The sequence below is a fragment of the Vulpes lagopus genome, chromosome X, assembly GCF_018345385.1.
Source record: "Vulpes lagopus strain Blue_001 chromosome X, ASM1834538v1, whole genome shotgun sequence".
Lineage (NCBI taxonomy): Eukaryota > Metazoa > Chordata > Mammalia > Carnivora > Canidae > Vulpes > Vulpes lagopus.
In genome coordinates, this window is record NC_054848.1 from 58067478 (window position 1) to 58355835 (window position 288358).

The window sequence follows — 288358 nt, forward strand, 5'->3', positions numbered from 1 at the left end:
GAAACATAGTGGATAGAAATGAACAGGTTTTCTTTAAAGATTATTTATTTATTTGAAAGAGAGAAAGATAGAGAGTGCATGAGCAGGAGGGATGAGTAGAGGGAGAAGGAGAAGCAGATTCCTCACTGAGCAGAGAGCCTGAGGTGGGGCTCGATCTCAGGACCTCAAGATTATGACCTGAGCCAAAGGCAGACACTTAACTGACTGATCCATCCAGGCACCCTGAAATGCAACAGACATTTGTACATTCATTTTGTATCCTGTGACTTTGCGGAATTCATGTATCAGTTCTAGCAATGTTTTAATGGAGTCTTCCAGGTTTTCTACATACAGTATGATGTCATCTGCAAATAGTGGAAGTTTCACTTATTCCTTTCCATTCTGGATGCTTTTTATTTCTTTCTGTTCTCTGATTGCTGAGGCTAGGACTTCCAGTGCTATGTTAAATAACAATGATGAAAATAGACATCCCTGTCTTGTTCCTGACTATAGATGGTTGATATTTTTTAACTCAATCTTTACTACACTCCCATCCACATTTCAGGTATTTGGCATAATCTTTTACATCCTTTTATATTGTGCTTCCTATTTTTCTTACTCTTATTTACAGGTTTCATTTTCTACTCACATCTCCCTTCATATTTCTTGTAGGACTGGTTAATTGATCATTAATTCTTTTAACTTCTGTTTGTCTGGAAAACTCTATATATCTTTCTATTCTGAATAATAGCCTTGCAGGGTAAAGTATTCCTGGCTTCAGATGTTTCCCTTTCAGTGCTTTGAATACATCATACCACTCTCTTCTGGCCTGCAAAGTTTCTCCTGAAAAGTCTGCTGACAAACTTGTGAGGATTCCTCTGTATGTAGCTCTCTTCTCTTGCAACTTTTAGTTTTTTATCACTATTTTTTTCCATTTTAATTATTATATGTCTTGGTGTGAACCTGTTTAGGTCTGGTTTGTTGGGGAATTTCCTGAATCTGTATTTGTTTCCCTACCCATAATCAGGAAGTTTTCCACTATCATTTCTTCAAATATATATCCTGGCCCCTTTCTCTCTCTTCTTCTGGGAACCCTGTAATAGGATTGTTATTACACTTGAAGGAGTCACTGTGTTCTCTATGTCTATTGTCACCATGAAGTATTTGTCTCTCATCTGTTCAGCTTGATTGCTTCCCATTACTCTATCCTCCAGGTTACTGATAAATTCCTCTGCTTCTTGCAACATACTGTTTTCATATCTATTGTATTTTCAATTTCATTTATTGAGTTCTTCATCTCTGATGTTATTTTTGTCTTTTTTCATGTGTTTTACTGATGCTCTCCACTCTTTTCTGAAGTCCAGTGAGTATCTTTATGACCATTAGATTAAATTCTTTATGAAGCATACTACTTATTTCTGTTCTGCTTAGATCTGCTGTGATTTTTGTGTTGTTTCTTTTAATACTTATTTCTATGTCTCCTCATTTTGTCTACCTCTCTGTGTCTGTTTTTGCATCTTAGGAAAGTCAGCTATGTCTTCTGCCCTCAAAAGCAGGGTTCTATGAAGAAGACATCCTGTATTACTTTGCAATGCACTATCCCCTTTTTACCAGAAACTGGTACTTCAGGGAGTCTCCTATGTGTGTTACTTGTGTCTTGCTATTCTGTCTGAGTCATTTTTACTTTCAGTCCAGACATATGCAATGACTCTGCCTGTTGTGGGCTAAGCTTGCTCTCTGTAATGTTAGTGAGATCAAAGCAGGTCAGCTCTGAATGGGCATGACTACAGAAGGGCTCAGTGGTGGGTGGGTGGTATCAGTAAAATTTGCACTGAGCCTCTAGTCTTAGACTGGATCCCCCAAAGCTGGGTGGCTTTCCAGTGCCTGGTGCAGGGGCATATGTGTGGTGTCCAGTGGCATGCAGGGTCTCTGTGGGTGGTTGATGGGCAGTGCACATGCAAGGTGTTATCAAAATTTGAATTGGGCTGGTAGTCCAGGTCCAGCTGCCCCAAAGTGCAGTGGTGGCCAAGGACACAATGTGTGGGATTTGTGCAGCCTATGGCATGTGCATAAATTTTAAAAGAGTGAAACCACACAAAGTATGTTCCCCAACAATGGAATAAAACTAAAAAGAAATAAGAGAAAGAAAAATGGAAAATTCACAGATGTGTGGAAATTAAACAGCACATTGTTAGTCAATGGATTAAAGTAGAAATTACAAGAGAACTTGGACAATATTTTTCAGTGAATGAAAACAAAAACATATCCACATTCATGAGATGCAGCAAAAGTAGTACTAAGAGGGAAATTTGTTGCTGTTAATGACTATATTAAAAAGAAAATATCTGAGACAGAAAGATGACCACAGAGTAGGAGGATCCTAGGCTTACCTCATCCCATGAACATAACTTGAAAACTACCAAATCATCCTAAATACCCCTGAAATTGACCTAAAGACTGACAGAACAAACTTCACAACTAAAGGGAGAAAAGAAGCCACATGAAAGAAGGTAGAAACTTCAGAGATGAGGTTTAGGAGAGAAATAGATTACAAATATTGTGGATGAGACGGAGCCATAGTAGCAGAGAAGGGTGACAGAAAGGAACATACAGGGAAATGCACAAGGAGAATGTTTCCTGAAAGCCACAGGGAAATGAGAGGGGCAGAATTTTGTGCATTCTTTTGCAACGAGCAGGGCTTATAGCCTGGAGTTTTAAAGGCCAATGGGCTTCATTGGGATAAAGCACAGAGGATGCTGTACTTTGCTGGTGAAAAGGCAGGCAAACAACACAGCAGCAGATAGTGTGGTAATGGCAATCTGAAGAGCAGATAAGGCACACTGTGAGATTATTCACTCTTCTCAGAGCACACACCTGAGAAGAAGTGTTCATAGAGACACCTCTCAGAGAGCAAAGGAACTGGCTGGCACAATTTCCCTCCCCTATCCCTAGCATAAACACAGAGCCACCTCTGGAAAGAGGGCAGTGTGGACACTGGTTGCCTAACATGCTTACAGCAAGCCCCAACCCACCTCTATGCTCTGGAACTGGTGGAACTGTCCTTCTCAGGCATGCTTATCTAACTCCCAGCATCATAGGACCCTCACTCAGAAGGTCAGCACAAACCCCTGCCCACAACACGTCTCCCAACCAGAGAATTTTGCAGGGCCTCTGTTCTTATGGAGGTAGTTACAAGTCTCATTTCACAAGTGGACAAGAGCACACCTCATTAAAACTCACCACATTTATTTCAAGAAGCAAATTGCCCATTGCAGGCAAGGAGAGCCTCTACAGATGACTGGAATGAATGATAGAGCAAAGAGAACAAAACAGCAGAGCACAGGCAGTGCACACCAGAGATACTCCCTGAAGTACTAGGGCCTGGGCACTACATAACCTCTTCATAAAGCCATTACTTTCAGAATCAGTGGATATAACTGGCTTTTCTAACACAGAGAACAAGGGCGAGGCTCAGACAAAATGCAAAGACAGAGGAATTTATCTCAAATGAAAGAACAAAATAAAGCTAAGTCCAGAGATCTAAGCAAAATAGATACAAATAACATGCCTGATGGAGAATTTAAAGTAATAATCATAAGGATACTCACTGGCCTTCAGAAAAAGAAAACAGAAGACATCAGTGAGACCCTTAACACAGAGATAAAAGAGTTAAAAAGGAATCAATCAGAGATAATAATTCAGTAAATGAGATTAGAAACATGCTGAATGCAAAGAACGGCAGGCTGGAAGAAGCAATGGAATGAATTAATGACCTAGAAGACAAAGTAATGGAAAGCAATGAAACTGAATGAAAGAAGAAAGAATTATGCAAAAGGAGAACAGGCTTTAGGAATTCAGTGACTGCATAAAATATAAAACATTTGTATTATAGGAGTACCAGAAGAAGAAGAGAAGGAAAGAGGGGTATAAAATTCATTGACAAAAATAATAGCTGAAAACTTCACTAATCTGGAGAAGGAAACAGATATCCAGATTCAGGAGGCACAGAGAACTCCCATCAAAACCAACAAAAGTAGGTGAACACCAGCACATATTGCAATTAAATAGGCAAAATATAATGAATAAGAAAAAAAATCTTTAAAACAGCAAGAAAAAAGGAAGCAAAACAAAGGTAGACTTAGGAAAAGCAGCAATTCCATAAAGCAAAATACTATCCAAATTATAGGAGTCCCACAAGAAGAGTGTATGTAAAGGACAGAAGATTTATTTGAACAAATTATGGTTCAGAACTTCCCTAATCTACGGAAGGAAACAGGTATTCACGTCCAGAAGGCAGAAAAATGCCCTTCAAAATCAAAGACCGGTCAAAACCTCAAAATATCATACTAAAGCTTTCCAATTACAAAGATAAAGAGAAAATCATAAAAACAGCTTGCAAACAAGAGGTCCCTAAACTACAAGGGTAGATGCATAAAGCTGGCAGTAGACCTGCTCACGTAGACCTGGCAGGCCAGAAAGGACTGGCATGATATATACAATGTGCTAAATGAAAAACTATGCTACCAAGAATACTTCATCCAGTAAGGATGTCTTTCAGAATAAAAGGAGAGATAGTTTCCAGGACAAACAAAACTAAAGGAATTTATAAAGAGTAAACAACTCCTGCAAGAATATTAAAAGGGACCCCTTAAGTGAAGATGGAGAGACCAAAAGTAACAAAGACCAGAAAGGAAGAGAGACAATTTACAGGAACAGTGACATTACAGGTAATGCAACAGCACTAAATTCTTATCTTTCAGTTATTAATCTGAATTTAAATGAAATAAATGCTCCAGTTAAAAGACAGTGCATCAGAAAGGATAAAAAGAGACCCATTGATATGCTGCTTACAAGAGGATCTTATACCCAAAGACACAACCAGATTGAAAGTGAGGGGGTGGAGAATAATTTATTATGCTAATGAAGATCAAAAGAAGGCTGGAGTGGCTAATATTCATATTAGACAAATGAAATTTTAAACCAACCTGTAATAAGATATGAAGAAAGACACTTTATCATAATAAAAGGGTCTATCCAACAAGAAGATTTGATGATTGTACTTATTTATGCCCCTAACCTAGGAACAGCCAATTATATAAACCAATGGATAACAAAATGAAAGAAACTCATTGATTACAATAATAATAGGACCTTTAACATCCAAATCACAGCAATGGATAGATCACCTAAGCAGAAAAACAACAAAGAAACAAAGGCTTTGAATGATTCACTGGACCAGATGGACTTCACAGATATATTCAGAGCATTTCATCCTAAAGCAACAGAATACATTGTTTTCAAGTGTACACGGCACATTCTCCAGAATAGATCACATACTGGGTCACAAATCAGGTCTCAACTGGTAAAACAAGATTGAGATGATACCATGCATATTTTCAGACCACATCTCTTTCAAACTTGAAATCAATCACAGGAAAAAATTCAGAAGAAACACAAATACATAGAAGTTAAGAGCATCCTACTAAAGAATGAATGAGTCAACGAAAAAAAAAGAGTTCTTTCTATTTTTTTAGAAGAATTTTAAAAATACATTGACACAAATGAATATGAAAACACGACAGTTCAGAAACTTTGGGATGCAAAAAGGCAGTAGTAAGAGGGAAGCATATTGCAATACAGGCCTTTCTCAAGAAATAAGAAAAGTCTCAAATACACAACCTAACCTTACACCTAAAGGACCTGGAAAAAGAACAGTTATTAAGGCTTAAATCCAGTAGGAGAAGAGATAATAAAGATCAGAGCAAAACTCAATGACATAGAAATTACAAACAACAACAACAGCAAAACAGATCAACAAAACTAGGAGCCGATTCTTTGAAAGAATTAATAAGATTGATAAACCTCTATTCAGACTTAACAAAAAGAGAAAGGACCCAAATAAATAAAATCATGAATGAAAGAGGAGAGATCACAACCAACACCACAGAAATACAAACAATTATAAGAGAATATTATGAACAATTATAGGCCAACAAATTAGGCAATCTGGAAGAAATGGATACATTCCTAGAAACATATAAACTACCAACACTGAAACAAGAAAAAAGAAAGGAAAACCTGAACAGACCCACAAACAGCAAAGAAATTGAATCAGTCATCAAAAATCTTTCAACAAACAAAAGTCCGGGGCAGGGTGGTTTCCCAGTGGAATTCTATCAAACATTTGAAGAAGAATTAATACCTATTTTTCTGAAACTGTCCCAAAAAATGGAAATGAAGGAATATTCCCAAACTCATTCTATGAGGCCAGCTTTACCCTGATCTCAAAACCAGAAAAAGACCCCACTAAAAAGGAGATTTACTGACTAATATCCCCGATGAACATAAATGCAAAAATTCTCACCATAATACAAGCTTATAGAATCCAACAGAACATTAAAAGGATTATTCACCAGGATCAAGTGGGATTTAGTCCTGGGCAGCATGGGTGGTTCAACATCTACAAACCAATCAATGTGATACACCACATTAATAAAAGAAAGGACAGGAACCATGTAATCCTCTCAATGGACGCAGGAAAACCATTGGACAAAATACAACACCCTTTCTTGATAAAAACCCTCTGCAATGTAGGGATAGAGGAAACATACCTCGATGTCATAAAAACCATATATGAGGGATGCCTGGGTGGCTCAGTGGTTGAGCATCTGCCTTCCGCTCAGGGTGTGATCCCAGAGTCCCGGGGTTGAGTTCCCCATCCGGCTCCCTGCATAGAGCCTGCTTCTCCCTCTGCCTATGTCTCTGCCCCTCTGTGTGTGTGTCTCTCATGAATAAATAAATGAAATCTTAAAAAAAAAAAACATATACGAAAGACACACAGCAAATATCATTGTTAATGGGGAAAAACTGAGAGCTTTTCCCCTAAGGTCAGAAACATAACAGGGATGTCCACTCTCACCACTGTTGTTCAACACAGTACTGGAAATCCTGGCCTCAGCAATCAGACAACAAAAAGAAATAAAAGGCATCCAAATCAGCAAAGAAGAAGTAAAACTTTACTCATTGCAGATGACGTGATACTCTATGTAGAAAACCCAAAATACTCCGCCAAAAAATTGTTAGAACTGATGCAGGAATTCAGTAAAAATGCAGGACAGAAAGTCAAGGCACACAATTCAGTTGCATTTCTATACATTAACAATGAGGCCAGAGTAAAAGAAATCAAGGAATGGATCCCATGTACAATTGTACCAAAAACCATAAGATACCTAGGAATAAACCTAAGCAAAGAGGTAAAGAATCTGTACTCTGAAAGCTACAGTACACTTATGAAAGAAATGGAAGAAGACACAAATGGAAAAACGTGCCATGCTTATCAATTGGAAGAACAAATATTGTTAAAATGTCTATGCTACCCACCACAATCTACACATTCAAAGCAATCCCTATCAAAATATCATCAACATTTTTCACAGAGCTGGAACAAATAACCCCACAATTTTTATGGAAGCATAAAAGGCCCCAAACAGCCAAAGGAATGTTGAAAATGGAAACCAAAGCTGGAGACATCACAATTCCAGACTGTAAGCTGTACTACAAAGTTATAATCATCAAGAAAGTATGGTACTGGCACAAAAACGGGCACATAGATCAATAAAACAGAATAGAAGAACCCAGAAATGGATCTTCAACTCTATGGTCAACTAATCTTTGACAAGGTTGGAAAGAATATCCAATGGAAAAAAGAGTGTCTCTTCAACAAATGGTGTTGGGAAAATTGAACAGTCACATGCAGGCAGATGAAATTGGACCGTTTTCTTATGCCGATACATGAAAATAATCTCAAAGTGGATGAAGGATCTAAATGTGAGACAGGAATTCCTCAAAATCCTAGAGGAGGACATAGGCAGAATTTTTTGACCTTGGCCACAGCAATTTCTTGCTAGACATGTCTCTGGACACAAGGGAAATAAAAGCAATAATGAACTATTGGGACGTCATCAAGAAAAAAAATCTTTTGCACAGCAAAGGAGACAGTCAATAAAACTCAAGGCAACCTACGGAATGGCAGAAGATATTTGCAAATGACCTATCAGATAAAGGGCTAGTATCCAAAATTTATAAAGAACTTACCAAACTCAACCCCCTAAAAGCAAACAATCCAATGAAGAAGTGGGCAGAGACATGAACAGACATTTCTTCAAAGAAGATCTACACATGGTCAACAAGCACTTGAAAAAATGCTGCACATCACTTGTCATCAGGGAAATACAAATCAAAATCACAATGAGATATCACTTTACTCCAGTGAGAATGGCTAAAATCAACAACTCAAGCAGCATCAGATGTTGGCAACGATATGGAAAAGGGGGAACCCTCTTACATTGTTGGTGGGAATCCAAATTGGTATAGCTACTCCGGAAAACAGTATGGAGGGTCCTCAAAAAGTTAAAAATGGAGCTACCCTATGGCGCACCAATTGTACTACTAGGCAATTACCCAAAGGATGCAAACATAGTGATTTGATGGGCACATACACCCCAATATTTATTTATCACAGCAATGTCCACAGTATCGAAACTATGTAAAGAGCCCAAATATCCATTAATAGATGAATGGATAAAGAATATGTGATATATATACAATGGAATTTTATTCAGGCATCAGAAAGGATGAAATCTTACCATCTATAATTGGATAGAATTAGAGGGTAATATGCTAACTTAAATAAAGTGATGAGAGAAAGATAAATACGTCTTCAATCATATATGGAATTTAAGAAACAAAAGAGATGAACACATACGGGAAGGGAATGAAAAATAAAATAAGATGAAAAGGGAGACAGAGACAAACCATAAGAGACTCTTAAGTATAGGAAACAAACTGAAGATTGCTGGAGGGGAGGTGAAGGGGGGCATGGGGTAATTGGGTGATGGGCATTAAGGAGAGTGCTTGATGTAATGAGTGCTGGGTGTTATATGCAACTGATGTACCACTAAATTTTACTCCTGAAACTAATAAAACAGTATATCTTAAGTAAACTGAATTTAAATTAAAAACTTTGATCAGATAAATACAATTTTTGAATCAGTTTCTAAAAATATTAAAGGGATACTTTCTGTGGAATGAAAAGACCAAAAGTGACAGGGAACAGAAAAGCAGTACAAATGAATATTCCTGTAAAAATCAGCAAAGAACTCACACACAAAAAGTATATAAAATATAACAACATATACCTACAATGAGGAGAGGAGAGTGGAAAACAATGAGTTTAGGGTTGAATGACTATCATCAATATACACTATTTGCAGAAGAGTTTTTATACAAACCTAATGGTAACCAATTATCAAAAACAATAAAAATAGAAGAATAAAGAGATATAAATCCAAGTACATCAGTGAAGAAAGCAAAATATGTAAGAGAGAAAGACAAGAAATTATCAGAGAAAAATCCCCATAAACAACCATAAAACCAGCAATGAAATGGTAATAAATAGGGGCACCTGGGTGGCTCAATCTGTTGAGCATCTGACTATGGGTTTTGTTTCATGTTATGATCTCATAGTAATGGGATGAGGCCCCATTTCTGACTCCATGTTATAAATATATTGGAGTTCAATTTGCCAACATATAGCATTACACCCAGTGCTCATCCCATCAAGTGGCCCCCTCAAAGCCCATCACCCAGTCACCCCAACCCCCGCCCACCTCCGTTTCTACCACCCTTTGTTCATTTAACAGAGTTAGGTGTCTCTCATGTTCTGTCACCCTCACTGATATTTCCCACTCATTTTATCTCCTTTCCCCTTTTTCCCTTTCAATATTTTTATATTCCCCAAATAAATGAGACAATATAATGTTTGTCCTTCTCCAATTGACTTACTTCACTCAGATTAATACCCTCCAGTTCCATCCATGTTGAAGCAAATGGTGGGTATTTGTCGTTTATAATGGCTAGTATTCCATTGTGTATATATATATATATCTTTGTTATCCATTCATCTTTTGATGGACACCGAGGCAACTGCCACAGTTTGGCGATTCTGGACATTGCTGCTATAAACATCAGGGTGCAGGTGTTCCGCTGTTTCATAGCATCTGTAACTTTGGGGTAAATCCCCAGCAGTGGAATTGCTGAGTCATAGGGCAGATCTATTTTTACTCTTTGAGGAATCTCCACACAGCTTTCCACAGTGGCTATACCAGTTCACATTCCCACCAAAAGTGCAAGAGGGCTCCGTTTTCTCCACATCCTCTCCAACATTTGTGGTTTCCTACCTTCTTAATTTTCCCTATTCTCACTGGTGTGAGGTGGTATCTCATTGTGGGGTTTGTTTTTTATTTTGTATTTCCCTGATGGCCAGTGATGCGGAGCATTTTCTCATGTGTTTGTTGGCCATGTCTATGTCTTCCTCTGTGAAATTTCTGTTCATGTCTTTTGCCCATTTCATGATTGGATTGGTTGTTTCTTTGCTGTTGAGTTTAATAAGTTCTTTATAGATCTTGGATACTAGCCCTTTATCTGATAGGCTATTTGCAAATATCTCCCATTATGTAGGTAGTCTGTTAGTTTTGTTGACTGTTTCTTTTGCTGTGCAGAAGCTTATCTTTATGAAGTCCCAATAATTCATTTTTGCTTTTGTCTCTTTTGCCTTCATGGATGTATCTTGCAAGAAGTTACTGTGGCTGAGTTCAAAAAGGGTGTTGCCTGTGTTCTCCTCTAGGATTTTGATGGAATCTTGTCTCACATTTAGATCTTTCATCCATTTTGAGTTTATCTTTGTGTATGATGTAAGAGAACAGTCTGGTTTCATTCTTCTGCATGTGTCTCTCCAATTTACCCAGCACCATTTATTGAAGAGACTGTCCTTTTTCCAGTGGTTAGTCTTTCCTGATTCTCGAATATTAGTTCACCATAGAGTTGAGGGCCCATTTCTGGGTTCTCTATTCTGTTCCATTGATCTATGTGTCTGTTTTTCTGCCAGGACCACACTGTCTTCATGATCACAGTTTTGTAGTACTACTTGAAATCCGGCATTGTTATGCCCCCGGCTCTGGTTTTCTTTTCCAATATTGCTCTGGCTATTCGAGGTCTTTTCTGAACCCACACAAATCTTAAGATGCTTTGTTCCAACTCTCTGAAGAAATTCCATGGTATTTTGCTAGGGATTACATTAAATGTGTAAATTGCCTTGGGTAACTTTGACATTCTCAGAATATTAATTCTGCCAATCCATGAGCATGGAATATTTTTCCATCTCTTTGTGTCTTCCTCAATTTCTTTCAGAAGTGTTCTGTAGTTTTTAGGGTATAGATCCTTTCCCTCTTTGGTTAGGTTTATTCCTAGGTATCTTATGATTATGGGTGCAATTGTAAATGGGATTGACTCCTTAATTTCACTTTCTTCAGTCTCATTGTTAGTGTATAGAAGTGCCACTGATTTCTGGGCATTAATTTTGTGTCCTGCCACATTGCTGAATTGCGGTACGAGTTCTAGCAATCTTGGGGTGGAGTCTTTTGGGTTTCCTATGTACAGTATCATGTCATCTGTGAAGGGGGAGAGTTTGACTTCTTCTTTGCCAATTTGAATGTCTTTTATGTCTTTTTGTTGCCTGATTGCTGAGGCTAGGACTTCCAGTACTATGTTGAAAAGTAGTGGTGAGAATGGGCATCCCTGTCTTGTTCCTGATCTTAGGGGAAAGGCTCCCAGTGCTTCCCCATTGAGAATGATATTTGCTGTGGGCTTTCCGTAGATGGCATTTAAGATGCTGAGGAATGTTCCCTCTATCCCTACACTCTGAAGATTTCTGATCAGGAATGGATGCTATATTTTGTCAAATGCTTTCTCTCTATCTACTGAGAGGATCATATGGTTCTTGTTTTTTCTCTCATTGATATGATCTATATCACATTGATTGCTTTATGAGCATTGATCGAGCCTTGCATCTGGGGATAAATCTCACTTGGTCATGGTGAATAATCTTCTTAATGTATTGTTGGATCCTATTGGCTAATATCTTGTTGAGAATTTTTGCATCTGTGTTCGTCAGGGATATTGGTCTATAGTTTTCCTTTTGGTGGGGTCTTTGGTTTTGGAATTAAGGTGATGCTGGCCTCATAGAATGAGCTGGGAACTATTCCATCCCTTTCTTTCTTTCAGAACAGCTTTAGTAGAAAAGGTATTGTTTCTTCTTTACATGTTTGATAGAATTCCCCTGGGAAGCCATGTGGCCATGGACTTTTCTGTCTTGGTAGGTTTTTTTTTTTAATTAATTTTAATTGGTGTTCAATTTACCAACATACAGAAAAACACCCAGTGCTCATCCCGTCAAGTGTCCACCTCAGTGCCCATCACCCATTCCCCTCCAACACCCGCCCTCCTCCCCTTCCACCACCCCTAGTTCGTTTCCCCGAGTTAGGAGTCTTTATGTTCTGTCTCCCTTCCTGATATTTCCCAACATTTCTTTTCCCTTCCTTTATATTCCCTTTCACTATTATTTATATTCCCCAAATGAATGAGAACATACACTGTTTGTCCTTCTCCGATTGACTTATTTCACTCAGCATAATACCCTCCAGTTCCATCCACGTTGAAGCAAATGGTGGGTATTTGTCGTTTCTAATTGCTGAGTAATATTCCATTGTATACATAAACCACATCTTCTTTATCCATTCATGTTTTGATGGACACCGAGGCTCCTTCCACAGTTTAGCTATTGTGGCCATTGCTGATAGAAACATTGGGGTGCAGGTGTCCCGACGTTTCATTGCATCTGAATCTTTGGGGTAAATCCCCAACAGTGCAATTTCTGGGTCGTAGGGCAGGTCTATTTTTTGATGACTGCTTTGATTTGCTTGCTGCTTATCGGCCTGTTCAGGTTTTCTATTTCTTCCTTTTCTGGTTTTGGTAGTTTGTGGTTTTCCAGAAATGTGTCCATTTCTTCTATATTGCCTCATTTATTGGCATATAGCTGCACATAATATGTTTTTAAAATCTCTTGTATTTCCTTGGTATTGGTTGTGATCTCTCCTCTTTCATTTGTGATTTTATTGAGTTTTTTTATTTTTAATAAGGCTGGCTAATGGTTTATCTATGTTATTAAAATTTTCAAAGAACCAGCTCCTGGTTTTGTTGATCTGTTCTACAGTTCTTCTGGTCTCTATTTCATTGAGTTCTGCTCAAATATGTATTAACTCTCTTCTGCTGGAGGTAGGTTTTATTTGCTGTTCTTACTCCATTTCCTTTAGGTGTGAGGTTAGCTTATGTATATGAGTTTTTTGCATTTTTTTGAGGGATACTTGTATTGTGATGTATTTCCCTCTTAGGACTGCTTTTGCTGTATTCCAAAGATTTTTAATGGTTGTATCTTCATTTTCATTAGTTTCCATGAATCTTTTTAATTCTTCTCTAATTTCCTGGTTGAACCATTCATCTTTCAGTAGGGTGGTCTTTAACCTCCACTTGTTTGAATTTCTTCCAAATTTCTAATGGTGATTGAGTTCAAGTTTCAAAGCATTATGGTCTGAAAATATGCAGGGGACAATCCCAATTTTTTGGTATTGGTTAAGACCTGATTTGTGACCCAGTATGTTGTCTATTTTGGAGAAAGTTCTATGTGCACTTGAGAATAATCTGTATTCAGTTGCGTTTGGATTGAAAGTTCTGTAAATATCTGTGAAATCCATCTGGTCCAGTGTATCATTTAAAGCTCTTGTTTCTTTGGAGATGTTGTGCTTAGAAGTTCTGTCTTTTGCAGAGAGTGCCGTGTTGAAGTCTCCCAGTAAAAGTGTATTATTATCTAAGTATGCCTTTACTTTGGGTATTAATTGATAATTATATAATAATAATAAGGGACTTTAACAGCCCTCTTACATCAATGAACAGATAATCTTAACAGAAAATAAATAAGGAAACATTCCATCCTAAAGCAGCAGAATACAATTTCTTTTCAAGTGCACATGAAATTCTCCAGAAGAGATCATATATTAGGTCACAAAGCAGGCCTCAACATATATTAAAAAATTGAAATAAAACGATGCATCTTTTCTGATGACAATTCTATGAAACTAGAATTCACCCACAAGAAAAAACCCCGAAGACCGCAAGTATATTTAAGTTAAACAACATGCTACTAAACAATGAATGGATCATCACGCAAATCAAAGAAGGAAAGAATACATGGAAACAAATGAAAATTAAAACATAATGATCCAAAACCTTTGGGATGCAACACCAAGAAGGAATATACAATGGGAAAAATGTCTTTTCAAAAAACTGTGTTGGAAAACTGGACACCAACATGCAAAAGAATGAAATTGGACCACTTTGTTACATCATATACAAAAATAACTTCAAAATTATTGAAGCCTTAAATGTGAGAAGAAATATATATTAATTCTAGGAGAGAACATAATGAGTAACTTCTTCGACATCAGCCATGGAAACTCCATTCTAGATACGTCTCCTGAGGCAAGGGAAAGAAAAGCAAAATTAAACTAGCAGAATACATCAAAGTGAAAAGTTTCTGCATAGTGAAAGAAACCATCAACAAAACTAAAAGTCAACCTACAAAATTGGAGAACATATTTGCAGATGACATATCTGATAAACGGCTAGTCTCCAAAATATATAAAGAACTTTTAGGAGACACCTAGGTGGCTCAATTTGTTAAACATATGCCTTTAGCTCAACTCATGATCTCAGTCAGGGTCCTGGGATAGAGTCCTGCATCGGGCTCCCTGCTCATTTGGGAGTCTACTTTTCCTTCTGCCTCTCCCCCCGCTGGTGCTCTGTCTCTATCTCTGTCTCTCTCTTTCTGTCTAAATAAAGACATAAATTTATTTATAAAGACATAAATAAAGAAATAAGATCTTTTTTAAAAAAGAAGATGCTCAACATCACTGATCATCAGGGAAATACAAATAAAAACTACAATGAGATATCACTTCCCACTTGTCAGAATGACTAAAATCAGTAACACAAGGAACAAGAGGTATTGGCAAGGATGTGGAGAAAGGTGGACCCTCTTGCACTGTTGGTAGGAATGCAAACAGGTGTAGTCACTCTGGAAAACAATATGGAGGTTCCTCAAGAAGTTAAAAATACAGCTACCCTATGGCCCAGCAATTGCACAACTAGGTATTTACCTGAAGATATAAAGATAGTGATCTTAAGGTTACCTGCACCCCAATGTTTATGGCAACAATGTCCACAATAGCCAAACTGTGGAAAGAGCTGAGATGTCCATTGACAGATGAATGGATAAAGGAGATGTGTGTATGTGTGTGTGTGTGTCTGTGTGTGTGTGTGTGTATACACAATGGAATATTACTTAGCCATCAGAAAAGATGAATACTTATCATTTACACTGACATGGATAGAATTGGATTTTCAATTCTAGATCCTAAATTGTGCTGAGTGAAATAAGTCAGGTAAGGACAATTATATGATTTTATTCATGTGGATCATAAGAAACAGCACAGAGGATCACGGGGGAAGGGAGGGAAAACTCAATGGGAAGTCATCAGAAGGGAGAAAAACCATAAGAGACTCTTAACTATAGGAAACAAACTGAGGGTTGCTGGAGGGGAGGTGAATGGGGGGATGGAGTAATTGGTTGATGGGCACATGATGTGATGAGCACTGGGTGTTATATGCAACTGATGAATTATTGAACTCTACACGTGAAACTATAGTATAGATTGGCTAATTGGATCTAAATTTAAAAAATAATTAATTAAAAAATGAAAAAATGCTGAATATCACTCATCATCAGGGAAATGCAAATCAAAACTCCAGTGAGCTATCACGCCACACCTGTCAGAATAGCTAAAATAAACAACACAAGAAATAACAGGTGTTTGCAAAGATGTGGAGAAAGAGGAAACCTCTGACACTGTTGACTGGAATGAAAACTGGTACAGCCACTCTGGAAAACAATATGGAAGCTCCTCAAATATTTAAAGAGTACTATGACTCAGCAATTGCATTACTAGTTTTTTGCCCAAAGAATACAAAAATACTAATTCAAAGAAATACATGCACTCTGATTGTTCATTATCAACAAGAGTCAAATTATGGAAAGAGCCCAATGTCCATTGACATTGAATGGATAAAGAAGATTATATATAATGGAATATTATATATAATCTGTATTATATATAATAATGGAACATCAGTGATCATCAGGGAAATGCAAATCAAAACTCCAATCAGGTATCACATCACATCTCTCAGAATCGCTAAAATTAACAACACAAGAAACAACAGGTGTTGGTGAGGATGTGGAGAAAGGGGAAACTTCTTGCTCTGTTGTTGGGAATGCAAACTGGTTGTAGCCACTCTGTAAAACAGTATGGACATTTCTCAAAAAGTTACAGCAATTGCACTGCCAGGTATTTACCCAAAAAATACAATAATGTTAATTCAAAGGGATACATGCACCCCTGTGTTTTTAGCAACATTATTTACAATACCAAATCACGCAAGCAGCTCAAAGGTCCAACAATTGATGAATGTATATATGTATACAATGCAATATTTTTTATCCATAAAGAATGAAACCTTGCCATTTGCAATGATATGGATAGAGCAGAGAGTATTATGCTAAGTGAAATAAATCAGTCAGATAAAGACAAATAGTGTATGATTTCAGACATACATGGAATTTAGGAAAGAAAACAAATGAACAAATGGGAAAAGAAAGATAAGCACAAACCAAGAAACAGAGTCTCAGTTATGGAGAACAAACTTTTATGAGAGGAGAGGTAAGTCTGAGGATGGGTTAAATAGGTGATTGGGTTTAAGGAACACACTTATGATGAGCACAGGGTGAGATATGGAATTGTTGAATCATTGCATTGTACACCTAAAAGTAATATAACACTGTATGTTAATTAACTGGAATTTAAGAAAAGCTTAAAATAAGGAAGATCCTAAAGCAATAACTTTACATCTGTAAACTAGAAAAAGAAAAGCATACTAAACCCAAAACTAGCAGGAGGAAGGCAATAATACAGATTACAGTAGGTAGAAATAATTGAAATAGAAAATAGAAAATCAATAATACAAACAAAAACAAAAGTTGTTTATTTGAAAAGGTCCAAAACATAGAAAAAACTTTAGATAACCCAGAAAAAAACTGAGAGGACTCAAACTGCTATAATCAGGAATACAAAAGGAGTATTGATATTGAACTTACCAAAATGAAAAAAATGAGAATACTATGAAGAATTGTATGACAGCAAATTACTATAACCTAGATGAAAAGGAAAAAATTCCTAGAAATATTCAAACAACCTGAATAGACTCAAGAAAACAGAAAATCTAAACAGACATAGATACAAGTGAAGAGACTGAATTAGTAATCAGAACTTTCCAAACAAAGAAAAGCTCAGGACCAGATGTTTTCACCAGTGAATTCTTCCAAACATTTAAAGAAGGGTTAATATCAATTTTTTTTCAATCTCTTCTTTTGTATGGCTGAGTAACATTCTGTTGTGTATATATGCCACATCCTGTTTATCTATTCCTCAGTTGATGGACATTTCAGCTCTTTCAATTATTTGGCTATTGCTGATAATGCTGCTATAAACATCAGGGTGCATGTATCTCTTCCAAAAAATAGAACAGGAAAGAATACTTCCTAACTCATTCTATAAGGCCAAATCACCTCTGTACCAAAGCCAGATAAAGACATCACAAGATAAAACTATACACCAATTTCCTTGTGAATGCAAAAAGTCTTAACAAAATACCAGAAAACTGAATCCAGAAGCATATTCAGAGGATTGTGTATCAAGTTTAAGTAAGAATTATACCAGAAAATATTCAGAGCAACATTATTCATAATAGCAAAAGCTGCAAACAATCAATATGTCTTACCAACTTGTACATGGATAAAGAAAATGTGGATACATTTATATGATAGAGTACTAGTCAGTAATATAAATGACTATACAATTGATACATGCTACAACACAGATGACCCTCAAAACAATATGCTAAGTAAAAGAAGTCAGAAGTGAAAGATTAGAGATTATATAATTCCAGTAATACTAAATCTCCACAAATTTATAGAAAGCAAGCAGATCACTGGTTGCCTAGATTTGGAGGTAGAGGTGGAGATTGCACATATCCTAAGGGAACTTTTTGTGTTGATGGAAATATTTTAATGCTAGATTGTATTGCAGAACTCTAGATTATAGAACTCTATACATTTATTAAAAAATCACTGGATTGTGCATGAACAATAGATGAACTTTATGGTATATGAATTACTCTTTAATAAATCATAAAAATGGGGCTATAATAATTTTAAAAGAGCTTTTGAAGTCTTGCTTTCCAAAGGATAGCAGATTATTGTCTATATTGAACATATGCTTTTCCTGTACTGTTTCAGACTCATGTAAACTTATTGGTATATTCCTAGCACATAAATTATTTTTTTAATTTAATTTTATTTATTTTTTATTTTTTAATTTAGTTTTTATTGGTGTTCAATTTGCCAACATATAGAATAACACCCAGTGCTCATCCCATCAAGTGCCCCCCTCAGCTAGCACATAAATTCTTTTTTTTATCTTTTATTTTATTTTCTTTTTTTAATAATAAATTTATTTTTTATTGGTGTTCAATTTACCAACATACAGAATAACACCCAGTGCTCATCCCGTCAAGTGCCCCCCTCAGTAGCACATAAATTCTTGATAAAGGCTCAATTCTATTATTATTGTGTTGTTGCTGTTATTGCTATTATTATTATTTCGGGATGTCAGAGACATAAGGAACCTGAGAAATGGTCTAGTGCAATTTACTTCATTTTACATATGAATAAATTTAGGTACAGTCAGAAGAAACTACTTGCCAAAGGTCTCAAGACTAAGGCTAGAATATGACTTTTAAAATTCTTAGGTCAAGTGACCATTTTACTTTAACAAAAGAACTAAAACTATGCAAAGATCTCCATCTTTGATCCTCTCATTAGAGAGCTCTATTGGTTTAGATAAGGCTGGTCATTGTAAAGGAAACAAAACTGGTTAGTTTTTTGGTTTGATGTACATATTTGTGAGGATTCTATGGAAATCCAGGTTGCTTTTTCTCAGTGGGAAAAGGCCATGGGCAAGGTGCATACATCCCTCCTTCACCACTCCCTTCTCTTCCTCTTTATTTGAAGATCTAGACCAAATATTTTAGTAGGTATCAATAGGGACTTCTGAGAAGCACCAAAAAACAGAGAAACAATGATATGGATGACCAAACTAAACTATCATTCCTCAACCAACACAGGAAGTAGGGGAATTGAGTGCTGGAGCTTGTAGCTTTGAATTGTTAGCTAATGGGTGTTGCAAAAAATAAGAAGGATGAATATGGAGGATGAACTCTCCCCACCGTAGTACTTTGTTAGGCAGCCAGTTCACAATGCTCAGGACTTTGTAAATGTTTCTGAGTTCTGCTTGAGTGATGAAAGGGGAGGCCAGAAAAGTGTTCTGATTAGGAAAAGGCATAATGCTTTATGTAATTATCTTAAATACCTGATTTGTCAGACTTAATGAGGTATAATTGATAAATAAAATTCTAATATATTTAAAATGTACATTGTGATTACACACACACATTGTGAATTGACTCCCCCCACCCCTGTCAGTTATAACATCCATCATCCTGCATATTTGTACGAGTGGGTTTTGTGCGTGTGTGTGACAAATTTAAGTTCTACTGTCTTAGAAATTTCAATTATACATACATTTACACACTATTCTTGAATTTAAAAAATATAAACAAGAGGGTTTAGATGTGTGCTTATAAAGGACTAAAATTTAGTATCTTGTTCTTATAAGACCATGACACAATGCACTTAATGACAACAAGGAGAGCAGTGAGAACATATCATTTAGGAAATAGGTTATATGAGGCTGATTTTACCAAATGAAGGTTAAAATGGGGTGTCGTTTACTAGACAAGTATTTCTTGGTACCTACTATGTGTAAAGAATTGTGCTATACTCTTATGTTTGTATAGATCCATGAACTTTCACAAGTGTGGCAGATGCTGTGGGGGATACATACTTCTGCTTCCAAAAAGCCTACAGTTTAGTAGAGGATATACGACATATACAAAAAATATGAATTTAACAGTGGTTTAGTGCCATGTTAGTGGTACACATGACTACAAAGGTTCAGAAATGAAGAAATAATTTCCTAACAGAATTAAAATGGAAGCTTTACAGAGGGATGGACAGGATTTCATGTGTGCATGTATTTGGAGTTCTCTGAAAATATGAAAAGAGACTATAAGGAGGATGACAGAGCATCTGTTCTTGGATTCTAGCAACAGTAGGTAGGGAATAGTTTTAAAATACATCAGAGTAATTTGGGGTAACATATGAAAAGCAGCTTCCTGATTCTATGTACAGTAAGACACTGGAAGACACAAGAAAGCTTAGAAAGTTTACAACATTTTTCAGCTAAATATCATACACTTGCAATACTTTAAAATGAGTACTTTGTACAAGCAGGTAAATGGGATTATCTCCTTGGATGTCTTTCGTAAGCAGTTATGACATGTTTGAAAGGGAATTCATCTTTTTTCCCTCACCATCCTAAACTGGCTTCTCCTCCTGGGTTATTCACCTCAGAGAATGACTGGTCCATCCACCTGCTCAAGGTCAGGATCCTTGGTGCTCTTTTCTCTCCTTCACGTTCCACATCCAAAATGCCACTAAGTCCTGGTTATTCTAGTTCTTGAATCTCTTGAGTTTTCCCACTTCCCCCCACCTCATTATCACTTCCCTAGTTTAGTTCCCCCATAATTTCCCCCTAAAGTACCATGTTAGCCTCTAAAGTGGTCTCACTGTTTGCAAATGTAAGATAAAATGTACCAGGAAACCTAAGTGCCCAACTTACATTAATGTGAAGCTTATGTTATTTTAAGCTCTAGGATCTGCTGTTCCTCCATTGGTTGCCTGAAGAACTCCCTTAATAAAATCCTAATTCCTCAACCTGATATTCAAGAACCTCCACAATTTTTACTCCTATATTATCTCCATTTTGTCTTTCTTCTTTATCATTTCCCTATTCCCATGGATATTTCAGCTCTTATTACATCAAATATCCATTCTCTTCATTATTTTCAAATGGAAGTTGTAACATCTTAAGTGGTCTATACCTCTTCTTTGATCTCCCCACTAGTCCATTTTAGCCCCATCCTCCAATCCTAAAATACATGTCTAACCTTGGGCTTACTTATTAATAATAATTTTCCTAAGAAGGCCAAATATAATTTTAAAACACATTCTTAGTTAAATTTATGATAATAAAAGTTTGATGATATCTTAAACATGAGGAGTAATAGGGAGAAGAAGCTGAAGAGAGAATGGTTGGAATAGAAAAAGTTGTTTGCTCAGAACCTTATTCATTCACTGGAAGTAGGAGGCTACTCAAAAGGCTATTATAAGAATTAAAAGGTGAGAAGCTCTACAACAATTTTACACTAAGAGTCTCTTTTCATTTAACACACATTTACTAAACCATATGCAAAGGCCTTACTAGATGCTGTGGGACTTGCAAAGGTGGACAATTTGGTTATTGCTCTTCAGGAGCTTGCAGACTACTATGAAATAGACAAGCATAAAATCACAGTGAATACAAGGTTTAGTAACTAACTGGAAGGGTAACTGTTACCTAAGTAGAGGTAAGACAAAACATGTTTATTTTTTATTGGACCACCTGATTTTTTTTGGTCAGAGTCCATGGATCATAACATGCCTTAAATGATCCATTTTATTTATTTATTTATTTATTTATTTATTTATTTATTTATTTATTATTTATTTATTTATTATTTCTGTTAAGTATTTATTTAAATTCCAGTTACTTTACATACAGTGTAGTATTAGTTTCAGGTGTATACTTCGTTTATTTTAATAGTTCTCAACATGTGTGAAAGACTGGAAATGGGGTATGTTGGATTAGAATATAAAAGACGTTGAAGCAAATGGTGGGTATTTGCCGTTTCTAAAGGAAGGGAAAAGAAATGTTGGGAAATATCAGGAAGGGAGACAGAACATAAAGACTCCTAACTCTGGGAAACGAACTAGGGGTGGTGGAAGGGGAGGAGGGCGGGTGTTGGAGGGGAATGGGTGACGGGCACTGAGGCGGACACTTGACGGGATGAGCACTGGGTGTTTTTCTGTATGTTGGTAAATTGAACACCAATAAAAATTAATTTTAAAAAAAAGAATATAAAAGACGGTTTTAGTCTTAAGTCTAGCTGTGACATTCAACCTTTTATATTAAGGAGTCCAATATATTTTCACATAAATTTCACTTTCTTATGTCATTCCTGTGAGGCACAAGGAGACAGACATTATCCAGAGTATGAAATGAAGTCATATTTCCAAAGCCCTCAACAACAAATAGCATAACTAGGACTAGAAGGTGGTTTTTCTAATTCCCACTCTAATCTAGTTTAAACTCTGCTCCTTTCCAAGATGATATATAGAAAATGTTAAATAAAATGTTCAACTATGATTCATTTATTGTCTATTTCAAACCTTAGTCCTTGGAAATATTTTAAAGACATAGCATTGGAATTTATTGGAGATGGCATCTTAAGTCTAGGCAGACTTGGCAGGATCTACAGACTGAATTCCCAATAATTCTCATCATTAAAAGGGAATCTTAAAAGTCTGAGGTGTAGTTTAGGGTTATAAAACGACCAGATATTTTTAAATAGGGGGAAGAGTTAAGATGGCAGAGTAGTAGAGGGACTTTGAATATGCCTCATCCTTTGAATACAGCTAGATCAACATTGAACTATTTTGAACAACTAGGAAGAGAATCAAAGGATTAAGGAAACAATCTGCACACTTGGAGCATGAGAATGAGGCAGATGTGAGGCTTAACTTCACAAACAAGTGTTTGACCTACTTAAAGGTCAAACACTATCCCACCATAAGCAAGGAAGAACTCTGCAGAGGAAGAACCAGTGGGAAAGAGCAGCCAAAAAAAACAGCAAGTGTACACATAATACACAAGAAAGACTTCCTGAAATTTTTGTTGTTGTTGTTGCTGTTTTTTTCTCATCTTTTTTTCTTTCTTCCTTTTTTTCTGGACTCAATAACTAAAAGGAGAAATTCATCACAAAAGAAAGAACAGGAGTTAGTGCTCTCAGCCAAGAATTTAATCAATATGCATATAAGATGTCAGAAGTAGAATTCAAACAACAATTATAAAGATATCAACTGGGCTTGAAAAAGCATAGAAGACACTAGAGAATCCCTTACTGTAGAAATAAAATAACTAAACTCTAATTGGGCCAAAATTAAATATACTATTAATAATATGCAGTAAAAAATGGAGGCTATGCAGTAAAAAATATGCACCATTTGCTTCAACGTGGATGGAACTTGAGGGTATTATGCTGAGTAAAATACATCAGAGAAAGACAATTATTATGTGGTTTCACTCATGAGTGGAATATAAGAAATGGTGAAAGGGACTATAAGGGAAAGGAGGGAAACTGAGTGGGGAAAAATAGAGAGGAAGACAAACCATAAGAGACTCCTAACTCTGGGAAATAAACAAAGGGTTGCAGAGGGGGAGGAGGTCGAAGGGATGGGGTAGCTGGGTGATGGGCATTAAGGAGGGCATATGATGGGATGAGCACTGGGTGTAATACTGTATGTTGGATAATTTAATTTAAATAAAATATTTTTTAATGGAGGCTCTAACAGCTAGTATAAATGAAGCAGAATACAGACTCATGGATATAGAAAACAAAATGAAGAAAGGTAAGGAAGCTGAGAAAAAGAGAGAAAGATAACCACTGGATCATTACAGAGGACTTTGAGAAATCAGCAATACCATAAAGTGCAATAATATTCAAATAGGGGTCTCAGAGGAGGGGGGGACAGAAGGTTTATTTGAAAAATTTATAGCTGAGAACTTCCCTAATATGAGGAAGGAAACAGGCATTCAAGTCCAGGAGGCAGAGAGAACCCCCCTCAAAATCAATAAAAATAGGTCAACACCCTAACAATTAATGGTGAAGCTTGAAAATTTCAGAGATAAAGAGAAAATGCTGAAAGAAGCTTGGGGATAAGAGATCTCTAATCTACAAGAGTATAAAGTCTGGCAGAAGACTTGTCCACAGAGACCTAGCAGGCCAAATAGGACTGGCATGATATATTCAATGTGCTAATGGGAAAAATATGCAGCCAAGAATACTTTATCCAGTAAGGCTGTCATTCAGAATAGAAGGAGAGATAGTTTCCAGAACAAACAAAACTACAGGAATTCATGAACAGTAAACAGCCCTGCAAGAAATATTAAAGGGGATCTTTTGAGCAGTAAGAGAGCCCAAAAGTAACAAAGACCAGAAAGGAAAAGAGACAATCTACAGGAACAGTGACTTTACAGCTAACACAATGTCACTAAATTCATATCTCTCAATAATTACTCAGAAGGTAAATGGACAAAATACTCCAATCAAAAGACATAGGGTATCAAGTTGGATAAAAAACAAGGTCTATCTATATGCTGTCTTCAAGAGACTCATCTTAGGCCCAATGACATCCCCAGATTGAAAATATGGAATTTATCATGTCATTTATCATGCCATGGAATTAAAAAGAAACTTGCACCACCAATCCTTATGTCAAACAAACTATGCTTTAAAAAATCTATTTATTTATTCATGAGAGACATGGAAGCAGAGGCAGAAACATCAGCAGAAGGAGAAGCAGGCTTCCTGTGGGAAGCCTGATGCAGGACTCTATTGGAGGACCCTGGGATCATGACCCGAGCCGAAGGCATATGCTCAAACACTGAGCCACCCAGGTGACCCCAAACTAGGTTTTAAGACAAAGATTGTAATAAGAGATGAAGAAGAGCAGTATTATCATAACAAAAATGGTTTATCCAACAGGAAGATATAACAATTGTAAATATTTACGCCTCTAACATGGGAGGATCCAATTATACAAACCAATCAATAAAAAAATTAAAGAAACTTATTGATAAAAATAAAATAAAAGGAGGGGACTTTAACATCCCACCCACAACAATGGACAGATCAACAAGGAAACAAGGCTTTGAATGACTCACTGGACCAGATGGACTTCACAGATATATTCAGAGCATTTCATCCTAAAGCAACAGAATACATTGTTTTCAAGTGCACACGGCACATTCTCCAGAATAGATCACATACTGGGTCACAAATCAGGTCTCAACTGGTAAAACAAGATTGAGATGATACCATGCATATTTTCAGACCACATCTCTTTCAAACTTGAAATCAATCACAGGAAAAAATTCAGAAGAAACACAAATACATAGAAGTTAAGAGCATCCTACTAAAGAATGAATGAGTCAACGAAAAAAAAAAGAGTTCTTTCTATTTTTTTAGAAGAATTTTAAAAATACATTGACACAAATGAATATGAAAACACGACAGTTCAGAAACTTTGGGATGCAAAAAGGCAGTAGTAAGAGGGAAGCATATTGCAATACAGGCCTTTCTCAAGAAATAAGAAAAGTCTCAAATACACAACCTAACCTTACACCTAAAGGACCTGGAAAAAGAACAGTTATTAAGGCTTAAATCCAGTAGGAGAAGAGATAATAAAGATCAGAGCAAAACTCAATGACATAGAAATTACAAACAACAACAACAGCAAAACAGATCAACAAAACTAGGAGCCGATTCTTTGAAAGAATTAATAAGATTGATAAACCTCTATTCAGACTTAACAAAAAGAGAAAGGACCCAAATAAATAAAATCATGAATGAAAGAGGAGAGATCACAACCAACACCACAGAAATACAAACAATTATAAGAGAATATTATGAACAATTATAGGCCAACAAATTAGGCAATCTGGAAGAAATGGATACATTCCTAGAAACATATAAACTACCAACACTGAAACAAGAAAAAAGAAAGGAAAACCTGAACAGACCCACAAACAGCAAAGAAATTGAATCAGTCATCAAAAATCTTTCAACAAACAAAAGTCCGGGGCAGGGTGGTTTCCCAGTGGAATTCTATCAAACATTTGAAGAAGAATTAATACCTATTTTTCTGAAACTGTCCCAAAAAATAGAAATGAAGGAATATTCCCAAACTCATTCTATGAGGCCAGCTTTACCCTGATCTCAAAACCAGAAAAAGACCCCACTAAAAAGGAGATTTACTGACTAATATCCCCGATGAACATAAATGCAAAAATTCTCACCATAATACAAGCTTATAGAATCCAACAGAACATTAAAAGGATTATTCACCAGGATCAAGTGGGATTTAGTCCTGGGCAGCATGGGTGGTTCAACATCTACAAACCAATCAATGTGATACACCACATTAATAAAAGAAAGGACAGGAACCATGTAATCCTCTCAATGGACGCAGGAAAACCATTGGACAAAATACAACACCCTTTCTTGATAAAAACCCTCTGCAATGTAGGGATAGAGGAAACATACCTCGATGTCATAAAAACCATATATGAGGGATGCCTGGGTGGCTCAGTGGTTGAGCATCTGCCTTCCGCTCAGGGTGTGATCCCAGAGTCCCGGGGTTGAGTTCCCCATCCGGCTCCCTGCATAGAGCCTGCTTCTCCCTCTGCCTATGTCTCTGCCCCTCTGTGTGTGTGTCTCTCATGAATAAATAAATGAAATCTTAAAAAAAAAAAAACATATACGAAAGACACACAGCAAATATCATTGTTAATGGGGAAAAACTGAGAGCTTTTCCCCTAAGGTCAGAAACATAACAGGGATGTCCACTCTCACCACTGTTGTTCAACACAGTACTGGAAATCCTGGCCTCAGCAATCAGACAACAAAAAGAAATAAAAGGCATCCAAATCAGCAAAGAAGAAGTAAAACTTTACTCATTGCAGATGACGTGATACTCTATGTAGAAAACCCAAAATACTCCGCCAAAAAATTGTTAGAACTGATGCAGGAATTCAGTAAAAATGCAGGACAGAAAGTCAAGGCACACAATTCAGTTGCATTTCTATACATTAACAATGAGGCCAGAGTAAAAGAAATCAAGGAATGGATCCCATGTACAATTGTACCAAAAACCATAAGATACCTAGGAATAAACCTAAGCAAAGAGGTAAAGAATCTGTACTCTGAAAGCTACAGTACACTTATGAAAGAAATGGAAGAAGACACAAATGGAAAAACGTGCCATGCTTATCAATTGGAAGAACAAATATTGTTAAAATGTCTATGCTACCCACCACAATCTACACATTCAAAGCAATCCCTATCAAAATATCATCAACATTTTTCACAGAGCTGGAACAAATAACCCCACAATTTTTATGGAAGCATAAAAGGCCCCAAACAGCCAAAGGAATGTTGAAAATGGAAACCAAAGCTGGAGACATCACAATTCCAGACTGTAAGCTGTACTACAAAGTTATAATCATCAAGAAAGTATGGTACTGGCACAAAAACGGGCACATAGATCAATAAAACAGAATAGAAGAACCCAGAAATGGATCTTCAACTCTATGGTCAACTAATCTTTGACAAGGTTGGAAAGAATATCCAATGGAAAAAAGAGTGTCTCTTCAACAAATGGTGTTGGGAAAATTGAACAGTCACATGCAGGCAGATGAAATTGGACCGTTTTCTTATGCCGATACATGAAAATAATCTCAAAGTGGATGAAGGATCTAAATGTGAGACAGGAATTCCTCAAAATCCTAGAGGAGGACATAGGCAGAATTTTTTGACCTTGGCCACAGCAATTTCTTGCTAGACATGTCTCTGGACACAAGGGAAATAAAAGCAATAATGAACTATTGGGACGTCATCAAGAAAAAAATCTTTTGCACAGCAAAGGAGACAGTCAATAAAACTCAAGGCAACCTACGGAATGGCAGAAGATATTTGCAAATGACCTATCAGATAAAGGGCTAGTATCCAAAATTTATAAAGAACTTACCAAACTCAACCCCCTAAAAGCAAACAATCCAATGAAGAAGTGGGCAGAGACATGAACAGACATTTCTTCAAAGAAGATCTACACATGGTCAACAAGCACTTGAAAAAATGCTGCACATCACTTGTCATCAGGGAAATACAAATCAAAATCACAATGAGATATCACTTTACTCCAGTGAGAATGGCTAAAATCAATAAGGCAGGAAACAATAATGTTGTTGTGAATGTGGGGAAAGTAGAACATCTTATGTTTTTGATGGGAATGCAAACGGTACAGCCACTCTCCAAAACACTATGTACGATCCTCAAAAAGTTAAAAATTAAGCTACTTTACATCCAAGCAATTGAATTATAGGTATTTATCCAAAGGAAACAAACATAGTGATTTGAACAGGCACATGAACCTTAATGTTTATAGCAACAATGTCTACGATAATCAAACTATGGATGGAGCCCAGATGTCCATTGACAGATGAATGTATAAAGAAGAGTTGGTATATATATCAATAGATTATTACTCAGCCATCAAAATGAATGAAATTTTGCCATTTGCAATGCTGTGGTTAGAACTATAGGGTATTATGATAAGTGAAATAAGTCAGAGAAAGACCAATGTTATATGATTTCACTCATATGTGCAATTTAAGAAACAAAACAGATGAACATAGGAGAAGGGAAGGACAATTCCGTTTAAAACAGAGAAGGAAACAAACAATAAGAGACTCTTTTTTTTTAATTTTTATTATTATTATTTATTTATGATAGTTACAGAGAGAGAGAGAGAGAGTCAGAGACACAGGCAGAGGGAGAAGCAGGCTCCATGCACCGGGAGCCCGATGTGGGATTCGATCCCGGGTCTCCAGGATCGCGCCCTGGGCCAAAGGCAGGCGCCGAACCGCTGCACCACCCAGGGATCCCAAGAGACTCTTAACTATAGGAAACAAATTGTGGTTTGCTAGAGGATTGGGGGTGTGCGGTAACTGGGAGCAGGGCATAAAAGAGGGCAGTTGATAGAATGAACATTGGGTGTTATATGCAATTGATGAATCACCAAATTCTACCTCTGCAACTAACAATACAGTATATGTTAATCAAGTTGAATTTAAATATTTAAAAAAATCTCAAAAAGATATATGAAGAGAGAAAAGGAATCTATATTGGCAAGGAATAATTTAAACTGTCATTATTTTCAAATTATATGATACCCTACTTAGAAAACTCTAAAGACCACTAAAAAACTATTAGAAGTGATAAATGAATTCAGTAAAGGTGCAGGATACAAAATTAATACCTAGAAATTGGCTTCGTTTTAATTCACTACAACAAAGCAGTAGAAAGATAAACTGGGAAAACAATTTCATTTGCAACTACACCAAAATGATAAGATATCTAGGAATAAACTTAACCAAGGAGTGGAAGATCCATACTCTAAAAACTATAAAATATTGATGAAAGAAAGTGAGGATGGTACAAACAAATGGAAAGATATTTCGCACTCATATATTGGAAGAACACTGTTAAAATGTCCATACTACCCAAAGCAATTTACAGATTCAATGCAATCCCTGTCAAAATATCAATAGCATTTTCACATATCTAGAACAAACAATCCTAAAATTTTTATGAAACCACAAAAGACGCTGAATAGGCAAAAAAAAGTCTTCAGGGAGAACAAAGATGGAAGTATCACAATCCAGGTTTCAAGATATACAACAAGGATGCCCAGATGGCTCAGTGGTTGAACTCCTGACTGTGGCTCAGGGCATGATCCTGGGGTCCTGGAATCGAGTCTCACATCAGTTTCCCTATAAAGAGCCTGCTTCTCCCTCTGCCTGTGTCTCTGCCTCTCTCTCTGTGTGTCTATTATGAATAAATAAGTAAAATCTTTTTAAAAAAGATATACAACAAAGGTGTAGTATTTGAAACAGTATGATACTGGCACTAAAACAGACACATAGATCAATAAAACAGAATAGAGGGTCCAGAGATAAACCAATGCTTATGTAGTCTATTAACCTATGACATGGGATGCAAGAATATACAGTAGGGAAAAATATTCTCTTCAGTAAATGGTGGGGAAACTGGACAGCAACTACAGAAGAATGAATTTAGACCACATTCTTACACCACACACTAAAATAAACTCAAAATGGATGAAAGTCAGAAATGTGAGACCTGAAACCATAAAAATCCTAGAAGAGAACATGGCAGTTATTTCTCTGACATTGTCTGTAGGAACATTTTCCTAGATATGTCTCCTCAGGTAAGGGAAACAAAAGCAACAATAAATTACTGGGACTATACCAAAATAAAGGGCTTTTTTTTTTTTTTTACAGCGAAGGAAACCATGCACAAAACCAAAAGACAGCCTATTTAATGGAAGAAGATGTTTTCAAATGATATATCTGATAAGGGGCTAATATCCAAAAATATGAAGAACTTACATAACTCAGCACCAAAAAATACAAATAGTGATTTACAAATGTGCAAAGAACTTGAGTAGATATTTTTTTGAAGGAAGACACAGATGGCAAACAGGCACTTGAAAACATTCTCAACATCACTAATCATCAGGTTAATGCCAATGAAAATTAGAATGAGATAACTTTTTGCACTTGTCAGAATGACTAGAATCAAAAAGACAAGAAATAGCAAGTGTTGTTGAAAGTGTGGAGAAAAACAAACTCTTGTGCACTGTTGATAGGAATGTAAGTTAGTATGGCCACTGTGGAAAACAGAATGAAGATACTTCAGAAAAATACACATGCAGAGAAATGGAAGTACCATGTAATCCAGTGGTTCTACTACTGTGTGTTACCCAAAGAAAACAAAAATGCTAATTTGAAATAATATATGTACCCCTATTTTCATTGCAGCATAACTAAGATATGAAAGTAACCCAAGTATCCATCCATAGAGGAATAGATAAAAAAGATGTGGCACACACACACACACACACACACACACACACACACACACAGGAACATCACTCAGCTACAGAAAAATAAGATCTGGCCTTTTGTGATAACATTCATATATATAGATGGTATTGTGTAAGTAAAATAAGTTAGATATAACAAATAACATATAGTTTGATCTATAAGTGGAACCTCAGGCAAAATAAATGATCACATAAATAAAAATAAAAATCAGACTTAAACTACAGAAAACAAACTGAAAATTGCTGGGGAGTAGGCAGGTAAGGAGATAGACCTTATGGGTGAAGAAGAAAGGGAAATAAGGCTTCCAGTTATGGAATACATGAGTCACAGGAATGAAAGATACAGCATAAGGAATATAGTCACTAGTATTATAATAGCTCTGTATGATGACAGTTGTGATGGGGTTACAATTGTAACCACACTGGTGATGAAGATAGCATGACATATAAGGTTTTTGAATCAATATGTGCTACACTTGAAACTGATGTAACGTTGTTTTCCAACTATAGTAAAAAAAAGTTGTGGGGCTGGGGCACTTATGTAGCTCAGGCAGTTGAATATTTGACTCTTGATATCAGCTCAAGTCCTGGTCTCAGGGTTCTCAGATTGAACCCTGCCTAAGGCTCCTTGCTCAGCAGGGAGTTCACTTCAGGAGTATCTCCCTCTCTCTCTGCCTCTCCCCTCATTCACTTGCATCCTCTTTCTCTCTAAAATAAATAAATACATATTTTTTAAAATAGTAGGGTATACTCTGTATCTTTATTTAGATAACAGAGGAGGATGAGCTTTAAGTCGCCAAAAAGTTTGTTACTATGAGTAATCTAAATATTTCCTGCTGTAATAGAAGTACATTTACTCCTGTTCTGCAAAATATGAGGAGGTTATACAAAAGTGAGAAAAAGCAGAACTCATAATAAGGAATCCTTGTTTCTCCAAACTCTAGCACTCATTTATTCCTTTATTCAGATATGCATACAGAAAATACAGATTGCGTGTCTACACCGTGCTAGATATTACAGATACAATGGTGAACAACACTGTATGATGACAGGTAAATTATCTCTTTTCCTGGGCCTATATTTTTTCATCTATAAAAAAAAAGTCAGGCAAAATAAGTCCCTAACTTACAAGGAAATATTCATGAGACCAGCTGCAGATTTCTCAACAGAAACATGGCAAGTCAAAAGGGAGTGACACAATATATTCGAAGTGCTGAATGGGAAAAATCTGAGCCTAGAATACTATATACAGAAAAGCTATTATTCAGAATAGAAGGAGAGATATAGTTTCCCAGATAAAAACCAAAAGAGTTCATGACCACTAAACCAGCCCTGCAAGAATTAGTAAATAGAACTCTTTGAGTGGAAAGAAAAGACAAAAAATTACAAATACGAGAAAGGAAGAGAGAAAATCTTCAGAAACAATGACAAAACAAGTTCTAAAATGGCATTAAATACATACCTATCAATAATTACCCTCAGTAAAAAAAAATAATAATTACCCTCAGTGTACATGGACTATGTGGTTCAATCAAAAGACACAGGATATCAGAAATGATTTAAAAAAATAAAAAACAAGAACCAGGACACCTGGGAGGCTCAGCGGTTGAGCGTCTGCCTTTGGCTCAGGGTGTGATCCTATAGTCCTAGGATCAGGTCCCACATTGGGGTCTCTGCACAGAGCCTGCTTCTTCCTCTGTCTGTATCTCTGCTTCTCTCTGCGTCTCTTGGGAATAAATAAATAAAATCTTTAAAAAATAAAAAAAAAAAAACATCAAAAACCTCCCAAGACACAAAAGTCCAGGGCCAGATGGCTACCCTGGGGAATTCTATCAAACGTTTAAAGAAGAAACCATATCTATTGTACTAAAGCTGTTTGGAAAGATAGAAAGAGATGGAGTACTTCCAACCTCATTCTATGAGGCCAGCATCACCTTAATTCCAAAACCAGACAAAGACACCACCAAAAAGGAGAATTATAGACCAATATCCCTGACGAACATGGATTCAAAAAAATCTCAACAAGATACTAGCCAATAGGATCCAACAACACATTAAGAAAATTATTCACCATGACCAAGTAGGATTTATCCCCAGGACACAAGGCTGGTTCAACACTCGTAAAACAATCAATGTGATTCATCATATCAGCAAGAGAAAAACCAAGAACCCTATGATACTCTCAAAACATACAGAGAAAGCATTTGACAAAAGACAGCATCCATTCCGCATCAAAACTCTTCAGAGTGTAGGGATAGAGGGAACATTCCTCGACATCTTAAAAGCCATCTACGAAAAGCCCACAGCAAATATCATTCTCAATGGGGAAGCACTGGGAGCCTTTCCCCTAAGATCAGGAACAAGACAGGGATGTCCACTCTCACCACTGCTATTCAACATAGCACTAGAAGTCCTAGCCTCAGCAATCAGACAACAAAAAGGCATCAAAGGCATTCAAATTGGCAAAGAAGAAGTCAAACTCTCCCCCTTCGCTGATGACATGATACTCTACATAGAAAACCCAAAAGACTCCACCCCAAGATTGCTAGAACTCATACAGCAATTCGGCAGTGTGGCAGGCTACAAAATCAATACCCAGAAGTCAGTGGCATTTCTATACACTAACAATGAGACTGAAGAAAGAGAAATGAAGGAGTCAATCCCATTGACAATTGCACCCAAAAGCATAAGATGCCTAGGAATAAACCTAACCAAAGAGGTAAAGGATCTATACCCTAAAAACTATAGAACACTTCTGAAAGAAATTGAGGAACACCCAAAGAGTTGGAAAAATATTCCATGCTCATGGATTGGCAGAATTAATATTGTGAAAATGTCAATGTTACCCAGGACAATTTACACGTTTAATGCAATCCCTATCAAAATACCATGGACTTTCTTCAGAGAGTTGGAACAAATCATCTTAAAATTTGTGTGGAATCAGAAAAGACCCCGAATAGCCTGGGGAACTTTAAAAAAGAAAACCACAGCTGGGGGCATCCCAATGCCAGATTTCAAGTTGTACTACAAAGCTATGGTCATCAAGACAGTGTGGTACTGGCACAAAAACAGACACATAGATCAATGGAACAGAATAGAGAATCCAGAAGTGGACCCTCAACTTTATGATCAACTAATATTCAATAAAGGAAGAAAGACTATCCACTGGAAGAAAGACAGTCTCTTCAATAAATGGTGCTGGGAAAATTGGACATCCACCTGCAGAAGAATGAAACTAGACCACTCTCTTTCACCATACACAAAGATAAACTCAAAATGGATGAAAGATCTAATTGTGAGACAAGATTCCATCAAAATCCTAGAGGAGAACACAGGCAACACCCTTTTTGAACTTAGCCACAGTAACTTCTTGCAAAACACATCCATGAAGGCAAAAGAAACAAAAGCAAAAATGAACGATTGGGACTTCATCAAGATAAGAAGCTTTTGCACAGCAAAGGATACAGTCAACAAAACTAAAAGACAACTTACAGAATGGGAGAAGATATTTGCAAATGACGTATCAGATAAACGGCTAGTTTCCAAGATCTATAAAGAACTTATTAAACTCAACACCAAAGAAACAAACAATCCAATCATGAAATGGGCAAAAGACATGAACAGAAATCTCACAGAGGAAGACATAGACATGGCCAACATGCACATGAGGAAATGCTCTGCATCACTTGCCATCAGGGAAATACAAATCAAAACCACAATGAGATACCACCTCACACCAGTGAGAATGGGGAAAATTAACAAGGCAGGAAACCACAAATGTTGGAGAGGATGCGGAGAAAAGGGAACCCTCTTACACTGTTGGTGGGAATGTGAACTGGTGCAGCCACTCTGGAAAACTGTGTGGAGGTTCCTCAAAGAGTTAAAAATAGACCTGCCCTATGACCCAGCAATTGCACTGCTGGGGATTTACCCCAAAGATACAGATGCAATGAAACGCTGGGACACCTGCACCCCGATGTTTATAGCAGCAGTGTCCACAATAACCAAACTGTGGAAGGAGCGTCGGTGTCCATCGAAAGATGAATGGATAAAGAAGATGTGGCTTATGTATACAATGGAATATTATTCAGCCATTAGAAATGACAAATACCCACCATTTGCTTCAACGTGGATGGAACTGGAGGGTATTATGCTGAGTGAAATAAGCCAATCAGAGAAGGACAAACATTATATGTTCTCATTCATTTGGGGAATATAAATAATAGTGAAAGGGAATAGAAGGGAAGGGAAAAGAAATGGGTAGGAAATATCAGAAAGGGAGACAGAACATGAAGACTCCTAACTCTGGGAAATGAACTAGGGGTGGAGGCGGGGGGTGGGGGTGAATGGGTGTCGGGCACTGAGGGGGGCACCTGACGGGATGAGCACTGGGTGTTATTCTGTATGTTGGCAAATTGAACACCAATAAAAAATAAATTTATTGTTTAAAAAAATAATAAAAAAATAAAAATAAAAAAATAAAAAAACAAAAAAACAAGACCATCTATATTCTGCCTACAAGAAACTCATTTTAGACCTGAAGTCCCCTGAAAATCAAAAGTAAAGGGATGAAGAAATATTTAGCACTCAAATGGATGTCAAAAGAAAGCCACAGTAGTGATATTTATATTGGATAAGGTAAACTTTCAAACAAAGATTGTAACAAGAGATAAAAAAGAGTACTAAACCATGGTAAAGGGGACAATCCAACATGATCTAACAATTGTAAATATTGATGCCCTGAACATAAGGGCACCCAAATATATAAAACACTTAATAATAAGCATAAAAGAACTCTTTGATAATAATACAATAATAGGGGACTTTAACATCCCACTTACATCAATGGACAGATAATCTAAGGAGAAATTCAACAAGGATATCATGGCTTTGAATGACACATTGAATCAGATGGACATAACATACATTCAGAACATTCCATCCTAAAACAGCAGAACACGCATTCTTTTCAAGTGCACATGGGACATTCCCCAGAATAGGTCACATACTGGGTCACAAATTAGGCCTCAACAAATACAAAAAGATTGAGATCATATCATGCATATTTTCTGAGCACAATTCCATGAAACTTTATCAACCATACGAAAAAAAAAATGGAAAGACCACAAATAAATTAAGGTTACACAACTGCTACTAAACAATGAATGGATCAAGCAGGAAATCAAAGAAGAAATTTAAAAATGCATGCAAACAAATGAAAGTGAATGCACAATGGTCCAAAATCTTTGGATTGATTCAAAAGCAGTCCTCAGAAGGAAGTATAAAGGAATAAATGCCTACCTCAAAAAGCAATAAAAACTCAAATAATTAGCCTAACCTTATACCTAAGGAGCTAAGGAGCTAGAAAAAGAACAACAAAAGAAGCCTAAAGCCACTAGAAGGGAAATAATAAAAATTAGAGCAGCAATAAAGGATATAAAACAAAACAAAACAAAAGAGATAGAACAGATAAAGGAAACCAGGACATGGTTCATTAAAAAAATTAATTAAATCGATACCCCTAGTCAGACTTATCAAAAAGAAAAGGACCCAATTAAATAAAATCACAAATAAGAGAGGAGAAGACAACCAACACCATAGAAATACATTATAAGAGAATATTATGAAAACTATATGCCAACAAATTGGACAACTTGGAATGTATGGATAAATTCCAAGAAACACATAAATGACCAAAACTGAAACAGGAAGAAATTAAAAACTTAAACAGACCAGTAACTAGTGAAAAAATTGAATCGGTAATAAAAAACGTCTTCCAAAAAACAAAAGTCCAGGGCCAGATGGCTTCACAGGTAAATTCTACCAATCATTTAAAGAATTAATACCTATTCTTCTCAAACTACTAAAAAACAAAAAGAAATTCCAAAGCTTCCAAATTCATTCTATGAGGCCAGCGTTATCCAGATACCAAAACCAGATAAAGACACCACAAAAAGAGAACTACAGGCTAATATCCCTGATGACATAGATGCAAAAATTCTCTATAGAATACTAGCAAATCAAATCAAACAGAACAATAAAAAAATCATTCAACAAGATCAAGTGGGATTTATTCCTGGGTTGCAAATTTGGTTCAATATTCACAAATCAATCAACGTGACACATTACATTAATAAGAGAAAGGATATGAACCATACTATCTTTTAAATAAATGCAGAAAAGGGTATTTGACAAAGTACAGAATACATTCATAATAAAAACAAAACAAAGTAGAAGGAACACCTCTACATAAAAGGCCATGCATGAAAAACCCACAGCTAATATCATCCTCAATGAGGAAAACAGAGCTTTTCCTTTATAGTTAAGAACAAGACAGGGATGTCCAACCTCACCACTGTTATTTAACAGAGTACTACTGGAAGTCTTAGCCACAGCAATCAGATAACAAAAAGAAAAAAAGGACAACCAAACTGACAAGGAAGAAGTCTAACTTTCACTATTTGCAGAAGACATGACACTATATAGAAAACCCTAAATATTCCACTGAAAAGTTGCTAGAACTGATACATGAATTCAGTAAAGCCATTCCACTGAAAAATTGCTAGAACTGATACATGAATTCAGTAAAGTCACAGGATACAAAATTAATGTACAGAAATCTGATGCATTTCTATACACCAAAAATGAGGTAACAGAAAGAAATTAAGGAATCAATTCCATTTACAATTGTACCAAGAAGCATGAGATACCTAGGAATAAACCTAACCAAAGAGGTGAAAGATCTGTACTCTGAAAACTAGAAAACACTGATGAAAGTAATTGAAAATGACACAAAGAAATTGAAAGACTTTTAGTACTCAGGGATTGCTAGAATAAATATTGTTAAAATGTCTATATTACCCAAAGTAAACTATACATTTAATGTAATCTCTATCAAAATACCAATAGCATTTTTCACAGAGCCAGACAAAACAATCCTAAAATTTATATGGAACCAGAGAAGTCCCCACATAGCCAAAGCAAACTTGAGAAAGAAAAGCAAAGCTGGAGGCATCACAATTCCAGACTTCATGTTATATTACAAAGCTATAGTGATCATAGTACAGCATGGTACTGACACAAAAATAGACACATAGACTAATAGTACAGAATAGAAATCCCAGAAAAGAATGCATAATATGGTCAATTAATCTTTGACAAAACAGAAGAGAATATCCAAAAGGAAAAAGAGAGTCTCTTCAACAAATAGATGGTGCTGGGAAAGCTGGAGAGCACCAAGCAAAAAAAAAAATGAAACTGGACCACTTTCTTACACTATACACAAACATAAATTCAAAGTGGATTAGAGACCTAAATACGAGACCTGAAATCATAAAAATTGTAGGTAGAACACAGACACTAACTTCTTTGACACTGGCCATACCAACTTCTTACTAGATAGGTCTCCTGGGGCAAGGGAAACAAAAGCAAAAATAAACTATTGGTACTTCATCATAATAAAAATCCTCTCCACAGTAAAGAAAATCAACAAAATTAAAAGGCAACCTCAAGAATGGGAGAATATATTTGTAAATTATATATCTGATAAGGAGCTGGTATCCAAAATACAAAAATAACTTAGAAAAGTCAACACTCAAAATCAAATAATCCGATTTAAAAATGGGCAGAGGACATGAACAGCCATTTCTCCAAAGAAGACATCCTGATGCTCAACATCAATCATCAGCGGGGAAATACAAATCAAAACTACAATGAGATATCATCTCATACCTGTCAGAATGGCTAAATGAACAATACAAGAAACAACAGATGTTGGCAAGATTGTGCAGAAATACACAAATACAGAAATACAAATACAGAAATACATGTCCTCTTATACTGTTGATTGAAATGCAAACTGGTACAGCCACTCTGGAAAACAGTAGGGAGGTTCCTCAAAAGTTACAAATAGAACTACCTTATGATCCAGCAATTGCATTACTAGGTATTTACCCAAAGGATACCAAAATACTAATTTGAAGTGATACATACACCTTGATGTTTATAGCAACATTATCAACAATAGTTAAATTATGGAAGAACCTCAAATGTCTATTAACTGACTAATGGATAAAGAAGAGGTGAGTATATATAGATATGTAATGAAATACTACTCCGCTATAAAAAGAATTGAATACTGTCATTTGCAATGATGTGGATGGAGCTAGAGAGTATTATGCTAAGTGAAATAAGTCAGAGAGAAGCAAATACCTTATGATTTCACACATATGTGGAATTTATGAAACAAAACAAAGGATCATAGAGGAAAAATAGAGTAAAACCAAGAAACAGAGGCATATAGAGAGCAAACTAATGGTTACCAGAGGGGAGGTGATTGGGGGGATGGGTCAAATAGGTGATGTGATTTAAGGATTGCATTTGTGATGAGCACCGGGTGTTGTATATAAGTGTTGAAACACTATATTGTACACCTGAAACTAATATTACACTGTATGTTAATTAATTGGAACTTAAATAAAAAGTTAAAAAAATGAAAGTCTCAAACTTGATCTTTGGGAATGAAAATCCTTTGCAAATGGTAATACAAATTTGTAATAATATACTTACTTCTAGGTTGTCCAAAGATACCATATATCACAGTTTCTTTTCCCACACTCATTTTCAAGGGTTAACTTGCTTAATCTTCATGGAGTTCCTATACCTCACTCCAAGTCACTGCTGCCACTGTGACTTCATCTCTGTTTAGAAACCAATTTCTTAAAAAAAAAAAAGAGAAACCAATTTCTTGGGATCCCTGGGTGGCTCAGCGGTTTGGCGCCTGCCTTTGGCCCAGGGTGCGATCCTGGAAAACCGGGATCGAATCCCACGTCAGGCTCCTGGTGCATGGAGCCTGCTTCTCTCCCTCTGCCTATTTCTCTGCCTCTCTCTCTGTGACTATAATAAATAAATAAATAAATTTTAAAAAAACCAATTTCTTTGAGCATACATTTTTAATAATATTTGGAGCATTGAGTCATGAATTCAAGTTATATAAGTAAAACACTTCTAAAACATTTTTGTCTCAGGACCCCTTTATAATTTGTTTTTTAAAAAGATTTTATTTATTTATTCATGAGAGACACAGAGAGAAGCAGAAACATAGGCAGAGGAAGAAGCAGGCTCCTTTCAGGGAGCCTGATGGAGGACTCAATCCCAGGACCCCGGGATCACTCCCTGAACTGAAAGCATATGCTCAAACACTGAGGCACCTAGGCATCCCTCTTTTTTGATTCTACAACAAAACTTACAAGTGGTAGTTTCTTAAAGTTTGCACTGTGGAATCTGAAACCATGTTGATGAATTTTCAGGCATTTTAGTGTTCAAATCCACTGGTCTATGTTGCACTTTGAATGTATCTCTTACCTATGCATATTTTTGGAACATCATTCACATGGAAAATACTAATATACCGAATTATGTAAGTATTCCAAATGTTGATGCATTCCATTATAAAATATCCAAAATATCACATTTGTTAATATCACAATTCATCACTAAGTATCAGGAAACTGTCAGACTGGGAGTGGTGGATACAAGTTTTTCAAAATTTGATTTTATTCCTAAGAACTAAAATTTTATCATTGGTAATAAATAGTGTTCATTGGTTTCCTTGCTCACTTCATTAATATTTGAGAAAATGTCAAATACTCAAATCTGAATAGCCATGTTCTTCTGTCCGTACTTCTCTCAAGTGAAAGTGGTATTACTCAGCCATTAGAAATGACAAATACCCACCATTTGCTTCTAAGTGGATGGACCTGGAGGGTATTATGCTGAGTGAAAAAAGTCATTTGGAAAAGAACAAACATTATATGGTCTCATTCATTTGGGGAATATAAAAATTAGTGAAAGGGAATAAAGGGAAAGGAGAGAAAATGAGTGAAAATATCAGTGAGGGTGACAAAATATGAGACACCTAGGGAATTTCACCTGGGAAATGAACAAGGGGTAGTGGAAGGGGGGGGGTTGGGGTGACTGGGTGATGGGCACTGAGAGGGGCACTTGGTAGGATGAGCATTAGGTGTTATGCTATATGTTGGCAAATTGAACACCAATAAAAATTTTTTTAAAAAATGAAAGTGGTGTTCCATGAAAAAAGGTCAGGTCTCAAACAAATGCACAAGTACTTTCACTTAAGATGACCATTATATCTCAGTGTATGGTAAAAGTGCTTTATGTATACTTTCTATTTTGTCATATAGAATATTATTTAAAAGTGCTTAATGGTTAAGATTTAACATTTAGTGCTTTATCAAGAATGTTAAATGAGGGTCACCTGGGTGGCTCAGTCCATTAGGCATCTGCCTTCAGCTCAGGTTATGATTCCAGGGTTCTGGGATTGAGTCACACACTCAAGCAGGGAGCCTCCTTCTCCCTCTCCCTCTGACTACCAATCCCCCTGCTTGCAATCTCACACTCTCTGTCAAGTAAATTAAAAAAAAGTTTTTTTTAAAGAATATTCTTAAATGACACTAGTAAATTTATTTATTGTAAGTACACGATGGTGAAGAATAGAATGACTATTAGTACAGCGTGTTAACCAACATCATTATGCTAAAGGACTGGCAGTTTTACATAAAAATGATTTTTTTAAAGATTTATTCATTTTGGAAGGGGGCAAGATGGCGGAAGAGTAGGGTCCCCAAGTCAGCTGTCCCCACCAAATTACCTATATAACCTTCAAATTATCCTGAAAATCTACGAATTCAGCCTGAGATTTAAAGAGAGAACAGCTGGAATGCTACAGTAAGAAGAGTTCAAGCTTCTATCAAGGTAGGAAGACGGAAAAAAAAAATAAATAAATAAGCATCCAAGGGGGAGGGGCCCTACGAAGAGCTGGGCTAAGGTCACTCGGCAAGTGCCCCCAGGACAGGAAGGCCCCGACCCGGAGAAGCAGAGACTTTACCAATCTTCCCGGACTGAAAGGCACTCACAGGGAACTGGGGCAGGATCCCAGGAGGGGGAGGGATGCCCTCAGGTTCCCGGGGACACTAACAGAAGAACTGCACCCCTAGGGAGATCTAGCCACACACCATGGGCAGAGCTCCCTAAAGGGCTGGAGCGCACCCGGCAGGGCCCCTGGAGCAGCTCAGGAGGCGACTCAGGCGGCGGCTTCTTGTGAAGGGGGCTGTGCGGCTCCAGGAGCGTGATTCCAGCGGTGCAGGCCCCAGAGACCAAGGTGGGGGTGTTGTAGCCCAGGATCCGCCGCTCCCTCCCAGGACAGGTGGAGGCCAGAAAGACACAGGGAGCAAGGACGCTCCTACCGCCGGGTGGTCCCGAGCTGTGCAGATCAGTGTCCCCCACCCACAGAGGATTCAGGCCCCTGTGGAGTGGGAGCTGCGGTAGTTTCTGCGGAAGCTGATTCTAGAGCTGGACAGCTGGCCGCCGCCATTGTTGTTGTTCGTCCTGATGTCACCTTATACCTGGGACTGAGCAGGTGCCTCACAGGATAAACAGCTCCCACTGAGGAGGCTGTGCACCTGGCAGGGGACTGGGCAGCTCCCCCAGGTGCACACACCTGAGAATCAGCACAGCAGGCCCCTCCCCCAGAAGACCAGCTGGAAACAGGGGAAAAGCAAGTTATTGACCAAGCGGCACAGGAAAGTTCCGGGGGAATTCGAGGGTTTTACAGTATATAGAATCAGAGGATACTCCCCCTTATTTTTTGTTTTCTGTTTATTCTTCCCCCCTTTTTACCCTCTCTTTTCCTCCTTTTTCCAGTACAACATATTTCTGGCCACTCTGCACTGAGCAAAATGACTAGGAAAAACTCACCTCAAAAGAAAGAATCAGAAACAGTACTCTCTCACACAGAGTTACAAAATTTGGATTACAATTCAATGTTAGAAAGCCAATTCAGAAGCACAATTATAAAGCTACTAGTGGTTCTAAAAAAAAGCATAAAGAATTCAAGAGACTTCATGACTGCATAATTTAGATCTAATCAGGCAGAAATTAAAAATCAATGAAATGAGATGCAATCCAAACTGGAGGTCCTAACGATGAGGGTTAAGGAGGTAGAAGAAAGAGTGAGTGACATAGAAGACAAGTTGATGGCAAGGGAGAAAGCTGAGGAAAAAAGAGAAAAACAATTAAAAGATCACGAGGATAGGTTAAGGGAAATAAATGAGATTTAAAGGGAATAGAAGGGAAGGGAGAAGAAATGGGTAGGAAATATCAGAAAGGGAGAGAGAACATAAAGACTCCTAACTCTGGGAAATGAACTAGGGATGGTGGAAGGGGAGGAAGGCGGGGCGGTGGGGGTGAATGGGTGACGAGCACTGAGGGGGGGCACTTGACGGGATGAGCACTGGGTGTTATTCTGTATGTTGGCAAATTGAACACCAATAAAAAAGAAATTTATTATTAAAAAAAAAGAAAACCATAGCTGGGGGCATCACAATGCCAGATTTCAGGTTGTACTACAAAGCTGTGGTCATCAAGACAGTGTGGTACTGGCACAAAAACAGACACATAGATCAATGGAACAGAATAGAGAATCCAGAAGTGGACCCTCAACTTTACGGTCAACTAATATTTGACAAAGGAGGAAAGACAAGGAAAGACTGGCAAAAAGACAGTCTCTTCAATAAATGGTGCTGGGAAAATTGGACATCCACATGCAGAAGAATGAAACTAGACCATTCTCCTACACCACACTCAAAGATCAACTCAAAATGGATGAAAGATCTAAATGTGAGACAAGATTCCATCAAAATCCTAGAGGAGAACACAGGCAACACCCTTTTTGAACTCGGCCACAGCAACTTCTTGCAAGATACATCCATGAAGGCAAGAGAAACAAAATCAGAAATGAACTATTGGGACTTCATGAAGATAAAAAGCTTCTGCACAGCAACAGAAACAGTCACCAAAACTCAAGACAACCTACAGAATGGGAGAAGATATTTGCAAATGACCTATCAGATAAAGGGCTAGTATCCAAGATCTATAAAGAACTTATTAAACTCAACAGCAAAGAAACAAACAATTCAATCATGAAATGGGCAAAAGACATGAACAGAAATTTCACCAAAGAAGACATACACATGGCCAACAAGCACATGAGAAAATACTCCGCATCACTTGTCATCAGGGAAATACAAATCAAAACCACAATGAGATTCCACCTCACACCAGTGAGAATGGGGAAAATTAACAAGGCAGGAAACCACAAATGTTGGAGAGGATGTGGAGAAAGGGGAGCCCTCTTGCACTGTTGGTGGGAATGTGAACTGGTGCAGCCACTCTGGAAAACTGTGTGGAGGTTCCTCAAATAGTTAAAAATAGAGCTACTCTACAACCCAGCAATTGTACTGCTGGGAATTTACCCCAAAGATACTGATGCAGTGAAACGCTGGAACACCTGCACTCTAATGTTTATAGCAGCTTTGTCTACAATAGCCAAACAGTGGAAAGAGACTCAGTGTCCATCGAAATATGAATGAAGAAAGAAGATGTGGTATAGATATTCTATGGAATATTTTCAGACATTAGAAATGACAAATTCCCACCATTTGCTTCAACGTGGATAGAACTGGAGGATATTATGCTGAGTGAAGTAAGTCAATTGTGAAGGACAAACATTACATGGTTTCACTCATTCGGACAATATAAAGAATAGTGAAAGAGTTTAAAAGGGAAAGGAGAGAAAATGAGTGGGGAATATCAGTGAGGGTGACAGAACATGAGAGACTCCTAACTCTGGGAAACAAACAATGTGTAGTGGTAGGGGATGTGGGTGGCAGGATGGGGTGACTGGGTGGCGGGCACTGAGTGGGGCACTTGACGGGATGAGCACTGGATGTTATACACTATGTTGGCAAATCAACCTCCAATAAAAATATATATACATATAAAATTTGTAAAAAGAAAGATATAATATATGAACACACACACACTCACACACACACAGACACACATATATATAACAGAATATTCCTCAGCCATAAAAAGAATGAAATGTTTCCATTTGCAAGGATGTGGATGGAGCTAGGGAGTATTATGCTAAGCAAAATAACTCAGTCAGAGAAAGACAAATAGCATGATTTCACTCATATCTGGAATTTAAGAACATAAAAAATGAACATAACAGGAAAAAAAAAGAGGCAAACCGAGAAACAAACTCTTAACTATAGAGAATACACTGATGGTTACTGGAAAGGAGGTAGGCAAGGGGGAGGGCAAAGGGTTTAAACAGGTGATGGGTATTAAGGAAAGCATTTGTAATGAGCATCAGGTGCTGCATGTAACTGATGAATCACTAAGTTCTACATCGGAAGCTAATATTGCACTGTGCATTAGCTAGAATTTAAATAAAACTTTGGGAAAAAATAAACCTACATAGAAACTTTTTAAAAAACACCAAAATTCTATAGATTACTCAGTGCTCATCAAGATAAGTATGCTCTTAATCCTCTTCACCTCTTTCACCCATTGCCCCACTCACCTCCTCTCTTGTAAACATCTGTTTCATTTTTTGCTGTCTTTTTATTTCCCTTTTGTTAATTTGGTACTTATATATGTATACATAGCACATCTTCTTTATCCATTCATCTACCAGTGGACACATTGCCTGTTTCCATAATTTGGCTATTGTAAATAATACTGCAATAAACACAATGGTGCTTATATCTTTTATCTATTAGTGTTTTTGTATTCTTTGGGTAAATACCCAGTACCACAATTACTGGATTGTCTATTTTGAACTTTTTGAGAAACCTCCATACTGTTTTCCACAGTGGCTGCACCAGTTTGCATTCCATCAACAGTGCAAGAGTTCCCTTTTCTCCAAATCCTCAACAACACTGTGTTGTGTTTTTCGTTTTAGCCATTGTGATAGTTGTGAGGTGATATCTCATTGTAATTTTGATTTGCATTTCCCTGATGATGAGTGATGTTGAGTGTCATGTGTCCATTGAGCTTCTATGTGTCTTCTTTGGAGAAATTTCTATTCATTTCCTCTGCCCATTTTTACATTGGATTATTTTGCATTTTTGGTATTGAGTTGTATAAATTCTTAATATATTTTGGATACTAACCTTTTATCAGATACGTCACTTACAAATATCTGCTCCAACTCGGTTACCTTTTAGTTTTGTTGATAGTTTTCTTTGCCATACAAAAGCTGTTTATTTTGATGTACTCCCAAAGGTTTATTTTTGCTTTTGTTCCCCTTGCCTGGGAAGCGAATCTTGAAAAATGTTGTTATTGTCAATGTCAGAGAAATTACTGCCTGGCACTCTTCTGGGATTTTCATTTTTTCAGGTATCAAATGTATATCCTAAATCCATTTTGTGTTTATGCATTTACAGCAACTTCAGCCAAATTTGTAGAGTTACCCATTTGGAAGGCAAAATTATAATTTTAAGGTTGTGATAATAAGTCATTCTTTATATTTTCAGATAAATATTTAACTAGATAAGATATTATATCATTGGAAAGTCGCAGTACCACAATTTCTTTTACTGAGTTGTCATGCAGTAGGCATTAATTAAGCAATGTCAGTTGTGCAAGGCTTAATTAGTCTCTTAGTTACTATGTGTGCCTATCCAGCCAATTTATGATAGTTTACCCATAAATTGATTTGGTGGCTTTATTTCTAGTATGTAATAAATAATTTTTGGATTTAAAGAGCTAACCCCATCTATTTAAAATACTGAATTATTTTTTTCTATAATCACTGAGTGATAAATCTCAAAATGATGTTGCAATTAAACTGGTATCATATTATTATATAAAAATGGTGAGAGAAGGCAAGATGGTGGAAGAGTAGGGGGTCCTCATTTCACCTGGTCCCCCAAATTTACCTAGATAACTATCAAGCCATCCTGAACATCTGTGAATTCAATCTGATATGTAAAGAAAGAACAGTTGGAATACTACAAATAGAAGAGAGATCACTTCTTACAAGAGAGGCATGGCCTACAGGGAACAAAGACCTCACAGGGCAAACAGCTTATACTGATCCTGGCCACCTGGCGAGGGGTGGGGCATGTCTGCCCAGGCACAGACACCTGAAAATCAGTGCAGCAGGGCCCTCTCCCAGAAGAACAGCTGGAAGAAAAAGGGAAGAGCAAGTTTATTGACGAAACAGGACTGGAAACCTGCAGGACTAGGGGAAAATAATATATAGAAATCAAGGCTTTTTCCTTATGATGCTTTTATCTTTCAGGTTAAAAACTTTCAATATTCTTTCTTTTTTACTGTCTTAAATACAATATTTTATCAATTTGTCATTTTTAAGTTTTTTCTTTTATTGACTTTCATATTTTACAATTCTATGTTATAGATATATTCTTAATTTTCAGCTTCTTTCACCATATTCAATTTAATTTTTGTGTATGTATTGTTTTTCTTTGTTTTGTTTATAATTTTGGAATTTAGTACTTTCTAACATATAAACCAAAATACACTCAGAACCAAGTGGATTGCTGTGTTGGTCTACCCTGTGAGATTATATTCTCTCTCCAACATTTCCTCCTCCATCCATTTTAGTTTGTTTTTCATTTTTGTTGTCTTCTTTCATTTATTTTTCTGGTCCTTGACCTGTTCAGAATTTTCTACTGTGTATTTTGTTTGGGTCATGGTTGATATTTTTGACTCTGTTTACTCATACTGGCATTCCGCACTGGACAAAATGACTACAAGGAAAAATTCACCACAAAAGAAAGTATCAGAGGTAATAATCTCTGCCATAGATTTAATGGATATGTATTTAAGTAAGAATATGATGGAGACAGAATTTAGGATTACAATTATAAAATTACCAATGAGTCTTGGAAAAAGCATAAATGATGCAAGAGAATCTCCTACTGCAGAAATGAGATCTAATTCTGGGAAATCAACAAGGGGTAGTGGAAAGGGAGATGGGCGGAGGGATGGGGTGACTGGGTGAAGGGCACTGAGGGGGGCACTTGACGGGATGAGCACCGGGTGTAATGATATATGTTGGCAAATCTAACTCCAATAAAAAATATACAAAAAATAGTAGAATACTATACTTCAACATTCTACTCTCAGAAAAGGACAGATATTTTAAGCAGGGCTTTGAATGACACACTGGACCAAATGGACTTCACAGACATATACAGAACATTCTAATGCAACAGAATACACATTCTTCTCCAGTGCATGTGGGTCTTTCTCCAGAATAGACCACATATTGAGTCACAAATCAGGTCTCAACCAGTACAAAAAGACTGGGATTTTCTCTGCATATTTTCAGACCACAATGCTTTCAAACTAGAACTCAATCCCAAGAAGAAATTTTGAAAGAACTCAAACACTCGGAGTTTAAAGACCACCCTGTTTAAAAATGAATGGGTCAACCAGGAATTTACATAAGAATTAAAAAGTTTCATGAAACTAATGAAAATGAAAGCACAACTGTTCAAATTCTTTGGGATACTGCCAAGGTGGTCCTAAGGGGGAAAATACATCTCAACACAAGCTGCCCTCAAAAAAGTAGAAAAAACTCAAATATAAAAACTTACCTTACGCCTTAAGGAACTGGAGAAAGAACAACCTATAAAGTCAAACCCAGCAGAAGAAGAGAAATAATAATGATTAGGGTATAACTCAATGAAATAGAGACCAGAAGCTCTGTAGAACAGATCAATGAAGCCAGGAACTGGTTCTTTGAGAGAATTAATAAGACAGATAAACCCTTAGGCAGACTTATTTTTAAAAAAAGAGAGAAAATACTCAGATTAATAAAAGCATGAAGGAAAGAGGGGACATCACAAACAATACTAAGGAAATACAAATAATTTTAAGAATGTATTATGAGGGATCCCTGGGTGGCGCAGCGGTTTAGCGCCTGCCTTTGGCCCAGGGCGCGATCCTGGAGACCCGGGATCGAATCCCACGTCGGGCTCCCGGTGCATGGAGCCTGCTTCTCCCTCTGCCTATGTCTCTGCCTCTCTCTCGCTCTCTCTGTGACTATCATAAATAAATAAAAATTAAAAAATAAATAAATAAAATAAAAATAAAAATGATTTAAAAAAAAAATGTATTATGAGCAGCTATATGCCAACACATTAGGTAATCTGGGAGAAATGGATGCATTCCTGGAACCTATAAATTACCAAAACTGAAACAGGAAGAAATAGAAAACTGTAACAGGCCAATAACCAACAAGAAAATTAAAGCAGTCATCAAAAGTCTCCCAAGAAACAAAATTCTAGGGCCAGATGGCTTCCCAGGGAAATTCTACCAAACATTTAAAGAAGAAATAATACCTATTCTACTAAAGTTATTTCAAAGGATAGAAATGGAATACTTCCAAACTCTTTCTATCAGGCCAGCATTACCTTTCATCCCAAAACCAAAGACTCCATTGATAAGGAGAATTATAGACCAATATCCAAGATTTGTAAAGAATTTATCAATCCCAAGCCCCACCAATCAAACAATCCAGTCAAGAAATGGGCAGAAGACATGAACAGACATTTCTTCAAAGAAGACCTACACATGGCCAACAAGCACATGAAAAAATGCTCCACATTACTTGTCATCAGGGAAATACAAATCAAAATCACAATGATGTATCACTTTAAACTGGTGAGAATGGCTAAATTTAACAAGACAGGAAACAACAAATTTTGGCGAGGATATAGAGAAAGGGGAACCCTCTTGCCCTGTTGGTAGGAATGCAAGCCAGTGCAGCCACTCTGGAAAACAATGTATATTTTCCTCAAGAAGTTAAAAATAGAGCTACACTTTGACCCAGCAATTGCACTACTGGGTATTTACCCCAAATATATAGATGTAATGAAACAATGGGATTCCTGCACCCCAATGTCCATAGCAGCAATGTCCACAATAGCCAAACTGTGGAAGGAGCCATTATGTCCTTCGAGAGATGAACAGAGAGGATGTGATATATATATATACATATATATATGTATGTGTATATATATATGTATATATGTATATGTATATATATGTGTGTGTATATATATATATATATATATATATATATATATATATATATATAGAGAGAGAGAGAGAGAGAGAGAGAGAGAGAGAGAGAATGGAATATTACTCAGCCATCAGAAAAGGATAAATATCCATAATTTACATCGATGTGAATGGAACTGGAGGGTATTATGCTGAGTGAAATAAATCCGTCGGAGAAAGATAAGTATCGTATGGTTTCACTCACACGTGGAATATAAGAAACAGTGAAAGGGACCATAAGGGAAGTGGGGCAAACTGAGTGGGTTAAAATTAGAAAGAAAGACAAACCATGAGAGGCTCCTAGCTCTGGGAAACAAATAAAGGATTGCAGAGGGGTATGAGGGTGAGGGAATGGGGTTACTGGGTGATGAGCATTAAGGAGGGCACTTGATGGGATGAGCACTGGGTGTTATACTATATTTTGGCAAGTTGAATTTAAATTAAAAAAATTTAAACTATCTAAAATGATGTCACATGAGATACAATAGGATGAATTATTAACATCTATAATGCTAAGAGAAATAGTTTTCATCATATTTTAATTTACAGTTTTTCCAGTATATTTGGAGTATAGTCCTCCCTTCCTTGAGTCGCAAACTCCCCTAAGATGTCTGCTTCAAGGTGAAAATGATTTTGAGCATCTTTAGAAATGGTTGGAGCAGTTAAGAATTTAGAAAGTGATTCTTCGGAGCACCTGGTTGGCTCAGTTGGTTAAGTGTCTGCCTTTGGCTCAGGTTGTGATCCTAGAGTCCTGGGATAAAGCCCACCATTGGGCTGCCTGCTCTGTGGGGAGTCTGCTTCTCCCTCTACCTCTGCTCATCTTCCTGCTTCTCAAATGATAAATCTTTTTTAAAAAGTGATTCTTCAAAAAAAAAAGTGATTCTTCTTCTATTTCACCAATTGTAATCCAATGATCCATCTCTTAATATAGGAAAAACAGAAGTAAAACTTTTAGTACAGAATATTATTAAAATCTAAAATAAGTTTTAGATAAAATGTAAACATTTAGAAGTTTTTGAAAAAATTTATGTGCTATAAGTGTAAAACACACACAAAAAATCAAATGTACATTATGTGTCTCCACAAAGGCATTAAGGAACCTGTAGAATTTTAAAGTAGGTATTTGGTAAATAATAAGATTACAGAGATTATTGAAGGTAAAGATAGATAGCCAGTATGAAAACAATAGAAGTAATGAGAACAAATGGAGTCATTTGTATATATATGAACATACTCATATTTATGCCCTATACACAAGAAAATATCAATTACTGTCAGAATAATAATGTCATAAATAATATAGCCTTTAGGAAATAGTATATACTTGTAAAAAATGAGTGTGGATGGGATCCCTGGGTGGCGCAGCGGTTTGGCGCCTGCCTTTGGCCCAGGGCGCGATCCTGGAGACCCGGGATCGAATCCCACGTCAGGCTCCCGGTGGGAGAAGCATGGAGCCTGCTTCTCCCTCTGCCTGTGTCTCTGCCTCTCTCTCTCTCTCTCTCTCTGTGACTATCATAAATAAAAAAAAAATGAGTGTGGAAAAAGCAAGTGTCTTAATATAAGTATATAAACTGATTTGGACTCACAGACTTAAAAGAGTCTCAGGAACCCCTAGATTCCACTATGCAAACATTTCATCTAGACTTCCCACTTTCCAATATGACATGGAACTATTCAATAAATTTCTGCATGGTTTTTTACTGGCAAGATGAAGAAAAATTAGAATGGGTGACCTTATGTTATTTTATTGTCTTCATCTTGTATTAAGTGGATCTGTTCCAATGTAACATTTTGATCCCTTTAATATTTTAAGTATATTTCTTCAGGTACTTAGTTGTTGTTCTAGAGCTTACAATATCCATTCTTACCTCTCAGAATTTACTTCATATTTGCACTGATTTGTTCCAGTAAATTATATAACCTTTATTCCTATATAGCTCCTTTCCATACCACTTTTTTGTACTACTGTTATATGTATTACATTTGTTATTCATATGCATATATATGTATATATATTAAACTCAACAATACATAGTTAAAACTATTAGTTTATATGATCTTATATCTTTCAAAAACACCTAAGGGCAGGTGTATATTCATAGAGTTTTGTTAATTTTAATCATCATATGTCCCATTTCTAGCTCCCTTCATTTGTTCTTGTGTATTCTGGATATCATCTGGTTTCATTTCCAAGAATTACTTTCATTACTACAAGACTTTTTTTCCACTCCCAACAGAAGAATACATATTGCTACACAGGACTGCTTTCTAAGTCAACTTCAATGAAATTAAAAAAATTTCTTGCTCTCCTTGCATTTGGCAGCAGAATGTCTCATAGGAAATTCTCTGCTCCCAGGCATGGGTCCCTGGGCTTCTTGCCCTAGAAACACAGTAGCTGGCACCATGGGAAGGTGAAGAGCTTCCCCAAGGATGAATCTTCCAAACCTATCTACCTCACAGCCTTCCTGGGCTACAAGGCTAGCATGACTCACATTGTGTGAGAGGTCAACAGGCCAGGATCCAAAGTGAACAAGAAGGAGATTGTGGAGGATGTGACCATTGTGGAAACACCATCCATGGTCGTTATGGGCATCATGGGCTATGAAGAAACCCCTTGAGGCCTCTGTACTTTGAAGACCATCCTTGCTAAGCACAACCATGATGAGTGCAAAAAGCACTTCTATAACAACTGGCATAAGTGTAAGAAGGCCTTCAACCAAATAGGTAGGATGCAAGTGGTAGGATGATGATGCCAAGCATCATCATGTTGAGAACGACTTCAACAGCATGAAGAAGTACTACCAAATCATCCACATCATCACCCGCTCCCAGATGCCCCTGCTTCCTCTATTCCAAAAGAAAGCCCACCCCATGGAGATCCAGGTGAATAGAGGCACAGTGGTTGAAAAGCTGGACTGGGCCCTTGAGAACATGGAACAGCATGTGCCTGTGAACCAAGTGTTTGGGCAAGATGAGTAGATGTCATTAGTGTTACCAAGGGCAAAGGTTACAAAGGTCACCAGCCACTGGCACATCAAGATACCCTGCAAGACCTACCAGAGACTGTGCATGGTGGGCTGTATTGGGGCATGGCATCCTGCCCAAGTGGCTCCATGGCATGGGCTGGACAGAAAAGCTACCATCACTGCACGGAGATCAACAAGAATATCTACAAGATTGGTCAGGGCTACCTCGTCAATAATGGCAAACTAATCAAGAACAATGCTTCCACTGATTATGATGTCTGACAAGAGTATCAACCCTCTGAGTTGGCTTTGTCAACTACGGTGAAATGACCAATGACTTTGTCATGCTGAATGGCTGTTTAGTGAGAAACAAGAAACAAGTGTTTACTCTCCACAAGTCATTGTTGGTGCAGATCAAGTGGCAGGACATGGAGATAATTGACCTTAAGTTCATTGACACCACCTCCAGGTTTGGCCATGACTGATTCCAGATTGTGGAGGATAAGAAAGCATTCATAGGATCACTTATGAAAGACCAAACTGCAAATGAAGGAGCTTAATGTCAGAAGCAGATTGTACAACTGATGGGATCTCAATAATTATTTTCCAGTGGAAAATGTAAGTTCTTCTAAAAGAAAGAAGAAACATGCAATTATACTTTTATTAAGTATCTACACAAGAGACTTTATTGGTGCTCTGTTTTATGTATTTGAATTACCGTCTGGTGTCACCTGCTTTTTGCCTGAATAATTTCCTTTGTATTTTTGTATTTCTTGTAACAAAGATTTACTAGTAATGCATTTTCTTTTTACTTACATCTTTATCTCACTTTCATTTCTGATAGTTTTGGATATAATATTCTTGGTTGACAGTTTTTTAATTTCAGCAATTTGAATATGTGATCCCTTTGTCTTCTGGTTTTTACTTTTGTAGTATATTTTTTTATTGGAGTTTGATTTGCCAACATATAGTATAACACCCAATGCTCATCCTGTCAAGTGCCCCCCTCAGTGCCCATCACCCAGTCACCTCCTGACCACCTCCCCTTCCAATACCCTTTGTTTGTTTCCCAGAGTTAGGAGTCTCTCATGCTTTTACTGTTTCTTATAAGAAACTTCACCTGTTAATTATATTGGGGTTTCCTTGTATGTGAGGAGTCATTTTTCTTATTGATTTTACAATTTTCTACTTATCTTTAGCTTTGAACATCTGTTTTTCCTAATTGGTGTTTGTGGAGCTTTTTTGATGTGTAATGTTTTTCATCAAATTTAGATGTTTCCATCCATCTCTTTGAATATTTTTTTCTGCTCCTTTCCTCTCCTCTGCTACTTACTTTATGAATACATTGGTATTTGTAATGGTGTTCCACATTTCTCTTGAGGATATTTCTCATTTTTATCTCTGTTCTTCAGACTTCATTCTCTCCACTGGTCTATCTTCAAGTTTGTATATTCTTTTCTTTGGCCAGCTCAAATACACTATTGAGCTCCTCTAGTAAATTTCTCATTTCAGTTACTGTACTTAACTACAGAATTTCCATTTGGTTCTTTTAAAATGATTTATATTTCTTTATTGATAAATCGTTGTATGCTACATCTACCATCTGGGCTCCTTAAGGCCGCATTTACTGCCTGTTTCTCCTGTGTATGCATGACACTGCTTCTTTGCATTTCTTATAATCTTTTGTTATAAAGTGGACATTTTATAATAGTATCTTAAAGCAACTCTGGATAATGATCCTCCTCCTCCAAGGGCTCAGTATTTTCTTGGTTATTTCCCTTGCAGTGTGCAGCCTGATGTTATCTATTTTATCTAGTCACCTAAGGGTTGTCTCTGGGTGGGCATAATGCACTTACTGGCAAGATTTACCCTTTACCAATGGATGTGTATGCACTTAGAGGCTGCTTTATGTCAGGGAGCTTTCTTTTGACCCATATTCAGCCAAGAACTAGTAACTGGGAGGTTCCTTTTCTGTCCCAGGAGGGCACAGTTTTAGACATATACATAGTCTTCCAGATTGCCAAGGAGTGTGATTTTATTTTTATGCCTATATCCCTAATAGTCACCTCTAGATCAGAACACTTTATTGTTGTGTTTGGTCAAGTTCCTTGTACCAGAAAAGCTTTTGCTCTGTGTTCATGGGTCTGCACGTACTGGGAAATGCTTTTAAGTGTGCCACATGTTCTGCTCTAATTGTCCTGAGTAGGTGCCGACCAGCACATGTACACAGTCTTTCCAATCCCGAGAGTTGACTGTGCTCCCAGGAGGTCTCTTTTTGGTTCCCTCTTGATTTCTCTTTATTAAAATTCTGGCTGCTCTGCTGCTTCGCTTGTACCAGCTTTTCCTAATTGCTCCCCATCAAGATCTCCATTGTTTTGACAATGTCCATAGGGACAGAGTTCACCATGCTGTTTCAAATGAAGTCAGTCCCCTAGACAGAGTGGTGGAATTCTTTGTCCTCATTGCATACCTTCCCACTTAAAAAGAACCTGTGCACCACTGAACTGAACCTGAAGGAAGGGGCCCAGAGTAAAACCTCCTGTTTAATTAGAACAGGAGCCCTCCTGAGTGGGCACTGGAGCACGGTGTCAGTCCTTCTCAGTTTTCCTCTCCTTGAGTGAAACATCCAAACTTTGAGTCAGGTAGGGTGGAAAAAAATCAAGGCCTCAGTATTATCAGCCTACACAAAGAATAGAGCTTCCACTAAAAGAATGGGGCAGCCCCGGTGGCTCAGGGGTTTAGCGCTGCCTTTGGCCCTGGGTGGGATCCTGGAGACCTGGGATCGAGTCCCATGTTGAGCTCCCTGCATGGAGCCTGCTTCTGCCTGTGTCTCTGCCTCTTTCTCTATGTCTCTCATGCATAAATAAATAAATAAAATATTAAAAAAAGAATGTAGGCTAAAGGGTGGAAGGTTACTAGTACTCTTGGCTGTGTCTGTGGAATAAATTTCTGCAATAAGAGTTGGGGGGAAAGAAATACAAGGCAGCTGAAACCACAGATCCAGGATGGGAGGTGGGGAGAGGAGCCCTAACATCTTCACCACATCTGCCTAGAATAGTGTACCCAAGATATAGCTTCTGTAACACAGACTGGTTATGCTAGAGGATATGCAGGTAATTCTTCAAATGCCACAGACTCCTGCTATTCTGATATTTAATAGGTTTTCTTGAATCAATGTTTTTCTAATTGCTATATGCTCTTTGGACAATTTCTAAAGACTTTAAATTATTGTTTTAAAAACATAATTTCAAACAGTTGTTTTGGTGGAGAGGGTCTACTGAGCTCACTTCAACATTCTCGAAGTCTTAGCCTTCAATATTTTAAACCTAACTTCTGAGCAGAAATATACAGCAAAAAGAGAAATGGAGTAGGTGTCAAGAGCCAGGGTTTTCATTCCGACTTGGCTCCTAGCAAGCTCAGTAACTTCTCCTGAAATTCAGTTTCCTTATGAGGAAACTGTATTAAAGACCTCTATATTCCTTCCAACTCTAAAAATCCTATGATTTTATGAAGTAGAAATGGAATAGAAAGTAATCAGTGAAAAACATTGGTGTGCAGCTGTGTGAGAACAGGAAATATAAAAACAATCCACTGCCTTTTTAAACCAAAATGTTCCAACTTTTTAATTAGAACAGGCACTTCATTTCCAACTCTACTTAATCAAAATGCTAGTTTTGCATGCTTTGCAGTCAAAAATTTCTCTACCCCAAAGGTTTCCTCCCTAATCATTAGAACTGAAAAACTTGGGGCAACAGAGAGCTGCCTTTCACTGATTGGTCATCAAAAATGTGACAGCTGAATGAAAGTACCATAATTTCCTATCATTTTACCCATATTATGAACTCTGCAAGCGATTACTTTCTCTGAGACAATTCCAAGTTTTCACCTTCTTTTTTTATTTTTTTTAAAGATTTTATTTATTTATTCATGAGAAACATAGAGAGAAAGGCAGAGACATAGAGGGAAAAGCAGGCTCTTCGCAGGGAGCCTGATGTGGGACTCGATCTCTGGACTGGGATCACGATCTGTGCTAAAAGCAGACGTTCAACTGGTGACTCTGGACTGGGATCACGATCTGTGCTAAAAGCAGACGTTCAACTGGTGAGACACCCAGGCGTCCCAAGTTTTCACCTTCTGCATAAGGATCTAAGGCCATACTTCCAGAGTGTCTACTAATTATCCATACTTACTCTGAAGGTGTGAAGGACAAAATATCAGTTCTCCCTATGCAATGCAGAAAAAGAGTTGTTTCAATGGGCCACCCATTTCTAACAAACACATATTGTTTATTTAGTAATAGTTATCTGCATAAATTGCTGTAACAATAAAAACACTGAGGTAAAGAGCCTCCCTTGCTGAGTCATTTTGTCTTAACTAATCAGTTTTAACCAGCTTATTTGACTTAATATTGTCATTTACTATACAGTTTACATTCAAAATATATATACTCAAAGCAGGGGGAAAGGGGATTTTCTATAATTTAAGAAAGCTGCCAATGCAACTATATTTAAAAGTTTTCGACTACTAATCCACAACAGAATATCCAATGATAAAGGTACAAGGTATATATGAATTATGAATTTACATTGGCAAAAGTTGCTACTCACTGACACATCCAGCAATTAGGAAGGATGACAGTGAGATGACAATATAGACAGTGATTCGGGAACAAGAATTCATATAATCTTTAAATATCTTGTCCTTAAAGCAAAACTTATTTTTACTTATTATCTGTTCATTTATGAGAGAAAGAGAGAGAGGGTGGGGGAGTTGGTGGGGGAAGGGCAGGAGAGAATCTTAAGCTGGTTAAACCAACTTATTTAAGAGAGAGAGAGAGAGAGAGAATTTGAATGTGCAGGGGAAGGGTGGGGGACAGGCAGAGGGAGTGAGAGAATCTTAAGCAGGTTCTATGCCCAGCTTAGAGCCTGATGCAGGGCTTGATCTCATGATTCTAAAATCATAATTGAACTGAAATCCAGAGTTGAGCGCTTAAGAGAGTGAGCCACTCAGGTGTCCCTCAAAACTTATTTTTAAACTAGCCATTTGTGCAAACTTATCTTTGTCAACATCTAAGGGAAAAGGCAAAATATTTATCTTAAGGTGTATAAAAGGTGCAAATCCCTGTAGAGGAAAAGTAAATGCATACTCTGAGTTTGTCCAAATGCCTAGGCCTCTTTATAATTCTCACAGCTGACCCTCAGACTTTAACTGTTGAAAAATTTCCAAATCTGATCCCAAATTACCCTGGTTTCAATTTAATTTTTGTAAACTGGGATTCCTGTAGAAAGAAAATATACAGTCTTTAAAATGGATGAGAAAACCGTATCATCTTGCTCCATTTTCAGAGCCCATATTCTAAAACTGTAGCTTATTCATCCCAATCCATTAAAAAAATTATGTTTCAACATTGATTTAAAAATTTATACTAAAGCCTCTTATGTGAATATGTAATATTGTAATGTAAAATTATTATTATAATAAATGCCCCTTTTCCTGACATTTTCTTCTGAGTGAATCATCCTAGGAAGCTTTTCTTTTGTTTTGCCTATTGTTTTACTGTATCTTAATAAGAGAAAAATATTTAAGGCTTACTTAATGGCCCTTATAATTGTGTTTTTCAGGTAATTCAAGTTTTTATTAGCTGAAAATACTGGTTAATGACCACATGATCCAGTGGTCTAGAGACCACCTCTAATCATATGAAAATTATAAAATAAGCTTCTTCAAAAAGAAGCTATTCAAATTGGAAAAGAGAGGAGCTTCTCAGTGAACATATAACAACGTTTTATTAATTATTTAGCAGGTAAAACTTGTTTTGTTTGGGCTCTTCCTTGTTATCTCACACTTAAATGAACTCATTAAATTACTGAAAAAGGAAGGGAAAACCTTGTAATAAATTCTAACATGTCAACACTGATTAAAGTCTCAATCATCTAGAGTATATATATATAATCTTCTCTTATTTACCTCAAGGTCATTAATAATTTTTAAGTGGTTGTTACTTTAAATACATATATGAACATGTGCATACACACACATATATATATGCATGCATACATTCCATTTAGTTGTTTCTTTATATAACTTCAGACAGGAAAAGCACTATAGTTAAGATGGAAATAGAAGAACAATTAACTTTTTAAGCTTTTTAGATCATTCCCAGTAGGACAACTGTCAAATTACATCAGGGTGTTAAGTGTTTAAAGAGAAAACTATAAATTTTGGTCCAAAATAAAAGCAGTAAATCATTTTGATGAAAAAATAAAATTCCAACAATAGAAATGCTGGTTAATGATGAAGAACATTCTACATACATACATGAAAATTAAGGCTTTTCCTCCAAAAGATATACAATTGCAAATGCTTTAAAAAAACGAAAGAGTTGCTATTATTAAAGTATGTGAGTGGGGAGAGAGGAGGAGAAACAATGAATTTTTACTGTCCTTTTTTTTAAGAAATGGATACTTTCCATCTCAATTGTCAACATAAAGCAGATTTAAAAAACTATTAAAATTTGGAATCCAGTGTAATTCATCTGGTTATAGATATCAAATGGCTATCAGGCCTCAAAAATAGAAATGGGGAAAAGTGAAATGGTAACAAAAACTATGCTTAGGGAACAACTAAGGCAGTAACAAGAAAATAATCTGGGGCTAAATACAGACCTCACATTAAATATTGTGAAAGATGTAAAACTCAAACTCCTTTTCAAATAAATCTCACCTAAAAGAAGGATTATAGAAAATGGGAATGTATGTTTTTTTTAATAAAACAATTCTGCTTCAGTGCAAATGTGTCAAAAAAAATGTCTCATACAACTTAGCAGGAACAGTTTCCACAGCCTTTTACACTGTTGACAATTTCTTCTTGTAGTTTCTTCCTTTCCTCCTCTTTGGACACATTTTCTTTCTTTGCATCCCATGTGGGGTTACCATGGTTCTGCACACGGCTACTCTGTGTATGCCACATTTCTGAATAGATACTGCCAGGGTTTGCAAGCAAGCCATGGTGGGTACCACGTTCAGCTATCTTACCCTAAAAAGTAAAAGCAAGAGAAACAAAGAAAAAAGTCATATAACTAGCATAATAACTTAAAACACATAATTTCTAACTATGGACTCTGAAGGATTTGCATTCATTTAGTGCCTCTCCAAATTCCTCAACCATAGTACAAGTGGGAAAAATTGAGGTAGGAATGCTTTTTTTACTGTTAAACTATTAGTCCAGTGAACAAACAAAAAGCTGTGAAATCCCACACACTGTAAACCATTTCACTTAAAAGAAATAAAATTTTAAAGTTTTATTTTTAATTTTGAAAGACAAAAGGGTGAAAAATTTTAAAGGTGATTGTAACTGATAAATATTTAATCAAAAGCACTATTATCTATTAAAGGGACTTAAAAATAATACCCTGAAATCCTGACATATACTTTAAAATAAGTTTTCTCCTGAAAAGCTTACTTCTTTCAGTAGCTATTTTTGTTAACAATGGATATTAAACTTAACTTTGGAGATGTGGTATAGATTCCAAACTCTTATCTACAATTAATTTGTCTCTTGACAGCTACTGCTTAACATGCTGGGAGACAAAAGGAATTTTGTCACTTTTACTGGTACTCCCACTTATAGGACTTTTACAAATATACCCTTAAGCAAAACAACTAAAATTTGTTTCCACATCTGAGTGGTTAATTTAAGGCTCCTCTTTCATTGCTAGCTAGGCAGCTTAAAAATGAACTATTTTGCTCAGCTATTTAATTCTTCTGGATTGTAAAGAGTGTAGTTCTCAATCTTGGCATGTATGGACCACTTAATTGGCACAAAACTCCCCATGGATTACATATTTCATATTTTTCTATTTAACACTGTCAAAAACAAACAAAATAAAATCCTCAGTGAAAACTTCATCAAAAGCTACTAGAAAAAAAAGAATTAGTTTTGTGGAAATACCAATGAAATAAATCACAAATAATTATCATCACTTAATATTATACTTATAATAATATTAATACTACTATAATAAGTACTCATTACTCACTCCAGATACTGAATCAGTCTTTTATTCAAATTAATTACATTTGAATTAATAAGTAGTAAAAACGTATAAAATATATTTTAAATTACTTTTATTTGTATAAAGCACAAATGTATAGATCTTAAAAACTTAAGATTAAAAAGCTTATAATAAAAAGGTCTTTCGTCTTCTCCTTCATGCTTGACCATCTCTTTCCTATTCTCAAATGCATAGCTATTTCTTCTGGTATTTACACATACACATATGTATTAGCACAAGTGTTGATATTTATTGTTTTCCTTATTATGACCATGTAAAGCATTATCTGTTGAGTCAAGTAGGTACTAAAATTTTATATATTTTTTCTTTTGAGGACCATTTGAATGGTAAATGGTATTCCAACCTTTTGTTTTCAGGCTGGAGGTGTCCTTATGTCTAAAATGATTCTCTTGTAAGCAGCAGATAGATGGGTCTTGCTTTTTTATCCAGTCTGAAACCCTGCGCTTTTTCATCGGGTCATTAAGCCCATTCACGTTCAGTTACTACTGAAAGATATGAATTTAGTGTCATCATGATACCTATTCAGTCCCTGTTTTTGTGGATTGTTTCCTTGGACTTCCTCTTTCTCTTACAGAGTCCCCCTTAATATTTTTTGCATAGCTGTTTAGGTGGCTACATATTCTTTCAGTTTCTGCTTATCTTGGAAGCTCTTTATGTCTCCTTCTGTTCTGAATGAGAACCTTGCTGGATATAGTATTCTTGGCTGCAGGTTCTTCTCATTTGGGACCCTGAATATATCCTTCCAGCCCTTTCTGGCATGCCAGGTCTCTGTGGAGAGGTCTGCTGTTACCCTAATACTCCTCCCCATAAAAGTCAGGGATTTCTTGTCTCTTGCTGCTTTAAGGATCTTCTCTTTATCTTTGGAATTTGCAAGCTTCACTATTAAATGTTGAGGTGTTGAACAGTTTTTATTGATTTTAGGGGGGGAATCTATCTCCTGGATCTGAATGCTTGTTTCCCTTCCCACTTTATTTTTTTTATTTATTTTTTTTAAATTTTTATTTATTTATGATAGTCACAGAGAGAGAGAGAGAGAGGCAGAGACACAGGCAGAGGGAGAAGCAGGCTCCATGCACTGGGAGCCTAATGTGGGATTCGATCCCGGGTCTCCAGGATCGCGCCCTGGGCCAAAGGCAGGCGCCAAACCGCTGCGCCACCCAGGGATCCCTCCCTTCCCACTTTAGGGAAGTTCTCAGCTATGATTTGTTCAAATACATATTCTGGACATCTGTCCCTTTTGGCACCCTCGGGAACCCCAATTAAATGTAGGTTTTTCTTCCTCAGGCTGTCATTTATTTCCCTTAATCTATCCTCGTGGTCTTTTAATTGTGTCTTTTTTTCCTCAGTTTTCCTCTTTGCCATCAACTTGTCTTCTATGTCACTCACTCGTTCTTCTACCTCGTTAGCCCTTGTCATTAGGACCTCCAGTTTGGATTGCATCTCATTTGATTGATTTTTAATTTCTGCCTGATTAGATCTAAATTCTGCAGTCATGAAGTCTCTTGAGTCCTGTATGCTTATTTCTAGAGCCACCAGTAGCTTTATAATAGTGCCTCTGAATTGGCTTTCTGACATTGAATAGTTATCCAAATTTTGTAACTCTGTGGGAGAGAGGACTGTTTCTGATTCTTTCTTTTGAGGTCAGTTTTTCCTTCTAGTCATTTTGCTCAGTGTAGAGTGGCCAAAACAAGTTATACTGGAAAAAGGAGAAAAATAGAAAAAAGGAAAAAAAAGGGGGGGGGGGACAAACAAAACAAAAAACAAGGGGGAATATTCTCTGATTCTATATACTGTAAATCCCTCCACTTCCCCTGGAACTTTCCAGTACTGCTTGGTCAATAACTTGCTTTTCCCCTGTCCTTCCAGTGGGTCTTCTGAGGGAGGGGCCTACTGTGCTGATTCTCAGGTGTGTACACCTGGGGGAGCTTCTCAGTCCCCTGCCAGGTGCACGGCTCAGTGGGAGCTGTTTATCCTGTGAGGCCCCTGCTCAGCCACAGGTACAAGGTGACACCAGGAGGAACAACAGTGGCGGCGGCCAGCTCTCCAGCCCTAGGGTCAGCTCCCGCAGTAACTACCGCAGCTCCCAGTCCACAGGGGCCTGGATGCTCCACCGGCGGAGGACGCTGATCTGCATAGTTCAGGGCCGCCAGGCAGCAGGAGCGTCCTTGCTGTCCTGTGTCCTCTCGGCCTCTGCCTGTCCCAGGGGGAGCATCGGATCTTGGGCTGTGTCCCCAGCGCCCTGGGCTCCAGGGCCTGCACCGCTAGAATCGCGCTCCTCCGCCGCAGGCCCTCCACACGGAGCTGCCCCCCGAGCTGCTCCCGGGCCGAGGGGGCTCGCGCTCCAGCCCTTTAGGGAGCTCAGCTAGTGGTGTGTGGCGCACTCTCCCCTGGGGCGCAGTTTCTTTGTTAGTGCCCCTGGGAGCCTGAGGTCATCCCTGTCCCTCCTGGGATCCTGCCCGACTGGACTCTTCTCTCTGTAGCATTCCAGCTCTTCTCTTTAAATCTCAGACCGAATTCGTAGGTTTTCAGGATGATTTGAAAATGATCTAGGTAAGTTGGTGGGCACAGGTGACTTGGGGACCCTACTCTTCCACCATCTTGCCCTGCCTCCTATATATATTTTTTGTCATAAAAGTTTTAATTCTTCCTGGACTTAGTAATTGCCTTGTTTTTTTCATTTTCTTAGTTTTCTATGTCACTATTGGTAATTCTCGCTAAACTTTCTTCCAGAATTATGAAGCCCATCTGAATATTATTTTTCTCATTATCATATTAGGTAATCTATTAGTTCAATCCCCTCATGATCAACTCCCCTTTGAGGTATTCTTCTTATAACTTTTAAGGTTGTTTTATTTATCTTCAACTCTGAAATTTTATGATAATGTGTTGTGATGTATGTATCTTTTCCTTTCCATTAATCGTGCTGGGTACTTGGTAGACCCTTTCAATCTGGAAACTCATGCTTCTCCTAGTTTAGCAACTGCCACAGACACTTTTTCCCACTTCACCCTCTCTCTAAATTTACACTTTTTGCTAATTCATTTGAGAATTAGTTACAGACATCATTACATTTCATTCCTAAATATTTCATTAGTATGTATTTCCTAAAAACAAGAATACTTTCATACTGACTAGAATACAAATGTTATCACACCAAAGAAATTTATAAAACACATAGTCCATAGTCAGATTTCACCCACTGTCCCTTTATATACATATTTTTCCACCCAGAATCCAATCATGATCAGTACACTGAATTTATAAGTTTCCTAGTCTGTGTAGGTATGTGTGACACTGACACTTCTAAAATGTCCAGGTATATTTTTTTAAAAAAATGCCATTTAAGTTGTTTTGTTTAGTTGCTCCTGCTTATTAGATCCATGCTAAACATTTTTGGTAGAAATACAATATAGGTGATGCGCCCTAGTGTGTCAGATCAGGTGGTACACAATGTTGCTTTGCACCAGAATTAATAATATTAAGTTTGATCATTTGGTTAAGGGAGTGTACCAGACTTCTCTATTTTAAGGATACTTTTTCTCTTTGAAATTAATAAGTAAAAGTCTATAGGTTACATTTTGAAACTGTGTAAATATCCCATTTCCCAATAATTTCTCACCATATAGTTTTAGCAACCAATGATGATCGTTACCTGCAATCATTATTACAATGGTAGTTGCAAAATATGATTTTCAAAATTTTATCATTCCTTTCCAAGTGCTGACATCCTTCTTAAGGAAGAGCTTTCCCTTTCCCCATACTTTTGCATTGTTGTGAAATTATAGCATAATTTCTTACTGAAAATGTTGTAATTCGTAAGTATTATTTTTTTTTATGTTCAAATTATCCTACATTGGGCCAGTGGGAGCCAACGCAAAATAGTTCTTGTGTCCTTGTGATAAGTATTCATTACTTTACTCACTCCAGATACTGAATCAGTGTTTTATTCAAAGAATTTTGGTTTCTTTTAGTGAGGAATAATATTTAGTACTCAAGATCTACATGCTAGTTATACTTATTACTATTGGGATTTCGATGCTTCCAGGCCTTTCTGGTGAAAAGTTAGGGACTTCTTTATAATCCTTATAATCTTGAATTCATACTGATAATTCTGTTCCAATGTAATGTCACAAGGTTGCTCCTCTTTTTCTCCTGTTCCATATTTTTATCTTTCTGTTTTACAACATTGATATACTTGTGCATATGCTCACACTTAAAATATACCAAAAAAACCAGTTTAAAACAGTCTACTCCCATAGTACTACTACTAATAAAATTAGGTTCAAATTTTGATTTATTTTTGTCCTTAATTCCACTAAAGGTAAATAATCAGAGTAAAATGTTCAACAGTTACTTGGACTGTTTTCTTTCTGTATGCTTGTTATCAATTTGTTATGCAGTTAGTTTCACTTCCTTATGGTTGTAATCACTTTTTGTTTTTCCCCATCCTTGCTGATTTTCAAAACTTTTAATATATAAAAATATTATCATGGTTCAAAAATAAAAATAATATAAAAATAGAGGAGCTAAGGTGGTAGAGTAATAGGAGAACTGTAGGCTTGCTGCATGCCTCAAACACAGCTAGATAAATATCAAATCATTCGGAATACCCAAGAAATCAATCTGAAGACTGACAGAACAAAGTACACAACTAGAGAGAGAGAGGAGGCCACATTGTAAAAGGTAGGAGATGCAGAAACCTGGTTTGGGGGAGAAATGGATCTTAGGTGCTGTAGAGGTGAAGGAGCCCAGGTAGCAGAGGGAGGCAAGAGAGAGGAGCACACAGGGGATCACACAATGAATACACTTCCCAAACCCATTAACTGAGAAAACAAGAGGGGGTGATTTTCGTGAGTTTTTTTTCAGCCAGCAGGGCTTGAAGACTGGAGTTTTAGAGGTCCCTGGCATAGATGGTACAGAACCCTGAGGGTGCTGCAGTTCTCCCACAGAGAAGGCAGGAAGGTAAACCAGGGGCAGATTGCATTATCTGAGATCTCTGGAGATGCACTGGGAAAAATGGCTCCCCCTTTCTGGAGTGCATCTGAGATGGGTACCATTACCTCTTTGGGGTCAAAGGAGCCAGTGGGCAATATTTTCCTTCCCTCACCCCTCAGAATAGGTACAGAGACACCTGCTGAGAATAGTGAAACCAGACATTGGCTGCTTAGTGAGCTTTGCTCCAAATTCCATACTCCTGAGCTCTGGTGAGACTGCCCTTCTGTCTTAAGCCTGTACCACCCTCAGCACAGCAAAACCCTCCCCCAGACCAGCACAGGTCCCCACCACACCAGGTCGCTAAAGATTAGAGTTTTAAAACTCAGCAAGCCTCACTGGAGAAGAGACCAACATGCACTGTACTGCAACAGGCAGGCAAGCAACCCAGACAGAGAGAGTGAGAAAACAATGATCTAATAAAAAACACTTAGGGTGCATAAAGGGACTTTATTTGCTCCTCTGGGAGTGCTTCCCTGACATTCATGAGCACGAACTTCCCTCTCTCGGGAAAAAGGAACTGGCAGTTGCCACTTCCTTCCACTGCCCTCCACCATAAATTAACTTCAATAAATAGAAGAGTGCCAACACAGGCTGCTTAATTGCTTACATCAACCCTGCCTCTCTGCACTCTACTGGTTTTGCTTTCCTGAGGCAAGTGTGCCTGAGAACTAACACAGCAGGCTCCTCCTCCCAAAGACCAGCACAAACCCCCATAGGCATCATGTCTACTGACCACAGACTTCTGCAAAGCTTCAGCTCTAGTGTAAATGGCACCAGGTCTCTTTTTAAAAAGCAGACCAGAACACAACTAGTTAAAACCAGTCAGACTCTGGCCAAGGTCCAGACACTACCCATTGTAGACAAGGAGAAACTGCAGAGTACTGATTTGAGGCATAGAGCAGCCATAACACAGCAGCAGAGTGCATATAGCACACCAGAGACACTTAATGAAGTCCCATGCCCTGGACATTGTATGATCTTTTCTACATAAAGTCATTACTATCAAGAGCAGGAAGCATAACAGACTTTTGTAACACATAAAAGAATACAGAGACCTAGACAAAATGCCAAGACAGAGGAATTCAGGACAAATAAAAGAACAAGAAAAGGTCATGGTCAAGGATCTAAACAAAATAGATGTAAGTACTATGCTTGATTCAGAAATTAAAGCAACAATCATAAGGATACTAGCTGGGATTGAGAAAACCATAGAAGAGACCAGGGAGATCCTTAACACTGAGATAAAAGAGCTTTAAAACAACCAGGGCAAAATGAAAAATGCAATAACTGAGATTCAAAACTGACTGGATGCCATGACCACAAGGAAGGAAGAAGCAGAGGAATGAATAAATGATACAGAAGATACAATTATGGAAAATAAGGGAACTGATATAAAGGAGGGAAAAATCTAGGACGAAAAAGTAGATTTACGGAACTCAGTGACTCCATGAAACATAATTACATTTGTATCCCAAGAAGAAGTCCCAGAAGAAGAGAGAAAAAGGGAGAAGGTTTTTTGATGGGAGAACTCCTATCAAATTCAACAAAAGCAGGCCAACACCAAGACATACTGTAGTTAAATTTACAAACAAACAAACAAACAAAAAAACAAAACAGAGATACAGAAAAAATCCTAAAAGTAGCAAGACAAAAGGAGTTCCTAACTTAGGAGGGAAAATAAACTGTATTAGCAGCAGACCTATCCACAGAAACTTAGCAGTCCAGAGGAAAGTGGCATGATATATTCAACATGCTGAATGGGAAAAATATGCAGGTAAGAATACTCTATCCAACAAGGCTGTCATTCAGAATAGAAAGGGTTTCCCAGACAAACAGAAACTAAAGGATTTCATGACCACTAAACCAGCCTTGCAAAAAATATTAAAGAGGACTCACTAAGTGGGAAATAAGACTAAAACTAACAAAGACGAGAAGGTAATATAGGGGGAACTGGGTAGTTCAGTTGGTTAACTGTTTGCCTTCAGGTCAGGTTATGATCCTGAAGTCCTGGGATTGAGCAATGAATGCATCTGGCTCCCTGCTCAGTGAGGAGTCTGTTTTTCCCTCTGCCATTCCTCCTGCTCATGCTCTCTCATTCTCTCTTAATAAATAAATCTTTATTTAAAAAAACACACAGAAAAACTCCAGAAACAATGAAAAAACAAGTAATAAAATGGCACTAAATTGATATCTAACAATAATTACTCTGAATGTAAATCAAATGACATGGTGTCAAAATGGATAAAAAACACAAGAAATCCATCTATATGTTGTCTACAAGAGACTCATTTTAGACCTAAAGACATCTGCAGATTGAAAGTGAGTGGATGGAGAAATAATTACCATGCAAGTGGACATCAAAAAAAGCCAGAGTAGCAATACTTATATCAGACCAACTAGATTTTAAACCAAAGACTGGGACAAGAGATGAAGAAGGGTATTATATAATAAAGAAAGGGGTCTATCAAAAAAGATCTTCCCCACCTTGGGAGCATTTAAATATGTAACACAATTAATATCAAACATAAAGGAACTCATCGATAATAATACAAAAACAGTAGGGCCTGCTTACACGAAGGGACAGATCATCTAAGCAAAAATCAACAAGAAAACAATGTTTTTGAGTGACACACTGGACCAAATGGATTTAACAGATATATTCAGAACATTTCACCCTAATCAGCACACATTCTTTACAAGTACTTGTAAGACATTCTCCAGAATAGATCACATACTGGTCACAAATCAAGCCTCAACAAGTACAGAAAGAATGAAATCATACCATACATACTTTCTGACCACAACACTATGAAATTTCAAACCAACCACAAGATAAAATTTGGGAAAGACTGCAAGTACATGGAAGGTAAACAACATGCTACAAAACAATGAATCAGTCAACAAGAAAATAAAATAAATTAGGTAAAAACAAAGAAACAAATGAAAATGAAAACACGACAGTTCATAACATTTGGGATGCAGTAAAAAAAGGACATAAGAGGGAGTATGTAGCAATATAGGCCTATCTCAAGAAGAAAAATCTCAAATATGCAACCTAACCTTACACCTAAAGGAACTAGAAAAAGAACAACAAATGAAGCCTAACATCAGTAGAAGAAGGGAAATGGTAAGATTAGAGCAAAAATAAAGGATACAGAAATTAAAAAAAAAAAACAGTAGAAGAGATCAATGAAGCCAGGAGCGGTTCTCTGAAAAAAATTAATAAAATTGATAACTCCTTAGTCAAACCTACAAAAATGAAAGAGAAAGGATCCAAATAAATAAAATCACAAACAACAGAGAACTCACAACATCACAAAAATACAAACAAGTATACGATAATATTATGAAAAAAAAATTTTTATTATGAAAAATTGTATGCCAACAAATTAGGCAATCTGGAAGAAATGGATAAATTTCTAGAAACATATAAAATACCAAAACTGAAACAGGAAGAAACATAAACTTTGAACAGACGGACAGTGAAGACATTGAGTCAGTAATCAAAAATCTGCCAACAAACAAAAGTCCAGAGCCAGTGGCTTCACAAGGGAATTCTATCAAATCTTTAAAAAAGAGTTAATACCTATTCTTCAACTATTCCAAAAAAGAGAAATGGAAGGAAAATTTCCAAACTCATTCTACAAGGCCAGCATTACTCTGATTCCAAAACCAAAGATTTCATCAAAAAAGAGAACTACAAGTCAGTATCACTGATGAACATGGATGCAAAAATTCTCAACAAAATACTAGCAAATTGAAAACAACAGTACAGGAAAGGAATTATTTACCATGATCAAGTGGGATTTATTCCTGGGCTGCAGGGATTGTTCAATTTTCAAAAGCCAATCAATGTGATACACCACATTAATAACAGAAAGATAATAACCATATGATCCTATCAACAGATGCAGAAAAAGCATTTGACAACATACAACATCCATTCTTTTTTTTTTTTTTTTTTTTTTTTTTAATTTTTTTTTTTTTTAATTTTTTATTTATTTATGATAGTCACAGAGAGAGAGAGAGAGGCAGAGACACAGGCGGAGGGAGAAGCAGGCTCCATGCACCGGGAGCCCGATACAACATCCATTCTTGATTTAAAACCCTCAACAACTGAGGGCAAGAAGGAACATACCTCAACATCATACAGCCCATATGTTAGAGATCAACAGCTAATATCATGAACCATTGGGAAAAATTGAGAGCTTTTCCTCTACCATAAGGAACAAGACAGGGATATCCATTCTCACCAATTTTATTTAACATAGTATTGGAAGTCCTAGCCTCAGCAATCAGACAATGAAAAGAAACAAAAGGCATCCAAATCAGCAAAGAAGAAGTCAAACTTTCACTATTCACAGATGACAGAATACTCTAAGCAAAGACTCAAAAAAAAAACTGCTAAAAATTCATAAATGAATTCTGTCCAGTCACAGGATACAAAATCAATGTACAGAATTCTGTTGCATTTCTATACACCTATAATGAAGCAGTAAAAAATAATCATGAAATCAATCCCATTTACAATTGCAACAAAAACCATAAGACACCTAGGAATGAAGGGAACCAAAGAGGTAAAAGATCTGTACTGTGAAAACCAGAAAACACTGATGAAATAAATTGAGGATTACACAGAAAGGGAAAAACATTCCATGCTCATGGATTGGAAGAACAAATATTATTGGAACATCTATACTACCCAAAGCAATCTACCCATTTAATGCAATCCCTATCAAAAAACCAACAGCATTTTTCACAGAACTAGAACAAATTATCTTAAAATTTGTATGGAACTTCAAAAGACCCTGAATACCCAAAACAACCTTGAAAAAGAAAAACAAAGCTGGAGTCATCACAATTCCAGACTTCAAGTTATATTACAAAGCTATAGCAATCAAGACAGTATAGTACTGGCACAAAAACAGACACATAGATCAACAGAACAGGACAGAAAACCCAGAAATGGACCCACAAGTATAGGTCAACAAATCATGTTGGGAAAACTAGACAGCTACATGCAAAAGAATGAAACTGGACCACTTTCTTATACCATACACAAAAATAAATTCAAAATAGATGGAAGACCTAAATGTTAGATAGGAAACCATCAAAATCCCAGAGGAAAATACAGGAAGTAACCACTTTGACATCAGTTGTAGCCACATCTTTCTCAGTATGTCTCCAGAGGCAAGGGAAACAGAAGCAGAAACAAACTATTGGGACTTTTCAAGATAAAAAGCTTCTGCACAATGAAGGAAACAATTAACAAGATGAAAAGGCAACCTTCAAAAATGGGAGAAGGTATTTGCAAATGACATATATGAGGGTTAGTATCCAAAATCTATAAAGAACTTATTAAACTCAACATCCAAAAAACAATCCAGTTTAAAAATGGGCAAAGACATAAATATACATTTTTCCAAAGAGGATATCCAGATGGCTAATTGGCACATGAATATATGGTCAACATCTCTCATCATCAGGGAAATACAAATCAAAAGCATGATGATATACCATCTCACACCTGTCAGGATGGCTAGAATCAACAACACAGCAAACAATAGGCATTGGTGAGGATGTAGAGAAAGGGGAATCCTCTTACAGTGTTGGTGGAAATGCAAACTGGTGCAGCCATTATATAAAACAGTATGGAGGTTCTTCATAAAGTTAAAAAGAGAACTCAGCAACTGCACTTCTAGGTATTTACTGAAAGGATACAAAAATACAGATTTGAAAGTGTACATGCACCCTGATATTTATAACAGCATTATCAACAATAGCCAAACTATGAAAAAAGCCCAAATTCTCACTGACTGATGAATGGATAAAGATGTGGTATGTATATATACACAGTGGAATACTACTCAGCCATCATAAATAATGAAACATTGCCATTTTGCCAGGATGTGAATGGAGCTAAAGAGTATTATGCTAAGTGAAATAAGTCAGTCAGAGAAAGACAAATACCATACAATTTCACTCACATGTGGAATTTAAGATAGAACACAGATGAACATAGGGGAAAAAAAGACAAATAATAAAACAGACTCTAACTATAGAAAATAAACTGGGAGATGCTGGAGGGGAGCACGGTAGGGGGATGGGTTAAATGGGTGATGGGGTTTAAGGAGGACACTTGTTGTGATGAGCAATGGGTGCCACGATGAATCACTAAATTCTACCCCTGAAACTAACATTACAATGTCTGTTAACTAGAATTTAAAAACTTGAAAGTATAAAAAAATATAAAAAATTATAATCAGGAAAGTCATGTTCCCTTTCCTATCTTTTCTATCCCTTTCTCTCCCAACTCTATAAGTAGTTAATTTCTCTAGTTTCTAGTTTATGAGTTCTGAGTTTGTTGTTTTTATCGACTGCTAAGAGTTCTTTTTATTTGGCACTGAAATACAAAAAAGAAAGGCTTTAGTATATTTTATGTTAATTAAAATATTAAACATTGTCCAGAATTGCCTTAGTATAGTAATAATTAATATCCATAATCATACCTCTGAGCCACTGAAAGACTGTGAATCATCAAATATTAAATTCTTTTCAGCTCAATTTAGGATATTCCCGTTTTTTGTAACTTTTTATTGAAATATAATTGACATACTATGTTATATTACTTTCAGGTGTATGACATAGTGATTAGACAACTGTAAACATTTATTCAATGCTGGCCATGGTAATGCAGTCATCATCTGTCACCATAAGGCATTATTACAATATTATTGCCTATATTACTTATGCTGTACTTTTCATCTCCCTGACTTACTTATTTTATAACTGGAAGTCTGTACCTCTTAGAGAACCGGTAGTTGCTAGAAAGAAGGTGAATGAGAAAATGGGGGAAAATGAAATAGATTAAGAGGTACAAACTCGTGGAGTTTCTTTTTACAGAAATAAGTATTACATATTCCTCCCCCCCCTTGCAAATTGCAGCATACAAAAGTTTGTGAATTGGTCTTTGTTTCATTTAACAACATGTCTGGAACTCATGTCATATAAAACTCCATTTACTTTTTTGTTCTTAAAAACATTTGTCCTTATTTTAGAAATGCTTTATTTACCATGACCTGTGATGATATAATTATGTAAGTTGCCTTATGCTCTTTGCACTGTCTATATTTTCTACGAGTTCCTTTTCTTCTGCTTAAGAGGCCTTCCTTTATTATCCACTAACACTTAATAATGACACATTAGAAAGCTGGCTGGAAACTCTACGTGCATGGCAATGGGATTTTCAACTGTGGGGTTTCAATGAAGGATGATCATATATGGATGGATACATGGTCATTTTGCTGGGGTCTCCAAATCCAAGTATCTTTTACCCCCCTGGAGCTACGTGTATTTCTACAGAGAATTCTCCAATTATCTCCTAATGAAGGAAGAGTGATAGTAAAAATAAAGAAATGGTTAGCAAGGTTCTTGGAGCCAGTGGCAGAAGAGGGTCTGTGGTCTTTTTTAGTGTGTGTTGATTTTCAGTTAAGCTTCACCATCTTTGTTCATGTGCTTGATAGTTTTCTGTTTAGAGACTCTGTGACTCAATTTCTTGACAAGTCAACCCACAGCCTCTTGCTAAGGCTGGTGGTAAGTGGTAATCACCAGGCTGTGGGGGTAAGGAGGGGCCTTCTATTTCTTATGGAGAACATTAATACTATAAGACACTGCTTATGGAATACATGAGGTCACATTTAAGTTTCACTAGAAAAGGAAAGCCTCTGATCTTCATAATAAAGCAAATATAGAACCAGCAAACTATAAACACAAAGATATTTTAGATATATGTGCTATAATCATTAATAAATTAGTTCCAATAATAACCCAAACTTCAAGTGGCAATTTTGTGATTAACTGTAGATACTGTCAACCTCATAGCACGAGACAAGAGAGCACAAGCTTGTTCAAGTACTTTTAACATTTTTATATTTTAAGAATAGACTATCTGCATCCCTGCATACAATGCAAAGTTGTGTAAAAAGCACAACAGTATATTTTATTTCAGATTTTTTCTTTTAATATTTTTCCTCCAAGTACTTTTCTAAAGATTTTATTTATTTATTCATGGGAGACACAGAGAGAGGCAGGCAGAGACATAGGCAGAGGGAAAAGTAGGCTCCTCATGGGGAGCCTGGTGTGGGATTCAATCCCAGGACCCTGGGATCACGACCTGAGCCAAAGGTAGATAGATGCTCAACCACTGAGCCATCCAGGTGACTGAACTGTCTCCAAGTTCTTATTTAAATTCCAGTTACTCAGCCATTAGAAACGATGAATACCCACCATTTGCTTCAATGTGGATAGGACTGGAGGGTATTATGCTGAGTGAAGTAAGTCAATCGAAGGACAAACATTATATAGTTCTACTCATAAGGGAATATAAAAAATTGTGGAAGGAATTATAAGGGAAAGGAGAGAAAATGAGTGGGAAAAATCAGAGAGAGTGACAGAACATGAGAGACTCCTAACCCTGGGAAACAAACAAGGGGTAGTGTACGGGGAGGTGGGTGGGGGGATGGGGTGACTGGGTGACGGGCAATGAGGGGGGCACTTGACGGGATGAGCACTGGGTGTTATGCTATATGTTGGCAAATCGAACTCCAATAAAAAATATACAAAAAAATAAATTCCAGTTAGTTAACACACAGTGTAATGTTAGTTTCAGGTGCAGAATTTAGTAATTCATCACTTACATACAACACCCAGTGCTTATCAAAAGTGCCTTTTGAGCATCAATGGATAAGAAAGTATATTTACAACATTTCACATTTAAGGCATACTGGCATATAATCATACTGAAAATTAGTTTATTTCCTAATGAATGTTAAGTACTTATGAAAAACCAACAAAAAGACCTATGGTTGCTCAAGTACACAGATAAAACTATATAACTATGCTATATAGAATGAATATATATATATATATATATACACACACACACACACGATATATAATTGTACAGAAAATTATATAATTTTACATAGAAAAATCACTACCTTATATGAAATTTTAGTGGTGTGAAAAATTCTCAACTCAATATAGAAAATACATGAGATTGCTTTTTCCTCTCTCAACATCCAGAATTCATGCTTTCAAAATGATAAAGAATGGAAGGTTTATATTAGAAGGGAAACAATCATAGAAAAGAGGCTGATGGAAGGTGAAAAACTGAACAATGTTAGAAATAACCAAGTGCTAGGTTGTGGGAAAATATATCCTTATGAAGAGCAGAGAAAAGGAAAATTATCCCCATTTTTAAATCTACCAATCATCGTAATGGTATTCTGAGTTGATCAGAATATTTAGATAGTACACTGCTACAGTAAATCCCTCAAAAGAGATAAAGCAGGCTATCCATTTTCTTCCCCCAGGAGGAAAAAATAAAAACCATGTTTGCAAAGACTTAATTTTATGGTAATTTTCTTTTAGACTTCAAGGGTATGTGTAGATATTAGAAAAATAAAAATACAAAATAGAAAAGCAATAATGAGCAATAATTCTGTATAGAGCAAAACTGAATGCAGAAAACTTATTTTATACATACACTCTCTAAAACCTGACTCTATCATACGAGGCATTAATGTTTTCCTGATAAAAGTTTGCTTTTAATACTTCAATGAAAAGTTTATATCTTCTTGGGAGAAAAGTGCCTTTGTTTTCCTATCAAAAGGAAGTAAAAATGGAGTCCTGATCTCATTTAAATAACAAGAATTCTACATTTTTCCTTAGAAACAATATTTAAGTTGTTTGTGTTTGTGACAATTTCCAATGTTCTTCACATACTAAACTTTTTTATTGAACTGTAATTAAGATACAGTGTTAGCTTCAGGTTTAAAATTCATTGATTCAACAACTCTATACATTTCTCAGTGCTCATCAAGTTAAGTGTACTCTTATTCCCCTTTATTTCACCCATCCCCCCCCACCCCACCCCACTGACAACCACCAATTTGTTCTCTATATTTAAAAAGTCTATTTTTTGTGTCCCTTTTTCTTTGTATTGTTTCTTAAATTCCACACAAGTGAAATAGAATGGTATTCATTTTTCTCTGACTTAATATCACTTATCATTAGACCCTCTAGGTTCATGCATGTTGTTGCAAATGACATGATATCGTTTCTTTTATGGCCAGGTTAATAGTCTTCTTTATCCATTCACTCATAGATGGACACCTAAATGCTTCCATATCTTGGCTATTGTAAATAATGCTGAAATAAACATAGCAGTGCATATATCTTTTCAAGTTAGCAGCTTCATTTTCTTTGGGTAAATGGCTAGTAGTGGAATTACGTATTTTCAAATTTTTTAAGAACCTCCATATTGCTATTCACCATGGCTGCACCAATTTACATTCCCAGCAGCAGTGCATGAGGGTTCCTTTTTCTCTGTTATCATCGTCAGCATTTCTTATTTTTTGTGTTTCATTTTAGCCATTCTGAAGGGTAATAAAGTGATATCTCATTGTGATTTTAATCTGCATTTCCCTGATGTGTCTGTTGGCCATCTATATGGCTTCTCTGGAAAAATTATCTGCCCACTTTTTAATCTGATTATTAGTTCTGGGGGTCCTGAGTAGCATAAGTTCTTTATATATGTTGGATATTAAGCCCTTATCAAATATACCATTTTGCAAGTATCCTCTCTCATTCAGTAGGTTGCCTTATATAGTTCTGTTGATGGTTTCTATCAGTATGAAAAAACATTTTACTTTGGTGTACTCACAACAGTCTAATTTTGCCATTGTCTTCCTTGACTGAAAAGATTTACCTAAAAAAATGTTTCTATAGTCAATGTCAAAATAATTAGTGCCTATGTTTTCTTCTAGGAATTTTATAGTTTCAGGTCTCACATTTAGGTCTTTAATCCACTTTGAGTTTATTGAGTGTGAGAAAGTGGTCTGGTTTTCATTCTTTTGCATGTAGCTGTTCAGTTTTCCCACCATCAATATGTTGAAGAGACTATCTTTTCCTCATTGTACATTCTTGCTTCCTCTGTCATAGATCAACTGACCATGTAAGTGTGGGTTTATTCCTGGGCTCTATTCACTTCCATTGATTTCTGTGTCTATTTTTATACCAGTACCATATTTTTAAAATTACCACAGCTTTGTAATATATCTTGAAATCAGGGATTGTGATACATTCTGCTTTGTTCTTTTTTAAGATTGCTTTGGCTATTTGAGGTCTTTTGTGGTTCCATACAAATTTTAAGATTATTTGTTACAGTTCTGTAAAAAATGCTGTTGGTATTTTGATAGGGATTACACTGAAACTGTATAGATTGCTTTGGGTAGTATGGACACTTCACCAATATTAATTCTTCTAATTCATGAACAAGAAATATCTATTTGTGTCATTTTCAATTTCTTTCATCAATATTTTATATAGTTTCCATGATACAGAATTTTTATATCCTTAAATTTATTCCTAGGTATTTTATTAATTTTGGTACAAGTGTAAATGGGATTGTTTTCTTAATTTCTCTTTCTTCTCCTTCATTATTAGTTTGTAGAAAGGCATTAGATTTCTGTATTAATCTTGTAACCTGTGACTTTACTGAATTCATTTCAGTGAAAAATTTTACTTTTTCTTACCAATTTGGATGCCTTTGTTTTTCTTGTCTGATAGCTCCAGCCAGGGTTTCTAGTACTATGTTAAATAAAAGTGAGAATGGACACCCTTGTCTTATTCCTGATCTTATATGGAAAAGTTCTATTTTTCACCATTGAGTATGATGTGAGTTGTGGGTTTTCCATATATGGCCTGATGATGTTGAGGTATGTTTGCTTTAAACCTACTTTGTTGAGAATTTTTATCATGAACTGATGTTGTACTTTGAAAATGATTTTCCTGTATCTTTTGAGACTAAAACGTGGTTTTGAGGGATCCCTGGGCGGCGCAGTGGTTTGGCGCCTGCCTTTGGCCCAGGGCGCGATCCTGGAGACCCGGGATCGAATCCCACATCAGGCTCCCGGTGCATGGAGCCTGCTTCTCCCTCTGCCTGTGTCTCTGCCTCTCTCTCTTTCTCTCTGTATGACTATCATAAATAAATAAAAAAATTAAAAAAAAAAATAAAACGTGGTTTTGAGCCTTTCTCTTATTCATATGATTATATTGATTGATTTACAAATATTGAATCACCCTTATATCCTGGGAATAAATAAATTCTACTTGATTGTGGTGAATGATTTTTTTTAAGTGTACTGTTGGATTTGATTTTCTAATATTTTGTTGAGGATTTCTGCATCTATATTCATCAGAGATGTTGGCCTGAAGTTCACTTTTTTGTAGTGTCTTTATGTGGTTTTGGTATCAGGGTCATGCTGGCCTCATAGAATGGATTTGGAAGCTTTCCTTCCTCTTCTATCTCTTGGAATAGATTGAGAAGAATAGGTACTAACTTTTAGTTAATTGGGAGAATTCACCTGTGAAGCCATTTGGTCCTGGGCTTTTGTTTGTTGGGAATTTTTGATTACTGATTCAGAATCACTGCAAATAAACGGTTCGTTCAAATTTTCTATTACATCCTGATGCAGTTTGGGAAGGTTTTATATATATATATATATATATATATGCAAAAAATATATATAAATAAAATCTTATATAAAGATTTTACTTATTTACTCATGAGAGACACAGAGAAAGAGGCAGAGACAGAGACAGAGGGTGAAGCAAGCTCCTCACAGGGAGCCCAATCTGGGACTCAATCCCTGAACCAAAGGCAGACGCTCAACCGCTGAGTTACCCAGGCATCCCAGGAAGGTTATATATTTCTATAAATTTAACCATTTCTTCTATTTGTCCAAATTGTTGGCATATAATTTTGCATAGTATTCAATCATCTTTTGTATTTCAGTGTTGTCAGTTGCTATTTCTTTTCCATTTCTGATTGTGAGTCCTCTCTCTCTCTCTCTCTCTCCTTCTCTCTCTCTCTTTCTCAAGTATGGCTAAAGGTTTATCAAGCTTGTTGGTTTTTTGAAATAACCAGCTCCTGGTTTCATTGATCTATTTAATTTTCTAGTCCCTATTTCATTTATTTTTGCTCTAATTTTTATTATTTCCTTCCTTCTACTGGCTGTGGACTTTGTTCTTTCTTTTCTAGCCCCTTTAAGTGTAAGGTTACATTTTTATGCAAGATTATTATTCTTGAGCTAGACCTATATTGGTATAATCTTCCCTCTTAGAATACTTTTTGCTGTATCCCAATGAATTTGAACCATTGTGTTTTCATTTTCACTTGTTTCCATGTGTTTTCTGATTTCCTCTTTGATTCTTTGTTGATCCACTGGTTATTTAGGAGCATGTTGCTTAGCTTTCAAGTGTTTGTTTATTTCCATCTTTTTATTGTAACGGATCTGTAGTTTTATAACATTTTCTTTGGAAACGATGCTTGATGTGGTTTTAACTTCTTAAATTGAGAGACTTGTTTTATGCCCTATTGTTATCTATTCTGGATAATGTTCTATGTGCACTTGAAAATAGTATGTATTCTGATGTTTTTTGATAGAATGTTCTGAATATATATGATGTTAGTTTCATCTGGTCCACTGTGTCTTTCGAAGTCACTATTTCCTTACTTTTCTGTATGGATGACGTATCCATCAATGTAAGTGGAGTGTTAAAGTCAATTACTATTATTGTACTAAATTCTTCTTTTATGTCTGGTAACACATGTATGCTTCTGTATGTTCCCATGTGAGTACATAAATATTTACAAGTATTATATCTTCTTGTTGGATTTTTCCCTTTATTATCATGTAGTGTCCTTGTCTCTTGTTAAAATCTTTGTTTTAAAGCCTGTTTTGTCCAATAAAAGTGTTGTTCTCTTGGCTTTCTTTTCATTTCCATTTACATGGTAAATGTCTGTGTCCTTCCTTTCAATCTCCATGTGTCTTTACATCTGAACTGATTTTCATGTAGGTAGTACTTAAATGGAGCTTGTATTTTTTTTTAATCTATTCAGTCATCCTATGTGTTAGTTTTTTCCTCCAATGTGTTTTGATTGGAGCATTTAGTCAATTTACATTCAATGTAATTAATGATAGGAATGTAATTACTGCCATTTTGTAACGTTTTATAGTTGTTTTTGTAGTTCTTTTCTTCCCCCCCCCCCCCCATTTAACTTTCTTCCCTTGTAATCTGACGATTTTCTTCACTGTTATGCTTGGATTACTTTCTCTTTACTTTTTGTGTACCTACCACAGGTTTGTGGTTGCCAATAGATTCATATATAATATTTTATGCATATAGCAATCTATGTTAGGTTGATAGTTAAGTTTGAAGTCTTTTTTTAAAGTAGTACAATTTTACTTCTCCCACATTTTATGTATAGGGCGTCATACTTCACATCTTTTTGTTTTGTGAATCTCTTGATTACTTTCATAGACACAATTTATTTTGATGTTTTTCTGCTTTAACCTCCATACTGTTTTTTTTAAGATTTTATTTATTTATTCATGAGAGACAGAGAGAGAGGCAGAGACAAAGGCAGAGGGAGAAGCAGGCAGCATGCAGGGAGCCTGACGTGGGACTCAATCCTGGGTCTCCAGGATAAACACCCTGGGCTGAAGGTGGCGCTAAACTGCTGAGCCACCCAGGCTGCCCCTCCATACTGGTTTTATAACCAATTAATACACTACCTTTTATTATATGTTTTCATTTACCTATGGAATTTTTTCCTTTCAAAATTTCCTTACTCCTAATTAGTCTTTTCTTCCCAAATTATTCCCTTTAATTTTCCTTGAAGGCTGGTTTAATGGTGATAAACTCTTTGAACTTTTATTTGCCTGAAGAACTCTATCTCTCCTTGTATTCTGAAGATAGCCTTAATATGGAGAATATTCTTGGTTACAGGTTATTTTTTTGTCAGTAGTCTGAATATACCGTGCCACTCCCATCTGGCTTCCAAAGTTTCTGCAGAAAAATCAGGGGAAAGCCTTATGGGGTTTCCCTTGTATGTAACTATTTCCTTTTTTTTCCTTGTTACTTTTAACATTCTCTTTTCATCGTTACTTTTTGCTATTTTAGTTATTATGTGTCTTGGTGTGGCTCTCCTTGGGTTGATTTTCTTGTGGGTTTTGTGTGTCTCTAGAATCTGGATGTTTTCTTCCCCAGCTTAGGGAAGTTTCCAGCTATGATCTTTCAAATAAATTTTATGCACCCTTCTCTCTCCTCTTTCTGGGATTGCTACAATGTGAATGTTATAATGCTTAAATGACATCCCTGAGTTTTCTTAATCTATTATTATTTTTAATTATTCTTTTTTCTTTTTGCTGTTCAGCTTCATTTCTTTTCATTACTCTGTCTTATAGCTCACTGATCCATTCTTCGGTCTCCTCTAATCTGCCACTGATTCCCTCCAATGTATTTTTAATTTGCATTATTAAGTTCTTCATCTCTGATTGGTTCTTTTGTTTAGTCCAGTGAGTATCTTTATAATCATTATTTTGAATTCTTTATCAGGTACATTGCTCATCTCTGTTTCATTTAGTTCTCTTCCTTTACTTTTGTCCCAGTCCCTCATCTGGGACATATTCTTCTGTCTCCTCATTTTGCTTAACTCTTTGTGTTTGTTTCTATATATTAGGAAAGTCTGCTAGATCTCCGGATCTTGAAATTAGTGGCCTTATGAAGAAGAGGGTCCTATGGTGTCCTATAGCATAATGTCCACTGATCTCCAGAATCCAGAGCTTCAGGAGTATCTCCTAGTGGGTTGTGTGTACCCTACTGTTGTAGCTAAGCTGTGTTTGCCTTTAGTTATTAGATGGTCCACTTTTCATGTTGTGGGTATACCAGGCAGGGTTTGGTCCCTGTTCTATTAAGGGAAAAATCTGGTGTCACTGTGGGCTTGTAATTCAGTGGTGTCAGCAGCCAGACGAGATGCCTGCTCTCACCTCCTCTCCCTGGGCTGCCATCATATGAAATTGCAGGGTGCTCTCCCTCTGTTGCCTCCTGAGAGGCTTTCATTGGTGGGTGGGGCCTGTAGTCAAACTAGATGCCTGCTCCCAGGCCATTTGTTAGGGTTGCAGTAGTATCAACTTTTAGGGTGCTCTTCCTGCCTTTTTCTGAGAGGCTAATGATGGCGGGTGGGGCCAACAGTCAGACTAGATGCCTGCCCAGTGTGTCTGCTGTTGCTGCAGTTGCACTGTTGTGTGTGGTTATCTTCTCCTCTCCCCAGGACTGGAGTCACTTTGGAGTGATGCAGGTCTGTGCCAGGGCTGCTTACAGGGTGTGTCTTGGCAGGAAATGCTTTGGAGGGATACTTTCTAAGTAGGGTGGATCCCCAGAATGCAGGATGTGGTGTATGTTGTGTTGGCAAGATACGTAGAGAGTATTCCTTCTGATTCTTACAACTATCTAGCTATCTAGGCTAGGGGTGGGGGGAGAGAAATGGGACCCACTAGCTCTTTTGTTTTTAGAGAAATCTAAAGATCCCTGCCCCTCTAGCACACATTCTGAGATTAGAAAATAAATGTCCTTCATGTGTACACCAGGCACTTTTGGAACTGCTGCTTATGTGCTATATCTTGGTGGGATTTTTTGTTTTGCTGGCTCTTTAAGGCCCAAGCCTCAGTTTCTGATTGCCCTGTGAGTCTCTCACAGCTAGCCAGCTGATTTTTAAAGCACCTGGCATTAAGTTCCACTAATTGTAAAAACTCATAAAGTTAAGCCCCATGAGTTTTTAAAGCCTAATATGGGCACCTGTCTTTCCCGTGTAGTTCCCTCCTGCCTAAGTACCTGGTGTGGGGTCTGATCCTCTCTCTTTTCCATGCTTGTTCCTTCCATTCATGATTAGTCTCAGTGGGATTTTGGTTCCAGCCTGCATCGCTCCTCCTACCCTTTTCAATGTGGCCTCCTCTCTGCAATAAACTGTGCAAAGTCTGTATTGCCATGGTATTTTTGAATTAGTTGCACTGATGTGATTATCTAGATGTGTCTGTGGGACCAGGGGAGCTCAGCATCCTCCTACTCTGCTATCTTCCCCAAAACCCTCTACATACTAAAGTTTAAATTTAAATTTCTTACCTGATCCAAGACAATGATTTCATCTGCATCAACCACTGTTGACAATCTGTGTGCAATGAAAATAGAAGTTCTATGTTTGACTGCATCCTTCATGGCACCAAGAATAGTCTGCAAGTTTAACAAGAAGAGTAGGAAAAAACGATTAGGTAAATGCAAATTAAAATAATCATACATTTCTTAAAGGAACATATAAAAAGCCAATAAATTTTATACTATATAAACTTTATACCACTACCAAATACTTGACCTAATCTAATAATTACTAAGAAAAGGGAAGGCAAATATGAACCCATTATCATGGAAAAAATTATCTTTTAGATAGGCAACACTTCTTTGAATTAGACTAGGAGAAGGTAGATATTTCTAAACTTAAAAATAAAAAAGTAAACAATGATGAATACAGTGATATCAGGAACATAGCTGAGTATGTTTATCTGGCCAATGAAAACAAAAATAAAATGAGTTGAGGATTCAAGTAATAGGATGTAGAACATTTCAAAACAATCAATAGAAAGGAGATTCAAAGGATACAGGAACATTTGCTTTTCATTAGTTCAAACTCAGAAGAGAGGGCAACAAAGACAACTGTGTATGTTTAACTTGAGCAAACTTCCTTTTCAAAAGTAGTCTGACTTCTTTATCATCAATTGATGGACAGTTGGGCTACTTTAATATCTTGGCTATTATAAATAATGCTGCTATAAACATAGGGATGCATATATTACTTTCAATTAGCATTTTTGTATTTTTTGGGTAAATATCCAGTAGCACAACTACTGGATCATGTAGTAGTTCTATTTTTAACTTTTTGAGGAACCTCCATACTGCTCTCCAGAGTGGCTACACCAATTTGCATTCCCATCAACAGGGCACTAATGTTCCTTTTTCTTCACACCCTTGCCAAAGACACCTGTTGTTTTCTGTGTTTCTGATTTTAGCTATTCTGATAGGTATGAGGTGATAATTTGACTGTAGATCTGATTTGCATTTCCTTGATGATAAGCAATGTTGAATATTTTTTCATATGTCTGTTGGACATTTGTATGTATTCTTTGGGGAAATATGTTTATGTCTTCTGCCCATTTTAAAAATTTGTTAGAATGTTTTTATTTAAATATACAATGGAAAACAATTCACCCAGGGCAGCCCCGGTGGAGCAGTGGTTTAGCGCTGCCTGCAGCCCAGGCTGTGATCCTGGAGACCTGGGATCGAGTCCCACATCGGGCTCCCTGCATGGAGCCTGCTTCTCCCTCTGCCTGTGTCTCTGCCTCTCTTTTTGTGTGTCTCTCTTGAATAAATAAATAAAATCTTAAAAAAAACCAATTCAGCCATAAAAAAGAATGTAATCCTGTCATCTGCAATGACATGCATGGAGCTAAAGAGTATGATGCTAAGTGAAATACGTCAGAAAAAAACTCACAAAATTTCACTCATAAGAGTAATTTAAGAAACAAAACAAACGAGCAAAAAGAAAAAAAGAGAATGAGATGGAGACAAACCAAGAAACAGACTCTTAAATACAGAAAGGAAATGAATGGTTACGAGAGGGTAGGTAGGATGGGTGAAATAGGTAATGGGAAATAAGGAGTACAACGGTCATGATAAGCACTGAATAATGTATGAAATTGTTGAATCACTATATTGTACACCTGAAACTAATATAACACTCTATGTTAACTATACTGGAACTAAAAATAAAAATAAAATACAGAAAATAAAATCACAAAAATCCTCATATCATAATGAACTGAAAAAAGAGCAAGAGGATGGAAATGGTGACAGAGAGATCAAAGCTATCATTTTACAAGACAGCAGATAAAGCCAAGAATGAAATTTCCCCTTGCCCCAGAAACAAGAACAGCTTCCTCTCAACACCTGTGGCCTTCCCTGAACACAAGCATTCTATGCAGGGCACATTGAAATGGCATGGGACTACCTTTGTCACAATAATTCTGAAAAGGAAGTTTTTAGAATGCTTCCCCCCCCCAAAATATCCAAGATTCATAAGAAATAGGCCAATCTCCTCAGTTATAAACAGAGAGAATGACTCTCAGACCCTGGGCCTCAATAGCCAACTAAATAAAGAGCAAAAGGAAGGAAATGGGGGGAGGGAGAAAGTATTGTGACTTCTTAATGAATTCTGGAAAACACTTTTTCTTACAGTATAAATAACAGTGTTATATTAATTTCAGCTGTATAATATGATTCAATAATTTTATAAATTACTCAACGCTCATCATGATCGGTGTAGTCTTAATCCCCTTTATCTATTTCACTCATCCTCCCACCAACTTCATCTCTGACAACCACTAATGTGTTCTCTGCATTTAAGAATTTGTTTGGAAAATATATTTTTGTTTATTGCCTTTAAAGTGTAAGAGAGGGATCCCTGGGTGGCTCAGATGTTTAGTGCCTGCCTTCAGCCTGGGGCGTGGTCCTGCAATCCTGGAATCGAGTCCCGTATCGGGCTCCCTGCATGGAGCCAGCTTCTTCCTCTGCCTGTGTCTCTGCCTCTCTCTCTCTCTCATGAATAAGTAAATAAAATCTTTAAAAAAATAATAAAGTGTAAGAGAGTTCTATGTATCTTTAGGTATACTTGGAAATCTGGGTCTAAGTATAGCTACAGGATGGAAATAGCAGTGTGGTGTTGGGCATACACCCAAATGGCTCCATACAGACACTTCTAAACATCGTATTTATTAAAGGAATAAAATTAACAAGAGTAGATGGCTAGCCAGGAGGGGAATACCTTTTGTTTGACTAAAGCAGATGGAAAATTAAGGGCAGGGCCAATTCTAAGAAATATTGTGATGTTTTGGGGACTCATCTTCCTTATTCTCAAGAACTTAAGCTCTGACATCCTACTAAGTGTTCCAGTCCTTTTTAAAATTTACCAAATCTTTTGGTAACTCACTCCCATGGGGAGTTATCTATTAGCTCCTAATAGGTTATGCTCTGTGAGATAATAAAGCTACAGGATTCAAATAATGACTGTTAGGACTTTTAATTTCTGTGGACAATATATTTCTAAGTATAAAGTTCTTGTAAACAGATTCCTATTCTGCCTCTGAATAGGAGAGAGAGGGGGAAGGGACAGAAGGAAAGGAGGAAAGAAAATCTTAAGCAGGCTCCATGTTCACTGCAGGGCCTAATGCGGGACTTCATCTCACCACCCTGAGATCATGACCTGAGCCAAAATCAAGAATGGGAAACTTAACCAACTGAGCCACCCAGACACCCAAAGGACCCCATTAAATATAACAAATCTGGGCTGAGCAGCACCCCCAAGTGCTCACACCTGAGAATCAGCACAGCAGACCCCTGCCCCAGAAGACTAGCTAGACGAACAGGGAAAAAGCAAGTTATTGATCAAGCAGCACTGGAAAGTTCCAGGGGAAGTTAAGGGATTTACAGTATATAGAATCAGAGGATACTCCCCCTTTTTTTTTGTTTTCTGTTTGCGTCCCCCACTTTTTTTCTTTTCTTTTCTTCTCTTTTTTTTCCTTTTTCTTTTTTTCTTTCTCTTCACTCTTTTTCTCATTTTCCCAATACAACATGTTTTTGGCAACTCTGCACTGAGCAAAATGAATAGAAGGAAAAACTCACCTCAAAGGAAAGAATCAGAAACAGTCCTCTCTCCCACAGAGTTACAAAATTTGGATTACAATTCAATGTCAGAAAGCCAATTCAGAAGCACAATTATAAAGCTACTGGTGGCTCTAATAAAAGCATAAAGGACTAAAGAGACTGGAGAATTTAGATCTAATCAGGCAGAAATTAAAAATCAATTAAATGAGATGCAATCCAAACTAGAGGTCCTAACGATGAGGGTTAACGAGGTAGAAGAACGACTGAGTGACACAGAAGACAAGTTGATGGCAAAGAGGGAAAACGAGAAAAAAAGAGAAAAACGATTAAAAGATCATGAGGATAGATTAAGGGAAATAAATTACAGCCTCAGGAAGAAAAATCTACGTTTAACTGGGGTTCCTGCGGGTGCTGAAAGGGACAGAGGTCCAGAATATGTATTTAAACAAATCATAGATGAAAACTTTCCGAATCTGGGAAGGGAAACAGGCATTTAGATCTAGGAAATAGAGAGACCCACCCCAAAAATCAATAAAAACCGATCAACACCTCGACATTTAATAGTGAAGCTTGCGAATTCCAAAGATAAAGAGAAGATCCTTAAAGCAGCAAAACACAAGAAATCTCTCATTTTTATGGGAAGAAGCATTAGGTTAACAGCAGACCTCTCCACAGCGACCTGGCAGGCCAGAAAGGGCTGGCAGCATATGTTCAGGGTCGTAAGTGAGAAGAACATGCAGCCAAGAATCCTCTATCCAGCAATGCTCTCATTCAGAATAGAAGGGAGATAAAGAGGTTCCAATATAGGCAGAAACTGAAAGAATATGAGACCACGAAGCCAGCTCTGCAAGAAATATTAAGGGGGATTCTGTAATAGAGGAAGTCCAAGGGAACAATCCACAAAAACAGGGACTGAATAGGTATCATGATGACACTAAATTCATTATTTAAATAGTATGAACATGAATGGGCTTAATGACCCCATCAAAAGGCGCAGGGTTTCAGACTGGATAAAAAAGCAGGACCCATCTATATGCTGTCTACAAGAGACTCATTTTAGACATAAGGACACCTCCAGCCTGAAAATCAAAGGGGGGAGAACCATTTACCATTCAAATGGTCCTCAAAAGAAAGCAGGGGTAGCCATCCTTATATCAGATAAACTAAAGTTTATCCCGAAGGCTGTAGTGAGAGATGAAGAGGGACACTATATCATACTTAAAGGATCTATCCAACAAGAGGACTTAACAATCACCAATATTTATGCCCCGAATGTGGGAGCTGCCAAATATATCAATTAATAACCAAAGTTAAGACATACTTAGATAATAATACACTTATACTTAGTGACTGCAATCTAGTGCTTTCTACACTCGATAGGTCTTCTAAACACAACATCTCCAAAGAAACAAGAGCTTTAAATGATACACTGGACCAGATGGATTTCACAGATATCTACAGAACTTTACATCCAAACGCAACTGAATACACATTCTTCTCAAGTGCACATGGAACTTTCTCCAGAATAGACCACATACTGGGTCACAAATCAGGTCTTAACTGATACCAAAAGATTGGGATCACCCCCTGCATATTTTCAGACCATAATGCTTTGAAATTAGAACTTATTCACAAGAAGAAGTTTGGAAGGACTTCAAACACGTGGAGGTTAAGGACCATCCTGCTAAAAGATGAAAGGGTAAACCAGGAAATAAGAGAAGAGTAAAAATGATTCATGGAAACTAATGAGAATGCAGATACAACCATTCAAAATCTTTGGGATACAGCAAAAGGAGTCCTGAGGGGGAAATACATCGCAATACAAGCATCCATCCAATAACTGGAAAGAACTGAAACACAAAAGCTAAAAGGAGCTGGAGAAAAAACAGCCAATAGATCCTACACCCAGCAGAAGAAGAGAGTTAATAAAGATTCGAGCAGAACTCAATGAAATCGAGACCAGAAGAACTGTGGAACACATCAACAAAACCAGGAGTTGGTTCTTAGAAAGAATTAATAAGATAGATAAACCATTAGCCAGCCGTATTAAAAAGAAGAGAGAGAAGACTCAATTAATAAAATCATGAATGAGAAAGGAGAGATCACTACCAACACCAAGGAAATACAAACGATTTTAAAAACATATTATGAACAGCTATGCGCCAATAAATTAGGCAATCTAGAAGAAATGGACACATTTCTGGAAAACCACAAACTATCAAAACTGGAACACGAAGAAAGAGAAAACCTGAACAGGCCAGTAACCAGGGAGGAACTTGAAGCAGTCATCAAAAACCTCCCAAGACACCAAAGTCAACGGCCAGATGGTTTCCCTGGGGAATTCTATCAAACGTTTAAAGAAGAAACCCTACCTATTCTACTAAAGCTGATCAGAAAGATACAAAGAGATGGAATACTTCCAAACTCGTTGTATGAGGCCAGCATCACCTTAATTCCAAAACCAGACAAAGAACCCACCAAAAAGGAGAATTATAGAACAATCTCCCTGATGAACACGGATGCAAAAATTCTCAAGAAGATACTAGCCAATAGGATCCAATAATACATCAAGAAGATTATTCACCATGAACAAGTGGGATTTATCACTGGGATGCAAGTGTGGTTCAACACTTGTAAAACAATCAATGTGACTGATCATATCAGCAAGAGAAAAAACAAGAACCATATGATCCTCTCAAAAGATGCAGAGAAAGCATTGACAAAATACAGCATCCATTCCTGATCAAAACCTTTGAAAGTGTAGAAATAGAGGGAACATTCCTCAGCATCTTAAAAGCCATCTACGAAAGGCCTATAGGAAATATCATTCTCAATGGGGAAACACTAGCAGCCTTTCCCCTAAGATCAGGAACAAGACAGGGATGTCCACTCTCACCACTGTTATTCAACATAGTACTAGAAGTCCTAGTCTCAGCAATCAGACAATAAAATGAAATAAAAGGCATTCAAATTGGCAAAGAAGTCAAACTCTCCCTCCTCGCAGATGACATGATACTCTACATAGAAAACCCACAAGGCTCCACCCCAATATTGCTAGAACTCATACAGCAATTTGGCAGTGTGGCAAATACAAAATCAATGCCCAGAAGTCAGTGGCATTTCTATACACTAACAATGAGACTGAAAAAAGAGAAATTAAGGAGTCAATCCCATTGACAACTCACCCAAAAGCATAAGATACCTAGGAATAAACCTAACCAAAGAAGTAAAGGATCTATACCCTAAACACTATAGAACACTTCTGAAAGAAATTAAGGAAGACACAGAGATGGAAAAATATTCCACGCTCATGGATTGGCAGAATTAATATTGTGAAAATGTCAATGTTACCCAGGGCAATTTACACATTTAATGCAATCCCTATCAAAATACCATGGACTTTCTTCAGAGAGTTGGAGCAAATTATCTTAAGATTTGTGTGGAATCAGAAAAGACCCCGAATAGCCAGGGGAATATTGAAAAAGAAAACCATATCTGGGGGCATCACAACGCCAGATTTCAGGTTATACTACGAAGCTGTGGTCATCAAGACAGTGTGGTACTGGCACAAAAACAGAATCATAGATCAATGGAAGAGAATAGAGAATCCAGAAGTGGACCCTCAACTTTAAGGTCAACCAATATTCGACAATGCAGGAAAGACTATCCACTGGAAAAAAAGACAGTCTCTTCAATAAATGGTGCTGGGAAAATTGGACAGCCACGTGCAGAAGAATGAAACTAGACCATTCTCTTACACCATACACAATGAACAACTCAAAATGGATGAAAGATCTAAATGTGAGACAAGAGTCCATCAAAAATCCTAGAGGAGAACAGAGGCAACATCCTTTTCAACTTGGTCACAGTAAGTTCTTGCAAGATACATCCACGAAGGCAAAAGAAACAAAAGCAAAAATGAACTATTGGGACTTCATCAAGATAAGAAGCTTTTGCACTGCAAAAGAGACAGTCAACAAAACTAAAAGACAATGTACGGAATGGCAGAAGATATTTGCAAATGACCTTTCAGATAAAGGACTAGTATCCAAGATCTATAAAGAATTTATTAAACTCAACAGCAAAGAAACAAAGAATCCATTCATGAAATGAGCAAAAGACATGAACAGAAATGTCACAGAAGAAGACATAGACATGGCCAAGAAGCACATGAGAAAATGCTCCGCATCACTGGCCATCAGGGAAATACAAATCAAAAGCACAACGAGATACCACCTCACACCAGTGAGAATGAGGAAAATTAACAAGGCAGGGAACAACAAATATTGGAGAGGATGTGCAGAAAGGGGAACCCTCTTGCACTGTTGGTGGGAATGTGAACTGGTGCAGCCACTCTGGAAAATGGTGTGGAGGTTCCTCAAAGAGTTAAAAATAGATCTGCCCTATGACCCAGCAATTGCACTGCTGGGGATTTACCCCAAAGTTACAGATGCTATGAAACAGCGGGACACCTGCACCCCGATGTTTATAGCAGCAATGTCCACAGTAGCCCAACTGTGGAAGGAGCCTCAGTGTCCATTGAAAGATGAATGGATAAAGAAGATGTGGTCTATGTATACAATGGAATATTACTCAGCTGTTAGAAGTGACAAATACCGACCATTTGCTTCGACGTGGAGGGACTTGGAGGGTATTATGCTGAGTGAAATAAGTCAATCGGAGAAGGTCAAACATTATATGGTCTCTCATTTGGGGAATATAACAAATATTGAAAGGGAATAAAGGGGAAAGGAGAAAAAATGAGTGGGAAATATCAGAAAGGGAGACAGAACATGAGAGACTCCTAACTCTGGGAAACGAACAAGGGGTGGTGGAAAGCGAGGTAGGCGGGGTGTGGGGGTGGCTGGGTGACAGGCACTGAGGGGGGCATTTGACGGGATGAGCACGGGGTGTTATTCTATATGTTGGCAAATTGATCACCAATAGTAAATAAATAAACAAACAAACAAAGAACAAATCCTTATGGTAAACAAGTCAGTTAGATAATAAACTGTTTTAAACATATGGCAGTCAGATCGAGTAATATGCCCTGAAACTTAACTACATATGCAAATATTACGTTGTAGTGCTGAAATTTAGTCTATCCTTCAACACTAGTTTTTCACTATATATGTGAGTAAAATGTAGGTGAATGGAGGTAAGAGATTGATAATATCTGCTTCTCTTCAGTAGTAGATTAAGGAGATCCATTCATGAAATTATAATTATTGTTAAAACATTTATATATAATTCAAAGATGTTGTTATGAAGTCTAACGTAGTTCCTGAGTTATACTATGACATCGAGTGTCAGGACATCTTGAGGTTGCACAATACTTTTTGTGAAATGCATATAAATTTATAGTAGCACTACAGGCTGTGTGTGCATGACTTGAACTTCAGTGAGTTGCTCCATGATAAGTGAAAGGCTTTCTGGTGTGTACTGTGTTATAATCATTTACATGACCTATTTTCATGAGTGTTAAGTGGCAATAGCAGAAAGACTAAAACATCCTTCCTTTGTCAGATTAGGCAATTCTTATAATCTGTGCAAGATGCAAGAATAATACAATACTTACAAGGTTCCAAAAGGAGACACTTTTGCAAATGGACTTAGCAATGTGATAGTTCAATGCAACTTGGCATTCTTATTGACAACACTTGCTATATGGGGAAAAAGGGCTAGGTTTTTTGCACTACAGTACCTCCTCCTGAACTTCATTCAAAATACAAAAGAATGTAGCCATTTTATTGAACCTTCTAAGGAGAAAAGTTAAGCACCGAGAATTGAAGAGCATTGCATTTCATCATCATTTACCTCTTCAGTAATTGAATCTAATGATGAAGTGGCTTCATCATAGAGAATGATTGGGGGGTTCTTCAAAATGGCTCTTGCAATTGCTACTCTTTGCTTTTCTCCTCCTGGTAAAGAAATATTTAGTTTAAGGAAGTATAACATAAAGACATTTCATGTTTCTAGTATTTCCACTGATCATAACCACCAAGTAATGCCTTCAACATATCTCTCTACTCTGACAACTGTTTATTTTACTCAGAAGAGTCTAAGTTTATATATGATATCCTTTGACAAATTATATACCCTGGAATATGAATGTAATTCTGGATTTTGACTTTGTGGCAGCTGAGAGTACGAGAACAGCTTCCATTCCACAATTATTTCTCTCACCAAGAATATGCTCATTACATGTGTTACTTTATGTTACTTCCCAATGTACAGCAATCTCAGGAAAATTTCAATATTAGAAAATCAACAATGCCAAATAAAATTCAGTATCTGAAACCTGGCAATGACAAACTATAAATATCTACATTTATTTCTTAAAAAAAAGGACCATTCAGCCAGTATTCTTCTCAAGGATTCCTTTGACATATAGTATTTTCACAGCACTCTTCAAAGTTAAAGGTATACACTAGGTACCTATTTCACCTTGGTTATTTGCTATGGGTCTCTAGAAGAGCAGAAAGGAAAAAGAGGCCCAGAAAAGTTTAATGATTTGCCCAAGATCACAGAGCAACTTCAAGTAGAATCTGGACCAGACCGGACTCCCAGTTCAATGCTCTTCCTAACATAATACACAAGCCCATGTTTGTTCCTAAATATATTCTAGTGAAAATAAAGCAATCTTTCTCTCCTCACTGGGACTCCTATAGGTCTAAGGTCATCAATCTTACATAGAACTACAGAGAATGAAGCTTTGCTGAATATGCCCCCTTTAACTTTTTTTTCAATTAATTTATTAATGTCTAAAACACTTGTAATTTTCAGCTTCAGTAACCTCTTCAGGAAATAAGCACCACGTATTTATTATCTGGTATACCAGATATTATTTCAGTTTTATTTTTTCTGCAATTATTATTTCCAACTTGTAAAGGGAGCTCCTTATATCTAATATTAGTAAGTTTGTATTTATACTATCCACACTCTTCCTCATTTAATAAGATCAAAATTCTCCTACAAAAGCAAGCATCATGCCAGAACTGTCTCCTTACCCACCTAGCAACTCAGCAGCAGAAACCTCCTAAAAGAAGCAGATACTCAGAGGAAGGACTAGTTTAAATATGCCTACAAATTTCAAGTAGAAACCAGTCGAGTTTCAATTCTATTCAATAGAAATTTGGAACTTGGAGAAGAAACATTTGTTTGTTCCCTACCATAAATATTGGCATAGATGCTAAATAATACAATGCTGTTCATTTAGAGAGGTCTAACTCCAAGGCAATGGATATTAGGAAAGAACAAAATTTCTTTAGCCATTCCTACTCCTGAAGCATGCAGAGAGGGTGAAAAAATGATTGGAAAATGGCATGTGGCATAGCTATTTGAGGCACAGTCATATGTTGAGAGGCCTATAAATATATGTTATATTATGTGAAAACTTGGAGATCTTTAGAATTAGCCAAATGGACAAATCATCCAGGAGTGATCTAGTTAGCTGGACACTACTCCTGTTAAAAGCTGTGGTAAAGTATAAAGGGGGACTGGAATGATGCAAGCATCTTATACTACCAGGTGATAATCAAAAAACTATTATAAACCAACCTAACTTAAAAATGATCTTTGCTTAACATTTTCTAAACCTAGATGAAAACTTTCTAATGGACTGCAAATTCCTTGACAGCAAGTCTGTTTATGCTTTATCTTTTTAACTCTAAAATCATTTAGCATATTAGCTTGTACACAGTTTGTACCTAATCATTGCTGTGAATAAATAAAGCCAGTTTGTAATGGAATGGTCAGTTTGTAATGAAAGGAATGGGGAATCATTAAAATTCATGTAGTGTTCTTCATTCTCTTTTTGCCTCACTTCCATCCCTAATTTTTACATTTCCTCCTTAAACTAGAATGAAGAATAAATATAAAGGATATATAGTGTGTTTATATGAGTTACATTAATATTTTCAGGCATAGATATCATTACACTTTGGAATTCAAATAATTTTGGGTGAAAATACATTTTTCTTGTTCCTCCAAAAAATTCAAGCATTGTAGGATAATCATTAAACCTAGCAATCTCATAATTAAACACTTCAATAGAAATGGACCAGCCCCAAAATGTACTTGACCACTGAACCAGCAGGGACATGAAAATGAAATTGGTTGTAATGAAAGTCAAGTATAAGGAAGTCTAGAGTACTGAAAACACCCCATAACAATCTAGGAAATATGGTGAGATATACTATTTACTATCAAATTACTTTTCCCTAGTCTTACTACTTTCTCAGGTGAATAATGATGCTGACTTTCCTTTAATATTAAAATTATGGATGATAAATTAACATTGAACTGAGCATGTATTAGCAATTTACCATTAAGCACTTATACTTTGCAGTTGCATGTGAGAAAAAAAAGACACCTGCATGACTTGAGAACAGTTATTTCCAACATGTTGAATCATTTATAGTTATGGCTGAGACTTGACCTTGTTGAGAGTGACTAGATGAGCACTGGGTGTATACTCTGTCACTACATTTTCTAGACAATGGCTCTGACAAATTAAAGTTTGAAGGGAGTACACAGTGGGGGCAGATCTAAAATCTCTAATTACCTGAAAGTTTGAGTCCTCGTTCCCCTACTTGTGTGTCATATCCATGTGGCATTCGAAGAATTGCATCATGGAGTCCAGCTAATTTTGCCACCGCATATACCTCCTCAGGTGAAGCATGGATGTTTCCATATAAGAGGTTGTAGTAAATAGTATTATGGAATAGGACAGCATCCTGAAGCAGATTTATATATATGTACACATATATGTATGTTCATTACAAAAAATTCAAACAACTTAGTAAAGACATAAAGGCATAAAGAATAAAATGTGATAACTCTTTTATCACCCCCCTCATCCCTGCAATTCCATTTTCCTTCCCAACTATAATCACCATGAACAATTTGTTGAGTTATCAGTCCAGACTTTTTTGGATGAATTTATATACCATATAGTTTGCTTTTTTCAACACAGTGGGGTCATGTTATATATAGTATAATATATATATATATATATATATATATATATATATATATATATAAAATTTGATAAATTGATCTTTTCATTTAACATACCCTAGTAACTGTTCATGTCAGTAACAGAATCCTACCTCGCTTTTTTATTTCTCTACTAACAGACATTAATGTAGTTTACAAATTTTTGCTACTACAAACAATGTTGGAATAAAATATCATTGTATATAGGACTTTGTGCACTTGCATATTTCTATAAGAAAGATTCCTAGGAAAGGGAGACAGAACATAAAGACTCCTAACTCTGGGAAACGAACTAGGGGTGGTGGAAGGAGAGGAGGGTGGGGGGTAGGGGTGAATGGGTGACGGGCACTGAGTGGGGCACTTGACGGGATAAGCACTGGGTGTTATTCTGTATGTTGGTAAATTGAACACCAATAAAAAATAAATTTATTTAAAAAAAGAAGAAAGATTCCTAGGAATAGACTGATGAATTAAAATGTAAGCATATATTTATCATTTGATAGTACTGCCCAATTGTCTTCCAAAATGCTCCAAAAGTATACATACTACAACCCAGAGTGTATAAGGGTGTCAGACACTCATATCCTCAGCAACCCTGCAGATTAATAAGTTTCAGCTGTTGCTACATTTGGGGTAAAATGTGCTTTTTGTTTAAATTAGCACTTCTCTAATTACTAATGGGGTTACATATGTTACATGTTTCTCAGAAGCTTTTATTTTTTTATTTTTTTTCTCAGAAGCTTTTAAATTGGACACAGAAAACAAGCTTTTTAATTGGACATGGAAAACAAAGGACTTATACATTATAGATATTTTTTGGAGAAAGGTCACTACAAGCATTCATTTGACATTTCATCTTACTCTGACATAGCACACTAAATCTAATTTACTTAAAGTAAACATCCATCTCCACTTTCCTTTTAGTCTCTAAATGGTTGAAAGGCAACGGTTAGTTAGATTAAATAAAATGACTCCATTAGTTCACATTAACTACGATAATTAATTAAGATCTTTTACCACACAATCAGCTCGAGTTTCAGATATTACTTCAAAAAATATTTTAATCATTTTATATCAACTACTAATATAAAATGTTCTTATATTGAAATGGTACTTAAACCCAATAACCTTAAAGTTCTATAAAGAGAAAATACTTATTTTTAAAATAATATTTTATATTAAAAAAAGAGCTAACAAATGCTAACTGGAAACTTTGAAAATCTTTAAAAATGGTAAAATAAAAATTTATTAAATTATTCATAATCCTATCATGTAGCAATAACAACATTTTGGTGTATTTTCTCCTTTCTTCTCTAGTTACATGTATTCATTTAGTATTATAAAATTGGGACGTTATATTTATTTATTATTATTATTTTTTTAAGATTCCATTAATCTACTTATGAGAGACACCAAGAGAGTCAGAGACACAGGCAGAAGAGAAGCAGGTTCCATGCAGGGAGCCCGATGTGGTACTCGATCCTGGGTCTCCAGGATCACATCCTGGGCTGAAGGCAGCGCCAAACCGCTGAGCCACCCGGGCTGCCCTGGATGTTATACTTCACATGGTATCACCTTTTCACATTTTAAAAAAATATTTTATTTATTCATAAGAGACACACAGAGAGAGGCAGAGACATAGGCAGAGGGAGGAGCAGGCTCCTTGCAGGGGAGCCTGTTGTGGGACTCGATCCCATGACCCCGGGATCATGACCTGAGCCAAAGGCAGACGCTCAACCACTGAGCCATCCAGGTGCGCTTTCTTTTTACATTTTGTATCTAAGTATTTTTCTTTTTTTTTTTTTTTTTTTTTTTTTAAATTTTTTATTTATTTATGATAGTCACACACAGAGAGAGAGAGAGGCAGAGACACAGGCAGAGGGAGAAGCAGGCTCCATGCGCCGGGAGCCCGATGTGGGATTCGATCCCGGGTCTCCAGGATCGCGCCCTGGGCCAAAGGCAGGCGCCAAACCGCTGCGCCACCCAGGGATCCCCTCTAAGTATTTTTCTATGACAATATTCTTTACAAGCAGCATATCTATAAATGGCTGTATGACATTTGATCCTATGTTGATAAATTTAACCATCTACTTATTGTTGGATATTCACATTGTTTTCAACTTCTGATACTATAAATAATGCTGTACTGAACATCTTTGCGTGTAAAAATCTGTTCACATCTCTGTTTACTTCCTAACTAAAACTTCCTAGAGGCAAAATTATTGGCATAAAGGGTATCAATATTTTTTTGGCTCTTGACATGTATTGCCAAGATGCTTGTCAGAAAAGCTGTATACTTCCACTAGCCAAACAACAGACTAGACATTTCACACAGCCTTGCCCAAAATGGATGTCATGAATTCTAAAATCTTGCTGACAGGCAAAAAATGGTATTGCACTGTTAATTTAATTTATATTGGTAAACCCTCCAGTGAGGATTAGGATCTTTTCTTTATTAACTATGTATTTTTTTCCTTAGTGAATCAAATGTCTTATTTTTCAAAAGGTAAAGAATAACTGTTACATAGCCCAAGAGAATGACAGGAATCTAGTTGCATAGATGAGGACACCGAGCCCTGAACAGACAAAATCCAAAATTCAGTTCACTTCATATACAGTTTAGGTCAGTATTTCTCAACAGAGTCTATGAATTATCTATATCAGAATAATCTAGGAGGCATATTTTAAAAATGCAGGTTCCTGGGCCCTACAAAGCCTCCCAAGCCAGAACTAAGGTGTGTCAAAAAGTTGGAATTTCAATAATCTCCCTAGGTGATTCATGCACACTAACATTTGGGATTCTTAGTGTAAAAGGGAGTGCAGAATGGCATGTCTCAGTTCATATGGGGACCTTTTATAAATTACACATTCCTGTCTGATCTCTTTCTTATAGTTCTCTCAGGAATTTAACTCAGATTCTATCCTGCAACTTGTTCCCAGGTCTCTCTATTGGCTTTTTGCATAAGAAAAATTCATATGCTATAAGGCATCCTTGTTGTCTTCTCAGATTTTGCTCTGAATTTATTTTCCCCTCTAAAGTCATTCAACAAATACTTATTAAATACTTACTACAAGGCAGGCACTGTGGCTGGCACAAAGAGGACAGTGGTAAACAAGGCATACAAACATGGAAGCAGAGAGCCATACTGCTTCAGTGCCAAAAACTTTCAAAATTACAGTAATAGTTTTCATTTACTGAGCAACTGTGATGGACATTGTGCTTGGTGCTTTATATTATCTCTAATCTATATAGGATAATAATTTTATCATATAAGAAAAATGGCTAGTATCCTTATTATTTTTTTTAATCCTTAATTTAAAGACAAGGAAACTGAGGACCAAGAACACAACTTATAAAGGTTAGAGTTGGGATTAGAACCCATATCTATCTGAGTTTAGTCTGGGCTCTTTCCTTTATATTATGTTTTCTAAGACTTAAAAAAAAATCTTTCCATCATGCACATTTTCCATTCACATTTTTTTAGTCTTTTTGGTAACAGAATTTAGACTGTAGGGCCTAATGCTTCCTACTTAGCATATATTGACTGTTTGATCTTTTTTTTTTTTTTTGAGAGACAGAGAGAGAGAGAGAGAGAATCCCTGGGTAGCTCAGCGGTTTAGCACCTGCCTTCAGCCCAGCGCATGATTCTGGAGTCCCGGGATCGAGTCCCACATTGGGCTCCCTTCATGGAGCCTGCTTCTCCCTCTGCCTGTGTCTCTGCCTCTCTCTGTGTGTGTATTTCATGAATAAATAAAATCTTTAAAAAAATAATAGCAGAGAAGAAGGAAAAAATGTAAAATAGAGAGAGAAAGGGAGAGAGAGAGAGAATGAGCACACACATGAGCAGAGTGGGGATGGGCAGATAGAGAGGGAGAGAGAGAATCCCAAGCAAGTTTTATGCCTAGCACAGAGCCCATCGTAGGGCTCCATCTCAGGATGCTTAACTGACTGAACTACCCAGGCTTCCCTATATTGACTCTGAATTCAAATTATTCTAACAAAATATCTATCAACCCAATAAACCTTCCCCCAAATAGGTTTTTTTTAAAATACCTGAGGTACCACTCCCACTGCCCTCCGAAGGCTTTCCAGGCTCACATCTTGTATATTTTGACCAGCAAGGTAAATGTTACCCTTCTGAGGCTCATAGAAGCGGAACAGCAGCCTTACTATTGTGCTTTTTCTGAAATTGGAGACAAGGAAAGATTATTTAGCTCTTACTGGCATTAGGGAACATGTTTAAACCATTATAATCATTTTATTATGGTAAAGAAAAAATATTACATTGGGAATCATCAATCAATAATGCAGAATTTTATAAATAACTGAATTACCCACCCTGACCCACTACCTCCTACAATGGCCACTTTCTTTCCTGCAGGGACTTCAAAAGATATTCCACTAAGGACTTTCTGCCCCTCAATGTATTCAAAATGCACATTATCAAAGGCCACCGAAGCTGTCTGTGGTGTGATCTGAATGGGAGATGCCATTGCTTTGTCCTAGTAGGGAAGAAGGAAAAAAGCCACTTTTATACACCATGTAGAGTACAGTCAAGCAGACAATTCTCTAATTCAGAGAGAAAAAGGAGAATAATGGGGAAAGAGGAGGTTTATAAATAGAGTTAGATCACTTCCAAGCATGCTTTTAAAGATTTGTTTTTTCCATTCTTCACTAAGGTCAAAAACACTTAAATGCTTTGGTTTTGAGCAATTTTGCGGGGCAGGTAGAGGGATGGTGGGCAGGGTAGTAAGGAAGCTGAGGATGTGAGGAAAGGCAATCACACATCATATATCATTATTAAAAGTAAATCAAGTCCAAGTAAAAATAATTCAATTTAACAAAATTTAGCTTTTAGGTATAATATTTACTAACACTGTAATGTTTCTAAACATGAAAGTAAAAGCTGTAACAACTTCTTAATACACATGATAGTTCTAATTCTTGCATAAGAGAAACCAGTTTGCTGAAATGGTGATGTAAATATTCCCTGACAATGATCCTATTAATGGGATGATGCTCACATGCTTTTAAAAAGGTACTAAATAGATTACTTACTTTAATTCGAGTGTCTACCTTGAGTAGAGTAAACAAGGTGTTCATATCTATGAGTGCTTGTCTAGTTTCTCTATACACAGTTCCCAGAAAGTTAAGGGGTAATGAAAGTTGAAAAAGCAGTCCATTCACCATTACTAGATCTCCAACGGTAAGGGTACCTTAATATGTAGTTGGCAGAAGGGAAAAAAGGTATTTTAGATGTTATATACTTTTCCAGCTTAAGACAGAGGAGTTCTATTAGTTCTATTAGTCTGGAATATGCTACAAAATGCAAATAACCAGCAACTCTTAAGACCTACTCAAATTTCAAGGCATTTTAATCCATGATTTAGGAATATAGGGAACTTGATATAAGTGGAATGGGAACTGTTCACCCATATACATATATATATATATATATATATATATATATATATATACACACACACACACACACACATATACATATATATATATAGGATCATACTATACTATATACATATATACTATATACATATATATAATGGTCTAAGTGAAGATAGAAATGGATGGCTAAAAATCTTTCACTTCTTCATAAGACACTGGCAAATTTCTTTGTAATGTTAAATAGAAACTTTTTTAAAGTATATATTATAAAATTGGAGAAAATGGATATCATGAGTGGGAATGATAAACCATGTATTAAGGTCACAGTAAATGAATAAATCCTGAGTGGGTAGGTTACAGAAAAGAGGCAGAGACATTATTTACTTTTGAAATGTTCTGCAAATGAATCTTTCTAGATTAAAATGTAAATAGTAATTATAAAAAAAGTATGTTTGTATTTTGGTCCTTTGTACTAAACACTAAATTAATTACATTGCTTTCCAGGTCTACAAGTGAAATTAGAAATATTAGATGCTAAAAAAAGAAGTTACTCCTGAAAGAGTCAGTATGTAGCCCCACAAAATGTATAAACAGTAGTCTTAATTAGTTAACTAGTGCTAAACTTGTAGTATCAAACAAAAATAAGTTAAACATCATACAATTAAGAAAACACATTCTCATACAAAAAGAAAAGTTAGAGGATCTTAAAGCATCTTACTGAATATACTTTGTAACTAAGACTAATACATACATTCCTTTCATTAATCTTTATTTATAAAGATTAAGTGAAACATCTATAAACGTGAAAATTGCAGATCCATTACCTGCTACAATGCCCTGACTGGCGAGCACCATAATAGCCGTTAAACCAACACTGAAAATAGCACTTTGACCAAAGTTCAACATAGCCAGAGTAGAGGTACTTTTCAATGAAGCAGTCTCATATGTCTTCAGAAATCTATCATATCTCTGTGCTTCATAGTTTTCATTATTAAAATACTACAAAATATACAAAAATTACATACAAGTACAATTACAATTTATTGTCTTAAGTTATTAGTATCTTTTTCATCTGATTTTATGTATTGCATACAACTCTATACTGTATACTCCATTTAAAAAACTGACTTTCAATACATTGGACTATGGTACTCCTATACTTTTCCATAATGAACTGTATTTTGAAAAGTCCATAAAATTCATCTCATTTTGATGAATGCCTGGTTAATTTAAATCCAGATCTAAAAAAGCTGTTAAGGGGGATGCCTGACTGGCTTAGTCGGTGAACAGACGACTCTTGATTTCAAGGTTTTGAATTCAAGCCTCTACACTGGATGTAGAGATTACTTAAACAAAATAAAATCTTAAAAAAACAAAAGCTGTTAAAGGCACTTCTTTCACAAAGCCTTTCCCTGATCCCCCAAGACTGAACTGACAGATCTCACTGTCCCGACTACATTATGCCTTCTTGTATAGTCACCTGCATACTTAAATTCTCCCAGTTTATGGAGTTCATTCTGGGAGGGCAAGGATTAAATATTAATAGTTTTTTTTATCACCGTTCCCCATCACAAGACTTAGCGTAGTGCTTTGGACACAAAAGGCATTCAGTAATACTTGTTAAATGAAAAATGAACACATAAATGAAAGAATTAATGAAAAGCACTATGCTAGGTACCCTGAGGGATAGAGTCAAGAACTTACATGTCAGTTTGTTTAGCTTAGTGTTTATTCTGAATCAAGGTGCTAATTCAGAAGGTAAAAGTCTGATGCTGCCATACAAGAATGGAGGTAGAAAGGACAATTTCCAAATAAAGAAAAATAATAAAGCAAAATTAATCTATCACACCTAAAGGTCCTATCCTAATCTGAAGCTCTAACTTAACAGCACTTATTCAATTAAATGGCAGAACAAATCTTTGTGTGATGTGAAAGGCAGAGGAAAGCATAATTAAACATATTACCTTCACAGTTTCATAATTCAGCAGTGAGTCTATGGCAGCGTTACCTGCATCATTATCCGCTTTGTTCATTTCTATTCTAAATCTAGTTCTGTAAGACAAAGATTCGCATAGGCATGAAATTTTTGCTATGAAAGCATAACTAATTTCTGAACCTTGACTGGCTCCTGGGAAATACTTTACCTCCACCGTGTAACAGCAACTGTGAATGCTGTGTATGCACCAAGTGTCCCAAGGGTTACCAAAGCAAACTGGGCACCACATCTATAATACTGGAGAAGGCAAAATGCAGAAATGATAAAGTCATTGTTCTTGCAAAATAGTTTACAATATACAACAGCAAGTATCAGTCAAAAGATTTTAATAAAAATATGTTGATGGGAAGTTGTATAAATAAATAATTATGTGAGTAATCAAATACCTTAGAAAAGCTACGTTAGGTAGCAAGGGAAGAAAGCCAAACTACATTTGCCACATTGATACTACTGTCAAATGTGACAAAAATAATGCAATAAGCCTTAAGAGAGATAGAGTATATATACACTTTTAATTACAAAATATGAAATCGTAATAAACGGTAAATAAAAATCTAGATAATCTGAGCATACCAGTCCAAAGTCATATACAAATATCTCTACTAACAAAAAAATTACAAGCACTAGTTAAATGACTGATCTATACATAGAACCAACCAACTCTTTACAATAACAAGATTTTGGACAGTCTCTTGAAGTTTATGGCAAAATAATTAAGTGAACTGAATAACCCTTCTGATACCACGGAATTTTGCTTTCAAACCATGAGCATTCAATAGCACAAGAGCTTCAAGTACTAAATAACTACTCATGAGAATGTAAGATAAAAGCCTGTTATGAAAAATGTATTACTTACCAAAATACCACTGACAAGAGTCACCTCAAACATCATGGGAAGAAGATTAAATACTAAAGCACTCAGGACAAAACTGATACCCCTTGTCCCTCTGTCAATAGCCTTTGATAAAGCTCCTGTCTGTCTACTCAGGTGGAAAGCCAGATCCAGGTTGTGAAGATGGAGAAAGACATTTCTGGCTATTCTTCGGATTGAATTTTGTGCTACCTTGCCAAATACTGCATTTCGAACTTCATTAAAAAAGGCAGCTCCAGCTCTTGATACACCATCTAGCAATACATTCGAAAGAAAAAAAAATGGGTTGTAAAAACATTAGAATCACAGGAGGGTAAAATGATAAATATATAGTAAGAAAGTGTATATACATTAAATGAATACATCACAAAAAACTTACATTAAAATAAACTTAGAAAGAATCTAGCCTAATGAGTACCAATCTTTCCACCACTATGGATCCTTTTCAGTGTTATTTTCCTCTATAAATTCCAGATGTTGAAAGATTTTTTTCCAACTAAATATTTTTAGTAAATAGTAGCCCATATGGCCTTACTGTGGACAAATGTACCATATGTCTGTAGTTTTTTTTAAATCTACTTTAACTCCCCAAAATAACAAATGATAAAAATCAAGATCCTGAAAAATCAAGGGCCTTGACTAAAGAATACCCCCATTCAAGTCTCCTGAGTCTCAATAAAGTGTCCTTTCTAATGCATGAGGGAACAAAGCAACATGTGCTGTTCTTTATAAATGGTATATTTGTGTCATGGCTATTGAATATAATTTAATAAGGCATTAATGTACATATATCATTATTTAGCTATTTATTAAATAATTAACAACAGCAAGAAAAAACTAGAATTACTGAAAAGGTTATCTTATAAAGAGACTATTAAAAGTTATTATATTATTATGAATTTAATGTCTTATTTCATATTAGTTTTTCTAGAACTTGAAAAATGAGGCTATTACAGAATTTTTAGAAAGTAGATCATAAAAATCTTTAAATATTACATATCAAAAATCTCACATAAAATGATAGACACTGAAAATGCTACGTTGTGTTTGTGATGAAAAGGTCATCTCAAATATGATGAAACCTTCTTGAAGAAAATCAACACCTGTAGACAGATAAAAGAATCACACATACAGCCAATCAGAACTGCCGTTGCCATGGTTGCAACTGTATTTGGTGCATCACTTAGGTTCAGCATGTTTCCTGACATCTGGTTGAGGCTGTCTACAGCATATTTAAACATGAAGGGAACCACAATATTCATGGCCTAAAAATATAAAAGCAGTAATTATCCATCATATACAAAATATTTTCTAAAAGTACAAATATTTACCTTAAATTAGTATTTATGGTAATGTTTAGATATTAATCATTTACTAGTACTGAAATGATTTTCCCAGTTTATAAAGATAAAATCTTCGGCTTTGGAGAGCTGTCATTTCAGGATTCCTACCTCACACTGACTGCCATGTTAATACTCATTTACAAGCTACATGCATTAGTCAAATGCTCATGCCTCCATGAAATAATCCCTGATTATCCACTCAAAATGCTCTCTCCATTATCTGAAATCCTACAGAGCTTATGGCACCTTAAGGCAAACTGCCTTATTGTTATTTATGTATATATATATTTTTTCTTTCTTACTAGATCTTTAATGGTCTATATCATATTCCTTTTTTTGTCCTACTCTTGTTGAGTGCTACTATACTTTGTATATAGTTGGTATTCAATCAAATATATAAAATTATTTGTCCACCAAAATAATGGTAAAACTAAAATTATTTAGCAAAAAAGTATCTCAAAAGCGGATTAATTCCAAGTATCTGTGGCTGAGTAACCAATGGGAAAAAAACAACAATGTAACACTGGTAGATCTATTTGTCCCACAAAAATCTTCCTTTGGTCAGAGAAGCGGTGAAGAAATGAGTAAAATAGGTGAAAGGGATTAAGAGGTACAAACTTCCAGTTATAAAATAAAAAAAGTTGTGGAGATGAAACGTACAGCATAAGAAATATAGTCAATAACATTGTAATAATGTTATATGGTGACTACATTTATTGTGGTAAGCAGAGTAATGTGCAGAATTGTTGGATCACTTTGTTATATGCCTGTAACTAATACTGACATTATATGTCAACTATAATTCAATAACATAAATTTAAAAAGAATTCCTTTGCTCCAACACTAAACAAAACCCACTAAATACCAACCTTTGAAAAACCAAACTATTTCTCCGTGAGAATACACCAAAAAAAATGAAAATTATGGGTATACTGCTTTCATATATTCAAGGCAAATATTCATTCACTCATATGTCATATTTTCTGCAAGGTTATAGTATCAAAAACACCAACTATCATTTAAGAACAGAAAACTGATTAGACTGCCAAAGCTTTGAAGAAATTAATTTCAGGGACGCCAAATGGCTCAGCGGTTGATCATCTGCCTTCGGCTCAGGGCTTGATCCTGGGGTCAGGAATTGAGTCCTGAATCCGGCTCCTTGCAGGGAGCCTGCTTCTCTCTCTTCCTATGTCTCTGCCTCTCTCTGTGTGTCTCTCACGAATAAATAACCAAAATCTTAAAAAAAAAGATTTAATTTCATATACATTAATAACATATGAAAGCAATTTTTAAAAAGATATTTCTATTTATTTCCAAGAGAGAGAGAGAGCACGCAAGCAAGAGCAGCGTGTGTTTGTTTGTGGGGATGGGGTGGGGGGGGGGAAGCAGAGCATGGACTCCCAAAGCGAGGCTTGATCCTGGGATCCTGAGATCATGACCTGAGCCGAAGGCAGTGGCTTAACTGACTTAGCAACCCAGGCGCCCTGAAAGCAATTCTATAAGGCTTAACAAAAACAATGAAATTCCAGCTCTTATTAAAGTCTCATTATTATATCATTCATCCTTGTTAAACATAAAAAATATTGTCAACAAGCCTACGTTCAGCTGAAAATTGACAGGAGCTAGGTAAATCTTCCGAATCAAGATTTCAAAGTAAAGTATACAAGTGTCCTAACAACTAAGCAGGTTCAACAATATCATTAAAATACACAGCAGATGTTGGAATACTTTTAAGAATATAAGAGTATGGGATAAACTGCTCAGAATTTTTTCTAACTTTTAAAATATAATCTAATAGAAAAGCAGGTTTCAAGTATGATAAATTTCACAATTCTGATTTTCATATAATCATATAACCTCAAGCTCTTGTTTCTCCTTGAAATGCCCTGCCTGCCTGATTTACCTTTCTATTTCTCCATTTTCTAAAACCCACTCTGAATACCATTCCTATTATGAAACCTGCAGCCCATTTGGCACTTTCCATTTTCCAACTCCTCTTTTTTTTACAGTTTATATCTTATTATTTGTCTTTTTACTATATATTTATTTGCTTTCTAGATGTAATGTGCATGGATATACTGGCTTCTCAACCTCAGTTCACAAACCTTTAATGGCAAAACAAACATTTCATGAACAGCTACTGGACTCATGTATGGTGCTAGGTACCTTTTGCAAAGGAGAGAGCTGAATGAAAAAACAATTCTATTAAATGGATAACCCTATAATTGAGTACACTCAGGTTCCATGAGGTTTAATGACTTGTCTGGTAAGCAGCAGAGCTAGTATTAAAATCTAAGACTGATTTGAAATTCATAATTTTTTCTAGTATACCATAGCCATATTAGCAGCTCATAAAGCAAGGAGCCATATTATTATTGTTCATTTGCACCCTAAAATAGATGCCTTCAAACCTGCTGTTGAAAGAAGATATAAAGTATGGCACAAATAATTTAAATAAATTTGAGCAGATTCCTGGGTTTCTGTAAAATAAGACCACATCCTCACTTGCCTTCTTTTTTTTTTTCCTCACTTGTCTTCTAATACAATTTCCTGAGTGAGAGAAAAAGTGATAGGTACAGCTAGCATGCAATTCTTTTAACTTACAGCCTATTATATCTTTGCCACAGCCAGAGTGAGTAGTGACTGAAACTAAAGTATCACCAAGAAAAGTTGTGTAATTTTACTTTCTTGAAAATGTGTTTATGTTTGGTCAAATTTGGGAGCATACTTGTAAATGTGTAAAGAATGTGAATATTATCTGTCTTGTATTTTTACTGACAGAAAAAAGGCAGTTAGCACAGTGCTAAGAACATGTACTACCACTAATAATAATTGGTGATTACTTCCAGTTTCCCCAAATAAATAATTTTTAAAGGAAAGAAATGAAAAAACATCAACAAAATAGAAAGGAGTATATTATGCATAGATGTTTTTATTAGTACATGTGTGTTGGCTGCACTGGCCTTGTGGTATTTTGAGCGTGGGGGGTGGCAAATATTGGTTTTCCATAATATTCTGCTTTCACGATAACTACACTTAAACCACCTCAGAGGAATATGAATTTTTTAAAAACGTTTTCTTTTGAAATAATTGTAGATCCAGAAATTGCAAAAGTAGTACAAAGAGACTTATAACCTTTCACTCAGTATCTCCTAATGATGACATCTTACATAGCTATAGTTCAATATCAAGACCAAAAATGTATATTGGCACATTACTATTAACTAGATTACAGAACTCATTCAGTTTTTTTTTTTTTTACCATTTTTAAATGTATATTCATGTATGTATGGTTTATATATGTTGCCTACATGGTCCTAATGCTATCTTACCCCATCTTCAGATCCATGTTACCATCACCACAATCGAGATACAGAACTATTCCATCACATCAAAAGAAATCTCTTGTGCTACTTCTTTACATTCACTCCCATCCCACCTTGCCCCACAACATCAATCCCTGTCCTGTGGCAACCACTAATCTCTATAGTTCAGTCATTTTGAGAATATTATATATAGAGAATCATATAGTTTGTAATCTTTTGAGATTGACTCTTTTTATTCCACTCTACACGATGCCCCTGAGGTTCATCAAGGATGATGAATGTATCAATAGCTCATTTTTTTAAAGATAGATTTATTTATTTATTTATTTATTTATTTATTTATTTATTTATTCATTCATTCATTCATTCATTCATTCATTTATTTATGAGAAAGAGAGGGAAAGCATGCACATGTGTAGAGGGGAGGGACAGAGGAAGAGGGAGAGAGAGTCTTAAGCAGACTCTGCACTGAGTATGGAGCCCAACATGGGGCTCAATCTCACGACCCTGATATCATAACCTGAGCTGAAACCAAGAGTCTAATGCTTAACACCAACTGCACTACCCAGGTACCCCTCATTAGCTTATTTTTATAGCTAAGTACTATTCCATAGATGTACCAAGTTTATTCAACCATTCATCCCTGAAGGACATTTTGGTTGTTTGTAGTTTTGGAATACAAATAAAAAGATGCTGTGGAAATTTCCATACAAGTGGTCATAAGTTTTCAATTCTCTGGGATAAATGCCCAAGAGTAATTGGTAAATCATATGGTGAGTCTATACTGAACTTTTTTAGGAAACTGCCATACTCTTTCTGAGTGGCTGTACCATTTTACATTCCCACCACCAGTAAAGTACGAGTGATCCAATTCCTCCACATCCTCGCCAACATTTTATATCATTACTATCTTTTATTTTGAAACTTTTTTTTAAGTAAGCTCCATGCTGGGGCCCAATGTGGGGCCTAAATGCATGACCCTGAGACCAAGAGTCAGACATTGAACCAACTGAACCACCTAGGCATCCCTTTATTTTGAAACTATTTTAATAAGCATATAGTGTTATCTTGTGGTTTTGTGTTTCCCTAACAGAAATGATGTTGAACATCTTTTTGTAGTCTGATTTTCCACCCTTATATCCTCTTTGATAAAAATATCTGTTCACATCTTTTGCAAATTTTATAACTGGACTGTTTTGGGATGGTTTTTGTTTTTGTTTTTTTGCTATTAAGAGTTCTATATATTTTTTTCTAGATATAGAGGCCTTTGTTGGGTATGTAGTTTGCAAACATTTTCTCCTAGTGTGTAGCTTTGCTTTTCATCCTGCTGAGGAGCCTAAACTCCTACCCCACCCTAGTAGCCATCAGGAGTCCTTTCCTTTCAGACTCAATGGAGGCCAACATGAGAACCTGGACTTTCAATCCCACCTGAAGTAATGAGGCAGCAACCCATCCCCATTGGAGCAGTATCACAGGAGGCCTGCTAAGTAATAGACTTTTTAAAAAGCCAGTCTCATAGAATATCCAAAATATCCAGGTTTCAATAAAGTAAAAAAATCACTCATTATACCAAGGACTAATAAGATATCAACTGGAAATAAAAGAATACAATCAATAGACACAAATGTTAGAACTACCTGATGAGGGTTTCAGAATAGCCATCATGAAAGTGCTTCAAGGAGCATTTATGAACATGCTTCAAACAACAAAAAATAGAATGTTTCAGCAGAAAAATACAGGACATAAAGAAGAACCAAATGAAAATCTGGAAACAAAAAATATAATGACTAATTAAAAAAAATCTGAATGTATAGGTTTCATGGCAGAATAGAGAGAACAAAGGAAAGAATCAGTCAACTTGAAAACAGAACAATAAAATTTATTGCATATGAACAAGAGAGAGAAAACACTGAAAAGGGAGGGAGAGGGTACAAGACTCTAGGGTCTATGGGACTATAAAAAAGATCTCTCACTCCTCTTTATAGTCTCAGAAGATTAGGAGAGAAAGTGTGAGGCTGAAAAAAGTATTCAAAGAAATAATGACTAAAAATTCCCCAAATATGGCAAAAGACATAAACTTACAGATTCAAGAGGGTGAGCAACCCCCTGAATAGGGAAAACCAAAGAAACTCACACCAAGACACATTATCATTAAAATTCCAAAAGCTAAAGACAAATTTGAAAACCTTTAAGAGTAGCTAGAAAGAAAGACTACATACATTATGTGTAAGGGGAAAAACAATTTGAAGAAACCAGATTTCCAAGGAGGCCAGCAGGAAGTGGCATATTTTTCAAGCGATAAAAGAACTGTCAACTTAGAATCCTGTAATCAGCAAAATTAGCTTTCAAGAATGAAAGGAGTATCAAGATGTTCTCAGGAAAAATAAATCACTAGCAGACCTCCTCTAAAAGAACTGCTAAAGGACTCTTCATACACATGGGAAATGGAAGCAGAAGGAAACTTGAAACATCGGGAATGAAGGAAAAGAACAGAAATAGTAAATATCTGTGCAAATATAGTAGCCTATTTTCTTAAGTTCTTTAAAATATGTTTGATGGACAAAAGCAAAAGTTAAATAATTGACTAATGGGGTTTTCAATGTATACAGATGTAATACATAAGATAATCGGTAAACATAAAGGGAGAGAGTAAAGGGACTTAAAAGGTAGTAAGGTTTTTATATTCCACTTTACATGGTAAAATATTCATTTTAAGTAAGCTATGAAAAGTTTTTTTTTTTAAAGAGCAAATTTTTTTTCTTAATTTTTATTTATTTATGATAGTCACACAGAGAGAGAGAGAGAGAGGCAGAGACATAGGCAGAGGGAGAAGCAGGCTCCATGCACTGGGAGCCTGACGTGGGACTTGATCCAGGGTCTCCAGAATCGCGCCCTGGGCCAAAGGCAGGCGCTAAACCGCTGCGCCACCCAGGATTCCCTATGAAAAGTTTTATATTCCACTTTACATGGTAAAATATTCATTTTAAGTAAGCTATGAAAAGTTTAGTATCAATATTCTAATTCCTAGAGCAACTACAAAAAAAAATTGTATGAATAAATACACTGAAAGGCACAATAGATAAAATGGGATAGAAAAACATGTTTAAGTAACACAAAAGATGGCAGCAAAGGTGTAAGAGAGTAACAAAAGAAAGGAAACTGGCATAACAAGTAATAGTAGACCAAACTCCAAATATATCAATAATTATCAATAAAATTATCAACAAATTATAATGATCAACATAAACAAATAATTATTAATGTATCAATATACTGGCAATGAATAACTGGAAACCAATATTTTTAAAAATTACAATACCCCTCCCCCCTCAAATAAATTCTTAAGTATAAACCTAATGCAGGATTTCTCAACCTTCAGCACTATAGACATTCTGGGTTAGATCATTCTTTCTTAAGGGAAGAGATAATCTGTGCTCTTTAGGATGTTTACCAGTATCCCTAAAGTCTACCTACTACATGCACCCTCATCCCAAACCGTGACCATCAAAAAAGTCTCCAGATAGTGCCAAATGTCCCCTAAAAGGCAAAATCACCCCTGACTGGAAACCAGTAGTCTAATTGTACATGTTCAGTGTCTGTATGCTGAAGGCTATGAATGCAGATGAAATAAATCAAGAAGATCTATGTAAATGGAGAGATATTCTATGTGCACTGACTGGAACACTCAATATAGTAGGGATGTCAATTTTCCCTCATTGGTCTAGGGATTTAATAAAAATCCATTTAAAAATCCTGTATGGGGGCAGCCTAGGTGGCTCAGTGGTTTAGTACCACCTTCAGCCCAGGGCCTGATCCTGGAGACCTGGGATCAAGTCCCATGTCAGGCTCCCCACATGGAGCCTGCTTCTCCCTCTACCTGTGCTTCTCATGAATAAATAAATAAAACCTTTTAAAAAATAAAAATCCTGTATGGTTTCTTTGTAGCTATAGACAAGATTATTTTAAAATTATATGGGAAGAGGAAGAAACTAGAATAGCCAAAAGAAAATTTTAAAGGAAAAACACTGGAAGAATCACACCACCTATCTTTATGTCTTACTTTAAAGCTACAATGATAAAATCAATGTGGTACTGATGAATGGAGAAACACGTACATATAGATCAATGGATAAGAACACGAACACACACACACACACACACGCACACACACACACACACACACACTATGGTAGGGAGAATAATGGCTCCCTAAAATCTCCATGTACTAATGTAATTATCTCCAGAACCTATGAAGATGATATCTTACATAGCAAAACAAACTTTGCATGTGATTAAAGAATATGAGCTGGGGAGATATCCTGAATTACCTGGGGGGTCCAAGTATAGTAAAAAGGGTCCTTATAAGAAGGAGGCAGGGGCAGGTCAAAGTCAAGAGAAAATATATGACTACACAGACCAAAAGAGTCAGAGTCAGAGAGATTGAAGTTGCTGCTGGCTTTAAGATGGAGGAAGGGGCCATAAGTCAAGGAATGCAGATAGAAAAGGCAAGGAAATAGATTCTCCCCAACGAGCCTCTGGAGGGAATATAGGCTTGACAAATGCTTTTATTCTGACCCAGGAAACCTAATTTGGGACTTCCAACCTTATAAAATAATACATATGTGTTGTTTTAGGCCCTCAAGTGTCAAGTTTTTATAGCAGCAATAGGATACAAAGGAAATTCAACTGGCAGAGGATAGCCTCCATGTAGGAACAATTGGACAAAACAATGAACTTTCAACTAAACTGGATACAAGAATTAACTCAAAATGGAACATAAACATAAATGTAAAAGGTAAACATATAACTTTTTAAAATTTTTTAAAATTTATTTATGATAGGCACACAGTGACAGAGAGAGAGGCAGAGACACAGGAAGAGGGAGAAGCAGGCTCCATGCGCCGGGAGCCCGACGTGGGACTCGATCCCAGGTCTCCAGGATCGCGCCCTGGGACAAAGGCAGGCGCCAAACCGCTGCGCCACCCAGGGATATAACTTTTAGGAGAAAACTCAGATGAAAGTTGTAATGACCTTGAGTTGGACAAACAGTTCTTAGACCGAAGAACTAAACACAATCCATAAATGAAAAACATGATAAACTGGAGGAACCTATCAAAATTTAAAACTCTTGTTCTATATAAAACACTATTAAGGACATTGTTTTAAAAGCTACAGATGGGAGAAAATATTTGCAAATTATACCTGAGGAAAGTCTCATATCCAGAATTTATAAATAACTCACTAAAGAATAAAAATAGTCTAAATACAAACAGACAAAACACTTGAACAGACACTTTACCAAAGTAGATATATGGCTGGCAACTAAGCACATGCATATTCAACACCATCAGCCATTAGGAAAATATATATTGAAACCACAAGACACCACTAAATGCCTGACAATATCATTTGTGGGGAAAGAAGTGAAGCAACTGGAACTCTCATACACTGCTGGCAGGAAGATAAAAATAGCCATTCTGGAAAATAGTTTGGTAGTTTCTTATAGAGTTAAACATACAGCAACCATGACCCCAAAATTCCACTCCTAGATTTTTGTCCTAGAGAAATGAAAATTCAGGTTCACACAAAAGACCATATCTAAATGTTTATAGTCCCTCTAGTTATAATTGCCAAAAGGTGGAAAGAAAGTAAATGTTCACCAGTGGATATATAAACAAAGTATAGTACACCCATACCATGAACTACACCTCAGCAATAAAAAGAAAAATGAACTATTGATATACTCAATGATTTGGATGAAAGACAAAGGCATATGATTCTATTTATATGGTATACTCAAAAATGACAAAACTATAATGATACAGGACAAATCAACAGTATCCAGTACTTAGGAGTCTGAAGAGGATATATTCACAAAGGGGTTACACAAAGATTTGTGGGGTGGTAGCACTTTTCTGTATCCTCTGTGGCAGTAGTTACATGAATATATCCATGTGTTAAAAACCATAAAGGAGTGCACTTTACTGCATGTATATTAAAGGTAAAATTTAAAAAATAAAGCCAGTGTCTTTTGACCTGGCTCCCTAGAGGCTGGTGAGTTCTAAAAATAAGGCTAGATGCTAATTTATTTCAATCAAAATTCACTCAATATGGAGTTTAATCCCTCTGTTGTTCTCTAAAAATTGAGAAACTGTTTTTACTGAATTATAATCATGTGACAAAAGTTATGTTCAATCTCTAATTGCAATGTGCCCATTTATTTACCATTAATTTAAGTTCAGGAGAAATAAAAGGACCATTTGCAACGACGTGGACAGAACTAGAGGATATTATGCTAAGTGAAATAAGTTTATCAGAGAAAGACAATTCTCATACTATCTGACTCATATGTAGAATTTAAGAAACAAAACAATTATAGGAGAAGAAAAAATAAAATAAGACAAAATCAGAGAGGGAGACAAACCATAAGAGACTCTTAATCATAGGAAACAGGGTCACTGGAGGGGAGCAGGCTGGGGGGGACAGGGTAACTGGGTGAAGAATATTAAGGACAGCATATGGTATAACGAGCTCTGAGTGTAATATAAAACTGATGAATTGGGAGATTTGCTAAGATGGTGGAAAACTAGGCATTCTCAACTCACCTGGTCCCACCAATTTACCTAGATAACTTTCAAATTATCCTGAACACCTATGCGTTCGACCTCAGATTTAAAGAGAGAACTGCTGGAATGTTATAGAGACAAGGGTTTTTGCTTCTAGCAAGGTAGGAAGGTGGAAAAAAATAAAATAAAAAAGAATCAAGTGGGGGAGGGGCACCGAGAGGAGTCAGGCTAAAGCCAGGCAAAGCAGGAACTTTAAAAATTCACACAGGATTCTTCCCAGACGGAAAAGTGCTTAGCAGGGAACTCGGGCAGAATCACAGCAGGGACAGTGAAGCCTCCAGCTTCCCAGAATCACTAATAGAGGAAGTGCGCAGAGCAGGGAAGTGCACCACAGACTGTGAGCCAGTCTCAAAGGGCTGGAGCCTTAGTGCACCCGGCGAGCCATCTGGGAGAAGCCTGTCAGTCAGACGGGCAGCTCTGGACTGAGGTGTCTGTGCCCTGCTGCATTCGGGAGCTGGATGCCCCAGGAGTGCAATTCCAGCAGCACAGGGCCCCGGATCCCAGGGCGCTGAGCAGACATAGCCCATGATCCAGCACTCCCCCGGGACAGGCGGGAGCAGATTGGGCACAGGAAACTGAGAACTCTCCAGCCGCTGGGTGCCCCACAAGCTATGCTGATCAGCGCACCCGTGCCAGCCCCAGGAGGATCTAGGCCAGTGTGGACTGGGAGACTGCATTAGTTACTAGTGGGAAGCTGACTCCAGAGCTGGAAATCTGGCCACCTCAATTGTTGTTTTCCCCCCTTGTTTCACCAAGGGCTTGGGAGAGGCGGGTGCCAGGGAACAGAGGCCTGACAGGAAAAACAGCTCCCACGGAGCCCTGCACCCAGCAGAGGAGGGGTCATCTCTGCCCAGGCACTGACACCTGAGAAACAGCACAAAAGACCCCTCCCCCAGAAGGCTAGCTGGAAGGATAGGGTAAAAGCAAGTTCTTGACCAAGTAGCACTGGAAAGCTCCAGGGAAAGTGGAGGGATTTATAGTATATAGAATTAGAGGGTTCCCCCTCCTTTCCCCCGCTTTTTCCAGTACAACTCGTTTTTATATCAGACTAAAAATTCCCAATATTTTTCCCACCTTAACTATAATATTTTACCTTTTAATTTTTAAGTTTCCTCCTTTTTGACTTTCATATTTCTACAATTATAGATCTTACATATGGTTTCCACTTCTAGACTCCCTTCAACATAATTTTGATAGATATACGAGATATGGTTTTTTGTTTTGTGTTTTTAGTTTTTTCTGCCTCATTTTGATCACAATGGTGGAAGTTAATACCTTTTAAAATATAACCAGCATGCACCCGGAACCACGTGATATACCCTATTGGTTGATTCTGTGAGATGATATTCTCTCTTCATTCCCATTCTCCCCCCTTCTTTTATCTTCTACATGTTTTGGTGGTCAGTGTTGGGGCTTTCTATAAATATTGCTGGTTATATACATTTGGGACTGAGCATCTTCTAACATACAGAACTTAATACACTCAGAACCAAGAGGACCACCCTCTAAGACCCCTGAGATAGACTACATTCTCCCTCCACTACAAATTCTTCACCACCACCAACTCCCAGTTCCCCCTTTCGTTTCCTTCTTTTTTCCTCTTTACTTTTGCTTTTTTCTCTGTTTCTTTTTTTTTTCATTTACTTTGGGATTCTTTGCCTTTTATTTTTTATTACTTTGTTTTAAAAATTTGTTTTTCAGGGGTGCCTGGGTGCATTTGGCACAGGGCGTGATCCCGGGTCCTTGGATCGGGTCCCACATCAGGCTCCCTGTGTGGAGCCTGCTTCTCCCTCTGCCTCTCTCTCTCTCTCTCTCTGTGTGTCTCTCATTACTAAATAAATAAATAAAATCTTGAGAAAAAAATTTTGCTTTTCATTTTAGTGGTCCTTTTGTTTTATTTTGTTCCCATCTTTTTTTCCATTTCCTGGTCTCTGGCATTGTCAGAATGACCTAGGGTGAAATTTACTTAAGTCGTGGTTGGTATTCTGGACTCAGCCCGCTCATACAGAAACTCTGCACTGACCAAAATGACTAGAAGGAAGAACTCACCACAAAAGAAAGAATCAGAAACAGTACTCTCTGACAAAAGGTACGGAATATAGATTACAATTTGATGTCAGAAAGCAAATTCAGAAGTACAGTTATAAAGCTACTGGTGGCTTGGGAAAAAGCATAAAGGATTCTAGAGACTTCATGACTGCATAATTTAGATCTAATGAGGCCGAAATTAAAAATCAATTAAATGAGATGCAATCCAAACTGGAGGTCCTAACTCCTAGAGTTAATGAGGTGGAAGAAAGATTGACATAGAAGACAAGTTGATGGTAAGGGAGGAAGCTGAAGAAAAAAGAGAAAAACAATTAAGAGACCACGAGGAAACAATTAAAAAGATTCATGGAAACTAATGAAAAACAAGATACAACCATTCAAAATCTTTGGAACACAGCAAAAGCAGTCCTAAGAGGGAAATACATTGCAATAAAGCATCTCTCAAAAAATTATAGAAAACTCAAATAAACAAGCTAACCTCGCACCTACAGGAATTGGAGAAAGAACAGCAATAAAACCTAGAACAAGCAGAAGGGAGATAATACAGATTCAAGCAGAACTCAAGGAAATGGAGACCAGAAGAACTGTGGAACAGATCAACAAAACCAGGAGTTGGTTCTTTGAAAGAATTAATAAGATAGATAAACCATTAGCCAAACTTATTAAAAAGAAAAAAGACTCAAAATAATAAAATCATGAATTAAAGAGGAGAGGTCACAACCAATACCAAGGAAATACAAACGATTTAAAAAACGTCTTATAAGCAGCTATACACCAATGAATTAGGCAATTTAGAAGAAAAAGATGCATTTCTGGAAAACCCACAAACTATCAAAACGGAACAGAAAGAAATAGTAAACCTGAATATGCCAATAACCAGGGAGGAAATTGAAGCAGTCATCAAAAACCTCCCAAGACACAAAAGTCCAGGGCCAGATGGCTTCTCAGGGGAATTCTATCAAACATTTAAAGAGGAAATACTACCTATTTTTATAAAGCTGTTCCAAAAGATAAAAAGGGACAGAATACTTCCCAACTTGTTTTATTTTTTTAAATTATTTATTTATTCATGAGAGACAGAGAGAGAGAGAGAGAGAGAGAGAGAGGCAGAGACACAGGCAGAGGGAAAAGCAGGCTCCATGCAGGGAGCCCGACAGGGGGCTCGATCCCAGCTCTCCAGGATCAGGCCTGGGCTGAAGGCGGAGCTAAACCACTGAGCCACAGAGGCTGTCCCCCAACTTGTTTTTTGAGGCCAGCATCACTTTAATTCCAAAACCACACAAAGACCCCACCAAAAAGGAGAATTACAGACCAATATCCCTGATGAACACAGATGCAAAAATTCTCAACAAGATACTAGCCAATAGGAACCAACAATACATGAAGAAGATTATCACCAGGACCAAGTGGGATTTATCCCCAAGATGCAAGGGTGGTTCAACACTCGTAAAACAATCAGCAAGATAGATCACATCAACAAGATAAAAAAGAACCATATGATCCTCTCAACAGATGCAAAGAAAGCATTTGACAAAATACAGCATCCATTCCTGATCAAAACTCTTCAGAGTGCAGGGATAGAGGGAACATTTGTCAACATCTTAAAAGCCGTATATGAAAAGCCCATAACACATATCATTCTCAATGGGGAAAAACTGAGAACCTTTCTCCTAAGATCAGGAACACAAGAGGGATGTCCACTCTCACCAATGCTATTCAACATAGTACTAGAAGTCCTAGCCTCAGCAATCAGGCAACAAAAAGAAATAAAAGGCATTCAAATTGCCAAAGAAGAAGTCAAACACGCCGTCTTCCCAGATGACATAATGCTGTACGTAGAAAATCCAAAGATCTCCACCCCAAGATTGCTAGAACACATACAGCAATTCATCAACATGGCAAGATACAAAACCAATGCCCAGAAATCAGTGCCATTTCTATAAACTAACAATAAGACTGAAGAAAGAGAAATTAAGGAGTCAATCCCATTTACAATGGCACCCAAAAGCATAAGATACCTAGGAATAAACCTAACCAAAGAGGTAAAGTGTCTATATCCTAAAAACTATATAATACTTCTGAGAGAAATTGAGGAAGACACAAAGAGATGGAAAAATATTCCATGCTCATGGATTGGCAGAATTATAATTGTGAAAATGTCTATGCTACCCAGGGCAACTTACATGTTCAATGCAATCCCTCTCAAAATAACATGGACTTTCTTCAGGGAGTTGGAACAAATCATCTTAAGATTTGTGTGGAATCAGAAAAGACCCCAAATAGCCAGGGGACTATCGAAAAAGAAAACCAATGCCCGGGGGCATCACAAGGCCAGATTTCGAGTTGTACTACAAACTGTGGTCATCAAGACAGTGTGGTACTGGCATAGACACATAGATCAATGGAACAGAATAAAAAAACCAGAAATGGGCCCTCAACTCTATGGTCAACTAATATTCGAAAAAGCAGGAAAGACTATCCATTGGTAAAAGGACAGCCTCCTCAAAAAATGGTGCTGGGAAAATTGGACAGCCACGTGCAGAAGAATGAAACTAGGCCATTCTCTTACACCATACACAAAGATAAACTCAAAATGGATGAAAGATCTAAATGTGAGACAAGAATCCATCAAAATCCTAGAGAACACAGGCAACAACACCCTCTTTGAACTTCGCCATGGCAACTTTGTGCAAGATATATCTATGAGAGCAAGGGAAACTAAAGCAAAAATGAATTAGATTGGCACCTAATCAAGGTAAAGGGCTTCTGCACAGCAAAAGCAACAGTCAGCACAACTAAAAGACAACCTACAGAATGGGAGATGATATGTGCAAATGACCTATCAGATAAAGGGCTAGTATCCAAGATCTATAAAGAACTCATTAAACTCCACAACAAAGAAACAAACAATCCAATCATGAAATGGGCAAAATACATGAACAGAAATTTCACAGAACAAGACATAGACATGGCCCACAAGCACATGAGAAAATGCTCCCTATCACTTGCCATCAGGGAAATACATATGAAATCGGCAATGAGATACCAGCTCACACCAGTGAGAATGGTGAAAATTAACAAGGCAGGAAACAACAAATGTTGGAGAGGATGTGGAGAAAGGGGAACCCTCTTGCACTGTTGGTGGGAATGTGAACTGGTGCAGCCACTCTGGAAAACTGTGTGGAGGTTCCTCAAAGAGTTAAAAATAGATCTGCCCTGCGACCCAGCAATTGCACTGCTGGGGATTTACCCCAAAGATACAGATGCAGTGAAACGCCGGGACACCTGCACCCCGATGTTTATAGCAGCAATGTCCACAATAGCCAAACTGTGGAAGGAGTCTCGGTGTCCATGGACAGATGAATGGATAAAGATGTGGTATAGGTATTCAATGGAATATTACTCAGCCATTAGAAACGACGAATACCCACAACTTGCTTCAATGTGGATGGAACTGAAGGGTATTATGCTGAGTGAAATAAGTCAACTGGAGAAGCACAAACATTATATGGTTTCATTCATACGGGGAATATAAAAAATAGTGAAAGGGATTATAGGGGAAAGGAGAGAAAATGAGTGGGAAATATTAGTGAGGGTGACAGAACATGAGAGACTCCTAATTCTGGGAAATGAACAAGGGGTAGTAGAAGGGGAGGTTGCTGGGGAGATGGGTTGACTGGGTGACCGGCACTGAGGCTAGCACTTGATGGGATGAGCACTGGGTATTAGATGTTGGCAAACTGAACTCCAATAAAAGAATATACAAAAAATAAAAAATAAAACCGATAAATCACCTACCTCTACCTCTGAAACCAGTAATATATTGTATGTTAACTGAATTTAAAGAAAATTTTTTTAAAAATTTAATATTAAAAAAGGGACTTATAATTTGTTTTATTTTGTAGATAAAAAGTTTAAATCAATAAATAATTTTCTAAATTCTTGAATTTTCAGAGAAATTGTATTTGTTTAATTTTAACTTGGAAACACACAAATAGGGTCTTTAAAGAATGGACTTAAGAAAGAAGTATAATCACCACAAAGGAAAGCCAAAATTATGCTGTATATTTATGATGCCAAATTTACTGGACTCAAATTCTAGGTTTTAAAGTAACTTTTTCTTTCTTGGTCATGATCTATGTCATCTGAGGAACCCATTTCTTCCAGACCTTTTTATACCTAAATTCCTCAATAATTAATATCATTTACTGCAGCTTCTGATAATTAAGAACTCTGTAACTAGTGCTGCCAAGAGGGACCCATATATATGAAGGTAAAAGAGAATTTTGTTTGTTTGCCTCTCCAGTCTCAAAAGGATCAGAAGGAGAGAAAGAACATAAGGACAAGAGCACTAAAAAGAGATATGATTAGCAGGGCAAAACAAGTAGAAAAGCAAAGTAGACAACATACTCAGACTATTTGTAAATACCATCTCTTCCAAAAAACAGAGATAGAGGGAAAATTTCTGAACTCATTCTAGGAAACCAGCACCACCTTAACACCAAAACCAGGCAGACATTACAAGAAAGGAAAACTGGACCACTATCTCTTGTGATCATAGATTAAAAAAATTATTCTCACCAAAATATTAGCAAATCAAATCCAATAATGTGTAAAAATAATTATACAACATGACCAAGTGGAATTCATATCTTGTTCAATATTGGAAAATCAATTAATGTAATTCATTACATCAAAATCCTAAAAAGAAAAAATATCATATGATATTAATCAAGGCAAAAAGAAAAGCATTGGACAAAATCCAACACCTATTCATGAGAAAAACTTTCAGCAAACTGGGAATAGAAAGAAACTTCTTCAGTTTGATTAAGGACACCTATAAAAAACCCTATCACTAACAACATACTTAATGATGAGAAACTAGATGCTTTACCCTAAGTTTGGGAACAAAGCAAAGATGCCCTCTCTTATCACTCTTGTTCAACATGGTACTGGAAGTCCTAGCTAATGTAATAAGAAAAGGAAATAAAAGGCATACATATTAGGAAAGAAGAAATAAAACCATTTTTGCAGATGATATGATTATCTATGTAGAAAATCCAAAAGAATTGACAAAAACAACAAAAAAACCCCTCCTGAAACTAATAAGCAACTCTAGCAAGGTTGCAGGATATATGGTTAATATACAAACCTAAATTGCTTTCCTATATATCTCCAATGAATAATACAAGATTTGAAATAAAAAAATCACTTAAATTAGTACCCAAAATGATATAATTAGTTATAAATGTAACAAAACATGTTCAAAATCTGTATAAGGAAAACTACAATTCTCTGATGAAGGAAATCAAAAAAGAAATGAATGGATTTCATGTGGAGGCCGAGAAAAATTAAGGCTATTCCACTTTAAGTTCAGCATTAGCACAAGTACAGCCATCCCAGGCCCCTGTGAATAAGAGCTGAAATTTACATTACTTCAGTTACAGGAAAAATAAACAGCTTACAGCTTAAAGCCCTAGAAAGCCCTATATTAGAATGAGAACAGAGCTCAATGCCCTTGAAAGCCCCATATCAGAATGTAAACAGAACTTGAGAAATTCCTCCACCCCTTCTGGAGGTCCCCTAGACCAGCCCATAAAACTCAGCTGAAACCCACCTCGGGGTCCAAGTCCCTGCTCCGCTGTGTCGGGTATATTTGGACCCAAGCTCGAGCTTGTAAATAAACCCTCGTGTGTTTGCATTGGTGTAGGCTCCTTGGTGGTTTCTCGGATTCGCAATCTTGGGCACAACAGTTCATGCATAGAATGACTCCATATTATCGAGATGTCAGCTGTTCCTAAACTTGATATATTCAATGCAGTCCCAATCAAAATCCCAGCAAGTAATTTGGTAGATATGGACAAAATGATTCTATACTTTATAGAGAAAAATAAAAGACCCAGAATATCCAACAAGACATTGGAAAAAAAAAAAAAAACAATGTCAGAGGGCTGACACTACTTGAATTCAAGACTTACCATTAAGCTACAATAATCAAGACAGTGTGGCACTGGCAGAAGAACAGATAAATAGATCAACAGAATAGAACAGAGAGTCCAGGAATAGACAAATATACATAAATATATTCAACTGATGTTTGACAAAGGAGTAGAGGCAACCCACTGGGGGTAAAATATTCTTTTCAAAAAATTGTGCTAGAATATCTGAATGTGCAAATAAAAAGAAGAAAATCCAGACACTGACTTTTCACAAAAATTAACTCCAAATGGATTGTATTCCTAAATGTAAAGCACAAAGCTATAAAACTTGAGGAAGATAACATAAAATCTAGTGACTTTTGGTTTGGTAATGACATTAGATGTAACACTAAAGGCGCAATCCATGAAACACTGTTAAGTTGGACTACATTAAAATTTAAAATTTTTGTTCTCTGAAAGACACTGTTAAAAGAAGTAATATATAAGCCACATACTGAATGAAAATATTTGCAAAAAATCTGATAAAGGACTTGTATCCAAAATATACAAAAATCTCTTAAAACTCAGCAATAAGAAAATGAACAATCCAATTTAAAAATGGGCAAAAGACTTAATAATATCTCACCAAGAAAGATATACAGATGATCAGTAAGCATATGAAAACATGCACAATATCATGTCATTAGGCAATATCAAATTAGAAAAAAATGAGATAGCATTATACATCTATTAAAAAGACTAAAATCCAGAACACTGACAACACCAAATACTGACAAGGATGTGGAGCAAGAGAAAGTCTCTCACTGCTGGTGGGAATACAGATTGGGACAGCCACCTTGGAAGACAGTTTGGCAGTTTCTCACATACTAAACATAGTCTTAACATATAATCTAGTAATTGCATTTTTTAGTAATTACCCAAAGGAATTGAAAACTTATATCACATGAAATCTTGCACACAAATGTTTATTGCAGCTTTACGTTTTACCAAAATCTGGAAGCAATGAAAAATGTCTTTCAAATGGTGAATGGATAAACACACTATATGGTATATCCATACAATGGAATATTTTTCAGCAATAAAAAGAAATGAACTATCAAGTCATAAGAAAGACATAAATGAAATGTATATAATTACGTGAAAGAAGCCAGTCTGTAAGAGCTACACACTGTATGATTCCAACTATATGATATGGAAAAAGGCAAAACAAGAGATAGTAAAATGATCAATGGTTGTCAGGGATTTGGGAAGATGGAGAGATGAGTAAGTGGAACACACTGGATTTTTAGGGCAAACTCTTCTGTGATACTTTAATGGTGAACACAGGACACTATGCACTTCCCCAAACCCATATAAGTACATAACACAAAGTGTGAATCCTAACGTAAACTATGAAGTTAGCGAATAAAAATACTGTATTTTTAAATAATTGCTTCATTGATTGTAACAACTGTACCACATTAATGCAAGATGTTAGTAATAGAAGAAATTGAGTGGGGTTTGGGGGGGATATGCAGGAATTCTCTGCATTAACTGCTCAATTTTTCGATAAGCCTAAAACTTCTATAAAATATAGTCTTTTAATTAAAAAATTATTCCAGGATATAAATCATGCCTCCTATTTAAAGGTTTTAGGTAGCATTGTTTCATTTTAAAAAGTATTTTTCAGAAAATTTTTAAAGAATCGAAGTTAAGCAAAAAGTGCATGAATCTTTTGAAGTTACAAATGTCAAGACAGTAGTTACTGGAAAACTCTAGCTCTTCCATGAAGCTTTCCATAAATGCCTAATTGCTGGAATTCCCATATATCTTCATTTGTGACTCCCTTTGGATATTTTTATTATTGTATATATATTTTATCATTATTTGTGTATTTTTCTCCTTCACTACACTACAACTCCAGGAGGGAGGGAGGGTAAGGCCCACATTTTATTCATTTTTGTATTCCCAGCTGCCTAGCACAGTTATCTTGTACCTAATAGTCACTCAACAAATGCTGTTTAATACATACTGCTATGATTTGAATGCGTCTCCCTGCCAAATTCACATATTGAATCCTAACCCCCTAGGGTGATGATATTAAAAGTGGGGCCTTTAAGAGGTGATCAGGGCTTTATGAGATTAGTGTCCTTATAAAAAAGTCCCCAAAGACCCTTCCTACCTCTTATATCATGTAGGTTACAATGAAAAGAGCCATCTATGAACCACCTAGATTATGGTGTTTTTTATAGCAGGTAAACAGATTGAGACATATATTATTCCTTACTTTGATATAATAGATGCATTCTTCAAAAAAAAAAGGATATTAATTAAATTTTGATGAAATATCCTCTCCCTTAAAAATTATTTCATAATTTTAAATAAAGCTCATTTTCATTTCTAACATTCTTGAGATATCTTTTATACATGATACTTTAATGTTCTGTGCTCCCAAGTTCTCTGTCAACTACGTGGTTCCAAAGATGGTGCTGGTTAGAGAATATGAGTAAAATTTTTTATAACATTAAAATAAACACTTATTTTATGAAAACAGAGGATTGTAGTAAATGTGTTTTATATTTTCCTTAAATTCTGGCACAGCTGTACATGATATACTAATGGGTTAAATTAAAAAAAAATCCTTGGATCTCAAAATTCCCAGATTAATGATAATATGATACTCCTAGGATGTATGTGTGGATGGTAAAAAAAAAAAAAAAAAGGCACTGCATATGATCTGTAGGGATTTAAGGAATGAAGGCAAATAGTGTTCTATCTCTCTGCCTGTCTCTATCTCGGTCTCTCTTGGCAGCAGAACCCCTAAAACAGATCTCATATGGGACTCCAACGTATTAAAAATAGAATTTCTGCAACCCTGAAGAAATACCAATCAATACTTCTTGGCCTTCTCTGGGCTGCAAGGCATCTTTACATAATAGTTTATCTTAAAAATCTTTGCTAGAGACAATGATAGCCTTAAGACCTTCAGAATGAAAAGAGTATGAATAGACAAATCAGTAAGCAGATGGTATGCTGTGGCCCCATAGGTTAAGCATGAAATCCTCTTCTATTTTTCTTCTTCAGACTTGACATTTCTCTTTCCGTCCTTCTTCTCCTCCATGGGTGCTCTGGCCTTGCTATGAAACCACCACATGATGCTCAGATGGCTGCGTGGCATTCATTTATAGCTGAGAAGATTCCTGAACCTGGCCCTAAGATTCCCACAAATATGTGGAAGAGGTAGGGAAGATCAGAACATAAAGGGGAATAGAATAGTCCAAAGTGGTTATATGTCAAAGCATGTAATCAGGTTTAAAAAAATAGGAAGCCAAGGAATTAAAGGGATAACAATCCATCTTTGCATATCAAGTATAAATCATATCCACAATACTACCAAAATTAAATAATGACCAGGTTTTAAAGATTGGGAGAGTAATCACTTTTAAACTGAGGACAGTAGAGAAGCTAGAAAAATGACATTAGGAATGGTTAAATGCTACTACTACATATTCCTAAGGTTATTCTATACTCTAGTTCCTATCTAGTGAAAAGTTAACTGTTTTTCTCTATGTTCTAAAAGTACAAGCATGTAATCATTATAACATCAGGGAAATTTATTTCTTTTCCTGACTCAAAAGGAATCAAACAAAAAACAAAAAAACAAAAAAAAAACAAAAAAAAAAAGGAATCAAACATACTTTTTGAGGACTGATTTTTCTATATTTATTTGTTTACTTATAATTAGTTTATATAAGGTTAGTACAGCACTATCCATTATCTGGGTGCTCAGGTTTCTCACTATTTATTGAGAGAAGATTCAAATATTAGCCTTCTAAAAATATTTCAGTCCTTAAGAAACTTACCTTGACCTAGTTTTTATATCTTGACATTGACCTGTCACCAAGCTACAGAAATCTATATTTTGAAAAACTGAAATACATTCTAAAAATAAAATCTAATACAAATGTCATTATTTAACACACCTCCCTCTGACTAACCTAATTAGTCATGTTCTAACCTGTTCTCTTCAATTCATAAGTCAGTCCAGAAAACAATCTACCTTTAACTTGTTAGCAAAGTTACTTTCATTCAGCTAATAAAGGCCAATTTGGTAATTAGGCCTTGCATAAGAGCTCAGAATAACCTTTATCCTTATGTAATTTGTAGGTAAAAGATGATTCAGCAACCAGTAGTGTGCTAGAAATAGGAGTTAAAAGAATTTCAACGTTAGCTACCAAAATTAGATTTGTAATATTATCCTCTCTGTCCAGTTTAAACAAACAGAAGTATGGATTCTTGGTCTGTTGTTTAGTATCTAAATTTAGTCTTCTCCAAGGGCAGGGGTCCCGTTCATTGGGGGAGTACAGTACTCAACAGAAGCCATAGATGAGAAAGAACAAAAGACAATGAATGGTCGGACTGAATTACTCTAGTTTTACTCTCCAATCACTCCTTTCCTGTTTATTACCCTACAGGAACACAGTTATCATGGGTTCTGTCTATAGTCATCTTCTATTTCTACTCTATTCCTTGGTGAACTAATCTACATTGTTTCAATTATTACCTCTTAAACTTTCTAGCCTGGGGCTCCTTCCTAAACTTGCCTTGCAATTTTGTCTTATCAGCTAAATATCTGTCTCAAGGTTGCATTAGCATTTCAAACTTACTTGCCCCAAACCAAAATTTTCGTCTTCCCAAATAAGACCTTCCTATCTACTTCTGTTAAAAGCATTTTTCTTCTCTTATCCTTAGCATCAATTTTGAATCCTATTTCTTTTACTTCTAATATCTGATCCATTGCTAAATATTGTTGATTATATTTCCCATATCTCACAATATCTCTGGAATCTTTTCTCTCCATATTACCATTTCTACCACTACTCCAGTATAAAGTAGACCCTGTTTCTCATCTAGACTATTACATTAGCCTCATAACTGGTCAGTAAATGCTTGCTAAATGAATACATGAAATGAAAATCAATGGTATCCCTACTTTAGTTGTCTTACCACCCTAATCCATTTTATACAACAGGGTCAGATTAATTTTCTAAAGTACAACTCTAACCTTATTACTCTTCTGGTCAAAATATATGTTCCTACTTCCAACATAATTAAATTTTTTTCACAGTTAATGTATTTCACATTAGGAGCTCCATCTTTCTTTCCAAGATTACTTTTAGTTTCTCTGAAACATTATCCCCTCACTGGAGAAAAGATGGAGTATTCACTACTCCACACACACTAACTGTCCTCTGTCATCCTGCTCATGTTACTCCTATACCTGTAACAATCCTACCTCAATCCAAGACTTATCTCGGACATCACCTCCTCTGTGAAACCTTTCCAGACTCCCCATCTTGGTGGTTCTTTCCTTTGAAATCCCCCAACATGTGAATGATACTTCTTTTAAATCATTATGACCTACTTTGCATTATAGCAATAAAATATAATTTGTCTTATCCTGTATGATTTGAGAGAAGAAGTGTCCCTTATTAATGTTTGAATACCCTACAGGGCCAAGAACAGTCCTTTATATGGCAAGTTCTCAATACATATTTTTAGGGTAGGGAAAAGAATAAGTAAATAAAAGGGGACATACATGACACAGAGAAGAAATAAGTGATAGGATCTGGGTTCTAAAACAATATATTAACTCTTACACCTAAGAGTTATATAGCCAAACCTCATTTATATTTAAAAATAATTTAAATAAAAATATAATGTCTGCTAAAGCAGACATTTTTATCATATTTTTGACGGAAATGAAATTAATTTATTTTAACACATGTTTCACTATGTGCCAAACACTGTTTCAGGTCTTTTGTATGTTAATTTATTTAATCCTTATAAAAACAGTGTTTTACCTTATTTTATGAATTGGGAAACTGAGCATGAAGACTAAGCAATTGCCCAACATTACAACATTATTAAGTGCCAGTGTCAGGAATTCTAACTCCAAAGACTACACATGTACCATGACTACATATTGTACCTAAAGACATATCTTCACTAACTTTAAAATCTGAATAAATTGAAAATAAGGTTTTTTCCCTTGAAGGTTGAGTTATTATAACTGCCTTATTAAAATGTGCTACACACAGTACAGAGATAAACAGATGAGGCAGCTAAGATATAGAGGGCCCCTAACTGAGTTTACAGAAATGTCCAGCTTTTATGTTTTTTTTTAAGTTTTCCTGTTTTTTTTTTCCTTTTACATTGTTGTTTACCACTTATGGCTATCAGTGTACCTAAATGCCTCTTCGTTGTCTTTTCAATTTACTGGGAACAGAGACCAAGCTTACAAGAAATATGTATTAAGTAAGAGTTAACAGGGCTCTAAGGAGTTTCTTTTATAAAGTTCCTTAATGCTTTGTTACAACCAATGAGCCTGTATCTTAACATGAATTCCATTAAGTTGAGGCCATTAAATGTGAACCACAGATCAACTAGGCATTACCATATAATTTCTGACTGCATAAAATAGTTATGTAAACAAGGGTCCTAAAAGTTAACAATTGCTTTCCCAAAGTAGCTTATATCAGCTTAAGTTTATTATTAGAAAATGCCATACTATTTCTTAGTTACAGAAACAAACAATGTATAATTTCTCCTATTCTTACCTTTGCACCACCCAAAAATCCCAGGGAAATGGCAACCCTAGCTCGTAGATCTGGCCTGTCTTTGGGCCACACATAAGAAAGCATTGCTTTTATGATTTTCCGAGTATCAACATCTTTTAACTGTTCAAAGAGAGAAAACAAAGCAGTAAGTAACATGTCATTTCAATAACTGCATTTCAATAACGTAGAATTATGTACGTTTGAGAAATATGCAAACATTACAAACATAACTTTTTTATTCAAGTGTAATTAACATAGTGTTAATGCAATCTCTATTAAAACACCAACAACATTTTTCACAGAACTAGAACACATAATATGAAATTTTGTATGGAATCTCAAAAGACCCTGAATAGCTAAAGCAATCTTGAAAAGGAAGAACGATCCCATGATCCAGCAATCACACTACTGGATATTTGCCCAAAGAACACAAAAGCACTAATTCAAAGGGAAACATGCACCTCTATGGTTACAGCAACATTATTTACAATAGCTAAATTTATGGAAGCAGCCCAACTGCCCATTGATTAATGAATAGATAAATAAGAAGTGGTATATATAATACACACACACACACACACACACACACACACACACACACACACACACCTGAAACTAGTATTACACTGTATGTTAACTAATTGGAATTAAAATAAAAACTAAAAAAAAAAAAAAAACCCAAACTGGAGGTATCATAATCCCAGATTTCAAGATATACTACAAAGCTGTAGCAATTAAAATAATATGGTACTGGCACAAAAAAAGACACATGGATCAATGGAACAGAATAGAGAATCCAGAAATAAACCCGCACTTTCATGGTAAATTACGACAAAAGAAGCAAGAATATACAAAGGGAAAAAGACTGTCTCTTCAACAAATGGTGCTGGGAAAACCAGACAGCTACATGCAAAAGAATAAAACTGGACCACTTTCTTACACTATACATAAAAAGAAACTCAAAGCTGATGAAAGACCTAAATGTGAGAACTGAAACCATAAAATTAATAGAAGAAAACAGTAACAGTAATTTCTTTGGCACCAGTTGCAGAAACGTTTTCCTGTCTCTTCTGACAGGGGAAACAAAAGCAAAATTAAACTATTGGGACTACAAGAAAATAAAAAGCTTTTGCATGGTGAAGGAAACCATTAAAAAAAAAAACAGCAACCTAATGAATGGGAGAAGATATTTGCAAACATAACTTTTATTATGAATCTAAGGTCAGTATCTTTCAAGCTCAAACTATCCTGGAAAAAAAGAAACTATATAAATTGTTTTTAAAAAGCTACTTACATCCCTTAATTTTTTACTTCCATCTATAGCCATCCTCATATTGCCAAAAAGCTATTCAGTGGAGGAAAGAGGACACGTACTATACAGTAATTTCTCATCTATTAAGCTATCAATACATTATACAAAATTTAATAAATATTTCAGTATTTCCACCTTTGTGGCCAAAATCTTTATATACTCTTGGGCTCTTTATCAATATGTTTAATTAAAATAGTTTGGAGCCCTCAGTCAAAACTTATGATAGAGTTGTAATGCTATGTTTAGGAAAGTAGGAGTCTTGGTATTAATTAGAAAGAACAGAGGCTGAATTATTACAAATTTCAACAAGAACACATTTTTCTAGTGATGTTTAATCTGACCTAAATCATCTTACATTTTTCTTTCTCTCAAGTTCCTGAAGCAACAATCCCATGAAATCTTTTAGTTTGTTTTTAGAGGCAGAATATTAAGAATCAAAATCACACTTTGTAAAGCCAAAATAAGATCAATACATATATAGTCCAAAACTATCATGTTATTGTAGTTGGCAAATTAATCTCTATTTTAGAAATTGAAGTATCTACTCAATTTCTGGAATAGATATTTTAAAAACCCAAAAAACTTAATGCTCATTGCTGATGAAGTATTGAAACAGGCACTCTAACATACTGTTAATGGGAGAGTAAACTGAAACAATCTATCCAGGAAGCATTTTGGTATCTGCATCAGCTTTAAAACAATTTGCCCTTTGTGTCAAGAATTCCATTTCTGAACACTTATGCTTTAAAAAATACTTAAGACTATGTGCCAAATTAAATCAATTTTACTTCATAAAAATTTCTTGAACCTACCAACCTAATCCAAACTATCATAATCTCTCACATAGGCTACTTGCAACATCCTCCTAAATGATTTCTCTGCATCTACCCTGCTCCTTGTTCAATAAGTACACCCTGCAATCAGATATTACTCACAGTTTAAAACCCTTCAGTTGCATTCTACCACTCTGAAATATCAAAGTCTGTAACACTGCTTGTGAGGCTCTGTTTGGCTTGGCCCCGGACTATATCTCTAGTGATATCTTACACCACTATTTTCAGGGTTCACTCCATATTGGCTTTCTTTTCTTTTAGTTGCTCAAATATGCTATAGTCCCCCTGCTACAGGGCGTTTGCATAACTCCTCATTCTGTGTGGAATAATCTTCTGTGCAACACCAACCCACTGTCCAACCTCTTCCAATTAGTTAACTGCCAGCTCAAGCAGAACTTCTTCAATGAGGTTTTCCCTAACCCCAGTCAGGATCCTTGGCTGTATTCTTTCACAGAAGAGTATTCTTCCTTCCGAAGCATCCATTTCAGCTATAAACTGCATATACAGAAATGTGATTATTTGATTAACATCTGCTCTCCTGTTAGAATTTAATTCTATGTGAGTAGTAACTTTGTGTTTTGTGCTTACTGTTGTTACCCAATACCAAACACAGTGGCTGACATGCAGGAGGTATTCAACAAGTATCTACTGAGTAAAGGAATGAAAATCTTAACTATAAGGACATTTATTCTCATGCTGTTTTAATAGGAAAACTTTGGAAACAGCCTAAAAAATCAATAATGGAGAACTGTGTAAACAAGTCATAGTGAATGTATACAACAAAGTGCAGCCATTCAGAAATACATGTAGTGACACAGAGAAACATGTGAGTGAAAAAAGCAGAGTACAAAACTTATTTTTTCACATTAAAAAAGTGATGTGTACATGAGTTTACAAATGTAAACAAATGGGTCTGAAAGCAATACCACCAAAAAAGTTAAAATAAGTAGCTGCAAGTAAATGGAAACACTGATAATTTTTTATATTCATTTTGCTTCCTTGTATTTTCTGTATGTAGTTCATATATAAGAAAAAATTTAGTTTATTTTGAAGGAGGAAAGTTCAAATTTCAAGTAGATTTACACAGCAAGGAATGGAGGAAAAGTATCAGCATATAAGAAATTCAGGATAACACATAGTGTTATACAGGGTACTTTTATATTATGCTTATTGTCTCCAAAGCTCACAAAACCATTTTTGTAGTTTAAGTCTCAGTTCATTAAGTAAACAGCAACAGAAAGAAAACTGTTCATATTGTACTAAATACAGGACTATGTTCCTGGCTGCTTTAAAGATATAAGGTTGCAAAAACATGAAATGCTGAAAGTACAGTCCTTTTTTTCTTTTTGAAAGTACAGTTCTTAATGTTTTAGTTTATATACACATATACTCATATATACTCTCATAACTAGTAAGGTGTTTTTAAAAATGGGAATAAGGCTGTAATTTTAAACTTCACTTTTTCAATCAAACTATTACTAAATAAATATAATTTAATGCATTATAACACAAATTGAGGCATTTCAACCACTTTCCCATTTCACAAGTTTTATCTGTGTTATTTCTCTTGATGTAATAATGACAAAAAGGCCCTGTTTCTGCATATCTTTCTCAACACTCTCTCCTGTCAAAACCTTCTATGACACACCCCAAAAGTTTTCAATAAGGACACAGAGAAGTTGTGGCTAAGAGCAAGAAAATTATTCTAGTTGGCTTAATAGTGCATAAAATGTCACCATTTAACAAAATGGGTTCTGAAGTTGTGTAATCATGCATTATGAGTCCATTCAGCTATAAAGTATATGACTTCACTTATACTGTAGATACACTATAAAGTTTGAAAAATGTCTTTTTTATAACTGGAGGCCAAATAAAAAAAAGGCATATCAGAGGCTGAGGCATGCTTTTATTTTTATTTATTTTTAAATAACAATATTTTGGGGTTTTTTGTTTTATTTTTAAGATTTTATTTATTTATTCATAAGATACACAGAGAGAGAGAGAGAGACAGAGAGAGAAGCAGGCTCCCCACAAGGAGCCTGATGTGGGACTCGATCCCAGATCCCGGGATCACTCCCTGAGCCGAAGGCAGACGCTCAACCACTGAGCCACCCAGGTGTCCCATGAGGCACACTTTTAAATAAGTTTAAATCAATTCATTCCTGCTGCACAAGAGTAAAGTAACACTGGAGTTCTCAACACAGATGCTGAAAGACCATATACCACCTCTCAAAATCACCACAATCAGCATTCTATGGATACTCGTAATTTATACATTAGACACACAATGGTAATCCTGAAAGACAAGTGTTATCTAAAGCCACAAGCCTGTGACTGAATTCAAAATCATTTTCATATCAACTTACCTTTACATTTCAGACTAAGCAATGCAAATAGCATACACACCCCTTTATTTCCTATATTTCCCCTCCTTTCTTTAAGATGAATGGCTGCATCTTTAAGATGACATTCTTAAAGAAAGGAGGGGAAATATAGGAAATGGTCAAGGAAAATGGTAAGAAATTGGCTTATTTGAAAACATACTGTGTAAGGAATAATTACAGTATAGGAAAAAAACCAATAATCTAAGGAAAGAAGTTCTTTCTCAGGAGTCAAAATTGCTGAAGTAACCAATGGTTGATATAATAATTTTTATTTAAGCCTCACTTACATGTAAACAGAAAATATGAAATTCTTTCATTATACTGTTTATCATTTTCACAATAAGTAGTATTTAAAAGTTATTTTAAAAACATAACCGTGATGACATATCATAATAACAAAAGCTCTCTAAATTTGAATGCTATAGAAATATTAAAAGGCCTACAAAAGTTGGAGTGAATCTACTTTCCTCCTTACTAACAATAAATACAATGGGGCCTTCTTCCTATAACTAAATAGCTTCAAATTTAAAATGTGGAACTAACATTTTAAGCCCCATTAAAACTAGTAGTATGTTAGTATGAGGAATAAGTTTTTACAAAAGCCTCAAATATATACTGGAATTAGCTTGCCATAAGAAAGGAAATCAAATGGATTCAGAAAGAAAACACAAAGTAATACAAGAAAGAATTCAAAAGGCTCACTATGATCTCTGTATGGTAACAAACTGTATTTTTTTTTCCTAGAAATGAGTTTGGAAAAAAAGACCTGGGAACATCAGAGAGCTGTCAAAGAGGAGATGAAAGTGACTAAAAATAAGGTGGGCCAGCAGAAAAAAAGCAGGTGCCACAAAAAGATACCTAATACCAGAAATAATGTAAAATAAGTATTTATTCAGGGACACCTGGGTAGCTCAGCAGTTGGGTGTCTGCCTTTGGCTCAGGTCGTGATCCCGGAATCCCGGGATCAAGTCCCGCATTGGGCTCCCCACAGGGAGCCTGTTTCTCCCTCTGCCTGTGTCTCTGCTTCTCTCTGTATGTCTCACATGAAAAAATAAATAAAATCTTTTAAAAAATATATGTATTTATTCAGTTAATTAATTATTCTTAAACACGAGGACAAATTGTTATTATATTCAGGAGATATACCTATTATATGATTTATTAAGTCATCATAACTTCTGACAAATTTTTATTTACTTACTTATTTGGTATTAATATATACTTTCATAAGCCTTGTGAGGCTGAGAAGGTAAAAAGAAATAATGAAAGGAATATCTATTTGTATACAGGGAGCTGAAACAGCACAATCATAGCACAGTAGGCCAAAAACAAATGCATAAATGAAACTGGAAGCATCTGATCCAATAGAGTAAAACTGGAAAGTCACAAACTGCACTGCTTATATGCAGCAATACTGAAGTCAACAGTGTGACCGGAGGGAGAGATGTAGTCTCTCATAGCTATAGGTGCTATAAGTATACCTATAGCTAATAACTATATGGATAGGGCACAAAAAGGACAATAAAAAATGAAAACACATCTGGAGCAGCTCACTTAGTAGAATTTTAATATATTACAGAGAACCGCATTTTAATAAGCTAAATACATGTTTTGCTTCTCAAGTCAATAACCTCGTATCTTTCAGCAGAAAAGGTTGTTAAGCACTGAAGCAAGGACAATTTTTTCCATCCAAGAGTCCATTGCTTCCAAGGCTGTGCAGTCCACTCATCTTTGATAAGAAAATAAAAGTAAGAAAAAAGAAAATGATCACTTGATAAAGGTAAGAGAATCACCTTTTCTTTAACTGATTTGGAATTTATCTAAAAATTCTGATTTTAAAGACTTTCCTGAATTGAGGGGCACCTGGCTGGATCAGTCAGTAAAGCATGTGATTCTTGATCTTGAGGTTGTGAGTTTGAGCCCTATGTTGGGTGTAGAGATTACTTTAAAAAAATACATTTCTGAATTCTAATAGCAAGAAATGTTCTAATCCTAGATCAAGGGACTAGTTAATAAAGAAATAACTTGGGGGCAAAATCTGTGGTGAGGAAGAATAAAATAAATACTAACTTTGGGTACAATTTGTTTTGTAGAAATGTGCCCTATAAATTGAATGTTTTCTCTCTTAAGAACAAATTTAGCAGCAGATAATTTGGAAGTGCCCAAAGTGGACAGTAGAAACTGTCCAGAAGAGTACGGTCTCTTCAATCTATGCTGAAGGTAACTAACTGCAATTAAAGGAATAAATTCAACCATTACCTCAATATTCTTAGAAATAACAGTGGTTTAATAAAATCTAAGTCAAAAGACAAGCAAGTTGAACAGATGTCTGAGGGAAAAATCGACAATAACTGAAATATTTTCCAAAATAATTGGGGATTTAAGTATATAGTAAGTTTATGGATAGGAGATGAATGCTACATTGTCATAAAAAGCTTTGCTATTATTGTTTTTTTCTCTATACACTAAGGTTTGTTTTCCATATTCTGCTGGTCTGATACCACTAATGAAGAGTTTATCTAACAGTGAAAAGGCCCTAAAAATAGCTTATGTTACATATGAGATTTATTTGTACCCAAAAGTTAATTTAATAATTAAAAAATAACAAGCTGACTGATACTCACATTGCCCAATCAGTTAATCATCTATCCCAAAGGGAAGTCAATTGGAAAAATCAAATAAAGATCATAAGGCTGCTTCATAACAAGTAAAATCAGAGCTAGAAAACAGCCTCTCCACATCATCCAAGTATTCTTGTCCATTGGTCTGTGTCCACTCATTTTATGAAGCCTGGAGATTCATAATTCAATTATCTCCGCAGGCCTCCAATTTTTTAATATTCCAAGTTGCTATTCCACTCCTTCTGATTATATCAAGATTTATACCAAAGCTCTCTGATTGCTCTAGGAAGTGCTAATCTCTCTTTTAATACTACTAGCTTCTGACTATATCCAATGAGGATCTATTTTCAGCATAAAAAGATTATGTCAAGCAAAGTCTGGAAAGTAGTCCTCATTTTAAGTTCTTTTTTTTTCATTTTAAGTTCTATATTACTCATGTTATTATGAGCACAGAATGAACTAAATTTACTAGTAGAGGATTCTTCAAAAGAAGCATTTTTAAAAAGTTTAAATGCAGGAGTATAGTATCAAAGTTCTTTAAAATCTGAAGATTCTATTATAAAACAAATAATTTATCTATTTTAAGAACAAGAGATTCCAAATACTAAAACTGTCACTCTTTTTTCATGATCCCTTTTACTACAGGGATTGAGTAAACAGATGACTTAAATACCTTCTAAGCAGCATTATTAATTTTTATTAGTAGTGTTAAAAACATGCAAGTGGTGCAGCCCATTGTGGAAAACAATGTGGAGGTTCCTCAAAAAGTTAAAAATAGGACTACTTTATGATCTGGCAATCTCACAACTGGGTATATACACAAAGAATACAAGACCAATTAAAAGGGATATATGCACCCCTATGTTTATAGCAGCATTATTTACAATAGCCAAGATATGGAAGCAGCCCATGTGCCCATCAATTGATGAACAGATAAAGAAGATGTGGTATATACACACAATGGAACATTAATCAGCCGTAAAAATGAAATCTTGCCATTTGCAAAGACATGAGTGGAGCTACAGAGTACAATCCTAAGTGAAATAAATCAGTTAGTGAAAGACAAATATTCAAATGATTTCACTCATATATGGAATTTAAGAAACAAAACAAACAAGCAAAGGGAAAAAAATAAGAAAGAGACAAAACAAGAAAAAGACTCTTAATTACAGATAACAAACTGATGGTTACCAGAGGGTGGAGATTTAGAAATGTGTTAAATAGGTGACAGGGATTAAGGAGTGCACTTGTCATGATGAGCACCAGGTGATGCATGGAAGCGTTGAATCACTATAGTGTACACCTGAAACTAATATAATACTATTGTACATATGAAACTAATATAATACTGTGTTAACCAACTGGAATTAAAATTTTTTAAAAGAATATGGAAAAGTAAATAAATGTATTAGGTAAATGGAGGATTTATCAGGCAGCTATGGAACATTTTAGGATCTTTATAAACTATATACATAGAAGGGGAAATGCTAAACTCAAAAAACACACAAATTGCTTGCAAGTGCTAACTCTAATTTACCTATTTATTTGTGAGGCTGGATTATATAACAACCTCAACCAATGCTATTTTAAATAAAGAACTCAATGTTTAGGTTGATAACCTTTTTCTTTTTTAGAAATCATGACATATTTTGTTTTCAGCCCAAGAAAAATCTCATCCATATACCCATGGTCAATTAATAAGGTTTTTCATTAGAAAACTTGTAGTTGTGTGCCTGGGTGGCTCAGTGGTTGAGCATCTGCCTCTGGCTCAGGTCGTGATCCCAGGGTCCTGGGATCAAGAACTGCATCGGGCTCCCTGCGGGGAGCCTACTTCTTCTGCCTATGTCTCTGCCTCTGTGTGTCTCACATGAATAAATATATAAAATCTTAAAAAAAATAGAAAACCTGTAGTTATATGAGTCAATCAAAATATTTTGGAAGACAGTAATCTTGAATATGCATGCATACATGTGTGTGTATTCTATGCAATACAATCATGTGTAAGAATTTCCAGTTATTTGTTATTCGCTCTTACCCCTTCTTTTGGGTCTGTGTGGAGTCCTCCTCCTGCATGACCATGCCAACATGTCCTCTTTTCTGGTAGTGGCCGGCCCTGAAGAGCCTAGTGGAAGATGATACCAAGTTGACCATCAGTTATTACAGGATTTCGGATCTTTAAAACTCTGACTTAGCTTAATCTAGTGAATATACCTCATACAAATTCATAAGCATAGCTTTCAGTTTAGCATAACAAAGCAAAACAACTTCACAATTAGCTTACAGAGACACTTATACAAAGAATATTGAAATATAATACTCATACATAAATTACTTTCTCTAAATAGCTTTTGAAATTAATGTTTAAAAACTTACATTACACTTCTATTTGACTTTATACAAGCTTTCTTACTGTCATTTGCTACTATAGTACTATATAATTTTACTAGATCATTGGCAAGGAAAGTATATCATGCAGTTAACTCATATCCTATCTGCATTCCACAGGTATACATTTTTGCTTTATACTTTAATATAGTTCATTTTACATAACTGATTCTTTTCCTTATTCTTGCTCATATAGATGTATGTATATATATATAGATTATCAATGCATTTAATACTTCCTATCATATACTATAGTAAAATGGATGCATATTTTGTCTTTCTTGCTATACGGTAAATTTCTTGAAATTAAAGACACTCTCTTTCATCTTTGTATCTCCCATGGCCTATACCACAGTGTCTTGCACATGGGCAAGATAGATTTCAATGCTTAATGGATTACTTTATAAAATAGACCTATCTATAAATCTCCCAACTAGCCTTAAAAATACAGAAACATCTTTCTACTTTTTTAAAAGGTTTTAAGATTGTTAGGTTAGAGAAATATAAAAGTTATACTTGAGAAAATATAATGGTCATTTGAGAAAATATAATAGTTAAGAAAGACAGTAAAGCTTAGGTTCAAAATCTAAACTTCTTAATATTTAAAGTTTTTCCTCAATTAAATCATACTTAATGAAATAAATACATATAATGTTTCTTCAGTAGCTATAATAATCAATAATTACTGAATTAATGAAGGGCAAGATCTTTACAGACACAAATGTGTATCAATGCCAAATTATAATAGTATAAGCTTTGGGCCAAGCTATGAAAATGGAATCACAAAAAGCAAAAGTGCCTTCTTATTCATACTAGTTGAGAAAAAAAAATAATTGTCATAAATGGGTTATTGATTCTTGGATCAACAATCTTAAAGCAGTTTTAAAGGGAAAACATGAAATATAAATTTTAGTGCTACAGTGTTTTTTGTGAGATTTTTTTTTTTCTCCATTGAAAAGATTAAGCAACAAATTATTTCAAGGGGTCTGATGAATACCAAAAGATATTGAGGTATTTGACAAAGCAAAAGATTGAAATGTAATTCACTTTTACAGCATCTGCATAAATTAGAACAAACCATTGTACCTTATAGTGGCAAATAATCATTAATCAAAAGAAATAATAAAGGAAGTACTCAAGGCTAGGCTGTATTCTAATTTTCTAACCTTTTCTATCGTGGAGAATTGCCTGTATAATTTTAGAGCACTGAGAAATTGTAAAATTGTCTTCCACTTATATTAACAATGTAAAATAACCCATATCAACAAGTAAAGTAACCATCAGGCTCCAAAAAGCTTAGAGTCCCTTCATACTCTGACAACTGAATATCTTCTAAGGTAAAGGAACTTCACTCACTTGAAAAGCTTATACCATTCCCTGTATTAGATATAAATTACAGGGAAAAATATAAGTGTCAACAAGCTGCCATTACATTTAAAAAAGCATTCTGAAAATGGTACTTTAGCTGGCACTGGTCTCAAGTGATTCAGAGTTCTTTAGGAGTAGAAAAATAATCAAGGTATCTACTACTATTTCCAGTAGCCAGAACGTAATTTCTTATTCATCTTTCAGTATTTAGAAAAGTATTTTGAAAAAATGAGAAACACAAAATATGTAGTATAAATTTGAAAATGTTCAAAGGGCTTGCATACTTTTCTGAGTTATATATAGAAGTATCTGCTTAATCTTACCTTGGTAACATCTAATATCTGTCTAGAGTTGCCTTTTCCCAGTCTCTGCCATGCAGTATATCTTAACGATTCTGGGATCTGAAAAAGAGAAAAGAATGAGGAAAAATTTTCAGAGTAAATAATATTAAAAGTTTGTTCTATTCTCCGATATATACGTTAGGAACCTCTAGTATAAAATGTCATTGAAAGCTACTAATTCGAATCTTCTTGACCTTCTGACTAGTTGATCTCTGATATAAGCAGTGTTGATGTTCTCAACCATTACTATTACAGTATTACCACCAATTTCTTCATGTCACTTAGTAATTACTTTGTATATTTACATGCTTCTATGTTGGCTACATATATAATTGTTATATTCTCAATCTGGATCTTTCCCTTTTATCATTAAATACTATTCTACATTGTATCTTCTTACACTCTTTGTTTTAAAGTGTCTTTTGTCACATATAAGTACCACTATCCCAGCTTTCCCTTCATTTCATTTGCATGATAAATGTTTTTCAATACATTCACTATCAATGGACATGTGTCTTTTTTTTTTTTTTTTTTTGGACATGTGTCTTTAAGTCTGAATGGAGTCTCCGGAGGAGGAGGAAGATACCAGAAGAGTAGGGGTCCTCAACTCCTCTGGTCCCACGAACTTACCTAGATAACTTTCAAATCATCCCGCACACCTACGAATTTGACCTGATATTTAAAGAGAGAACACTGGAATGCTACAGAGAAAAAAGTTTTCGATTCAAACAAGGGTGCATTTTACTTAGGTTGTGGATGATATTTTTGATTCAGCCCACTAATACACTCACTCTGCACTGAACAAAATGACTAGAAGGAAGAATTCACCACAAAAGAAACAACAAGAAACAGTACTCTCTGCCACAGACTTACAGAATATGGAATTCACTTCGATGTCAGAAAGCCAAATCAGAAGCACAATTATAAAGCTATTGGTGACTCAAGAAAACATCAGACTTTGTAACTGCAGAATTGAAATCTAACCAGGCCGAAATTAAAAATCAATTAAATGAGATGCAATCAAAACTGGATGTCCCAACCCCTAGGGTTAATGAGGTGGAAGAAAGAGTGAGTGCCATAGAAGACAAGTTGATGGTAAGGAAGGAAGCAGAGGAAAAAAGAGAAAAACAATTAAGAAACAATGAGGAAAGGCTTAGGGAAACAAATGATAGCCTGAGAAGGAAGAATCCACATAGAACTGGGATTCCAGAAGAAGCCGAGAGAGAGAGAGAGAGAGAGAGAGAGAGAGAGAAGGCCACAAAGTATATTTGAACAAATCATAGCTGAGAACTTCCCTAATTTGGGGAGGGAAAAAGCCATTCAGAAACAAGAAATATACCAGTCCACTCGAAAAATTAGTAAAAACCATACAACACCCCAACATTTAATAATGAAACTTGCAAATTCCAAAGATAATGAGAAAATCCTTAAAGCTGTGAGAGACAAGAGATTCTTAAATTCTATGGGGAGAAATATCAGATTAACACCAGACCTCAACACAGAGACCTGGCAGACCAGAAAGGTCTGGCATGATATATTCAAGGTACTAAATGAGAATAACTTCATGAAGCCAAGAATACAGTATCCAGCAATGCTGTCATTCAGAAGAGATGGAGAGATAAAGAGCTTCCAAGATAGGCAGAAACTGAAAGAATCTGTAACCACCAAACCAGCTCTGCAAGAAATATTAACAGGTACTCCAAAACAAAGAGGAAGCCCAAAGAAATAATCCACAATGACAGAGACTGAATAGGTATTACGATGACACTAAACTCATATCGTTCAATAGTCTGAACGTAAATGGACTAAATGACACCGTCGAAAGACAAAAGGTATCGGACTGGATAAAAAAGCAATCCCCATCTATTTGCTGTTTACAAGACACTCATTTTAAACATAAGGACACCTCCAACCTAAAAATGAAGGGGTGGAGAAGCATTTACCATTCAAATGGTCCTCAAAAGAAAGCTGGGGTAGCAATCCTCGTATCAGATAAATTAAAGTTTATCCCATAGACTGCAGTAACAGATGAAGAAAGACACTATATCATACTTAAAGGGTCTATCCAGCAAGCAGACCAAACAATCATGAATATTTATGCCTCTAGTGTGGCAGCTGCCACATATATCAATCAATAACCAAAGTAAAGACATACTTAGATGATAATACACTAATAGTAGGAAACTTCAACACAGCACTTTCTGAAAATGACAGATACTCTAAGCACAACATCACCAAAGAAACAAAGGCCTTAAATGATACACTGGACAAGATGGATTTCACAGATATTTACAGACCGTTCCTTCCAAACGCAGTTGAATACAAATTCTTCTAAAGTATACATGGAACTTTCTCCAGAATAGACCACATACTGGGTCAAAAATCAGGTCTCAACTGATACCAAATGATTGGGATTGTCCCCTGCATAATTGCAGATGACAATGCTTTGAAGCTAGAACTCAATCACAAGAAGAAATTTGGAAGAAACTCAAACAAATGGAGGTTCAAGAGCATCCTACTAAAAGATGAATGGGTCAACCAGGAAATTAGAAAACAATTTAAAAGATTCATGGAAACTGATGAAAAGCAAGATAAACCGTTCAAAAATCTTTGGGATACAGAAATGCAGTCCTAAGAGGGAAAAGCATCGCAATACAAACATCTCTCAAAAAATTGGGAGAAAATTCAAATAAACAAGCTAACCTCACACCAAAGGAATTGGAGAAAGAACAGCAACTAAAACCTACACGAGGCATAAGGGAGATAACACAGATATAAGTAGAACTCGATGAAAGAGCAGAAGAACTGTAGAACAAATCAACAAAACCAGGAGTTGGTGTTTTGAAAGAATTAATAAAATAGGTAAACTCCCAACCAGCCTTGTTTTAAAAAAAGAGAGAGAGAGAGAGAGAGAGAGAGAGAGAGAAGACTCATATTAATAAAATCATGAAATAAAGAGGAGAGGTCACAACCAATACCAAGGAAATACAAACTATTTTAATAACGTATTATGAGCAGATATACATTAACAAATTAGGCAATCTGGAAAAAATGGATGCATTTCTGGAAAACCACAAATTACCAAAACTGAAACAGGAAGAAATAGAACACCTGAACAGGCCAATAACCAGGGAGGAAATTGCAGCAGTCAAGAAAAACCTCCCAAAACTCAAAAGTCCAGGGCCAGATGGCTTCTCAGAAGAATTCTATTAAATGTTCAAAGAAGAAATAAAACCTATTCTATTAAAGCTGTTCTGCAAGATAAAAAGGGACAGAATACTTCCAAAGTCCTATTATGAAGCCAGCATCACCTTGATTCCAAAACCAGATAAAATCCCCACCAAAAAGGAGAATCATAAACCAATATCCCTGATGAACACCAATGCAAAAATCCTCAACAAGATACTAGCCAATAGGATTCAACAGTACATTAGGAATATCATTCACCACAACCAAATGGGATTTATCCCTGGATGCAAGGCTGGTTCAACACTCATAAAACAATCAATGTGATAGAACACATCAACAAGGGAAAAAACAAGAACCATATGATCCTGTCACTACATGCAGAGAAAGCATTTGACAAAATACAACATCCATTCCTGATCAAAACTCTTCAGAGTGCAGGGATACAGGGAACATTCCTCAGCATCTTAACAGTCATCTACAAAAAGCCCACATCAAATATCATTCTCAGTGCGGACAAACTGAGAGTCTTTCTCCTAAGATCAGGAACATGACAGGGATGTCCACTCTCACCACTGCTATTCAACGTATCACTAGAAGTCCGAGCCTCAGCAATCAGACAACCACAAGAAACCAAATCCATTGAAATTGGCAAAGAAGTCAAACTCTCCCTCTTTGTAGATGACTTGATACTATATACAGAAAACCCAGAAATCTCCACAAGATTCCTAGAACTCATACAGCAATTTGGCAGTGTGGCAGGATACAAAATCAATGCCCAGAAGTCAGTGGCATTTCTATACACTAACAATAATATTGAAGAAAGAGAAATTAAGGAGTCAATCCCATTTACAATGGCACCCAAAACCGTAAGATACCAAGGAATAAACCTAACCAAAGAGGTAAAGGATCTATACCCTAAAAACTACAGAACACTTCTGAAAGAAATTGAGAAGACACAAAGAGATGGAAAAATATTCCATGCTCATGGATTGGAAGAATTAATATTGTGAAAATGTCTATGCTACCTAGGGCAGTTTACATGCTCAATGCAATCCCTATAAAAATACCTTGCACTTTTTTCAGAGTTGGAACAAATAATCTTAAGATTTTTATAGAATCAGAAAAGACCCCAAATAGCCAGGGGACTATTGCAAAAGAAAACCAATGCCGGAAAAAAAAAAAAAAAAAGAGAGAAAAAAAGAAAACCAATGCCGGGGGCATCACAAGGCTGGAATTCAAGTTGTGCTACAAAGCTGTGATCATCAAGACAGTGTGGTACTGGCACAGAAACAGACACATAGATCAATGGAACAGAATAGAGAACCCATAAATGGGCCCTCACCTCTACGGTCAAATAATATTCGACAAAGCAGGAAAGAATATCCACGGGAAAAAGGACAGTCTCTTCAATAAATGGTGCTGGGAAAATTGCACAGCCACGTGCAGAGGAATGAAACTGGACCATTCTCTTACACCATCCACAAAGATAAACTCAAAATGGATGAAAGATCTACATGTGAGACAAGAATCCATCAAAATCCTCGAGGAGAACACAGGCAACACCCTTTTTGAACTTGGCCAGAGTAACTTCTTGCAAGATACATTAAGGCAAAGGAAACAAAAGCGAAAATGAACTATTGGGACTTAATCAGGATAAAAAACTTCTGCACAGCAAAAGCAACTGTCAACAAAACTAAAAGAGAATCTACAGAATGGGAGAAGATATTTGCAAATGACATATCTGATAAAGGGCTAGTCCAAGATCTATAAAGAAGTTATCAAACTCAACACTCAAGAAACAATCCACTCATGAAATGGGCAGAAGATATGAATAGACATTTCTCCTAAGAAGACATAAACATGCCCAACAAGCACATGGGAAAATGCTCCAAATCACTTGCCCTCAGGGAAATACAAATCAAAACCATAATGAGATACCAGTGAGAATGGTGAAAATTAACAAGACAGGAAACAAATGTTGGAGAGGATGTGGAGAAAGGGGAACCCTCTTGCACTGTTGGTGGGAATGTAAAGTGGTACAGCCACTCTGGAAAACAGTGTGGAGGTTCCTCAAAGTTAAAAATAGAGTGACCCTACGACCCAGCAATTGCACTGCTACTACTAATCTACTGGAGATTTACCTCAAAGATACAGATGCAGTGATAAACCAAGATAACTGCACCCCAACGTTTATAGCAGCAATGTCCACAATAGCCAAACTGTGGACGGAGCCTTAGTGTCCTTCAGCAGATGAATGGATAAAGAAGATGTGGTATATATATGAATCGAACATTAGCCATCAGAAGAGACAAATACCCACTATTTGCTTCAATGTGGACGAACTGTAGGGTATTATGTTGAGTGAAATAAGTCAATCAGAGAACAATCATCATATGGTTTCACTCATACACGGAATATAAGAAATAGCGAAAGGGATTGTAAGGGAAAGCAGGGGAACTGAGCAGGAAAAATTATAGAGGGAGACAAACCATGAGAGACTCCTATCTCTGGTAAACAACCAAAGGGTTGCAGAAGGGGTGGTAGGTAGGGTTATGGGGTAACTGGGTGACAGGCACTGAGGAGGGCACTTGATGGGATGAGCACTGTGTTATTCCATATGTTCGCAAAAAGAACTTCAATTAAAAAGGTTTTATTTGCTTATTTGAGACAGAGAAAGCATAGATAGGAGGGTGAGAGGGAGGAGAAGCAGGAAAAAAACAAAAAACCAAACAAATGGAAAAAGTCTGAATGGAATCTCTTACAGGATGCATACAGATGGGTCTTGCAATTTTGTCAATTAAGTCACCCTATATCTTTAAAATTGAGCATTCAGTTCATTTATATTTAAATAAATTGTTGACAGGTATGTACCTAATTGCCATTTTGTTACTTGTTCTACAGTTGTTTTGCAGTTCTTTCTTTTCTCGCTCTCTTCCCTTGTGGTTTGATAGCTTTCTTTAGCGTTATTCTTTGATTCCTTTCTCTTTATTTTTTGTGTATGTACACAGGTTTGGGATTTGTGGTTACCATTAGGTTCATAAATAACATCTAAAATGTAGCAGTCTATATTCGGTTAGTAGCTGTTAATACCAAACACATTCTAAAAGCATTAAATTTTTTTACTACTGCCATGTTTTATGTATATGATGTCATACTTTCCATCCTTTTATTTTATGAATACCTTGACTGATGTTTGAATATATAACTGTCTTTAATGTTTTTGTATTTAGCCTCCATACTGGTTTTATATTTTATTTTTTTTAAGATTTTATTTATTTATTCACGAGAGAGAGAGAGAGAGAGAGAGAGAGAGAGAGAGAGAGAGGCAGAGACACAAGCAGAGGGAGATGCAGGCTCCATGCAGGGAGCCTGACATGGGACTCGATCCTGGGTCTCCAGGCCAGGCCCTGGGCTGAAGGTGGCACTAAACCACTGAGCACCCGGGTTGCCCATCCATACTGGTTTTATAAGTTATTAATCTACCACTTTTATTTTATTTATCTGTGAAATTTTTTCCTTTCATAATTTTCTTACTCCTGATTATGGCTTTTTCTTTCCACTCAGAGTTCTTTTTAATATTTCTTGAAGGCCAGTTTAAAGGTTATGAACTCCTTTAACTTTTGTTTATCTGGGAATCACTTTATCGCTCCTATTCTGAATAATAACCTTGCCAGGCAGAGTATTCTTGGTTGCATATTTTTCCTTTCAGTGCTTTAAATGCCACTTCCTTTTTAACTGCAATGTTTCTGATGAAAAATCAACTGATAGCCTTATGGAGTTTCCCACATAATATACATAATTCCACCCCAAAATAGCAAAATACACATTCTTTTCCAATGTACCTGCTGCCCTTCCAGGACAGATCACATGTGAGGTCACAAAACAAGACTTAATAAATTCTAAAAGACTGAAGTCATATCATGCATGTTTTCTGAACACAATGGTATAAAACGAATCAGTAGCAAGAATAATTTGAAAAGAACACAAACACATGGAGGCTAAATAACATGCTACCAAACAATGAATGGGTCAACCAAGAAATCAAAGAGAAAATTTTAAAAATACACGGAGATAAAGGAAAATGAAAACACAACAGTATAAAATCTCTGCGATGCAGAAAAGCTGTACTAAGAGGAAAGGTTCTAGCAACAAAAGCCTATTTCAAGAAACAAGAAAAATCTAAAATAACCTAACTGTACACCTAAAGGAGCTACAAAAAGAACATGCAAATACCAAAGCAAGTAAAAGAAAATTTTAAAAATTCATCAGAAATAAAAGAAAAAGAGACTGACAAAACAATAGAACAGATCAATGAAGCCATGAGCTGGTTCTTTGAAAAGATAAACAAAACTGATAAATTCTAGCCCAGACTCATCAAGAAAAAAGAGAGATGACTCAAATAAATAAAATCAGAACCGAAGGAGAAATAAATGACACCACAGAAATACAAAGGATTATAAATTAACAGTATGAAAACTTATATGCCAATAACTTGGCAAACTGTGAGAAATGGATAAATTCCTAAAAACATATAACTTTTCAACACTGAATCAAAAAGAGAAAATTTGAACAGATCCATTATACACAAGGAAATTTTATCAGTAATCAAAAAACTCCCAATAAACAAAAGCCTGGAACCAGACAGCTCCACAGGTGAATTCTATCAAACATTTAAAGCAGAGTTAATACCTATTCTTCTCAAGCTATTCATAAAAATAGAAGAGAAAGCAAAGTTTCCAAATTCATTCTAAGAGGCCAACATTGCTGATACCAAAACTAGACAAAGACAAACACAAAAATTAAAACTACAAGCCAATATCCTTGATGACCATAGATGTATAAACCCTTTACAAAATATTAGCAAAGCAAATCCAACAATACATTTAAAAAAATCATTCACCATGACCATGTGGAATTCATTCCAGGGAATGCAAGGGTGGTTCAATATTCACAAATCAATCAACAAGATACATAACACTAACGAGAAAAAATGAAAAGAATATGATCATTTCAATAGATGTAGAAAAAGCATTTGACAAAGGACTACATCCATTAGTGATAAAAACTCTCAATAGTAAGTTTAAAGAGAACATACCTCAACATGATAAAGGACATATGTGAAAAATATAGAGGTAACATCAAACTCGAAGGTGAAAAGTCCTGTTCTAAGATCAGGAACAAGACAAAGGGTGTCCACTTTTACTCAGCATAGTACTAGAAGTCCTAGCCATAGCAATAAGACAACAAAAAGAATATAAATAAAGCATCCATATTGGTAAAGAAGTAAAACATTCACTATTTGCAGATGACAAGATATTATATATAAAAACCCCAAAGCACCAAAAAATGACTAGAACTGATAAATTAAGATGCAGGATACAAAATTAATACACAGAAATCTCTTGCAATTCCATACACTAATAATGAAGTAGTAGAAAGCGAAATTAAGAAAACAATCCCGTGTACAACTACACCATAAAGAATAAGATACCTAGGAATAAACTTAGGAGATTTCTTTTATTGCCCATAAATACACATAAATCCAAAACCACAGGCAACGTTAGAGAGATGATTATGCTTCTATATATGCCTTAAAAGATAAAAAAATAAAAATTAAATGTGTGGCTCAGGTATAAAGTAAATTATATCACTTATTTAAAAGGTCAAATTGTATTTTCTTTTTTCCTTCTTTTAATCTAGGTTTGCCTTTTTTTTCCCCTGAAGTCCTCAAAGTCTTCAACCCCAATTCTTTCTAAATGGCTTTTATTCACTTTTAAAATACCCCCCCCCCTTTTACTAACTCCCTTTACTGTATTTTATTATGTTCTACCTCACATCTGTTCCCTGTTTAGTCTAAATCTAAATGCTAAATTTAAAGAGTGGTCCCAAGATCAGTTCTGCTAAATATGTCCATATAACTAGCAGATGGACTCCAGCGAAAGATTCCTTAGGCCAAGTTTTCATTGTAATAATGTTCAAAAAGTGGAGTTGAAAGGAGCCAGAATTAACAACCTCTCCATGGTAATACCAGAGACATCTGTAAAATGGACACACATCCTTCTGAAATGCACATTCAATTTAGTGAGGAAGAAATATGGTTCTCAGGTCAAATCTCCCCTAAATGGCAAATAATACTTAGGCTTTCCTTAAGCTATAAATACATGGTACAAATGGATTAATGTTTCAATATAAATGTTAATGTTGTACACTGCAAAACAGAAAAAAACCAAATCAAAAACTAACATCCATATACAAAAAAGGTAAACAAATTAACTCCATTGATTTCTAAAATGTAATGAACAGTAGTACATTCCTGTTTATGTATGTTTATGAACATATAATACATATCCTGAATTATAAATATTTCAAAAATACTAATGGCTATTTTCATATTGACTTGCCAAACCCAAGCTCCTACATGACTCTACATATCCTCAAACTACACAGCCATCCACTGTTATTGGTGCCTTTTGGGGGCTTAAAGCAATTGTTTCCCTCACTGACTTTCTCCATACTCATACCTTAAACAATCTTTACTCTCAAATTTCCTGTTTTCCATAAGTTCCCAGTTTAAGTAACCAGACATCGAGGAAAATCTTGTCTGTTTGCACATTTATATGCAATTTAATATTCTTTGCCTTTCAAACTTTGCCCAGTTATCTCAAGTAAATATCCACCTTTTTTCCTCTTTCAAAATGATGCCTATAAATGGCCAATATCTAACACATGAATGTTGGTAATACACTTAAATAGTAAAACTTTCCATTCTGAAGTGATGTTGGTCAAAATTAAAACAACTTACCATAAAATATAAACTCCTGAAAATATCTATAAATCCCTTCAGAATATCCAGCTATCTAAACTTCTTTAATCAAACCATTTTGTCCCATAAGCATCAGGATTCAAGGTGAATAATTTTAAATTGTTCATATTCAAATTGAACCTCTAGTACTAAAATAGCATTGTTAAAATTATAAACTATTTCTAGCATATAAAAGTCCAGAAACAAAATGAATACAGGTACAGTCAATATCCAGCTTAAGAAATAACAGATAAAAAGAAACCTCTTCAAAGTACTGAAAAAACAAAACCCTCAACCAAAGATACTCTAACCAGCAAGGTTAGCATTCAGAAAACAAGGATAGATAAACAATTTCCTAGACAAACAAAACTTAAAAGGAGTTCATCACCACTAAAACCAACCTTATATGAAATGTTAAGAGAAACTGAGAAGAAATAAAAGGCCATAATGAGAACTAATTTATAAAAGGAAAAGACTTCACAGGTACAGGCAAGCATAAAGTAAAAGTAGTAGATTAATCACTAATAAAACCAGCATGGAGGTTAAACTGCAAAAGCAGTAAAATCAATTAAATCTACAAAAATTAGTCAAGGGATTCACAAAATAAAAGAATGTAAAATAGAATACTATAAGCATAAGATGTGGGGGTTGGGAGTGAAAATTAAGTGCTTCAGGATGGTTTTAACAAGTGGTTAATATCCAAAACATATAAAGAACTTACACAACTCAACACCAAAACACAAATAACATGATTAAAAATGGGCAGAGGATCTGAAGAGACATTTTTTTCAAAGAGGACATAAATAGTCAATAGACACATGAAAAGATGCTCAACATCACTAATCATCAGGTAAATGCAAGTCAAAACCAGAATGAAATGCACATATCACAGACCTGTTCAGAATGGCTAGAATAAAAAGACAAATAGCAAGTGTTAGTGAGGATGTGGAGGAGAAGGAACCCTCATGCACTTTCAGTAGGAGTGCAAACTGGTGCAGGGACTATGGCAAACATTATGAAGGTTCCTCAAAAAATTGAAAATAGAATTACCATATAATTCAGAAATTCCACTACTTTGTATTTACCCAAAGGAAATGAAAACACTAACTGGAAAATATGTATGAACATCTCTATTTACTACATTATTTACAATAGCCAAGAAATGGAAGTAACACAAGTGTCCATTGATAGCTGAGTGGATAAAGAAACAAAACAAACTAACAAGCAAAGAAAGAACAAAATAAATGACTCTGAAAATCAAAGAACAGATTGGTGGTTGCCAGAGAAGAGGTGAGTAGGAGACATGGGTGAAATAGATAAATAAGTTTGTGACTGAGTGATGCAGAAAACTTTTGAATCATTATATTGTACATCAGAAACTAATATAACACTGTACTGTAAACATATGAAAGTTTTAAAAATGTGGTATATTCTTACAACAGGATATTACTCACTCATAAGAAGAATGAAATCTCACTACATGCACTAAATAGATGGACCTAGAGTATATGAGGTTAAGTGAAATATGTCAGAGAAAGACAAATATCATATGATTTTACTTATATGTAAAATCCAAAAAAACAAAAACAAAAACAAAGAAACAAAAAATAGACTCTTAGTTACAAAGAACAATCTGATGGTTGCCAAACGACAGGTGGGTCAATCAGCAAAATTGATATAGATTAAGAGGTACAATTCCAGTTATGTAATAAATAAGACATAGGAATAAATAGTACAGCATAATTAATAAAGTTGTAGTGAGGATAGCATAACAAATAGAGATGCTCAATCACTATGGTGAAACTATCTGAAACAAATATAACACTATGTTAACTATACCCAACAATTTTTAAAATTATTGTAATAATATTATACAGTGACAGATGGTGACTACAATTAGCATTGTAAGAAATGAATAATGGTATAGAATTGTCAAGTCATTATGTTGCACAACTGAAACTAACATTGTATGTTAATTATACCTCAATTAAAAAATATTCTTCACATAAAAATGTTCTAGGTTCTTAACAATATACTTACAAATACTTCTGAAATACAACACATTTATAAAGTATGGACTACCTCTACTTTTAAAACCCTAAATGAAGGATTTATATCACAAAAACTCTTTTACATATAAATGGAGTGGAGAAAGCAGTCCAAAATGGCAGCATAGGAAAATGCTGAATTCATCTCCTCCCACAGATACACCAAATCTATAGCTACATATGGTTCATTTCTCTGAAAACTAGGTTAACTTATCTCCACAAAAAAGAATAGAAGGATCACGCTGAGATGGGTAGGAAAGTCAGATACACATAAGGCAAAAAAAAAAAAAAAAATCAACCTCCCTCTCAGCAACACACAATAAGTAGGAATCTCTTTCTTGGAAACACCTTTCAGAGGAGATAGGTTTTGATGCCCTACTTTGGGTACACTAGCAGAAAGACAAGATCTGCAGAGAAGATACAAGATAACAGAACACCCCACTTATAAAACTAATGGGCTGGTGTCAGGATATCCCAAAGTGCTATGGAAAACTGAGATTCTCCTTTTAGAGAGCTAACCTGTGGTCTCACTAGTGCCCATGACACAACAAAGAAAACAGCTGCTTTAAGAGACTAGAATATCTGTGAGGGAGATACATCTACTGATCTGTGGGCATTGCCAATGGGGGTAGAGGACAGCTGAAACACTCACTGGACACAGATGTTGGTTCATACCGTTACTTCACTCTCCACATATACTGCTAGCACAGGCAGGTGAGCTCAGATGTGTCACTTACACTATTTGCTGGGATGGGAAGGAACAGTGGCCATGACACTTGCTGAGGCCAGGGAATGGGGAAGTTTTTGTGTCCCCTTGCTCCCTGGCTGGGGCAGGTATGAACAGTCACACAGAGTTCTCCCACTCTCTAGCTAAACTCTGTGAGCATGAGTGACTGAGACATTCTCCTGTCCCCTGGCTTGGGCTAGCAAGAGAAGGCAGTTGTGCATTCTCCAAATCACAGCCTAAAGGCTGCACACAGGGAAATACAGGACACTCTGTAGCTGCAGTACAGAAACCCATGAGCACCCAGAGTCAAGATCTTTCCCTGCTGCCTTTCTGAACTAGGCAAGTGGCATGTCCTGCCCTCTACACTGTCCAGCCACCTTGCTAAAAGAAAGTAAGTGGGCTCACGCAAACCACACGGAGGACACTGTTGACTGCCTAGTCCTGGTTCCAAGAGGGGTGACATTCTGAGATCCATGGGAATATAACAATTGAAAACAGTTCCTAGCAGGCCTCCACCCCCATGGCACCGTACAGATAGCAAACTAAATCATAACTACAGTCTTGCAAAAAAAATAAATAAATAAAGGCCAATTTACTTATTAGCCTGGAGCTCCTAGACTGAGGGACAAACTTTGGGGTTTCCATATACCCAAACGTTAAGAAGGAGCTATCAGGGAACATAAGCAAGAAGACAGCATCCTTATGCATCCTACCCTTCCCTTGCTACAGCTCAACAAGATACCAGAAAAGAGGTTATATATTTCTCTGGAGCCCTAATTTTTTAAAATGTCGCCCAGGGAACACCTCCAGATCTCCTGCAGGGATTATGATTGTGGCTCTACAGAACTCTATGTATTTGCATACTTCAAAAGCTACTGCCTAAAGGTCTGATTTCCAATCAGCCTGAAACTAGATGTTAAATTAGATTCCTCCCCTTAGATCACTGACAGATCTTGGCACACCATAAAGGGGACATACCAAAAATAAGCCAGCTAGCTTAGAACATCACAAAGGTTTAAAAGACAACCAAGACTTTGGGCAATGTTAAATGAGAAGACCATCACCTACACTACACCACTCCTTTAAGAATTACAAAGGTAGCTGTTTTACCTAAGAGATATATACAAAGAGTCAAGCAAAAAGAGGAAAAAAAGAAATATGTTCCAAATGAAAAAACAAGACAAAATCTCACAAAATGATCTCGATGATACAGAGATAAGTAATCCACCTGCTAAAGAATTCAAAATAACAATAAAGCATCATTAAAGATGTACCAGGGATCCCTGGGTGGCGCAGCGGTTTGGCGCCTGCCTTTGGCCCAGGGCGCGATCCTGGAGACCCGGGATCGAGTCCCACATCGGGCTCCCGGTGCATGGAGCCTGCTTCTCCCTCTGCCTGTGTCTCTGCCTCTCTCTCTCTCTGTGTGTGACTATCATACATAAATAAAAAAAAATTAAAAAATATTTAAAAAAAAAAAAAAAGATGTACCAAAATTGGGAGAAAAAATGAACACAGTGAGAACTTCAACAAAAATATAGAAAGCAAGGATGCATGGGTGGCTCAGTCAGTTAAGCGTCTGTCTTCAGCTCAGGTTATGATCCACGGGGCCTGAGATTAAATCCTGCATCACATTCCCTGTTCAGTGAGGAGTCTCCTTCTCCCTCTAGCCATCCCCCCTGTTTGTGCCCTCTCTCATATAAATAAATCTTAAAAAAAGATGGAAAGCATAAGAAAATACCAAACAGAAGTCACGAAACTGAAGATTTCAGTTTCATAATGGAACTGAAATAGAGTGTCAAAAGCAGACTGGATGAATCAGAACTATGGATCAGCAAGCTGGAAGATGATGTAAAGAAAATCAGCCAAACAGAGAAAAGAATAATAATTTTAAAAATTGAAGATAACATAAGGGACCTCTAGAACAACATCAAGTGGAATAACATTCACACTATACATGTTCCAGAAGAGAGAGAAAGAAAGAGGCAGAAATCTTATACGAAGAAATAATGGCTGTAAACTTTCCTCAATTGGAGAAGCAAACAGACATCCAGACCCAGGAAGCAAAGAGAGTTCCTAATAAAATGACCACACCAAGATACATAATAATTAATATGTCAAAAGTTAAAGATGAAGAATCTTAAAAGCAAGAAGAAAAAAACAAATTATTATTTACAAAAGAAACCCCATGGGATGCCTCGGTGGCTCAGTGGTTGAGCATCTGCCTTTGGCTCAGGGCATGATTCTGGGGTCCGGGATTGAGTCCCACATTGGGTTCCCTACAGGGAGCCGGTTCTGCCTCTACCTATGTATCTCTGCCTCTCATGAATAAATAAGTAAATCTTTTTTTTTTTTTTTTTTAAAGAAACCCTATAAGACTGTCAGTAGCTAAAGGGAGTAGCATTACATATTCAATGTACTGAAAGGAAAAAACTTCTAACCAAGAATATTATCATTCATATTTGAAGGACAGATAATGAATTCTACAGAAGATCAAAAGCTAAAGGAGTTTGTCACTACTAAATTGTCCTTACAAGAAATATTAAGAGACGTCTTTAAGTTGAAAAGAAATGTTATGGGGATCCCTGAATGGCTCAGTGGTTAAGCATCTGCCTTTGGCCCAGGGCATAGTCCTGGAGTCCCAGGATCAAGTCCCACGTCGGGCTTCCTGCATGGAGCATGCTTCTCTCTCTGCCTATGTCTCTGCCTCTCTCTTTCTGTGTCTCTCATGAATAAATAAAATCTTTAAAAAAAGAAAAGAAATGGCACTGATTAATAACAAAAATACATATAAAAGTAAAAATCACCTAAAAAAGTAGATTAATTACTTATAAAGCTACTAAGATGGTTAAAAGATAAAAGTTGTGAAATTGGGATCCCTGGGTGGCGCAGCGGTTTGGCGCCTGCCTTTGGCCCAGGGCGCGATCCTGGAGACCCAGGATCGAATCCCACGTCGGGCTCCCAGTGCATGGAGCCTGCTTCCCCCTCTGCCTGTGTCTCTGCCTCTCTCTCTCTCTCTCTCTCTGTGACTGTCATAAAAAAAAAAAAAAAAAAAAAAAAAAAAAAAAGTTGTGAAATTAAAACTACAGTAATTAGATTAAGGATACATAAAAAGATATAAAAAGTGAGATCAAAATATAAAATGGAAGGGGGTTAAAAATGTGGAGTCTTGAAATGTTTTCAAATTTAAGTTGTTACTAAAACACACACATACACATATAGGTGTGTATGTGTATATATGTGGATATATATATATGTATATACACGATGATATAGGGAATGTCACAGTAAACATAAAGCAAAAGCCTATAGCAAATACACAAAAGAAAATGAAAAAGGAATATAAACAGAACACTAAGGAAACTCAGCAAACCACAAGGGAAGAGAGAAAGAGAAGAAAGGAATAGAGGGAAATGAACAGAAACAATGAAAAAAATGACAATAAGTACAAACTATTAATAATGACTTTAAATGTAAATGGACTAAATTCTCCAATCAAAACACACAGAGGTGCCACATGGACTAAAAAAATAAAACATCTATATACTGCCTACAAGAGGCTCACTTCAAAAGTAATGACACACGCAGACTGAAAGGGATGAAAAAAAGATATTTCATAAAATGGAATTGAAAAGAAACCTGGGGTAGCTATACTTATATCAGACAAAATAGATTTTAAAACAAAGACTTCAATAAAAAACAATGAGGGGTACACTAAATAAACAAAGGAGTAACTCATCCAGAAGATATAACACTCATAAACATATGGGCACTCACCATAGGAGCACCAAAATACATAAAGGAAATATTACCAGACATAAAGAAGAAACTAAAAGTAATACAATAATACCAGGGGATTTTAACTCCCCACTTAAATCAATGGACAGATCATCCAGACAGAAAATCTATAGGAAATATCAGCCTTATTAGACCAGATGGTTGGATGTTACATATATATACATATATATATGTATGTATATATATAAAATCAGATATGATTATATATAAAATATAATCAGACATGAAAGAGGGCAAGTTACACCAATATCACAGAAAAACAAAGGATCTTAGCAAACTATTATGAGTCATTATATGCCAACCTATAACAAATGGATAAATTCCTAGAAACAGTCTTCCAAGACTGAATCATGAAGAAATAGAAAATATGAATAGACAATTTGTAGTAAGAAAATTGAATCAGGAATCAAAAACCACTAAAGTCCTATACCAGATGGCTTTACCAGTTAATTCTATCAAATATTCAAATACGATTTAATACCTATAATTCCAAAACTTTTCTAAAAAACTTAAGAGGAGAAAAAGTTTCTAAACTCACCTTCCAGGGCTGGCAGTACCCTGATACCAAAACCACATAAGGATATAACAAAACAAAAAGCAAACAAACGAAAAACAATCAACAACAATAAAAACTTCAGGTAATATCCCTTAAGAACATAGACGCAAAAATCTTCAACAAGATATCAACAAACTGAATTCAACAATACATTAAACAGATCATATACCATGGTCAAGTGGGATTTATTTCAGGGATGCAAGAATGGTTCAACATAGGTAAATCAATCAACTTGATACACAATGATATCAAAATGAAAGATAAAAATATGAACACTCTGGTAAACAGTATAGAATTTCCTCAAAAACTTAAAAATAGAGCTACCTTACAACCCAGCAACCACACTAGGCATTTATCCAAAGGATATAAACATAGTTATCTGAAGGGGCACCTGCATTCCAATGTTTATAGTAGCAAGGTCCATAATAGCCAAACTAGGGAAAGAACCCAGGTGTCCAGTAACAGATAAATGGATAAAAAAGTGGTGTATATGTATATAATCTCACACACACACACACACACACACACACACAAATATTACTTATCCATCAAAAAAATGAAATCTTACCATTTGCAACAATGTGGATGGAACTAGAGGGTATTATGCTAAGCGGAATAAGTCAAACAGAGAAAAACAGTTATATGATTTCACTCGCGGAATTTACGAAACAAAACAGGATCATAGGGGAAGGGAGGGAAAAATAAAATAAGATGAAATCAGAGAGGATGACAAACCACGAGAGACTCTTAACTATAAGAAACATACTGAGGGTTGCTGGAGGGGATGTCAGGGGGGAGATGGATTAACAGCGTGATAGGCATTAAGAAGGGCATGTGTTGTAATTGAGCACCAGGTGATATATGCAACTGATGAATAGCTGAACTCTAACTCTAAAGTTAATAATACACTATATGTTAATTAATTGAATTTAAGTAAATTTTTAAAAATTATATCAATAAATGCAGAAAAACATTCCACAAAATTGAAATTCCATTTATGTTTAAAACTCAACAAATTGGATATTGAGAGAATGTACCTAAACATAATAAAGGCCATATATGAATAACCCACAAAAGATTTTCCTCTAAGATCAGGAACAAGACAAGTGGGCCATCTATCTCCACTGTCACTCAACATAGGATTGGAAGGCCTAACTATAGCAAATAGGCAAAAAAAAAAAAAAAAAAGAATAGACATTAATACCAGAAGAGAAGAAATAAAACGTTCACTATTTGGAGATGACATGATATTCTACATAGAAAACTTTAAGACTACCAAAAACTTGTTAGAATAAACGAATTCAATAAAACTGCAGTATATAAAACTCACATGCAAAAATCTGTTGTATTTCTATACACTAATAACAAGATATCAGAAAGAGAAATCAAGAAAAAATTCCATTTGCAATCACATCAAAAAGAACAAAATACCTAGGAATAAATTTAACCAAAAAGGTGAAAGACCTTTACAATGAAAATTACAAGACCCTGGTGAAAAAATGAAGATACAAATAAATGGAAAGGTACTCCTTGTTCATGTTTTCAAGGAATTAATATTGTTAAAATGTTCATAATACAAGGCAATCTACAGATTCTATACAATTCCTTATCAAAATTCCAATGGCATTTTTTCATAGAACTAGCAAAAATAATTATAAAATTGTATGAAACCATAAAAGACTCTAAATACCCAAAACAAAGCTTTCTTTAAAAGATTTATTTAGAGAGTAGGGGAAAAAGCACATGTGCGTGCAACTAGTGGGAGAGAATCTTCAAACAGACTCCCCACTGAGCACAGAGCCCCATATGGGACTAATCTCATGATCCATGAGAATATGACCTGAGATGTAACCACGAGTCAGACACTTAACTGACTGAGCCACCCAGGAGCCCTTGAATACCAAAAACAATCTTAAGAAAAAAGAACGAAGCCAGCTGTATCACACTCTCTGATTTTAAACTATACCACAAAGTTATAGTAACTTAAATGGACATATACATCACAGAAAAGAACAGAAAGCCCAGAAATAAACCCATACATATATAATCAACTAATTTACAACAAAGTTGTCAACAATATACAATGGGGAAAAACAATTTCTTCAATGAATAGTGCTGAGAACACTGGACAACTATATGCAAAAGAGTAAAACTGGGCCACTATATTACACCATATGTAAAAATTAACTTAAAATGGATTAAAGACTTGGGGGGTCCCTGGGTGGCTCAGCGGTTTGGCACCTGCCTTTGGCCCAGGGCGTGATCCTGGAATCCCGGGATCGCATCCCACGTTGGGCTTCCTGCATAGAGCCTGCTTCTCCTCTGTGTCTCTCATGAATAAATAAATAAAATATTTTTAAAAATGGATTATAGACTTGAATGTAAGACCTATAACCATAAAACTCCTAAAAGAAAACATACATGGTAAGCTCACTAACACTGGTCTTAGTGATGTTTTTGGATTTGATCCCAAGAGCAAGGGAAACAAAAGCAACAATAAACAGATAGGACATATCAAATTAAAAAGCTTCTACACAGCAAAGGAACCATCAACAAAACAAAAAGGCAACCTATTAAATGGGAGAAGATATTGCAAATCATATATCCAATAAGGGATTAATATCCAAAATACATAAAGAACCCATACAAATCAGTAACAAAAAAAAAACATAAATAATCCAATTAAAAAATGGCAGGATAAAAAAAATGGCAGGATATGGGACACTTGGGTGGCTCAGCGGTTGAGCATCTGCCTTTGGCTCAGGGCATGGTCCCGGAGTCCCAGGATCGAGTCCCACATCAGGCCTCTTGCATAGCCTGCTTCTCTATGTCTCTGCCCCTTTCTCTGTGTCTCTCATGAATAAATTAAAAAAAACTTTTTAAAAAATGGCAGGATATGAATACACACTTTTCCAAAGAAGCATATACATGGCCAATCAGCATATAAAAAGATGTTCAACATCACTAATCAGAAGAAAATGCACATAAAAACCACAGTAAGATAGTGCCTTACACCTGCTAGAATAACTATTATCAAAAAGACAAGAAATATTTAGGAATAATTGTAGACTTACAGAAGAGTTGTAAAGATAGTAAAGCAAGTTTCTACATACCTCGGATACTTTTAAATTAGTATTACTAGAGAAATGTGTAATTTTTCAGTTTCAGTTATTGCAAAGCAATTAGTTCAATTTGCAAGGGGGTGAAAACAGCATCCTCCTTTCATTTCATACTTCTACGTAAATGTTTATACTGTCTTTCTATTCTGTTGGCTTAGGGTTGTTTTTCTAATGAATACAAATGAGGAGTGGAATCTTTATGATGTGTTTTCCAATTCATAAAATTAGTAACATAATTTTAATAAAATTCAATGGAACTTTAAAAAAAAAAAGACAAGAAATAACAAGTGTTGGCAAAGATGTGAAGAAAAGGGAACCCTCATGTACCATTGGTGGGAATGTAAACTGGTGTAGCCACCATAGAAAATATGCAGGTTCCTCAAAAAATTATAAATAGAGGTACCATATGATCCAGCAGTTCTACCACTAGGTATCTATCCAAAGAAAACAAAAATACTAATTTGAAAAGATATATGCACCCCTATGCTCAATACATCACTATTTACAATAGCAATACAGAATGGGGGGACAGTGCTCAGGTGGGTCGGTTAATTAAGTGTCTATCCTCAGATCAGGTCATGATCCTTGGGATTAAGCCCCACAGTTGGCTCCCTGCTTAGTGGGAAGTCTGCTTCTCCTTCTGCCTCTCATCCTGCTGATACTCTCCCTGTTAAATAAATAAATAAATAAATAAATAAATAAATAAATAAATAAATAAATAAAATCTTTAAAAAAAGTGATACAGAGTCAAGGCTGTTTGCCATAGGGGAGGTGATGTGGCGTCTCAAACTGGGTGAAGGATATTAAGAAGCACAAACCTCTAGTTATAAAATAATCACGGGAAATTAATATGCAGCATGGAGAATACTGCCAATAATATTGTCTTAAATGTGTACGGTAACAAATGGTAACTAGACTTATAATGCAATGTATACCAATACTGAATCACTATGTTGTACAGCTGGAACTAATATATTATACATCAATTATAACTCAATAAAATTTTTTTAAAGTGGTCTTAGGCAGCAAGAGAAAAAAAGGTGATTAATTTTGTGAAACCTGATTTGAAAATTAAAAGGCTTGGATTAGATGTCCTCTAAGGTCACTTCTAACTCTAAAATTCATTGATTTTCATGAAACAAATGAAAAAGATGCTATAAACATTATTTTAAAAATCTTAACCGAGATTATAATTTATTTGCTCAATAAATCAAGCATCTGAATTTATTTACATCCCTTGCATAATGCACAAAGCAACAAACCATATATTAATGAAGATAATAGATATGACTAATATACACAGATACCAAATAAATACAGTATAATGAAAATGACAATGTGTCAGTCCATTTAAAAAGGTAGGTAATTTAAAAAGTTTATGCTGTAGAATTCTATTGATTTTACCTGAGGGGGGGGGAAATTCTGGAAGAACCCAAGATTTAAGGATTCTGTGGCCCTTGAAAATAAATGTATACTCTCATTTAGATCAGCACTATTCATCCAATAATCATTACAAATATTAATCCTTGTGGCGGATACAGACTTCCAGTTATGTAATGAATATGTCACAGGAATAAAAGGCACAGCATAGATAATACAGTCAATGATATTGTAATAGTGCTGTATGGTGACAGATGGTAGCTACACTTGTGGTGAACATAGTATAAGGGACAGAGAAGTTGAATCACTATGTTGTACATCTGAAACTAATGTAAAACTGTGTGTCAACTATACTCAAAAATGCTTTTAAAATATTAACCCTTGATAGACAATTGCATTGGCACCATATCTTGCTTTGTGTAGACATTCCATAAACATAAAATAAATTTCAACACTAAACCATCTATTTGGCAGACTATCTCCATGTAAATAAGACCAAGAACTAAGTGAGGAGGCTAATAAAATTGAAACATATTCCATCAAACTAAATTCTTTAAGGTAAATATTCAATCTTTACTAAAAATAAACCCATTAAATAACTTCTTTAGTAATTACTACATATGAATGTACCCTTTTTTACAATAGTTAACTTTCATAATTAAAGTTATACTGAGGATTTATGACTTGAAGAATTATCTAAAAAAGGGGATTACAAAACAATTTATAAACTGTCAACCCATCAGGGATTTTAGAGTCAGTTAGATAGTCTTCATTCATGCAGCTTTGGAAACAAAGCTGAGTTTACAAATATCCATCCACAATGCATGTGATGATGAATAATATCAAATAGTCATGTGTAGATATTGTTATAATCTGATCATTATAAAACTTAAAATATTTAAAATTAAGCTCTCAATAAATTTTTAACAGAAAGTGTTACAATTTAAAATTACATTTAACCTACTTTAAAAGATCAAAAGCCTGAGATACATGTTATTTAAAATTTATTTTCTTTCCAATTGCCTAGAAACTAGCTGAGAGGAAGAAAGAAGAAAAGGGGGATGAGGGGAACGGGAACAGAGAGCAGGGGGAGAGCAGGATAAAGGGGAAAAATGACAGATTTCTTAGATTTTATAATATTTATCAGCTAAAAGTTGAAGGATAAGGCATTCCCTTCATTGTGTTAGTCAATAAATGCTTGCTTAACAAATGAATAAATGGCAGTGTAGCATAAACATTTTAAACAACTCCTGTCACCTGAGTCTTTATTCACTAAGCCACCAAATCGTCAGATTGAACTCCACTGCTTCAAATTTGATGCCTCTAGAAGAGGATCTAGCTAACTTTTCCTCTAAATGGTCAAATAGTAAATATTTTGGGGTCTGTAGGCATTTAATCTGTTGCAACTCATCAACTCTGTCATTGTAGGACAAAAGCAATAACAGATAATACATAAATAAACGAGTGTGGCTATATTCAAATAAAACTTTACTTAGGGACACTGAAATTTTAATTTCATATAATTGCTGTCATGTCACAAAAATATTATTTTTCTTTTGATGGTTTCCCCAACTGTAAAAAAAAAAATTCTTAGCACAGAGGCCTTCTAATAATGGCTGTCATTCTGAATTTGGCCTAAGGGTCATAGATTGCCAATTCTTGCTCTAGAGAACTTCTAAAATCCCTGCAGCCTCCAGATTCTGTGAATGCCATAGCAAAACAAGTAAAAACACCTCTATCCAAAAAACTGCCACTGCCACCACCACCATCACAGAAAACCAACTCATGAACAAACAATATGCACAAAATTCCCCTCTTCCTCAACCAAATTTTCACATCTCTGGAGCTTAACATCAGCAGCAAGGACTATTTAGAGCACAGCATAGGGATCCCTGGGTGGCACAGCGGTTTGGCGCCTGCCTTTGGCCCAGGGCGCGATCCTGGAGACCCAGGATCGAGTCCCACATCAGGCTCCCGGTGCATGGAGCCTGCTTCTCCCTCTGCCTGTGTCTCTGCCTCTCTCTCTCTCTGTGACTATCATAAATAAATAAAAAAAAATTAAAAAAAAATAGAGCACAGCATAAAAACTCTTCATAGAGTTTTTCAGTTTTTTAAGCAATTTCTGTGAAGTTTAGACATTGTTTCTATTCATATAACACTTATTTGACATTTCTGTCACCATGAAACTTGGTCACTACTTCCTACATTTCAGCTAAGTGGTATGTGAGATTTCACGCTATTTGTTAAGAAAGTAACAAGGAACGATGAATTTGCCAAATTCAAGGCAATAAAAATCAATGACAATATTAAAGGAAAAATTTTAGAACCAATGCTTTTTAAATCATGACATTAGGGGACACCTAAAGAGAACTTTATTGCTAGAGTAATTCACTAAAGATACATTTTAGACACATTTCATAATTATTTCACTGAGTTGGCTTATTAGAACCCAAGAACTCTAGGAAATTGGTATGAATCTCTTGGTCTTTTAAGATTCCTAGCCTTACTACATTTATACATAAAAAATGGAGATGTTACCACACATTTTACACTACAGCTGTAATGATGAGATGATGTGAAAGAAATTGAGAAGGTGGAATTGGACCTCTTTTCTGTTACTTTACAGTTTTACCTTTCAGTCTTTATGTTTACTAATATGGACTTGGTAGAGAACTCTCAAGCACATTTCTTAACTTTAAGTTCCATAGCTGGACAATTTGAATCAATAGCAGACCTGTCACTTTATTTAGTTACTTTTTTCTATAAATGCTCATTTGTGTTTAATGCTTCTATGGACGTGTCAGATTGCTTCTGATCAGTCAGTTACCTAGAAAATAATACTAAATTCATACAAGATAGAATATTCATTTACTTGGTTACTCTGCAAGACTTACTATGTAAATCATATCCAAAATACCTTGGTTTTCTTAATAAGCATTCCAACAAAGTCTAGTAACAGGCAGTCTTTTGGTAAGAAGTATGTGGCATAAGCCCTGCTTATATAACACAAGTACAGAGTAAGAGAATACTGATGTAAACACAAACCCAACTCCAGGGCTTACAAATAATACCTTAAGAGTTCTGTTAAGCACAAGATGGAAAAGGTATTTTAAAGAAAGTATTTGGTTTTCTGAATTTTAAATTCCTTTCAGCTTATCATATCAAGTCTCTTTCTAGCATGCTGAAAGTTAATTTCTACGATAGAGGTACATAAATATGGGCCTTGGGGGATACTGATAGCAATCTGCCACTGTCCTCACCATGGGTGTCTCCTTTTTATCTCTTTGCAACTCTTTTTTTTGTTTCTCTTTGTATGTGTTAGATTTCTCTTTCTCTTCTCTCTGTATATTTTTTAATTGTATTGCTAATGGCACTCAAACCTGAGAAGGTTGCTAACCTCTATTCCATTACCTCTTCATAGTCTAATTAAACAGAGATGTGATGTAAAACACAACTATGTATTTCTGGTAACACATTACTGCACCAAACAATTGAGTTAGCTTCTCAAATAAGAAAAAATAACCTTTTCAAAAGATACTGTACCCAATCCCAAACATACATACACAAATCATCTTAATTTTGCTTTCTCTCATTTATCTATTTGAGCCCTGAAGACCTGTCAGAGTTTTTTTCTAAAAATATCCACTCCTCTTTTCAACTGCACTTTGAAAATGTCATAAGGTAACCATAATTCACACAATGACTAAAACATTTATTTTCACACAACGCCAGGAAGAAAACTGGCAGCTCTCTTAGAAGCATTTTAAGAGCTGTACTTTCCTCTAAATGCCTTAAAAAGAAGCACCAAAAGGTCTTAAAGTCACTTTAGAATGTTTCAAGAATAAACAAACCTTGCTCTAAATTGCCATATAAACCTTCCTAAATTGTATTCACTGTTGTAACACCAAAAGATTATTATCTTACACATTGTATGCAACAAAAAATTTAAATGCATGATCCTTATACTTATGAGTTTATAATATAAAATTAACAGATCAGATGCAGGCATAAATATCACAGAAATACAAATGCAATGGTACGATGTATCTTGACTGCCTTCCCAATATCATCCACCCAAAAAACTCTTCAATTTTAGTTCATCCTTAGAGATGCTCAGCCCACAACAGAATAGATTCACTGAATGCCAGGATAGTTAGTATTTTTTTAAGATTTTATTTATATGGGGATCCCTGGGTGGCTCACCAGTTCAGCGCCTGCCTTTGGCTCAGGGCGTCATCCTGGAGTCCCGGGATCAAGTCCCGCATCAGGCTCCCAGCATGGAGCCTGCTTCTCCTTCTGCCTGTGTCTCTGCCTCTCTCGCTCTCTCTGTGTGACTATCATAAATAAATAAATAAATTTTTAAAAAGTAAAAAAAAAAGATTTTATTTATTCATGAGAAACACACACACACAGAGAGAGAGAGAGAGAGAGAGAGAGAGCGGTGGGGGGGGGGGCAGAGACAATAGGCAAAGGAAGAAGCAGGCTCCCCACCAGGAGCCTGATGCGGGACTCAATCCCAGGACCCCGGGATCATGACCAGAGCCAAAGGCAGACACCCAGCCACTGAGCCACCCAGGCACCACAGTAGTTAGTATTTTATCTACTTTTCAGATTTTCATTCTGCTCTTGGTTTGCAAAAGTGTTTTTGCATTACAAACAATGTGGATTAGAAACAGCTATAATCAAAAAAAAAAAAAAAAAAAAAAAAGAAACAGCTATAATCATTTTTAGTAAGAACCGTGGTTGCTACCATTCACCAAGCAGTCACTATTTGGCTGGTCTTAGGTCCAAAGCTATATTATCTTATTTCATTCTCACTACACACTTACAAGGTATCTACTAATATTATTCCCATTTTACAGACTAGATACTGAGGCTCAAAACGGCTGCTCTGCCCAAATTCACACAGCCAGTAAGTGGTGGACTGGAGATGCAGATCCCTAACAGCATCGATACTAACAATATCAACCATGTATTGGACCTAGAAAGTTTACTGCCATCTTCCTGATTGATAACCTTGAAATATCTAGGTTAATTTTTCTACTGTTAATAAGACATGGGACGCCTGGGTGGCTCAGCTTTTGGGCGCCTGCCTTCAGCTCAGGTCATGATCCTGGGATCCGGGATCGAATCCCACATCAGGCTCCCTGTGAGGAGCCTGCTTCTCCCTCCACCTATGTCTTTGCCTCTCTCTCTCTCTGTGTCTCTCATGAAAAATAAATAAATCCTTAAAAAAATAAGACACGTGATGTTTTTTGATAAGAGCGTCAATGCAACTGTAATGCTAAAAATAAAGTGACATCCACTGAAGCAATGATTAAGCTATCAAAAACTGATAGAAACAACTTTTTTAAAACTCTGGAATCTAATTTAAAAACTTATAATAACCAGAGAGTGAATAATGAAGAAGGTCCATAAATTTCAGTAGAAAGTTTTGACATTTGTACAAACTCGCCCACCATCCCCAATTCCCCAATTAGAGGCAGCCATGGGAATGGATAGCATCTCTGGTTTTTGGTGTGGCTTCCTGGTACCAGAAGGGGAAATATGGGCCTTGTGCTCAAAGAAATGTGGTTGTATAACTTGTCTGGCAGTTTCCTGAACACTGCCTCAGGAGCTTAACTTATTCTACACCCATCAGAACTATCTTCTGATTGGAGCACCCTTCAGTGCTGTTATTTGTTGTAAGCATATAAAGGCATATACTAGCTGCAGATGCCTGGGGCAAGGATTAACAGGGCCAGCAGGAAACAAATAAAAATAAAAAGTACAGGAAAGAAGAGTCTGGGGAAGGAGATGCATGGGAGAATAAGGACTTCGAAAGAAAATAGCAATATTAGATTTTAAAGTTTAGGACACCTGGGTGGCTCAGCGGTTAGGCGCCTCTGCCTTCCACTCAGGGCATGATCCTGGGGTATGGGGATCAAGTCCCACATCGGGCTCCCTGCATGGAACCTGCTTCTCCCTCTTCCTGTGTCTCTGCCTCTCTCTCTGTGTCTCTCATGAATGAATAAATAAAATTTTAAAGAAAAGTAACAAAAGTTAAATAAAGGGACACAAACTGTAAGTATTAACAATTACTTAATATACCAAGAAAAATTAAAATGTAAAGAAGCTGTAGGTTCTTCAAAAACTTAAAAATAGAATTACTATATTATCGAGCAATTCCATTATTTCATATTTACCCAAAGGAAATGAAACATTAACTCAAAAAGATACATGCACCCCTATGTTTATTTTCTTAATATCGTATTTAAATTCAATTTGCCAACATATAACATCCCATCAAGTGCCCTCCTTAGTGCCCATCATCCAGTTACCACATCCCCCCACCCTCTCTGCAACCCTTTACAAACCCCTTATTTGTTTCCCAGAGTTAGGAGTCTCTCATGGTTTGTCTCCCTCTCTAATTTTTCCCACTCAGTTCCCCTCCTTTCCCTTATAATCCCTTTCACTATTTCTTATACTACACATATGAGTAAGACCATATGATGATTGTCTTTCTCTGATTGACTTATTTCACTCAGCATAATACCCTCCAGTTCCATCCACATCAAAGCAAATATAAGGCATTTGTCCTTTCTGATGGCTGAGTAATATTCCATTGTGTGTGTGTGTGTGTGTGTGTGTGTGTGTGTGTGTATCACCCCTACGTTTATTGCAGCATTATTTACAATAGCCAAGTTATGGGAGCAGCCCACATGCCCATCTATAGGTGGATGAACAAAGAAAATGTGATACACACACACACACACACACACACACACACACACACACACACAATGGAATATTCCTTAGTCATAAAAAAAAGAATGATATCTTGCCATTTGCAACAACACTGATGGACCTAGAGGGTATAATGCCAAATAAAATAAGTCAGAGAAAAACAAATACCATATGATTTCACTCATGTATGGAATTTAAGAGACAAAATAAAGGAAAAAGAGACAAAAAAAAAAACAGACACTTTAATACAGAAAACAAACTGGTTGCCAGAGGGGAGGTAGGTGGAGGGAATGGGTGAAATAGGTGAACAGGATTAACAGTATACTTATCATGATGAGCACTGAGTAATGTACAAAATTGTTGAATCATATTCTACATCTAAAACTAAGATTACACTGTATGTTAATTATGATTCAATTAAAAACAAAGTATAAAAAATTAAAAATAAAGATTAAATTTGCCAAAACTAAAAATGGAAGATTTCATATTAGAAGAACATACAGAGTGCCAAGAGGAGAAATAACAAAAAAAACCTATCACCTAGACATATTCACAATAAAACTTAGGAATATCAAAGTAAAATAATATATTCTAAAGGAATCTAGAAATATTTTTCAATAAGTTATACTGAATGCAAAAAAAAAAACAGTATAGGATTTCTAGAGCTTTAAAAAAATGTTAAACCTAGAGTTTTAGATACAACTAAATTGCCTTTCAAATCTGATACAGATTTCCATGGGTCTGTTAAGTTTAAAAAGTCATCAAGCTGTGTATTTGTGAGATTTGCATTTTTCTGCTCATATATTACACTTAAAGAGTTAAAGGAATGACATCACAAGAAGTCAGAAAAGAAAATCCTAGCATTCTGCCACAGGAACACTGATTTGATAGGGATACATGGACCAAAATACCTTAATGAGAATTTCACATTCCAAGTTGAAGTACCTGAGAACAGTTACACTGAAGAACATAAAAGCAAATTCACTTTGTCCACAATGAACCCTTCCCATAAGCCAGCAGAGCTGTTCCAAGACAGATCATTCCAGCCTGCAACTTATTCCTTAAGGGGAAGAGAGAGTGAAATTTGTGTTCAACATCTTAGAATCATAGAGTATTGCCCAAGGTACTGGTTTCTGTCTCAGCTTACTAGGGAATGCTGATGGAACCAGAATAGTTTGGATGTCTTGGGGCAGCTAACAACAAAAGAAGTGGCTGGTGCATTTCTACAGTGGGCACAACTTTGCACAACTGGGAGGAGGCACATAACTTGAGGCTTCCTTCCTGACAGTGAGGGAGAAACATGCATCCATATTTCTAGCCTTTCAGAGTACTGTCCAAGGCAACAGTTTCTGTCTTACTTCACTTGAAGCTCTAACAGAACCAACACAGTCTGGATGCCTTTGGGCTGCTTGGAACAGAGAGTGGTAAGCAGTGAGTAGTACACTCACCATGATCAGAAGATGCACAACTCAAGGCTTCTACTCTGGGAAGGAGGGAAGGATTGGAGCATATATCCAACATTCTGGCTTATTAGCAGGCTGTCCAAAGGTCTATTTTCTGTCTTGTCTGATTTACAGTACAGGTTAAACATGGAATATTACAGATGCATGAGGAAGCTGAAAATAAAAACATACCTTGGTGATGTGGTAATGTTTCAGAGAACCAAAAGTATAACAGACACCCAAAAGAACAAGAAATTACAAGCTTCAAAGATAAACTAATAAATTCCTTTAATTAAAAATCTACAAATACAAGTCCAGAGAAGATATGTACACAGGCCCTCAGAATGTCTAGCTGGGATGATTGGTGAAGGTCTTTTCTGCCAGAGTCAGTACATAAAGACTAGGAAATATGGTTGTTTCTCCATACGTGCAGATACCAATGCAAAGCTAAAAGGAACATGAAAAAAAGAGGGAAATAAAGTCTCATCAAAGGGACAAAATAAAGCTTCAGAAACTGACAATAAAGAAATGAAGCTATATGAATAACATGACAAAAATTGTCAAAAAGATGCTCAATGAGCTTAGTAAAATGGTACATGAACAAAATGAGAGTAACAAGAAAAAGAAAATATAAAAAAGAAAATTTTGGACCCAAATAGTATAAAACGTGAACTGAAAAATTCAATACTTGGGTTCAAGGGTAGACCTGATCAAATAGAAGAATGAGCCAGTCAATTTGAAGAAAAGCCATTAGAAATTATCCACCCATAGGAGTAAAAAGAAATAAAAATAGTGAAGAAAGCCTAAGGGACTTAAGATGTACCAAAAAACAAATCACCTTTCATATTATGGGAATCTGAGAACAAGACAGAGAAAGGTGGATAAAAATTATCTCTATAGGTAATGGCTGAAAACTTCCCATATCCAGAGAGGGGAAAATGACAATCAGAGTTAAAAAACCCAAAAGGGACCAAACACTAATCCAAAAAAAAAAAATCCACAAGACACATTGATAATCAAATTATAAAAACTCAAGGACAAGGAATTTTGAAAACAGAAAAAGTGATTCATCATAGAAAATAGAGCACCAATTAAGCCTAATCGCAGAAACTTCACAGACCAGAAGAGAATTGGAAGACATATTCAAAGTGACCAAAAAAAAAAGCCTTGCCAACCAAGAATACTATACCCAGCAAAAACAGCCTTCAAAAAGTAGACTTTCAGATAAACAAAAGCTAACAGGGTTTATCACTGCTAGACCTGCCTTACAAGAGAAGATAATGGGAGTTCTTCAAACTGAAAAGAAAAGGACACTAAACAGTAACACAAAAGCATATGAAAGCATGAATCAGCTAGCTGGTAAAAGGATATATACAGACAAATGATACTATAATAACGCAAAAGTGGTACAAAAATAACTTTTTTCTACTATAGAGTTAAACGATAAAAATAATAAATAACTATAACTAGAAATATTTAATGAATATACAGCATAAAAAGACAATTCTGCATCAATAATATGTATGTGTGAGAGAGTAAAATTAGAATTTTTCAGAAGCAATCAAAATTAATCTGTTAGCATAAAAAATATTGTTATGTTTTATGAAAGCCCCATGATAACCACAAAAATTACCTGTAAAAGATACACAAAAAGGGCAGCCCCGGTGGCTCAGTGGTTTGGCGCCGCCTTCAGCTGGGGCGTGATCCTAGAGACCCAGGATCAAGTCCCACATCGGGCTCCCTGCATGTAGCCTGCTTCTCCCTCTGCCTGTCTCTGTGTTTCTCATGAATAAATATATAAAATCTTTTTAAAAACTTTTAAAAAGATACACAAAAGAAAATGAAAAGGAATCAAAGAATATCCCTAAAAAAAAAATCAATGAAACACAAAAGAAGCAAGAAATGAAAGGCAGGACAAAAAAAAGTACAAGACAGAAGATAACAAAAATGGCAGTAAAGAAAAATACAAATCAAAACTTCAGTGAGATATTACTTCATAACTCTTAGGATGGTCATTATGAAAAAAACAAATGCTGATGAAGATGTGGAAAATTTAGAACCCTGTGCACTATTGGTGAAAACATGCAATGATGCAGCTGCTATGGAAAACAGTATAGAGGGATGCCTGGGTGGCTCAGTCAGTTAGGGGTCTGCCTTTGGCTCAGATAATGATCTAGGGGTCCTGGGATCAAGCCCCATATTGGGCTCCCTGCTCAGCGGGGAGTCTGCTTATCTTCCCTCTGCCACTCCCCCTGCTTGTGTACTCTCTCTCTCTGTCAAGTAAATAAATAAAATCGAAAGAAAGAAAAAGAAAGGAAGGAAGGAAGGAAGGAAGGAAGGAAGGAAGGAAGGGAGGGAGGGAGGGAGGGAGGGAGGGAGGGAGGGAGGGAGACTCCTCAGTAAGTTAAAAATAGAACTACAAATCCCAGACCTGGGTATTTTTTTGGCCACAATAAAAAATCATAATTAACATGACAGGAGAGATAGCAGGGCAGTGGAAGCATAATATTTTCATATTCTTGAATTCTCACATTACAGACAGAAGACACAAAACCAAGAACAGAACTTATAAGCAACATTTACAACAAATTTAGGACATAAAGAATTCCCTCGAACCTCAAAATACAAGCACAGGAGAGAAACCACCACAGCCACATGATCTGTATAGCATCAACAATTCTGTGGTAATAAGTAGAGGCCATATGCAGACTTGAAACCAGAAGAATAACCATATACTATTCACTGGAAAACCTAGTGGCCACATTAGGAACAGCAGATGAAACTGGAAGGCCTTCTATCCATTCCAGTAGTGGAGCAATGCAAGGATTCTCAGATAACAAATTCTGAAACAGCTGGAACAATCTAATCCCAGGAGTCCTCAAAATTGACTAACAGGGGCTCCCTTTCAAGACACAATGAGGAGAAACTGTTGGAATTAGAGTTAAAATTGGGCATGCTAAGGACAATAGAAACAAAGGAAAAGAAGGCCCACACAAAAGGGGAAAAGATAAAGGGTATCACAGAAAACAAACTGAAAACATCACAAAAGGGAACTCTGAAGTTAGAAAAGCTAGTGGAGGGCAGGGCAGCCCTGGTGGCCCAGCGGTTTAGCACCACCTTCGGGCCAGGGTATGATCCTGGAGAGCCGGGATTGAGTGCCACGTCAGGCTTCCTGCATGGAGCCTGCTTCTCCCTTTGCCTGTGTCTCTGCCTCTGTGTGTGTGTGTGTGTGTGTGTGTGTGTGTCTGTCATGAATAAATAAATAAAATCTTTAAAAAAAAAAGAAAAGAAAAGCTAGTCGAACCAAGCCTCCTTCGAAAAACTCAGGCAAAATCATTTCACATAAAAATAAGCAACTATCAGGATCAAACCCCATTCAAATTTGATATTAAAAAAAATAGAATGACAGCACCACAGACAAGTAAAGTATAATACATGCTTATATAACAGGTTAGAAGCATAAAATACCTCAAAATAAGATATGAATTTTAAGAGAAAGACACAATGTATAAAAACATAAAGCAAAATTGGGGAAATTCAGAAATAATGAGAGAATTCAATAAATAATTAGAAATTTAAAAAGCACATTTTAGAAATAAAATCCAAATTAGAAGGAACACAAAACCAATACACAAGGGCAAATGAACTCAACAAAAAATGTCTTAACAAAAACAAGAGTATATGTTAATAAAAATGTATAAGAAAAATAAGGATTCAAAAGAAAATGACATAATTGGAGATAAGATGATCCAGCATATGAATAAAAGATGTCCCTGAAGAAGAAAATTAAAGTTCATTTCTTGATTTCAAAACTTACTATGAAACTACAGTCATTAATACAAAGTGGTACTGGCATAGGACACAGAAATATAAATTAATGGAACAAGATTAAGAGTCCAGAAATGAGCCAATACATTTATTATCAACTGATTCTTGAGAAGGGTGTCAAGAAAAAAAAATGGAGAAATAATTTCAACATAATGTTTGATTATTGTCAATTGTTCCTGACTAGGACTAGTACTATGTTGAACAAAAAGTGGTAAGAGTGGGAACCTTGTCTTGTTCCAAATCTTAGAGTAAAAGTTTTTAGCTTTTCACTATTGAATATGATGCTAACTGTGAGTTTGTCATATTATGGCCTTTATTACTCTAAGGTATTTTCCTTCCATACCTAATTTTTTGAAAGCTTTTTCAATCATGAAAGGATGTTGAATTTTGACAAATGCTTTTTCTGCATCTGTAGACATGATCATATGATTTTATCCTTCATTCTGTTGATGTGGTACATCGATTTTATTAATTTGCAGCCAAAGAGCCAACGTCTGGAGCACAAGCATGTGCAGGATGATCACAGTTCTGAGGTACAGGGCAGGGGTGTGTGGGCAGGGGGTTGGGAGTACAACAGAAGTTCCTTCTTGACGCGAGGATAGCAGTATTTCATGTTTTGGAGGAGGAGCTCCATGGTATGATGGTGTCGGTTACCTTAGTGGTAAAAGCTGCCAGTGTTTTCAGCAGAGGAGGCCACGAGGGTTTACACACACACACACACACACAAAAACATCATGAGAACATCAGCTGTGAAAGCTGCAAAGGGAGGCTGAGGCTGTTGCAGAGGCTGCTGAGGTGCTCAGCAGAGCAGGCCACTGGGGATCATGTGTTAACGTGCCCCATGGCTGATTACTGATGTTTCCTACACTACTTTGTTTCTAGCTTCTCTAGATGTCTCGGCTATTATGCCTATCTCCCCAGCAATCCTTTCTGCATGGTTGTTCTCCGTTTATTTTTTGCTCCATTCTAATTAGGTTTTAATTAGACTCTGGAGTCCCCTCCTCTAGGGCTATTTCTTTCATAGGTAGCTATCTAATTATTACTTTTCAGGTTGGTCAGAAAGCTAATATCACTACTCTACAAATTTGCTGATATCTCCCTAGGAATAAACATTTTTTAAGGTTTCTAATCTATTTGGCAAATTTCCCCCCAGAAAAGCTGTGCCACCTTCCATTACCAGTAGCACTGCCTAGAATCATTTCACTATAGGAACACTGCATATGTTTCTACTGTTGTCAATTGAGCAGAATGTGAAAGATTCAGCTGTTTAGAACTCATATTTCTTTGTGGGTTGTTTTTGTTTCTTGTTTTTATACTGAATTAGAGAATCTTTTCATTTGCTATTTATCCAGTATTCCTTCTGTAAAAATGGTCTTTTAACATCTTTACCTACCTTTGAATTGACATTTTTATCTTTTAAAAAAATGTATGCGTTCATTATATGTTAGAGAAATCAACTCTTTATTGGCTTCTTATACAAAAATTGCTTTGTTATATCAACTTTCACAAAGATTATGTACATTTACACCATCACACTTGTCCATTGTTTATGCCATTCTCTCATACTTACAAATACCACTCTTACCCTGAGAGTAGATAAATGGCCGTATCATATATTTTCATTGATTTAAGGTATAATTTTATAATATCTAATCATTAATACATTCAAAGTTTATTTTGCATATAGTATCAGGTAAAAATCAAAGTCTTTTTTCCCCTACTAATTTGAAATTGAAAGAACTTGAGAAACACTAAATATATATATATATATATATATATATATATATATCATTCAAATTTGATATTTGGTCTCATTAATATCCCTATTCATATGCCAGTACCAATATTTAATTTATATAGTCTAATATCTGGTAAAATAAGTTCCTCCTTCCAAAAACACATGCAGTACTTTTATTCACCAAAATCTTAATGGCTTTTCTCACCAGTTTATTCTTTTTTTTTCTCACCAGTTTATTCTTCCAGGGAAGCTACTGAGATAATTTTGCAGAGGTCTCCTGAAAAACTCCTATAGAAATTTTGACTAGAATACATTTAAAGCTATTAATTAATTTGGGGAGAATCAATATCCATATAGTACTGAATACTCTGCATCTGTAGACATGATCATTTTCTCTAATTATTTTCTCTAATTATTTTCTCTAATTATTTTCTCTAATTATTCAAATTTTCTTTTGCGATCTTCAGTAATGATTATTAGCTTTGGTCATAAGGGTCTTAAACAGTCTACATAAGTTTACTCCGAATGTGTGTGTATACCGTTGTTATTATGAGATATCCCTTCAATGTATTTTCTATAAACTAAGGGCATCTTCACAATACATGAAAGAATTTAGACCTGTTTAATTAGTATGTACAATCACACACTTACAGATTAAAAGCTTATATGCAGGAATTTATCCTGATATTATCAGAATTACTTGAGTTTTTAAATAATATCCCCCCCACTCCTACCACAGACCAACAGTTTCTGTTTTTTTCTTTTTTTTATTTTTTATTTTTTTCTTATTTATGATAGTCAGAGAGAGAGAGAGAGAGAGATTGGCAGAGACACAGGCAGAGGGAGAAGCAGGCTCCATGCACTGGGAGCCTGACAAGGGATTTGATCCCGGGTCTCCAGGATCGCACCCTGGGCCAAAGGCAGGCGCTAAACCACTGCGCCACCCAGGGATCCTTTCTCTTTATTTTTTTAATCGGAGTTCAAATTGCCAACATATACCATAACACCCAGTGCTCATCCCAAGTGCCCCGCTCAGTGCCCATCACCCAGTCACCGCAACCCCCTACCCACCTCGCTTTCCACTATGCCTTGTTCATTTCCCAGCCAACACAGTTTCTTGAAACAACTGACTACCGCATAAGTACCTAAGAATAAGCTGTTATGATCATTAACATCAGTGGCTAACTAATATGGCCCAGAAGGCTCTGCATACTTAGATTGCCACCTATCCCTCCAATTGTATCTTGCAGCAGCTTATCATATACTCCTCTTCCTATCACCACAGAGCTTTTAGATATGTTTTCCCCTGACTGGAAAACTCTCTTCTTTTTTGCCTACTTACATGCTACTCATTCTTCAGAACCCACATTGGTTAGGAAAGCCCTCTTTAACTTCTCTGATTAGGGCAACTATACATAACAGAAAATCACGGCAGCACACATCTCTGAGCATAGCACTTGCTACATTTCCAAATTTGCATTTAAATTTTCTGTCATTCACTAAACTCATATCTTTCAATAGTAACTCTGAACGTGAACGGGCTTAATGACCCCATCAAAAGGCACAGGGTGTCAGACTGGATAAAAAAGCAGGACCCATCTATTTACTGTCTACAAGAGACTAATTTTAGACAGAAGGACACCTAGAGCTTGAAAATAAAAGGTTGGAGAACCATTTACCATTCAAATGGTCCTCAAAAGAAAGCAGGGGTAGCCATCCTCATATCAGATAAACTAAAATTTACCCCGAAGACTGTAGTGAGAGATGAAGAGGGACTATATCATACTTAAAGGATCTATCCAACAAAGGACTTAAGAATCCTCAATATATATGCCCCGAATGTGGGAGCTGCCAAATATATCAATCAATTAATAACCAAAGTTAAGAAATACTTAGATAAGAATACACTTATACGTGGTGACTTCAATCTAGTGCTTTCTATACTCGATAGGTCTTCTAAACACAACATCTCCAAAGAAATGAGAGCTTTAAAGGATATACTGGACCAGATAGATTTCACAGATATCTACAAACTTTACATCCAAACACAACTGAACACACATTCTTCTCAAGTGCACATGGAACTTTCTCCAGAATAGACCACATACTGGGTCACAAATTGGGTCTGAACCAATACCAAAAGACTGGGATCGTCCCCTGCATATTCTCAGACCATAATGCCTTGAAATTAGAACTAAATCACAACAAGAAGTTTGAAAGAACTTCAAACACGTGGAGGTTAAGGACCATCCTGCTAAAAGATGAAAGGGTCAACCAGGAAATTAAGGAAGAATTAAAAAGATTCATGGAAACTAATGAGAATGAAGATACAACCGCTCAAAATCCTTGGGATGAGGCAAAAGCAGTCCTGAGGGGGAAATACATCGCAATACAAGCATCCATTCAAAAACTGGAAAGAACTCAAATACAAAAGCTAACCTGACACATAAAGGAGCTAGGGAAAAAACACCAAATAGATGCTACACCAAGCAGAAGAAGAGAGTTAATAAAGATTTGAGCAGAACTGAACGAAATCGAGACCAGAAGAACTGTGGAACAGATCAACAAAACCAGGAGCGGGTTCTTTGGAAGAATTAACAACACAGATAAATCATTAGCCAGCCTTATTAAAAAGAAGAGAGAGAAGACTCAAATTAATAAAATCATGAATGAGAAAGGAGAGATCACTACCACTACCAAGGAAATATAAACGATCTTAAAAACATATTATGAACACCTATATGCCAATAAATTAGGCAATCTAGAAGAAATGGACGCATTCCCGGAAAGCCACAAACTACCAAAACTGGAACAGTAAGAAACAGAAAACCTGAACATGCCAATAACGAGGGAGGAAATTGAAGCAGTCATCAAAAACCTACGAAGACACAAAAGTCCAGGGCCAGATGGCTTCCCAGGGGAATTCTATCAAACGTTTAAAGAAGAAACCATACCTATTCTACTAAAGCTGTTTGGAAAGATAGAAAGAGATGGAGTACTTCCAAATTCGCTCTATGCGGCCAGCATCACCTTAATTACAAAACCAGACAAAGACCCCACCAAAAAGGAGAATTACAGACCAATATCCCTGATGAACATGGATGCAAAAATTCTCAACAGGATACTAGCCAATAGGATCCAACAGTACTTTAAGAAAATTATTCACCATGAACAAGTAGGATTTATCCCCGGGACACAAGGCTGGTTCAACACTCGTAAAACTATCAATGTGATTCATCATATCAGCAAAAGAAAACCAAGAACCATATGATCCTCTCATTCGATAAGAGAAAACATTTGACAAAATACAGCATCCATTCCTGATCAAAACTCTTTAGAGTGCAGGGATAGAGGGAACATTCCTCGACATCTTAAAAGCCATCTACGAAAAGCCCACAGCAAATATCATTCTCAATGGGGAAGCACTGGGAGCTTTTCCCCTAAGATCAGGAACAAGACAGGGATGTCCACTCTCACCACTGCTATTCAACATAGTACTGGAAGTCCTCGCCTCAGCAATCAGACAACAAAGACATAAAAGGCATTCAAATTGGCAAAGAAGAAGTCAAACTCTCCCTCTTCGCCAATGACATGATACTCTACATAGAAAACCCAAAAGCCTCCACCCCAAGATTGCTAGATCTCATACAGCAATTTGGCAGCGTGGCAGGACACAAAATCAATGCCCAGAAATCAATGGCATTTCTATACACTAACAATGAGACTGAAGAAAGAGAAATTAAGGAGTCAAGCCCATTTACAATTGCACCCAAAAGCATAAGATACCTAGGAATAAACCTAACCTTCTGAAAAGAAATTGAGGAAGACACAAAGAGATGGAAAAATATTCCATGCTCATGGAGTGTAAGATTTAAAACTGTGAAAATGTCAATGTTACCCAGGGCAATTTACACGTTTTATGCAATCCCTATCAAAATACCATGGACTTTCTTCAGAGAGTTAGAACAAATTATTTTAAGATATGTGTGGAATCAGAAAAGACCCCGAATAGCCAGGGGAATTTTAAAAGGAAAACCACAGCTGGGGGCATTACAATGCCAGATTTCAGGTTATACTACAAAGCTGTGGTCATCAAGACAGTGTGGTACTGGCACAAAAACAGACACATACATCAATGGAACAGAATAGAGAATCCAGAAGTGGACCCTCAACTTTATGGTCAACTGATAATCGATAAAGGAGGAAAGACTATCCACTGGAAGAAAGACAGTCTCTTCAATAAATGGTACTGGGAAAATTGGACATCCATATGCAGAAGAATGAAACTAGACCACTCTCTTGCACCATACACAAAGATAAACTCAAAATGGATGAAAGATGTAAATGTGAGACAAGATTCCATCAAAATCCTAGAGGAGAACACAAGCAACACCCTTTTTGAACTCGGCCACAGTAACTTCTTGCAAGATACATCCACGAAGGCAAAAGAAACAAAAGCAAAAATGAACTATTGGGACTTCATCAAGATAAGAAGCTTTTGCACAGCAAAGGATACAGTCAACAAAATTAAAAGACAACCTACAGAATGGGAGAAGATATTTGCAAATGACATATCAGATAAAGGGCTAGTTTCCAAGATCTATAAAAAACTTATTAAACTCAACACCAAAGAAACAAACAATCCAATCACGAAATGGGCAAAAGACATGAAGAGAAATCTCACAGAGGAAGACACAGACATGGCCAACATGCACATGAGGAAATGCTCTGCATCACTTGCCATCAGGGAAATACAAATCAAAACCACAATGAGATACCACCTCACACCAGTGAGAATGGGGAACATTAACAAGGCAGGAAACAACAAATGTTGGAGAGGATGAGGAGAAAAGGGAACCCTCTTAGACTGTTGGTGGGAATGTGAACTGGTGCAGCCACTCTGGAAAACTGTGTGGAGGTTCCTCAAAGAGTTAAAAATAGACCTGCCCTATGACCCAGCAATTGCACTGTTGGGGATTTACCCCAAGATTCAGATGCAATGAAACGCCGGGGCACCTGAACCCCGATGTTTATAGCAGCAATGTCCACAATAGCCAAACTGTGGAAGGAGCCTCGGTGTCCATCGAAAGATGAATGGATAAAGAAGATGTGGTTTATGTATACAATGGAATATTACTCAGCCATTAGAAACGACAAATACCCACCATTTGCTTCAACGTAGATGGAACTGGAAAGTATTATGCTGAGTGAAGTAAGTCAATCAGAGAAGGACAAACATTGTATGTCCTCATTCATTTGGGGAATATAAATAATAGTGAAAGGGAATATAAAGGAAGGGAGAAGAAATGTGTGGGAAATATCAGGAAGGGTGACAGAACATAAAGACTCCTAACTCTGGGAAACGAACTAGGGGTGGTGGAAGGGGAGGAGGGCGGGGGGTGGGGGGGAATGGTGACAGGCACTGAGGGGGACACTTGACGGGATGAGCACTGGGTGTTATTCTGTATGTTGGTAAATTGAATACCAATAAAAAATAAATTTATTATAAAGAAATGAAGACACTGTCTTTTTTCCATCGCATATTCTTGTCTCCAGTTATAGACTGACTGACCATTTAAGCGTAGGCATTATTTCTTAGCCCGCTATTCTGTTCCATTAATCTATACTAGTTTTGTGTCAGGAATCGTACTGCTTTGATTAATACAATTTCATATATATATTCATATATATATTTCATATATATATACAATTTCATATATATATATATATATATATATATATCTTGAAATTTAGGATTGTGATGCCTCCAGTTTTTTCTTTCTTCTAAAAACCGTTTTAGCTATTCTAGGTGATTTACGGTTCTATACAAATTTTAGTATTATTATTTGTTCTAATTCTGTGAAGAATGTCGATATTTTAATAGGGATTGCATTAAATCTGTAGATTGGATAGTGTGGACATTATAACAATATAGGTTCTTCTAATCCATGAGCACACAATATCTTTTCATTTGTTTGTGTCATCTTCAATTTCTTTTTTCAGTCTTTTAATGTTATCAAAGAACATGTCTTTCATATCCCCGGATAAGTCTCTATGTAGGTGTATTATTCTTTTTGGTGCAACTGTAAATAGAGCTGTTTTCTCAATATCTCTTTCTGCTACTTCATTTATGTATTAAAATGTAACAGGTTTCTGTATATTATTTTTATATCTTACAATATATTGAATTCATTTATCATTTCTATATGTTTTTGGTGGAATCTTTAGAGTTTTCTATATATAAATATAGTATGTCATCTACAAATATTGACAGTTATACTTCTTATTTACCAATTTGGATGCATTTTATTTCATTTTCTGTGCTGGCTGCTACAGCTAGGACTTCCAGAACTATGTTAAATAAAAACGGTGAGAGTGAACATCCCTGCCTTGTTCCTGATCTTAGAGGAAAAGCTCCCAGTTTTTCCCAATTGAGTATGATGTTACCTATCAGTTTTGCATGTACAGCCTTTATCATGTTGAAGTTTGCTCCCTCTAAACCTACTTTGTTGGGAGTTTTTAATCATGAACCAATAAAATATACTTCTTTGGTCAAATGCTTTTTCTGCACCTAAAGGAGTTAGAAAAAGAACAATAAATGAAGCCTACTGGCAGCAGAACAAGGGAAATAATAAAGATTGGAGCAGAAATAATCAATATTAAAACTAAAAATAAAATAATAGAACGGATCAATGGAACCAAGAGATGGTTCCTTGAAAAAAAATTACTAAAATTAATAAAACTCTAGCAAAGCTTATCAAAAAAAAAGAGAAAGGACTCAAATAAATAAAATCACAAATGAGAGAGGAGGAATCACAAAAAACAACATAAAAATATGAGTATATTGTGAAACACTATGGGCCAAAAAACTGGGCAATCTGGAAGAAACAGATAAATTTCCAGAAACATATAAACAACCAAAACTGGAACAGGAAGAAACCATATGATCCTCTCAATAGATACAGAAAGAGAATTTGATAAAGTACAGTGTCCATTCTTTTTTTTTTTCAGTGTCCATTCTTAATTAAAAAAAAAGGCCTCAACAAAGAAGATGTAGAGTATACCTCATCATCACAAAGCCATATACAAAAGACCCACAGCTATATCATCCTCAATGGGAAAAAATTGAGAGCTATTCCTCTGTAGTCAGAAACAAGAAAGGGATGACCACTCTCACCACTCTTAATTAACACAGAACCAGAAGTCCTAGCCTTAGCAATCACACAACAGAAAGAAATAAAAAGCAACCAAAGGTGCAAGGAAGAACTCAAACATTCACTATTCACAGATGACATGATACTCTATGAAAAAAACAAACAAAAAAAAAGACTCCACCAAAAAACCACCAGAAGTGATACATGAATTCCATCCAGTCTCAGGATACAAAATCAATGTACAGAAATCTGTTACATTCCTATACACCAATAATGAAGCAGCAGAAAAAGAAATCAAGGACTCGATCCCATGTACAATTGCACCAAAAAAAGATACCTAGGAATAAACTCAACCAAAGAGGTAAAAGATCTGTCCATTGAAAACTATAGAACACTTAGGAAAGAAACTGAAGACATAAAGAAATGAAAAAACATTCCATGCTCATGGTTTAGAAGAACAAATACTGTTAAAGTGTCTAGTATCCAAACCAACCTTCACATTTAATGCCATCCCTATCAAAATACAAATATCCTTTTTCACAGAGGTGAAACAAACAATCCTAAAACTTGTGCGGAACCACAAAAGATGCTAAATAGCCAAAGCAACCTTGGGTGGGGGGCAGAATGCAAAGCTGGAGGCATCACAGCTCCAGACTTTGAGCTTGTTGTTATCAAGGCAATGTGGTATGGGCACAAATACACACAGATCAACGGAACAGAATAGGAAATCCAGAAACGGACCCAAAACTATATGGTCCCATAACCTTTGACAAAGCAGGAAAGAATATCCAATGGAAAAAAAGTCTCTTCAACAAATGGTGTTGAGAAAACTGGACAGCACCTTGCAGAAGAATGAAACTGGACCACTTTCTTATGCCACAAACAAAAATAAACTAAAAATGGATGAAAGAGCTAAATATGAGACAGGAATCCATCAAAATCTTAGAGGAAAACACAGGCAGCAACTCTTTGACCTTGGCTACAGCAACTTCTTACTAGATACACCTCAGGAAGCAAGGGAAAGAAAAGAAAAATGAACTACTGGTGTTCCTTCAAGATACCAAGCTTCTGCAAGGTGAAGGAAACAACAAAATTAAAGGGCAACCAATGGAAGGAGAAAAGATAGTTGCAAATAATATGCCTGATAAAGGGTTAATATCTAAAATACATAAAGAAATTATAAAACTCAATACCCATAAAAAAATAACCCAGTTAAGAAATGGGCAGAAGACAGGAATAGACATTTATCCAAAGAAGACATCCAGATAGCTAACAGACACATGAAAAAATGCTCAACATCACTCATCATCAGGGAAATACAAAATCAAAACTACAATGAGAAAAAAAAAAAAAACTACAATGAGATACCACCTCACATGAGTCAGAATGGCTAAAATTAACAACACAGGAAACAATGGATGTTGACAAGAATGCAGATAAAAGGGGATACTCTTACACTGTTGGTGAGAATGCAAATGGGTGCAGGCCCTCTGGAAAACAGTACAGAAGTTCCTCAAAAAGTTGAAAATAGAGCTATCATATAATCCAGCAACTGCAATAGGTACAATGAAAATCTTATAAATTGGTAAGTGAATGAATCCAAATCAACCAGAGAGAAAATCAATAAGGAAACCAAAGATTTAAACAACACTATAGAGCAATATATGGAACACTACCCAACAAAAGCAGAATACATAGTCTTTCAAAGTGTACATGGAACACTACCCAGGATAGACCACGTATATGATCACACAACGTGACTTAACAAATTTAAGAAGACTGAACTGATATGAAGTATTTTTTTTACCACCAAAGTGGAATGAAAGTAGAAGTCCGTAGTATAAAAAAAATGAAAATCCACAAAATGAGGAAATTAATATATACTGTTAACTAAGGGTTCAAAGAAAAATAACTAGGGAAATTAGAGTACATATTGAGAAAAATAAAACAAAAACACAACACAGAAAAAGTAATGAAATGTAGCAAAATCAGGACTAAAAAAAGAAATTTGTAGCGTTAAGTGCCAACATTAAAAAAAAAAAAAGGCCTCAAATCATCCATCTTACTTTACATCTCAAAGAACTAGAAAGAGAAGAACAAACTGCCACCAAGGTTAATGAGAGTATGGAAATAATAAATAGTAGAGCAGAGATTTAAAAACTAAGAAAAGTAAAAATAATAGAAAAAAGGAATGAAGTTGAGTTGGATTCTTATAAAAAATAACAAAACTGAAAAACCCTTAGCTAGACTGGGTAGGAAAAAAAGATTCAAATAAAATCAGGAAGGAACAGGTGGATACCACAACTGATGGCACAAAAATAAAAAGGATTACAAGAGAATATTATAAATAATAATATGCTAATAAGTTGGATAATCTGCAAGAAATAAATTCTTACATACAACCTACAAATATTGAATGATAAATAAAATATATTAACAGACTTATAACTAAGTAGACTGAATAATCAAAAATCTAAAAAAAAAAAAAAGCTCAGTATTGGATGGCTTCATGGGAGCATTCTACCAAATATTTTAAGACAATATCAATCCTCCTAGAACTCTTCCAAAATGCTAAAGTGGAGAAAACACTTTGAAATTTATACCCTGAAAACAAAAGCAGACAAACACACTTAAAAAAGAGAACATTATAGAGGAATAATCCTGATAAATACTGATACAAGAATGTTCAACATTAGGAAATCTAAATCAGTAGCACATAAACATGAGTATACACCATGATCAAGTAAGTACTCATTCTTGCCACACAAAGATAGTTCAACATAAAAATTAAAGAGTATAATATACACCACATTAATGGAACAAGAATAAAAACCACATTACCATATCACTTCATACAGAAAAAAGCATGTGATAATATTTAACAACCTTTTATGATGAAAACTCTGAAAATTCTAGGAAAAGAGGGAAACCACCTCAACATAATAAATTCCATAAGTGAAAAAAAACACAGATAACACCATACATAACAGAGAAAGCCTGAAATAATTTTTCTAAGATTCAGAGCAAGACAAGACATTAGCTTTCACCATTTATAGTCAACATGGTACTGGACTTCCTAGCCACAGTAATTAGGCAAATAAAGAAGGGGGGGATGAAGGAAAGGCATCCAAAATGAGTAAGAAGCAAAATTCTCACTTTCACATATGACATACTCTTATATAAGAGAACCCTAAAGATTCCTGAAATAAACTGTTAACACTAATAGAAGAATTCAGCAAAGTTGCAGAATGCAAAATCAAAATGAGAAAACAGATGTGTTTCTATAAACCAAAAATTAATGTTACAAAAACAATCCCACTTACAAAAGTATCAAAAGTAGTAGTACAGTTATTAGGAATAAACTTAACCAAGGAGTCAAAGACTTCTACTCTAAAAACTATAAAATATTACCAAAAATGATATAAAGAAATGGTAAGACATCCTGTACTCATGGATTGGAAGACTTAATACTGTTAAAACACTCATATTACTCACAGCAATTTATGCAGTCAGTGCAATCTCCATCAAAATCTCAATGTCATTTTTTTGCAGAAATCGAAAAAAAAAGTCCAAAAATTCATATGGAACCTCAAGAGCCCCTGAAAAGCCACAACAATATTAAGGGAAAAAAAGCTGGAGGCCTGACACTTCCTGATTTCAAAATTTATCACAATGCAACAGTAATCAAAACAGTTGGGACTGTTATAACAACAGACATACAGATCTAAAAAACAGAAGAGAGAGCCCAGAAATATAATCTTGCCCGTAAACTAAAATGGTCTTCAAAAAGACTGCCAAGACCACACAATAAGAGAGTATAGTCTCTTAAACAAATGGTTTAAGGGTGAACTGGATGTTTGGATACAGAAAACTAAACCTGGACTCTTACATAATACCATACATAACAATCTACTCAAAAGAGATTAAATACCTAAATATAAGATATCTAATATCTTATCTAAAATATATAACTTCAAGAAGAAAACATCATGACACTGGATTTGGCAATGTTTTACTGGATATGACATCAAAAGCACAGGCAAGAAAAGTAAAAATAAACAAATGAGAGTACATCAAATTCTAAAACTTCTGTACATTAAAGGAAACAACATAGAGAAAATGCAACCAACAGAATGGGAGAAATTATTTGCAAACCATATAACTCATAGGGGATTGAAACCTAAAATATATATGTGGAACTCGTAATTCAGCAGCAAAATAACACTGCAATTTCAAAATGTGTAAACAGACATTTCTCTAGAGAAGACATACAAATGGCTAACAGGTACATGAAAAGGTACTCAATATCATTAATCATAACAGAAAGGCAAATCAAAACCATAATGAGGGACGCCTGGGTGGCTCAGCAGTTGAGTGTCTGCCTTTGGCTCAGGGCATGATCCTGGAGTCTGGGGATCAAGTCCCACATCGGGCTCCCTGCATGGAGCCTGCTTCTCCCTCTGCCTATGTCTGTCTGTCTCTCTTTCTCTCATTTCTCATGAATAAATAAATAAAGTATTTTTTAAAAGGGGGATACTCCCTAACATTAAAAAAAAAAAAACCACAATGAGATATTACCCCTCATGTGTTGGAATGGCTAAAATCAAAAATAGAAGAAATAAGTGCTGGTGAGAATGTGGAGAAAAAGGAACCATCATACACTGTTGGTGGAAATATAAATTGGTACAAACACTGTGGAACACAGTACAGAGGTTTGTCAAAAAATTAAAATATATATACCATAAAATTCAATAATTCCATTACTGAGTATTTACCCAATAAATAATGAAAACATTAATTTGAAAAGATTAATACACTCCTGAATTTACGGCAGCTTTATTTACACTAGTCAAGATATAAAAGCAACCTAAGTGTCCATCAATAGACAAATGAATAAGGAAGATGCGGTATATACACATAAACACACACACACACACACACACACACACACACACACCAGAATATTACATGGTCATAAAAAAAGATTAAATTGTGTCATTTGAGAAAACACAGATGGACCCAGAAGTTATTAAGTAAAATAAGTCAGACTCAGAAAGATAAATACCATATGATTTTACTCATCAGTGGAATAAAAAAAAGAGCAGCAAATAAATAAACAAAAGGAAGAATCAGATCTATAAATACAGAGAATAAACTGATGGTTGCCAGAAGGGATGCAAGTGGAGGCATTGGGCAAAATGGGTGAAGAGAAGTGGGAGATACAGACTTTCAGTTATGGAATGAGTAAATCACGGAAATAAAAGACACAGCATAAGGAATATAGTCAATGATATTATAAATTCAATGTATTGCAACAGATGATAACTACACTTGTGGTGAACATAGCATAAGGTATTAACTTCTTGATTTCTATGTTGTACACCTGAAATTAATATAACACTGAGTATTGATTAAACAGGAAGGAAAGGAGAAAGGAAAGGGAAGGGGGAAGGGAGGGGGAAAGGTAGGGGGTAGGGTAAGAGGAAGGGAAGGGAAGGGAAGGGAAGGGAAGGGAAGGGAAGGGAAGGGAAGGGAAGGGAAGGGAAGGGAAAGGGAAAGGGAAAGGGAAAGGGAAGGTAGAAAGAAGGAAAAAATAAAAACTATATTGAGACAAAGGCACCTGGGTAGCTCAGTGAGTTAAGCATATGAATCTTGGTTTTGGCTCAAGTCATGATCTCATAGGTCAGGAGATGGAGCCCCTTTGTCAGGCTCTATGCTCAGCAGGAATCTGCTTGAAGATTCTCTCCTTCTGCCCCTTTCCCCACCTTGAGGGGCACCTTGGTGGCTCAGCAGTCGAGCATCTGCCTTCAACTCAGGTAGTGATCCCAGGGTCCTGGGATCAAGTCTCGAATGGGGCTCCCCACAGGGAGCCTGCTTCTCCCTCTTCATATATATATAGACAGACTATATCTGCCTCTCTGTGTCTCTCATGAATAAACAAAGTCTTTTAAAAAAGAAAAAGTCTCTTGAGACAAACAGGTAAACACAACATACCAAAATTTATGGGGTGCTGCAAAAGTAGCAGTTAGATGGAAGTTTATAGTGATAAGGGCCCATATAAAAAAAGAAAGATCTTTGCAACAGAGTGCATTTTTGTGTCCTCCACCCAAATTTATGTTAAATTTTTTTTTTTTTATTTACTTATGATAGTCATAGAGAGAGAGATAGAGAGGCAGAGACATAGGCAGAGGGAGAAGCAGGCTCCATGCACCGGTAGCCCGACGTGGGATTCGATCCTGGGTCTCCAGGATCGCGCCCTGGGCCAAAGGCAGGCGCCAAACCGCTGCGCCACCCAGGGATCCCCCAAATTTATGTTAAAACCTAATCCACAAGGCAATGATATTTGTAGGTGAGGCCTTTGAATGATGATTAGATCATGAAAGTACAGCCTCATTAAGGGGATTAGTTCCCATATGAAAGAGATCTGAGAAAGATCACCAGGCTATTCCACCACAGAAGGATACAGCAAGAAGACAGCCATCATGAACCAAAAAGTGGACTCTCATCAATGAATCTCCTGACAACTTGATATTGGTCCTTCAGGACTCTGAAAAATAAATTACTGGTGTTTATAAGCCACCAATCTATGATATTTTATTATAGCAGCCTGAATTAAGAGAATCTCAAACAACCTTACTCTTCACCTCAAGGTAGATAAAGAACAAACTTAAACCTGAAGATAGTGGAAGACAGAAAATCATAAAGACTAGAGCATAAACGAAACAAATGGTATTGAAAAACAATAGAAAAAAACAAAGAGTTAATTTTTTGAAAGCAAAATTTAAAAACCCTTAGCTAGACTAAGAAAAAAAAAAAGACTCAAGTAAAATAAGAGAATAGAGAATACTATATTTCCTTCAAAAATAAAAAGGAACATAAGAGACTATTGTGACCTATATGTCAGGAAACAAAAGCCTAGAAAAAATGGATAAATTCCTAGAAATATACAAAAATACCAATACGGAACCAAAGAAATATACTCTATAGAACAATGACAAATAAAGAGAATCAGTAATCAAAAATCTCCCAACAAAGAAAAGCTCAGGACCAGAGGGCTACAAGGATAAACTCTACCAAAAACTAAGTGAAGGAATATTTCCAAACCTATACTATGAAGCCAGCATCATACTGATACCAAAATCAAAGACACGACAAAAACAAAACTATAGACCAACATTCCTGATGAATGTAGATGCCAAAATCCATAATACAATATTAATAAGCCAAATTCAACAGCAGATTAAAAGGATTATACACCATGACCAAGTGAGATTTATCCTTGGGGTACAAGGATGGTTCAGTGTAAGTAAATCAATGCAATACACCACATTAACCAAATGAAGGGTAAAAAAAATGATCATTTTAGTAGGAGCAGACAAAACATTTAACAAAGTTCAGTAACTACTTATGATTAAATCTTCTCAACAAAATATAGTAGAAACTTACCTCAACATAATAAAGGCCATATATGAAAAGCTCACAGCTAACATCATACTCAATGGAGAAAAACTGAAAGTTTTCCCTTTTAAGATCCAATACAAGGAAAGGATGCCCACTCTGGCCACTTCTTCTCAACATAGTACTGGAAGTCCTAACCAGAGCAATTAAACAAGAAAAAGAAATAATATTAGGCAACCAAATCAGAAAGGAAGAAATAAAATTATCCTAGTTTACAAATGACAGGATCATTTATGTAGAAAACCCTAAAGAGTCAATAAAATACTGTTAAAATAAACAAATGCTGTAAACTTGTAGGATACAAAATCAATACACAAAAATCAGTCATGTTTCTATACATAAACAACATACTACCCAAGTAGCTAAAAAATTAAATTAATAAAAAAATTAAAATAGGAATAAAGTAATCTAAACATGTGGAAGACTTGCTAAAAATTATAAAATATTGATGAAAAATTAAAGGACACATGAATGGGAAGATATCATGTTCATGATTCAGAAAAACTGATAGTTAAAACATCCATACTACCCAAAACCTTCTAGAGAGTCAGTGCAATCTCTATTAAAATTCCAATGGCATTTTTCATAGAATAAAATCCTAAGATTAATGCTTTCTACTATATTTATTTTGTTGAGAAGTTTTAATCGTGAGTTTAAGGAACCAGAAAAGGTCCCAAAGAGTCAAGGCAATCTTGAACAAGAATAACAAGGCCGGAAGCATCATATTTCCTGATTTGAAAACATGTTACAGAGGTGCAATAACCAAACTAGTATGGTCAATTCATAAAATAAACATAAAGACCAATGGTACAGAGAGGGCCAAGAATTAAAGCTATGTATCTACAGTCAAATGATCTTCAACAATAGTGTCAAGACATTCTCTCCAACAAATTATGATGGTAAAAGTAAATTCCACATGTAAAAAATGAAACTGTACCCTTACCTAACACCAAACACAATAATTAACTCAAATGGACCAAAGATCTAAATATAACAGCTAAAACTATAAAACTCTTAGAAGAAATTATAATGGAAGTTTCATCACATTGGATTTAGCAATGATTTCCTGAATGTGACACCAAATGCACAGGCAACAAAAGAAACTAGATTTCATCAACATTAAAAAGTTGTATATAAAAGGATACTGTCAGCAGAGTAAAAGGCAATCTGTGGAATGGGAGGAAATATTTGCAAAATCATGTTTGATAAGGATTAATATCCACAATATTTAAAGAACTCCTATATTTGGCAACAACAAAGAAAAGCTTCAAAATTCAGCGAAATATTTCAATAGACATTTCCTCAAAGAAGATATAAAAATGGGCAATAACTGTATGAAGAGGTACTCCACATTATGAATCATGAGAAAATTGTATATCAAAATCACAATGAGATATAAATTCACACTCTTTAGGATGACTATGATCAAAAAACACAAACAAAAAATAGTGTTGGCAAGGAGAATAAGAAACTGGAACTCTTGTGCTTTGCTGTTGAGAATGTAAATGCTGTAGTCACTGTGGAAAACGTAATGGCAGTTCCTCAAAAAATTAAAAATAGGATTACCATATGATCTAGCTATTCCACTTTTGGACATATAACCAAAATAATTCAAAGAAGAAACTCAGACATTTGTACACCCACATTTACAACACCCAAAAGGTGGAAGCAACTCAAGTATCCACTGACAGATGAATGGATAAACAACATGCAGTGTGTACATAAAATGGAATACTATACAGCCATAAAAAGGAAGGAAATTCTAACAATGCTACAACATGGATCAACCTTGATAACATTATTTTAAGTCAAAAATACCAGTCACAAAAAGACGATATAAATATTTTATGATTCCACTTATATGAAATACCTAGAATAATCAAATTGATAGAAACATAAAGTAGAATGGTGGGTGCCAGAGGCAGGTAAAAGGAAAGACTTGAGAGCAAATTGGTATTTAATGAGTACAGAGTATCAACTGGAAAAGAAGAAAAAGCTGTGGAGATGGAGGATAGTGATCACCGCACAACGTGAATATACTTAGTGCTACAGAGCTGTACACTTCAAAATGGTGAGAGTGGAAAATGTTATATATATTTAACTATTAAAAAATGACCCAAATTTTAAAAAGAAACCAACATATCAGAATATATGGGTTGCAATGAAAGTAGTGTTCAGAGGGAAAGTTATAGCACTAAAAGCCTACATTAAAAAGACATATTTCCAATAAATAACCTAACTTTACATCTTAAGTTGAAAACAAAGAGTAAACTAAATTCAAAGACACTAGAAGAAAGGAAACAATAAAGATATAAGGGGAGTTAAATGAAATAAAGAAAAAAGAATGAGACAGCAATGCAAGCAAAAGTTTGTTCTTTGGCAGGAAGGACGTAAGTAAGATGGCAGGGTAGGGTAACTAAGTTTGCCTCCTCACTCAAACACAGTTAGATAAATATAAAATCATTCTGAACACCCAAGAAATCAATTGGAAGTCTTGGAGAAAATGCTTCATGTCTACAAACAAGAAAAACAACCCACAGAAGGTAGGAACTACAGAGAGTTCACACATAGGAGAAAAGAGTGGTGGGCGCTCCCTAGGGCAGGGAGCTCTGGCAGAAGATGGAGTAGTGAGAGACAAGGAAAAGAGAGAGAAAAAGCATGGGAAAAAAAGAGCAAAAACATATGCAGAGAACTATACAAGAAAACTATTACTCAAAACCATTGACGGGGGGAAAGGAGAAGGCTACAATACTGCCAGTTTCCTATAAACAGCAAAGTGCATATTCTGAGGTTTCAGAAGCTTGTGATATACCCAGGTTTGCATCTAGCGAGTTGAGCAGTGCTTTGGTGGAAGAGTGGAGCTGAGTCCCAGCAGCAGGCAGCCTGAGGATCCTCAATGTCACATGGGGAGAAGTGGTTCCCTTGCTTGGAATGCATTTTGGAGAGGTGATATGTCATCTTTGAGGGCAAGATCCTGTGGGGCCATCCAGCCACCCCAACACCAGTATAGAAATGAAGACTCCAGCTGAGGGCTACAAACCTTGGCACAGGCTATGTGTTGCAATTTCCATAAACACCCAATGGCTGTATGGTATTGCAACTAACTGTCTTCTGGAACAAGCCAGCACTGGAAACAGCTTGAGGACATTTGGGAGTGGTGATATGGCCTGGCCTCTCTGTGGGCAAAGGACCCTGTGGGCGACACTGAGCTGCCCCTTCCACCAGTACAGAAAGACACTGGCTGAGGACTACAAAACCTGCCGCTGGTTATGTGCTGCAATTCACTATGAACTCTGAACTGCAGCACCATCCTGCCACTGACTTCTGCTACAAGCCAGCACCAGCCACACTGCAGAGAAACTCTCCCCCAGAGGATCAGTGCAGGTCTGCCCTTCAGGGATCTCTAAAGTGTGGGGTTTTGAAACACAGCCCCACTTGAGAAAAAACACAGGAGTGCTATGCCATTCCGCAGGCAAACACCTCAGACACAGGGTGAAGGCAGGGATCTGACAGAAACCAGGAACACAGGAAGGGTCATTGTTTGCATGTCTCTGAGGGCTCACTAAAAACAGGTGGTGCACATTTCCCACTCCAGAGACAGGAGAATGATGCAAAGCCATTTTCTCCCTGCACCCACCAGCTTGATCCACCTAAATGTGCTAAACAGTGCCAAGGTGGTAACAGAGCCACTATACCTAGCCCCACCCCCTCCGCCTGCCCTGCAGGCACACTCCACTAGAGGAATTCCACTTGAGAATCATGGAAATAGGTCCCTCCCCCAAAAATCCAGCACAAACCCCCCACCCACTTCAAATCTGATTTTATTTTTATTTTTTAAAGATTTTATTTATTTATGAGACAGAGAGAGAGAGAGAGAGAGAGAGAGGCAGAGACGCAGGCAGAGGGAGGAGCAGGCTCCATGCAAGGAGCCTGATGTGGGACTCGATCTGGATCTCCAGGATCACGCCCTGGGATGAAGGTGGCGCTAAACCACTGAGCCATCTGGGCTGCCCCAAGTCTGCTGATTTTAGAGTGCTGGAAAGCTTCAATTCTAGGAGAAACAGGATCTAGCTTCCTCTGGGGTTATTTTGTCATTTGTTTCCTTTTTTTGTTGTTGTTTTTGTCTTTCGTTTCCTTTTCTGAATACAAGTTTTTTTATATTTTTTATTTTATATATATTTTAATTTTTCATTTTTTTCTTTCTTTTTCTTCTCTTTCTTTCTACCTTTTTTGTAACAAGCTTCTCATAACAAGCAGACCAAAATATACCTAGGATCTAGCTTCCTATATTTATTCTATCTTATTTTATTTTAATTTTTTTCAATCTTTAATTTTTTTATTATTTCTATCATTACTTTTTTCCTCCAAAATGACAAGACAGAGAAATTCACCCCAAAAGAAAGAAAAGGAAGAAATAATGGCCAGAGATTTAATCAATACAGATATAAGATGTCTGAAATAGAACTTAAAACAATTATAACAATACTAGCTGGGCTTGAGAAAAGCATAGAAAACACTAGATACTCTCTTACTGCAGAGATAAAAGAACTAAAATCTAGTCAGGCCAAAATTAAAATTGCCATCACTGATACAGAACTAAATGGATACCATAAAAAAGGAGAATGGACAAAGCAGAGAAACAAATCAGTGATACAGAAAATAAAATTACAGAAAATAATGAAGTTGAAAAGAAGAGGTAAACAGTGGTGATCAACAGATCATGGCAGGAGACATAGGGAACTCAGTGACTTACTAAAACAAAGTAATATCTGTAGCATAGGAATCTCAGAAGATGAAGAGAGAGAAAAAGGGGCAGAAGTTTATTTGAGCAAATTGTAGCTAAGAACTCCCCTAATCTGGGGAAGGATACAGCCATCAAAATCTAAGAAACACAAAAAACTCCCATTAAATTCAACATAAGTCAACCATCGCCAAAGCATTTGATAGTCAAATTTACAAAATACACAAAGAAAGAATCCTGATAGCAGAAAGGAAAAGAAAAGGCTTTAACCCACAAGACAGATCAGACTGCAGCAGATCTCTCCACAGAATCTTGGCAGGCCAGAAGGCAATGGAAGGATATATTTAAATTGCTGAATGGAAAAAATATGCAACCAAGAATTCCTTATCCAGCAAGGCTGTCATTCAGAATAGGAGAAAAAGAGTTTCCCAAACACAAACTAAAGAAGTTTGTGACCATTAAACCATCTCTGCAAGAAAATTCTGAGGGGAACTCTGTGAGTGGGGAAAAAAGACCAAAAGCAAGAAAGACTAGAAAGGACCAGAGAACATCACCAGAAACACCAACTTGACAGATAACACAATGACACTAAATTCTTATCTTTCAATAATCACTGAGTATAAAGAGACTACATGCTCCAACCGAAAGGCATATGGTATCAGAATGTATAGAAAAAAGATCTACATGCTTCCTTTACAAAAGATGCATTTTAGGCCTAAAGCATCTGAACATTGAAAGTGAGGGGATGGAGAACCATCTATCATGCAAATGGACATCAAAAGAAAGCCAGAGAGTAGCCATGTGTATGTCAGCTACACTAGATTTTAAAACAAAGATTGCAACAAGAGATAAAGAAGGCCATTATATCATAATTAAGGGGTCTATACATCAAGAAGATCTAACAATTGTAAATATATACCCAGCTTGGTAGTACACAAATATATAAATCAATAAATAATAAACATAAAGATACTTACTGATAATAATACAATAATAACAGTGTACTTAAACACCCCACTTACAGCAATAGACAGATCATTTAAACAGAAAATCAACAAGGAAACAATGGCATTAAATGACACATCAGACTGGATGGACTTAAATTCAGAACATTTCATTCTAAAGCAACCCAGTACACATTCTTTTTCAGTGCACATGGAACATTCTTCAGAACAGATCACATACTGGGTCACAAACTAGCCCTCAACAAGTACAAAAAGACTGAGATCATACCATGCATATTTTCAGACCACAAAGTTATGAAACTCAACCAGAAGAAAAAATTTGGAAAGACCTCAAACACATGGACCCTCAAAAAAGTGAATGGATATACAGAACACCTCAATACCATAAAAGCCATTTATGAAAGACCCACAGCTACTATCATCATCAATGGAAAAAAAACTGAGAGCCTTTACCCTATAGTCAGGAACAAGACAGGGATGTCCACTCTCACCATTACTACTTAATATACTACTGGAAGTCTTAGGCTCAGCAATCAGACAACACTAAGAAAGAAAAGGCATCCAAATCGGTAAGGAAGATATCAAACTCACTACTTGCAGACAACATGATACTCTATGTAGAAAACCCTAAAGGTTCCACCAAAATATTGCTAAAACTAATACATGAATTCAGCAAAGCTGCAGGATATAAAATCAATATGCAGAAATCTGTTGCATTTCTATGCACCAATAATGAAGCAACAAAGAAACCAAGAAATCAATCCCATTTGCAATTGCAGCAAGAACATTAAGATATCTAGGAATAAACCTAGGTAAAAGATATTTACTCTGAAAACTGTAAAGCATTTATGAAAGACATTGAAGAGGACACCAAAAAATGGAAAAGCATTCCATGTTCATGTACTGGAAGAATAAGTATTGTTAAAATGTCTACACCACACAAAGCATTTACACATTTAATGTAATTCCTATCAAAATATCACCAGCATTTTTCACAAAACTAGAACAATCCTACAATTTGTATGGAACCACAAAAGACCCTAAATAGCCAAAGCAATTCTAAAAAAGAAAACCTGGAGGCATCATGATTGCGTATTTCAAGCTACATTACAAAGCTGTAGTCATCAAGACAGAATGGTACGGGCAGAAAAACAGACACATTCATCCGTTAAATGTAATGTAATGAAGATTCATCAATGGAACGAGAGAACCCAGAATTGTAACCACAACTACAAGGTTACCTAATCTTTGACAAAGCAGGAAAGAATATCCAACGGAAAAAAAGATGGTCTCTTCAACAAATGGTGTTGGGAAAACTGAACAGCAACATGCAGAAGAATGAAACTGAATCACTTTCTTACACCATACACAAAAATGAATTCAAAATGGATGAAATAACTTAAAGTGAGATAAGAAGCCATCAAAATCCTAGAGGAGAACACAGGCAGAAATTTCTATTACCTTGGTCATAGCAATTTCTTACTAGACACATCATCACAGGCACGGGAAACAAAAGCAAAAATGAACTACTGGGACTTCATAAAAATAAGCAAGTTCTTTACAATGAAGGAAACAATCAACAAAACTAAAAAGCAGCCTATATAGGGAGAGAAGATATTTGCAAATGACATATCTGATAAAGGGTTAGTACCCAAAATATATAAAGAAATTATCAAACTCAACACCTCCAGAAAAACCCCAAATAATCCAGTTAAGAAATGGGCAGAAGACATGAATAGAAACTTTTCGAAAGAAGACATCCAGATGGCTAACAGACACATGAAATGATGCTCAAGATCACTCCTCACTAAAGAAATACAAATCAAAACAATGATGAGATACTACTTCACACCTATCAGAATGCCTAAAATTAACAGCACAAGAAACAACAGGTATTGGTGAGGATATGGGAAAAGAGGAACCCTCTTGCACTACTGGTAGGAATGCAAACTCGTAAGCCACTGTGGAAAACAATACAGAGATTCTTCAAAAAGTTAAAAATACAACTACCTTATGATCCAACAATTGCACTGCTGGGTATTTACCCAAAGGCACAAGAACACTATTTCAAAGGGATATATGCACTTCTTATGTTTATAGCAACATTATTTACAATAGCCAAAATAATACGGAAGCAGTCCACATCAATTCTGATGGACTGAAGCAGTCCAACAATTCATGAATGGATAAAGATGTGGTATACATATATATACAGAATAGACTATTATTACTCAGCCATAAAAAAAAAAAAAAAAAGAAATCTTGCCATTTGCAATGACATAGATGGCGGTAGAGAGTATTTTTCTAAGCAAAATAAGTCAGAGAAAGACAAACGCCATGATTTCACTCATATGGAATTAAGAAACAAAACAAGCCAAGGGGAAAAAATGAGAGACAAAGCAAGAGAACAACCTGATCGTTACCTTGAGGGGAGAGATGTTGGGAGATGGGATAAATAGGTGATGGGGATTAAGGAGTACACTTGATTTGATGAGCACTAGATGTTGTATGGAAGTGTTACATTACCATACTGTACACCTGAAATTAATATAATAGTGTATGTAAACTAATTGAAATTAAAATAAAAACTTAAAAAATTAAGTGTAAAACAATTTAAAAATAAAAACTACTGATTTTTGGCTCTCAACCCCAACTGTTATAACAGGTATAAGATTTAAAATGTATACTTAGAGTATACATTTTTAATTTTTTTTTATTTATTTATGATAGTCACAGAGAGAGAGAGAGAGAGAGGCAGAGACACAGGCTGAGGAAGAAGCAGGCTCCATGCACCGGGAGCCTGATGTGGGATTCGATCCCGGGTCTCCAGGATCGCGCCCTGGGCCAAAGGCAGGCGCCAAACCGTTGCGCCACCCAGGGATCCCTAGAGTATACATTTTTAAAAGCTACCCAGGTAATTCTAATATGTGGCAACATTTTAGAATCCCTGCTATATGCAACGCATGAAGAATCATTAGGTGCAATATCTGAGTATTCCTCAATACTCTTTGATTACTGATTCATTCCTTTATTCACTGTATATTTACATAAATAAACACCATATCAACTACATGCCAGGCAGGTGCAAGGCACAGTGGGGAATGAAAAAGGAATTGCCTTGCCCTCAAGAAATTTTAGTCTGGCAAATACAGTACAGAAGTAAATAAATTGACACTTAAAAATGTCTAGGAAGTGAGAAAAATGTCATGAACAAAATGCTGTAATGAAGAATATATTGGAATCCAGGTAGCAAGAGAGCTTCGATGAATACTCTAAGGCAGAATAGAGTTTGGCAAGTCCTAAGGGCAAATGCCAGGCTGATATGGCCCACAGGAGAGGCTACAGAGGAAACTGGAGGGGCACCTGTTGCAAGGCTCTTGGAGCGATGTCAGCGACTTCTGACTTGAACTTTGAACAATGTGAAGCTGCTGATTACTTTTAAGCAAGGAAGTAAAGCGGGGGAAGAGACAAGATTCCAATGAACAATTTTATCTATTTTTTGGAAAGATGTTTACTTAGCCACTTAATAAAAGCGATTATTTAAAGTTTTTTAGAGGACTGGGTGATGAATGGGATAGTTGTTATCACTTTATTGTACACGTGAAACTAATGTAACAGTGTATGTTAACTATACTGGAATTAAAATTTTAAAAATCACAATAAACCATTTTAAAAGTTAAAAAGAAATTTAAAGTCATACTATCATCTCAATTTATGAAGAAAAAGCACTTGACAAACCCAACATCCTTTTGTGATAAAAACACTCAGAGAACTAGGAATAGAAAGAAATTTCTTCAACATGATAAAATATGTAAAAATCATACCTAACATTATACTCAATGGTGAAAAACTCAACGTACCCCCTTAAGATCAGGAACAAGACATGGGCAACAGTTTTCACTACTGCTACTCAATATTCTACTAGAAGACCTAGCTAGAGCAATTAGGCAAGAAAAAGACAAAAGGGATTGGGGGAGTTAGAGGACACACACTTCCTGAAAAGCTGACTACAAAAATAAAATAATTGAAAGTGTGGTAGTGACTTAAGGATATACATATAGACTAGTGGTACAGAATTTAGAGTCCAGAAATACACCCATACAACTATGGCAATTGATTTTTTTGACAAGGGTGCCAAGTTCATTCCATGGGGAAAGAGGAGTCTCCTCAACAAATGGTTCTAGTACAAATGGATATTAACATACAAAAGAATGAAGTTGGACCCCCACCTCAAATCACATTCAAAAAGTCAACCCAAAATTGGATCAATGACCAAAATAGAAAAGCTAAAGCAATAAAACTCTTAAAAGAAAAAACATAGGATGAAATTCCTATTACCTCAAATTTGGCAATGGATATACAAATGGCCAACAAACACATGAAATTATTCTCAACATCATTAGTCATTAGGGAACTGCATATCAAAACCACCATAAGGTATCTATTCACATTCACAAGGATGGCTATACCAAAAATACAAAAAACAGCCAAACAAAAAATAACAAAAATAGGGCATCTTGGAAGTGATATAAAGAAATTGGAACCTCTACACACTACTGGTAAAAATACAAAATGGTTCAGCTGCTATGCTGTGTACATTAGGGACTATCATCTCCAACCCCTCAAATTTGCTCCTCCCAATCATAGTTAACAGTATCACCATCCACCCAGGTGCCTAAGCCAGATACTAGGAACTATTCACTAATCTTTATTTGTTCTTTATCCTCTGCATCAAACCACTCAGAACTCCTATCAACTTTACCTCCTAAATAGCTCTATAATCAGTCATAGCCTTAGTCAAGGTCATCATCCCTTAGCTCCATTAACAGTAAACCCTCTAAATATTCCATCAAAACCAAATGTCTACTTCAGTCTTGTCCACCTCCAAACTACAGCTTCTCCAAAGAAGACATGTCATTTAGTATCTTTTACCCTAAAATACCCCTTTGTCCTCATTCATCCACCAAACCAATACCTACAAACAAATCCTTCAATAATCACCTATAATTAATATTGTGAAAATGTCAATGTTACCCAGGGAAGTTTACACGTTTAATGCAATCCCTATCAAAATACCATGGACTTTCTTCAGAGAGTTAGAACAAATTATTTTAAGATTTGTATGGAATCAGAAAAGACCCCGAATAGCCAGGGGAATTTTAAAAAAGAAAACCTTAGCTGGGGGCATCACAATGCCAGATTTCAGGTTGTACTACAAAGCTGTGGTCATCAAGACAGTGTGGTACTGGCACAAAAACAGACACATAGATCAATGGAACAGAATAGAGAATCCAGAAGGGGACCCTGAACTTTATGGTCAACTAATATTCGACAAAGGAGGAAAGACTATCCATTGGTAGAAAGACAGTCTCTTCAATAAATGGTGCTGGGAAAATTGGACATCCACATGCAGAAGAATGAAACTAGACCACTCTCTTTCACCATACACAAAGATAAACTCAAAATGGATGAAAGATCTAAATGTGAGACAATATTCCACCAAAATCCTAGAGGAGAACACAGGCAACACCCTTTTTGAACTCGGCCACAGTAACTTCTTGCAAGATACATCCACAAAGGCAAAAGAAACAAAAGCAAAAATAAACTATTGTGACTTCATCAAGATAAGAAGCTTTTGCACAGCAAAGGATACAGTCAACAAAACTAAAAGACAACCTACAGAATGGGAGAAGATATTTGCAAATGACCTATCAGATAAAGAGCTAGTTTCCAAGATCTATACAGAACCTATTAAACTCAACAGGAAAAAAACAAACAATCCAATCATGAAATGGGCAAAAGACATGAAGAGAAATCTCACAGAGGAAGACATGGACATGGCCAACATGCACATGAGAAAATGCTCTGCATCACTTGCCATCAGGGAATACAAATCAAAACCACAATGAGATACCACTTCACACCAATGAGAATAGGGAAAATTAACAAGGCAGGAAACCACAAATGTTGGAGAGGATGAGGAGAAAAGGGAACCCTCTTACACTGTTGGTGGGAATGTGAACTGGTGCAGCCACTCTAGAAAACTGTGTGGAGGTTCCTCAAAGAGTTAAAAATAGACCTGCCCTACGACCCAGCAATTGCACTGTTAGGGATTTACCCCAAAGATTCAGATGCAATGAAACGCCGGGACACCTGCACCCCGATGTTTATAGCAGCAATGTCCACAATAGCCAAACTGTGGAAGGAGCCTCAGTGTCCATCGAAAGATGAACGGATAAAGAAGATGTGGCTTATGTATGCAATGGAATATTACTCAGCCATTAGAAACAACAAATACCCACCATTTGCTTCAACGTGGATGGAACTGGAAAGTATTATGCTGAGTGAAGTAAGTCAATCAGAGAAGGACAAACATTGTATGTTCTCATTCATTTGGGGAATATAAATAATAGTGAAAGGGAATATAAGGGAAGGGAGAAGAAATGTGTGGGAAATATCAGAAAGGGAGACAGAACATAAAGACTCCTAACTCTGGGAAACGAACTAGGGGTGATGGAAGGGGAGGAGGGCGGGGGTTGGGGGTGAATGGGTGACGGGCCCTGAGGGGGGCACTTGACGGGATGAGCACTGGGTGTTATTCTGTATGTTGGCAAATTGAACACCAATAAAAAATAAATTTATTATTAAAAAAATAATCATCTATAAATTCTGTGGAAAGTCTTCCCTAACCTCTCTAGGGTGAGGGTGGTTCTCTGCATCTGGGCTCCCATATAATCCTGCACATACCCCTATGAAGGCACTTACCACACTTTATTTGAATCATTGGTTATGTTTTCTCCTCTAAATTGTGATTTCCTGGAGGACAAAGACTTATACATCGCTCGTGATTGTAGCTCCCAGTGCCTTATACCAATGTCTGCCAAATGGCAAGTACCCAATATATGTTTCTTAAAGCACTGTCTGAAGATGATGACATATTTTTTGTAAATGTAGAGCTTTTGTGGTAAACTCTAAAACCTCAGTGTGGTATGGTTTTGCTACTTCTGAATGTATCACAATATTCTAAATTAATAACATAATTTATTAAAAGAATTAATAAATAAAAGAATAAAATGAATTCATAAAAGAATTTATTTACAAGATATTTTTATTATAGTTTTATTTAAATAGATTTACTCTAGCTATTCATCAATGCAGCAGAGTATAATTGCACAAATGGTCTGAAATAAGAAGTAAAATTTATCCATTCGAGTTGTGAAAATAGAGCTAATAAGATGAAGGGGGAAAGAGATGAATGAAAAACCTTGGGTTATAGTGTCAATTCTGTCACTAATTAGCTAATGTGTAACTGGATGCTTGAAGAGCATTCAAAACAGAAGTTAGAGTAGTTTACCCACATAAGTTCTATAGGCAGTCCCCACAAAATTGATTACAAAAGACGGGCTTTTATTACAGAACCATAGGCAAAAATTGTAATAGCAAAATTTAAAGCACTTCATGGTTCACTTGATCTGCCTCAGAACTGTGGGAGACAGCTGAAGTCTTATTCAAATGCTTATTTGTGTAGCTTAAAAATCCTGAGATTGAGAAAAGAAGCTAAGGTGAAGTGACACTCTCCAGCTTCAAAACCTTTCATTATCTTTAAAAATATTTCAAAATTTGGGACACCTGGGTGGGTCAGCGGTTGAGCATCTGCCTTTGGCTCAGGGCGTGATCCTGGAGTCCCAGGACTGACTCCCACATCGGGCTCCCTGCATGGAGCCTGCTTCTCCCTCTGCCTATGTCTCTGCTTCTCTCTCTCTGGGTCTCTCATGAATAAATACATAAAATCTTTTTAAAAATTTCAAAATAATGTCACAATACAAGAATGCTTGGTGGCAAATCCTGACAATATTCCTTATGACAGGCAGTAGGGGCACTTATCACTTCTCTTTTACATTACTTCAGTATCCTCCTAACTGATCTCTATAACACCAATCACTAATTTTCAAACTATCCTTCAAACTGCAACCAGAATCATATTCCTAAAACAAATCTGATAATATCATCCCCTCATTAAAATCATTTCCTAGGCCAGCCATGTCCAGCAGAACTTTCTATGATAATAGAAATGTTCTATATCTGTGTGGTCAAATACAATAGCCACTTAGTCACATGTTGCTATTGAGCACTTGAAATGTGTCTAGTATGACTAAACTATTAAGTTTATTTTATTTTAATAATTAACTTGAATTGACATTTAAATAGCCACATGTAGCTAATGTCTCCTATACTGAGGAGTGTAGCTCTAAGCAACAGAAAGCCTTTTGGGGGGGGGGGCAGGGGGCCTGGTGAAAACCATGCATCAAATAGGAAAAGGAAGAAATAAAATGTTAAAGAATTTTGTGACCTATAAAAATACCAAGATGTATCAAAATGAAACTTGCAAAATATAAAGAGAGAATTCTGAAAGAAGCTATGAACAAAAAGTCCTTAACCCAAAAGGTTAGATACAAGAGATTAGCAGCAGACTTATCTATGGAAACGTGGCAGGGCAGAAAGCGGTAGCATGATATATTCAACATGCTAAATGCAGAAATATGCAGCCAAAAATACTATATCCAGCAAGGCTGTCATTCAGATCAGCAAAGAGATAGAGTTTCCAAGACAAGCAAAAACTAAAGGAGTTCATAAACACTAAATCAGCTCTAGAAGAAATAACAAAGGAGATCCTTGAGCAGGAAAGGAAGATCAAAAGCAACAAAGTCTAGAAAGAACAGAGAAAATCTACAGGAACAGTGACTTTACTGGTAATACAATGGCAATAAGTTCATATCTATCAATAATTACTCTGAATGTAAATGGACTCAACAATACAATGAAAAGATACAGGGTATCAGAACAGATTTTAAAAAAAAAAAGCAATATCTATCTACATGCTGCTTAGAAAAGAATCATTTTGGACCCAAAGACCTCCAGATTGAAAGTGAGGGGATGGAGAACCATTTATCATGCTAACGGACATCAAAAGAAAGCTGGAGTAGCCATATCTTGTATCAGACAACCTAGATTTTAAACCAAAGACTGTAATAAGAAATGAAGAAGGAGGGACAACTGGGTGGCTCAGCAGTTGAGCATCTGCCTTTGGCTCAGGGCATGATCCCAGTGTCCCGGGATCAAGTCCCGCATTGGGCTCTCTGCAGGGAGCCTGCTTCTCCCTCTGCCTGTGTCTCTGTCTCTCTCTCTCTGGGTCTCTCATGAATAAATAAATAAAATCTTTAAAAAAAAAAGAAATGAAGAAGGACACTATCATAATAAAAGGGTCTATTCAACAAGAATATCCAACAATTGTAAACATTTATGCCTCAACCTGAGAGCACCAAAATATATAAATCAATTAATAAAGAACTTAGAAAAACACATTGATAATACAATAATAGTAGGGGATGTTAACATAGCAAAGGACAGATCATTGAAGCAGATCAGCAAGGAAAGAATGGCTTTAAATGACACAATGGACCAGATGAACTTAACAGATATATTCAGAGAATTTCATCCTAAGTAGGAGATTACACATTCTTTTTGAATACACATGGAACACTCTCCAGAACACATAAAATACTGCGTCACAAATAAAGTCTCAACAAGTACAAAAAGACTGAGATCGCCATGCATATTTTCAGGCCACAAGACTATGAAGCTTGAAGTCAACCACACGAAAAAATTTGGAAAGACCAAAAATACATGGATGTTAAAGAACATCCTACTAAACAATGAATGATTAGTAAGGAAATAAAAAAGGAATTTATAAATACAAGGAAGCAAATGAAAATGTAAACATTACAGTCCAAAACTTGTTGGATGTAGCAAAGGTGGTCCTATGAGAGAGGTATACAGCAATAAAGGACTTCCTCAAGAGACGAAAAAACTCTCAAATGCACAACTCAACTTTATACCTAAAAGAGCTGGAAAAAGAACAGCAAATAAAACCTAACTCCAGGAGAAAGATGTAAATAATTAAGATTAAAGCAGAAAAAAAGATATAGAAATATTAGAAAAAGAACAGATCAACAAAACTAGGAGCTGGTTCTTCAAAAGAATTAGTAGATTGATAAACCCCTAGCCAGACGTATCAAAAAGGAAAAAAAGGACCCAAATAAAATCATGAATGAAAGAGATCACAACCAACACCTCAGAGATACAAAAAGTAAAAGAGAATATTATGAGCAATTTTATGCCAACATCTTAGGCAATCTGGAAGGAATGTATAGATTCCTAGAAACATACAAACTACCAAATCTGAAACAGGTAGAAATAGAAAACCCGAATTGATCCATAAACAGCAAAGAAATTGAATCAGTCTTTAAAAATCCAAGAAACCAGAGTCCAGGACCAGATGGCCTCCCAGAGGAATTCTATTTAAAGAGATAAATATTTAAAGAAAAATTCATAACTATTTTCCTGAAGCTATTCCAAAAAATAGAGATGGAAGGAAAACTTCCAAACTCATTCTATAATGCCAGCATTACCTTGATCCCCAAACCAGGCAAAGATCCTACCAAAAAGAATTACAGACCAATATCCTTGATGAACATGGATGCAAAAATTCTCACCAAGATGCTAGTTAATATGATCTAATAGTACATTAAAAGGATTATTCACCACGATCAAGTGGGATTTATTCCTGGGCTGCAACTGTGGTTCAACACCCTCAAATCAATCATTGTGATACACCACATTAATAAAAGAATGGACAAGAACCATACTATCCTTTCAGTAAATGCAGAAAAAGCATTTGACAAAATACAGAATCCTTCCTTGATAAGAATCCTACACCATGTAGGAATAGAGGGAACATACCTCAACATCATAAAGGACCCACATCATATGAAAGACCCACAGCTAATATCATCCTCAATAGAGGAAAACCTGAGAGTTTTTCTCCTAAGGTCAGAAGCAAGAAAGGGATGTCCACTCTCACCACTGTTGTTCAACATCTTGGAAGTCCTAGCCTCAGCAATCAGACAACACAAAGAAATAAAAGGCATCCAAAACTGCAAGGAAGAATTCAAACTTTCACTCTCCATAGGCAACTTGATATTCTATGTAGAAAACCTGAGGGACACCACCAGAAGAGTACAAGCACTGATACATGAATTCAGCAAAGTCACAGGATATAAAATCAACATACAGAAATCTGTTGTATATCTCTACAACAATAATGAAGCAGCATAAAGAGAAATCAAGTAATCGATCCCATTTACAATTGCACCAAAAACCGTAAGATACCTAGGAATAAATGTAATCAAAGAGGTAAAAGATCTGTATTCTGAAAACTATAGAACACTTAAGAAACTCAAGAAGACAAAGAAATGGAAAAACATTCCATGCTCAAGGATTAGAAGAAAAATATATTCTCAAAATGTCTATATTACCCAAAGCAATGTACACACGTAATGCAATCCTGATCAAATTATACCAGCATTTTTCACAGAATTAGAACAAACAATTCTAAAATTTGTATTAAACCAGAAAAGACCTAAATATCCAACTATCCACTATCTTTTTCTTTGTTGAAAAAGAAAACCAGAGCTGGAGGCATTACAATTCTAGACATCAAACTGCATTACAAAGCAGTAAATATCAAGATAGTATGGTATTGTCTCAAAAACAGACACACAGATCAATGGAACAGAACACAGAACCCAGAAATGGACCCACTACTATATGGACAACTAATTTGCAACAAAGCAGGAAGGATATCCAATGGAAAAAAGACAGTCTCTTCAACAAATGGTGCTGGGAAAACTGGACAGGAACAACATGCAGAAGAATGAAACTGGACCACTTTGTTACACGATACACAAAAATAAATTCAAAATGGATGAAAGATCTAAATGTGAGACAGGAATCCATCAAAATCCTAGAGGAGAACATAAGCAGCAACCTCTTTAACCTCAGCCATAGCAACTTCTCACTAAAAAGAGAAGCAGAAATGAACTATTGGGACTTCATCAAGATGAAAAGGTTTTGCACAGCAAAGGAAACAATCAACAAAACTAAAAGACAGCCCATGGAATGGGATAAGATAGTTGCAAATGACATATTGAATAAAGGGCTAATATCCAAAATCTATAAAGAACTTATCAAACTCAACACCCAAAATATAATAATCCCATTAAGAAATGGGCATAAAACCTGAACAGACATTTCTCCAAAGAGGACATACAAATGGGTAATAGACATATGAAAAGATGCTCAAGGGATGCCTGGGTGGCTCAGCGGTTGAGCATCTGCCTGCCTCTCTCTCTCTCTCTCTCTCTTTCTCTGCCTCTGTCTCATGAATAAATAAATCTTAAAAAAAGGAAAAGATGCGCAACATCATTCATCATCAGGCAAATACAAATCAAAACCACAATGAGATACTACCTCACACCTGTCAGAATGGCTAAAATGAACAACTTAGGAAACAACAGATGTTGAAAATGTGGAGAAAGGGGAACCCTCTTACACTGTTGGTGGGAATACAAACTGGTATAGCTACTCTGGAAAACAGTATGGAGGTTCCTCAAAAAGTTTAAAAATAGAACTACCCTACAATCCAGCAATTGCACTACTGGGTACTTATCAGAAAGGATAGAAATATACTGATTTGAAGGGGCACATACATCCCAATGTTTATAGCAGCACTATCAATAATAGCCAATGTATGAAAAGAGCAAAAATGTCCAACAGCTCATGAATGGATAAAGAAGATGGGTATATACGTATAATGGAATATTACTGAGCTATCAAGACAATGAAATCTTACCATTTGCAATGACATGGATGGAACTAGAGTGTACTACACTAAATGAAATAAGTCAGTGAGAGAAAGGTAAATACTGTGTGATTTCACGCATGTGGAATTTAAGAAACAAAACAGATGAACATAAGGAAAAGGAAGGAAAAATAAAATAAGATAAAAACAGAGAGGGAAGGAAACTATAAGAGACTTTCAACTATAGAGAACTGGGGGTTGCTGGAGGGGAGGTGGATGGAAGGATGGGGTAACTGGGTAATGGGAATTAAGGAGAGCACTTGTGATGAGCCCTAGGTGTTATATTTAAGTGATGAATCACGAGATTCTACTCCTGAAACTAATACTGCACTGTATGTTAAGTAATTTAAATAATATATTGAAGGAAAAACAAAGAAACAAAAAAGGTCAGATCATCAATTGAAAAGCTTATACATAAAATTTTTCATTATAGGGATGCTTGGGTGGCTCAGTGGTTGAGCATCTGCCTTCAGCTCTGGTCATAAGCACACTCACTTCTCTCTCTCTCTCTCTCTCTCTCTCTCTAATAAGTTAATAAATAAAAGCATATCAAACAATGCCAAAGTATCTACAATATCAAGAGAAAGGTCCTTTTTACTGTCCTTTAGCCTCCCAACTCATCCCTTCTTCAGAGCTAAGTTTAAGAATACCCTTCAAGTTTTCTGTGCTTGCACACACGTGCACACACACACACACACACACACACACATACATACACGCAGTTATGGACTGAATTGTGTCTCTCCGGAAATTTCATGTTGAAGTCCTAATCTCAAAAGTGACTATATTTGATGACTGGGTCTTTAAAGAGGAAATTAATGTTAGATGAGGTCATTAGAGTAGGCCCTAATCTGCCTGGTGTATTCAGGAGAAGAGATTAAGACACAGACATGCATAGAGGAAATACTCACAAAGGCTAAGAAGACAATCTTCTGCAAGTCAAAGAGAGAGATCACAGAAGAAATCAACCCTGATGACACCTTGATCTCAGACTTCTAGCCCCCATAACTGTGAGAAAATAAATTTCTGTTGTTTATGTGACCCAGTCCATGGTACTTTGTTATGGAAGCCCTAGAAAACTGATACATACATGTACACACACACACAGCTCTTAGTCAACATAGTTAAAAATAGGTGAACTTCATACTTGGCAAATATTCACACTTAAAAATATGAATATATTACAATGATACAAATTACTCAAGTTATTCAAGACCAGTAAAAACAATTTGATAAATAAATCAAAATAGAAACCTCAACTTTTTTTATTATGCTTTGAAAAGCATGATAACAGTTTAAAAACCTACCTTTCTTAAGTGTCAGTATCTGAGAAACTACACCCATAGGATACAATTTCTCCACTCCAACATCTCTTTCCCCTCTGGATGTGGTAAAGAAAACTTAATTGGAGAACTAATGAACGAGCCAAAACATAACCTTCAGTTAAAATATCTACAAAGTAAAATTTTATATATCTTTTTCCTCAAAGAACTTCATCGTGTAAGTCATTTTTTAAAAGATTTATTTATTTATTTTAGAGAGAGAATGTGCATAAGAGAATGGGGGAGAGGCAGAGGGATAGGGAGAAACAGAATTTCAAGCAGACTCTTTGCTGAGTGTGGAGCCCAAAATAGAGCTCAATCTTACAACCCTTAGATCATGACCTGAGCTGAAACCAGGAGTTGGATACTCAACCAGACTAAACCCCACAAGTGCCTCTTAAGTCATTGTTTCTTTTTTTTTTTTTTAATTAACTTTTATTGGTGTTTAATTTACCAACATACAGAAAAACACCCAGTGCTCATCCCGTCAAGTGTCCACCTCAGTGCCCGTCACCCATTCCCCTCCAACACCCGCCCTCCTCCCCTTCCACCACCCCTAGTTCGTTTCCCCGAGTTAGGAGTCTTTATGTTCTGTCTCCCTTCCTGATATTTCCCAACATTTCTTTTCCCTTCCTTTATATTCCCTTTCACTATTATTCATATTCCCCAAATGAATGAGAACATACACTGTTTGTCCTTCTCCGATTGACTTATTTCACTCAGCATAATACCCTCCAGTTCCATCCACGTTGAAGCAAATGTAAGTCATTGTTTCTTAGCAAAAGATGCCTACTAATAAAGTAAAACTCAAAAATTTTAGGATAAAAAAGCATATATGTTTTGATTATCAGACTAAAAACTGCCATTCAGTACTAACCTAGCACAGTACCACCTAATGACAGAAATGCAATGGACAAACTTAAGAGGTTATCCTCAGGGGTGCCTGGGTGGCTCAGTTGGTTAAGCACCCAACTCTTGATTTTGGTTCAGGTCGGGATCTCAGGGTCGTGATACCCAGTCCTGCATGGGGATTCATGCTGAGCATGGTGCCTGCTTGGGACTCTCTCTCTCTCTCCCCCTCTCCCTCGGCCCAACCCCACATGCCTTCTCTCTCTAAAAAGAAAAAAAAAGATGTTATCCTCAAACTTACCGACTCCACAATTTTATTATGATTTTGCTGAAATAAACATTTTATGTAGAAAGTGAACCTTTGATTTCAAATGTACAGCTCCAAAGGAAATACTTATTTTTATGTTAAACTTTTTGTCATTTGGTTATAGAGTTTAATCATTCATTTCACAAATATGTTCTGACTACCACATGAAAGAGACCATTCCTGGCTCTGTAGACGATAAAAAAGTTGACTGGAATGTATCTGGCTTTTAAATATCTAAAATCTTATCTCTTCAACAGGACACACATGATAACTACTTATAGAAGAAGATGTTATAGGAGTTCAGAGGAGGAAGAAATCAATGTCTTTCAGGCTAATAAAGAATGATTCTTGGGGTGCCTGGGTGGCAAAGTTGGTTAAGTGTCTGATTCTTGGTTTAGGCTCAGGTCATGATCTCAGGGTCATGAGATCGAACTCAAGAGTCAGGCACTGCACTCACCACGGAGCTTAAGACTTTTTATCCTTCTCCCTCTGCCCCTCCCCGCCAAATACATAAAATCTTTTTTTTTTTAATGGTTCTATAGAATTGGCCCTTGAGCTAAGATTTGAGAGTTAGAGAAGGTGTATTTCAGACAGACAGTATGGCATAAATGAAGGAACAAAAACAGAAAAGCACAAGGTCCAAGGAACAGGGAGCAATCCAGTGTACCTAGAAAAGCAGGGTATTTATAGGAAAATATTTAACAATATGGCTAGCAAGCTAGTTGTGTGAGGAATCCTTTAGGGCCTTGAACACTAGGCTAAAGTACAGAGACCACTGACATCCATAAGCAGAGAAGTGACACTTAACCAGAGTTGTTCTTTAGGAAAAATAATCTTGATGTCTTGTGTGGAATGGATTGGAAGGCTAAATATCGGAGGCAGTGGGAAAAGTCATGCATAAAGTTATAAGGGCCTAAAACTAAAGAAGTTGGGAGAATGAAAAAGACAGGATAGGTCATTGTTACGACAATGAAATGTTCACCTACCACACAGAGTTAGTGTGAAGATCAAATGACATAATAATGTAAAAGACCTGAAAAGTATATTTACTCACTAGTAACAAACTCTGCAAGGGTGCTGAAAGCATAAATGAGGACTTTAGGAAGACAAATTCTAGAAAAGGAAGGAAAAAAACAAAACAACAAAAACGTCACCTTTTGCAGTTAAATATACACCTATTAAAATTACTAAAATATTATATAATTAAAAGACCTAATTTTGGTAAAGACTAAGCACCAAGAAAAATAATGCTTATAAGTCAAAAGAAACAATTTAAAAATATTTCAGCACGGTAAAAAGTATGTACATATAACTAGAATTCAAAGGGAAAATGGAAAATTACTTAAGAGGTAAGACTGTGGGTTATTTTTCTCACGTTTTTATTAGATGCAGTTTTGTACAATTAAAAAGAGAAAATATATTAATAGAGAATCATAAGCATCTTATACAGAACAGGCAATTTTGCCTCTATTTTTAACTCTATCTTACAATATGGGAAGGAACACACTCCTGTTTGAACAACCAAAAACTTTCAGATGAACAGAGTATCAATGTATTACAATGTATTTTCCATTTAATCAAAATTTTGATACAAGCAAACTAAGTTTCCGTTCCACTTCTAACCCCCCACTCCCCCACCCCGCCCAGTGTCAAGTATCCTTTATTCTGCCACTGGCTACTCAGGAACTCCACTAGAGACTCTCAGGCCTGCAATATTCTGATCCCTCCCCCCAAAATTGTATGCAAATTTTCCTAGGGAGAAGTTTCAGGACTTTTATCAGATTCTTTTTTTTCCAGATTCTTTTTTTTTTTTAATAGTGTATTGCTTTATCAGATTCTTGAAGGGCCTAGTATTCTGAAAGAAAATTTAGAAATAACTGTTCTTCCCTCTCCTTTTAATTTCAATAACCTATTCAAATAACTACGTCAATGGCTTAAAGAATGTTATTTATTGGACTATTTTCAAATGAGAGGTCCTCTGAATTCCTCTTCTCAATTGCCAGTGCCACTTCAGACTAAGACATTTATATTTCCATTCTTTATCATTTATAGCCCAGGTAAGCTTCATCTTTATTTACAACATTTACAGCACTGCTGCCACTCTCCACCATCTCCTTAGAACCTATTTCTACCTTCATAGATAATTTTAGAAATTAGCTTACTCTTCCCCCACTCTAATTCCATCTCCCCAACACTAGCAAATACTAGACTCATTATTAATCTCATTTTTTCTACTCCTATTTTTAGGTCAACAAGTGCTATAAGAGGCAGAACAATATAAATTTGCCCCATTAAAAACTTGCATAAATTTAAATGTGGCCTATGTTGCTCCTGGAAAACTACTAACAGCAATAAACTAGGCTCACAAAGTAGAGGTTCCGTTTATACAAAGCACAAGTCCCAAAAGATCAGAGTCAGGAAACTACAGAAATGTAAGAAACTTTAGAGATCAAGTAGTTGAATCTTATTTTAGAGATACCAAAGTCCAAAGGAACAAGTGATCTGTCCAAGATAATCAAAAGTAGAAATAGAGCTCAGGCAGTCAGGTAGCTTGGTGAAAATGCTCATTCCACTACATCATGTTATGTCCTATGTACACCAGTTGTTTATCCTCTTTAATATTTATAAATCAAAATCCTTCAAATTATCTGTATTTTCTCCAGTAAGATTTACTTACTATTACACTACTACCTCCAGATCCCTTAAGAGTATGCAATATCACTCTTTCCTGGCTTATTGGGTGAGAATGATACAGGGTACAATAACTGAAAGCCTTACTGAAATCAAGATAGATTATGCTTCTAATGGGATCCCTGGGTGGCGCAGCAGTTTGGCACCTGCCTTTGGCCCAGGGCGCGATCCTGGAGACCCGGGATCGAATCCCACATCGGGCTCCTGGTGCATGGAGCCTGCTTCTCCCTCTGCCTGTGTCTCTGCCTCTCTCTCTCTCTCTCTCTCTCTCTATCATAAATAAATAAATTTTAAAAAAAAGATTATGCTTCTAAGTACTCTGTCACTCTTTCATGTGAAGAACTGAATTGGTACAGTATGTCTTGCTTTTCTCAACACTAACCCACAGCTTTTTAGTAACTTATATTCTTCTAATGATTGTAAATTATTGTTTAATGATTTGTCCTAGTGCCTCCTAACACCAAAGCCAGGACTAGAACCCAACTCTTCTGTTTACCAATTCTCTGTCTGCCAAATCACCTCTTTTAAAGTTAGTTTTATCCTGAATGATACAAATTTAAGTCAGTTCTATCTTCAAAAAGATATCTATTTAAATTATAATTAATGATTATTTATTCTTCCCCTTAGGTCATTTAAAAGGTCTTTCTTGCTCACCCAATAAAAAGACTATTAATTTAAGAAATTTTTTTATTTCTTTAAAAGATTTTATTTATTTATGAAAGACACAGATGGAGAGAAGCAGAGACACAGGCGAGGGAGAAGCAGGCTCCATGCAGAGAGCCTGATGTGAGACTTGATCCCAGGGTCTCCCAGGACTCCGGGATCATGCCCTGACCCAAGGGAGCCACTCAACCGCTGAACCACCCAGGCATCCCAAGAAATTCTTTTTTATATGCACATTAAATCCCTCTTCCTACAACTGAAGACTATGTCTCTTTTTATAAACTAATGTTCCAGGTAAGTTCAGGTATCGCTGAACCACTAGGAGGATAGCTTTTAATTTAAAAAAATTTTGCCCTTCAGTTATTTTAAATGTTACTGAATCACCTCCCATGTTCTTTAAGTTCCATATAAAATTTACTTAAAAACACCCTTAATTTTTTCCTCTTAAGCTGTTTTTAATTTTCTTATTACTCTTTATGTCTTCTCAGTAATCTCTGTCATTTCCTGATATGCATCTTATAATATAAAACCCAAATCTTAAAACTAGGATCCCTAAAAAGCAAAGTAAGAGGATTAGTTCACTAGTGTTACTATATTCTACTTCAGTTAATATGAAGGCCAGAAGTAAAGTCTCTTAGCAGCAGCCAGTCAGCAGTGGGAGTGCAGGAAGGAGGAACTTACCACTGGGAGATATTAAAGCTCTCATCTTTGTCCATGATGAAAACAAATGAAATGTGAACCAACAAATGAAAACAAAACAGTATCTATCCAAGAGAATGACTAAATAGAATATACAACATAAATAAACTAAAGTATAAGGTGTGCCAGACCTCAACGGGAATATCTTCTACAAACGACAGAAAGGATAGACCGTTTTGCTGCATGCAGTATAAAACAAAGAACATGAGCCAGTCAAAAAACAAGAGAGTTCCACTTCTGGCTTGTCAACATAAGGATCTCCTTAGACACACTCCCTAGCAAAACTGGTAAAAGTTATAAAAGGACAACCATTTAAAGTACCTAGAAATGGTCCTAGGGCATATAGCAAATGAAATAACATTTACTCAAGAAAAGCTACTAGAGCTCAGTAAGAATAGTAAGAATAGCAAGTCTGTGGTGTTTGAACATACTCCCTGCCTCCCAACTCCCAGTTTGGCAATATGGAAATTCACTTGAGACTGGTACAGCCAAGAGCACAGTACATTCCCCATCCCCTTCTTTTAATGAGCTCCTAGTCAGAAAACTAGCTTCCTGGGAAAGACAGGACTTCAGCATTTCTCTCATCTTTCCCCCAATGACCTATTGCTGAAATTAAGTTCTGGGCTAAGGTGGTCAAGAAGTAGGGGCTCCCTTCTCCCACACACTCCCACAGAAGGGACAGAGGCTGTACCCTGTGTATGGTACCACTGAGAGTATTTGATTGTTGAAGGCCCAATCACCCTGACCCTTAAGAGGCTGGTTCCTTACCAGGAGAGGTATGCCAAAAAGAACTCCTCTTACTCCACCCTAGCACTCAACACTTAAAGTGGGGCTATCACTCAGAGAAAAGCCACCATTGTCCCCAGCCTCAGCTTCAGAACTGTGGCTGGCAGATTTTTGCCTGGGAGGAGAAGGCCCTAAAACAGAGCTCCTAATCTCTTTCCACAGGAATTGACTTCACTTACAACTTGATGTGGAGAAGTTCAAGCCTCAGGTTGCTCTCAAAAACAGTGGAGGTTTTGGTGAAAGGCCAAGTGGGAGAAAACTGATGGACTCACTGGACAAAGAAGCTAAACTGTAGGTTGGCTGGGTGCCCCCAGAGAAGCAGAAAACCAAGAGAGACAGCTGGGAGGAGCCTGCCTGGGGTCAGAACAAATCTCAAACACTGACCTTAGGAACTATCACTTCAAAGGAATACCAATTTGATTTCTTTAGTCTGTGGAACAATTTCTGCCCCCAAGGCACTGCTGAAAACAGCAGGGCAATCTGCCTGCAATTAAAGAAAATAACGGAAAGAGAGAAATCCCCACCAAAACCACAGTCATCCCAGGTTAACTGTGGACATACCCAAGCCTATGCCCCTTAAGGAGCAATGTCAGAGGCTTTAACACTGTGGAGTGGGAAGCAGGGAGGAGGATGGAGAAAAACAGCACTAAAATAATCCAGCCAATCATTAAGCAAATAAGCAAGTAACAATAACAAGGCCTGGGAAGGAGGGGACCAGTACCCAGAATTACTACATTATTTAAAATGTCCAGTTTCCAAAAAATTGCAAGACATGAAAAGAAACAGGAAAGTATAATCCATACACTGTGGAAAAGTAGGCAAGAGAAACTGTCTGTGGTTTTGACCAAATGTCAGATTGAAAAGAAAAAGCCCTCAAAATAGTCATTATAAATATGTCCAAAGACTAAAGGAAATCATGTTAAAGAAATAAAGGAAGGTGTGATGACAAGGTAACATTACATGGGGAATATCAATATACAGATAGGAATTATTTAAAAAGAACTAAATGGAAACTCTAGAGTTGAGAATTACAGTAACTAAAATTAAAAATTCACTAGAGGGAAAAAAATAAAAATAAAAAAATAAAAATAAAAATAAATAAAAATTCACTAGAGGGGATTGGCAGCAGATATGAACTGGCAATAAAATTAATGAACTTGAAGGTAGGACAATAGGGATTATGCAATATGAAAAATAAAGATAAAAAGAGTGAAGAAAAATAAACAGAGCTTCAGAGAAATGTAGGACATTATTAAGCACACCAACATACGCATAATGAATGTAACAGAAAGGAGAAAGATAAAGGGAAAGAAAAACTATTCAATGAAAAAATGAGAAAATGGCTGAAAACTGCCAAAGCTTATTAAAAAGAACTTACTTATTAAAATGTAATTATGTAATTTACAGATCCAGGAAGTGCAACAAACTCTAAGGAGGAAACATAATAAGAGACCCACAGACACATTATAGTAAAAACATTAAAAGCCACAACAAAGGGAACATCTTTTTTTTTTTTTTCCAAAGGGAACATCTTGAAAGTAGCAAGAGGAAAACAAAGACTCCTCAATAACAAGGGGACCCCAATAAGATTAACAGCTGATTCAGCAAAACCAATACATAGGCTAGAAGGTAGTAGGATAACATTCAAAGCACTCAAAAAAAAAAACTGTCAAGCAAAAATCCTGTATCCAGAAAACATACTGTTCAAAAACGAAGACAAAATAAAGACATTCCCATTTAAACAAAACCAGGAAAATGTGTTAGTAACGGAACCACCTTACAAGAAATACTAAAGGAAGTTCTTTTAGCTGAAAACAAGTGACCCCAAACTTTAATCCAAACACAAACACACACACACACACACACACACACACACCAAAAAGCACCAGAATGCATAAATGCACTCTTTTACTTCCATTTTGAACCAATTTAAAAAGCAACTGTATAAAATAATATGGATAAAATTAATTGTTGAGCCTACAACATATATAGATGCAATATATTTGCCAATACTACCACAAAAGGAGATGGGTGGGAGCACAGCTAGAGTGGGATAAGGAAATGACTCCAGATGGTAGATCAAACACAAGAGAAGAAATAAAAGAGAATCAGAAATGATAAATACAAAGGCTAGTATTATTATTATAGTATTTACTTGCCTTCCTATCTTCTCTCAGCTTCTTTTAAAGTCATAAATTATATAAAGTAATAATTATGACAATGAATTGTTAGGATTCTAACATTTATAAACGCAATATATATTAAAACAACAAAGTGGGGAAATGGAAGTAGAATTACACAAGAGTAATGTTTCTATCTCACTATGATTACATCATAAAATTCTTAGACAAAAACATGGTAAATCTTTAAGATCTCAGATTTGGCAATGGATTCTTAGTTATAACACAAAAGGTATGACCAATAAAAGAAAACATAGATAAATGTGACTTTATCAAAATGAAAAGCTTTTGTGCTTCAAAGGACGTTATCAAGAAAGTCAAAAGATAATGCACAGAATGGGAGAAAATATTTGCAAATCATATATCTGATAAAGGACTTCGATCTATAATATCTAAAGAACTCTGACATCTTAATAATAAAAAAGACTAGTTACCCAATTCAAACATGGGCAAAAGACCTGACAAGACATTCCTCAAAAAAAGATATTTAAATGGCCAATAAGCACATGAATACATATTCAGTGTCTTTTGTCACCAGGGAAATACAAAGCAAAACCACAATGAGAAAACACTTCACACTCGCTAGGATAACAAGTGGTTAGGATATGGAGCAACAGGAACCCTCATGTACTTCTGCTGGTAATGTGAAATGGTGCCGTCCTTTGAAAACCAGTCTAGCAGTTCCCTTACAGAATCAAACATAGAGTTATCATATGTTACCAGCAATTCTACCCCTAGATACACACCCAAGAGAAATGAAAACACAACTTATACATGAATATTGACAGCAGCATTATTCATAACAGTCAAAAAATGGGGGGAAAAAACTGAATATCCACCAACTGATGAATGCATAAAGGCAACATTGCATATCCACATTGAATATTATTTGGCCATAAAAACAAATGAAATACTTAATACATACCATAACATGGATGTGTCTTGAAAACATAATACTAAGTGAAAGAAGCCAGTCTCAAAAGACATATGATTCCATTTATGTAAAAGGTCTACCATATAATTATTGATGAAAAAATTGTATCACTCAAAATTCCTGTCTTTTTAATATTAACTAATGTAGCAGAGAGGCAACTGTATAATAAATCATTACAATTTAAATCTTACCATACTAACAATTTTAATAAAAACTTTTATGTTTAAGGTGTTTCCCCTCTATAAACTGTGCTCTACTAGAAGTATTTTTACAATTCAACATTTATTGTATGCTTAATGTCTGCCAGAATCTTATTTGCCTTTATATAAATACCTGACACACAGAAGACAATCAACGAAAGAATGGCCTTAAAGATAAATGGTCATTTATCTATACTAGGATTTAGTTACCTCATCTCTAAAATTAGAAGGCTGGATATGATCTTCTCTAAAGCAGCACCATTTGAAAAGAACTTTCTGCAATGATGGAAATGTTACATACCTATGTGCCTTTTTAGCCCTTGAAATGTGGCTAATGCAATCAAGGAATTACATTTTTAATTTAATTTAAACAGCCACAGCCACATGAAGCTAGTGACTACTGTATTGCACAGCACAGTTCTAAGGTATAATCCTGTCTGAAAAACACATTTCTGTGTGCAATCACATACATGTGGGAGTCTATATATACACATAAAACAACAGTACATAAAGCAATACTTCCATTCATATGTAGAAAGCACTGATACTTTCTTATTCCACTGAATTTCATATAAAAAAGTGCTGATCCAATCTATGAACATGATTTGATAACACTGTACCTTAGTGTTCTTTTCAACTCTAAAATATTATGCTATACACTAATGACTGTCCTAAAATCATGTAGTAATTCTCTTTTATGATCTTTTTTAAGATATTAATTAATTTATTTGTTTATTTATTTATTTATTTGAAGGGGGAGGCACAGAGGGAGAGCAACCTAAGCAGACTCCACACAAAGCCCAATGCAGACCTCAATCTCAACCCTGAAATCATGACCTGAGCTGAAACCAAAATGCTCAACCGATTGCACCACCCAGGAGCCCCTACTTTGTAATCTTTATTTATCTATTTGAGAGAGAGAAAAAGAGACAGAGACAGAGCATAAACTGAGGGGAGGAGGCAGAGGGAGAGGGAGAAAGCAGGCACTTGGCTGAGCAAGGAGCAGGGGCTCAATCTCAGAACGCTGAGATCATGACCTGGGCTGAAGTCAGATACTTAACTGACTGAGCCACCCAGGCGCCCCCTCTATTTTGTGATCTTAATCACAAAGCACTATTTGAAGGTGGCTCAGGTTATATCAGGTTCTACTAAAAGCCTTATAACTGAAAGCTGTGGGGATAGTGTTCATGAAAACAGAGAAAGCTAATTTTTATTTCCATCACATCCTCTGAAACTACCAATGACTTCTTCTCCCCCACCCCCATCCTCCCAGCCTGACAAAGTCCTACAAACTTTATCTTAACTTCACCAGACTTTTTTAAAGGACTACAGAACAAGAAGGGTTCCCAAGAAATCATGTTTTACAAACTTTCAACTATAAAGTGTTCTTAAAACCTTAAGAAAATAATCTGGATTTGTTTCCCTAGCCTCATCTGCCAATTCTATCTTAAACTCCTCAGTAACCTAAACTACGTGTAGTTCTACAAAAGGTCCATGTTCTCTCTTAGCTGTGGGCCTCTGCACACACTATTCCCTCTTTAGCTAGCTAATGCTCTTAATTTTTAAGGTCTTGGCTTCCATAGATACTCAAGGCATTTTTCCCACCTCAAAATTAGACTTGAAGCTTTTCAAGTATACTCTTCCAGTACTTTGTACCCTCCCCATCATTGCACTACTGTGTTATAATTGCCTGTTTACCTAACTTTTTCCCTTACTAGATTATGAACTCTTTAAGGACAAGCTATATTTTATTCTATTCACTGCTGTAAAAGCATTCAGTAATTATTGGATGAACAAATGGATATAATTTCTCCAGCATTCCACATGCCTAGTGTCATTCCATATTTGCCCTGTTTAAAATGTTCTCCCCAGTTCTTCAACAGCATGAAACTCTCTGTAATCTGATCTTTAATTTTCACCGTTTCCTCTAGATGCTTACTGCCCTGTTTACACTATTTGATATATAACCTACATTGCTTTTTAGTTATTCTTGTAATGCACAGATCTAATCTCCTTAACTAAATTGATCAATCTTGAAGACATTAATGTATGTTTCTCCTCGTACCCCCATTATTGAGCATAGCCCTATGATTGCAGTAGATGTTAAACATGTATTCACACAGAATTGAAATTTATGAGGGTGCTCCTCATATAAAGCTGACAATGCTTCAATAATACTGATGAACAAGTGGTGGCAATTAATCTTTTGGCAAGAGTTTATAAGAAGATATACTAAAGTACAAGTACAAATAATTTTTTAAAGCTGTCAAGTATAACATAAATGGACAAAAATATTAAGAGGCTCTATAACAAAAACTACATTAAAGATAACTAGCTTTATGGTTTCCAAAGTGACCTGTATGCACAGAAGAACACAATTTTCAGATCACAGGACAATCGTGTTTACATACGAATTTTGGGCGGCCAATGTATTGGAGAGAAAGATAGTTATGGTTTTGGCCTATCAAGAAGCACGGTCAGCAGAGTTAACTAGTGCCAACTCAAATTTGCCTCTTGTTTACAGGTAGCTTTGCTGTCATTTTACAGCAATTACCCCAATTATTACTTCCAACTGAGTAAAATCTGAACCATGGACATACTGATCCCACATTCCATTTAACTTTGGAAAGTTGCCCTGTTTTCCTTACATTTAGAAGGATAACCAATCTGGGAATCCTGTCTACCCCGCCCCTTAAACTCAGGAAAAACCAACAACAACACGTAAATCCTGTGAGAGTCACTAGCATTCCAGGTGCCCTCTGCCCGGAACCCTCCGTCCCGTACTATTATGCCACTAAGATTTTTTTTTCATTCTTTCAATTACTAACCCCAATTTCCTTCATTTACTGATGTGAGTTAGCCCTGACAACCTGTCTGATTGGTGCTCTCTCTGACCCAAGGAGAGAAGGGAAAACTTTTCGCTATAGGTCCCTTTGTCCTTCACCTTACTCAACCATGTGAATGGCAACTCACCTGGGAAATTCGAGCGGTTCCCGAGGCGCGGAGCTGACGTGATCTCCATTGAGTACCAGTGCCACGGACAAAACCTAGAGGCCGGATCAGAAACACGACAAGCCGGCGCTTTTCCAAAGAAGCCGCTGCAGCTACCCAACGTGAAGAACGTATCGCGAGCAGCGCCATTTTAAGCGAGGAAAAGGACACCAAGAGCAGAGGATTGTGGGACTTTAGCGGACCAACTCAGCACCAGTAATCTTCTCTCCCCTCCCCCTCATCTTCCTCAGGGCCGAAGACCGGAAATAGCTTCTCCGTGAAGAGTCAGATGCTTGTGCTCAACCGCTTTTATCTTCCTGAGCCTGTACTTAGTGTTTTACACAACCGGTAATATCAGAATAACGGTGTCTTTCTCTCTTTTCCTAGATTTGCCACATAAAATTCAGGATTCACAGTTAAATTTGAACTTGAGATAAACGAGTCACTTTTTTAGTATAATTATGTCTCAAATACTGTATTTGCTAAATCTGCCAACCCTATCTTGTCCAAGCATTACACTTTTCTCTTACAGCCCCCAACTCAGTGCAACGCTTCACTCCATTTTCCCTCTGTATATTATTTTTTAAAAGATTTTATTTAATTATTCATGAGAGACAGAGAGAGAGGCAAAGACGCAGGCAGAGAGAGAAGCAGGCTCCTCAAGGGGAGCCTGACGGGGGACTTGATCCAAGGACCGAGGGACCACAACCAAGCCAAAGGCAGACGCTCAACCACGGAGCCACTCAGGCGTCCCTTCCTCTTCGTATTCTTATCAGGTCATGATCCCAGGGTCCTGAGACCAAGTCTCCTATCAGGATCCCTGCAGGGAGCCTCCTCCCTCTGCCTATGTCTCTGCCTCTCTCTGTGGGTCTTTCATGAATAAATAAATAAATAAATAAATAAACAAAATATTAAAAAAAACTTTTATCACTTTATTCACTCTCCTTTGCGAGATTGATTCTTTGACTCCATGAGATAAGAACCTAGCTCTCCCTATCACTAAGGGCAAAAGGCAACCTTCGCTCCCCCACCCCCACCAGAGGATCCTCTAAGTCTACTTTAACATATAAAAATTTCTTTGGAAACTTCCTTTATTTCTACCCCCACCACCCCAGATACATGTTGGCAATCACCCTCCAAGCATATGACCCACTGATATACATCGGAAGAATCTCTTGACAGAGTTTTTACTAAACAGTAATAAAGGACCTTTCCTAACAACAGGTAGCCCCCTCAGCATCCTGGAAACGTTGTTTCCAAAATGTCTGGCAGGCTTACACTATCCCTAACCCCCTCCCAACTTGAAAGTATATAATAGGCCACTCCATGACCCCAGTACAGCTCTTTCTGCCCACATGTCCTGTCTCTGTGGTTCAAGAAAACCACCTTCTCCCATGAAAGACGTCTTAAGAACTCTTTCTTGCTGTTGGCTTCGAACCCTAATATCTTTTCCCATATCATTCATCATTATCATCAGACAAAATGATAATGAAATATGCTTACAGTTTTCTGCAAAACTGCATTTCCAAGTGTTATCATTGTCTAAAACCCTGTAGACAGTGATGCAATTGCAATTTTATATTCATTGCTGCGTTCTCAAATTTTTTACACAATACAGGCAAATAATTATGAACTCCTTACATAGAGGCATCATGGACTAATTGATAAGTCTGTTGAAGACAAAGGAAATGCATGGCACACACAGTTACTTTGTTTCAAAATTCATTTTACACTCAAGTTTCCAGAGAAGAGGATGGTTGAGCAGTTATTTGAAGAAGAATAAAGTTTCCAATTGAAGAGGTTGACCCCCCTTTCATGTAAAGGAAATGGCATATTTAAAAGCAAGAAGGTATAAGAAAATACTCCCATCTTCAATATTCTAGGGAGTATATGTCAAAGTAGTAAGAAATGAACCTGGGTAAGCAGAGGCCTGTTGGTGAAGGACTTTGTATTTCATTCAAGAAGTTAATGCTTGATCCTGTTTGCCAATAGAGAGAGGGTTTTAATCAGCAGAGTAACATGATCAGATTTGTATGTACATTAAACCACTCTGGCTCAAATGGAAAGGTCAAAGGGAATTCATACTGGAGTCATGAGGTTAATACGATAGTTCAGTCATAAAATAAAGACCTGAACCTAGCAGTAGCAGCAGCAATAAACCAATTCCAGAGATACTATGGAGATAGCATTGACAGGACTTAGCAACCAGTTTTATGTTTCTGGCTTATTACTATCTTGCTGAGAGATCAGTAATGGTCTCTTATTAATGTCTACATCGTCATCAGTAAATATTTACTCAGCATCTATTCTGGGTTAAGAGCAAAACTACACTAGAGAAACCCTAGACTCTACCAGTGATTTCTACTAGGGCTGAATGTTGCCACTGTATCTTTTACCCAGGTAAAGCATTCTACATTAACGTTCTATTTTTTAAGAAATATAGTAATCTATGTACCATTATATTTTGTGATTGATCATTAAATATTATGTGGTAAAGTAATATTCTGAATTTGTATACTTGCAGAAACACTCATACACATTATTTTGTTCATTCTTAACAATTGCTTTCTGAAGTATTCCTCATTCCTAGTAGATAAAGAAGACCAGGGCCACGTGGTATTAGAATCAGAATTAGAACAGGGGTATCGTGGCTGCAATTCCACTATTCCTTACCCTAAAGATGTCTATAACTCAAATACAAGGTTTATTTTTTTAGATTTTATTTATTTATTCATAAAAGACACAGAGAGGCAGAGACACAGACAGAGGGAGAAACAGGCTCTTTGAAGGGAGCTCAATGCAGGACTCGATACCCGGACCCAGGGATCATACCCTGAGCCAAAGGCAGATGCTCAACTGCTGAGCCACACAGATGTCCCCAAAGACAAGGTTTAATTGAAAGTCTAGAGGCCATATAGAATCTTAAGATTTTAAACGAGCTAAGACCTCAGAATTCTGAAACACCTAAACTTATAGATAATTTTTCAGGATTCTTGAGAAGTTTCATTAGAATTATCTAAAGGCATTATTGGCATGGATCAACAGTTAAGAGTTCTTTGGAGTCAACATATTTTTACTGAAGTAGTATTTACTATAAGTCAACTCTTCTGATTAAGAAATGTGAATCCTATTGGAATACCCAAGTAGTTACTCTCTGATGAGCTAAAGTGGGTCAAACATGAGCCAAATCAGTCAAAGAAAATTTCCATCACACCCAGAAATAGAACATGAAGTATAGCAAGAGTCATGCACTGTTAGAGAACTGCACCGGCAGACCAACTGGGCCAATAGCAACTTGACACATAAGTGTCTGAAATGATTAAAGAGACATAGGAACACACAATAAAAGCCACTATAAATAGCTGCTGCAGACTCAGATCACATGACAGCACTTTAATTATGCAATAATTATGTGTGTGCAGTATTTTGACAGAGTGCTTTTTATTTATTTTTTATTTTTTAAAATATTTTATTTATTTATTCATGAGAGACACACAGATTGAGAGAGGCAGAGACACAGGCAGAGGGAGAAGCAGGCTCCACACAGGGAGCCCGATGTGGGACTCGATCCGGGGTCCCCAGGATCACACCCTGGGCTCCGGGCGGCGCTAAACCGCTGCGCCACGGGAGCTGCCCGACAGAGTGCTTTTTAATAGTTAATCCCCACATCAATACCGGATAATAGGTATTATTCATTAATATTCACATATTTATGAGGAAACAGGTTGTAACATGACAGAGGTCGCAGAACTAATGTGATGAAAACCAAACCTAGGATTTGTGACTCCAAATACAGTGATAATTCCACTTAATTACACCTGAAATGTGGAAAAAACACTTAAGTCCTTTAAGAAGGCCACAGTAGCCTTTTCTGTTTCTAGAAAATGCCAGAAGTATTTCTACCTGAGTACCTTTGCACTTGCGTTTTCCTCTACTTGGAACATCCTTTCTTCCTGGAGACTTTTTAATGACACAAATATCACTGTTCACAGAAACTTTTCAAGAGTACCTTATTTAAAGAAACTACTTCCTGTTCCTGCCACTCTCTATCACATTGCCTTGTTTTATTTACCTTAAAATCTTGCTACTCAAAGGGTGGTCCACGGACCACCAGCATTGACATCACTTGGAACCCTAAAAGAAATGCAGAATCTCAGGCCCCACTCCAGACCTAATGATTCAGTATCTGCATTTTAATAAGAATTCCCTAAGTTATTCATATATACATTAAAATTTGAGAAGCACTTTTAGAGCTTCTCTTTCTCTAACTAATTAACTTTCTTTAATTAACATCTTTATTTTTGTGTATTTTTAACATTAAGAAATATTTCATCATAACTAAAAATTACAAAGAAATGGTAATGGACCTGCAACCCAACTTAGTCATATCTAACCATTTTATTGTATTTTCATTAGCTCTTAAAAATAATAATTTAGCAAAGACCTCTGTATTACCCCTTGTCCTTATAGATGCATTCCTGTCTAAATCTTTGTTATTTGGGTGGAGTTTGAAAAGCAGAGGGGACAAATAAACTTAATTAAACCACTGCAATTATCCGGATGTCCTATATATTTTATGAGGCTAGTACAAACTTCGTACCAAACATGGACAAGGATTAAACAAGAAAAATATATGTCAATCTTACTTATGAACATAAATGATAAACTAGAAAAATAATGAACTCAATCCAGTACTGATGTATAAAAAACATACCAGGAGTGCTTGAATGATGCAGTCCAATGGGTGTCCAACTCTTGGTTTTGGCTGAAGTCATGATCTCAGGCTCCTGGGATTGAGCCCCATGTCAGGCTTCGTGCTGAGTGCGAAGTCTGCTTGAGACTATGTCTCCCTCTCCCTCTGTCCCTCTCACTTGTGTTCTCTCTCTCTCTCTTTCTCTCTCTCTCTCTCATATAAATAAATAAATATTTTAAAAAATACACCAAGGGGTGCCTGTATAGCTCAGTCCATTAAGTGTCTGCCTTCAGCTCAGGTCATGATCCCAGGACCCTAGGATCTAGCCCTGCATGGGGTCCCCGGCTTAGTGAGGAGTCTGCTTCTCCCTCTCCTTCTGCCCCTCCCCTCCCTGCTCTGCTCTCTCTCTCTTATTCTCTCTCTCAAACAATTAAAAGTCTTTTTTTTTTTAATTAAAAGTCTTTTTAAAATTTCATCAAGACCAAGTAGGTTTTATTCCAGAAATGCAAAGATGGCTGAATATATGTACATATAGTAATATGTATTCTTTAACTGCTGGGTGTAGTGTTTACCTATGTGTCCCTTACACTAAAGTTGTTGTCTGTATGAGAGACAAATTTTTAAAAGGAAATACTTACAGAAAAAAAATATAATTCAGAAAATGTGTTCAATAAAATTTAACACTCATTCAAGATTTTAGTTTAGATTATGCTGTTTATTGTCTTTTCACATTTTTCTCAACATTGCACTAAACCTATTTTATTATTACTTCTATTCATTTTTATTATGTTACATATAATATCAGTTATAAATTTTGTTATAAATGTTATACTCTATTATTATATATTAGCTGCATTGCTCAAGTGCTTATTTTTATAAATTCCAGAGTTTGACATCTAGTACATATACTGTCAGCATCTACCCTAGTCTGAGAATTTGCAGCTATCTCACTTCCCCTAAGTCTAAAAAATTCTAATTATTCATTAGAAATATTGCCCACTTTTTAATATTTTTAAATTATTTAATGTACTATTTCAAAAATATTACTACTAAATGAGCAGCAGAGTTAATTGATTAAAATATTTCATATTTGTTAAAACTTTCTTTGAAATTAATTTATTTCAGTTATTTCATATATAAGGCTTAAGTCCAATATAGTGCAATATAGTTCTATCAGGTCAAGCTTGTTCATTGCATTATTAAAATTTTTGAATCCTTAATAAATTTCACCTGCTTTACCTAACAATAATCACAGAAGACTGGTTGACTTTTTTCACTATGGTCAAACAATTTTCTAGTTTATTTCATGATTCTGTCAGATTTGCTCTTTTGGATATTTCAAATAGCCATACCCCAAACCCAAAGGGACCATGACCTTCACCCCCAGATGTCTTTTCTTCAGCTTCTCCATGGACCATAAACAGTTCTACCATAGAAACATTTTCAAAGTTCAGCATATGTGCTCCACCTTTCCGTCTGTTTCTCAACAGGCCAATTGGTATTATTGCTTAATACCAAATACTCCACTTTTAAAGATTTCCCAAAACCCAATTGGTTTTCTTTATGACTAATATTTTTTAGATTTGAATTTGATTTTATTATTTTTTAAAAGATTTATTTATTTGATAGAGAGAGAGAGAGAGAGAGAGAGAGAGTGAGTACGCACCAGCTGGGGGAGGGGTAGAGGCAGAGGGAGAGGGAAAGAAAAATCCAAGCAGACTCCATGCAGAGCCCAATGCAGGAGTTGATCTCATGACCCTAAGATCATGACATGAGCCAAAAATCAAGAGTCAGACGGTTAACTGACTGAGCCACCGAAGTGTCTCTCAAATTCAATATTAATTAAAGCCTCTTAATACGTTTCTTGAGTTCGCTCTGCCCCACAGAAGATCACATATTTCAATGACTTTCTTTTAGAATTTAAGGAATAATGGCAAAAACTGGTCTTAGATATCCTGCAATGTCTGATAACCTTTTTTTCTGCTCCAGATCCACTACACGCCACTAGTTGTAGAGTCACTAGTTTTTGCCTTCTCACTTTCTGGATCACCACTCATGAGTTTCCATTTCATTAAACTCTTCTTTCAACCCTGTTCCTAGTTAATTCTAGGGCAATTTTAAGTAATTTCTTTAAAGTTACATATTTGTATAAGCTTTTCATTGCATCCTAAGTATTAGAGGCCCTATTTTTTAATTAAGATTTTGTTTTAGTCCCAGTATAACTAACATACAGTGTTATACTAGTTTCAGGTGTATAATATAGTGATTCAACAATTCTATACAATACTCAGTGCTCATCATACTAAGTGTACTCTTTAATTCTAGTCACCTATTTCACCCATTTCCCCACCTACCTTGCCTCTGGTAACCACCAGTTCTGTATACTTACAGTCTGTTCGTCGATATGTCTCTCTTTCTCATTCTTTTCCTTTGCTCATTTGTTTCTTAAATTCCACATATTAATGACATCATATGATATTTGTCTTTCTATGACTGACTTCCTTCACTTAGTTTTATACTCTCTAGCCCTACCCATGTTATTGCAAATGGCAAGCTTTCATTCTTTTTGTGGCTAAACAACATTCCATCATATATATACATGTCACATCTTTATTCATTAATCTATTGATGGACACTTGAGCTGCTTCCATAATTTGGCTTATTGAAACTCTTAGTTGGGGTGTTAGTGTGGCTCAGTTGGTTAAGCATTCGCCTTCTGCTCAGGTCATGATCACAGGGCCCTGGGATAGAGCCCTGCACCAGGCTATCTGCTCAGCAGGGAGCCTGCTTCTCCCTCTCCCTCTACAGCTCCCCCTGCCTGTGCTCTCTCGCTCACTCTCTTGCTCTCGTTCTCTAATAAATAAAATATTTTAAAAAAAATAAACTCTTAGTTAACTAGGAATAGAAAGGATCCTCTCTAAACTGATAAAAGGTGGGCAGCCAGGGTGGCTCAGCGGTTTAGCACCGCCTTCAGTCCAGGGTGTGATCCTGGATACCCAGGATCGAGTCCCATATTGGGCATCGGGTTCCCTATATGGAGCCTGCTTCTCCCTCTGCCTCTGTGTGTGTGTGTGTGTGTGTGTGTGATGCATAAATAAATAAACTGATAAAAGGTGTCTCTCCCACCATAAAAAAATCTATTTCAAACTTTTACTTAATGTAGACACTTTAGTAGTATTCTTAAAGATGGGAATATGTCAAAGATGCCCATTTACCCAATTCCTATCTGACATTGTATTGGATGGAAGTAATGGTCAATGCAAGAAGATAAGAAATAGAAACAAAAATTATAAGGATTGAAAGGAGAAAATAGTAGTAATTCGTAGGTTATATCATTTTCCAGATAAAAAGACCTATATATAAACAAAATGTCAACTCAAAATAATTAATATTCCATTGAGGATACAATTTTTTTGACTTGTAAAGATTTTCTAAACCTTTGCTAGTTATTTGTATGCTTTGTTATTGTTATATCAGTGTTAAAATGTCCCACTGCTCAACTATTGTTTTCTATATTAAGCTGATATTATAAGGTACATACAGGTTTGTGATCATTATACTTTATTGGTGGCTGATAAAAGATTAAGTCCTTTCCTTTTTAGTTATGTTACTAATTTTCTTTTTTTAAGATTTTATTTATTTATTCATGAGAGACAGAGAGAGAGAGACAGACAGACAGACAGACATAGGCAGAGAGAGAAGCAGGCTCCATGCAGGGAGCCTGATGTGGGACTCGATCCCTAGGACTCCAGGATCCCTACCTGAGCTGAAGGCAGACGCTTAACCGCTGAGCCACCCAGGTGTCCCTATGTTACTAATTTTCACCATGAATTCTCTTTTATCTGATACTGATGTTGCCATATCTTTGCCTAGTGTATTTTTTTACCCCATTATTGTTAGCCTTTTAGTGTGATTCTGTTTTGGGTATGTTTTCTGTAAGCAACATACACTTGGATTTTTTTTAAAGATTCTATTTATATATTTATGAGAGACACAAAGAGAAAGGCAGAGACACAGGCAGAGGGAGGAGAAGCAGGCTCCATACAAGGAGCCCGATGTGGGACTAGATCTCAAGAATCCAGGATCATGCCCTGAGCCAAAAGCAAATGCTCAACTGCTGAGCTACCCAGGAGTCCCCGGATTTTGTTTTTATATCCAATCTGAGAGTCTCTTTTAATAGACACCTATGATTAGTTTACATTTATATATTAATTATAAATATATTTGGGCTTGTTTCTATCATATTACTTTGTATTTCATTTTTGCCATAGTTTTTGTTCACTTCTTTTCCCCTTCTTTTCTGCCTTCAGATAAATTGATTAAGCTTTCCCTCCTACTGGTTTGCCCATTCTGGGTGTTATTTACATTTTTCAGTGATCCCACTTACAATTTTAAAGATATATATTACTATACATTTTACTAACAGTCTAAAGTTAACATTTCTAGTTTCCTCCTCAAAATGACAACAATGTTAGAACTCTCAACTTTCCCCTTCTATCTTCCATGTTATAGTAGTTTAAATTTTATTCTATAATATTTTCTGATTATTATCATGATATTTTTACAGTCAGTACTTACTTGAATTTTTCAACACTATTTACCAATTTCTTTGCTCAACATTGCTTAATTACATCACACTCCTTACCTGGTTTAAATTTCAGTCTTGCTGGAATGCATCATTTAGTGATCCCTTTACATAAGTCCTATACGTAGTAAACTTTGAGACTTAGGATGCCTGAAAATACTTTTATTTCATTCTAATTTCTGTATAATACTTCAAGTGATAATCAAGTTCTAAGTTGATAGATTATTCAATTAGATTTTCTTTGGACCAAAATGTTCCTGTTATTACATATCCTGGTTTGTTTTATTTGGTTTTAGTTTTGGTAGTAAGATTCCTTGTTTGCTTTGTAATTTTCTGTTATGAACTCTTTTATTTTTATTTTTTTAGGATTTTATTTATTTATTCACGAGAGAGACAGAGAGAGAGAGAGAGAGAGGCAGAAACACAGGCAGAGGGAGAAGCAGGCTCCATTCTGGGAGCCCTATGCAGGACTCGATCCTGGGACCCCCAGAATCACGCCCTGTGCCAAAGGCAGGTGCTAAACCACTGAGCCACCCAAGGATCCCCTGAACTCTTTTAGAGACAGTTGTCTTCCCCATGAGTTCTGCATATACATTAAGTTGTAGAGGTGTCACTATGGAACAGTTGTGTGTTTGTTTCTGCAATATCCCTATAGAATTTACCAATTTGAGAGCAGACTTTGGCTTCTAGGTTTTGTTTTCCAGTGCATTTTTTTTTTCATGGAGAACCCACAGCTGAGAATGGGTTTCCTGTTTATAACCATACATTTGTAGGCCAACAGTCAGTTTTTGTAGTACTTCTTATTTCAGGAGGCCCAATTCCAGCTTACCACAAAAACTGGATCTGTAGTCACCCACCCATTTCAGCATGGCATTAAAACCCCAGTTAAATGGAGATGGAGGAAGAGTTTGACTATAAAGGAACATGAAAGAATTTGGTGGATGATAGTGTTGTTTCTTATATTAACTGTCATGGCGGTTACACAATTATATGCATCTATTAAAACTTGAAAAAAAATGAAAAAAAGGAAAAAAAAGAAAAAAACTTGAAGAATTGTACATCAAAAGGATGATTTTACTTTATATCTTAATTTGAAAAAGAAAAGAAAAGGGGTACTTGGGAAGTGCCACCAGTTAAGCCTCCAACTCTTGATTTCTACTCAGGTCATGATTTCAGGGTGAGATGGAGCCTCATGTTGGGCTCCATGTTCAGTGTTGAGTCCACTTGTCCTTCTCCCTACTCCTCTGCCCCTTCCCCTCTCTCTCACTCTCTCACTCTCTCACTATCTCTCAAATAAATAAATAAATAAATAAATAAATAAATAAATAAATAAATAAAATATTTTTAAAATACCCTAGATTTTGTCTCCCATCTATATCTGATTTCTCTACTGGTCATGTGGTTTCAATGTTGTTTATTGTTCTGGCTTTGCATTTCCTTTCTGTTTAGGAACCCTAGAGAGTTTCTTTGTTTGCTTTCAAACTCAACTAGGTAATTTTTAAAACTGGGCAGGGAGAGTGTTGTAGGTTGTTGCTGTTGTTTTAAATTTATTTTATTTAAATTCAATTTGCCAACATATAGTATAACACTCAGTACCCATCTCATCATGTGCCATCCTTAATACTCATCACCCAGTTACCCTATTCCCCCTCACACCTCCCCTTCTGCAACCCTTTGTTTATTTCCCAGAGTTAGAAATCACTCATGGTTTGTCTTCCTCTCTAATTTTTCCCCACTCAGTTTCCCTCCCTTTCCCTATGATCCTCTGCACTGTTTCTTATATTTCACATATGAGTGAAACCATATGATAATTATCTTTCTCTGACTGACTTATTTCACTCAGCATAATACCGTCCAGTTCTATGCATGTCGATGTAAATGGTAGGTATTCATCCTTTTTGATCACTGAGTAATATTCCATTGTATATATACATACCACATCTTCTTTATCCATTCATCTGTCAAAGGACATTGTGGCTCCTTTCACAGTTTGGCTATTGTAGACATTGCTGCTATGAACATTGGGGTGCAGGTGTCCTGCTGTTTCACTGATTTGTATCTTTGGGGTATGACCTAACAATTGCACTACTGGGTATTTTCCCCAAAGATATAGGTGTAATTTGTTGTTGTTGTGATTTTTATCCTACTTGTCTGTGTGTTTGGAGTATGTAAATTGCCTAAAGATGTTTGTATCAGTGTTTTTAGCAACTTTTGAAAAAACCCCAATCTTCAAAAAGTAATGCAATGAAAAACTTCGACAACAATGACATGAAAAGTATATGGACTTGTGTCAGTATATGGAAGAGTATATATGAAATAGTGTTGAGTAAAGCAGAATACAAAGATATATATATGTATATCACATATGTATACACATACCATATATACCATGTATACATACATACATACACACACATATCCACATTTATTACTATTAGGATTTCAAAAGAATACAGTATAAAATAAATAGTCGAGGGGATCCCTGGGTGGCTCAGAGGTTTAGCGCCTGTCTTCGGCCCAAGGCGTGATCCTGGAGTCCTGGGATCTAGTCCCACATCGGGCTCCTTGTATGGAGCCTGCTTCTCCCTCTGCCTGTGTCTCTGCCTCTCTCTCTCTCTCTTTCTGTGTCTCTCATGCATAAACAAATAAAATCTTTAAAAAAAATAAAAATAAATAGTCGATGTAATAAAGTTATGTTTATCACTTTTCCCCCACTTTTGGGGGGATATTTATTTTTTTCTAATCACTGAATTGAGTGCTTTAACTTTATCATCTAATTTTGTACTCTCAAAAGCCCGTACAGAATAGGTTCTAATATAACACTTACTTTTCAAATGAAGAAAGAAAGCTTAGGGGTTGACCAAGGATATAGCTTGGAGGTGGTAGGGCTGATATCCAAATCCAGAGGGTCTGAGTCAAAAGCCATACTTCTTATTAGTACACCATGGAGTGTTTCATTATAGTTATCTGTTTAATTTTTTTGAACTCATGTAAAGGATTAGTTATTTTTCCCTAAATTTTTATTTAAATTCCAATTAGTTAACATACATTGTAATATTAGTATCAAGTGTAGAATTTAGTGATTCATCACTTACATACAATACTCAGTGCTCATTAAAAGTGCCCTTTTCCATACCCATAATCTATCAAACCCATCCTCATGCCCACTCTCCTTCTATCAACATCAGATTGTTCTCTATACTTAAGACTCTGTTTTATGCTTTGCCTCTCTCTCTTTTTCCCTATGTTCATTGTTTTATTTATTAAATTGCACATATGACTAAAATTATATGGTATTTGTCTTACTCTAAGTGACTGATTTCACTTAGCATTACACTATCTCCATCCATGCTGTTTCAAATGGCAAGATTTCATTCTTTATGATGGCTGAACAATATTATGTCATATATGTATAAACTACATCTTCTTTATCCATTCATCAGTCAGTGGATATTGGAGCTCATTCCATACTTTGGCTATCGTTGATGCTGCTGCTATAAACACCAGGGTGCGTGTATCTCTTCACATCAGTATTTTTTTATCCTTTGGGTAAATACTTAGGAATGCAATTGCTAGATCATAGGGTAGTTCCATATTTAACTTTTTGAGGAACCTCCATAATGTTCTCCATAGTGGCTGCACCAGTTTGCATTCCCACCAAAAGTATAAAAGGGTTCCCCATTCTTCACATCCTCCCCAACACCTGTTGTTCCCTATGTTGTTAATTTTAGCCATTTTAACTGATGTGAGGTAATATTTTAGTTTTGATTTGTATTTTCCTGATGATGAGTGATGCTGAGCATCTTTTCACGTGTTTGTCAGCCATCTAGATGTCTTCTTTGGAAAAAATGTCTGTTCATGTCTTTGTCCATTTTGTAACTGGATTATTTGGGTTTTGGGTGTTGAGTTTGATAATTTCTTTATGTATTTTGGATATTAACCCTTAATCAGATACGTCATTTTCATCTATCTTCTCCCATTCCATAGGTTGCCATTTAATTTTATTGATTGTTTCCTTCTCTGCAGAAAAGCTTTTAATTTTTATAGCTCCAAATAGTTTATTTCTGCCTTTTTTTCCCTTGCCTCAGGAGACATAACTACTAAGAAGTTGCTACAGCCTATGTCAAAGAGGTTACTGCATGTGTTCTCTTCTAGGATTTTGATGGTTTCTTGTCTCACATTTAGGTCTTTCATCTATTTTGAATTCATTTTTGTGTATGGTATAATAAAGTGATCCAGTTTCATTCATTTGCCTGTTGCTCTCCAGTTTTCCCAACACCATTAGCTGAAGAGACTGCCTTTTACATTGGATTTTGTTTCTTGCTCGGTGAAGATTAGTTGACCATATAGTTATGGGTCCATTTCTGAGTTCTCTATTGGTCTTTGTGTCTGCTCTTGTGCCAGTAACGTAGTGTCTTGATTCACTACACCATTGTAATATAACTTGAATTCTGGAATTGTGATACTTCTATCTCTGCTTTTCTTTTTTCAAGATTGCTTTGGTTATTTGGGGTCATTTTTGGTTCCATACAAATTTTAGGATTTTTTTGTTTTAGCTCTGGGGAAAATGCTGGTGGTACTTTGATAGGTATTGCATTGAATTTTAGATTACTTTGGGTAGTATAGACATTTTAACAGTATTTTTTCTTCCAATCCATGGGCATGGAATGTTTTTCCATTTCCTTGTGTCATCTTTAAATTATTTCATCAGTGTTTTTTAGTTTTCAGAGTACAGATCTTTTATCTCATTGGTTAGGTCTATTCCTAGGTATCTTTTGGGTTTTGGTGAAATTGTAAATGGGATTGATTCCTTGATTTCTTTCAGCTGCTTCATTATTGGTGTATAGAAATGCAAAATTTCTGTACATTAATTTTGTATCGTGTGATTACTGAATTCATGTATCAGTTCTAGTAATTTTATGGTGGAGTCTTCCGGGCTTTCTACAGAGAGTATGATGTCATCTGTAAATAGGGAGAGCTTGACTTCTTCCTTGCTGATTTGGATGTCTTTTATTTCTTTTTGTTGTCCAATTGCTAAGGCTAGGATTTCCAGTACTATGTTAAATAAAAGTGGTGAGAGTGGACAGCTCTATCTTATTTCTGACCATGGAGGAAAAGCTCTCAGTTGTTGCCCATCAAGGATGATAGCTGTGGGTCTTTTATATATGGCCTTCATAATGTTGAGGTATGTTCCCATAACCCTACTTTGTTGAGGGTTTTTATCATGAGTGCATGTTATACTTTGTCAAATGCATTTTCTGCCTCTATTGGAAGGATAATGTGGTTGTTTTCCTTTCTTTCATTAATGTAGTATATCATGATGATGGATTTGTGAATATTTAACCAACCCTGCAGCCCAGGAATAAATCCCACTTGATCGTGGTGAATGATTCTTTCAATGTATTGTTGAATTTGATTCGTTAGTATTTTGTTGAGAATTTTTGCATCCATGTTCATCAGGGATATTGGCCTGTGGTTCTCTTTTTTAGCAGAGTCTTTGTCTGGATTTGGAATGAGGGTAATGTGGGCCTCTAACAATGAGTTTGGAATTTTCCCTTCCTTTTCTATTTTTTGGAATAATTCAATAATATATATTAACTCTTTTGTAAATGTTTGATAGAATTCTCCTGTGAAGCCATCTGACCATTGAATTTTGTTGGAGATTTTTTTATTATTGATTCAATTTCTTTGCTAGTTGTGGGTCTGTTTTCTATTTCTTTCTGTTTCAGTTTTGGTAGTTTATATGTTTCTAGGAATTTATGCATTTCTTTCAGGTTGTCCGATTTGTTGGCATATAATTTTTTTCATAAGGTTTTCTTATAATTGTATTTCTGTGGTGCTTGTCTTCATTTATGATTTTATTTATTTAGGTCATTTTTCTTTTTGATAAGTCTGGCTAGAAATTTATCAATTTTGTTAATGTTTTCAAAGAACCACCACTTGGTCATTGATCAGTTCTATTGAGGTTTTTTTGGGGGGGGTTCTATATCATTTATTTCTGCTTTAATCTTTATTATTTCCCTTCTTTTGCTGGCTTTAGGCTTAATTCATTGTTTTTTTTCTAACTTCTTTTGTGTAAGGTTAGATTTTTTAAATTTGAGACTTTTCTTGCTTCTTGAGGTAAGCCTGTTTTGCTATATATACTTCCCTCTTAGGACCACTTTTGCTGTATCACAGAAGTTTTGGACTTTTTTGTTTTCATTTTCAATTGTCTCTATGTATTTTTAAAATTTCCTCTTTGATTTCCTGGTTGATCCATTCACTGTGTGGTAGTATATTGTTTAACCTCCATATATTTATGGTCTTTCCAGATTTTTTTCTTGTGGTCAACTTCAAGTTTCATAGCCTTGTGGTTGGAAAAGATGCATGGTATAACCTCAGTCTTTTTGTACATGTTGAGGCCTGATTTGTGCCCTACTGTGGGATTTGTTCTGGAGGATGTCCCTTGTGCACTTGAAAAGAATGTGTATTTTGCTTCTTATGATGAAATGATCTGAATATATCTGTTAAGTCCATTTGGTCCAGTGTGTCATTCAAAGACATTGTTTCCTTGTTCATTTTCTTCTTAGATGATCTGTCCATAGCTGTAAGTGGGCTATTAAAGTCTCTTACTATTATTGCATTATTATCAATAATATGTTTGTTTTTAAGTGTTTATTTTATTTTATTGAAAGATTTTATTTATTTATTCATGAGACACACACACACACACACAGAGAGAGAGAGAGAGAGAGAGAGAGAGAGAGAGAGAGAGGCAGAGACACAGGCAGAGGGAGAACCAGGCTCCATGCAAGGAGCCTGATGTGGGACTCAAACTCGGGAATCCAGGATCACACCCTGACCAAAAGCAGGTGCTGAACCACTGAGCCACTCAGATGTCCCTTCTTTATGTTTGTTATGAAGTGTTTTATGTATTTGGGTGCTCCCATTTTGGGTGCATAAATATTGGCAATTCTTAGATCTTGTTGGATGGACCCCTTTCTATGATATAGTGCCCTCCTTCATTTCTTGTAACATTCTTTGCTTTAAAATCTAGTTTGTGTAATAGAAGTATTGCTACTCTGGCTTTCTTTTAATGTCTACTTGCATAGTAAATATTTCTTCATCCCCTCACTTTCAATCTGTAGGTGTTTTTAGGTCTAAAATGAGTCCCTTATAGGCAGCATATAGATGTGTTTTGTTTTTATCCATTCTGACACCCTCTGTCTTTTGATCGAAGCATTTATTCCATTTACATTCAGAGTAATTATTGATAGATATGTATTTAGTGCCATTTTACTGCTCGTTTTCTCATTGTTTCTGGAGTTTTTCTCTGTTCCTTTCTAATCTTTCTAATCACTTTTGGTCTTTCCTTTCCACTCAAAGAGGTCCCTTTAATATTTCTTGCAGGGTTTGTGCCCCTGGTCATTATTTTACTTTGAATCTTTCTTTCAGGAAAAGCCTGGATCCTCTTATAAAGGGTTTGCTTGGTTATGTGAGGCCCACTCAGAATAATCTCTGTTTTGATTATTTTAAAGTCAATTGATTAAGGTCCTTAATACATTTGGAATTTCCTTCACCTTTGTCGTATAACCTACCTAAATCAAGAGAGTATTATCCCATTATTTTCACAAAATCTGCCCACACCCAAAGGGAAGTGACTATATAGAGCATGTAAGGTATGGGGTAGAAATCTTGACCCCAACATGAATAATATAATTAAAAAATGGGCAGAAGATATGAATAGACATTTTTCCAAAGAAGACATACAGATGACCAACACACAAATGAAAAGATGCTTATCATCACTTACCTTCAGGGAAATGCAAATCAAAATGATAATATATCACCTCACACCTGTCAGAATGGCTATAATCAACAACACAAGAAACAATCAGTATTGGCAAGGTTGTGAAGAAAAAGGAACTCTCTTTCACAGTTGAGAAAAATGCAAACTGGTGCAGCCACTGTGGAAAATAGTATGGAGGTTCCTTGAAAAATTAAATATAGAACTACCCTATGATCCAGCAATCACATTACTGGGAATTTACCCAAAGAATAAAAAAAAACACTAATTCAAAGTGATACATGCACCCCTATATTTATAGCAGTATTATTTGCAATAGGAAAGTTATGGAAGAAGCCCATGTGTCCATTAATTGATGAATGAATAAAGAAGTGGTATATATATATATATATATATATATATATATATATATATATATGTGTGTATACACACAATGAAATATTATTCAGCCACAAAAAGAATGAAACCTTGCTATTTGCAATGACATGGAGCTAGAGTATAATGCTAAGAAAAATAAGTCAGTCAGAGAAAGACCAATCCCATATGATTTCACTCATATGTGGAATTTAAGAACCAAAACAAATGAACAAAGGGAAAAAGAAAGGCAAAGAAAAAAACAGACTTTTAACTATAGAGAACAAACTGATGGTTACCAGAAGGGAGGTGGGTGGGGGGAAGGGTTAAATAGGAGATGGAGATTAAGGAGTGCATTTGAAGAGATGAGCACCGGGTGATGTATGGAATTGTTGAATCACTGCATTGTACACCTGAAACTAATATGACACTGTATGTTAACTAACTGGAATTTATTTTTTTAAGATTTCATTTATTTATTCATGAGAAACACATAGAGAGAGGCAGAGACACAGGCAGATGGAGAAGCAGACTCCATGCAGGGAGCCCAATGTGAGACTTGATCCTGAGACTCCAGGATCACGCCCTGAGCTGAAGGCAGATGCTCAACCACTGAGCCACCCAGGCATCCCAACTGACTGAAATTTAAATAGAACTTAAAATAAGTAAAATAAAATGGAAAATAAAATCTTAATAAAGGATTAAATTTTAATACTTTTAAAATTTATTCATGAAAGACACAGAGACATAGGCAGCAGAGAGAGAAGCAGGCTTCATGCAGGGAGCCCAATGTGGGACTCAATCCCGAGACTCCAGGATCACACCCTGAGCCAAATGGAGGTACTCAACTGCTGAGCCACCCAGGTGTCCCTAAATTTTAATACTTTTAACAAAAGTAGTACATGAACTTCAATTACAGCTATGTAAGTGCATTTTTATAAATTTGTGAATAGAGACTGGAAAGGAACATTGAGAAATAAAAATAGTTTTGTTAAGTTAATGGCAATATATAATTTTTTCTTTTCTAAAATTGTATAGTGTATTTCCTTAATATAATTATTTTTTCTTTCTGTCTTTTCTAAGTGTAAGTAATACTTGTGACCAAATGTTTAGGGAAAAGAACTGTGGAGGGACACCTGGGTTGCTCAGTGGTTGAGTGTCTGCCTTTGACTTGGGGTGTGGTCCTGGGGTCCTGGGATCAAGTCCCACATTGGGTTCCCTACGAGGAGTCTGCTTCTCCCTCTGCCTATGTCTCTGCCTCTCTCTGTGTCTCTCATGAGTGAATAATAAAATCTTTTTTAAAAATAACTGTGGGAAGGAAAAAGGTGAAAATTCCCCCAATTCAGTCTTCTCTCACATTAATTTACACATATTTCTGCACATAACAGAAGGATAAATCCAGACCCTAATTTTGGACATTTAGGGGATTATTGAAGATTGAACCTTTGGTTCTCTTCTTTTTCTCATTTTATCCTTTTTGTGGCTGGTGTCATAAAATGACTTCAGCTGCCATGTTTCAATGATTCTCAAATCTTGACTTCCAGTGTAGGTTTTCCTTCTGAGCTTCAGACTTCTTATTTTTTTTTTAAGATTTTATTTTTTTATTCATGGGAGACACAGAAAGAGAGGCAGAGACACAGGCAGAGGGAGAAGTAGGCTCCATGCAAGAAGCCCGATGTGGAACTTGAACCCGGGACCCCGGGATCACTCCCTGAGCCAAAGGCAGATGCTCAACTGCTGAGCCACCCAGGTGTCCCTGAGCTTCATACTTTTATATCTATCAGCTAACCAAATAATTTCCATTTGTATAACCATAGACACCTCAAATTCAAAATTTCTCCCCACCTCTCAAACTTGCTTCTCCTATTTCCCCACTTTATTTACTTATAGCTTCTTTACTTCCTCCTCTACATAATCATTAATTTAGTCACACAACTGAAATTCCTTGGCTCCTTTGTGTTCCTCACCAGCAACACTAAATTAATTTGCCTATTCCATCTATTCCACTTCTAGAGTATCTTTTTTTTAAGATTTTGTTTATTTACTTTGGAGAGAGAGAGAGAGAGAGAGAGAAAGAGCTAGAGCAGATCGGGGAAGGACAGAGGGAAAGAATCTCAAGCAGACTACCTGCTGAGTGCAGAGCTCACTGGGGGGCTCAGTCTCACCATCCATGAGATCATGACCTGGGTTGATATCATGAGTCAGCCACTTAACTGTGCCACCCAGACATCCCCAGAGTATCTTTTTGATCTAGCTTATTTCTTCCATCTCCTATGACATTGGTCTAGTGAAGACCATCACCATCTCATATGAATTACTGTAATAGCTTCTTGTTTCTAGTATCGTTACCTTTTGCTATAAGTTCCACACTGCTGTCAGAATTATTCTTTTGAAACAGTTTGAATCACATCATCTTTTTCTCAAAAATATGCCTACATATTTGAATCCAAACACTCAACACGGCTTTTCAAGTTTTCCACAATCTGGCCTTCTATACGATCCCTCTATTCACCCTCCAAATTAATTCTCGTTTGGAACTCAGTCAGTACATTTCACACCTCCTGGCCTTTGTCCTCTGCTTTTGCCCTTGTTCTCTAGTCATTAAATTCCTAACCCTCAGAGCCTAACTCAAATATAATTCTTTTCATGAAGCTAATACTGCCTGCCTCACTGGAAAGTAGCCATTTTTCCTTCTGTACTGTCACAGAACACTACCTGGATTTTTTTTTAAGATTTATTTATTTATTTATTTATTTATTTATTTATTTATTTATGAGAAACACACACACACACACACACACACACAGAGGCAGAGACACGGGCAGAGAGAGAAGCAGGCTCCATGCAGGGAGCCCGATGTGGGACTCAGTCCCGGGTCCCCAGGATCACACCCTGGGCTGCAGGCGGCGCTAAACCGCTACGCCACCGAGGCTGCCCACTACCTGGATTTTTTTTTTTAGCACTGTTTCAAATTTACTTGCATCATACTGACTTGTGTTCATGGCAATGAGCTTTACCAGGCTGTACGTTTCTTGAAGACGGAAACAGCGACTTCATTGATTGTTGTACCCCAGGAAGTATCACAGTGCCTGGAATGTCGAAGAGACTGTTTTGAATTGAATTAAACTGAATTTGGTACCTCCAGAGTTTGTCATTCCTTGCCTTTTCTCACAACTACAGGCCTCAGGATATGGTTTGTTTATAAAGAAACTTGTATATCAGAGAGATCTTCTTAACCAGAATGTGTTATGTTTTCCTATGACCTGGAAACAAGTTAAGAAGCCAAGTCTCAGGCCCAAATCTCTAAGTGTTCCTTTTTCTTTCCACTAATAAACCTAGACTGAGCACAGGGAGGCCAGTGGAAACAGCACCGATCCTGTCAGCGTAGTGAGAAAGACATGATTCATTTATCGCCTAGCTGGAGTTTGGAAAGGAATAGAGAAAACCATCTGTCGAAATCTTAGCATCAGCAGTACATTGCCCTGGGCAGCCAGCCTGCTGTTAGAAAGTAACTAATTATAGGTTGTTTTGCTCTTCTCACAAAGGTTCTTGAGTTAACTTATGGACTGCATAAAAAGAATCAGAAAAACCACCACAAACTGTGGGATTAATGTTGACTCAAGTGTCGGTAAACTTGAAATCTAATCATTATTCTGCTTCTAACTTGCTATGAAATATTGTATAAATGGCTTTCTACCTCTGCACTTAGTTCCTATAATCTAATTGTTTTTAAAAAACTCTTTTCATTTTTAATCTGTAATATAATCTGTAATTTTTTAATGTTTAGAACAGTTTTAACTAACGATAATTCCATAAATGGAAAAAAATAAAGAATAGTATGACAGGAATATTTGCTCTTAATAAAGCAATATTTGCTCTTTTTTTCATTGTTTATTTGTTTTGTTTCTTGAATTCCATGTATGAGTGAAATCATATTGCATTTGTCTTTCTCTGATTGACTTATTGCACTTAGCATAGACAGTTCTCCAAAGAAGACATACGTGGCATGAGGCACATGCAAAATGCTCAACATCACTAATCACTGGGAAAATGAAAATCAAGACCATATCCTAAACTATTAAGTCTTTTTCATAGACTAACTCACATAAGGGAGAGAAAATACACAACTTTAGCCCTCTCTAGCCTTGCATGTAGGGGAAGGAAAATACACAATTCCAGCCCACTTAGTCATCATGGTCCACCTACAGGAAAGTGAACAGAGAGACATTTGTGAAGGTCACAGTCCAGAAGCTCAGGCTCAGTAAAAGATTGAGATGTAATTATAGGACTATAAATGCTTCTATTTTCCCCACATCTCACACCACATTACTAAAGGTTTATTTATTGCAGTTCCTTTTACCTACTACATCATGTATGGGTATCAAGAAAAAATTACAAGGCATACTAAAAGGCAAAAACCACAGTTTAAAGAGAGAAAACTGTCAAAACCAGACTTAGATTGGCAGGGACATTGGAATTACCACATCAGAAATTTAAAACAACTGATTAGTATGCTAAGAGCTTTAATGGATGAAGTAGACAGTATGCAAGAACATGGTAATGTAAGCAAAAAGATGGACATTCTATGAAAGAAGCAAAAGGAAATGCTAGAAAAAAAAACACTATTAAAAAAAATGAATGACATTATGGTGGCCACGTTAGTGGACTGAACATGGCTGAGGAAAGAATTTCTGTGCTTGAGGATATGTCAATAAAGACTGTCAAAACTAAAAAGCAAAAAGAAAAAAAATACTGAAAAAATAGAATATTCAAAACCTCTGAGACAACTATAAAAGGTGTAAAATGCACATAATGGGAATACCAGAAGGAGAAGAGAGGAAGGAATGAAAGAAATGTATGAAACCATAATAACTGACAATTTCTCCAAATTAATATCAGACACCAAACCACAGTTCCAGGAAGATGAGACAACTCTAAGCAGAATAAATAGCAAAACGATTACTCTCCAGCATGTTTTATTAAAATTGCAGAGAAATAAAGATGAAGAAAGAAATCTTGAAAGACACTAGAGTAAAAAACACCTTATATAGGAACAAAGAAAAAAAATGTATTCAACTTTTCCTTAGAACCATGCAAATAAAAATGAATGGAGTGAAATATTTAAAATGTTGAGAGAAAAAAAATCACCATTCTAAAATTCTGTGCTTATGGAAATTATCTTCAAAAGTGAAGGAAATAAAGATTTTCTCAAACAAACAAAATTGAGGAACCTTGCTAGCAGTAGATCTGCCATGCAAGAAATGTCAAAGGAAATTCTTCAGAAATAAGGAAAATAGGGCATGGGTGGCTCAGCAGTTTAGCATCTCCTTCAGCCAAGTGGCTGATCCTGGAGACGAGGGATCAAGTCCCAATGCATGGAGCCTGCTTCTCCCTCTGCCTGTGTCTCTGCCTCTCTCTCACTGTGTGTCTCTCATGAATAAATAAATAAAATCTTTAAAAAAGGAAATAAGGAAAATAATACAGGTCAAAAACTCAGATCTGCATAAGAGGAGAACATTGAGAAGGAGTAAGTGAAGGTAAAATAGAAAATTTTATTTTTCTTCTTATTATATTTTTAAATTTATTTTTTATTGGAGTTCAATTTGCCAACATATAGCATATCACCCAGTGCTAATCCCGTCAAATGCCCGCCTCAGTGCCCATCACCCCAAAACCCGCCCTTCCATTACCCTTTGTTCCTTTTGCAGAGTTAGGAGCCTCTCATGTTCTGTCACTGAGTGATATTTCCCACTCATTTTCTCTCCTTTCATCTTTATTCCCTTTCATTATTTTTTATATTCCCAAAATGAATGAGACCATATAATGTTTGTCCTTCTCCGACTGACTTATTTCACTCAGCACAACACCCTCCAGTTCTATCCATGAGGAAGCAAATGGTGGGTATTTGTCATTTCTAATGGCTGAGTAATATTCCATTGTATACATATACCACATCTTCTTTATCCATTCATCTTTTGTTGGGCAATGAAGCTCCTTCCACAGTTTGGCTATTGTGGACATTGCTGCTAGAAACATTGGGGTTCAGGTGTCTCGGTGTTTGACTGCATCTGTATCTTTGGGGTAAATCCCCAGCAGTGCAATTGCTGGGTCATAGGGCAGATCTATTTTTAACTCTTTGAGGAACCTCCACACAGTTTTCCAGAGTGGTTGCACCAGTTCACATTCCCACAAACACTGCAAGAGGGCTCCCCTTTCTCCAAATCCTCTCCAACATTTGTTGTTTCTTGCCTTGTTACTTGTCACCATTCTCACTGGTGTGAAGTGGGATCTCACTGTGGTTTTGATTTGTATTTACCTGATGGCCAGTGATGCGGAGCATTTTCTCATGTGCTTGTTGGCCATGTCTATGTCTTCCTCTGTGAGATTTCTGCCCATTTCATGATTGGATTGTTTGTTTCTTTGCTGTTGAGTTTAATAAGTTCTTTATAGATCTTGGATACTAGTCCTTTATCTGACACGTCATTTGTAAATATCTTCTTCTTGGGAGGGTTTGGATGATTGCTTCAATTTCCTCCTTGGTTAACATCCTTATTCAGGTTTTCTATTTCTTCCTGTTACAGGTTTTGTAGTTTATGGTTTTCCAGAAATGGGTCCATTTCTTCCAGATTGCCTAATTTATTGGTGTATAGATGCTCATAATAAGTTTTTTAAACCGTTTATATTTCATTGGTATTGGGGGTGAGCTCTCCTTTCTCATTCATTGTTTTATTAATTGGAGTCTTTTCTCTTTAATAAGGCTGGCTAATGGTTTATGTATCTTATTAATTCTTTCAAAGAACCAACTCCTGTGTTTGTTGATGTGTTCCACAGTTCTTCTGGTCTCGATTTCATTGAGTTCTGCTTGAATCTTTATTAATTCTCTTCTTCTGCTGGGTGTAGGATCTATTTGCTGTTTTTTCTCCAGCTCCTTTAGGTGCAAAGTTAGCTTTTCTATTTGAGTTCTTTCCACTTTTTGGATAGATGCTTGTATTGTGATATATTTCCCCCTCCGGACTGCTTTTACTATATCCTGAAGATTTTTAATGGTTGTATCTTCATTCTCATTAGTTTCCATTAATCTTTTTAATTCTTTCCTAATTTCCTGGTTGACCCTTTCATCTTTTAGCAGGATGGTCCTTAACTTCCACGTATTTGAATTCCTTCCATATTTCTTCTTGTGATTTAGTTCTAGTTTCAAAGCATTATGGTCTGAAAATATGCAGGGGGTAATCCCAATCTTTTGGTATCAGTTAAGACCTGATTTGTGACCCAGTATGCAGTCTATTCTGGAGAAAGTTCCATGTGCACTTGAGAAGAATGTGTATTCAGTTGTGTTCAGAAGGAAAGTTCTGTAAATATCTGTGAAATCCATCTGGTCCAGTGTATCATTTAAAGATCTTGTTTCCTTGGAGATGTTGTGCTTAGAAGATCTGTTGATTGTGGAAAGTGCTGTGTTCAAGTCACCCAAGTATAAGTGTATTATTATCTAAGTATGTCTTAACTTGGTTATTAATTGATATACTTGGCAGCTCCCGCATTTGGGGCATAAATATTGATGATTGTTAGTTCCTCTTGTTTGATAGATCCTTTAAGTATGCTATAGTGTCCCTCTTCATCTCTTACTACAGTTTGGGATAAACTTTAATTTATCTGATATATGAACCCCTGCTTTCTTTTGAGGACCATTTGAAAGGTTCTCCAACCTTTTATTTTCAGGCTGTAGGTGTCCTTATGTCTAAAATGAGTCTCTTGTAGACAGCAAATAGATGGGTCTTGCTTTTTGATCCAGTCTGAAACCCTGCGCCTTTTCATGGTGTCATTAAGCCCATTCACATTCAGAGTTACTACTCAAAGTTATGAATTTATTGTCATCATGATGTCTATTTAGTCCATGTTTTTTGCGGATTGTTTCCTTGGATTTCCTCTTTCTTTTACAGAGCCCTTGTTAATATTTCTTGCAGAGCTGGTTTGGTGGTCACATATTCTTTCAGTTTCTGCCTATCTTGGAAGCTCTTTATCTCTCCTTCTATTCTAAATGAGAGCCTTGCTGGATAAAGTATTCTTGGCTGCATGTTCTTCTCATTTAGGACCCTGAATATACCTTGCCAGCCCTTCCTGGCCTGCCAGGTGTCTGTGGAGAGGTCTGCTGTTAATCTAATAGTTCTCCCCATATAAGTTAGGGATCTCTTGTCTCTTGCTGCTTTAAGGATTTTCTCTTTATCTATGGAATTTGCAAGTTTCACTATTAAATGTCGAGCTGTTGAGCGGTTTTAATTGATTTTAGGGGGGATCTCTCTATCTCCTGCATCTGAATGCCTGTTTCCCTTCCCAAGTTATGGGAGTTCTCTGCTATGATTTGTTCAAATACACTTTTTGGAACTCTGTCCCTTTCTGTGCCCTCGGGAACCCCAATTAAACATAGATTTTTCCTTCTGAGGCTGTCATTTATTTCCCTTAACCTATCCTCTTGATCTTTTAATTATTTTTCTCTTTTTTCCTCAGTTTCCCTCCTGGCCATCAACTTGTCTTCTATGTCACCCACTCGTTCTTCTACCTCATTAACCCTCGTCATTAGGACCTCCAGTTTGGATTGCATCTCATTTAATTGATTCTTCATTTCTGCCGCATTAGATCTAAATTCTGCAGTCATGAAGTCTCTTGAATCCTTTATGCTTTTTTCTAGAGCCACCAGTAGCTTTATAATTGTGCTTCTGAATTGGCTTTCTGCGACATTGAATTTTAATCCAAAATTTGTAACTCTCTAGGAGAGAGTACTCTTTCTGTTTCTTCCTTTGTGGTGAGTTTTCCCTTCTAGTCATTTTGCTCAGTGCAGAGTGGCCAGAAACAAGTTGTACTGGAAAAAAACAGAAAAAGTGATTAAAAAAAAAAAAAGCCACGGGGGAAACAAACAGAAAACAAATAACAAGGCAATGTATCCTCTGAGTCTATATACTCTCAATCCCTCTACTTCCCCTGGAACTTTCCAGCGCTGCTTGGTCAAGAACTTGCTTTTCCCTTGTCCTTCCATTGGTCCTCTGGTGGAGGGGCCTGTTGTGCTGATTCTCAGATGTGTGCACCTGGGGGAGCTGGCCAGTCCCTTGCCAGGTGCACAGCTCAGTGGAAGCTTTTATCCTGTGAGGCCCCTGCTCAGTCCCAGGTACAAGGTGACACCAGGAGAAACAACAACAGTGGCAGTGGCCAGCTCTCCAGCCCTGGAGTTAGCTCTTGCAGTAACTACCGCAGTCTCCCAGTCCGCAGGGGCCTGGATGCTCCGGGTGCGCCGGGCCCCACAGCTCGGGCAGCCCAGTGGTAGGAGCGTCCTTGCTGTCCTGTGTCCTCTTGGCCTCTCCCTGTCCCGGTGGGAGTGCCGGATGTTGGGCTGTGTCTGCCTGCGCCCTGGGCTACTGGTTCTGCACCGCTGGAATTGTGCTTCTGGGGCCACGCAGCCCCCTCCACACAGAGCCCCTGCCTGAGCTGCTGCCTGGGCTGCTCCCGGGCCCCGCTGGGTGCATGCTTCAGCCCTTTAGGGAGCTTGGCCTGCGGTGTGTGGCACACTCTTCCGCGGGGCGCAGTTCCTCTGCTAGTGCCCCTGGGAGCTTGAGGGCTTCCCTGACCCTCCTGGGATCCTGCCTGAGCTCCCTGCAAGCACCTTTACATCTGGGAAAGTTGGTAAAGGTCCTGCTTCTCCGGGACTTGGCTTTCCTGTCTGGGGGCACTCCCCATGTGGCCTTAACTGGGGTCCTTGTGTGGGCCCCTCCCCCTTGGATGCTTTTTTATTTCTTTTCTTTTCTGTCTTCCTACCTTGATAGAAGCACAAAATCTTCTCACTGTAGCATTACAGCTGTTCTCTTTACATCTTAGGCTGAATTCGTAGGTTTTTGGGATGATTTGAAAGTTATCTAGGTAAGTTGGTGGGGACAGGTGACTTGGGGACCCTACTCTTCCACCATCTTGCCCCGCCTCCCTAGATTTACTATAGAAAGAGATGAATTTAGTGTCATCATAATGCCTATTCAGTCCCTGTATTTGTGGATTGTTTCTTTGGACTTCCTCTTTCTTTTACAGAGACCCCTTAATATTTCTTGCAGAGCTGGCTTCGTGGTCACATATTCTTTCAGTTTCTGCCTCTCTTGGAAGCTCTTTATCTCTCCTTCTATTCTGAATGAGAGCCTTGCTGGATAGAGTATTCTTGGGTTCATATTCTTCTCATTTAGGACCCTGAATATATATCCTGCCAGCCCTTTCTGGGCTGCCAGGTGTCTGTGGAGAGCTCTGCTGTTAACCTAACACTTCTCCCCATATAAGTTAGGGATCTCTTGTCTTTGCTGCTTTAAAGATATTCTCTTTATCTTTGGAATTTGCAAGTTTCACTATTTTTCTTATTCTTAATTGATTTAACAGATAGCTGTTTGTTTAAAATTATAATAAGAAATAAAGTGCTCAATATTTATGATGGAATGTATACCATACACACATATAAGCGAAATGAATAATAACAAATATATATGGGATGGGAAGGAGAAATTAGGATTATTTTGTTATTAGAAAGGACTCACACTACCCAGGAAGTTGTGTATTGTTATTTGAACATTGACTTTGATTAGTTGTAAATATATATTGCAAAATGTAGGGTAAGTACAAAAAACATAAAAAGGATTAGTAGAACTGACATGCTAATAAAAGAGTATAGAGATCCATATAAAATGCTCAATCGAAATAAAAAAATGCAGAACAAATTTGGAAGACAAAACCAGGAACAAAGAACAAGGAAAACAAATACAAAGCAGTAATACATGATAAATACTGATCCAACTACATCAATAATTACTTTAAACGTCAACAGTATAAATATACCACTTAAAAGACAGAAATTGTCAGAGTGGACAGAAAAAAAAGCCAATATACAATTATATCTTGTCTACAGAAAACCAGCTTTAAGTATAAACACACACATAAATTAAAAGTAAAAAAAAAGAAACAGACTCTTAACTATAGAGAACAAACTGACGGTTACCAGAGGGGAGATGAGGGGAAAGATGGACTAAATAGGTGATGGGGATAAGGAGTGCATTTGTCTTGATAAACACTGGGTATTCTATGAAAGTGGTGCATTACTTTCTTGTACACATGAAACTAATACTATATGGTATGTTAACTAACTGGATTTTTTAAGGTTTTATTTATTTATTCATGAGAGACACAGAGAGAGGCAGAGATGTAGGCAGAGAGAGAAGCAGGCTCCCTTGCAGGGGAGATCCCAGAATCCTGGAATCATGCCCTGAGCCAAAGTTAGACGCTCAAACACTGAGCCAACCAGGCATTCCTAACTAACTGGAATTTAAATAAAAAATTAACGGGCTTCTGGGTGGCACAGTTGGTTAAACTTCCAACCCTTGATCTCATCTCAGGTCTTGATCTCACAGTCGTAAATTCAAGTCCCATGTTTGGCTCCATGCTGGGAATGGAGCCTACTTAAGAAAAAAAATAAATACATAAATAACTTCTAAAACACCATAAACAACCAACCAACAGGGAAATAAAAATGGAAACAGACTCATAAATACAGAAACAAACTGTGGGTGGTGGTGGTGATGAGATGGGTGAAATAAGTGAAAGAGATTAAGAGATACAAACTAGCAGTTAAAAAATAAATATCATGGAGATGAAAAGAACAGCATATGGAATATAGACATTAATATTTTAATAATGTTGTATGATGACTACATTTATTGAATCACTGTGCTGTATACCTGAAACTAATATAACATTGTATGTCAAGTGTATTTCAATAATAAGTATAAAAAAGATGTTCCCAATGTGATCTATAGATTCAATGCTATCCCAATCAAAATCCACCATGCTATTTTGTGAATATCAATAAAACTACTTCCAAAGTTTATATGGACAGGCATTATCCAGAATAGCCAAGACAATATTTTTAACAGATTATTTTATTTAGTTTTTTGTAAACTTATTTTTTTTGGTGTTCAATTTGCCAACATATAGCATAACACCCAGTGCTCATCCCATCAAGTGCCCCCTTCAGTGCCCATCACCAAGTCACCCCCACCCCCCGCCCACCTCCCCTTCTACCACCCCTAGCTCATTTCCCAGAGTTAGGAGTCTTCCATGTTCTGTCTCCCTTTCTGATATTTCACACTCATTTTTTCTCCTTTTCCCCGTGATTCCCTTTCACTATTATTTATATTCCCCAAATGAATGAGACCATATGATGTTTGTCCTTCTCCGATTGACTTATTTCACTCGGCATAATACCCTCCAGTTCCATCCAAGTTGAAGCAAATGGTGGGTATTTGTCGTTTCTAATGGCTGAGCAGATTCTTTTAATAAAAAATATTTATTTATTCATGAGAGACAGAGAGAGAGAGAGAGAGAGAGAGAGAGAAAGAGAGACAGAGATGTAGAAACACAGGCATAGGGAGAAGCAAGCTTCTCGCAGGGAGCCCAATGTGGATCTCCAGGATCATGCCCTGGGCTGAAGGTGGCGCCAAACCGCTGAACCACCTGGGCTGCCCAAGCCAAGACCATTTTAAAGAAGAGCAAACTTGGAGGACTTGATACAACCTGACTTCGAGACTTACTATAAAGCTACTGTATTTCAGACAGTGTGGCATGACAAAAGAACAGACAAATAGATCAGTGGACCGGAGGAGAGAACCCAGAAATAAACCTGCATAAATGTGGTCAACTGGGGGGCGGGGCAGGATGGCGGAAGAGTAGGGTCCCCAAGTCACCTGTCCCCACCAAATTACCTAGATAACCTTCAAATCATACTGAAAATCTACGAATTCGGCCTGAGATTTAAAAGACAACAGCTGGAATGCTACAGTGAGAAGAGTTCACGCTTCTATCAAAGTAGGAAGACGGGGGAAAAAGAAATAAAGAAACAAAAGGCATCCAAGGGGGAGGGGCCCCGCAAGGAGCCGGGCTAACGCCGGGGCGAGTGTCCCCAGGACAGGAGAGGCCCCCCTGGAGAAGCAGGAGCTGCACCAATCTTCCCGGGCGGAAAGGCGCCCGCAGGGAGTTGGAGCAGGAACCCAGGCGGGCGGGGATGCCCTCAGGCTCCCAGGAACACTAACAGAGCACCTGCGCCGTGGGGAGAGCACGCCACACCCGGCAGCCGAGCTCCCTAAAGGGCTGCAGCACGCGCTTGGCTCGACTCAGGAGCAGCTCAGAGGGGCTTCGGCGGCGGCTCCGCGCAGAGGGGTCTGCGTGGCCCCGGGAGCAGCTCGGGAGCGGCTCCAGTCGAGAGTGCCTACAGAGGGGGCTGCGAGGCCCCGGGAACAGCTTGGAGGCGGCCCGGACAGAGGCTCCACAGAAGGGGCTGTGGGGCCGGGAGCGAATCCAACAGTGCAGGCCCCAGGAGCCCAGGATGCCAGAAGACACAGCCCAAGATCCAGCACTCCCCCTGGGACAGGCAGAAGCCAGGAGGGCACAGGACAGCAAGGAGACTCCTGTCCCAGGCTGAACAGATCAGCGGCCCCGCCCCCAGAGCATCCAGGCCCCTGCAGACTGAAAGCTCCATAGTTACTGCGTGATCTGAACCCAGGGCTCCAGAGCTGCCCGCCGCCACTGTTGTTGTTCCTCCAGGGGCCTCACAGGATAAACAACACCCCACTGAGCCTCACAGTGGCCTCACCGGATAAGCAGTTTAAACATCTTTCACTGAGCCCTGCACCAGGCAGGGAGCTAAGCAGCTCCCCCAAGTGCTAACACATGAAAATCAGCACAGCAGGCCCCTCCCCCAGAAGACCAGCTAGACAGGGGAAAAGGTGAAAAACAAATTATTGACCAAACAGCACTGGAAAGTTCCAGGGGAGGTCGAGGGACATACAGTATACAGAATCAGAGGATACTCCCCCTTGTTTTTTATTGTTTTTGATTTGTTTGCATCCCCAGCCCCCCCCCATTTTTTCTTTTTTTAAATTTTCTTTTCTTCCTCTCCTTTTTTCTTTTTTTCTCTTTTTTCTTCCTTCTTTCTTTTTTCTTTTTTTTATTTTTCTTTCCTTATTTCTTTTCTCTCTTTTCCTCCTTTTCCCAATACTTGTTTTTGGCCACTATGCACTGAGCAAATGACTAGAAGGAAAACCTCACCACAAAAGAAAGAATCAGAAACAGTCCTCTCTCCCACAGAGTTACAAAATCTGGATTACAATTCAATGTCAGAAAGCCAATTCAGAAGCACTATTATAAAGCAACGGGTGGCTCTAGAAAAAAGCATAAAGAACTCAAGAGACATCATGACCGCAGAATTTAGATCTAATCAGGCAGAAATTAAAAATCAATTGAATGAGATGCAATCCAAACTAGAAGTCCTGGGATCCCCGGGTGGCGCAGCGGTTTGGCGCCTGCCTTTGGCCCAGGACGCGATCCTGGAGATCCGGGATCGAATCCCACGTCAGGCTCCCGGTGCATGGAGCCTGCTTCTCCCTCTGCCTGTGTCTCTGCCTCTCTCTCTCTCTCTCTGTGACTATCATAAATAAATAAAAATTAAAAAAAAAACTAGAAGTCCTAACGATGACGGTTAACGAGGTGGAAGAACATAGAAGACAAGTTGATGGCAAAGAGGGAAACTGAGGATGAAAGAGACAAACAATTAAAAGATCATGAGGATAGATTAAGGGAAATAAATGACAGCCTGAAGAAGAAAAACCTACATTTAATCGGGGTTCCCGAGGGCGCTGAAAGGGACAGAGGTCCAGAATATATATTTGAACAAATCCTAGCTGAAAACTTTCCTAATCTGGGAAGGGAAACAGGCATTCAGATCCAGGAAATAGAGAGATCCCCCCCCTAAAATCAATAAAAACTGCTCAACACCTCAACATTTATTAGTTAAGCCTGCAAATTCCAAAGATAAAGAGAGGATCCTTAAATCAGCAAGAGACAAGAAATCCCTGAATTTTATGGGGAGAAGTATTAGGTTAACAGCAGAGCTCTCCACAGAGACCTGGCAGGCCAGAAAGGGCTGGCAGTATATATCCTAACTGAGAAAAATACGCAACCAAGAATACTTTATCCAGCAAGGCTCTCATTCACAATAGAAGGAGAGATAAAGAGCTTCCAAGACAGGCAGGAACTGAAAGAATATGTGACCACCAAACCATCCCTGCAAGAAATTTTAAGGGAGACTCTTTAAATTCCCCTTTAAGAAGAAGTCCAATGGAACAATCCACAAAAACAAGGACTGAATAGGTATCATGATGACACTAAACTCATATCTTTCAATAGTAACTCTGAACGTGAATGGGCTTAAAGACCCCATCAAAAGGTGCAGGGTTTCAGACTGGATAAAAAAGCAGGACTCATCTATAAAACGTTGGAGAACCATTTACCATTCAAATGGTCCTCAAAAGGAAGCAGGGGTAGCCATCCTTATATCAGATAAACTAAAGTATACCCCTGAAGACTGTAGTGAGAGATGAAGAGGGACACTATATCATACTTAAAGGATCTATCCAACAAGAGGACTTAACAATCCTTAATATATATGCCCCGAATGTGGGAGCTGCCAAATATATCAATCAATTAATAACCAAAGTGAAGAAATACTTAGATAATAATACACTTATACTTGGTGACTTCAATCTAGCGCTTTCTACACTCAATAGGTCTTCTAAACACAACATCTCCAAAGAAACGAGAGCTTTAAATGATACACTGGACCAGAAGGATTTCACAGATATCTACAGAACTTTATGTCCAAATGCAACTGAATACACATTCTTCTCAAGTGCACATGAAACTTTCTCCAGAATAGACCACATACTAGGTCACAAACCAGGTCTGAACCAATACCAAAAGATTGGGATCCTCACCTACGTATTCTCAGACCATAATGCCTTGAAATTAGAACTAAACCACAACAAGAAGTTTGGAAGGACTTCAAACACGTGGAGGTTAAGGACCATCTTGCTAAAAGGTGAAGGGGTCAACCAGGAAATTAAGGAAGAATGAAAAAGATTCATGGAAGCTAATGAGAATGAAGATACAGCCATTCAAAATCTTTGGGATGCAGCAAAAGGAATCCTGAGGGGGAAATACATCCCAATACAAGCATCCATCCAAAAACTGGAAAGAACTCAAATACAAAAGCTAACCTTACACCTAAAGGAGCATGAGAAAAAACAGCCAATAGATCCTACACCCAGCAGAAGAAGAGAGTTAATAAAGATTCGAGCAGAACTCAACGAAATCGAGAGCAGAAGAACTGTGGAATAGATCAACAAAATCAGGAGTTGGTTGTTTGGAAGAATTAATAAGATAGATAAACCATTCGCCAGCCTTATTAAAAAGATGAGAGCGAGGACTCAAATTAATAAAATCATGAATGAGAAAGGAGAGATCACTACCAACACCACGGAAATACAAACGATATTAAAAACATATTATGAACAGCTATACGCCAATAAATTAGGGAATCTAGAAGAAATGGAAGCATTTCTGGAAACCCACAAAACACCAAAACTGGAACTGGAAAAAATAGAAAACCTGAACAGGCCAATAATCAGGGAGGAAATTGAAGCAGTCATCAAAAACCTACCAAGACACAAAAGTCCAGGGCCAGATGGCTTCCCAGGGGAATTCTATCAAACGTTTAAAGAAGAAACCATACCTGTTCTACTAAAGCTGTTTGGAAAGATAGAAAGAGATGGAGTACTTCCAAATTCGTTCTTTGAGTCCAGCATCACCTTAATTACAAAACGAGACAAATACACCACCAAAAAGGAGAATTATAGACCAATATCCCTGATGAACATGGATGCTAAACTTCTCAACAATCCTAGCCATTAGGATCCAACAGTACATTAAGAAGATTATTCACCATGACCAAGTAGGATTTATTCCCGGGACACAAGGCTGGTTCAACACTCGGAAAACAATCAGTGTGATTCATCGTATCAGCAAGAGAAAAACCAAGACCATAAGATCCTCTCATTAGATGCAGAGAAAGCATTTGAAAAAAGACAGCAACCATTCCTGATGAAAACTCTTCAGAGTGTAGAGATTGAGGGAACATTGGTCAACATATTAAAAGCCATCTACAAAAAGCCCACAGCAAATATCATTCTCAATAGGGAAGCACTGGGAGCATTTCCCCTAAGATCAGGAACAAGACAGGGATGTCCACTCTCACCACTGATATTCAACATAGTACTGGAAGTCCTCGCCTCAGCAGTCAAACAACAAAAAGACATAAAACGCATTCAAATTGGCAAAGAAGAAGTCAACCTCTCCCTCTTCGCCGATGACATGATACTCTACATAAAAAGCCAAAAGTCTCCAGCCCAAGATTGCTAGAACTCATACAGCAATTCGGCAGTGTGGCAGGATTCAAAATCAATGCCCAGAAGTCATTGGCATTTGTATACACTAACAATGAGACTGAAAGAGAAATGAAGGAGTCAATCCCATTTACAATTGCACCCAAAAGCATAAGACACCTTGGAATAAGCCTAACTAAAGAGGTAAAGGATCTATACCCCCAAAACCACAGAACACTTCTGAAAGACATTGAGGAAGACACAAAGAGATGGAAAAATATTCCATGCTCATTGCATTAATGCAATCCCTATCAAAATACCATTGACTTTCTTCAGAGAGTTGGAACAAATTATTTTAAGATTTGTATGCAATCAGAAAAGACCCCGAATAGCCAGGGGAATTTTAAGAAAGAGAACCATAGCTGGGGGCATCACAATGCCAGATTTCAGGTTGTACTACAAAGCTGTGGTCATCAAGACAGTGTGGTACTGGCTCAAAAACAGACACATACATCAATGGAACAGAATAGAGAATCCAGAGGTGGTCCCTGAACTTTATGGTCAACTAATATTCGATAAAGGAGTAAGGACTATCCTCTGGAAGAAAGACAGTCTCTTCAATCAATGGTGCTGGGATAATTGGACATCCACATGCAGAAGAATAAAACTAGACCACTCTCTTGCACCATACACAAAGATAAGCTCAAAATGGATGAAAGATGTAAATGTGAGACAAGATTCCATCAAAATCCTAGAGGAGAACCCATGCAACACCCTTTTTGAACTCAGCCACAGTAACTTCTTGCAAGATACATCCACGAAGGCAAAAGAAACAAAAGCAAAAATGAACTACTGGGACTTCATCAAGATAAGAAGCTTTTGCACAGCAAAGGATACAGGCAACAAACTAAAAGACAATCTACAGAATGGGAGAAGATATTTGCCAATGACCTCTCAGATAAATGGTTAGTTTCCAAGATCTATAAAGAACTTATTAAACCCAGAAGCAAAGAAACAAACAATCCAATCATGAAATGGGCAAAATACATGAAGAGAAATCTCACAGAGGAAGACATAATCATGGCCAACATGCACATGAGAAAATGCTCCGTATCACTTGCCATCAGGAAAATACAAATCAAAACCACAATGAGATACCACCTCACACCAGTGAGAATGGGGAAAATTAACAAGGCAGGAAACCACAAATATTGGAGAGGATGTGGAGAAAAGGGAACCCTCTTACACTGTTGGTGGGAATATGAACTGACACAGCCACTCTGGAAAACTGTGTGGAGGTTCCTCAAAGAGTTAAAAATAGACCTGCCCTATGACCCAGCAATTGCACTGCTGGGGATTTACCCCAAAGATACAGATGCAATGAAACGCCAGGACACTTGCACCACGATGTTTATAGCTGCAATGTCTACAATAGCCTAATTGTAGAAGGAGCCTCGGTGTCCATCGAAAGATAAATGGATAAAGAAGATGTGGTTTATGTATACAATGGAATATTACTCAGCCATTAGAAAGGACAAATACCCACCATTTGCTTCGACATGGATTGAACTGGAGGGTATGGTATTATGCTGAGTGAAATAAGTCAACTGGAGAAGGACAAACATTATATGGTCTCATTCACTTGTGGAATATAAAAAGTAGTGAAAGGCAATAAAGGGGAAAGGAGAAAAATTGAGTGGGAAATATCAGAATGAGAGACAAAACATGAGAGACTCCTAACTCTGGGTAACGAACTGGGGGTGGGTGAAGGGGACGTGGACAGGGGGTGGTGGTGACTGGGTGATGTGCACTGAGGAGGGCACTTGATGGGATGAGCACTGGGTGTTATTCTATATGTAGGCAAATTGAACATCAATAAAAAATTAATTGAAAAAAATGGGCAAAAGATTTGAACAGACAGGTCAACAAAGAAGATAAATGGCAAATAAACATGTAACGATGGTCAACGGTTTGTCATTAGGTAATTTCAAATTAAAAAGCAGTAACATATCACAACATACCTTTTACGAAGGCTAAACTCCAAAGCACTAAATCACATGCTGCAACGATATGAAGCAACAGGAACTCTCATTCATTCCTGGGGGGAATGAAAAATGATACAGCCTTTGGAACACATTTTGGTAGTTTTGCAAAGCTAAACATACTCTTACTGCATGATCTGGTAATTGTGTTCCTTGGTATTTACCCAAATGAGTTAAAAGCATATGTCCACATAAAAACTGCACATGAATGTTTTTAGCAGCTTTATTCATAGTTGTAAAAATTTGGAAGCAACAAATTTGTTTTTCCTTAGGTGAATCAATAAACAAACCGTGGTACATCCAGACAATGTAGTATTATTCAGTGCTCAAAAGAAATGAGCTAACAAGTCATGAAATACATGGAGGAATCTCAAATGTACTTATACTACACTAAGTGAAAGAAGCCAACCTGAAAACACCACATATGGCATAATTCCAAGTATATGACATTCCGGAAATGACAAGATTGAAAGATCAGTGGTTGCCAGGGGTTCTCGAGGAGCAAAGAATAAACAGGCAGAGCATAGACAGTACTTAGGGCAGTGAAGCTATTCTATATGATACTATAGTGGTAGACACATTTCATTACACATTTGTCAAAAACCATAGAAAATACAAACCAAGAGAGTTTTAATGTAAGCTATGAAATTTGGAAAATAATGGGTGCCTTGGTGGCTCAGTGGTTGAATGTCTGCTTTTGGCTCAGGTCATGATCCTGGAGTCCTGGGATTGAGTCCCACATCAGGCTCCCCTCAGGGAGTCTGCTTCTCCCTCTGCTTATGTTTCTACCTCCCCCCCCACTGTGTTTGTGTGTGTGTGTGTGTGTCTCATGAATAAATAAATAAAAACTTAAAGGAAATTTGGAAAATAATGATGTGTCCATGTAGGTTTATTGATTGTAATAAATGTAGCACTCTGGTGTGGGATTTTTTTTAAATTTTTTTTTAATTTTTATTTATTTATGATAGTCAAAGAGAGAGAGAGGCAGAGACACAGGCAGAGGGAGAAGCAGGCTCCATGCACCGGGAGCCCGATGTGGGATTCGATCCCGGGTCTCCAGGATCGCGCCCTGAGCCAAAGGCAGGCGCCAAACCGCTGCGCCACCCAGGGATCCCTGGTGTGGGATTTTGATAGTGGGAGAGATTTTGCTGTGTTACCTGCTGGTCAGTTTTGCTGGGACCCTAAATCTGTTCTAAAAAATTGTATTTTTCTTTCAAGTTTTTATTTAAATTCCAGTTAACAAACTAGTATTGGTTTCAGGTGTAAAATTTAGTCATTTAGTCACTTCCATACAACACTTGGTGCTCATTACAAGTGCCCTCCTTAATTCCCATCAACTATTTAACCCATCCCCCCACCCACCTTCCCTCGAGCAACACTCACTTTTTTTGCTTTAACAGCCTGTTTTATGTTTTGCTTCTCTCTTTTCCCCCTAAGTTCATCTGTTCAATTGCTTAAATTCCACATATGAGTTAAATCATGTGATATTGGTCTTACTTTAATTTTGCTTAGCATAATACTCTCTAGCTCCATACACATCTTTTCAAATGGCAAGATTTCATTCTTTTCTATGGCTGAGTAATATTCCATTATATATACATACCACTTCTTCTTTATCCATTCCCGACTCCATGGACATTGAGGCCCTTTGCATAATTTGGCTATTGTTTATAATGCTGGTATAAACATTGCAGTCCATGTATCTCTTCACATCAGTATTTTTGTATCCTTTGAGTAAATACATAGGAGTGCAGTTGCTGGATCATAGCATAGTTCTATATTTAACTTTTTCAGGAAACTCCATACTGTTCTGCAGAGTGGCTGCACATTTTGCGTTCCCACCAACAGTGCAAGAGTGTTTCTCCACATCTTTGCCAACTCCTGTTGTTTCCTGTATTGTTAATTTTAGCCATTCTGACAAGTGTGAGGTGGTATCTCATTGCAGTTTTGATTTTTATTTCCCTGATGATGAGTGATGTTGAGCATCTTTTCATGTGTATGTTAGTTATCTGGATGTCTTCTTTGGAAAAATGTCTATTCATGTCTTCTGCCTATTTCTTAACTGGATTACTTGTTAGGTGTTGCCTTTTTTTTAAATTAAGGAGACTTTGTTAATCTCCATAAGAATAGTTCTTTTTTTTGTACTTTATTTAAAAAAAATTTTTTTTATTGGAGTTCAATGTGCCAACATATAGCATAACAGTTAGGTGTTGACTTTTATAAGTTTTTAAATAGATTCTGGGTACTAACCATTTATTAGATATATAATTTGCAGCTATCTTCTTCCATTCTATAGGTTGTCTTTTAATTTTGTTGATCATTTCTTTCACTGTGCAAAAGCTTTTAATCTTGATGGAGTAGCAACAGTTTACTTTTTGCTTTTGTTTTCCTTGCCTCAGGAGACATATCTAGTGAGAAGTTGCTATGGCTGATGTCAAAGAGTTTACTGCATAGGATTTTGATGGTCCCCTGTCTCATATTTAGGTCTTTCATCCATTTTGAATTCATTTTTGTATACGGTGTAAAAAACTGGTCCAGTTTCATTCTTTTGCCTGTTGCTGTCCAGTTTTCCCAACACCACTATTTGAATAGATTGCATTTTATCAATGGATAATCTTTCCTGCTTTGTGGAATATCAGTTGACCATATAGTTCTGGGTCCATTTCTAGGTTTTCTTTTATTTTTTTTAAATTTTTTATTTATTTATGATAGTCACACAGAGAGAGAGAGAGAGGCAGAGACACAGGCAGAGGGAGAAGCAGGCTCCATGCACCGGGAGCCCGACGTGGGATTCGATCCTGGGTCTCCAGGATCGTGCCCTGGGCCAAAGGCAGGCGCTAAACCGTTGCGCCACCCAGGGATCCCCATTTCTAGGTTTTCTATTCTGTTCTATTGATCTATGTATCTGTTTTGTGACAGTACCATACTTTCTTGATCACTACACCTTTGTAAAAAAACTTGAAGTCTGAAATTGTGATGCTTCCACTTTGCTTTTGTTCTTCAACATTGCTTTGGCTATTTGGGGTCTCTTGAGTTTCCATACAAATTTTAGGATTGTTTGTTATAGCTCTGGGGAAAATACTGGTGGTACTTTGATAAGGATTGCATTGAATGTGTAGATTTCTTTGGATAGTATAATTTTAACAGTATTTGTTCTTCCACTCCATGAGCATGTGATGTTTTTCCATTTCTTTGTGTTTTATTTAATTTATTTCAGCAGTGTCTTCTAGTTTTCAGAGTACAAATCTTTTATCTCCTTGGTTAGGTTTATTCCTGGGTATCTCATGGGTTTTGGTGCAATTGTCAATGGGGTCAATTATTTTTTTAAAGATTTATTTATTTATGATACACATAGAATGAGAGAGAGAGAGGCAGAGACACAGGAGGAGGGAGAAGCAAGCTCCATGCCGGGAGCCCGACGTGGGACTCAATCCTGGGACTCCAGGATCGCGCCCTGGGCCAAAGGCAGGCGCTAAACTGCTGAGCCACCCAGGGATCCCCCCAATGGGGTCAATTATTGATTTCTCTTTCTGCTTCTTCATCATAGGTGTACAAAAATGCAACAAATTTCTTCACATTGATTTTGTATCCTACAACTTGACTGAATTCCTGTATCAGTTCTAGCAATTTTTTGGTGGAGTCTTTTGGGTTTTCTATATAAAGTCGTCTGCAAATAGTGAGAGTTTGACTTCCTTTCTGATTTGGATGTGTTTTAATTCTTTTTGTTATCTGATTGTCAAGGACTTCTAGTAATACATTAAATAACAGTGGTGAGAGTGGACATCCCTATCTTGTTCCTGACCATTGAGGAAAAGCTCTCAGTTGTTCTCCACTGAGAGTGATGAGCTATAGGTTTTGTGTATGGCCTTTATGATGTTGAGGTATGTTCCTTCTATCTCTAATGTCTCAATAGTTTTCATCAAGAATGGATGTTGTAGGGAGTGCCTGGATACTGCAGTTAAGTTAAATGTCCAAATCTCGTTTCAGCTCAGGTCATGATCTCGGAATCATGAGATCGAGCCTCGCATCTGACACAGCACTCAGCATGGAGTCTGCTTGTCCCTCTCCCTCCCCTGTGTCCCTTTTCTAGTGCCCTTGCCCCTTGCTCTATCTCTATCTCTTCCTAAAATAAAGAAGTCTTTTTTTAAAAATGAATGTTGTACTTTGTCAAATGCTTTTTCTGCATCTATTGAAAGGATAATGTGGTTCTTAGCCTTTCTTTTATTAATGTGGTGTATTACACTGATTGATTGGGGAATACTGAACCATGCTTGCAACCCAGGAGTAAATCCCACTTGATCGTGGTGAATGATTCATTTAATGGACTGTTGGATTTGGCTTGCTACTATTTTGCTAAGAATTTTTGCATCCATGTTCACCAGGGATATTGTCCAGTAATTTTCTTTTTAGTGGAGTCTTTCTCTGATTTTGGAATGAGGGAAATGCTGCCTTGTAGAATGAGTTTGTAAGTTTTCTTTCTATTTCTAAGTTTTGGAATAGTCTAAGAAAAATAGATATTAACTCTTCTCTAAATGTTTGGTAGAATTCCCTGCTAAGCTATCTAGATCTGGACTTTTGTTTGTTGGGAGATTTTTTGATTACTGATTCAGTTTCTTTGCTGGATATTAGTCTGATCAAGTTTTCTATTCCTTACTGTTTGGGTTACGGTTGTTTATATGTTCCTAGGAATTTCTCCATTTCTTCCAGATTGCCCAGTTTGTTGGCATATAATTTTTCATAATATTCTCTTATGTTTGTTTGTATTTTTGTGTTGTTGGTTGTTCTTTCTCCTCTCTTATTTGTGATATTACTTGAGTTTTTATTTCACTTTTTATAATACTGGCTAGAGGTTTATCAATTTTATTAATTTTTCAAAGAACCAGCTCCTGGTTTCATTTTCTACTCTACTGGGGTTTTTATTATTTCTATATCATTTGTTTCTGCCCTAATCTTTATTATTTCCCCTCATTTGCTGGTTTTAGGCTTCATTTGTTGTTGTTTTTCTAGGCCCTTTAGATGCAATGTTAGAATGTTAGATTGTTGTTGTTGTTGTTGTTGTTGTTGTTGTTGTTTTGAGGGGGCCTGTATTGCAATATACTTCCCTTTTATGTCTGCTTCTGCCACATCCCAAAGGTTTTGGACTGTTTTTTTTTTTATGATAGTCATACAGAGAGAAAGAGAGAGGCAGAGACACAGGCAGAGGGAGAAGCAGGCTCCATGCACCGGGAGCCCGACGTGGGACTCGATCCGGGGACTCCAAGATCACACCCTGGGCTGAAGGCAGTGCTAAACTGCGTAGGCACCCAGGCTGCCCTCAGGTTTGTTTCTTTTTTCTTTTTTTTTAAATTTTTATTTATTCATGATAGTCACACACACAGAGAGAGAGAGACGCAGAGACATAGGCAGAGGGAGAAGCAGGCTCCATGCACCGGGAGCCGACGTGGGATTCTATCCTGGGTCTCCAGGATCACGCCCTGGGCCAAAGGCAGGCGCCAAACCACTGCACCACCCAGGGATCCCCTCAGTTTTTTTTTCTATGTATTTTTTTTATATTTCCTCTTCGATTTCCTGGGTGACCCATTCACTGTGTGGTAGTATATTGTTTGGCCTCCATGTATTTGTGGTCTTTCCAGATTTTTTCTTGTGATCAAAATCAAGACTCATACCCTTGTGGTTGGAAAGATGCACTGTATAACCTCAATCTTTTTGTACAGGTTGAGGCCTGATTTGTGCCCTACTGTTGATCTGTTCTGCAGAATGTCCCTTGTACACTTGAAAAGAATGTGCACTTTGATCCTTTAGAATGAAATGTTCTGAGTTTATCTTTGTGTATGGTGAAAGAGAATGGTCTGGTTTCATTCTTCTGCATGTGGATGTCCAATTTTCCCAGCACCATTTATTGAAGAGACTGTCTTTCTTCCAATGGATAGTCTTTCCTCCTTTATCGTATATTAGTTGACCATAAAGTTGAGGGTCCACTTCTGGGTTCTCTATTCTGTTCCATTGATGTATGTGTCTGTTTTTGAGCCAGTACCACACTGTCTTGATGACCACAGCTTTGTAGTACAACCTGAAATCTGGCATTGTGGTGCCCCCAGATATGGTTTTCTTTTTTAAAATTCCCCTGGCTATTCGGGGTCTTTTCTGATACCACACAAATCTTAAAATAATTTGTTCTAACTCTCTGAAGAAAGTCCATGGTATTTTTACAGGGATTGCATTAAACATGTAAATTGCCCTGGGTAACATTGACATTTTTACAATATTAATTCTTCCACTCCATGAGCATGGAATATTTTTCCATCTCTTTGTGTCTTCCTCAATTTCGTTCAGAAGTGTTCTATAGTTTTTAGGGTATAGATCCTTTACCTCTTTGGTTAGGTTTATTCCTAGGTATCTTATGCTTTTGGGTGCAATTGTCAATGGGATTGACGCCTTCATTTCTCTTTCTTCAGTCTCATTGTTAGTGTATAGAAATGCCATTGATTTCTGGGCATTGATTTTGTATCCTGCCACGCTACCAAATTGCTCTATGAATTCTAGCAATCTTGGGGTGGAAGCTTTTGGGTTTTCTATGTAGAGTATCATGTCATCGGCGAAGAGGGAGAGTTTGACTTCTTCTTTGCCAATTTGAATGCCTTTAACGTCTTTTTGTTGTCTGATTGCTGAGGCTAGGACTTCCGGTACTATGTTGAATACCAGTGGTGAGAGTGGACATCACTGTCTTGTTCCTGATCTTAGGGGAAAGGCTCCCAGTGCTTCCCCATTGAGAATGATATTTGCTGTGGGCTTTTCATAGATGGCTTTTAAGATGTTGAGAAATGTTCCCTCTATCTCTACATTCTGAAGAGTTTTGATCAGGAGGAAAGACTATCCACTGGAAGAAAGACAGCCTCTTCAATCAATGGTGCTGGGAAAATTGGACACCCACATGCAGAAGAATGAAACTAGACCACTCTCTTGCACCATGCACAAAGATAAACTCAAAATGGATAAAAGATGTAAATGTGAGACAAGATTCCATCAAAATCCTAGAGGAGAACACAGGCAACACCCTTTTTGAAGTCTGCCACAGTAACTTCTTGCAAGATACATCCACGAAGGCAAAAGAAACAAAAGCAAAAATGAACTACTGGGACTTCATCAAGATAAGAAGCTTTTGCACAGCAAAGGATACAGGCAACAAAACTAAAAGACAACCTGCAGAATGGGAGAAGATATTTGGAAATGACCTATGAGATAAAGGGCTAGTTTCCAAGATCTATAAAGAACCTATTAAACTCAACAGCAAAAAAACAAACAATCCAATCATGAAATGGGCAAAAGACATGAAGAGAAATCTCACAGAGGAAGACATAGACACGGCCAACATGCACATGACAAAATGCTCTGCATCACTTGCCATCAGGGAAATACCAATCAAAACCACAATGAGATACCACCTCACACCAGTGAGAATGGGGAAAATTAACAAGGCAGGAAACCACAAATGTTGGAGAGGATGTGGAGAAAAGGGAACCCTCTTACACTGTTGGTGGGAATATGAACTGACACAGCCACTCTGGAAAACTGTGTGGAGGTTCCTCAAAGAGTTAAAAATAGACCTGCCCTATGACCCAGCAATTGCACTATTGGGGATTTACCCCAAAGATACAGACGGAATGAAACACCAGGCCACCTGCACCCCGATGTTTATAGCAGCAATGTCCACAATAGCCAAACTGTGGAAGTAGCCTCGGTGTCTACTGAAAGATGAATGGAAAAAGAAGATGTGGTTTATGTATACAATGGAATATTAGTCAGCCATTAGAAAAGACAAATACGCACCATTTGCTTCGACGTGGATGGAACTGGAGGGTATTATGCTGAGTGAAGTAAGTCAATCGGAGAAGGACAAATATATGTTCTCATTCATTTGGGGAATATAAATAATATTGAAAGGGAATATAAGAGAAGGGAGAAGAAGTGTGTGGGAAATATCAGAAAGGGAGACAGAACATAAAGACTCCTATCTCTGGTAAATGAACTAGGGTGGTGGAAGGGGAGGAGGGCAGGGGTTAGGGGTGAATGGGTGATGGGCACTGAGGGGGCCACTTGACGGGATGAGCACTGGGTGTTATTCTGTATGTTGGCCAATTTCACACCAGTAAAAAATAAATTTATTATTAAAAAAATGAAATGTTCTTAATATATCTGTTAAGTACATCTGGTCCAGTGTGTCATTCGAAGCCACTCTTTCCTTGTTGATTTTCTGCATAGATGATTTGTTTATTGATGTAAGTGGGCTGTTAAAGTCCCCTCTTATTATTGTATTATTATCAATAATATGTTAGTTATTAAGTTTTCCTTTATGTTTGTTATGAAGTGTGTTATGTATTTGGCCGCTTCCAAGTTGGGGGCATAGATATTTACAGCTCTTAGATCTTCTTATCGGGTAGTCCTCTTTATTATGATATAGAGCCCTTCTTCATTTCTTGTTAGAGTCCTTGGTTTAAGATCTAGTTAATGTGATACAAGTGTTGCTACTTTGGCTTTCTTTTGACTTCCGTTTGTATGGTAAATATTTCTCCATCCCTTCACTTTCAATCTGTAGGTGTCTTTAGGTCTAAAATGAGTCTCTTTTAGATAGCATATAGATGGGTCTTCTTCTTCTTTTTTAAAATCCATCCTGACACTGTCTTTTCATTAGAGCATTTAGTCCATCTACATTCAGAGTAATTATTGTTATATTAGTGGAACTTAGTGCCATTTTATTAATTGTTTGGCATTGTTTCTGGAGATTTTCTCTGTTCCTTTCTAGTCTCTGTCACTTTTGGTATTTCTTTCCCACTCAGAGTCCCTTTTGATATTCCTTGCAGGGCTGGTTTAGTGGTCACAAACTCCTTTAGTGTTTTTTGTCTGGCAAACTCTTTATCTCTCCTTCTATTCTGAATGACAGCCTTGCTGGATAGAGTATTCTTGACTGCGTGTTTTTCCCAAGCAGCACATTGAATATATCATGCCACTCTCTTTCAGCCTGCCAAGTTTTTGTGGAGAGATCTGTTGCTGATTGAATCCACATTCCCTTATGAGTTAGGAACTTCTTTTGTCTTGCTACTTTTAGGATTTTTTCAATCTCTACTTATTGTAGACCTAACTACAATATACCTTGGTGTTGGCTGCTTTTGTTGATTTTGATGGGATTGCTCTGTGCCTTCTGGATTTGGAAGTCTGTTTCCTTGCTGGGACACCTGCACCCCAGTGTTTATAGCAGCAATGTCCACAATAGCCAAACTGTGGAAGGAGCCTCGGTGTCCATAGAAAGATGAATGGATAAAGAAGATGTGGTCTATGTATACAATGAAATATTACTCAGCCATTAGAAATGACAAATACCCACCATTTGCTTTATTATGCTGAGTGAATTAAGTCAATCAGAGAAAGACAAACATTCTATGGTCTCATTCCTTTGGGGAATATAAAAAATAGTGAAAGGGAATAAGGGGGAAAGGAGAGAAAATGAGTAGAAAATATCAGAGAGCATGACAGAACATGAGAGACTCCCAACTCTGGGAAATGAACTAGGAGTGGTGGAAAGGGAGGTGGGCGGGGGGTTGGGGTGACTTGGTCACGGGCACTGAGGGGGCACTTGATGGGATGAGCACTGGGTGTTATGCTATATGTTGGCAAATCGAATTGCAATAAAAAGAAATTTTTTAAAAAAGGAAGTCTGTTTCCTCCCCCAGATTAGGGAATTTTTCAGCTATAATTTCCTCAAATAAATCTTCTGCCCCCTTTTCTCTCTTCTTCTGGGATTCCTATGATAAGAACATAATAATTTTTCCTGGAGTCATTGAGTTCCCTCAGTCTATTTTCAGGATCCAAGATTTTTCTTTGTCTTTTCATCAGCTTCCTTATTTTCCATAATTATATCTTCTGTATCACTGATTTGTTCCTCTGTTCCTCCCATCTTTGATGTCATTATATCCAGTTGGTTCATATCTCAGTTACTACAGCTTTTCATTTTGTCCTAATTGGATTAACCTTTTTTTTTTTTTAATCTCTGTGGTAAGGATCTCCCTGATGTCTTCTGTTTTTCTCAGGCCCACCTGGTATCCTTATGATTGTTGATTTAAAGTCTGCCTCAGGCATATTACTTATCTCTGTTTCGATTAGATCCTTGGGCATGACCTTTTCTTGTTCTTTCTGTTGTGATGAATTCCTCCATCTTAACATTTTGTCTGGGTCTTCATCTTCTTTTGTGTGTTCGGAAAGCCTTTATGTTTTCTGATCCCGAGTGTAATGGCTTTGTGAAGAAGAGGTCATATAAAATGTCCAGGGCCTGGCACTTCAGGAGGTATCTCTGGTGTGTACTGCATGCAGTCTGTTACTGTGTTTTGGCTGCTCTATACCTCAAGTCAATTGTCTACAGAGTTTCTCTTTGCCTGCAATGAGAAGTGTTTGAACCTTGCTAGAGTATGTCGAGTTTTAACTAGGTGTGCTCTGGTCCACTTGCTTAAAGAGACCTGAAGCTATTTCTACTGGAGCTGAAGCTTTGCAGAACCCTATGGTCAGATGTGGTGCTGCAGGGGTTTGTGCTAATCTTCTGAGGGAGGGGCGCACTGAGTTGTTTATCAGGCACATTTGCCTGAGAAAAGCAGTTCTAGCAGAGTGCAGGTGGACTTGGTGTAAGGTGGTTAGGCTGTCAGTGTTGGTACTGTGCTGTTTACAGAAGTTTGAGCTGAGGGGCAAGTGAGGCAAAAGATACCAGGCATTTCCTTTGTTCCTGGTGTGGGATGTTTCTGCTTTTGCTGTCAGGGAAGACTTCCCAGAGAGTGAATAATTTTCTCTTGTGCATATTAGGTGTTTCTCAGGTTACATTTTCACACTGTCTTTGTCCAGGTCAATTGCCTGTCTGGAGCAGCGCAGTGCACTTTGGGCTCTATCCCAGCCAGGCAAGCTGAGTTTTAAAACTCAAAACTTTAGGGACGTGGTGTGTCAGGGGCCTGTGCTGGTCTCATTTAAGATAAAAATTCTCCACTCTAGGAATTGAAGGTAACCGCCTCAACCTGATAAAGGGAATCTGTGAAGAATCTATAGCTAACACCATACTTAGTAGTGCAAAACTGAATGCTTTCCCCATCATTACATAGAAAGCAATTATATTTCTCTCATCTCTTCAATACAATAATCAAATTCCTACTCTGTTCAATAAGGCAAAAAGAAAGGAAACTAAAACATATAGACTTAAAAGGAAGATATAAAACTGTCCTCATTGGCATATGACATACTTTTCTATTTGGAAAATCTCAAGGAACCTACCAGGGAAATAAGCCTCCTAGAGCTAATAAGTGAGCTTAGCAAATTTGCAGAATATATGACCAATATACAAAAATCAATCATATTCTCACATACTTGCAATGAACAATTGGAACCTGAAACTTAAAACACTATAAGATGTATAATAGCTTCAATAAAAAATAAATATTTAACTACAAGTCTAACAGAGACCTAAATAACAGATTAATGACCTTAGGTTTTTATGGTAGAATGGAAAGTTGAATATAATAGGCTCCTAACTATTAGAGAATTTGCAATTTGGTAGGGAACAAATACATGTACTCAGATAAGCACTGGGTAGTTTGTGACTAGTATCAGAAGCAAGGTGTTTTTTTTTTTTAAAGTTTTTATTTATTCATGAGAGACACACACAGAGAGAGGCAGAGACATAGGCAGAGGGAGAAGCAGGCTCCATGCAGAAAGCCCGATGCGGGACTATCCCAGGACCTCGAGATCATACCTTGAGTCAAAGGCAGATGCTCAACTGCTGAGCCACCCAGGTGTCCCAGGAACCAGAAATTTAATTGCACCTGGAAAGATCAGTGGGGTTAGGGTAGATGGAGGGGCAGAAACTGTGATAGGTAGAAGGAATGTTATAAACAAAGTACATAAATGGGAAAATATGCAGTTTATGTGGGGAATGGTAAGCAAGTCTTACAGAAGCATGAAGTTCTAGTAAGGCGTTCTGAAATATAAATTAGCAAGATAGGGATCCCTGGGTGGTGCAGTGGTTTGGCACCTGCCTTTGGCCCAGGGCGCGATCCTGGAGACCCGGGATCGAATCCCACATCAGGCTCCCGGTGCATGGAGCCTGCTTCTCCCTCTGCCTGTGTCTCTGCCTCTCTCTCTGTGTGTGACTATCATAAATAAATAAAAATTAAAAAAATAAATTAGCAAGATAGTTTTGGGGAAGTATAATGTGCTTTGATCATCAGCTGGTGCAATTTGGATTGCATTCAGTTTAGAATAGAGAGCCAATAAAATGAAGCATGTGTTTATAATTGTACTCTTATCAAACTAACAGGAAATAATATGAATATCCTAAGAGGAAATTCTAGGCTTGCAAAGGTAGCAAGCATTTGTAGAAGAATTGCCTGGATATAGGTTTATATCACAGTTGTTATAATGTCAGTATCTATGGAAATAGGAGTCAGGGGCTCAGCTTGCCAGGGAATACAGGGGGATTATGAAGCATTATATTTAGAAATTATAAACTCAGAGATAAATATTCAACTGATTACAAACCAGAGGGCAAAGCTGTCTGAAGTAGGCATGGGGAAAGAAACTCACTGAAGCAAACTTGGAGAGTTAAATTGAGAGGGATAGATAGATGAACAAATGGACAAAATGGCCATAAATTGGAGCAGAAGGGGGGCAGTGGCCAGGCAAGATAGGTTTGCCTGAGGGCCAACAAATCTTTTATAATTGAATTCTGATGTACATGGACACCCTCATATCCTGTCATTCACCCCAAAACATTACACATTCCAGACACAGTAATCTGTTCAACACCTCCCAATCTCATCATTCATTTCAGGCTTTCATGCTTTTGCTCATGCATTTTCCAGCTTCCCTTATTTGTTTATCCCTCCTTCAGCCATCTCTTCATCCTTCTTCTATCTGGCATACACTACTCCTCCTTTAAGGCTTAGTTCAAATATCACATCCTTGGTGAAGATTTAGGCACAGCTAGAGGCTCCCTTCCTTGTTAAAATATCTATTAGAGCATATCATAGCTTTCTTCCTCCCTCATTAAACCTTGAGCTCTTTATGAATTGAGATTCTATATTATTTATCTTGTATCCATAGTACCTGGCATTAAGCCTGGAACATAGTATATAGGAAATTGAATTAATCAATTAACTAATTCATTTTTAAGAAACCATGGCTTTCAATCTGCCTTATTTGAAAGGGACCTTACTCTAGTCATTGATATTAACTCTCACCATGGATGTTCCCCTAGAGGTGGAATACATTACACTCTGTAACCACATTGAACATGAATCGTATTGGTTGGTGAAAAATACCAATGGTCTCCAATTTATTAGTTGCAGGGATAAAATAAGAAATGTTTATTTCTTTACCTTGTTGCTCTGGTGAATTCTCAAAGTTTAGGTGAAAAATCAGTGGTGGGTTATTTGTAAGAAAAATAGTTCTTAATCGGTGTACATAGGTATGGATATTCAGTTCCCAGGAGTTCATTTTAGGTCTATTACTGTTCCATACTATGAGGTCCTTGAGACAGCTATGTTGAAGTAGGAATTCCAAATGATCTGAACCATGAATAATTTCTTCTTTAATCAGAGATATGGTTAATTACGGTGGTAATGAGTACCAGAGAGGCTGAGTTTGGCTGAATAATTCCCTGAAATCTACATGGCGGTTGTGGTATGAGTGTTAGGGGCAAGGAAATATTGAGGATAAAAGTGACATTAAATGGTATCTTCTGCACTGCAGAGGAATGATTTGTTTTTGAGATAAAGCCATACATTAGAAAAGATACTCATTTTTTAAGGTTTTGAGTAACACTTAGGGACTAGTTTAGATACAAATTTTAATGTATTCTGTCTGACTGAGAATAATCTATTAAGGTTAAGTTAACTTTCACCTAGATAGGAAGAAATAAAGATTTTCTAAATAGAATTAGGAGATGGTGACCTTGGCCTGTAAGGACCTGATTCAGAAGCCAGTGGAGATTTGACAGACATTTTTGAAAGCCATGAGTGGTGTATTGTAAACTTTTGGTTAAGGTATTGAGCACCAAAAAAAGGAGTCTTATTACAAAATAAAGAGATTGCACAACAAAGCTGTAGATATTATGGCACAAGAGGTTGAGGTTTTACATAACAGTTTTTGAAAGGCCTTTCTGCCTTCTAATTGATTCTCTTACCAAATAGTCCATTTCATTTCCTTATGAATGGAGTTCCATATTAGTTACATTGGAGAAGCTGAAGGCAAAGCTTCATGGTACGGACACTGGGGCATAACATTCGGTTTTATTACAACCCCAAGGGAAATTGGCAAAGAAAACTTCATGGGTGCAAGGGGCCACGAGCACCAAACAATACTCATGGACTACCCGAAGAACTGTGGATCTCAGCACAGGCCGGGTATCCCACTCCTTCATGGTCATCCCTGAGTGTCCCTACCCATTGTTAGGTCGGGATTTGCTCACCAAGATGGGGGCACAAATTTGCTTCCACCTCGAAGGGGCAAAAGTCCTAAACAAAAAGGGGCACCCGACTCAGGTGCTTGTCCTGAGTTTAGAAGACGAATATCGTCTCCACCAAATGCCCTCAGCCCCAGTGACTGACATTGACCGTTGGCTGCAGGAGTTTCCCCTAGCGTGGGCAGAAACTGGGGGAATCGGGCTGGCCCAGCATCTACCAGCCTTATACATAGAACTAAAGCCGGAGGCAGACCCTGTCAGGGTCCGCCAATACCCTATGCCTCTAGTAGCACGAAAGGGAATCACACCCCACATACGGCGACTACTGGAGTGAGGCATATTAAGGCCCTGCCAATCGGCATGGAACACTCCCTTGCTGCCAGTTCTGAAACCGCACTCTAATGATTACAGGCCAGTCCAGGACTTTAGGGAAGTCAACCGGCGAGTAGAGGATATGTACCCTATGGTCCCAAACCCATACACCCTCCTCTCCACCCTGCCTCCAGACAAAACTTGGTATGCAGTATTAGATTTAAAATATGCCTTTCCCTGGAAGAGACCCATAGCCTATCTCTCCAAAAGCTGGACACGGTGGCCGCTGGATGGCCCCCATGCTTAAAAATTATTGCTGAGGTGGCCATTATGGTCAAGGACACAGACAAACTGGTCATGGGGCAAGAACTGCATGTTATCACCCCACATGCTATTGAAGGGGTACTAAAACAGCCCCCAGACCACTGGATCAGCAATGCCCGTCTGACCCATTATCAGAGCCTGCTGCTAAAACCTACCAGAATTTCATTCAAGCCACCAACAACCCTGAATCCAGCAATATTACTCCCTAACCCAGACTGGGACCCCCCCTCTGCATGACTGTCAAGAAATTTTGGCACAGGTGCACGGAATCAGAGCTGATCTCCAGGACCAGCCACTGCCAAAAGCGGATGCCACCTGGTACACGGACGGCAGCAGTTTTGTCCAAGAAGGACTCAGATATGCGGGGGCAGTGGTAACCACGGAGATGGAGACTGTCTGGGCAGAGCCACTGGCAGCCCGAACCTCGGCTCAAAGGGCAGAACTGATCGCACTGGCCAAGGCAGTGACCATGGGGGAAAGTAAATGAATAAACATCTACATCGACAGCAGGTACGCCTTTGCCACCGCTCACATCCACGGAGCCCTTTACAGGAAGAGAGGGCTTCTGAGAGCAGAGGGAAAGACTTAAAAATAAAACGGGGGGGATCCCTGGGTGGTGCAGTGGTTTAGCGCCTGCCTTTGCCCCAGGGCGCGATCCTGGAGACCCAGGATCGAGTCCCACGTCGGGCTCCCGGTGCATGGAGCCTGCTTCTCCCTCTGCCTGTGTCTCTGCCTCTCTCTCTCTCTCTGTGACTATCATAAATACATTTAAAAAATAAAAAAAATAAAAAATAAATAAAACGGGGAGGGATCCCTGGGTGGCGCAGCGGTTTGGCACCTGCCTTTGGCCCAGGGTGCGATCCTGGAGACCGGGGATCGAATCCCACGTCGGGCTCCCGGAGCATGGAGCCCTCTGCCTGTGTCTCTGCCTCTCTCTCTCTCTGTGACTATCATAAATAAATAAATTTCAAAAAAATTTAAAAAAAATAAATAAAACGGGGATTCTTGAACTCCTAAAGGCCCTCTGGCTGCCCAAGACCCTAGCCATCATCCATTGTCCGGGGCACCAAAAGGCAGACACGCCAGTAGCCAGGGGAAACCGCCTAGATGATTTAAAAGCAAGAGGCGGCCCTTCTGGTGACCCAGGTCTTAGCTACCACGCTACCTGATCCGGGGGCACCAACCCTGCCTGACACCCCCAACTATACTGATGCTGACTTACACTGGATCAAATGCTTGCCTATGACCCAGTGTTTGCATGGTTGGTGGAGGGCCACAGACTCCAGCATCATCTTGCCAGAGGAACTAGGATGGCGAGTCCTATCCAAAATGCATCGGAGTACTCACATGGGAACAAGGAAGATGGAATACCTCATACAACATGCAAAGATCACTATTAAAGACTCTCGAGCAAAGATTGAACAGATTGTGGCAAGCTGCCGCGAATGCCAATTAACAAATGCCTCCGCCCATGGATCTAACCCGGGCACCCGGCTCCGAGGGGACTGCCCAGGAGCCTACTGGGAAATGGACTTCACTGAGGTAAAACCTGGAAAATACGGGTATAGGTATTTACTAGTGTTTGTAGATACTTTTTCAGGATGGACAGAGGCATTTCCCACCAAACATGAAACGGCACAGATCGTGACCAAAAAACTGCTGGAAGACATCGTACCGAGGTATGGTTTTCCCGTTAGAATTGGGTCAGACAACGGCCCAGGATTCGTCTCTAAGGTAACACCTATAGGGTGAGGAACTCCCCATATAAGATGGGACTGACTCCCTACGAAATCATGTTCGGTCTTCCTCCACCTGTTATCCCCAATTTAAAACCTGAGGTGCTTGCTGAATTTGATGACCACCAACTTCTTTTCTCCCTCCAAATGTTACAACGAACCCATGAGCAGGTGTGGCCTAAGCTGGGGGCCCTCTACGAGACTGGGCCACCCCCGGACCCCCATCAATATCGGCCAGGTGACTGGGTATATGTGCGGAGATACCAACACCAGACACTTCAACCTCGCTGGAAGGGACCCTACCTCGTGATCCTGACCACTCCCACCGCTCTCAAGGTCACCGGGATTACTCCCTGGGTCCACTACACACACATCCAGCCAGCTGACCCACACACCGTTCTCACGGACTTTGTTACAGAATGGAAAAGCCAATCAGACAAGGACAATCCCCTAAAGCTAAGACTGCACTGTTCTCACTTATTTCCCACCTCCAAGACTCCCTAGTCCGAGGTTTTCCTTCAAAATAGAAGGGGATTAGAATTAGTCTTCTTACAACAAAGGGCGGGGGGGGGGGGGTTATGTGCTGCCTTAACTGTAAATAAGAGCGCGCACAGCAACAAGGTTGCTGAAAATCCTGGTTTAATCATTTCCCTGGCTCACTCTGAGAGCAACCTGGACCCATGATTGGGTCCTCCATAGGATCCTCTGAAAAAGGGGGGAATGTGGGACCCAGGAAATTTAACAAAATCCCCTACCCCTGGACAAGCAGAGCAGGACTGACTCTATTTTGGGCTGCACCCGCCTTGTGCTGACCTGCTTATTACTTAGGGCACTGCCCCGCTCTAGTCAAAGACCAGGACACACCCTAATCAGAAATCCAGCTCAGTGATACTGCCCTGCCCTAGTCAAAGACCAGGGCACACCCTAACCGGAAATCCGGCTCAGCGGACCAGCATGACTGTGCAACTTTCTGCGTATCCCATTGGCCACTGGCCCCTATAAAGTTGCTAAGCCTCTTTTTTTAAAAAAATAAATTTATTTTTTATTGATGTTCAATTTACCAACATACAGAATAACACCCAGTGCTCATCCCGTCAAGTGCCCCCTCAGTGCCCATTACCCATTCACCCCCACCCCCCGCCCTCCTCCCCTTCCACCACCCCTAGTTCATTTCCCAGAGTTAGGAGTCTTTATGTGCTAAGCCTCTTAGTCTCGGGGTCCAAGTCCCTGCTCCGCTGGGTCGGGTATACTTGGACCCAGGCTCGAGCTTGTAAATAAACCCTCGTGTGTTTGCATTGGTGGGCTCCTCGGTGGTTTCTCGGATTCGCAATGTTGGGCACAACAACTTGCACTTCAGAATCATTGCATTTATTATTCCCTCTGCCAGGAACATTCCTTTTAGGTATCTTCTCAGATTCCTTCCTTTTCTCCTTCAAGTATTTGTTCTTAAACCTCATAAGGACTTTTTGACCACCCCATTTTATTTTTTTTTAATTTTTTTTTGACCACCCCATTTTATTTTATTTTTTTTATTATTTTTTTTAATTTTTTTATTATTTATTTATGATAGTCATACAGAGAGAGAGAGAGAGAGGCAGAGACATAGGCAGAGGGAGAAGCAGGCTCCATGCACCGGGAGCCTGATGTGGGATTCGATCCCGAGTCTCCAGGATCGCGCCCTGGGCCAAAGGCAGGCGCCAAACCGCTGCGCCACCCAGGGATCCCTGACCACCCCATTTTAAATAGCTGTCTTCTCTCTGTCATTACTCCTTATCCTCCTTCCCTGCTTGCCACCATCCAGCATAATGTATATTTCAATTATCTATTTTGTATATTGTCTGTCTCCCTGTCATTATATTGTAACCTTATTGAAAACAGGGATATTTTTCTGTTTGTTCACCATCCAACACCTAAGAACAGTGTCTGGCACAAAATTTATTCTTAATAAATATTTGTTGAGGGATGCCTGAGTGTCTCAGTGGTTGAGCACCTACTTTCAGTCACGGGACCAAGACCCACACTGGACTCCCCAGAGGGAGCCTGCTTCTTCCTCTGCTTATGTCTCTGCCTCTCTCTCTGTGTGTCTCTCATGAATAAATAAAATCTTTAAAAATTTTTTGTTGAATAAATAGATTTCAATGGAGGGAGAGAGCATAAGGGTAATTTCTGGGATGGGAAAATGAGATGTAAGATGTGAAGTCTTGAGAACTTTTTATTTGATCACAAACCAGCTTTGGTTATTGCTGTGAACTGAATGTTTGGGTCTCCCCAAAATTCATATGTTAAAGTCCTAATCTCCAGGGAGTGATGGTATTTGGAAGTGGGGCCTTTGGGAGGTAACTGAGTCATGAGGGTGGAGCCCTCATAAATGGGATTAGTGCTCTTACATGAAGAAACATGGGAGAGATGATATCTCCTGTCTCTGCCATGTGAGGACACAGCAGGAAGGCAAGCATCTGCAAACCAGGAAGAGGTCTCTCACCAGAACCCAACCATAGCAGCACTTTGATCTTGGACTTTCAGCCTCCAGAACTTCAGGAAATAAATTTATCATTTTTAAAACACCCAATCTGAAATATCTTGTTATTTCTACCCAAACTAACTATGGGAGGCATGTATGTGAGCTCAGATGTGCCTCAGTGTCCAGTACTGTTTCCCACCTACCCATAATCCAGTCAAGTCATTAGGTATTTCATCTGTAAATCATGACTTGGACAATAGCATTGCTTTTCAATGGCCATGGGCACAGTACCTCTCACCAGATCTAGACAAATTAGTGGATGTATAATCCTCTCCATATTCTGCTAACTATTGTAGTCACATGACTACATATATATGTAGCCACATATATATATATATATGCAAAGTCATGTAACTACAATAGTGTGTGTATATATATATATATATATATATATATATATATATATATATATATATAATTAAGGGGTAAAGGATGTGAGTGGTCAGGATGGTGTTTGAAATATAACTGTTGTGGGCATTGGAGCCATAGTTCAGCCCCAGTCATTACTTTGCTCAGAACTTCAGTATCCCATTCAAGGATCTTCCAAAGATATGTCATTGTGAAAATACTATATTAATATAATAAGATTTGCAAGGAACACTGAAGCCCTATTTCCATATATAATAAATGAAGAACATGGGGTCCCAGAGAGAGGAAGAAGTTTGCTCAACTTCCTATAAATTTAAAATAGGAGAAATTGAAATCATTTATTCTTGCCTCCTTGTCTGATGTTCTTTTAAGCAGGAGAGATTGAATTCCATCTTGTGGGATGATCTAGTTGCATATAACTTCTACAGTCAACATAAATATGGTAACAGAAGCTGAATGCAATACAATACATGGTGCCAGAGTATTTCATCTCAGCAATAATTAAGAGATATGTCAGGACTTTTGCAAGCAGGTGTATATTAGTTTATAGTCTTCTAACTTGCTTTTAACTAATCAAAGCCAGAATATATTTAATTAATCTTGTCAATCTGATGCACTGATAACTAGGTCTGACACAGCAATTTGCAAGGTAGGAGTTTAATCAACTACGGCATTGCTTCTTTCCTTTTTATTTTTTCTTTTTGACAGTTTGAAGTATCAAGGTCACACAGACACTTTGATAGTGGAGTTATTTGGAATTATACTTCTTTCTGTCATAGGTTAGGTGCCTTTGGAAACAAGCTCTAGAGATTTGTGTGCAAGAAATTTAATAGGGAGTGCATTTGAGAATAACCCTTGAGAGGGAATTAAAGATATAGGATTGGGGAGGGGAGGGGCAAGATGGCTGAAGAGCAGGGTCCCCAAATCACCTGTCCCCAACAAATTACCTAGATAACCTTCAAATCATCCTGAAAATCTACGAATTCAGCCTGAGATTTAAAGAGAGACCACCTAGAATGCTACACTGAGAAGAGTTCGCGCTTCTATCAAGGTAGGAAGACCGGGAAAAAGAAATAAAGAAACAAAAGGCATCCAAGGGGGAGGGGCCCCGTGAGGAGCCGGGATAAGGCCGGGGCGAGTGTCCCCAGGACAGGAGAGACCCGTCCCGGAGAAGCAGGAGCTGCACCAACCTTCCCGGGAGGAAAGGCGCCTGCAGGGAGTTAGAGCAGGACCCCAGGAAGGCGGGGATGCCCTCAGGCTCCCTGGGACACTAACAGACACCTGCGAACCCAGGAGAGTACCGCCATAACCCGCGGCCGAGCTCCCTAAACGACTGCAGCACACATGGCTGGACCCGGAGCAGCTCCGACGGGCTCGGGCGGAGGAAGAGGCTCCGTGCGGAGGGGGCTGTGCGGCTCCGGGAGCAGCTCGGAGAGGCTCGAATGGCGGCTCCGTGGAGGGGGCTGCACGGCCGAGAGTGTGAAACCAACAGTGCAGGCCCTGGAGCACAGGGCGCTGGGACACAGCCCTGGATCTGGCCTCCCCCCCGGGACAGGCAGAGGCTGGGAGGGCCCAGGACAACAAGGACTCTTCTGCCCCGAGCTGAGCAGATCAGCGGCCGGCAACCAGAGCCTCCAGACCCTGCAGATGGAGAGCTCTGGTGTTACTGCGGGAGCTGAATCCAGGGCTCCAGAGCTGCCCCCGCCCCTGGGATTGTTCCTCCAGGGGCCTCACGGGGTAAACAACCCCCACTGAGCCCTGCACCAGGCAGGGGGCAGAGCAGCTCCCCCAAGAGCGAACACCTGAAAAGCAGTGCAACAGGCCCCTCCCCCAGAAGACCAGCTAGACGGACAAGTTCCTGAGGAAATCAAGGGACTTAAAGTATACAGAAACAGAAGATACTCCCCCGTGGGTTTTTTTTTTTTTTTTTTGCTTTTTGATTTCTGTTTCCTTCCCCTACACCTTTTTTTCCTTTCTTTTTCTTTCTCTTTTTCTTTTCTTTTTTCTTTTCTTCTCCGTTTTTATTTTTTCTTTTTCTCTTTTCTTTCCTTCTTTCTCTCTCTTTTTCTCCTTTTCCCAATAAAATTTGTTTTTGGCCACTCTGCACTGAGCAAAATGACTAGAAGGAAAAACCTCACCTCAAAAGAAAGAATCAGAAACAGTCCTCTCTCCCACAGAGTTACAAAATCTGGATTACAATTCAATGTCAGAAAGCCAATTCAGAAGCACTATTATAAAGAAACTGGTGGCTCAAGCAAAAAGCATAAAGGACTCAAGGCACTTCATGACTCCAGAATTTAGATCTAATCAGGCAGAAATTAAAAATCAATTGAATGAGATGCAATCCAAACTAGAAGTCCTAACGAGGATTAACGAGGTGGAAGAACGAGTGAGTGACATAGAAGACAAGTTGATGGCAAAGACGGAAACTGAGGAAAAAAGAGACAAACGATTAAAAGACCATGAGGATAGATTAAGGGAAATAAACGACAGCCTGAGGAAGAAAAACCTACATTTAATAGGGGTTCCCGAGGGCGCCGAAAGGGATAGAGGGCCAGAATATGTATTTGAACAAATCCTAGCTGAAAACTTTCTTAATCTGGGAAGGGAAACAGGCATTGAGATCCAGGAAATAGAGAGATCCCCTCGTAAAATCAATAAAAACCGTTCAACACCTCGACATCTAATAGTTAAGCTGGCAATTTCCAAAGATAAAGAGAAGATCGTTAAAACAGCAAGAGAAAAGAAATCCCTGACTTTTACGGGGAGGAGTATTAGGGAAACAGCAGACCTCTCCACAGAGAACTGGCAGGCCAGAAAAGGCTGGCAGGATATATTCGGGGTCCTAAATGAGAACCTTCAGCCAAGAATACTTTATCCAGCAAGGCTCTCATTCAGAATAGAAGGAGAGATAAAGAGCTTCCAAGACAGGCAGAAACTGAAAGAATCTGTAACCACGAAGCCAGCTCTGCAAGAAATACTAAGGGGGATTCTGTAATAGAGGAAGTCCAACGGAAATATCCACAAAAACAGTGACTGAATAGGTATCATGATGACACTAAATTCATATCTTTCAATAGTAACTCTGAACGTGAATGGGCTTAATGACCCCATCAAGAGGCGCAGGGTTACAGAGTGGATAAAAAAGCAAGACCCATCTATTTTCTGTCGACAAGAGACTCATTTTAGACATAAGGACACCTACAACCTGAAAATAAAAGGCTGGAGAACAATGTACCATTCAAATGGTGCTCAAAAGAAAGCAGGGGTAGCCATCATTATATCAGATAACCTAAAGTTTATCCTGAAGATGGTAGTAAGAGATGAAGAGGGACACTATATCATACTTAAAGGATGTATCCATCAAAAGAACCTAAAAATCATCAGTATTTATGCCCCAAATGTGGGAGCTGACAAATATATCAATAAATTAATAACCAAAGTTAAGACATACTTAGATAATAATACACGTATACTTGGTGACTTGAACACAGCGCTTTCCACATTCAACAGATCTTCTAAGCACAACATCTCTAAGGAAACAAGATCTTTAAATGATACACTGGATCAGATGGATTTCACAGACATTTACAGAACTTTCCTTCTGAACGCAACTGAATACACATTTTTCTCAATTCACATTGAACTTTCTCCAGAATGGATCACATACTGGGTCACAAATCAGGTCTTAACCAATACTAAAAGATTGGGATCATCCCCTGCATATTTTCAGACCATAATGCTTTGAAATTCAAACTATATCACAGAAGTATGGAAGGATTTCAAACACTTCGAGGTTAAGGACCATCCTGCTAAAAGATGAAAGGGTCAACCAGTAAATTAGGGAAGAATTAAAAGGATTCACGGAAACTAATGAGAATGAAGATACAACCATTCAAATCTTTGGGATACAGAAAAAGCAGTCCTGGGGGGGGGGGAAATACATCATAATACAATCACCCATCCAAAACTGGAAAGAACTCAGATAGAAAAGCTGACCTTGCACCTAAACGAGCTGGCGAAAAAAACAGCAAATAGATCCTACACCCAGCAGAAGAAAAGAGTTAATAAAGATTTGAGCAGAACTCATGAAATAGAGACCAGAAAAACTGTGGAACATATTAACAAAACCAGGAGTTGGTTCTTTGAAAGAATTAATAAGATAGATAAACGATTAGCCAGCCTTATTTAAAAGAAGAGAGTGAGGACTCAAATTAATAAAATCATGATGAGAAAGGAGAGATCACCACCAACACCAAGGAAATACAAATGATTTTAAAACATATTATGAGCAGCTGTACGCCAATAAATTAGGTAATCTAAAAGAAATGGACGCACTTCTGGAAAACCACAAACTACCAAAATTGAAACAGGAAGAAATAGAAAACAATAACCAGGGAGGAAATTGAAGCAGTCATCAAAAACCTCCCAAGACACAAAAGTCCAGGGTCATATGGCTTCCCTGGGGAATTCTATAAAACGTTTAAAGAAGAAACCATACCTATTCTACTAAAGCTGTTTGATAAGATAGAAAGAGATGGAGAACTTCCATTCGTTCCAGGAAGCCAGCATCACCTTAATTCCAAAACCAGACAAAGACCCCACCAAAAAGAAGAATTATAGACCAATCTCCCTGATGAACTTGGATGCAAAAATTCTCAAACAGGTACCAGCCAATAGGATCCAACAATACATTAAGAAGATTATTCATCATGACCACGTGGGATTTTTCCCCAGGATGATAGGCTGGTTCAACACTCGTAAAGCAATCAATGTGATTGATCATATCAGCAAGAGAAAAACCAAGAACCATATGATCCTCTCCATAGATGCAGAGAAAGCATTTGACAAAATACAGCATCCATTCCTGATCAAAACTTTTGAGAGTGTAGGGATAGAGAGAACATTCCTCAGCATCTTAAATGCCATCTACGAAAAGCCCAGAACAAATATCATTCTCAATGGAGAAACACTGGGAGCCTTTCCTCTAAGATCAGGAATAAGACAGGGATCTCCACTCTCACCACTGCTATTCAACGTAGTACTAGAAGTCCTTGCCTCAGCAATCAGAGAACAAAAGGCATCAAAGGCATTCAAATTGGCAAAGAAGAAGTCAAACTCTCCCTCTTCGCCGATGATATGATACTCTACATAGAAAACCCAAAAACCTCCACCCCAAGATTGCTAGAACTGATAGAGCAATTTGGCAGTGTGGCAGGATACAAAATCAATGCCCAGAAATCAGTGGCATTTCTATACACTAACAATGAGACTGAAGAAAGAGAAATGAAGGAGTCAATCCCATTGACAATTGTACCCCAAAGCATAAGATATCCAGGAATAAATCTAACCGAAGGTAAAGGATCTATACCCTAAAAACTACAGACAACTTCTAAAAGAAATTGAGGAAGACACAAAGAGATGGAAAAATATTCCATGCTCATGGATTGGAATAATTAATGTTGTGAAAATGTCATTGCTACATAGGGCATTTTAAACATTTACTGCAATCCCTATCAAAATACCATGGACTGGGCAGCCCTGGTGGCGCAGCGGTTAGTGCCGCCTGCAGTCTAGGGTGTGATCCTGGAGACCCTGGATTGAGTCCCTGGTCAGGCTCTCCGCATGGTGCCTGCTTCTCCCTCTGTCTGTCTCTCTGCCTCTCTCTCTCTCTCTCTCTCTCTGTGTGTGTGTCTCTATGAATAAATAAATAAATTATCTTAAACAAAAAACAAACAACAAAATACCATGGACCTTCTTCAGAGAGTTGGAACAAATTATCTTAAGTTTGTGTGGAATCAGGAAAGACCCCTGATAGCCAGGGGAATTTTAAAAAAGAAAACCATAGCTGGGGGCATCACAATGCCAGATTTCAGGTTGTACTACAAAGCTGTGGTCATCAAGACAGTGTGGTACTGGCACAAAAACAGACATATAGATCAATGGAACAGAATAGAGAACCCAGAAGTGGACCCTCAACTTTATGGCCAACTAATATTTGACAAAGGAGGAAAGACTATCCATTGGAAGAAAGACAGTCTCTTCAATAAGTGTTGCTGGGAAAATTGGACATCCACACGCAGAAGAATGAAAGTAGACCACTCTGTTTCACCATACACAAAGATAAACTCAAAATGGATGAAAGGTCTAAATGTGAGAGAAGATTCCATCAGAATCCTAGAGGAGAATATAGGCAACACCCCTTTTGATCTTGGCCACAGCAACTCTTGCAATATACATCCATGAAGGCAAGAAAAATAAAAGTAAAAATGAATTTTTGGGACTTCATCAAGATAAGAAGCTTCTGCGCAGCAAAAGGAACAGTCAACAAAACTAAAAGACAACCTACAGAATGGGAGAAGATATTTGCAAATGACGTATCGGATAAACGGCTAGTATCCAAGATGTATACAGAGCTTATTAAACTCAACAGCAAAGAAACAAACAATCCAATCATGAAATGGGCAAAATACATGAACAGACATCTCACAGAGCAAGACATAGACATGGCCAACAAGCACATGAGAAAATGCTCGGCATCACTTGCCATCAGGGAAATACCAATCAAAACCACAATGAGATATCACCTCACACCAGTGAGAATGGGGAAAATTAACAAGGCAGGAAACCACAAATGTTGGAGAGGATGCGGAGAAAAGGGAATCCTCTTACACTGTTGGTGGGAATGTGAACTGGTGCAGCCACTCTGGAAAACTGTGTGGAGGTTCCTCAAAGATTTAAAAATAGACCTGCCCGGCGACCCAGCAATTGCAGTGCTGGGGATTTACCCCAAAGATACAGATGCAATGAAATGTTGGGATACCTGCACCCGATGTTTATAGCAGCAATGTCCACCATAGCTAAACTGTGGAAGGAGTCTCGTTGTCCATCGAAAGATGAATGGATAAAGAAGATGTGGTTTATGTATACAATGGAATATTACTCAGCCATTAGAAATGACAAATACCCACCATTTGCTTCAACGTGGATGGAACTGGAGGGTATTATGCTGAGTGAAGTAAGTCAATCAGAGAAGGACAAACAGTGTATGTCCTAATTCATTTGGGGAATATAAATAATAGTGAAAGGGAATATAAAAGAAGGGAGAAGAAATGTGTGGGAAATATCAGAAAGGGAGACAGAACATAAAGACTCCTAACTCTGGGAAACGAACTAGGGGTGGTGGAAGGGGAGGAGGGTGGGGGGTGGGTGTGAATGGGTGATGGGCACTGAGGGGGACACTTGATGGGATGAGCACTGGGTGTTATTCTGTATGTTGGCAAATTGAACACCAATAAAAATTAATTTATTAAAAAATGATGTTGTCTATGTATACAATGGAATATTACTCAGCTATTAGAAACGACAAATATCCAGCATTTGCTTCGACGTGGATGGAACTGGAGGGTATTATGCTGAGTGAAATTAGTCGTTCAGAGAAAGACAAACATTATATGGTCCCATTCATTTGGGGAATATAAAAAATTGTGAAAGGGAAGAAAGGGCAAAGGAGAAAAAAATGATTGGGAAATATTAGAAAGGGAGACAGAACATGAGAGTCTCCTAACTGGGAAATGAACAAGGGGTGGTGGAAAGGGAGATGGGCGGGGGGTGGGGGTGACTGGGTGTCGGGCACTAAGGGGGGCACTTGATGGGATGAGCACAGGTGTTATGCTATATGCTGGCAAATTGAATTCTTATTTTAAAAAGTTAAAAAAATTTTGAAGGCAGCAATAGAAAAGTCACTGTTCATATATAAGGTAACCTCCATAAGACTATCAGTAGATTTTTCAGCGGAAATCTTGCAGGTCAGAATGGAATGAGATAATATAGTGAAAATGCTTAAAGGAAAAAGAAAAACTTCTACTAACCAAAAATATTATTTCCAGCAAAATTGTCCTTCAAAAATGAAAGAGAGAGGGGAGGAGCTGAGAGGGCAGAGTATTTGGAGGACATTCGGCTTGTCTGTCTCTCAAACACATAGATAAATATCAAATCATTCTTAATATCCAAGAAATCAATCTGTAGATTGAAAGAACAGATGGCACAACTAGAAGGAGAAAATAGACCACATCATGGAAGGTAGGACATGTGTAGAGGACAGTCGGGGAGAAGTCATGGGTGCTTTGGAAGAAAGGGATCCCTGGTGGTAGAGAGAAGTGTGAGAGAGAGGTAGGAGTGTACATAGGATCACACAAGGAAACCAGTTCGCAAGGACAATGACTACGAAAATGAAAGGGGTTGATTTTTTTTTTTTTTGAGATTTTACAGCCAGTGGAGCTCAAAGACTGGAGGTTTAGAAGTCCATGGTATGGCTAGAACAGAGCCCTAGGATGTTGCAGAGCTCAAGTAGAAGAGCGATGCGGGTAACCTGAGGGCAGGTGGTATGATCGAAAGCTTGCCTAGGGCATGCTGGGAGAGACTGTTCCCTCTTCTTGGAGCACACTGGAGAGAGGTGGCATTGCCTCTCTGGAGGCAAAAGTGCCAGTGGGCACCATTTCCCTTTACCACCCCTCAGCACAGATGCAGCAACACCTGTTGAGGATGGCTAACCTGGACACTGGTTCTATAGTGTGCTTTGCTCCACATCCCATTCTCTTGCACTCTAGTGTGACTGCGCTTCTGGGTCAAATGTACATCAGTATCAGCATGGCAAAACTCTCCCCAGACCAGCAGAGGTCCTACCACACCAGGTTCCTAAAATTCTGACTTTTAAAACTGGCTGGGATAGAGCCCAAGTGTACTGTGATGCTCCAGAAAGGCAAGCAACCTAGATGCAGATGGTGCAAAAACAGTGATATGAAGAACATGGAGGACAAATGAGGGGAAATTATTTGCTCTTCTGGGAGGGCTTCCCTGACAGCAGAAAGCAGAAACTCCCTGCACCAGTAACAAAGTTGCTGACTGGGAGCATCTGACTACCCCACCCATCAACTCAGACAAACTTCTATA

The 288358-nt window shown here is 37.0% G+C and overlaps 1 protein-coding gene and 1 pseudogene across 3 annotated transcripts; one reads left to right on the forward strand and one right to left on the reverse strand.

Annotated features, from left to right (window-relative positions):
- Window positions 1-51424: 51424 nt before the first annotated feature.
- Window positions 51425-53812, forward strand: LOC121482400 (annotated as a pseudogene).
- Window positions 53813-58548: 4736 nt separating this feature from the next.
- Window positions 58549-223092, reverse strand: ABCB7 (ATP binding cassette subfamily B member 7). 3 transcript variants are annotated; one of them, XM_041741119.1, is made up of 16 exons: window positions 222894-223092; window positions 140844-140921; window positions 138803-138889; window positions 129618-129737; window positions 104868-105000; window positions 103721-103989; window positions 103013-103101; window positions 102833-102920; window positions 101693-101867; window positions 100524-100681; window positions 99804-99967; window positions 99519-99648; window positions 95031-95202; window positions 92282-92385; window positions 82877-82984; window positions 58549-59814 (listed from the first exon to the last, which is right to left on the reverse strand). In XM_041741119.1, the coding sequence occupies exons 1-16, from the start codon at window positions 223059-223061 to the stop codon at window positions 59599-59601; spliced, it is 2259 nt and encodes a 752-aa protein (XP_041597053.1). In that variant the 5' UTR covers window positions 223062-223092; the 3' UTR covers window positions 58549-59598. The 3 variants fall into 3 exon arrangements, with proteins under 3 accessions (XP_041597053.1, XP_041597054.1, XP_041597055.1); XM_041741120.1 differs by lacking the exon at window positions 129618-129737; XM_041741121.1 differs by lacking the exons at window positions 92282-92385; window positions 95031-95202.
- Window positions 223093-288358: the final 65266 nt, after the last annotated feature.

What these genes read in the sequence shown, in the direction of transcription:
- ABCB7 (XM_041741119.1), bottom strand. Translation starts at nt 223,061, where the DNA reads ATGGCGCTGCTCGCGATACGTTCTTCACGTTGGGTAGCTGCAGCGGCT. An exon ending in ACGAGGACTCAAACTTTCAG is followed by an intron (nt 92,386 to 95,030) that starts GTAATTAGAGAT and finishes TTTCTTTACCAG; the next exon opens with GAGGAGAAAAGCAAAGAGTA. An exon ending in TAGATTCAATTACTGAAGAG is followed by an intron (nt 82,985 to 92,281) that starts GTAAATGATGAT and finishes TTAAACTTGCAG; the next exon opens with ACTATTCTTGGTGCCATGAA.